This window comes from Tinamus guttatus, unplaced genomic scaffold (assembly GCF_059628265.1).
Source record: "Tinamus guttatus ecotype Peru unplaced genomic scaffold, ASM5962826v1 Tinamus_guttatus_pri_ptg000649l, whole genome shotgun sequence".
Lineage (NCBI taxonomy): Eukaryota > Metazoa > Chordata > Aves > Tinamiformes > Tinamidae > Tinamus > Tinamus guttatus.
In genome coordinates, this window is record NW_028289183.1 from 2764082 (window position 1) to 3003028 (window position 238947).

At 40.6% G+C, this 238947-nt stretch overlaps 1 protein-coding gene across 1 annotated transcript; it reads left to right on the top strand.

Annotated features, from left to right (window-relative positions):
- Positions 1-41995: 41995 nt before the first annotated feature.
- Positions 41996-191616, top strand: CA10 (carbonic anhydrase 10 (inactive)). The gene is made up of 9 exons (XM_088535912.1): positions 41996-42503; positions 72444-72518; positions 101716-101858; positions 158245-158430; positions 182607-182702; positions 183773-183845; positions 188456-188610; positions 190361-190535; positions 191173-191616. The coding sequence occupies exons 1-9, from the start codon at positions 42443-42445 to the stop codon at positions 191193-191195; spliced, it is 987 nt and encodes a 328-aa protein (XP_088392038.1). The 5' UTR covers positions 41996-42442; the 3' UTR covers positions 191196-191616.
- The last annotated feature ends 47331 nt before the right edge of the window (positions 191617-238947 follow it).

The following is a 238947-nucleotide window of genomic DNA, read 5'->3' on the forward strand; positions in this document are numbered from 1 at the left end:
CAGCTAAAGCTTTGAAGTGGATTTGTTCTTCCAGTAGCTCCTTCCTTTAAAGGAGACGGACCAAAAAGCACCCGAAGTTTCCAGTCTCATGCTCCCTGCCACTTCTTTACTGCTGGATTCTCCCCGTTGCTCACACCCACGTTACGGTGCCAGCTGGGCACAACGCGGCAGCCCCTCGCGCTCTGTGCCCCGCGTTGCTGCTGGCCCCTGCCCACGTCCTGCAGCTCCTGCCATGCTTAGGACACGGACAAGGCTCCAAGTTCCCCCTGCGAAGGTCCACGGTGAGCGGCACCCAGGTGCGCTCAGGTTTTAATCCCATTGCACTGAACAGTTCACTTGTCACCTGATTCCTAACACAGAGCCTACCGAAAGGTTTTTGGTCTGAGCCATTCACAGGCTACACAGGACTTGGACCTCCACGTCCCTGTCCTTTGCCCTCTTCCAGTTACAGCAAGCGGCTGCTGTGGGTGCAGGAGGAGGCGATATCGCTGTACAAGTCAGGGCTCTGCCACGCGACAGAGCTTCATGAAAAATGTCTTTATTCTAATTTTGTATCTGTTTGCACAGATAAGCTTGGCTACTCTGCACCTTCTGTACAGTACTGGCGCTGCTACACTGAAAAGTATGCAGTATCAGCTTGGCACAAAATCCACAAACTAGTTTCATTTTCTTCTTTCCTTTTCCTCACATATAATAACTAAATAAGATATTGTAGAGGGAAGAGGAATAAAAACACTTTGTCAAATGCAATAGGAAATTGGGGAAGCAGCTTTACATTTCAATTATATTAATATGTCATTAGGATGACTTGGCAAACCTCTCCCTTGCAACTTCAGGAAATCATTTAAACCACCCCCTTCCAAGGGCACCAACTCCACCAGCCCTACAGCCAGGCACCCCAGTGCGGCTACCTCTGCATTAAGCAGCTGAAACTCGAGTGAATGAATTCAGAGCAGCCAAGCTATAAATCTATTGCTCTGTTAAGGGATTTCCTATTAAAAATTAAGGGGCTTGTTTATCTCTATTGCAGTATGACTGAGTACTGGGATTCTTTAATCTAGATAATTAACATACCAATAGAAATCTACATTTTTTTGCCAGTTAGCTTCACTCATGAACCCTGTAAAACATTATAATGATTAAGCAGTTTTGGAATTTCAGTCCATTCAAACTGAATTTTATGGACTTACAGAACAATAAGGGGATTATAAAATATATATTTTTAAGAATTCCGAATATGCAAACACTATTAAAAACAACAGATGTGCAGCTATTTTATGCAACATATAAAACATTTTGCCTTTGACAAGATTAATGGGAGGGCTGAGACTTTTGTACAAGCAAGAGCAGAAAGTCTTGCTATAAACATGTTAGATCCACTGCAAACACAACGTAACACCTGAAACATCCTGTCTGTAGGAAGAGAACCAAGTCCACGGGACTGAGCCACAGGCACTGGCATTTTTGGTGAGCTGGGGAAAATGGCAGTTGTCTCCTATGGTGCTTCAAATATCTCTGGATTGTGCCCCAAACTTTTCAAATCCTTTGACCTTTTCCCGTGGCATCAAAAGCCACATGACTACATTTTTACCCATTTCACAGTTAATCTGAAGACACGAAGAAGCTCACCAAGTTTATCAGGAGAACGTGGCTCCCTGATCATAGTAAACAGACTGCACACAGCAGAGTGCAGTGGATAAAACACAGGGGCCTCTCCTGGTGCTGAGGACACAAGGCCAATTCATCCTCAGCTGAAGGAAGAGCAGAGGCCGGTGCAGCAAGGCCCCAGACAACCAGCCTCACCTCAATACTCACGTGCTAAAGCCAAAGGACCAGCCTAGAGGGAACTCCTGAAGAAGAACAGGGATGACAGTCCTGCTCTGCAAACACCTTCACAGCTTGGAGCACTTCCATTAAACCTCATCTTTAAACTTCATAGTCTGAAGTTCTCAAGGAGAAAGTAAAAGTTGCTTAATTTACCATGTGCAGCTCAGCTTTGACTCAGACTCTATTCTTGATAGCTACATTATGCAAACTACTTCAGAGAGCTCCATAATCCCCTTAATGCAGCCCACACTGGTTTAAAAATCAAAAACCACTATTGTTTCCATTATCCTTTTAATTGGATGTGGCATGACTAATATACAGTATAAAAGTCAACTATTTAATCACACAATCATCCTGTTTCACATTTTATTCATGCCAGGTATTTCTAAATTCAGACGTTATATTGTCAATTAACATACAACATATAGCTTACAGCTTTTCAGGCACACACTATCTCTGAATCAATAAAATACTGAAGCATTATTGAAATGCACAGTAGAACTGTACTGTATAAATAATTTCATGCCAGACACTGGATGCTCTAAATGGTTAGTGTCAGATTGTTGTGATTCACACGTTTGTGTGTGTGAGAGAACGTGGTGAGCACTAGCCCTAATAACAAGGCTCACTGCAGTAGGGCCAGCTGCAACACAGCTGGGAAACCAGGAAAATCCTCTATTTTGCTTCTCTGCAAAAGAATAAGGGAAGACAAGTCCATAGCAAAGGCATCTGCAGCACATAAACTGCTATGAGCCAAATCCTGCACTGACTGTTGTACACTCTTCTAGAAGAGAAAAAAAAAAAATCACAATTTTCTATAGCAATGTTTCCTTTCTTCAAGAAATTCTTAATGGCTGAGGCAATTCTCCACACAATATTACACTGTTTCGGTGAAGACACTGTCCAACAGTTTTTACACATGCAGTAAGTTCTTGAATAAATAAATTACTTGGTTAGAGAAAAGAACCACACATACATTGTAGTAGATGATCCAAAAAATCTAGGATTAAGATCTTTTTGTGGATGTGTTTTTGCCATTTTTGTTTTGATGAATTTTCTGTTCTTGGAGAGAAAAAAAGTCTCCAAACCCATTTCTGGCTTTAAGCTGCTAAAAAGCCATGTTTTGACATTTAATGACATGGATTTCTTCCTTTGGAGTTCAAAATTGTAGGGCATTTTTAAATCCCTGTTCTAAATGCAAAAGGGCAATATCTCAGGAAAATATTCTGACAAACACAGTGTATATTTTTTTTTGGATTCTGTTCAAAAATCATTCGAAGGTTTGAACCTTACATATCTGCTCTGAGAAATAGTTCCAGAAAGCTTGGACAGAAAGCTTAGACAGAAACGCTGTTATTGCTCCTTCTAGTTCCAGCCTATCTTCACACTTCCCCTTTAAAGATCAGCTTGGACATTTGCTCCATAGTGAAGTATTCATTGTTTGTAATTTATGCAAAGGTAGCTTAAGCAGAATGCCTCAAAGTTATAAAATATGGGAAAGTCCTGGAAAGAACACGAAGCCCACAGAGAACTCATTTAACTCCTTTCTTTGGGATCCCAACCTATGAAACATCCAACACACTCAAGTATTTAATAATAGAATGTTAAGTTTCAGGTAATTGAATACAGTTGGTAAGAGAAAGGTAGTATTTTTCATAATAGAGTAAAAATACATTACATGCAATTTAAATTGTAAAGCCATTACAGAAAGCAGTAGTTACTAATGTCTATATAATGCAGTTATAGGAAATCACTAGTAATTGAGCTATAAAATTCCAGAGTAGTCAGATGAAGTTACTTTTCTCCTAAATTAAACAGCTGCCACCTAAAAAAGAAACCACCTCAGATGTGTAGAATTGAAGGATAAATTCAAGCAAAACAGGAGAAGGAAAAATCAAAGCACACTGAGACTGCTGCAAGATCAGAAAAAAAAAAAAAAATCCAGAAGAGTTAGAAGATCCCCAGGGCCACCATTTCATTGGTAACGCATACACAAACCTCTGGCAGCACCAAATCAAAACAACCGAGAACACCCCAAAACGATAAACCCCCCTACAAAGGAGGGCAGCACTAAAACTGCTGCTGTGTATGGCTCCGTTCTGGAAGGCTGTGCACAGCCAGGACAGAACTGCCTTGTGCAGTCGCGGTTCGTGCCTCCCCGGTAAGACACTGTAGTTAAAATCTGGCAATAGGTCCTGCAGGAGTCACCAGGTTTGTTGCACTTTTTATGCTGCAGTTCAACTCGAAGCTACAGGCTTGCTGAAGAATTACTACATGAAATCTAGGGCCTGTGCTAAGCAGGAGGTCAGACACGATGACTGCAGTGGTCCCCTTGGTCATTGAAGCCTATGAGTAGAGGGAAATGGGGAAAGCTAATGAGCTGCTGAAGTTCAGCGTTTATCTAACACCAACACACACCGCAGTCTGTTCTCACAGCTCTGCAGAGCGAGCCCGACACTCGGCAGCCCACGTTCCCACGATGAACAGAAGTGCTCCCAGAGGTGACCCACACACGGGCACTGAACTGGAGCCCACAACGAACCCGAACACCGAGGTTCTCCTTCCAGGATACCCTGGACCCGGTACTCCAGCCCGAGGTGACCATGGAAGGGCCCAGGCCGGGCGCTCCGTATCTAGGGCCGCATCTCAGGGCCCCGGCAGAGTTTCCCATCGCACAGAGGCTCCAGGCGAGCAGCTTTCCAAGCCAATTCTGCCCTACTTGCAAGAGACTAAAGCAAGAAGAAGAAAAAGGAAGTTTTGTGGATGCTACTGCTAGGATTCACCTACTTGATATCCTCAGCCCTGTGCACTCCCTGCACAGGGGAAACTCTCTGTTCCCTCTCAACTGCTTTTACCATCTCTCTTCAAAAGGAGGTAAAATAATTAAACTTCTGAGCTTCAACATAGATCAGCTGCTAAAAAACACCAAGCAACATCACCCTCAGCATAAAGACAAAACAGGGTCCCCAAAGTACAAAAGGCCCTTGCTGCAATGAGGGCCACTTCTGCCTGTCAGGGGTTCCCAAGCTGAAGACAAGGGGCAAAGCTCTGGGAAACACTGTGATAAGAGTTCAGAGAAGGACTAAAAACCCTCCGAAGTCTGAAACAAATCAACGTCAGCACAACCAAGGTATAAAAGGAGAACAGAATTCTTTTTTCTTTTTCCTTTCTTTCAAGGAGGGCAAGTCGCCCTTCGGCAACCTTAAGTGCCTTTGGATACAGCTTGCGTGTGCTCATTTGGTTTATGGGCATGGGGTTTTTAAGGTTCCATTGTGTTTTCCAGCAATGCTAAATCTAAATAAGCATTCATAAAGACTTCTCCTTCCCCAGGATTATTCTTCCACATGCCTGCAAGACCTCCACCACAACCATCTCACCTTAATTAACACCTTCTGCACAACGCTACCACATGTTGTTTTCTTAAAAACTGCATGTATCATTGATTCTTCCCATAAGAAGAATAAAATCAGAGCAAGATCACCCATTTTAGATCACTGCTGCCTAAAACTGGTTGCTGGAAAGAAAGTTTTCCCCTTACGAGTTTTAGAAGTTTAGCGTGTTTTTAGCTTAATGGTAGACAGAAATCAAGCTTCTATTTCAGATGTTGTTTGTGTTTGGCAGATACTGCTTTTGTTTTGCTGAAAACAATTTAAAGTATATTTATTTTTTTCTGCTTACTCCATAGAAGCTTGTGCTGAAATGAATAATTGAACTGTTTTCAATAAGATTTAATGCAGGGAAAATAACGTAGAACACCACAAACAGTTACAGAAGAACAGACACAAACATACTTCGAGTTTGGTAAACAAGCACCGATATCGAGCCTGGCTCAGCATGAAAAATAAATGCAAGTTTTCAAAGCAGAAGAGAACTGTGCTTTGGCTTCAGGTTCTGCATAAGAGCAGCCTGCAGTCCCTGCGCCTCCTCTGAGCCTGGAGCAGGGTCTTGTTGCAGCTTGGAGCGGGTCAGGAATGCCAGACAGCAACTTCATAGAAGCTGGAACTGACTTCGTTTATTCCGCGTTACGTATCACAATATATAGCAATTAGCATAGCAACATCTCGGCAGAGCATCAGTAATTGGTTACAAGCATTAATGTGCTAACATATCATAGGTTGCTAAGCCGTATCCAAGCGTCTAACCGCAAGATTTAAAAACAGCATCTCAGTCCTAGGAACTTCCTCAAGTACAGGAGACACTTCCTTAAAAGTTGTTTACCGAAATTCAGTGATTCTGCATGTCAGCCTTTTCAGTCCAGGTTAAGGACGGTCAGAGGCACCCCCCTGTACAATGTCCCCCTACATCTCCCCCTTTTTCTTTAGATCAAATGTCCCCGAGAAGCAAGCCAACCTTGAGGTGTCAGATTCGGATTACGTGACAAGGCATTTAACAAACGTGATATTAAAGCGCGTAAACAGGTCCAAGCGATCATTAAACCAACTACAAGCAACAGTCCCCATAGTAACAACATTAGTAGCGATTTCACCAACGATTTCATCCCTCCCCCGATTCCAAACAAGTCAGTTAACCCATCGAGTCCGAAAAACCCAACATCTTTTGTTACTTTCTCCGTATGTTTGATCAAGTCGTGGAGTTGTCGATGTATAGCTGCTGAGTAATCTTGCAGGTCCATGCAGCACATTCTGTCAAAGTCCTGACACCCATGCCCGTGAGCAAGAAGCAGGAAATCAATAGCGGCACGGTTTTGCAGTACAGCGTGTTGTACCTGGGTTAAACCATCTGACAATTCACTAAGCACAGTACTGGTTGCGTTTGCCTGCTTAACTGCCCAGCATGCAAGACGTTCAATGTTCCTGTGAGCTCGGGCAGCTGACACTCCCGGCACAAAAAAGGAGGCAAAAATTATTTCCCAATCATTCCATAAACTAACATCATCATTGCAATCACTACCTACAGTAACCTTTGTACTCCTTCGTCGCCTAACTGCTATTTTCCGGCTCCCAGGAGGCCCGTGTGGCCATATCATACTAAGGCGACCGATTGTGCAAGGTCCTCCCATAGGCTGCAAAGTATGTTAACAAATGCTTTTTTACGTGTATGGCCTTCTCTCCAGGCTGTGCCGTTGCCCATATGACCTTAGAAAAGGTATCCACACAAACATGGACATATTTCAATCTTCCAAAGCTCGACACATGAGTGACGTCCATTTGCCACAGCTCTAAGGCCCTCAGTCCTCTCGGATTGACCCCGATACCCAATCCTGGACCATGGTGGCTACACTGTGGGCACGCCTGCACAATTCCCCGTGCATCTTCCAATGATACCCCAAACTGCCTTGCCAAACCCTTAGCGTTAGTATGCAACATTCCATGACCCACTCTTGCCGCTTCAAACCGATTGAATGGTCCCATCCGAGGGGCTACACTCACCAACCTATCTGCTCGGGCATTCCCTTCCCCTAGGCCTAGTTCCCATGTGTGACTACGGATATGTATCACGCAGTAAGACTCAGTCCTCATCATAATCGCCTTCCTTAATTGAAGGAACAACTTTCCCAATCGCTGATCCTCCATGGCCTTAATCAAGGCACCTTCTATTCGGTCTACCACTCCTGCTACGTATAAGGAGTCAGTGACCACATTCAAGGGTACCGACACCCACTTGGTGAAGGCCCAAACTACTGCTTTCAATTCCAAGGTTTGAAGGGAATCCTTCTCCTCCGCGGATAAAGTCTGAGACTCCCATCGATCTCCATCCTGCCAGGTAATTGCAGCCAAGCGCAATTTTTTACCTGCATCTGTGAAAGCCGTTACCGCATCTGGCAATGGTCGCTTGGATCGCTTAGGGCATTCGACCCAATCATAACTGTTTAACAAGTGACCGATTTTCCCCGACACTGGGCGCGATATTATGTCCCCTGAAAAATCCAACAACGCCAACTGCAGAGCTGTCGAGTGCCTAATTGCCCACTCTAAATCTCCCTTTTGTATCGGTAGACCTATCATGTTCGGTTCTTCCCCTGCAATCGCTACGACCCGATCCCTACCTTTCCGAATTAGAGATCCCAGAATCTCAAAGGGTGTCGCAATAGCTGTTTTTGGACGCACTGCAGGGAATACCCATTCTAGCACCGATACCTGTGTCTCTCCCCCTTTTTCTTTAATGAGCTGACTAATTACAGCAGCGTAACTAGTCGGCCCCTTTAACAGTAGTAAGGTTATACCGAGGTCCAACCTCCGGCGGTAGGCTAACCGCTGAGACAAGACCTGGGAGAGATTCCGAAGGCACTGTTGTTGCTGCTCTGTCAGGCTGATTGGCGTCGCTGGGTCAGTACCTTTTAGTAAAGGCACTAATGGTGCAATCTCATCATTGCTAATACCTAGGACAGACCGTACCCATTGCAAATCCCCCATAAAGGTTTGCACATCAGACAACGTGCGCAGGCTCACTTTCAATTCTACTTTCTGTGGCCTAATGGTAGCCTCTGATATAAGCCAACCCAAGTACTTCCAAGGCTGAGTACGTTGTACCTTTTCAGGTGCAATTTGCAACCCTCGCTCCCGAAGGGCCTTTGAAATTACTTCCTCCTCTTTTACCGTAATAGGTTCTGCTCGTGCAAAAAGGATATCATCCATATAATGATAGATCAATGTATGTGGCCACTGTGTACGCAATGGCTGCAGGGCCGCGGCCACAAACAATTGACACATTGTCAGACTGTTCTTCATTCCTTGGGGTAACACTACCCACTGATAACGCCTAGCAGGTGCTGCCCTATTTATGGATGGTAGCGTAAATGCAAAGCGGACGGAGTCCTGGGCCTGCAGCGGAATGGTATAGAAACAATCTTTTAAGTCAATTATCAACAAGTACCAAGTTTCCGGGATCATAGAAGGAGAAGGCAGGCCGGGCTGTAAAGCCCCCATCGCCTGCATCTGTTGATTAACTGCACGAAGATCATGAAGTAACCTCCACTTCCCTGACTTCTTAGGAATAACAAAGATTGGTGTATTCCATGGGCTAGTGGAGGGCACCAAATGACCCGCCTTTAACTGTTCCTCTACTAACTCTTCCGCTATTTGCAGCCTCTCCTTCGTTAGCGGCCACTGCTCCACCCAGACAGGGTCTTCTGTTATCCAGGTGATAGCAACAGGCTGCTCAACAGTAGCCGCTAAGGAAAACCCTGTCTTGACGCAGTTGAGAGAACCACTCCTAGCTGAGCCATGCACTCCCTGCCAATCAACATTTGAATAGGAGCAGGCAAAGGCAGGATAGACACGTGAGTGCTGGCCACTTGATCATCTATTGTAAGCTGTACAGGGTAAACACTTTCCTCTGTTTGTTGAACCCCGCCTACACCTCCAATGCACGCTGCGGCTATCCTTTTTGGCCAATGCCGTGGCCAACACTCGCTTGAGACAATGGTGCAATCTGCACCAGTGTCCATCAACCCTTGACAGCACACGCTTTGGCCCCGGAAACTCACTTGCACCTTCACTAATGGCCTATGTTTCATGTTTAGAGTTAAGAGGGCTTGTCCTCCTGTGGACCCAAAACCTTTTTGCTTCCGTGGCGGCAATGAAGCTGCTTGGGGATTAATAGCCCCTAACAAATTCTGCAAAGGAACTAATTGAGCCAATTTACTACCTTTAGCAATAGTTACCGGTGGGGTCAATGTGTATACCACCATTTCGATTACCCCTTCCGAATCCGAATCAATAATCCCAGGTATTACAAAAATACCAGACATTCCCGCCGAAGATCGACCCAATATCAACCCCCCAATTCTTTTCCCTGACCAAGGTAAGCCTTTAAACTGGGAAGGAATTCGCACGGGGGAGGCATCTTGTAGACAGATGCTTACTGCGGCTGCCAGGTCAATGCCCAGGCTTCCCCTTGTGGCAGGCAGCCAGAGCTCCCCCCCTGCACCATTGTTCTCCTCGCGCGGGCAGGGTTCGCGCTCACATTCCCGTTTCCCGAAAAGACAGTACCAGGGGCTGATCGGCACGCCTTTTGGGAATGAGTGTCTGTCTGACATCGGGGGCACCAAACACGCCCTTCATCACAATTCTTCCGAATATGTCCTCGACGACCACACCGGAAGCACTTAGGGCCATCATCACTCGGCCGTTTCCTCTGTCCCTTTCCCATAAGGGGTTGCAGTGCCGCCGCTAACACTCGGGTCGCTTGCGCCTGCTGAGCGGCTGAATCAAGCAATGCCTGCTCTACCCGAGTCCCTAAAAATGCTCCTGGGTTTCCCACACCCCGACGAACGATCTCTTCAAGCATCTCCTCAAGGGACACTCCCTGAGGCAATGTCACCAGCACATCCCTAGTTCGTTTATTAGCATTCTCAACTGCTAAGGACTGCGCCATAAGCCTCCTAGTTCTTTCATCTAGCGCATCCATTTCCTCTAAAGCTTTAAGCAAACGATCCACAAACTCACCAAAGGGCTCGTTCACACCCTGTTTAACATTTACAAAAGACGGCCCCTTCTTTTCCTCTGGTAAAGACATAAACGCTGATAAGGCGGTCTGTGTTACGAGCCTCAAAAGAATAGGAGGATACTGCATCTGCACCCCCACATCCGCGAAGTTTCCCTGTCCTATGACCGTTTCGGGCCGTAAATTAAACAATGGGTCATTCTGCCCCCGCGGCACAGCGCATTCACGTGCCGCGTGAGCTGCCCACTGTCTTTCCCATAACAGTAACTGACCCGGTGTCAAAATTAATTTTGCGATTTGTTGACAATCACTAGGAAGAAGCATATCGCTGTTAAAAATGTAGGATAGCATTTGTCTGGAGGGCTCGCCTTTGATCCCCCAACGCACGACCGTATCCCTTAATTGGCTCAAAATTTTCCAATCAAATGGATCCCATTTACCCGCTGCCCCCCCTTGACCATCCGGCTCAAAGGTTACCGGGCACGCTACCCTCATAGCCGGCTCCCATTGACCCTCCAGAATTGCATCCCTGATAACCCCAGACCAACGCGAAGAGGAAACCCGCGGACCCGAACGCCCCTCGGAAGCCCCAGACCACCCCCCATCTGTTGCTCGCCCATCTGCCTGAGCTTGAACCAGTGCTCTAGAGGCTTCTCGGAACAGTTTATCAGAGGGTCGGTCCCGGCTTCGCTCCGGCGGTCGCTCCTGTGGTCTATTCCCAGCTGCCCCTGCCGGGGGTGGTGGCGCCGATGGCTGGTCTGGCGATTCGGGAGTCGCGGTTGATCCGGCTGGCACAGGTTCCGGTGGTAAAGGTGGTGGCTCCGAGGGACGCTGAGATTGCGACGACCCGCCTCCGAGAACGCTGTCAATCAACTCCTTGGCGGTGCTCTTTGGGACTGCAGTAGCGCCTCGTCCAAGGGGGCCCTTCTGCACTGCCAATCCCTCGGGAGACGATTCCTCCCCTTGCAGCATCTGCGTCGCAGCTGCTACCATTTTCTTTTCAGCCTGCATACACTTGAGCTGATTCGCCACCTCGCGCCAAGTTTGACCCAGTTCTTTGGCAGTTTTGTTGCCCTCCAGAGTGGCTTCCCATAATGAGTCCCCTATCTCACGCCACTCTGTTATACTAAAAACAAGTTGTGGCTCCTTTAAATGTCCTTTCCCCCTTGCCCACTTAATCAACTCATACAGCTTCTTCGTGCTCACTGCTGCCTCCCTTTTTGCTAATAACTCCAGCAGCAGTTGTTCAGCAGCTTCTCGCTCCATGTACACGTGCACTGGGAATTCTGCTTCTAGCCGTTACCCCACGCCGTCTTCCCGTGTGCGCATTCACGGCCGGCTTACCCGCTCCGGTCCACCTTCTTGGTCGGATCACTCGGCTGCACCCATACGTCGTCCTCCGGAATCCCGCACCGTTGTGCCAAGTTCCTGTACCGGACCCTGTTCTGGTCCCTGTTCGGGCGCCACTTGTTGCAGCTTGGAGCGGGTCAGGAATGCCAGACAGCAACTTCATAGAAGCTGGAACTGACTTCGTTTATTCCGCGTTACGTATCACAATATATAGCAATTAGCATAGCAACATCTCGGCAGAGCATCAGTAATTGGTTACAAGCATTAATGTGCTAACATATCATAGGTTGCTAAGCCGTATCCAAGCGTCTAACCGCAAGATTTAAAAACAGCATCTCAGTCCTAGGAACTTCCTCAAGTACAGGAGACACTTCCTTAAAAGTTGTTTACCGAAATTCAGTGATTCTGCATGTCAGCCTTTTCAGTCCAGGTTAAGGACGGTCAGAGGCACCCCCCTGTACAATGTCCCCCTACAGGGTCTCTACACCCCAGTGCCGCTGCACCTCCCTCCAGCTACTCCCTAAAACACAGCAAATACTTTCACCTAAGACACCGCAATGGAAATCAACACAGCTGATTGTCCTGTGCAGCACCAGTAAATATATCGGTCTGCTTTGTATCACTCTGCCTTGATCACTTCTGTATCATTTGTATCACTCTTCTGGATGCTCTTGCACTCTGTGATGCCACAGGCGTTCACAACCCTGTTTTAATTGCTACAGAGGAGTCTCAGTTTTTTATGTCTACTTCTGAAAATTTAATTTCACCAGCAACTTTTGGCAACCTTTCCCATAGTGCAGAAGGAGCACATCAAAGCTGGTGTGTAATGAGGGCTTTTAGTGTCAGCCTCTATGGATAATCTTTTTGAATGCCATTAAAACACAAACAGAAAACACAAAGTTTCCTAAGTAGCCGCATGCCAAGGGAAGGCCTCCGCTTCCAGGGCACAAGAAGGAAAGGAGAAACGAAGTACCCACCTTTTTAGGCTCATATTTTCAGAAGTATCTTTCTGAAACTTGAAGCAGGTGTCTCCTTTGAAAAGGGCAGCTTTTGAAATTAATATTTGAGCTTTCAGAAAAATATGGGTTAATATTTCTATTGATTTTAAGTCAGACTGTGGGTGTTTCATGTATTCAGGATGAAGATAATGGTAGAAACGGATAATATTGTTAATAAAGCTTATTAGAGTCATGTTTGAAGGCCAGACATGAATAGACACTTTTGCTCTAGGCACACCAGGTAACCAAGTATTCTTGCCTTGAAAGGCTTCTGCTCAGAAAAGAAAAGGAGTTACAAACACTGAGCTTCAGTTTCAGGGGTTCTTTTTCTCCCCCTCGGGTGCAAGTAGGAGTTAGTAAAGAGCAGCTAATGCCTCCCCAGCTGTGCTCTGGCTGGAGAAGAAAAAGCAGCAGAAAACAGTGTCCTATCCTGAGCAGATATTACTCAGTTTAGCCCTAGGAATCTATAAATATACATAATCTATCTATTAAACATACATAATCTGAATGCCTGGCCAGTATAGACAGAGTAGCCTGAGCAGGTAACAAAGCAATGGCTTGGCTGGCTTCTTTACGGACACATAAAAGGCAAGATCCTCCTTGCTTTCCAGTCACAATTAGAAATAATTGAAAAATATACATATGAATTAGAAAGATTCTTCTTTCAGCAGATCCCTGAAGCACCTGTACAGCAAGTGCACAAACCTCTCTATATTCCAAAGGTAAATGCATTTGCAAGCAGGTGAGTTTTCAGCAACTTGCTAATGCAGTTAATTATGGAGTAGAAAAAATGAGGGTGACAACATCCAACTGTAACAGCAGGCTCACAAAATGTAGGTAAACAGTTTAATTACCCACACATTTTTGGCTCCACAGAGGAATCAATGAAAGACTTTTAAATTCTGTTTTTAATCCCCTTGTATTTGCCTCATGCAAAGACTCCCCTCCCCAAAGCAGCTCTATTACTATATTAGATGAACGCAAACATGGTCTGCCTGTTCCCGCCCAGCTCCACTGCTCTTTGAATCAACCTTGCAACATCTCTTAAGTCTTTTCTTTATTCTTTCAGATGAGGAAATGTTTGAGGCAAATACGAGCGACTTCTCTAGTACCTTGACAAGTCAAAGGGATGCAGGAGGGTTGGGGGGAAAAAATTCCCTGCCCTGGCAGGTCCTGCCACTCTGTATTCGTTTTCCCGTGGCTCCCATCAAGCAGCAGCAGGCTGCACGCTGCGAGCAAGCGCAGCCAAATGTTCCACGGAAACAGGGCTCATGGCAAAGTTCTACCGAGCTGCAGAAGCCAGTCTGACTACGCAAAAAGGTAATTGCAGCTATCTTTAAAACAAGCAGTTGACAAGCTCTAGGCAAGGTAAAGAACAGACACAGGAAAGCAATTAATTTATTATTATTCCCTGTAAAGAACAGGGTATAGGTAATGGCCCATTGTAAGTGTGAATAATACCAAAGCTGCAAGCAATCTGGTATAATTTTAACATTCGACAGCCTTTTTTAATCAATCTTATTGATGTTCCTCGCAGCCATAAAGTATGAAAGAATAGGTTTACTAAACTTAAGGAAAATATAAGGCCTCATTTTGTGCCTTTCAGTTTCTTCATTATGTTGCCATAATGTCACCAGGGTAATATATTTCACTCTTTTGCCTCTGTTTTTACATTCATTTTCTGATTCCACTATGATCGTATCTGCTGCTTTGAAGCAGTGAAGGATGAGTTATGAATACTGCTTTAACTCTACCACCACACCTGGAAAAGGAGTGTGACGTGTTGCAAGAGAAAAATATCTTCTTTAGGACTGGATAGTTAACACTAGCAAGAGAAATCTCATTAACCAAGCAATTTCCTGATATACATGTAATAATAAATTCCCAATATAATAATATATCCATGCCTTAAAGTAGCATGGACCATTAACAGCGAGAGGAGCAGCTGGGACTGGCAGAAATGGGTAAGATTTATGTGGATCTGCAAGGAGACTTTAGCCAAATCCGTGCCCGTTTAGCAAGAGGTTACACTCCAAAGTGTGCAGTACAGAATGAGATCCCAAGCACTGCACTATCTTTAGGACAAAGAGGTCACAGACCCTGTTATTCCTGCACAACAAGAACACCGAGGCCCACAGAACAGCGCTATTAACAGCCACACGCAGCTGTGCCTGTAGCAGAGTCACGAGCCTGCTGACTAGCTCTGGGCAGAGATGAAAAGACAACAGTTAAGTCAGCTCCTCTATAGAGGATGCCCAAGTGCTGCTGCCTGGAAGGAGAGGGCAGATCAGCCAGCTGGGATGGGCCACAGCAGCGCCAAGGAGTTTCCTTCCACGCAGAGCTACCCGGTGCACCAGCACCTCAGCCAAAGGGGTCTCGGGTGAGGGAGGCAGCGGGAGGAGAGGCCCTCCGGCCCCTGTGTCTTTCCACAGCAGTTTCTCACAGCCGAGTGTCTTTCAAAGCCACAGAGAGCAACAGGAGTGAACACAAGGGCTGCTTATCATTCTAGAGCTTCTGCCATGTTCTTATTCCCTGAGAGCAGAGAGGAATATTCAAGTATTCGAATGCCACCTTCTCCTCTCCAAAGGAACGAAAACACTGCACAAGATTTGTGCAGATTTAATTACAAAAATAAACAGAATTTGATTTCAGAACCAAAATATATTGAAGTTAAAAGTTTTCTGCATGAACACAATATCAAAATTGCTTTAGACTTTCCCTGCAATAGATGGAATAACAAGGAGAAAGAAGCAAAATGAACATATATATACAGGGAATTGTTGATATGATTGTTTGTGTTTTACTTGAAAAGTTGTCTTTTACCTGCAAAGTTTTCAAAGTCATTACTGAGCAACTGAAATGAAATTATTCAGAAGTTGTTTGTTACCACATGCTTGTCCTCAATATGCCTCATCTTAGTTTGTAATTCCTTGGGGAGAATGACACTTAAAAAAAAAAAACCCACACAATGACTTGGAATCTTGCCACTTCCTTATTAAAAGTGAGAATCTACACCCAACCAGTTGAGCACAGAGGAAAAAAAAAGTCCATGAACACAATTTCAAGTACAACAGCATGCAAATGTATTCAACGATTTGTCTTTCTTAAGGAGGAAAACAAGCCTAAGGAAAAAGGCTAAGGAAAAAGGCTAAGGAAAAAAAAAAAAAAAAGAAAGAAAAAAGTGTGTGAAGCATTCCAACCACATCCTGGTATGTTTGCAGCCATCACTTTAAAAAAAAAAAAAAAGGGGGGGGGGGAAGATGAGAATTAATTACCCATTTCATAATTATGTTGCAAAACAGCAATGCATGGCCATGACACCGCAGGTAGGCATCTCCTGCCAATGCTGCTCACAAGGGCTGGGACAGCAGCTGCCCCATCCAGCCGCTCGCTGCGGCGCCTGTTCTGCACCCGCACATGATCCGTGCGGGCCCATCATGAAAGGCAGGAACCAGCACCCAGGGGAAGGAAGGAAGAGGCTGAACTGTTCAGTCCAGCCACAAAAGGCTGAGAGAGTTGGGCCTAGAAGAGCCTGGAGAAGAGAAGGCTGAGAGGGGACCTGAGCCGTGTCTATAAATACCTCAAGGGAGGTGGTGAGGAAGATGGAGCCTCTTTTCCCTGGTGGCCACCGACAGAACTAGAGGAAACGGCCACAAACTGAAGCACCAAAAGTTCCACAGGACTTAAGGAAAAGTTTCTTATCAGTGAGGGTGCCAGAGCACTGGAACAGGCTGCCCAGAGAGGTTGTGGAGTCTCCTTCTCTGGAGATCTTCAAACCCGCTTGGACGCAGTCCTGTGCCACGTGCTCTAGGTGACCCTGCGTGTGCAGGGGGGCTGGACTAGATGAGCTCTAGAGGTCCCTTCCAACCTAAAGGATTCTGCGGTTCTATGAAAAGTCCAAATGTAGCTATAGCCCAAGACCAGTTACCTAACAGCTACAGATAAACTCCTAAATGCACACATAGATACTTCAGGTAGTCCTTATCTTCAGATTAACTTAAGGAAACACTGCAAGTGCATTATGGCAATTAGCTGTTTTATAAATTAGCCTTTTTTTGTCACAGAAACTTACAGGCATAGTTTAGTCCCTTTAGTGCGACATATGTTTATATATTAAAAAAAACAAGCACAAACAAATCCTCGCACAACAGAAACACAACTCTGAATTGGTAAGTGCTAGAACCACTGCCTGTCAAAGCTCAATTAGAAACCCCCTGCCGATTTCAATAAGCTTCAGATCCAGCCTTAATAGGGGAGGCTGTTCTATACACTGCTCAAGCTGATTACTGGCACTCAAGAATCCAATTGCTGCATAGCAGTAATTGCTGTTTACCTTTAGTAAGTAACCAGGTAAGTCCTCAGAAGCCGAAGCACTAGCGTTTAAGTGCTTGCTGCACCCAGGCGTGCGTAACAGAAGGAAATCAGGGACCAAAGTCAGATAACTCCTACCATTTTTCACTCTAGCTGATATTATGGTAGAAGTGTTCCTGAAACTTCAAAGGAACTGTTCTTATTCAATTGAAATGCATTACAGGTCCTAAGATTAAGCATTCAACATTCGTTTTCAAGAAGTCTTCCTTATTTAAGGCAGATGTTTGCAAGAAGGTTTTTCATTTGGATAAAGGTCATTAGCTACAGTTGGACAGGTCATTCTGCGCCACACAGCAAATTGTTTCTTTGACTCCAAAAGAGATTTAATATCCTGTGAATCAAAGCGGAACATGCTGTTTTGTCTGCTTACAAAGAGCTTTATCGCAAGCACACACCAGTGATTACTAGTAGAACAGGCCATAACTGCAGATAGACGGACAAACCTCTGGGTCCTAAGAGCTCAAGGCTGTGGCTCTGATAACAAGCAGCATCTGCTTAGTAGCCAAAGCATTCGGGCTTGTTTCTTGCAGAGCAGTTACAAAAGAAAAGTGGTAGGATTTTGGCTGCAGAGTAAGCATCCTGCTCTTTCTGGCTCATAACATCACTTCTGCTATGGCCCTGCAAGTCTTGCCCCACTGCTCAGTGACCAGAAGTGCACAAGTGCTGGGGATTTAGGCATATTTTAGTCAGCACTTCCCTTTCATTCTCCAAAGATTTCACCATTCTGTATCTCTACTCAAAAACACTGCTCAGTCTCAATGGGATCAGGATAGCTGGGTCTGCCTGGGCCATGGGCAGGGTAGCTAGACATGAGATCCTCCCTGCAGCTTGATAACCTCCACGTACCAGTTTGATTAGCTCTAAGAGTCATGGAGGCATTACAAGCTAGTTCCATAACACGTTTCATGTGCACCTGGGAATCTTCTAGTCTGAAATAAGTGTAAAATGTGCATTTAATCCTCCACAAGAAACATGGCACCCTCTGCTCCACGTTGAAAGACTGACTGCCCACCCAGGAGATGATGTGCTGCACATGACTGTACCTTAATTGCCTTCTCTGTTATCCCAACACTATCATCTTTTTCCACACTTATCGTTACAGTTCTTATTTTTATTAAATTGTTGCATGGAGGGCAAGACACCTTCCTCCCACTCCTATACAGTCAATTTGAAATGTATTAATGTGAACAGCACCAAATGCATGAGTAAAGGCTGTGGCAGTGACATTTGTAGCATCAAAGGAAGCACACAGGACATCAGAGCTTGACCCAACATCTTCCAACACCTGCGGCTGATTAAATGCTTAACTGCCCCATTTTAATTTGATTCAGCTGATGCAAAGAAACTTGAGAGCTTTGTTAACAAAGCCAGAAAAGAGAATTCCTTTGCAGCCACTGCATATGAAGTACAAGAATTTAAGCTTCCATGAGAGTTTACCACCAGACTGCCTCAGTCTTCCACAGCAGTGTCAGCTTGAGAAAACTCCCTAGCAAACACTGCAGCAGATGCAGCTGCTCCTCTCCATGCAGAAAGGCCGTGACCCTAGACACAGTCTTCAATATCTTATCAAGCCCATTATCAAAACGCATTAACCTTTAGGTCAGTTCTTAGTAGAAAGAACGGAAAGATAACTGGGAGCTTTCAAAGAACTGCCAGATAAATGCAGCAACCCTTGTTTATCAGCAGCTGTGAACTCCACACGTGTAGCCACGTCTCCCACTACACTCCACTTGAAAGCCCACAACTCTGAACACCAAATGCCTGTTGTGAAGCTGAAGACACAGAGGTCCCCATGAGCAGGAAGCTGACAGGCGCCTCCTGAGCATGCTAAGTGCAGCCGAGCTGAAACCCCTGCAGAGCACAAACAAAGAGATGTTTGTAACAGGAGGACACACAGGGGTTCAGGAGCTAATTGGCCATAAATCATTTAATCATAGAAAACACCAGGACAGGAGAATAAAGTCCTAGTTCAGAACAATTTTGCAAAAAGAGAATAATAGCCATATTATCTCATTAGCAGTGTTCTTTAATGAACTTGTATTCAATTTCAAGGTCTTGCATTCACAAAGTAGTCTCGAAAACTCAGCTACACTCAGTCTTCAGGCATTTTATCTCAGTCCTTGTGAGAAAGGACTGATCTAAGTTCCACTTGGATTATTCTGTACAGCATAACCAGCTGATATGGTATCAATAAGGGATCAGTATTGCTGTACTACATCTAATAGAACTGTTAAATATTTTCATTTCCGTTCAAAAGATAATGCAGATAGTAATTAGGATAACATCGCAGATAACACCCATAAACTTACCTGCTAGACAAGGATTCTGTATGTCTCTATACTATATGTATGTCCAAATGCAAGTCCACTAGTTGATCTGTTCTGTGTGGTGTTAAATGTACTCATATGTATTCAAATAAAACCAGAGAACAGCAAGTATCTCACCAGAACTACCTATTAGAATACACATCTCACATTCAGAAGATTTCCAGCGAGCTTTTGGTTATTAATATCACTAGGGCACCTTTGAGGAGAGCAGCGCTGCTAACCTCACCGTCCTGGCCGCGGGCCAGGGCTGGTAATTACTTTCTGCACAGAGGAATCATCTCTGCATTTACAGGCAGGACCTTGAGCTCCCAAACACAGTAAACTGGAGCGGGCTTCCCACCAGCTCCCTGGAGGGACTTCCATGTGTTAAGTGGCTTATTATATTCCAGCAGAAAGCAGGGGCACAGGACACTATAGCACATACTGCTGAGATCAGAAGCCTTTGAGCACAACTTAGAGGTGACAATTTACAGTAGATTTCTGGAAGGAACATCTGTCCTTGCAATTGGTGCAAAAGGACCCCCGGAGAAGAAAGGGGTCTGGCAGGGAGAGAAGTGACACATTATCCTTAATACCTCACTCACCACACTGGTCTCGTTGATTTGTGCTCTTGATAGTCTTAGCATGGATGAGATAGCCTAAAAAAAAAAGAGAATTTTATTTGAGTCAAAGATCCCACATATGATTTCTTCAAGACAAGGGAAAACAAACAAACAAAAAACACTACTCAGAAAGAAAAAAACCTCATTAGGTTCCTTACAGCAGCCCTTCCAACCCATCCATTTGTCAAGGCAGGATGACTCTACATCATGCATCCAGGCTTATCCTACAAGCCTGGTCATCTTTTCCTTAGAGGAAATTTCACCAGAGCTTAATAAACCTAAAGAAGTCCCACTGTTAAACCTCTCTAGGGTTCATGTGTATTCTTAAAAATGCTTAAATCAGAGAGAGAAACCAAGCTTAGCAACAACAACTCTGAGAAGACACAGTGCAGTAAGGGAAGCTACGCTACATCCTCCATGCAGACTCCTTGGTTACCTGGAACTACTCCTGCGAGTAAGGATAGGAGAAATGTACCTAATATGCGGCCATCTATAACATGATTCATTACATACACCTCCATAAAATAAGCTAAAACACATTCTCGCTATTACAGTAAGAGCTATTGATTTTTTCCTGCTTTGTTTCATTTTTGTCCAGCTTCATCAAGGTAAGCTATTATCCACCCCGAGCAGTGACGAGGAAGAACTGCCTGATATGATGCACTGGAGTCCCTGCACAGGGGGCACGGGAAGGGTAAAAATACACTTATCACTCCTGGCCAGAAAGGCAGCACCAGAGCAACGCACAACTTCAGTTAAACTCTTCTTAGTTTCAAGAGATTGGAAGACACAAGAGCTTTTTAAAATGCGTGCATACATATATATATATATATATATATAAATATACATGCATATGCACAAATATTAAAGCTTATCTCCTCTTCTAAGCAAATCTTCGCAGCTCTCTCAACCTTACCTCTCCCTCTCTCTTCACCTCAAAGTTTTTCTCCTTTCTTATTTTCCCCGGTTTTCTAATTTGGGTAGAACAAGCAGAGCACTTACGATTTTTTAAATTGTAAACGTATACAGAAGAGACCACATTTAATGGAACATTATGACCATTAAGACAGTTTTCTTATAAAATATCTCCAGCCCTGAACGGGGAATTTCTGAACCATCTGTAACAAAAAAGCATTAAGAACACAATACACTAGTGAACACAACTCCTCCCAGTAAAACACCCTGCTTAAAAGCTCTGTTCTTTAACCATTAATTCACTTACCATTTTGATTATCTATAAAGCAATCCAAAAGCAGAAGAGTAAGAATCCCTTCCAGGGCAACAACAGAAAAAAATTAAAAAGAAACATAATATATATACTACAGAGAAGTTTCAACAGAGAGGAGGCCACCCCAGAAACCATCTCTTTAAAGGATCCATAAAGCCAGACCTTCTCAGCAGTTGCCATTTGCTCCCCACTAATTCCCCGCACACCCAGGGCCACCTGAATGCACTCAGAGGGTTTGCACAGCTCCCCAGCGCGGCTCTCAGGGCAACCTCTGCCGGGTTTCCACCTGGGGAAAATTAACTCAGCAACTGCCAAGCTACTCATAAATGATTTTCCTAGACCTTGTTTTAGGAGCATTTCACAAATCCCTGAAAAAGCAGCTGTTCCCAGTATTTTGTTTCAATGATGTTGCCAAAGTAGAAAAAAAAACCAAAACGCTGCAATCAATACACTCTTCCATATACAAAGATAATTGTCTACCTGCTGCCTTACAGATTTTAAATATCCAAAGAAACTGACTTTTTCTTCCAGTTCCTCCAAAGGAAACCTGTTTCATAAAAGATATATCAAAGATGGGTCTTTTACATTTCCTTCTGAAAAGGCAGAAATCAGACTATTTCAATTCATTCTGGGAGCAGTTTTTACACGAGTGATGAGACAGTGACAAATCTTACAGTCAAGTCCCTGTCCTTATGCCTCATAAGTTAGTCAAAAATTCAGTTTTCCAAGAAAAAAACATCCGTTGATGGGTGGGTGGTGAGACAGACGATTACAGAGCTTACAACAGATCCACAAGGTACACAGAAAATGAAATCTGAATTTATAGCTATTGATTTGGGCCTCTTCTGCAGGACTTGTTATATATACACCAATAAAGCACCAAGTAGCCAGGAGCTGTTTCAGCCACACATCAAAACTGAAACCTTTCCACAGCAACATCTGCTAAGGAAAACCCCAAACTACCATCACCCAATGCCCTGTTGTTAGTCATGCAAAGAGCAGCTGCAGTGGGCAGCTCCCCTCCATCAGGAACAAGTTTCCTCAGCTTCCATGGAACCTAATTCAGCAATGAAAGGGCACTGATGTGCAGAAGCACAGGGCAAGCGAGCAATGAAATCCTTTTGCCTCTGCAAGGAGTTTGGCCGGGATGCTAGACAAGAATGCTGTTAAATGGAGCTCACGCTCTTCCGAAGTGGAAAGAAATGAGAGCAGTTTTCAGGAACAGCTTTCCCCTCATCCCCAGCTTCATACTGCAAAATGTTTGAATAAAACTAGTCAGATAGAGAGATGTATGTTTTAGAATGGGTTTGCAGCATTTTTTTTTTATTTGCTTTGTATCTTTTAGCACTGCAAATGGTGAACTTAGAGCTCTGACTACCTAAGAAAATCTGCCACCTCAGGATGTAGAGGGCATTCCCTTGGGAGTGATGAAACCACCCAAGCAGGTCAGGTGCCTGACTCCGGTGAGAGCAGATTCCCAGGCTATTTATGCAAATTGCATAAGGTGCCTGTCTTCAGCTTCTGGAGGTTTATAAATGCCTCAGTGAGTTTAGCCTTGGGTGCAGCGCAGGAAAACAAAAACAAAGCCAATTAAAACAGTGCTTCCAAGTGGTGTTTTAATTTTCTTTCTTTTCACATAAAAGTGGAAGATGTAACGCTTACTCTCAGATAAATGCACTGTAGAAGGGCAAAGCGCTGCAGCCTATGCTTTCATTGGACTGGATCTCCAACACTCTCCAACAATAATTAATGAACATCGCCTCGCTGCTCTACCTTAATCGAGAAAAGCATCAGCAATATTTTACACAGCAGGGAATAAGGGAACACAGGTGTTAAGTGGCTTGCCCAAGGTCACCCAGCAAGGCTGTGCCACAGCTAGGAATGAAATCAGTTCTCCTCTACTAGACACCCATGCGCAGCCTTTACAAAATAGTGCTGAGGCAACGCGGCTCCTCTTAAACTACAAACCCTGTAAGTGTTTACATGCAGTGTGGGAACATCTTTAAAGAGAAGACACTGCCTTTACATGTCGTGCTCACCTGGGCGGGATGAAGAGCAAGGGAGAAGGGAAGGACTTAGCCCTTCTACCACGCACCTCACCGTCCCGCCCCGGCACCCGGCCGAGTGTCTGCTCCGGCGCTGACGCTGTGCAGCAACGGGGGACCGAGCAGAGGAAAACGAGTGTGCTGAAGTCTGAGGTATCACACCACCCAGGAATCCTTAAAAGAAGGACTGTAATAATTTTCCTTTCTTAAAGGGCCTTAAACGGCCAAAGAGCACTTATGGGCCAATGGAAGCTATGAGGAAATAACAGCAGGTTCAGGAGCTTTCCTCTTCTTTCTGCTTCATGCAGATGTGAGAATTACCTACACACACACACAAATCCTCCCCCACAAAAAACAGCTGTCTGTGATATCTCCTCTATCCTAGACAGCTTCATGATCTCTATTGTTAATATAATGATATGCTGTTTCCACCCTTCAATTGCTTGTCACCTGAACTTGGCAGACATTAGGCGGACAACGACAGCAAGAAGGGAACCAGTAATTATCAGAACCAAACCCACTACCCTACTGGTAGGAGAGGTAGAAAACACTAATTATCAAAAATCTGTCTATGTATCTATGTATCTACATTTAGCTAAAGAAAAGGGCTACAAACTACAGACTAATGATGTTTCTGCTATTATGTTACATCAAAAGTCTCCATGGCCACCACTGTTAATCACTATTGTTGAGACAACAGCAAAGAAAATATGCACAGTCCTCATGATTTTCACATTCTTTGTTAGCTGCACTGTCTGTTACTCAGAAAGTAGTGTATTCCTACTAGGTGTGAGGGGCAAATTGAACGAAAGCATTTTGTTTTAGAAAGATAAAGCAAAATTTTTATCTCCTTCCCAGCTCCTGGATAGATGCTGGTGCCCACATTTATCCTTCTTTAGCAGTTGTGTGGTATCTTCCCACAGTTCCTTGCAAATAGCAAGACTAATTAAGCAGCACCTTGAAACTTAGAATCTCCTATGGGGTGAAATGTTTCTGAATATTGCAGAACGATTTGGTTTTCCATGTTGGGCCAGATAGTGATGGCAGCTAAGAATGGTGCTGGAGCCACCTTTTTTCCTGGCCACAGTCTGCCAGAGAACTGAATTTTCAGTTCATTTGAGCTGACGTAGCTTGACTACTGTCTACCAAAGGCAAAACTCACAAGAACAGTTCTCAAAAAGGTAGATTGAATATCCTTCTCCCTGTAATAGGGACTCTTTTTGAATAAGGATTATTCACAAGAGCGGGTGTCCAAGAAGACCACTAAATCAAAACACCTACTTAAAAATAAAAGAGAACTTATTACATCAAGAAAAACAGGAGGAAAGAAAACAGGACAGACATTTGAAGCTGAAGGGGCCCTCCTGCATCACCAGAATGCACTGCTAGACAGCCCTATAGCTATAGAAGACAATAAAAATTTAGCTTGCCTAATCAAAAAGCTCCACAGATGTTGTATTAGTCTATGTGACTTGGCAAAACACACAGGGAATAAGTCCAGCGGGTGCTGGAAAGGTAGTTCCTAACAGGATGTTCTTTGACAAGTTGTAAGGGGACTAGAGTAAGAAAAGCGAGGATGGGGAGGTCCATTTTATTGTTCTGTAGCTATGTTGAAAGTAGAAGTGTGTAAACTGAAGCTGTAGTTGAATTACTGGGACATGAATTAAATGTTTGACATGGGAGCTGAAAATCGTTAGTGACAAAGTCATCAAGGAAGATATAATGGTCTCTAATGTTTTTTTTCTTACACAAGTTTTTACTCACTACCAAGCTGGAAGACAGATTACACCTAAATTGAAGAACACAGAAGTTAGGAGATGTCCCCTCTTCCTTCAGTTTAGGGACAGCCAGCTAATGACAATATACTATAGATCACAAGCACTAAAGAGTGCATGTACAACTTACAGCTGATAAAATCCTTAATATGACCATACTAGCAGCCTTAATTAGGCCTGAAAAGTTTAAAGCGAACAGTCCAGACTGGATAGTGACAATTAACCAGCTGTGACTAGGAACAAAGAGAAAATAACCTCTGCTGAGGAAGAAAGTGCGACGGCATTTACATATTTTATGCACAGGCTGATTATCCATGAATCAGAAATTGGAAGTAACAAAGTTACTAGCTCCAAATAGCAGCACTGGACATTTGTATTTATGTCCAACATTCAATTCTAAAACTATATACACAGGTGTAGGTGGGAAGTCAAGTCATCCAGAACTTTAGGAACTAGATAAACATCAAAAAAAGAAAGGAAAAGAACCTTTTATTTACAGATTGAAAACTTCCCCTTCAAACTGTATCTACACAGACACAATTGCTTGTTTTGGTTATATTTGGAAACACTATATATTGATAAGTTGATATTTCCTGAGGAGGTTTTTAAATAAATGGTAAGTATTTCGACTTCTTGATTATTTCTCATTTGGATAGTTCAGAGAATCTACTCTTAATAAAAGTGTATCAGCCTTTGCCTGAAAGTGTAATCAGAGAGGAACCATTTACCCACGCTGTTTACCTATAGTGACTGACCAGTGTTTAATTTGAAGCAGATTATTTCCTCAATTTCATTTGCAAAATATAATTGGAAAGTTCAATAAAGACATTTTAGTTTTTTTCTTATTCTTGTGGAAATTTTCAGCCTTCATACCACTTTCAAATAGAGCATCCTATTCCTTTTATCAATTCTTAATTCAAGCAGGGCACCTGTTATTCTCTACAGGCTTACACTGCAACAATAGACATTAGTTAGAGATGCCAATGTGTGTTTTATTACAAAAGCCATAGTAGGCTTTATCCATAAGTTTCTAAATCTCATTAAAGGTTCTTTCATATTCCAGCTAGAATAAAGTACACTTTTAACTCTGTAAATCTATTTCTGCCAGGACAGGGAATCTATTGCATCTGTAGTTACAGTGTATGACAAAGCAGTGCCTGGGGCTGAGTCTGTTCAAATGCAGATAAGGGGTCTGCAATGAATCACTGTCCTCTGCAAGGGACTGGCTTGGTAATCAAAGGTCAGAGATCACAGCATCACTATTCCCATTTCTCCAGCAAAGACAGAAGCTATGGTTGGATTTTCTTTCCCATTTCCTTTCTTCCTCCTTGCTGAAGATGCCTCAGGTTTTGTTTTGTAGATGAGCATTGCCTTTTGAGATAGCACAACTGCATAATCTATTTCTAACTTGGTAGGACTACTATAGAATTGAATTGTATAGGTTCTCTGCAGGATATGATTCAATTTAACTTCCATTATTAAGAATATACATTCCTCAGTGGCACAAAACCTCTTTTTTAAAAATTAGGCTAATACCAAAAGATGTGCCTGGAAGGACATTTCTAATCGGGGATTATCCTCTAGGCCTGTCACTGATGGGAGGTTCATTCCTCCTAACTAATTCCACTGAATCTTCTATATGAAAATATAATCATGAAAGTCCTGCTGTATATCCTAAAATTTACATCTGGAAGTCAAGGTTATGTTTCCATCTAACACTTACCAAGTCCTGGGTCCCGATTCAGCGAAGAACTTAAGATCATGACTGAGCCATCCAGAAGGAGAATTTTGGTGGGCATGACCTGACTCAGCAGTCATTTCACAAGCTAAATTTTCAAAAGCATTTACCAAAAAGAGCTACCTCTTTTTGTTTAAGTTTGTATCTGGTCAAAAGTCTGGGGATACTCCAAATCCCCAGATGCGTTTTTATCAGAATATTTTATCTAGGGAAGTTTGCAGTTAATGGCAGCCATTCACATTCATGCATTTAGACTGACAGGAGACTAAGGCTATTAGAGTTCCAGCTATCCAGGAAATTCATCCCAAAAATATAGTATGTAACTGGCACAGCACTGTTTAAATTCATCAGATGTACCCAAGGGAGGCTATTCCCAGAATAAAACAATCCAAAACAGACTGGCAATCATTACCCAGAAATATTCCTCATTATTGTAACTTAGAGCTTTTTTTTTCCCCTCCATGAAGACCTGCAAAAAGCAGCAGGTCTAGAAGACAACCTGATAAATAGAAAACCTTCTCTTAGAAACCCTGTTAACTGACAGATGGGAGAGAAGGGGAGATATAGCTGTTCTGGGATTTCAAATGAAGCAGCTAGTCACTGCTTAATGGATTTTATCAAGAGTGGAGGATTAGATTTCATTAACCCATACAGGCATAGGAGGAATAAGTCACCTGAGCAGAGCAGTACATTTTATACTAGAGCAGGCTTACAAGATTGTCAAACTGTTGTATGGATCTTGTCCTGATATGAATTTCAGTGAAGAAAAGGAAATAATAAAGGCGAATCTTGAAAGACAGTTTCTCCCACTTGCTTTTCAATTTCCTTGTTGGAAACTCATATTACATCCCAGCTCCTCTGACCTCATCCTACCTTACAGAAATCTTATGATTTTAAAAGCATCTTTCTAGTCTGGCCATCTACTTATTATGTAAGTAGAGAACATACTCCACACAGTATCTGATGCCTCTGATACCTAAGAAGTGCTGCCACAGAAGGCAGTCTTGGATGGAATTGCAGAAAGGGAATTATGGAGCATTTTAACCTACTGTTAAAAGTCCAACCAACTGTTGGACTTCCGTAACTGTATGGAAAAGGCATACAGCGAGGTCCAATGAAATTCTCCCATGTACAACATATGAACTGTGCAATACCTGCATTTTCCATGGAGGGAAATATTCCTGCTCCTTTTCTACTTAAAATTTTAGAAGGCATTTGGAATTCAGAGGAAAATGCAATCTAATCCACACCGAACTCAATTCTCATTTATACAGTGTTCCATTTATACCAGTCTGTCAGCTTAAAGGACCTTTGGAGTAGGAGTAATTACAGTTATGCACACTTCATGGCCCCATTATTCTGACAAAGTGGCGTAAGGAAGCTCCGATGCAGAAGAAAATCAGGTCTACTTATTTTTAATGCAGTGACTTTAATATGGTTGTGTTTTATCTTCAGTTCTGCCTATATATTTCAGTCCTCTCCTGTGCCTTTGTGTGTTATTTCTATTGCTTGATACTATACTCAGTCTTCCTGTACTATTGCCTTGTCAATAAAATATGAGAACGTTAGGGGTGAAGAGCGAGCTGTTAATTCAAGTCACATACTAGGTGATAGGGGAATGAAGGCCTATGTGTTTTGAACTTGTGCCTTTTTCATCCTTTCAGATCTGTTTGTGGTTCTGCTCTGACTGCAGGCCTGTTCTCTCCATATTCACAATACAGTGGTGATGTTAATAACACAGCTTCCGTTGACATCTTGTATTTTTGAACTTGTTTGATGCTCTTTTCTGGCAGGATTCCCCACTTTCTCTCCCCCCAATTTTTGTAATTACTAAAGAAAAATATTCATTTTCATCTTTTACTACTCAACTTTTAATACTTGTCAGCATAAACTATTTTAGAAACAAAAACATGTAAGTGAAAGTGTCTTAGAGAAAGGATCAAGAGGAAATTAAGCCAAGAGGAGCAGGCGTTTTGACTAGTCTTGAGTCATAGCAGGCTACATCTCAATGCAGGCTTCAAAATTTTCAAGCAGCTGACTGCTTTGAGTCAGCCCCTCAGCATGACAAGCCTCAAAGATTTAAGCAATGACAAGCAGTACATTTGCTGGTCTGTGGCAAAAGACAATTTAAGGATAAGCATCTCCAGAAAAGAATAAATTTCCCATAGCTGGGAACCAGCACACCTCCACCAGGTAGCAGAAAGATGATTCACAAATTGCCGTGTGCCCTGTTATCACACTCTCCTGTGTACACAAACTTCTGTGTATATCACATTCCTTTCTGGAATTCATAAAACAAAGTCTATACGAACGAAGCCTTATGTCCGTTTTCAAAAGAAAAGTCCATGAGCAGGAGTTAATGCTGCCAGAAGACAGAACATAAACCAAGTATTTGCCAGGGACACACAGGTCAAAGGAATGGGACTTGCAATTGCAGCAGTGGCAGTTGTATTTCCTAAAGCAGTGTCAGATGATAGAACCACTTGGTTTTGTACATCAGAGCCCATCACTCAAAGAGACTTTGATGTAGGCAGAAGAAACAAAGAATACTTTAATACAGGACTGCTACACACAAACAGAGCAAAAAAGGCCATGACAGGAAAAGTCAGGATGGTTCTGCAAAACAAAGTTACTTCATTAAAATAAAATTTAAAAAATCCCTTCCCATCCTATTTGTCTTTGCATTCTAAGGGAAAATAAGAAATTGTGCTAGAAGCCTATTAATAGAAGCTGCTCTAAATATCTGTACGCAATGGGATTCAGATTATAGTATGAAGAACATGAATTCTACACGACAGTCACAGAAACATATTTTTGTGAGGCAAATGTAGCATTTACAGCCTCCTCTGACAATTCTGCTGAAGAACAAGGTAATTAATTATCCTGCTAGGAAATATTGTAAGGGTGCTTCTCTTCTGCAATTTCTCTACGTGGGCAGTTCCACACTCGGTGCTCCAATTGACCCTTTTCAGTATTTGGCCTTTTGACAGTGGCCTCCCAAACATTAATTAATATTTGGGATGAAAGTTAAAAGCGGAAGGGAAGTCAGCCTCAAAGAGGCTGTTTTAAAGGGGCTTCAGGATAAAATGGAGTGTTAAAGGTAAAGCTCATACTACACAGAGAGATAAAAATCTTTTTCCTGTCTCCCCGTTACCTTTCCCAAAGCTTGCTTGCTCCGTTCTGGGAACAAATTTCCTCTGCAATTGGTAGTTGTTCTTTTCTTAGATGTAGTTGCCCACAGAACCAAAGCTAAGAAGGTACAGTATTTTTAGAGGCAGATTTCTCATAATGTATATAGGTAATGTATAGCCATTTTATGAGTAAACAACCAGATCTGGACGACTGCAGCTTCACCGAATTATTTGTTTTCCAGGTGTTAGTAATTTCTTATTCTGACAAGATATAGGTCTCCCAGTGCATTAAAGTATGCGTATGCCCTATGCTTTGTATATACATCTTTTAATCTTTTATGTATATACATCTTCTAATACACATCTTTAAAAAAAGAAAAAATAACGATTCTATTGAGATTTAACTCTGCTCAACAAGCATATAATTTGTATGCATACTAACGCAATTTTGAGAATTATGTTTTAGACAGGTAACAAAAAAATATCCTCTTATGCATACCCATTTTTGTGCCCAAGGCTACAGTTACACATGCTAAAAATGATGGATCCAGCTGTGTACTTTGCACAGGGAGAAGGTTCTTGTTTCACAGTTGCTGGTATTTACAAAACTTGAAAGACACACGTTAAGACTCACAGACTGAAGTGCACTATAACGTGTATTATGCCACCTAGTCCATGACAGGAAGATGATACACCTGATTCAGGTTTGTATTTCTAAAAATCTGGGTTTCAATGATAAAAATATAGGCTTTAGTAGTCACAGTCAGCTAGTCCCATGACCCAATAAGAATTATGTGCCTAAAATATCCACGTGAATCAGGTCTGTGGTGTGTGATCAACACTATCTTCACATCTAAACCATTACTCAGTACAGGAATCTACCAGGAGCACCTTAACTGTGGAATGTCTTCATCTTCTACCACCTTGAACAACTTTTCTGAAGTTACAGGCCATACTAGAGCAGACATTTATCAGATCTAGGTAAGTGAGGACTTCGCTCCCAAGATTTGCTACACAGCTCAAGTCTCCACAACAAGTTTAGTAACCAAAAAAATATGTCACCAATTCTCTTTCAGGAGGCACTCTGCAAGGATGACTCTACAGCAGCCTGCTGAATCACCCCATGCATGAAACATTTAATATACAGGACAAAATGAAAACAGGAGTGCTGAATCAGAAGCAAAAGATTTGGATGCGTGACTCTCTCAAAAATGTTCCCATTATGGTTACTGAATTCTCTGCTTCCCTTTTTTAAAAATTTTAACAGGCTGAATATAAAAATGCTTCATTTACTATACTACTAATATGCCGGGCTAGTAGGAGAACAAGTTACTTTCTCTTCTTGCTGCCGTTCTCCCCCTCCTTAGTAATTTTTGTCACTACAGCTCAGATCAATTGTTACACAGTCTTCCCCATAATGCTGTGATTTTAAAGTAATGCCTTCCTATATCCATAAACTACCAACTACTGCACACGCTCCTGGATCTCGTGGGAAAATTCACCAGAGAGATCATGTAATAAGGCTTTGCACAGAGGAAAATCACTAACACAAATAGATGCATCTTAAACTTGTTGGTCAATTCCTTTTTGTTTTATGTGTCTGAGCCGTTCAGTTCAGACAGAACAGCAGTTTGCAGGCAGAATTTTCAAGGAGATGTTACTGCTCCATGTCTTAAAGATACCTCTCCTAACCTTCAAGTTTACTTCTGGATGGGTGTTTTTGTTGACAAAGGGACTTGTCTAGTGATCAAGATTCTAAAACAGATGATTTCTGCATAATATGCAAGTAATGCAAGATACATTATATATGGTATTTCATATAACAATACTGCCATATAAATACCATCTCTTTGCTGCATCACCTTATTGAACATCTTGAGAACAATATTCCTGTTAAGCTTCTTTTGGCACTAAATTAGTTTTATATCATTGGAACTAGTTACTTCCAAACAGAAGAGTAAATGAAACTTGACAGCTGAAAGCAGATAAAGGGGAGAGATGGGAGAGGAATTTACATCATTAATCTAATTGAGATAAAGTGCCAGAACAAAAGGTGCATCAGTATCCCAGGGAAGGTGGTTGTAATAAATGTGGGAGCAGCACACAGAACATCAGGATAAAGAATAATGGCTTTAAAGAAAGAAAAGAAAAGGTTGTGCTTAGACCTCCCTGCTCACAGTATTGCATAAGCATGTGCTTAAATTCTATTGAAATCAATGGGACACATCCCTAAAGTTAAAGATGTACTCAAACAGCACCCTGAATAAGATGGATTCTGAACTGACTTCCCTGACAGTGGCAAATGCTGCCTCAGGAAGAAAGAAACTCAAGCAATGGCAAGATCACAATGCCAAGGAATTCCTAACAGATGTACAGTAAGCAGAAGAAACAGAAGAGAAAATCTGGGAAATAAATACAAAGAATTATTGCAATGAGAACAGATTGATAAAATGTGTTGGAAATTGCAACAAACTGGGAAACAAATACTGAACTCCTGTGCTGCTTAGATCAGTATGACTAACATTTGTAAGTTCAGAATGTCTGTAATTCAAGTTGGCTAGCATAAGATAAAACCCTAAGGAAGACAAGGTTGTTGTTAGTAATCTCTAGTAGCTATCACATCACTGTGGCCTCTGAGATGTCTGAAAATCTATAACTTGATTGCTTTGGATTGCTTTGCTTTAGGATTATACTTCTCGTTAGGTTTTCTTGAAGAGGTAAAATATGCAAAGGTGAGAACATAAACATTGAAAAAACAGAGTTTAACAAGCTTTCACTATATGAATATAGTAATTTAATAAGCTCATTTATAAATAATTGTCTGCAATACTGCTGCACACTGCATAAAGAAATCTAATTAACCATAGTAAATCCAGCAGCACTTCCACTGTCAGTCAACAGAGCTGCAATATATGATGAAATTATAATGTGTGCTATTTGCTCTATACACAAATTAATTGACATTTTGGACAGATGCTACCATGATCCTTTTACATGTTGCACTTAAAGCAAAACATATACCAAATGGAATTTAATCTGATTGAATAATGTAATACTAGCCTCAGTCCATTTCCCCCCAATCAAAGAGGCAATAGGTTTTGTAATACTAATTATAAATGACTTACAATTCATAGAACAGATTTTTAACAATGAGCTAAGATACTCACCATCCTGTAATTTTCAAATTATCTTTTAATTTACTGGGATTACAGATTTTAATAGGTGATGAAGTTTCTTTCCAAAAATTTAATGAACTTTACTAAATTTTGGCAATGCATGGTTCCTGTATTTTGCCTCTGAACTTAAGATTATTACTTTGTTTCTATTCAGTGACAGGACACTTTAATATTATAAACACCTCTAAACCCAAAGAAAAGTCCAATGGTACTACCCAAACCACAGGAATAAACAAGTTTCACTGAGCAAATAGCACAAGGAGAGGGGATTGATGCCAGCTGTTTTTGGTAAAGATGGGTTTAGAAGAAATGTCTGAGATGAAGAAGCAGTGACAAAGCTCCGATCTAGTGTAGCTAGATAGATTTAAAAATAGTTTTATCATCCTTCCCATGGGCTAGGGACTCACCTGATCAGGCAGACACGTGAGCAGCAGGTTCTCCACGCTGCCTGGCGAGAGGCTGCGAGCGTGGCCGCCTGCAGCCTGGCGTTGACCATGGTTCCTTCTACCAGAAGTTGGCAATCCCAAGGCAGTTCAATTTCTCAGCTCCTCACAAGGGTCTGACTCTGCAATCAAGAATGACATGGCTAGAAATTGTTCCCAGTCAGGTGGAAGACAGAAACAAATACAAAAGTAATCACCGGATCAGGGCCTGATAGGTCCATATCTATTCTGCCTTACCTGCTGCTCTTAAGAGCATTATATGCGTTCCAAATTCATCCAAGTTTTCTACTGCATGCTGAGCTAAGCCAGAATGCTTTCAAACAAAAGTTTAATTTTAATCATATGCTCAACTGCTTTGCTGAATCATGGTCTATAGGAGGGCAAAAGTTAGTATCAAAGATTCAAGGACTAAGTTTAGCATGCCAGTTATTACCACTTGCACTGTTTTAACAAAGACAAAAGATTTCATACTATTGCTGGACATTATGCCTGTGTTTTTGGGTTTTTTTCCCAAATACATTCCAAGTATTTTTTCCTCTGCACAGAGTAGAAGGGAAATGCTAGGCTGTATTTGCAACTGAATCATATTAATGGAGGTTTTTGTTTTAGTGATGCTAGGGCCAGAAAGCAACTTGTGGGACACAATAGCTAGTTCATGAAGGAGCTAAAGTATTCATCAACAAGAGTGCTTGGAAAACACAGCATACTCTGATCCATCACTTAGCTGTAGGCTTATGTGACATTTACAAGCAGCATGTATATTTTGAGACAGTTGACAATGACATCTTTATGTTTTTGTTATCAAAGCTTCCATCTTACAATCCCCTTTGGTCCCGAGTATTGTTAAAAATGTGCCAGGGTTATGGCTGTTCATACCTTTCCTCTTCTAAGTGGTACAATGATCAGAGAAGAGCAAAGTTTTATAATCCCTTCAAGCTATTTGAAAATGACACTAAATGACGTTTATAAAGATTTCTAAAAGTCAGAAGAGATTTATTTTCTTTTTGAGGGCTTGTTCTCACCTTTTGAATTGTGTTAGATGCCAATTCCTCCACTCTCTTTCCAGAAAAACACAATACGTAAGTTTCACAGGTCCCATAATTCTACTTATAGCACTTGCACAACAACCAGCATGGACTTTTTTGTGTGTCACAACTATTCTTAGGACCTACACAGCACTCATCTTCAGAGTTTACTGCCAACATTAGCTATTACATTCTTGCATCCTCATGAGGATTGTCCCCCTTTTTCAGAGGAAATCTATGGAACACAAAATTTAAAAAACAAGGAATTAAACTCAAGTAGCTCTTCTTGGAACTTGGGAGATTTCAGAGAAAGAGGTAAGAAGGGGATATTTTCATGTGAGCTGTTGAGGGGGAAGCACAGGTGCAAACCAACACAAAAGCCTGGTTCATGCTGGGGCTGAGGAAGCGCCGCTCTGAGCGCAGCTCTTCCAGGCACCGACTACAAACGCTCGTTGTGCGCTCCGAGATGCCTCCTATACAGAACTTGAGTGCGTGGTCTGTTTTAAGCACACCAGTGATTCCATTTGCTGAATTACTTTTGTGATGAGAGTTAACCAGCTGGCGAAAGGCTGAATTGGGGCTTGATTCCAAAGGAAATCTGTTAAAAATCAAAGGGTGAAACTTCCATTCGCTTTAATGGGAACAAGCTCAGGCCCATAATGGATGCTTTATGGACATTCTCAACATGTGAAAAGTAGCAGGAAACAACATACAATGAGAAGATGAGTTTATTAAATTCTGTTTTCAGAACACTCATATTAACTGATTTCACCTAAAAAGACTGCAGAAGCGGATACTTGTAGAACAAGGGTCTGTTTACAGAAAACCTTAGTCATGAAACATAAAAAGATCTAGAGAGATAAGGATGATGCTAGCCACTAAATGTGTCTCCTCTTCCTTCTTAACTATGAAAAATTTCAGAAAAATATGGTAATGTATTCTCCCCCTTTCCCCTTCCCCCCAAAAAAACATTATGGTTCATATATTGATACAGAAAAACAGCGAATAGAAAAAGACAGCAATTTTAATAGAATGGTAGAAAATCTTAGTACAATGGGAAAAGTCCACAATGAGTGAGTATCTGTTACATCCTAGTGGAAGCACGAGTTCCCATCCTAATCCACTCCAAGGGTAGCACTGCCTGAAAATTAAAAAGGTGGCAGCCCTGGCTCACATGCACATAGATATTATCCATCTCTTAATGCAACTACCATTACTCTATCTGGCATAAGAAATGACGTTAAACAGGCATCAGGCGACAACTGCCTGTCAAAACCTGTAACAAGCCAGCAGTGAGATCCATATCAGAATCATTTTCAAGATGTGTTCTTTGTTTTTCGTTTGTGATGACTAAGAATCCTCAATTAAAGAAAAAAAAAAGTATACTGCTTTTGATCTGTTAATTAATTCAAACTTGCAAGAGAAAAAGATGGAGGCAGGAAAACAGAAAGTGAGAATTTCTTCCTTAGTCTGTAGTTTAGACAGGTAGCTCTAGAAATCGTCAGAAACACATAGTGACGCGCTGAGGTGCACGAGGGCAGCTTCCCATCTCCGTCCCAGACAAAGCTGCTTTGCATGTGGCAAGCAGAGTCTCGCAGGCCTTGTGCAGCAACACACAACTGGGAGCAGCAGCCCGAGCCATCCTACCTGGGGTGGCCAGGCCAGGTAGCAGCAAACCAATGTCCCTTGCCATCGTGTACCACCCCGGGACTACACCGCAGCCTGCTATTCCAGTAACACCGGAAATCCCGTTCGTTTATCTTTATAATTGTTGCTAAGAGGCGAGGTCAGCGATGCAGTCCCCAGCTATGGGAGAGCGGAATGCTGCAAGGATATGGTCACGGCACGTCCCCAGTTGCACACATGGACACAGGAGAAATCCCAGCCTGTCCAGCCTCCCCGGCTGCTCCAGAGCCCCAGCCGCACCCGGGACTCCCGAGGAGCCTCCCTGAGGGGCTGCAAGATAACAGTGTTTAAAACACTTTGTGACTAATTTCTCACTTCCAGAAAAACTAAATGGCTGCCGTTTATATCTGTCGTTTTGAATTAAAAGAACATTATTTCACAAATACTTGATGTCTTAACACTATTTGCCGGAGTTCAGACATGAAAAAGGGATTTGGAATGAAATCAGTCTGTATGATAATTAATAGACTGACTCACAGAAAAAAACCAACACCATTATTGACTCAAATTATTGACTTAGTAGTTAACTGGCAGTCATTTTCCTGTTCCTTTGCTGGGGATGTTTTTAACTTTAAATACATTGCATCATTATCTTTAACAGTAAATGTAAATTCCATCTCAATTGTAACAAAGGCTATCAATACAGGAACAGAATTACCTTAACATCCTTAGCACTGAGGAATTTGAAAAAGCTGCACTTTTATGATGACGATATGTTAAATTTTTTATCAGTTTCCTTAGTGAGGTCAGCACTATTTATAGACATTAAAGATATTCTCAGAAAACATAAGAAAATATGCAAGTAACAATACATGAAGCAGAATCACTAGAAATTAAATGGCAACATTATTTCTCAGTACTTGTAGTTACACTCTCAGCAACTTGCCCATCACTAGTGGCTTTCTAACAATACCTTGTTGAGTCCCTGAATCAAGAAAGTTGCTAAGTGCCATATTTGCCACTTAAAGGGGCCAGCTAAATGCTTAAAATTAGATGTGTGTCTCGGAGGAGAGAGCTGAGGCCCAGCCAGGCAGCGCCTGCAACGCGAAAGCGGCTCCTCTGAGCCCCATCCTCCCCGGCTGCCCTGGACCCCTCAAGCATCAGGCTGGACCCCAACACACTGCAGGGCTTGGGCAATTCTGACCTATTTTCTTCTTATTCTTGAGGTGGTGACAGTCATTAGTGTCTTTCTCACTGGTAGTAAGAGATTATTTAATCTGTTTTTACTAAGTTACTTGTGGAATTGAGGTCTGTTCTATAAATGCTAGAAAATGACATAGTAGGAGTTTGTTCAAAGCCACAGAGCTGATAAAATCAGCACCATAAATTCTTTTCTAATCCCATACTTATTCCCTGAGGTTAGAGTACTCCATACAGATAATAAATAGGTATCAAAGACTTAAGTAGACAGATTATCTAATGCTAAAACAGGTATGCATTTCTTAATCTTAGCCTTCAAACGCTTGCATAGAATGCACAGAATTTTCTTCCAGCAGCTTTTTGCAATGTGTTATGATACTTTACTGCCTTGTTGGCTATTTACTTGGAACTTGCACTGCAAGACATTCAAATATACAGTCTAAACACGGAAGTCCTTCTTGACTTCTACAAACAATTCAGTTAATAAAATTGTAATAAAAAAACTCCTAGTGCAAGTTCAACCTTGAATGAGCTTGACTATAAACCCTGGATGAAAAGAGGCAGTGTCATATTCATGTGACACCTGGCAACGAGTTCAACGCTGCCGCTGTGAGGTTTATTCCAAGCAACCACTTTCATTTCAGTGGTGATTAGGGGCCAGTTCTGGTAAAGTTCCCTAAACTGGCCTCTCAGAGCCTGGAGATTTGGATGAGCTTTAAATCCTCATTTGGATTTGGAAGCCCTTGAGCTTTCTTTGTCCTGAGCAAACTGCAGTGCTGGCCTTTCCTTTGATTTGATCCCAGTTCACACTTACATTCGAGCCTCTCCCCGCAGCACTTCGGAAGTTCATTCACAACTTGATCCATCATCTGCCAGGGGACAGCAGCAGCAGAGGCTGGTCCAGCCCTGCCAGCTTCACTGTGAGACACACGCCAGAAGCTCTGGGTAGTTTAAGTGACAGGTCTTTGCAGATCTGGCTTGTTTGGCCAGAAAAGGGCTGGGCAGCGCACGGACAAGCTACCGCTCCAGACCAGCGGGACCTTCAGCAGCGCAGCAGTGATGCAGGGCAGCCACCTCCTCACCAGCACAGCATGATTCAAGCTCATTCTGAGTAAAATGAGTCAAAATACCAGTCTGCTGGCTCCTCTGAGGAAGTGCAAGATTTTATTTCCTTTACTGATTTGGAATATGTTATTATCTAAGTACTTTTGAACTTTCTTAGCATAGCTAAAACACAAAGTCTTCCTCTGAAGCTCTGGCCTCAAAAAATTAAGTGTTCAGCATGTAATTAATGTAAGTTAGGTACCCTTAAGCTCTGATGGAAATCCCAGCCACAGCTTCTAGATAGCAAAATCTTCACAATTAAAAAAACATGAATATGCCTCAGAGACCTATCTAAAAACACTTTATACTCATTTTTAACTCTAGGCACATGAGTAGTCCATTGACTTCAGTACAGCTCAAAGGTTGGCAAGAATAGGTTTGAGTTTAGCCAACTGTGCAAATATGAATTGAAATCAAATAAATGCAGTAAATATCAAAACCCTTCATTTTAGTGAGTTACGGAAGGAGTTTTGAATGGAAGCTCATTCAATAAAAGATTGATGCCACAGCCAGTATTTTTGTCTATTTTGAACTTAAAATTACACCAAAGCACACAAGAGAGTTATGTTCTGCTTTATAGCACCTTTTGCTTCTATCCCAAATACGCTATAGTATATTAAACCTTTTCCCCTGGGATCAAATACATTGTGCTAAATTCTGCAGTAAGAGCCTGATCGAAAACTCACTGAGGTCCACAGAAATATTCTAATTGATTTCACTGGGCTCTGGAATAGGTCCATACTGACATCCATTCAGCTTGACTGAGCCAAGCCTTCCAACCCTTCTTGTGGAGCTGCGGCGGCCAGTGGGGCCCTGATGACTTCAAAACCAAACTTTAAGGTCACGGACAGTCAAATGGCATCACAACAAGTATATGACAGTAAAATGAAATCATTATTTATGTAGATTTAAAAAAAAATCTATTTTCTGAGCTCCCCAGAGTATTTTCCAGGTAAGAAAAACTCTCAGCTTTCCTTTGATCCCTGATAAATTTGTCAGACTGCCTCACAAACTACTTACTGCAGCATACGGGTTGCATGAGTAGAATAAACAGGCCACACCAAATCGATGCACAAATACTAACACATTTGGAGTTTTTGACTCTTTGCTAGCAGCCAACATCAACCACCTAACTCACCCTGGTACGGAACGTCTGTTTTCAGCTGGGTCATGCACATCTTATTTTCGCAAATAAAAAGATGCACTGTACGTCTACTGATTTAATCACTTACAGGCTGAAAAAGCAATCTTATTTAGTGCAATCTCCAGTGTATTCCTGGTGTTAAACTCATACTAAGGTTCCACCTTAGGAATTAAATATGAGCTTTCTGCATCAGATTTGACTTTCTTTTTTGTCACCAGTCTTATTCCTGGCTGGCTCAATAAAACATACGGACTTCCGACACAAATTTCAACATATATTTCAGTAGAGACGCTGGGAGAAAGGCTATTTTTTCCCATCTACTGCCCAATCCTGCCTGCTTCCTACCTGCTTGTGACATTTATCTCCCACACACAATACCATACTTTCAAGGAGACCAGTTTAGTAACAAGCATGTCAGTCTAAATATGAGCATAAAGACTTTCATGGCTTGTGTTGTGTTTTAGATGGGGATGTTATTTTAAGAAACGAGTTGGGAAAGCCCCAAAGAGATTTCACATGCAAGCCCATGGAAAATGTGCACCTATTTGAGTGAAGGGATTTAGTAAACATCAATGGGAACATTTACTGAGCATTCCTTTAATACTTAGACATGTCTAGACCACCCTTAGAAGATAGCACTCATTCCTTTCATAATCCAAATGTAGGAGGTAGTAATCTGTTTTTTTAAAAAGGTATAAATATGAAACCTGAATATGCCGTTTCCACGATTCTGAAAACACAGAACATTGAACAAACAAGGTCTCAGGTTCAATAGTAATTATTTCTTCTGCTGATTTGAGACTAAAGAAATGGTTTGGAAGGGCTCCCTGCAGTCCTTATTTTATTAACTTTTCATGAATCAGATGCAAAACATATTTCACCTTCATTAAGAATCTATACCAGTTTGGTGCTTCTGGACAGCTCATTCGGCGCCCAGAGACGTATCTACACAAGGGCATACCAGATTCTGCCTGCTCGCCCGTAGGTGCCTCAGTTCCCCAAATCTCATGCATCGTCATTTTGCCAGAAAGGGCTATTTCTCCAGTGCTCGCTTTGTTGCTCTCGCTGGGCAGACTGTGGCAATCAGGGTGTTAAAATCATGAGTCTCTTTATAAACTACCACAAGTGATGGAGTAAACATCAGCAGAGACTGCTGCAGGGCAAGGAGCACTTATCCTAACCAGAGAACCAGCAAGATGAACACCAGAAATCACACTGAGTGCCGATTGCCTGGAGTCTAGACTCTCCTTCCAAATCCTGATGATTTTGTCCCATCCAGTAGCTTTAAAACACTCAAGAAATCTCATCTACTGCAATTAAATACTGGTAGCATGACTTGACGGTCCTACACATTTCTCAGAGCCTACAACCAGCCTAGCCAGAGGTTTCCTGCAGATGCTCTCTCCTTTCCCCTTCCACGTCGCACATCTTCCTTGTGCCCGCATCGGGCAAAGGTGCGTTTTACCCGCAAGCCCCGGCCCGGAGCACCGCGCTCCCGGTCCTGCGTGTCCCGCCCGCACCCCGCGCTGCGCCCTGCGCGTCCCTGCGCACCGGGGCTGCCCCTGCCCCGCCGGCCGCTCCGCGCACGCAGCCGGGATGCGCCTCCCTGCAGCCCCCGGGCCGCCCTCCCTGCCCCGCCACGCGCCGCCGCAGCCTCCCCCGAGGCAGCACCACGGGACAGGCCCCGCAGCGGCTTCTGGAGGCGCCTCCAGCGCGCGGAGCCCGCGGGGGCAGCGCGGCCGGGATCCCCCCGCCCCGGCCCGGCCCGGCCCGCGCAGGCGCCGCCTCCGCCCGCCCCGCCGTGCCCGGCGCTGCCGCCCGCCCGCCCGCCCGCGGCACCCGCTGCTGCACCGGGGCCTCCGCGGGGGATGGCGGAATAGGCGCAGCCGCGGGAGGGGCGGGGGGGCCGCGCGGGGGCTATGAGACCTCCGTACACTTAGCGGGGCGGCGCGGCGCTTGGCAGCGACTGCTTTGCGGGACCGCGGGCGGCCAAGCCGGGGAGCTGGAGAAAATAAAAATATATTGCAAAAATACAACCCCCTGAGCCGGAGGCCTTTGGGGTAAGTAGGAGGCTGCCCCGCGGGGGGGGGGGAGGTCGGGCCGCAGAGCGCGGCGGGCGCGGGCTGCACCCGGACGTGCGGGCAGCGAAGGACTCGCCATCCCCGCCTGCCTCGCGCTGCCGCCGAGCCTGCAGAGCCTTTTTTTCGTTTTTCCCTAAAATAAGTTTTCAAGACGACCGCGCAGCGGCACCTTAGCAGACCCCCGCAAACTCGCGGCTTCTGCAACCCGCCTTTTTGCGGGGGGGACACCCGGGAGCCCGCCGGAGCGGCGCAAGGGGCCCTCCCGCGCGCGCAGGGGCCGCGCGCTGCGCGGGGCAAGGACGACCCCTGCAGTCGCGCGGCGGAACGCGGCGCCGCGCGGCGGGGATTGCGGAGCGCGCGGGGCTGCGGCGCGAGCGCGGCTGCTGCGGGCTGCGCGGCGGGCGCCGAGCGGCGGCTCTAACCTCTTTCCGCTCATTTTGTAGCAGCAGGAGAGGAGCCCCCTGCCGCCCCCCCGGCCTGCTGCGCGCCCCGCTGAGACGGGCAGAGTTCGGGGGTAACTTGCACCTGGCCGCCCTGGAATAGAGACTCTCCGGACCGGATCGGTTGGGGTTTGTTGTCTATGTCTTGTTGGGAAATCTGGTGGATTTTTTTCTCACTGGTGGAGGAAGAGCCCCGTTGGCTTCTTGATCTTTCTTGGAGGGCGAAGGAAGGGAAGGGATCTCGCTTGAGCCGTGCGGAGAGAGAGCTCGGACATGTGTTGTCAGCACATCTGGGGAATACAGTCTGCAACTCCGAAAGGAAATTTGCTGGGATCGTTCAAACTGCGATATTGATCTTTGTTATTTTTTTTCGCCAAGGGATGCACTTGGCATGAGAATCGGAGGATGGAAATTGTTTGGGAGGTGCTTTTCCTTCTGCAAGCGAATTTCATCGTCTGCATTTCAGGTACGCAGCTAGCGCAGAACGGGCAGGCGGCGGGAGAAGTACCGAAGCAGAGCCCCAGGCTGCCCGTAGCAGAGGAGTAAGGGGCACCGGTAAACCCGAATCAAAATAGCGTCTGAAAACCTTATGCATAACAGTATTGTGACTGCATTGTGACCAAATGTAAGAGCCATCAAATCCCCTTCCCACCCCACTTTATTCCAGTACCTGTTTGACAATTATGATACACTGGTTGCAATAAATAACCACAGGGTACTGATTAAGCAGATGCTTATAATTCCTAATGTACTCTGATTGTGACAATTAATCCCAACATTGCAGTAATCTCAGCATTTTGTGGCTGCTAAAGTTCTTAAACTTGGTTGATTTGTGGGTCTTAAAAGGGTTGCGGTTCGCTGGATGAGCTGTCAGGTTTTGGTGCCACATTTCAGGGGCTGCAAAGAGAGGAATGACAGAATCCTCTAAAGACCATGCCTCTGCTTTGAAAAGGAGATTTACTGGCACTCAGGTCTGAAAAAGAATTAAAAAAAGAAAGCCCCATCCAAAGAACTGCACGGTGGCTGGGATTCCGGCTTCAGGCTTTTCCTTTTAAGGCTGCAAAGCCCTTGTTCTCCCCTCCAGTATGCAGAAGTCAGGTAATTTCAGCTGTCACCAGAGCTTGTCCAATTAATGAATGGGCACGGCTGGGTGTCTAGTGTAAAGGATTGGAACAATTTATTCTGGGGGAAAACACTCCTTTCTGCTGCACAAGCCCTGGCTGCCTTGTTAATTTGTCATGTCAGTCATGCTGGAATAATTACGTTGCAGGAGCAGTAGTGGGGAGGTGGCCAGTTCTCTAGTTTGGGACACTTCAGGAAGCCCCACGGGGATCCAGGCTGCCTGCATCTCCTGCTGCTCCACTTCTCTGCAGGCTGCCCCTGCCCTCGCGGCGTTGCGTAAGCCTGGAAATGGGAACGTGAGCAGCGCCCGGCACGGCTCTGCGGCGGGCGCAGGATCCTGCGGGCTCCTCCGCGGGGCTGCGCGGCGGGCGAGTGAGCTCCTGAGCTCCCCTGGGGCCGTGCAGAGCTCGGCCTGGGCCAGCCCCTCGGCAGCACCTGCAGCCCCCCCCGCTTCCTGCAGCACTTCCTTGCTGGTCCATCCTTACCACCTTCGCGCTGGCACTGGGGGTGGCAGCATCTGCATCAATCTGCACCTGCCCCCAAACTTTTCATATTCCTGAGCTGATAGTGTGTGTGCCAGCCCCAGAGTATGTCAGCCCTTCTCTTATCCCCATCAACTGGCACCATCTGCCAGCAGGAACCAGGCTGATGCTGGCGGCACTTCAAGCTGACCTTCCACTTGTGCCCACTGGTACCACCAGAATAATTCATTCTCTTTACAACAGCAAAACTTGCTATCTCTTGTTATTTAAATCTCACACTTATCTGTTTAGCTCAGCATGATATGCCACCTGTCCAGGTCTCTTCAAATTAGGCACTTCTGTTAACTACCACAGTGAGAAGAGAAAAATGAAGGCCATAATTTTCTTGGCTATTCTGCCAGTTATACCTTGAGACAGAGAGAAGCTCTCCCATTCTGGGCAGGTCCTTATGCCATGCATCTAGCTGCCAGTGTTTCCTAATCTTTCCCCCTTCTTTCCTCTTCTTCAGAAATTGGAACTCAAGCATCTGAAAATGATAGAGGGATCAGTCCTGCAGGGGCACTCTTGGCTCTCCATCTCCCTCTAGCACTAGGAACAGCCTGATATCAATCTCTTTTCCTTTTTTATTTTTTTTAATGAAGTGAATAGCGGGATGCTTTTGCTGCATGGTTAAAGCCGTGGTTTCTAAAAACATGTTTTAACCACATAGAGGATGTGGTTTCTTTCTTTCTTCCTTCCTAGGGCTTTTTATTTTTTCAGGATTTGTTAGTCATCTTGGTAAAAGGGATTTACATCTGTAGATATCTGACAGGCATTAATGCTTTGTGTTTTTTCTCCGTCATCCTTTTTTTACACCATGTTTGTAGCACATTATCTAGCTTCTGGTTTGCACTTTGGCACTGATCATTCATTCAACATATTACTTTAAAAAAGACAGTAATTGAGGCACGTTACTGCAGTTACAGAAAAGTGAATTAAGAAATTATGGGGTTTTTTTCCTTTTTTTTTTTTCCTTCTCCTTTTTTGGTAAGTCAGTTGTTTCAGCAATGAAGATGCCAGACTCTGCTATTCTGTGCACAGATCTTTCCTGAACGTTAGCAGAGACTTGATTCAGTGTGTGCTTCAATCTGTGCTGGTCTTCCCACTAAGATCAGTGGGGACTGGATTAGGGCCTTCTAAGAGCTGCTGCTCAAAGGATGATGTCAGTCACTGAACTGACTGTTAACTAGATCCTTATGACTATCCCATCACTATTAGCAAACCTCTTTGCTAAAGATAGGTTCAATGTTATGTTACAATGTCCTTTGCTATGCATCTACATATGTTTAAATATAGATTGTACTGAACATAGATCTTCATTTGCTCATGCTGCCTTTTTTACTTAAATGGAATAATGAAGTTCTAACATAAAATTATCTTTTTTGTATAATTTTACATGCATAAATTTTTGGGACACATAATGTTAACTTTGGTAGCATCTTAAGAGTGCTTAGTATGGAAAATAATTTCATCTATGAAAAGAAGCATATATATTTAATAAGTTATTTTATACCTAACACTTTTCGCTGCTGAGTTACCCTTGTATATGTTAGATTGCTTGGTTTGGAAGAAAGGGTATCAAGATATCTCCCTTTTTAATTATTCGCCCGTGTCTTTGGAAAATAATTTCTATTTTTTCTGTGTGAACTTTGTAAACTGAATATTTCTGTCTTCTTGGCATACTGAATGAAAGGTTTTGCTACCTGAAATTGTTTGTCTGAAAGCAAAATCTAGTTTCCTTGTAAAAATACAGATGAGAAATAAGAACAGATTGAAGGACCAAGAAAACAATTTCTGCCCTTCAGAAAGAAATGGAAGCCCTCTTTTTTCCTATTAAGTCATGGAGTATATTGAGTTATAGTCTCTGAGGAAAAACAGTCATGATTTATATTATGATTTCAGATATTTTGTTTCTTTTAATGATACTACAGCACAGAAGGAACACAAGATAGTGGAAGTGAAGATGTTCTATAGATAGGTTGCTAAAATTAGGATCCCTCGGGTTACTGTTTTCTTTGGTCATGAATGTAATCATTGCAAAGGGGTTTATTGTGTTGTATAGAAAGAGTGTTAGATTACATGTGCTAGTATGATGCCCAAAAGTTCCTTTCTGGGTAAGAATACCACCAAAGATTAATTGGCATCAATGTTCTCAGGTGTAGATGGGATGTTGTTGATACCATAATGGCTGCAACGGCTGCCATGTTTGCTTGCATAGATATTTGTATAACTATGTTACTGTTTTTTGTGATTTTAAATATCAGCAATTTAAAGAAAAAATATTTTCAAAACTTTTTCAGATGCCTCATTTAAATAAGGAAATACTACTGTTCTATATATCCATGGATTAAGAAAGTTTCTACATACATTTTCTGTTAATCCATCAACAAAATGACTTATAGAAGCTGTGTGTTCAATCCTTGTGTCTTCCAATGAATTGATGTATTGCCTCTCCTTATTTTGGCGTATTGGAACTAACGTGGATGAGATTCATGGAAGTCCTGAAGAACTCTCAGGATCTGAGAGCATGCTCATCCTTTGCCATTGCCCTCAAGTTATGCACAGCCATATCCTGTTAATTATATAACTTCTTTAGCCTATTTGGCTGCACACAGAGCTCATAAATCATGCATTGGGAACAATAGAGAGTGAGTTGGTATCAAGAAACTCGTGTGTATCAAGGAATTTCCGTGGACATGTGATGTAGCAGCTCCTGGCACAGAGAGCTGGGGTGGTGTGTGGAACCTGGCTGTGCTTCATTTTCTGTCTTGCTGCTTCTACAGTCTCTGAGCTCTCATTACCTGGCATAACACAGAGATGTCCTGTAGGAACTCTAAATTATGCTGAAGCTTGATTTAGCTGTTGAAGGATGATCTATAAGGTCTGATGACTCATCTCAACCATTAGTACAATTTAAGGGAATACAAGCTAGCACAAGAAGTGTTGTAGAGAAGAACAATATGAAGGATCTAATGTCCATTAGAAACTATCACTGAATGGTTCATTGTATTTTTGGACAAAGATGTTGAAATCAATTAATCATTCTCAAATAATGTCACAGAAATGGCTTTCTCTGGCAATTTTGTTAAGTAGGGAATGTAATATTCTAGGGGAAATAATTATTCATAACACAGATGTATCTGAGAGGGAAGTAATCACTAGGAACATAGAAATGTATAACATGTAGCCCAATGCTCTTGGTGACTAAGAGCTTCTGGCAGTCAATCCGTTATATATTCTTTTTCTGTTGGCCGCATCCCTACAGCTTCATGTGTGTGGGCAAACCTTCACGCCTGTATGGAGTTTGTTGATGTTACTGAAAATCCACGTGGACTCAAATCCTCCTGCTCACAGTCAAACACAGGATGGAGGCCATATGTTGGAGCCAAAGACTCTCAGTTTCTTAGCACTTGAAAGCTTTCTCACTTGAGAGATGTTGCCGCCTTTTCAGAAAGTGTGAAGATGTTTCTGCTCTAAAATTTTATGGAAATAGTCTCATACTATCCTATAAATGTCTACTTTACTCTTTTTTGTGCGTCCTGTATTTTTCATCATTCTATTTTTAGTTAGTTTTATAGCTACAGCATGACCAGATAGGCACTAAAGTCCAAAAAAACTCATCCATTTTTAGCTTACATAAAGGCAGTAGAAGGTAATGTTTATGAATAGTTTTGCATATTATGCTGAATTATTTTCCATCCAATAAACCTAGGGGAAGAAACTCATAATCACTGCTATTGTTTTGCAAATCTCAATGATTAAGATTTTCAAAGAGACTTTGCCTTGTTGCACTGCCTCATTGTTAATATAATTGAACTAGACACCAAACCTCCAAGATGGAATTATTTTAAAAAGGACTAAAACTCCAACCAGTCATCCCAATTTACAGTATTCTGGAAGTCTCTGAGATGCAACTGATATTACAGACAAGATTTGCCCTTCAAATTCTCAAAAGAGTCTCAGTTTTAAACCTACAGCAGCTAGATTTTCAATTCAGCAAGGACTGAAATGACTAACCCTTTGAATTATGAATATATGCCTTGCATATAAATGAACAAGTAATGCTTGCTTACCATAAAAGACTGTTTTGCTTATCTGTTGCTATTGATCAAAGTATTGCTTTCTTACTTGGCTGAAGTTGTAATTTAGCTGAAGAGAGAGCTTTTATTTTCACCATTGCTGATTGTTTATGCTTAAACTTACACAGCAAAGACTGAACTGGATGATTCACTCATCTGTGGTTTAAATGGAAAGTACAAAGTGTTTTTATGAAAGGAAAGCAGTGAACAGACATTATATATATATACACTGAGTATTTTTCTGTTTGACAAGATAATAAACTGATTAAATTCCCTTTGGTTTTCCAAGAGAAGCCCTGTTTTGCATACTGTTTTGTAACCAGAGTTGTATTTCCCTTTGTTTTCTAATAATTGCCAATGGTTCTACAAGCATGGTGATGTGCAAGCTTAATACTGTCTTTTGAAACTGAGCATTTAGAAAAAAAACTCTATAAAACTGTTTTATCATATAGTCTTACCAGCCGCTCATGCAGCAGACAAAAGTAGGTGACAGTTAAGAATAAGCATTGGACATATTGTGATAACTGTTATTTTGCTCTATTTCTTATCCTAACTATACATCGTATTGGGAAGAATAGAAAATGGGGGCTAGATTTTTAAATGACTTGTTCAGAGTCAACATTATATCCTATATTTCCATTGTAGAGCCATCAGAAAGTAAAAAAGTGCTTGTCAATGCAGTTGAGAATTTCAGTTAGCATACAAAATTCCATTGGGATAGATAAATTGAAATGGCAATGATAAATAAATAGGAAATAAATTCTAAAAAAGGATAATATCCTGGCATTCAGGAGATTTTACAACTCTTACTACTTAAAGATGAATTCAGAGAACGAGACTATTTTATAGCTGGTCTACCCATTAATTAATAAAAAGCCATCAAGTGTCTTCCAGTGGAACTTCCTAAGGATATAACAGCAAGCTATTAATGTAAAAACAGAAGACTGAGAAACACTTTATAGCTGTGTTCTGCCTAGGCCGGTGGCCTCTCTACTGATGTAGCCCAGTAGTGACTGGGTGCCTCACAGACTGTAAACTTCTTATTTATCAGTAAGGGAAACCTCTCCACTCAGTGCTTAGTGGTTGACAACTGGGGTAGGAAGGCATAAGAAAACATGTATTTATGCCCCCTTTACAAGACCTTAGAAGTCTGAGAATATTATAAATGGCCTTACAGTGTTTACGGAACTGGGGCCTTATAAATTTTAAAAGCTTAAGACCTGACAGTGAGAAAGACTTTAGATGGTTTTGCATTATGATACTATAATCAAAAAGGAAAAACAATGATGCTTTTCTTTGGTAGATCTCAGAAAAATACAGTAATGTTGGTCACACTTGTGGATGGAAAAACTGAGGTAAACAGTAAAGCTGAGGTAAAGAAAGAGCTACAGGTCACCCACCAGTAATCTAAATATTTAACTACAGTCCATATTCATTCTCGTTGCTGCCTTGCAGCACTAGGGTTACACATGAACGCTTCTTATGATCATGGCAAGACACCGAAACACCTCATGAAAATGAGGGAGGCCTCAGCCGCTGCCAGAGGCCGGCCTGGAGGGGGATGAACCCAGGGGCTCTTCAACCTCATCTCCATCTCCAGCCTCCTGTGCCCATGTCTGGTTCACATCTACCCTCGTGCAGCTGCTTCCACTGGGTTATAGAGCTGAGGAAAGTGCTGTGAGGAGCCATGTTGGAGCTGCCTCTTGCCCACCCCTGCCATGGTGCCGTGCATCTCCTTACCTCATCTTGCCGACTGGACTTCCCAATTAGGTGGAGGGTAGCTGACCCGCATGGCTCTCCCTGGACCCGCTCTGCTGCTCCAGCAGTGGGAGCATTGCAGCCACGCGGAGGTGGCTGCCGTGTCAGCAAATGGCGCCGCCAGTGTGGCGAGGTGTCCCGGTGTCCTGCTCACTCGTGACTGCAGGGTGACAAGGCCATGGACAGGGGGCCTGCGAAGCATCCAGGGGAAGCTGAGACAGAAAATAAAATGATTTTAAACTTCTAAGAGCAGAAAGCCCAGCAGGGCAGCAAGATCATGGTCATCTCTGCTCCCTCCCCTCAGGAACGTGGCTGTTTACCTCAGCGTCAGCAGCTGAGCGGCCGTCGGGCAACTTCTCCTGGGGTGCATAATCCCAGAATACGGAGCATTCTGGTTCCCTCAGAAACTCAGAAACTGTATCCCTCTTCTCTCTTCCTGACTGTTACAAGGTATATGTTTTTTCTCTTCATAGTAACAGCAGTGAAGTTATTCTGGGTTATTATTGTGTTATATTGAAGAACTGTATCAAGTACCATTTAACTTAAATTGCTTTGTGTGACAGCCATGACTCAATGTGCTGGTAGAGTAAAATTCCAACCTAAGCAATGTTCTTCCATATACATATGCTATTTATTTAAATTCTGCTTAAATTATTAACATTAATTCAGTTGATTTCTCTATATAACTATGAGTAAGAGATGATTCCTCTGAGTGTGGCACCTAAGCACATGCCTAGTGTTCTATGTCCACCTGACTTCACCCTTTTAATATACATATATTTTTAGCATTCATGCTTTATAAGCAGGTCTTACTGTTTTAGTATGTTTTTGTCCCTGCTGGAAAAGAAAGTAATATGCAAGCCTCCTTGCATTTGCCAGCCTCCACAGCCTCCTACAGGTTGCCCAGATGATCCTGAGGGTACTGTGTGGCAGACAGAAATTGCAAGCAGGATATAAAGTTGTCTGCTGATGCATAATTTCTATCTTCACTCTCCTCCCAGCACACTCCCCAAGTTGCCAACAATTCATCTTTGCCAGCCTGTAATTGTGCCTTTGCCCTAGAGTCACAAGTATTTACCTCACAGTGGAATAGGATGCAAAACAGAGTAATAAATAACATGATTTATTTTTAATAGGTATCGTAAGTATGTTTTCTTACTAGTGAGCTAAAACCATAGCCATCCTCTTTAGATTTTATGATGATACATCAGGACACAGATTCAGCAAAATGCAAAACTCAGAAAGTTGTGCTTAAGTGTTTGCTGTCTCTGAGTCTTAGTACATAACCATATAAAACAATACACATATGTATGTATTAGACTGTATAGACGTATACAGATTAAGGGTGTGCTTTAGTGCTATGCTGAAGCAGGGACTAGCACTGATACAATACATGAATAATGCAAAATCTTTGAAAGTGGCCAGCTGAGAGGAGTGGAAATTTTTATAAGCCATGATTAAATTATGCAATTGCAGAGAAACTGGTTGCAATCTTCGTAACATCACGTAATTTCTCTGTGTAGTAAAGCAACAATACAGACTATTCCAGTACAACTAACACAGCAATGAGGGTAAAACCTTTTGGAAAGGTCTCCCTTTCAATAGCTGCTTAGCTAAAGACCAAGTAATTACTCAAGATGACCAAAAGGTGAAGGATGTCTTGTTCACATAATATCACATCATCATCTAATGAATAATTTCATGTCTTCTCTTTCCACCCCATGATAGTATGGGTGGACTCTGCACAGCTGAATTCATTTCTTTCCTCTGGTCACATAAAAATTGATTCCAGTCATTAAATAGTCCAGAACTTAGTATCTTTATAATGGAGTGTTCTTATATATAAAAAAAGGCTGAAGAAATTAAGAATTCTCATCATAATTAAAGGGGCATAAAACTGTGCACATAACATTTTACTACTGCATTAAAAAATAAAGAAGAAGAAACTCAAAGCGTTTTCAGTATAACTTTCACTTATATAATCTGTACAGAAATAATTTTCTGGCATTTGCTTGGAATGACACTCATCAATTCCTACACAGTTATTTAAAATCTCCTGTAGACACAAAAAGGTATTTATTTTACATACATGCATTTGGGATATTTTGCCAGGGCAAAAGGTAAGCTTTATTGACTGAAACAATACTTCAAAGCAGTTCTTAGTTCACAGAGATAGTTAAAACTTCGTAGTGGAATTACTCTGCCAAGAAATGTTGGCACGGAGTTTAGCTAAGTATTAAGCAGAGGTCTGTGCTTAAAAAGCATCGTGTGACCTCGGCTGCTGGGATTCAGGTATGTGAGAGAACTGTGCTTAGAAGCTTTACTAGTCATGTGGGTGGAGTGATTTTCAATCACTTTGGTCATTGCTGGATTAAAATTGAGGCTGCAGAGATTAATGGTCTGTTGTTACTAATCCACTAAACCCCTGTTCCTAGATCTTTTAAATTGACTGAACCTATAGATTGATAAGTTACAGAGAGAGATGGATTTGTAATGTTTTTAACTATCTTTCTTGATGTCCAGTGTTAGCACTCTCCCTTTATTTATAGCTCTTTGTGACAGTGGTTTATGTGCTGTTCTTGAATGGAAATGAACTCCATTTTCCTACTTTTTCTATTTATACTATTCTATAGCTACAGGAAAAGGATGTATCATTTAAAAATGTGAATGAAGAAGGGTTTGCTATGTTCTGACAAGAGCTGGCACTACCACAGGCTTAGATAAAAACAAGATTCCTTAATTTCTATTTCTTTGGTACAAAGATGTATTTTGAAGGAGCATAGATTGGTAGAATTTAAGGAATTCAATATATGAGAGCTTCACCTGAAGCTGAAATCTCATCATACAAAGTAGATGCATGAAATAATTTCAATATGAAATAAATACCTTTGCAAACAGACACATGACAGACTTACAGACATGGGCAGTGACATGCTGAGTGTTTAAGAGCTTTAGTTGGGGAGTTTCAGGTACTGGGTTTTTGTTTTGTTGGGTTTTTGTTTGTTTGTTTGTTTGTTGAGGTGAGGGGAGAGATTTAAATGTCTAAACTCTACCTGAGTCTTAATTACTTTTTAGGTCTAGATCTAAATTACTGGTCCAAACTAGGACTTTTAACCACTGAACAGTCCTTCTTCCCTAAGCTTGTTCACACTGCAGGCAAATGAGGCATGTGTTGAATGGTCTCTGCACCAAGTAGTTCCTCTGGCTCTGCTCTGTGTTTATGACTATCTGCTGAGCAGCTTTTTGGGATTAAGCTGAACTGCTGTAGTTCGTAGCTGGAGATGTGCTGGGCTGTCAGCCTCGGCTTTATCTCACTTCAGGGACCAGGGGCTCTACCGTCTACTGTCTAGTATCCAAAGTGGTTATTTGCAACCACACTGAGTGAGAAATACTGCTCTGCCAGAGTGATAGCAGTTCTCATCCACTCATCACATGAGTAAAATAAAAAGGGGCCACATCCTGTACTTAAGCAAATGAGCATAACTTGGAAGATCCAATTCCTAATAGTAGGGAGCTATTTTCAGCATGTGTACTGCATGATCAGGTCCTGGGATATGTCATTTTGGTGATCTTGGCTTTTATCAGAAGTAATATGCCCACTAGCTGTGTTAGCCCAAATGTTTATATCACTGTTCTAATCCTGATTTAAGTCTTACTTAAATGTTTTAACAGTTGCCAAATAAACATGTAGTCTGCTCATTTTTTAAAATTCGTTTTTACAGCTATCATACGAAGAGAACCCTATTATTGATGGTCCATTTTTTAAAAGCTTCTGCCATCTCTTGCACTTTTGCTATTGCTGTTTTTTTCTCAGTTGCTCTTAAAGGCAATATTAACAGATGGTATGCCTTGCTCATTAAATCTGCATCTACACCTCTCCAAGGACTGAAAAGATGTTGGGAAGCAGACCATGTTACTGCAGTGACTGCCTAGAAGCTTGAAACTTGCTGTGCTGTTCACGAGCAGTTCTCCCTGTCTGCGTGCTTCAAGTGCTGTAGCAGTGGAGTTACAAATACATTGGTAGATGACTTCTCATTTGGCAGTGCCTAGGTGCATGCCTGAGATGGGTGGGATGTCCATGTTCCTTCCATACTTGCCATACTTGATCTTCGGTCGTGATGTAGGAGACAGCCCTTCCTTTCTAACCAAATTTAGGTCTTAATGCTAGATGTTAAAACTGGACATCTGTAACACCTATTTTCCCACTTCCATTTATATCTGTCACTGAAGTTGCACTTGCTCCTCCTTGGGATCACTTCCTCTGCAAAGTTTTGCTCTTCTTTTTGTCCTATCTACAGTGCTGAGAAGTTCTCTTTAAGGAGTGAGCTATACAGATGTTACTTTTAGGCATTCCAAACGGAACGTGTTTTTGTCTGAAGAGGCAGTGCTTTGATGTGTGACTCAAGAGGACATCGTGCCAGCGTGGAATTCACATTCCATGTGTTTCAAATTGGTGGTCAGAGATGCCGAAATCCAACTAGCAGATAAGAAACCTCATTTCAGCTGCTTTATTACTCTGATTTGGAACTAATGGGATCTGACTAGCAATCCCAACACGTCGATATACCCAGAAATAGGGTGCTCCCATCTTCCTTCATTTAAGCTTTTCTTGTCTTTAGTAAGTGTTGGATCAGAAAGGTTAAGTTGTTGTTGATTTCATGGTTCGCGGAACGTTAGGATTTAGTTCACATTTCTTTTATAGAAGACCTATGTTAGGGATAAGGAAGCCGAAAGGTGGATGGTACATTAAGCAGAAATTTCCGCTTTTACCATTTCTGGAGGAAAAAGTATTTCAACTCTTCCATGTTTTAGCTGGTCCAGGTGGATACAATGAGTAAAGGGCTACGAAAGCCATATGGGCAGTCTTATGTTGAAATGAGCCTGGTTTGTATCGATTGAGATTTTTAATTGGTGAGTTCTTAGAGCGAACTTGGTAAACCTAGCTTAAATCTATCTCATCCATCTTGTGCACATAGACAAGAAGACTCCCTGCCTTACATGCATATTTTGCCTGTGAGATTTACTCCTGGAGACTTGCAAAATGAAGAGTCCATCTAAAGTAGCATCAACAAAATGAGAGATTCTCATCTTAGTAAAAGAAAGAAGGTAACACAATCATATGAGTGGGACAAAATGCTGGAGTATTTACAGTTAATAGAAGTGCTACCACCAATTACGAAAATGTCATTCAGCTAATTATCACTGTGCCAGTAATGCTGCGTGTGTCAGTAGCAAAGTAAAGTCTGTTGGACTCTTCAATGTACAATGCTGGGTGTATAGGGGGCTGAACACTGCTGCTCTTCTGAGTGCAATAAGTAAACTCCTGGATACTTGCTGGATACTTGGGGTAGAGGTGCCCCAGATGGTTTAAAACATTATAATGTAAAATGCAAGAGAGCCTATCTACTAACAAAATTTTCAATTCTCACTTTAAATACAATTTTCTTTCTTGTTGGCAGTGAAAGTGACAACAAATTCTGTTCTTCTATCTATAGAGTACTTATAAGCAAATGAAGCCAATAAGCAAAGCATGATACATTCTCTAAAGTTTTCAAAATTCTAACCTATTTTTAAAGAGTAGTTTAATTCAAGTTTAAAATGCTTACAGATACTGTAAACCAGCAATAACTGCCTAACTAGGCATGAGCCATCTTGATCTCCAAGACTCCTGTGCGAGTGCCTTTTTCATTCCCTTCTCTCCCTGCTGACATTACAGTGTCCCTGTCAAAAGCAGTATTTTACAGAGTGGAAGCTGGCTTTCTAAATATTGAGACCTGGGTATTGCTGCTTAGCAGCATTTTTGTCATGCAGGACAGGGAACACCTTTGGTACAGTGATCAGTCTTTCACCTTCTGTCGCCTTTATGTTATCTTGGAAGGTGGTATTGTCAGAATTGGATGAGATATTGGGACTTAAGTCATGCAGGTGAATGGAGCAGCAGATCAGCTCCTGACCTCACACAGGTACAAGGCTGCAGTAAATTTACCAGAGTCACAGATTTTAAAGTCGTACAGCTCAGAACCAAAGCTGCTTCACTGAGTAACTGACTGAAATGTTGAAGCTGTGCTTAATTCTGCTAGGAGTCTTGATTCTGTTCCCATTAAAATTGCTGAATGTTTTGGTGGTAACTTTCATTGAACCAAAATTGGACTGCAGGGACAGTAAGTGACTTATTACCTAAGATATTTCAAAGCTTAGGAGCATGAGGTCATATTCTTGCCTTCTTAAGCATAATTTTCTTCTCTGCTTCACCCACTGTCATCTCTGTCACCCATTCTTTGCTACTTAGTCAGCTGAGAAGAAGGACAGGAGTAGGCCAGTGTGGAGGAGAAAGAACATTTGCTTGTGAGGGGTGGAATAACAGAAGAACAGGAAGCCAGATGAAAAGAGGAGAATATCAACCAAAAAGAAGAATGCTAGCAAGTAAGATTGCACTGAAATGGATGTTTCAGAGTGTGCTTTGCTAGAAACAAATGAGAAATAGCATTTACGATAGTCTACATTCCTAATTCCTTTTGGTTCTGATCCTAAATATATAGGAATCTGGCTGGCAGCTTCCATCAGAACAAGACAGAGTCTTTGAACTGTTACAGAGGTTGAAATATAGATAGACTCTTCAGTCATCAGATCTTGATTTTATTTTAAAGCGTTTAACTTAGAGCAGAGAAATTGTCAGAAACCTTGAAAGACAAAATTGTTAATAACTTAAATGCTCTATACTTCTCCACTGTGGAGCTGTTGACCTTTAAGGAGTCTGACTGCTAACTGAGATTATTTCATTAGTATTTGCACATTGACTTCCTGCCAAAAAGTCAATCTGCTTTTCCTTTGCATGGTTTTGTTATTTCGAAAGTCTTCAGCTGCGGAAAAAAATCCACTATGTAACAAGGAGCAAGTATAGTTGGAAGCTTTCCAAAAAACCTTCCCAGGTTAAACTCTGGTGATGCTGAAACATAATAACTGTTTCATGTGGCCTCCTTTTCCGTACCTACCAGAGCAGTTCCTGAAGGGCAACAGTTAACTCACAGTTCCTAGTACTCCATGAAAATGTTCTGCTTGTTATTTACCCGTTGGAGTTTATACATCATTTGAACTTGGACTTTGGCTTTTTTTTTTTTGCCTTTTTTCCCTAATCAAACTCAAAACTGTTTTTAAAAAATGTTTCTGATGATCTTAGTGATCCTTCTAATGGTGTTGACTGTCAATGTACAGTATGGATCTCTTGTATCACATTTAAGTGCTTAGCACATCTGTTTTGTTGAACTCACTTATCCAAATTACCTGAAACCTCATGTAAATACAACAATGGGAAATAACGGAATGAAAGGCTTCATCAGAAAGGGCTGGTTGGAGAGGAGATCAGCAATCAATAGGCCACCAAGAAAACATGAATTCCCATCTACTGCAAGATAAATAAGGATGAAGACAGATGTACATGATCCCTGCTTCTTCTCCTCTCCCAGAAGGTGGTCAGAATGTCATCTGAAACAGCTGGATGGAGCTCGCACCATTCCACGGGCTGTTAAAGCTGCCAGAATGTCCTGTTTATTGAGCTTACAGGGCTGAGATCTTTTTTTTTTTTTTTTTTTTTTTTTTTTTTTTTTTATGAAGGACAAGAACTGATGAGCCTGTAAAAATATTCAGGGCCTGAAGGGTGGCAGCGTGTTTTGCACCTTAGACTTTCAGTCCTCTCCTTTGGTGTTTTAGCAAGGCCGACATTACTCAAGACTAAAGTCATTCTCGTGCTCAGTCCTGCAGAGGGAACAACCAGCTGCGTTCTGCAAACGTTGCAGCTCCTGGATCGCTTTCAAGGAGAGCTGGATTAGACGCACAGGAAGGGCAGCTGGCCGAGCTCCCGCAACAGGGCATGGGTGGTTGAAGGGCATCAGTTAGTGCCTGGCAGGGGGAGAACCTGCCCCTAGTTGGAGCAGACTTTGGAGTTGATCTGATTTGCTCTTCTTGTTTACATGCACATGTACTATGGTTGCAAATATTATGCATACATGTATACAGACATATACTACCACAGCACACACATGATTTGTATATAGAAATGCGATAAAAACGGTGTATGAGAAAGAGATTTTCTCAATAAGCTTTAAATAAGATAAGAAGTCTATGTCTTTACGAAATGAAGTGCTTTATGTTGGATTTTGGTATTTGTTATAACTGGGACTGGCTGGTTGGGTGAAGACAGCTGTACTGGGTGCTGGGGTGGGAGGACAAGAAGACAGTTGGTGCGGAGGAACCTGCGACCGAACATGGTGCTGTGGGATGGGGGAGGGCAAAAAAAGGAAAAAAAATGGGACTGAGAGCCAGTTAGAGAGGATAAGGAAGAGAAAGACACAACCTCGTAGTCATTTGGGTAGATAAAAAGTGATGCCATTTGGTAGACTTTTTTAAGTTGTATTAAAAATAAAGGTGGGAGAGAAACATGAGAAATTTATATGAACAGTCTAGTGTAATCTTAACATTTGGAAATAATAGAAGCACAGTTGCCTGTGCAAGGTTGTATGGGGAAGGACACTAATTCAGCACTTTCTCATTTAATTGCAGAGGTTGTGGCACATGCCGTGAGTAAAGGAGGGGACTGCAGGAATCACACAGGAATTGAAGGCTTCTCTAGGGAGTCAGATTTTATCCCTGCTCTGCTGGAATTTGAGTGGCTCTGTTGGAACTTGTGTTGCTAGGCAGCTCACTTTAATCGAACTTTTCAAGGGTGGTCACTAATTATACGTCTCTTATTTCCCCCAAGGCCTGACTTGCAGCGCTGAGCAAAGTGCTGAGCAGTTATAGCTGGAACACATCAATGGCAGCTGCTTTGCACACATCGAATGCCTAAGTCTAAGCTGGGAAGAAGTGGTGCACTAGGCCTCACCCGGACTAGTCACGGGCAGGAAGCAACTTTCTCTACCTCTGGCCTGTGATTCCATGTTTGTAGAAAGGGGACACCATCTTTCCACAAATACCCAAGAATCAAATATTTCTGATGGTTGAAGCATGTGTGCTAAATAAATCATGGTACTTTCACCTTAAAATTACAGAAATGCTGTGTCTGAAGTGGCCTGTTGGGGCAGTGCCAGGTCATGGGCCTCCGAAGGCTTTTCCTCTGCAGCCCAGCATGAAGGTCTAACAAGCAGCCCCTGTCTCCCTCCCTCCCCAGAGCTAAGTGGAGAGAGATCAGCATGCATGCTAAGGGCAGCACAAAGCAAAACCAACCCCTCTTGGTCAGCTTTATACATTCAGGTATCAGTCCCTTGAATTTCTATTAATTTAAGTCAGGTTCTTACGTAACTGCTAGGTGTGTATCTGAGATCGGATCCTGATCTGCGGAAGTCACTGAGCAATCTGAGCAGGAGAAAGAGAATTAAACCCCGGAGAAGGCAGCTTTTGCAATCTGTATAAAAGGAAGCAGTGCCCCGAGCTACCGCAGGTTTGTGTTCATAGCATTCCTCTTGTCTGCTCTGGCTTAGGCTGAAGTTTGGAAAATGTTTCCATCTGAAAGGGCAGATGAGTCTTTCTGATATGAAAGAACATACATTAAAATTCATCTCATTTTTTCATGTTATTGCAGGGCAATATTAGCGTGTCTGTGGGCTATAATGAAAGGAGATTGCTGTCTTCATCCAGCCCATCCAGCTTAATCTATGTATTGACGATAGCAGAATATCTCTTGTAATACATGACATAAGACAATGAAAGAATGTTTAAATTAGTGTTTTATAAAAAGACACAAACTGTGTAGGGAGTAGGTAAAACATGTCATGTTTTAATCCATTAGAAGTGACTGCGATACTTAACTCAAAGCCTAGAGAAATGTAATTTACTTAAACAGTACTTTGTATTTCTATAGTACCTTTTACTCACGTTTCTCAAATGTTTTACACTAATTATTATACAGAAATAAAGAGCTGCTGCTCAATGGGTAGAGCTCTCTTGGGCTTGGTCGAAGATGGTTGATTCTCTCACTGCTTTAAGTGTATTGCAAATCAGAGTAGTGGGGCTTTGCACTGCATTGCTGAAAGATATTTGCCCAGGCAAATTGCAAAGCAATGAAAAAGCTGCCTCAAGGCTTCTAGGTCCAAATCTTGCATCATTCTTAATGCAAATCTATGTAGGATAAATAATGCCATTTTTATATATTACCTTCTATGTTGTTTATATGTTAGTTAAATCCAGTGCAAATGTCTGAGCATTTTAAATGGCTTCTGACTGGTTAATATTCACTTAAGAGCAATATTGTGATCACAGTGGGTGCTAACCTAGCAAGTACCCTGCTTTTTTCTATCAGCTGACTTCAAATGCATTGATGGGCCCCCTGGGTTAGCAGACAAAACTTGGGCTTCTGTTGAGAAACAGTGCCAAGTAGAAGAGGCAAGAAAAGATGAAGAAGCTGTTTTAATGTAAAATGCATTAAATTATCACAGGGTGATAATTATACTAGTAATAGAGACCAGTGTATAACCCTCACGTCACTCTGTCACCTCAAACCTGATTTCACGACAGCCTTGTGCATATTACACTGCAATGAATTCAAGAAAGTGGCTCAACAGAAACGGTAGGAAAGTGGTGCTGTTGTTTAAGCAGGTCTTTGGAGTCCAGGCTGTAATAATTAGTCTATCTTTAGTCTATCATCTAGTCTATCTTTAGGATATCTTAATCTTTTTCTTTTTTTTTTTTCAAAGGGAGGAATGGCAAATTTGGAGTGGGAGGAAGAGAGAGATTTGTATGAGAGATCAGAGCCAGAATGATTTTTAGATTTTTGTGCTTCTTGCGATGGTTAAAATCTGAAAGGATCACCTTGACACTTAATGCAAGTAGAGCAGCACTGTCTGTGAATTAGCACTGTGTTTAATAGCAACAGAATATTTATAGTCTAACATTTTAATGTCTACTTAGTCTTTGATCTGTGACAAGTCTGTAATTGTGTATTGAAAATCCTTTACCAATATATCATGAAAGGTGATTAATGGTAACTTTTAGATTACTGACTTAATTTCCCAACTTAAATGCATATTCTTTGTGGTTTTTGTTTTTGATTTTTTTAATACTCAGTAATGCAGCTTGATGGTCCATAAAGCTTTGTACATTTTTTCTCCTCTTGTTTAGAATAGCAATGAGAGGAATGAAAAAACAGAAAATACTGAAGTCTTTAAGTGACAAAGCTATAATGTCCCAATTTTACTCAATCCCATTTTACTCATACCAAATTAACTAAAAGGTTTTGCAATTATACTCATTAAATATCCTCCAAATGACAGAAATTGTTCTTTTGCAATGAGTTATTTCTAGAGCAGCAGAGGGAAAGATGTAGATCTCCTTTTGGCTCAAAACCAATGTGATGCTATCCATACAAAGATGATTAGAGTAAATATTGACCTGTAGAAACTGCCAGGATAAATACTGAGAATTCTTGGAATGTCTTTGAAGAAACACATATTTCAAGAAAGTTTATAGTCAAACAAAATTGATTATTTCTATTTGTGTAGTTCTGGGGAGTAAACCAACCTTGCTGACTTCCTTAATATCAGAGGGGTTTTATTTGTTTGTTTACTGGACAGAATTCCCCTATACACTCAGGCTGCTTTCTGATGGGAGAAAAGAAGAAAAGAAATGGTGAGTTTTGGGCAGAAGTGCAGATGGCACCTAACCAGCCCAGCTGGGTAACGGGAGCACAAGCCCAGTGCCACATGCTTCGTTTCTGCCTTGGGTTGCAGTTGGGGAAATCACAGTTTAAGAAACCCTCATTCAAACAGAAGGATCATAATAGACGGGTCACAAACAAATGTGTTTGTTCAGGAACTATATTCAGGACATACTCAAGTCATCAAAATCCTTCCTGACAGTTTAAAAGGCTTAGAGCGGACCTGCTACACATAAGCTGCTAGGAGAGCTCCACTTATCACAGCCTCATGATCTGCTGACTACTGGGCCATCCTGTTAACTCTTGCTAATCTTCCTTTGCACACAGAATCCCACTGACTCACTGAACTGCTTGGACTGATGATGAACCAGCAGGAAGACCACAAAGGTGCCTGCATTTGAGAACAAATAAGTGAAGACAGGACACAGCCAAATATTGCAAAGTTGAATATTCATACAGAAAGGATTTTGCTCAGGGTTTGAAAGTCACTAGAACAGAGGTTAAAGCTGGTGCTCCCATGTTTTAAACTGTTCATCCTCCAGACACATAATGAATAGAGACTGGCTTCCTCCCATGCTCTGTGCCCTTCCTAGCATGTGACCTCCACAATTTATTGGTGTTCTTATAGTACAAAAGATAAGTAAGGGCAATCTTGTCAACATATTGCTGCACAAAGTTGTGTTGGGGAAAAAACAAACAGATGCCATATACACAGTACCATAAGGATATAAGGAAACACATGATTCCTTTTAGGTATGTGGCTGGATCAACTCCAAGCATGTATGGACTGACTTCTATATGCATTTCCACCCAAACAGACCCAGACTGTATCTCTGCTTTAGAAATATTAGGCAGGTGAGAAGGGAAACATATAATATATGTTCAAAAAATAACAGATTTCGTTTCCAGTCCTGAGCTGGAGTTTTCTCCTCCTGCTACAGGGAAATCTTGCAGACTGCTGAAACCCCCATGAATTCTGACTTGGAAGACACAGGGCCATACAGATAAAATGAAGGGAAGCTAGGAAATCCCTCATGAAATCTTTGCAGTGGTGGATTTCTCCATACAGTTCCCTTGAACTAAATACATTTTAAATTCTTAACCTTTGCTTTCTTTCTTCTCCTCCCTTTTTCTTTTTATCTGTGTCCAAAGTCTCATCTCTCACATACAGAGAGCTATGAACAACACGTACCTAAAGGAAGCTTTTCTTTCTCTATCTGGGATTTCTACACCAATTTTTAGAAAGTGATTGAAATTCCAAAGCAGCAAAATGAAGCAGGTACAACCACTGCAGCCAATGCAAAATAGCCTCCATTTTAAGTTCAGAACTAAAAAAGAAGAAAGCAGTGTATCACTGGTTTGGACTAACTGCTAAACACGGTGAATATAGGAGCACTTTTGCAAACGCCACAGGGACGCAGACAAGCCAAGAATTTTAGCGAAGTTCAGAAAGCCAAGCTGCTCCCTGTAGTGAAGGAAGGCAGACAGAGCTGCATCATTTCTAGCCAAGAATATTTCCGGTTGGGGATGTGGTTGTTACTGAAAACGCGGTCTTAAATAACAGCGTAGCAGCAGAGTGCCGGAATAACGCTGCTGCCTCAGGAAGCGCTCCGGAGAGGGGGAAGGGAGCCACTTCTCCCAGCCTCAGTGGATAAACACAACTCTGGCCAGATGGATGATAGAAGTAATCTCTGAGGGATATTCCTCAGAACTGCAGGGAAGCAAAAATGATGGGGGGAGGCAGGGAGAATCATTTATCGTTTTCCAAGCATTGGGATCATGACAAAGTAAAAGCAAACAAACAAAACGACTTCCCAACTCTCCCCCAGACAAGTGAGATAAGTACAGAATCCTTCCAAACCAGAAGAGCTGTTAGAGAGGTCTACAGGGTTGAACATAATCCAAAATAAACTAGCCAAAGCTCTAAGTTAAAGAATTTGTATGGCCATCATCACTGTAGTATCTAAGTAGGAAGTAATAAACTGGAATGTATATATAACATATCATGGCTGGTACCTGGGATTAATAAAACATGGTGTTTTCTTGTCTGCCTTGTCTGATCCTGGCCGCTGATCTAACTACACTGATTTCCTCCAACTTGCTTCTCTGCAGTTCAACTTTTACTGATTTCCTGTCTCTAATCGTAGAACTCTGAAAAGGCTGCTTTTCTGCACTTTAGATTTGGATAGTATTTCTCCTTGACAGTGATGGTTTGCTAGGATAAGCAGGAAATAGTGAAATTATGCACTATTATGTGCCTGGGGAGGTGACTCTCCATCATCTGGGTCCCGAGGTGTGAGCCGTGGTGCTCGGGGATCGAGGCTTCGATGAGAATACTCCCCTTGCTTCTCTCCTTTCCTTAGCTGCTCTGGTGTCTTCATTTTGATTTATGCGAAGTTAATGCTGCTGATACAGAACATTCATGTTTGTGTTGTGGTCAGATTAGTCCTGATGGGATTCTGAGCTGTACACTGAACACGGGCTTGCTGATGACCTAGTGGACAAGGATATTGTCACTTTACAACCTTGGAAAGCTATTTATGCTGCTGAGCCAGAGTCCCTGCTTGCTTCTGGGGGGACTCTAAGAATTCGTTCTTCTTGGGAGTTACTGTAACTTGCTGCAACCATCTCACAGGCAGATTCCCTTTTTTGGTCCCCCTTTTTTTTTTTTTTTTTGCTTCAGAAAGAATTCACTCTTTTCCTACAGTTTTTCTAAGAATGTGAGCAAAGAAAATCTGTACAAAAGCACTGTATTGTTAACAAGGGCCTTGAAATTTTTGATAAGGCAACTGGCCCATGGCGTTTCATTGTTCATGTGCACACCAGTGATCCTGACTATTTTTTGGCATTTTAAAGGGAATTTAATATGAATCTACTGATTTTTATGGTTGTTCTACATTTGCCCTGTATAATAAGATAAGAATAAACAGCATTCTGAGCAAGCTGACTCTGCTTTAGTTCGAAACAATACTTTATGCTGAAAAATACTTTAAAATCTTACTAACATCACTGAAGTTATTCATGATATAATCTACTACTCTCAAGCTGCTACTTATAACTAAGAGAAATCAGCTAAAAAGTTGTTTTTACCATTCTGGTAAGAAACATCCAACTGTTGCTGAAGAACCCCATGCTGCAGGGCAAGAGTAAAGAGTAACTGCAAAGAGGCCACATTATGAAGGGTTCAGTTTTCTGTCTTGATGCCACTGCCTGAAATGGATCCATATCTTGGCTTATCCTCTGACATAAGGTTTCTTCTTGATGCTGGCAAAGCTGTTATTACATGGTCAGAAAAGAACATTTTTTGACTTTGTGATCCCAAAAAGTGCTGGGACATAAGGTTTAAGTGCTGAGGATTTAGGTAGTCTAGTGAGCTGTGAGATGATCTGGATTAGTGCCCTGACTGCCAACCCCAGGATGACTAGAAATCTAGGTCTGTGAATCCAGTTCAGCAAAATCAAAACCATTTTGCCTCCCCTCTGCCTTGCTCTGCTCTCTCTTCAATGACTTTGTGCTGTTTGCTGAGGTTGTTCATCAGCTGACTGCCTGTCTCGGCACGCGCATCATTTTGTGTTAACTGGAGCTAGGGCGACCTATGTACAAAACCTGCAGACTGTGATTCCTAGTTTTGTTGAGTCTTCAGGAGTCTGAAGCTAGCCTTACTTCTCTCTGGTATATTCTTTTTGTTGAGATTGTACAAAGTATTTGTTATAGTACTACTTAGGATTATTAGTTCTCAGCATATCGCCTGGCCCTGCAGATGTTTCCATCTCACACTCTGGACGACAGGTCTCTGCGACTGCAGAGTTCAGTGAGATTTGAGGCTGCCGTGTGTTTTTGTAGGATCAGGCACCTAATATTGATGCCATGACATTAAATTTGAGATTAACTAGAAGACCTTTATCTCTTCCTCTTGAGTTTGCCAGGTATTTAGCAATGAATACTTAAATTCCGGGCAAACGTCCCTCATGGGGAAGCCTGCTGAAGAAATCATTTCTCTTCCTATGGTCTAAGATTTGGAAAAGAGAAAAAAAAACCTATGACAGCTAATAAGGCAATCTCCTACTGTTTGGACCATTACTGATTGGTAACTTTCTGTTTAAAGAGACCAGAGAGCAAACAGGGTCAGAAATCTGATGAGATGTCAATATCTCATGTGCCTTCTGAGGAAGGAACTTAGCTTCCTTTTAAAGGAAGCTCTATTAATTTAGCATTAATAATGTATTGAACTTTAAAGGCTCAAGGATATCGAGGCCATTTCTTTGAAGCTGCTGAGTGTCCCCAAACCACATCAAAATTAATGGCAGTGGAGGGCACATAGCACGATGTAAAGTCAGAGCCTTTTAGAAGTGACTATCACCCGGTGTCTTGCTCCTCCAGACTCCGATATTTTACGGAGCTCTCCAGACTTTCTATCTAGGCCTGATTAAGCAACTCACCAGGCAGGAACTGGCAACACTCCCATGTAAAGCAACACAGAGTAGGCTAAGATCTATGTTGTCACTCCCATCAAAGACTCCAAAAAACAGCGAGAAAAGCAAATTGTGTTAGGGTGGTTCAGGACCATGAATCATTAAGCACAGCATCAGGAACTATTCTGAGATGAAAACTTCCTTTTTAACTGAAGCAAGTTACATTAAGTGTAACACTGAGCGCTCCAGCCCTGTTAGCCAAGAGCTGCTTGGAGGGGAAGGACACTACTGTTTACATGATGTGGACCTACGATGGTGCATATGGATTAGACACATTAAGAGGACAGCAGCTTTACAGGGACATTTGATGTTCTATAAACGGTGTTAGAAACAGTAGGGAGGATTTCATGTTAAATTGGGTGCAGTGACATAAGATAATTCACCCTGCAGTGCAATCCATCATTTGCACTGGTGTTCTTTGGGGCTTACAGAAGAGTGAGTCAGAGCGGTTGTAACTTTTTCTGCTAAAAGCTTTAGATACAGCCTGTGGTTTTGTTCATTTATACAAGAACTTAAGTAAGAGCTTCATGACAGGGCATATATCTCTTATGTAAAAACGCTTATTGCAAGTTGGGGCCCACCACCCAGAAGGGGCATACGTACACAGCTGGCTTTCAGCAGCAGGATGGAGCACGCACTTACCCAGCATGTTCATCCCATGTTCTTCCTAAACGACACTGGGAGTGATTCCTTTTTGCACCATCCCTTTGACCAACTGCTTCTCATTCAGTTCTTCAGCGGGACAGTACCTGGAATTACCAGCAGTTTGTATAGGCAGGCAAGTGAAAGCGCAGTCATGTGCAAGATCAGCTGCAGAGGAGTCCTGCCTATCAGTTCTGTGCAGTGGCCTTTAGATTGCCTCTCCTTTAGCTTTGCCCTTTGCCCTTTTAAAATTCAGTTTATAATTGTTTGAAATTCTTCAGATTCACAAATGTTATCTGATCAGAAGGTAGGAGAATGGCATCTGCACAAGACCCTCCTTCCTGCAGATCTGAGCTGGGCCTTGTACACACTCTTCATTTCATACAGCCTGAGCTACCAGTAGACACCACAGAAGTCTTTGGCCTAGATTTTAAATTGCAATATTGTAAAACCCAGAGTAGACAGAAAATGCAGGGAAGAGCCAGGTCTTTGTGCCACAGCAGAGTTCCCATGACAGTGCCTTACTTTTACCCTCACGAGTGCTAAAACCAGGTCACGTCCGTCTTGCTTGTGGGGGACACGGTTTGGGATTCACAGCAGCAGCAAGAGCTTTTACACACGGGAATGGTGGTGGAGGACGGATTTATGGAATTGGAAAGTATTAACTTAATGAAAGAGCATTTGCATGTTTTCTGAGCAAAATGTTATCCAGAAGAAAAAAAAATCTGGCATAGCTGATGAAAGCATTTTATTTATTGATCCCTTTATAATCCTTTGTTTTCTTTTTCCTCTCTCATGGCATGGTGATGCATACAGTGTAGGCTGTAGTAATATTCATAAGCAGGCTAACCTTTCTCGTCTTGTAAGGATTCACTTATAAATGATGCTTTATGCAGCGCCTAAAGTGTGTGCTTTTTTAATATAAAAAGGCTGCATAAATACATCTCAAATAATAGCTCCAATTATGTAGAGGGTTGTTTTAAACAAACTGAATATTAATTATAAAAGGCTGCATCTTCAGCTAATTACATGTGCTTAGCAACCCTGTTGTCAGGTCCACTTTACACATGTGCAGTCCATTTGCTTTAAGAGGTATTTACTAGTATGAGCCCAAAGCTGATGCTTCGGGATGCGGACACTGGCTGCTCAGGAATGACTCTGTGTTTGCTCCTAAGCTTCACTATCCATCCTTGGGTTTAATAGTGTGCTGAAGATCCATATAAAATACAGTCATTAAAGCTATTATTTTAAAACAACTACAAACTGCACACATTACCTAAGATTCTTTAAATTGATTTTAGCAAAAAACACTAACATTGTTCTTCTAGTTTCTTGTGTTCTTTTTACATCATGCTACACTGTTCTCTGGAGGAATAATTTTCTACTAGATGACATGATCTTCCCAAACAGAAGACTAGAAAGTACAGAAAAATTCCAGGAATTGTAACACCTTCCATACGGCCCAGCCTTTTGGATTACTTGTGTGTCAGTGACCGAGGCAGATGCCCTAGGAGCTGGGAAAGGGCCCTGAAGTGACCTACGGAGCTCCGACTGCAACGTCAAGCTCTGTTACATCCCTAAGCAACAGTCCATGCTGGCTGGAAGAAAACTGCATCATGCCTAGAAAAGCCAATAGTCTGTGAAATAGAAAGGGTAAATATAAGCAAAGATCACAGAGTCATCCAATACTTAGTGAATAGATCTTTCATTTTTTGCCCTAAGCTTTAGAATAGCAGCTTTAAGGATTTATTTTTCTTGTACTATGACTTTTTGCTATAGGTTTCATATGAAAGCATTAATGCCATATGAATTAATGCCTTACACTACATTTACTAACTAAGAAATTACATTGTTTGTAGTTGTAGCTGTTTTTACTTAATCATATAAACATGCAAAAAGGGTAATGGCAATAAAAACCATGTTTGTATTTAATGCCAGGCCAATACTAACCAGGTCAGCAGGGCAGGACCCCAGCATGTAAGATGAGGAGAGAGAAGCCTCAGAATCATTCATGGAGCAAACAGAAGAGCTCAGATCAATAAAACTCATATAAAAAAGTTTTTTTCCTGGCCTCTGTAAAGCTTATTCTCCACAGTCCAGCTTCTCTTTTACCATAATCCTACCCATTTTAGCAGAGTTAACTGATAACTTTATGCAGCTTTGGCATCTTTTCCTGCTTGGGGCTACTTTGTTTTTCTGTTCTTGGGTGATGCTGTTTCTCCATACATGGAAGTTACTAGGAACAGAAACACAGCATCTTACAGAATTTATTCTTTAGTTTTTATGCCCCACACTGAGACACACGTACAATTATCTGACAAAAATGAAACCAATATGTGTCCTGTCTGTTCTGTATAAATATCCTGTCTCTCCTACAGCAGCTGCATGAAAGAGATCTGGCAAAATGCTGTTATATCACACAGCTACTAAACTCAGATCCCAGTGATAGCAAGGCAGAGGGGAGAACAGTGCAGCAAATGGAGGTCACTGCAATATCCTCCAGCACTTTGGACAAACATGGCATTTTGGACTGTCCCTGCTAATAGCAGAATAGAGTGTTGATGCTAACGCTGTTGTAGAGCTGCTTGTACTTGTAATCTGCCCTAGCAGTGAAGTCTGTTCAGGTGTGTTTGTGCATTTTGGTAACATTTTTTGGAAGCAAAAGGCATTTAAAGATGTCTCTGAGGTATCGAAGTGACTTTTCTTCTTCTTCACCCTCTCCAGGACGAGAGCATTGCTTTCTAAACCTTTTCCTTTCCTAAAGCTCTTCACTATTCTTATATGACAGGTCACAGCAAAACAAGGGGCGACCATAGCAGTAGAATTATAGGACTCTGAATCCACAAACCAGGCACATGTATCTCTTTGTGGCCTTCAAGTGGGAGAACCTCAAGAAGTAGCATTTTTCCTTTACTTGAAATAAGGATGCTGAGAGGATTATGCAATGTTCAGTGTCATGGGGTGGCACATAGGAAGAATCCTATTCCTTGGCAACAGCTCCCAGGCCATACGGTTGAACCTGCTCAGCCAGGCGCAAGGGCATCCTGTCAGATGGGCATTGATACAAAATTATAGCAGCCCTCTGCTGTAAGTGCATCAGGTGCAAGTGGCCTAGATAGGATTCCCAGCAAGCGCTGTCCATATGTCTGTTCACTCTGATTTTATATTGCCCCGTTCCGCTACTCATCCAGGTATGGGCTGGAATAAGTTTCAAAAACAAAGAACAGCTTCTCTGCTCCTGTAGCAAGATTTTTTGTCCTTTCGTATGATGGTTTAGGAGGTGGTTTTGGAACATCCACACTGACCTGGACTTACCCATCCCCTCGTCTTCTGCATGAAGAGAAATGAGACCTTTATCAACCTTCCTCCTCACTGTACCACATCCCTATAGAATCTGCCAGGGTAAATCTCCGGCATCAGCCTAGATTTCATATGCACAGCAGAGTGGAAATCCATGTTCAGTGGCTCTCTGCACTATTTTTGCAGGATGTTTTGCCTGAGCTGGTATAAAACCTTGACGTTTCAGGGCTTAAGGAAGAGCAGGGCACCGGTGATTGCGCGGTGAGAGCTCTCCTCTCACAGTGATGTCCTGCCTTTCCTCTTGATTTCCTCAGTAGCCTCAGTTTGCTGTAAATCAGCCGTTGCCCCAGCAGTGCTCTTGCCCTCTCTTGGCCATTTGAAATGCCTGTGCTACAGCATCTTGTTTTGCTTCTTCTGCGACTTTCTACGTGTTTCCTTCTCCTGTGTATTGCAGAGGTGAGGACCTGTTACCTGTGCAATGTGCAGAGTGATGCCAGGTCACGCTCTTCTCATAGCTGCGACAACTGCAAAGGCGTCCAATTATTTAGTACAAAGCTTCGATAATCTGATTTTCTTGCTCACCTCACACAGTCTTTCTTTCCATACTAATGCAGAAAATCTGAAAACATATGTCAGAATCCGTAGTTTTCCTGAGATTCCTTCTGGAATTAGCTTACGAAATGTTGGGCCATACACCACAAAAGAACAGCAGAGCTGATGTCTTTGATTTTTCATCTCTGAACAATACGCATTTTTTAATTTCTAGGCAACAAATATATCATTTAGCCTGGTCAGAATGTGTAAAATTGATAGCTTTTTATTGTATGAATGCTGACAGTAAACAGTTGCTTTTGAAAATCTCCATCCCTCCTGCAGTCTTTATAAGGTGCCTCTCTCCACGTGAGCTCACTCACCCTAAAGTTCATCTGCCTCTAGTTGGCAGAGGCTGTCTGAGCTGGATATGTATTACTAAAAGGTGGATTTTAAAACAATTTAATTTTCTGGGGAATTTAAGCAGCAGAATGAGTGCTGTGTTCAGTTGGCACTCACTTATTAATATTTTCTCCTATTTCTGAAGGATCCTAAAACATTTAAGGACTTCTTATAAAAGGGGGTGGGAAAAATAACCCGCCTAACCAGTGCTTAGGTCTAACAATCACAGTTCAGGCTAGAGATGAATAGCTGCAGTTTTGATTGTGGGTTGGGATTTGTCATTTTCCAAGTGTTTGTGTAGTTTACTGTAGCACAACGAAGCCGCACACAGCTGGAGTTCTCTAGGCAATAGTGCAGAGGTTAAAAAAAAGAAGATAATGTCACCTGCAAAGTGTACTGGGTGTGCAGTGGAATAGTCCTTTCAGTTCAGCATGTCATCGCTCAGGCAGTGGGATGAGCATCAGTTCTGCGAGGAGAATTTGGCCTCCGCGCAGCCGTTTTCAGTAACGTGTGTTTCAATTTCTGGTAAGCGTAAAGCGTTGGTCCTTCTGTCAGGATGTTTAATTAACTTCAGCTTTACTTTTGTTTCTGTAATTTACAGTCAGTTAAATCATAAGTATTGTTTTGTTACTGATAGAGCAGTATGTAATGGTCCTCGTTTTGCATCCCTTTTAGTTCCAATGTCACATCCTCTTTGTAATTTTTAATGTCAACGACAATTTTTATTAGATTGCTGGAGTTTTTCCCGGGGTAATTGTGTCTTTTGCACATAATATCTAACCAGAAATGAAACTGCAGTAGAAAGCTGCTAAATTCAGCAGTTTTTGTAGCTGTGTGTTTATGTTTATAAAAAAAATAAAAAGCGGCTATTAGACTAGTGCCAGAGATTTAAAGTACTTTATAAAAACACAATTTTTGAACTAAAGATACCCTGGATAGCTGAGATTTCTACAGCTCAGTGAGAGAGCTGCCTTAAGCATGGAAAAATCTCAAGCATGCTGAAGGCGCAGGTGGAAGGTGTGTACAGGCTGTGTTCTTGCAGCCCCTCCTCTGGAAGCCAATTGTAAGTTTATCCTGCTATGTATCCGTGAGCCCTCTGAATGTTGTATTTTCTATTACCAGATAGTTTACACCTGGACCTGGGTATTAGTAAACTGACTGTCCCTGGCCTTTCTGTGCTTGGATTTTCAGGAATTCAGAGAAGTCCTTTGAGAACAGTTTGGAGCCCTTTAAGACCAGCCTGGCCTGCTACGGTTACAGCCCTCGGTGGCCCCAAGCTCAGCCAGGGTGGCTGCAGGGCACAAGCAGTGGCTGCTACAGGGCAGGCAAAGAAGATAACACAAAAGTCCAATCTCCCTGCCCAAGCAAAACAGCATAAACCAACACCTTGTGAAGCTGCGGGCTATACTTCGGGGTTCTGGTTTGGGGCTCGGAGGACATGGGATGAGGGAAAGCAGATACGGGCACGGCTACTGCCTATGGTTCCTTCTGTCACTTCTTCCCATTTTGAGAGAGAAATTACTGGAGAAGGATTATCCTTTCCCATGGGAAAGGAAGGGGAGAACTTGCTTCTCAACGCACCAAGCTGGGCTCAGATACACACTACTGTACACGGGCACACTCTTGTTCTCTGCATTTTTATCTCATATTGAATTTATGACTGGCACAGAAACCATCAGTAATGCTAGTGATCTTTTACCTTCTTTTCTTAAATTTAATGTTAAGTTCTTTGGAAGATAATATGATTTTCTCTCTGAGAAATCAGAAACTTTACTTCGAGGAACAGACACTTAGCACAGTTCAATAAAATGAATAAATATAAATGGCTCTTGTAGAAATGATATGCTATTATTTTAGGGCTTCCAAAGTTCTTTCAATTACATATTCCCTATGCACTGTCTTAATTTTACTACTACTTTCATTATTTCTTTCCAGCTCAACAAAATTCACCAAAAATCCATGAGGGCTGGTGGGCTTATAAGGAAGTGGTCCAGGGAAGCTTTGTTCCAGGTAAGCACAAGTCTAAAATCTTAGTTTTTATTAAATATTTTTTCATTGGATTTAGTATAGCTTAATCCATTGCAAAGATTGAAAGTACATAAGTACTGAACAACACATTGTACAGAATGGTACAAGGGTTTTCTGCCAATATATCCTGCAAAGACCACGGTCATCTCCAGAAAAAGACAAACTGCTCTGATGACATTCTTGTTTTCTCTCAGTGAAAAATAACCTTAAGCTACTTCATAAACACATGTGTTCTGTGCATGGAAAAAAGAAAAAGAGAGCTGAAATACAGTATTGCTACTGGATGGATTTACTGGATGCCATTTCTACAAGTTTAAGAGCAGATTAAGAAATATGTGTTCTGACCTAGAACTGTCACCTGATCTTTGTGTGCTGCCATTCTGCAAATTCCCTCTTTCCTCCCTTGAAACTGAATGACTTTGTTAGGCCTTTCCTGTTTCACTTGACAAGCTGTTTCTGCTAGGAAGAAAAGTCAGGAATTTTTAGCATCCTCCATTGTCCACTCAGTAATACCCTGAGACATTCAGTGATGATTTTAAGCTCTGTAGATTTTCAGTGCAATTGAGATGAACATGTAGTCATTTATCTTGCTGCAGTAGTACTCCGAGTTCTACCACGAATGCATCGTGAAAACTGCTATTTGATCATTATTTCCTCAGTGCTCTAGAAAGTAGCACTTTCCTAAGCTATTCCTAAGAATTTGTGGATTTGATCTATCATCAGATTTTACCTCTCATGTGACAACGCTACAATCTGACAGCCATAGAAATTATATCAAAAATGCCCATTATCTGGATAGGTATACTAGTGCAAAAGATATGAGATATTTTAACCTAGAAGTTTCTAATACTGTTAAAAGCACATGTGAAAATGATCCCTGTGTGACAACATCTCCAGGCCTGATGTACGCTGATGTACAACAAAGCAGCTCTTCAGATTTCCTTGAGATTGGCCAGGGCTGTCTAAGACACCACAACTTGTTATTCTGCATGCTTAGTTCCTGGCATTGATAGAGAGGAAAAGAAACACTGAACATGATAATAACCTGTTTCTAAGAAAAAAAAAATCTTCTATTGCATGACTCAGCTGGATGCTCAGTAGATGGGAAGTGAAGAAATATTTACTTATTTCCCTTACATGGAGTTGCCTTCTAATTATTCCAGTTTAAAGTGAATGAGAAAAATAAATTTGATTGCCATTAAACCAGTTCATATAAAGAAATATACTTTTTCATGTGACCTGGTAATTCTCACGGTGTTCCACTCTTTCTACCTTGAGAAACTTGGCCTTGGGAGTATGTTGAACATCCTTAGTAAAACGAGAGGGCAATGGGCATGACTGAAACTTTCAAGAGGGAAGACCTTTCAGGCTCATGTTGAGAGAAACCTGCTTTTTGAGAGAACCCTGCATTGCCCCACCGTGCTGAACTAACCTCGCACACGCCATCAAGAATTGGTCCAGGAGGGCAATTACGAGCAGCTCACTAAAGCAAGGGTAAATTGAGGGCATTTTTCTTTCATACTGTCACATTTCTTTCAAATTCAACTTCACAGCCTTACACTGAGTCCCAGCAGAAAAGAAAATCCCATGAATTTTTACAGAACAAACAACACATTTTCAGTAACTCCTAGATTGGGGAGTCTTTGAAACATTTCAAGGACTTATTTTATATTTATGACCTCCGAGTAACGCATCACAAAAGAAATATTAGTGCACAATAAGCTTATCCACAGTGTTAGCTGTTGGATATCAGATTCACACAAGACACTAATTGACCCTGGAGAGGTGACAGTCACAAGGCACCCAAGGAGCTGCAGCTGAAGGCTCTGACTTGCACCGCAGCAAACAGCCATAGGCATCTGCTATGATGTTACCTTTCTCCAGCTGCTCGTCCTGTCCCTGGGCTGGGAGGTTTCACCTCCGAAGATATTAGAAAGCCACTATTTGTCCAAGTGTCTGTCACCGCAGTGTAAAAGTGACATCCTGTCAGTTGAAGGTAGTATGACTGACAGGAATACAGCTGTTTGGCTGCTCAGTGTAGGTAACCACAGGCAGAGAGATAACTAATTGTTGGTAATAATATAAAACACACCAGCGAGAGCTGCCAGAGCTTGACTGTCACAGCCCTGGCTGTGTAAATACTTTCTGTCAATGTCAAAGCAACTTCAGTGTCTTACTTTGAACCCCCAAGTCCTGTTTCACATATTGTTTTCCATGCTGGCATTCAGGAGAACAGCAGAATGTGCCCAGGCTAGAATACACTCTTTCCCTTCCCTACAGTAATGGTAATAAACCAACTGCAGGTCCAGACACAGATTCATGGCTCTCTCCTGGTTACAAACTACCACACAGAAGCTGCCCATCTCCCTGAGATTCTGCAATGAGAAACCTCCTCTTCAGAGTTATTTCACAACCTATTTTACTATAAGGAAAAGTCTGCTAGAAGATTAATGCTTCTCCTGCCTTTTCAGAGGATGATGTTGATGGGATTATGCCCTAGCACAGACCAGCTGGCAGAGCTACATTGACCCAGGAGGAATCCACTGCAGTGTTTGTGCAGCACTGTGATTCTCCAAGGAGGAAGTGCATGAATTTGATAATGATTTACAGGGCAAAAGCAGCTTGAAATAAGTGGCAGTAACGATCAGCAGTGTCAGAACCTTATTTATAAAACCCCTGCTACCCCCATATGCTTTTGTTATGGCCCAGGCAGGCAGTTCAAGTGTTCCCAGTTTGTCCTGTGTGGGCTTTAGGATTCTTTTTCATTGTCAATTTCTTCATATACACGTCCAAAAATGACCCCTCACTGGCAAGTCACTTTTAGAACCAGGAAATGCTTGTTCGCAGCCCGAAACTGAGAGACAAACCTTTAGAACCAAATAAATCCCGAACTTTCTGAAAAGCTCATATCCTATACTGTCCTCCAGTCACATGAGGGTCTATTTCATACCCTGAGACCAAAGCACACCAACCCTGCCTGCAGAATACAAAACATAAACCTATCGCCACTCTTGCACAGCTCCCTTTGCACTTAACAACAGCCTTTTTTCTCGTCTTATTTGGAGACTTCAGGAGGCTGCAGCATTGCTCACCGTCTGCTGCATTTTGCCTGTCAGTGAAAACATGGTGCTCTCTGAGCCACAATAGTGTTTTAAACAGTCTGCACACACTCTTCAAAATCATTCAGTCTGCTGCCAAGTCTGTGGAATTAACCAGCCATATATAACTATTTATTGGAAAAACAATGGCGGTTTTTCTTTCGGAAAACAATATATTGAACACTTCGTTTCTGCAGGGTGATATAATTTCTAGAAATCATTCACTTATTGATTGCAATTTACATGTAGTATGTATAATATTCCAGCTTGAAAGAAATAAATGCTTTGTTCTTTTTTTTTTTTTCATGATTTCTTCCTTCGGTGATTTTGCTAAACCTGGCTGTTTACAAATCATGTAATTAGTGAGGGAGCTGCTATTTTTTCATGGGACTTCAGTATATTAAAAATGAAAAAATACTGTCTCACTTTTAAGTCAGTTATTGTTACAGGTCCTAAGGAACAGGTGAGTTGACTGCTTTTAGCTTGGAAGAAAGACAGAAAAGGAAACCCCCAACATTTAGTCTTACTGAAACTGAGTTCTGGGCACTATGTCTGAATTAAACAAGTTCTCTAGATTAATGCTTCATAGGGTGGATTTTTCTGACAAAGCCTCCTGTTATGCAGATACTCACAATGTACTGGGTGATGGAATGTTCCTTCCAAGTCAGTGATATTACTGCTACAAGTGAGCTATGCCTCATTTTAACAAGTATATTTAACCATCTTAATCTACGTCTCTGAACTTCAGATCACACGGAGATTTACGGAAATGTAAATATTTGCAGTTGTTTCATGCGCTAACCTGTTTTTTTAATATAAACATGAATTTGTTTGCTTTCAAGAATAGATGGAGAAATAACATGAGATATTGTGTTTTGCTGAAAGGTTTCTCTTTCAATAGCAAGTCACGGCAATGCTGAAAATATGAAAACTCATATAAATGCAAAGCTGCGTATGTGAGAAATGGGATTTAATTCATTTAAGAAATTACTACAGGTGGCTGCTGAACAAAAGTGCCAAATTAATGACATTGTAGGACGTGCGGAGGGAGTGTGCTCGCTGCCTAATGGGCACATTCTTACTAAGCACAGGTGAGAACACACAAGGTGTCTCTTCACCTGGCTGCAGTCCAATGGTCTCTGTATGTCCAGTAACTTCTAATAATTAAGCAGGATTAAGGATTAAGTAATTAAGCAAGCTTTTTCTTAAAAGCTTTTTACCAGTCCTTCCCTAGATTTGCCAAACAAGCTGAATCCTGAACTCTCCTCATCATGCTAAATAAGCAGAAGTGCAAAACAAGCTTTAAAGGCATAAACCCATTTGACTGATAGGATAGCCCGTTTATTGCCATTTTTGATGCTGTTTTTGTGAGCAGGAACTAGTCCTCAAAAAGAGATGCCATCCTAGATGGCTGCATTAACTAGGAATATGCTGGGTTTTGTTTTAAGCTCCTGCAAATGCTTTGCAATCTGTGCAGGAAATTTTCTTCTAATTTGTTCCCCGTTTCTCCCTAGCTCCTAGAGAGCAGCTTTCTGAGATGGCTTCAGAAGCTTTCCTCTTCCTGAATTAACAACCATGCTCAGCCTCAGGCCAGGAAGAAAAACAGCAGCTACAGCTTTGCACATGGTGTTTTGTATGTGTTTAGGGATGCAAAGGGTGCTGGGCAAAGGGAGATTTTTAGAAAGTGGTGGGTGTAAAAACGGGAGATTGATGGGTAAATGTGTGTTAGTCACATTATCTTGTTCAAACAGTGCTTTAAAAGTTGTAATAGATGATGTTAGATGTAATCAGATTCCTCTCTATTTATGGCATGGGCACCTTTGAGGCTGCAGTGGCAGCGAGTTTCAGTTCATGCTTAATAGGCAGGGTCAAAGAGAACCTACTGTCCCCGTATACGCTGTGCTTGATGCCAACAGGTTAGATGTTTCTTAATCAGGAAGAAATAATCAGGAAGAGAGGAGGATGCAGGGGAGCTCAGGACATTGCACGGGCAGTTCTCCAGGGCAGCCTGACTATGGAGGACGTGCCCTGGCCGGAACGGGCTCCGTGGGGCCGCGGCTCTCCCTGCCTGCAGCGCAGGTCTTCTCTCCTTCACAGCATCTCACACAGCTGCAGGCCCAGCCACTTGACTCCCACAGCCCCCCCGACTTGAACAGGAAACCTAGGACTGGGGATTATCCTTTTACAGGAGCTTTCCTTAGGCGCATGGAAGGCAACAGATCATTATCTTCAACATTTTCTACTCCTCTGAACTTTCCTCTGCACAGACTCCTGCCTAAGAGCCTTTCTGTTGAGACTAAATACTACTGGATAGAACCACTGACAGTCTTACATACACCTTGGCTGCACCCATTTTGCAAACGCATCTCTGGATACTGGTTTTCCATATCTTCCTTCATACCTTTCACTCCTTCAATAAAACAAATAAATACAGAAGGAACATGGAAGAACTCTGAAAATCTCAGATTTTAAACCTTGTCCAAGTTGTGATTGGACCACATGGACCATATTAACAGGGTCTTGAATCTCTCTTCCCCTCAAAACGTAATCATCTTTTTTCCTCCTTGTAAGTTACAGTTGGAATCCAGAGAAGAAAAATTGCAAGTAACAGATGTATCTGGGACTACACTTTATTATAGGACCAAATGATTCATGTTGTCTCCCTGTCTATTTCTAGCCACAGCCAAGCCCTGCAAAGGTCAAGCCTCCCCTTAGTAACAAATAACTGCACTGGCAGCACGATGCATCTCGCTGTGTTACCAGCTGTCTGGTAGCTCTGCTGCTGAACGTGCAGCTCGTCCTGCTAGGACACAAGCAATATCCCCTTCCTGCTTCCCAAACGCGCTGATACAGGGCAGCAGCCTAGATCCTTGTCGGGTATCGTACCTTGCACTTAGCTGTTAGGTCAGACGCCAATTTGGGAAGAGCAGTACCCCAAGTATGATTTGATAGATGAAGCTGAAACGCCTCTTCCCCACTTTTCTGAAGTGGTTACACTTACTGGATACCCCACAGTGTCACTAGCATGGGTTGTAAGCAAGAACAGTCAAGTTGCACTGGCTCTTTGAGACTGCTGTAGCTTGTGGGGCTACCCACTCTGCACAGCTTTGAGACCCAGGAGGGTGTTTTCATCCGGGGACTGCAGTGACTTCACGGGGGTTTCTCCTCACCCTTACGTAGGTGCTGAACCCATGTACTAATACAGCATGCAGTATTCAGCTCTTACCTCCTGCTAATACAAGTTACTGTCATTGGGACAGAATTTGCCAAGCCATACAGAGGACATCATGGTCACTGCAGCTACACTCATCTACAACTAAAAAATAATTTTGAGAAATAAGATCAACCCTCCACTTCAATTATGGCCACTTGTTATTTGTTGTCAGTGAAAGATTTACTGTTACTTACAATGAAATAGCTACCTGCCTAAGGGAGGCATAGATCAAAAAGGAAGGAAATCAGGTTGTTGCCTGTTACCTGAAGGAAGAAAAGTCATATAGTATGCAAGTATTTTCCTCAGACTACCATAATTGAAATTAGAAATATGGACTGAGGATTGGTAGAATACTTTTTCAGTAGCGTGCAAGAGCTTTAGTTCTGGAAGCACACACTTGTGTGTGCAGGAGACTTCAGACTCTTCAATTATGGGACTGCTATTGACTTAATAGCCTGAAACCACTCACTTGTACTCAGGGAAAATATCCTCCTCTTGTAACGCTACTCTGAAAAGGTCAGTTGTGAATTCACCAACCAGAGCAAAACCCAAGCTCATCATGTGCCACGTTCGCCTGCCTGAGAGTAAGTGGAATCATTATTTGAAGGAATTTTACTGCTGTTACATTAAAATACAGCTACTGTATAACATCATCCCACCACAGACTTCTGGGCACATGCTGTTTATCCTCACAGAGATTTACTATCTCACACAAAAAAGCTCACCATAAAATACAGTCACTGACTTAATGCATTTCTGACTACCTGCTGACCCTGCTCTGAGCAGTAAATCGCATTAGAGGCAACCGCTCTGGCCAAACAAGGAAGCTTCCTGAACGCTATTGATTGCTTTTTCCACTAGTGAAAATATCACTTAAAAATGTCACTTTTTCCTTCCTGAATAGAATGAGGTTTTATGTTTGGGCACTTTTTCATTTTGCATATATAAACGTACAAAAATGCACTAGTGTTTCCGAACCAAGCAGTCACCAACTTTAGAGGCCGGACGTAAACCCTGGCAATACCAGCGACCCAACGGGAGGCCGGCCAGGTCGCTGACTGCTGCTGCGCGAAGGGCAGCGCTGCCAGTCGCACGCGCGTGGCCGGGCTGCTCCGGGGAGAGAAACGCTCAAGTGAGCGGCGCAGAACGCCCAGGACGCGGGGCCAGCGCCAGAGCAGGCCGTGCCACCAGCAGCTGCTGAGAGCCGCCTCCTCTCTTCCCGCACGGTTGTAGGACACCGGCTACGTCACAAGGAAGGAACACGAGCCCACAGGACAGGCCTTCTTCCTAGCTGGCAAGGGTCACATGCGGGTTAGGAATGCCTCTAAAATGCAGGAGCTGCTTTCAAATTATTCTAGCCTAAAAATCGAGTAAGTCTGCAGTAATACCCGGGGTATTACTCTCATCGAGAAAAGGTCCCAGTGAAGCCAGTGGGATGGATTTGCTAATTCAAGTGCTGTGCCCCTTCAATTAAGGCATCAGGAGCTGGATCTTAAAAAATAATCAGAATTGACAACATTGGGTTCTTCCTGTGATGGTTTTATATAAAGCATCTCTCTCCAACTTCTTTACTCTGAGCGAAATTATGTAGTTACACAGCTGTGTGGCATCGTCCCAAATCACTTACAGAGTATTTATGCTGCTATTAATAACACGCCTTTTCTGTGTATCACATTTTATTAGTGCATCTTTTATTTCTCATGGAGAAGAGAGCCTAAATGGAAGGAATAAACCCATTTCTGTCTCAAATACACTCACAGGGAATAGGAAGAAAATGTTTTTCTGTTCTGAGGAAGGAACTGCTCCTTTGAACCATCAGATGCAGTTAAAGCCATATCATGGGGCAGCTGCCCTTCTACAACTTGCAAATAGGAAGGAGTGCTAAATCCCAGCTTTATTCTCTATTTAGAACAGCAGGATTTTAATATTCTGTGACGTGGGGAATAAGGCATATAAAAGCAGAAAGCATTCTGGACACTGTAGTAAACCTTTCTGAACCTGTATTTTTAGATTTAACCACCCCATCAATGGCTACAGAGTATCTATTCAATACTACATATCAGACCATTTCTCAGGAGTTCTGATTTCATTTAATTTTTCCTGTGCAGATGTTGGGCATCTTCAAATAGCTCTTCTTCCTACTTTTAAATTAGGCTTTCTTAAAATAAAGAGGAAATAAATACCTGAAGTTTAATAGGATATAGCTGCAACACTCACATTGCGCACCCTCGCCAGGTTCTATTACCCAGATACTGACATCTTTAGAATTACCCAGTATTTTAATGTACATTTTAAATTGGTTAACAGGAGTATAAATTACAGTAATAGAGAAACTAGTCTCTCAAGATTTTATTGCTCATTGTAATTTAACTTTTATGGGCATATTGCTTTGAGGCAGGACTTGTGGCTTTGTAATTCTAGAGACTAGTGGTAAGAAGCTGGTGCCTCTCTCCAGAGCTTGCTGAACTCCAGGAAATCCTTCCACTGACTTGAACGAGATCTGGCACAGGGCCACAGTCACATCGTTCTTACTTGACTGCTTAGATACAGTTTCCCAGTTTAGAATGCTGGCCAGTACAAATTCATTTTCCGACAGACTTTTAAACAGTGTATCCAATATGTTTGACAGTAATTTTCATGCAACTCCTGTGCCTAACTTGAGCATTTGCCCATTAAAAATCCTGGGAAACTCACAGTTTAGGGAAATGCTTTTCTTTTGCAGCACTGCAGGAGTGAAACCAAATAGAAAGAGATTCCAGTGTCCTGGTCAGAGAAGCTCTACGTGTGATAGTGTTTTCACTCTCTAACTTGCCTCTTCGCTTCCTGATAGACATTTGCAGTGACCCCAAGAAGAGGATGTGCCTCAGTCCCGAGTGGCTAGTGGCAATCACGCAGTGCCTCTGCTTTCTAGTCTCTCTCTGGCCTGCTTCGCATGGGAGTGACTGCTAAATAAACAGAGAATTTCATATTGTGATAGACATCCTCCCAAATCTACATGCATCAGCTCGTTAGGGAGTCAAGTTTATCCCCAAGTTTATTTCATGGCCGGACTCTACATTATTACAAGCTTAAAATAAACGATCAAACTTTAGCCTAACATTTTTCCAGGCTCAGTCTGATTTTTCCTCCTGAGCTTTTCTTACTGCCCACTGCTTCAAGAGAAACCTTCAGCTCCCTGGTGGAGCTCACAAATTCACCTAGTCCACTGAATAAGCAGAAATAACCATGTTTAGACATTGCACAAGTAGGCCAATTTCTGTTTCATGTCTTTCCTCCCTCTAAAACAACCCCAAACCCCCAAACAGATGCAGCTACTGTGCAGTGCAAGCCAAAATAGCAAAGCCCAGCGGAGATCACAGTATGGCACTCCACTAACCTCTTAACATGTTAAATTAATTCCTCTGTTTATACTAGTATTGATAATGGCTTTGGGGCTTTTTTCCCCCTCAGAAGTACCTACTTCACTATGACTTTGCAGTTGCGATGCTGCCTGTGCTTGCACATGTGTATATTTTTATGTACAAATATTTTTCATATGTATGCACATTTACAGAATTCAAATAATTCTAACATTTGAGTGTTTGATATGTAAGACAGTCTTCTGTAGAACTCCTTATGTAAGGCTTACAGCTAGGGTAGCACAGCAGGAAATGATGCATCTATGATAGAAATTTAGTCTAGTAGCTGAAGTTATCAAGTTATAACACACAAGAAAGGTGAATTCAGTTATTTTGTTATGATGTGTAGAGATGGATCATTTTTTCCTGCATGGTAAGTAGCATTTTTGCATGAAGATGCACAAATAAATTATGATATTTTAAAAGTTTATTTGTACAAACTTGTACATTCACCTATGGAAATTCATGCCAACTCTAGAGGTGTGAGCTAGGAGAAACTTAGTACCTATTTCTAGCGAGAGCAGAGATCAAACAGACCTTTCAGTTACTTTCAACTTTTGCGTCTGGTGTAGAAGTCATGAGTGAAATCTTGTATTTGTAATCAAAGTTAGCTGGCTAAAAATAAATACTTTTACTTGTTTGAAATAAAAAAATTAACAGCAGAAAATCCCCTTGGTGACACTAAATAAGGGCTCATTGAAATTTTTTTAGGATAGTAAGTGTGAGTGTTGTGTGTTGCATGCAGGTTGTGGACTTGAGAGGCTTCTCAGAGGAAGATGACAGTGACACAGATGAAAGGAATGGTTTTTTTAAATTGATAATAAATGAAGAAGAAGAAAAGATCATTAGACTGAGGGAAGATGGCAGTACACTTTAATTTTTAAAGGTTATCCTCTCTGGGATTTTGTGGTAGACAAAATTCCCAGGGAATAATGTTAAAAGACAATAGTGCTATAATTCATATGATACAAATAGCCTAGTCCCCATGATCTTTTATCTCTCATTTATAACCCAACTGGCGTTGCACAGTGTTCCTGTGCAGGCAGAACTAATAGCAATAGGGATAAGCAGAAAAGCGGGAATAGTTTGCCTAGAGGAACAACATATCCACAGTGTGCAAAAGATAGCAAAGAAAAGGAGGAGAATTACCCATTTTCACTGATTTAGCATTGCTTGATAGCATGCACTTAACCCAAACATACAAGGCAGCCCTTTCCTGCTGCTGTATCTAAAGTTAGGAATGTGCTTGTAGGAGGGCCAGCAACCCACAAAAAAAGCATGTCATGATTGCTAGGTCCATGAGCAACAGTTTTACACAAAATTGGGTTTTGCTTTGACTGAAATAAATGGAAATTGTATTTAGTGCAAACAGTAAGGGCAGAAATTTTTAACTTTCATGAAATTGGCAGCTAAATCCAAGAGCATATGCCCAATTTAGTGTGTGGGCAAGGCATTTCTACAGTTCTCCAAAAATAAGTTGTTGTGTATATTTTCCAAAGGTGGGAGTGACCTTCTGGAGATACTTGAGCTTTTAGGAGTTATCTTCAACAGGAAATGAATCACCTACCGAGTTCACCATGTTCTGTAGGTATTTCTCTTTCTAAATTTAGCGCGTGTGGGACGAAGTCTCTTCTCGCAATTTTACTTTAGATCTACCCTATTTCAAAGGGTGTGAGGAGCCAGGGCTTTGGGTTTAGTAACTGCATTTATACTCAAACACAGTCAAAACAATTAAGTAAGATACAAAAATAAAACTGATTAGTAAAAATGACTACTCTTATTTATATGTGCACATTGTGTATAAATAGCTAAGACTGGTATGTACCTTCTAAACGAATCTCCCTTTTCCAGCTGATTATATAAATACTTAAAATAAAATTTCTTTTTGGAAAAACATCCTAAAAACAAATGTATGTTTTGAACTAATATTTTAACACAGGAGCTTCCTCTGCATCGTAAGTCTTAAGTATCGGGTGCTATTGCCACTCAGTGCACACAGTGACAGGAAGATACAGGACTGGAAGTACTTAAGGACTGTTAAGGACTTGAGGCACCACTGATGGATGCCTACATATATTTCATATCATTGCAATTAAATTCTCAGTAGTGCATTTGCACTGTCATGGCCTTTTCACAAAAGACATCACTGTTTTTAATGTCTGGCTTGTTGCCATTCTGCTGTTGACAGTAATGCATAGACACAGCAGAAATGCATCCCAACCCGCTAGGAATCACGTGCAAGAAAAGGGCAAATCCTTAGCCATCTTCACCATCATCTTTGACACGGGTCAAGGATTGCTGACAGGCAAGCTCTAAAAGAGATTGCAGAAAAGTCACCAGGCACTTAGTAAGGAACTCTGATCCTACTGTCAGTAACTCTGACTCTGTCTGCCATGTCCCTAACAAAATCGGTCCAACCAGCAAGCCCAAGGCAGCAAGATGCCCACAATGTCCACAAGCCACACTGAAAGACCTACAAGACCAAGACTGCTTGGAAAGAAACCTGCTTTTCACCAAGCTTTCAGAGTGAAGAGTTAGGTGGGTCCTGTTTTGGGATATACGCTATGATTTCATGGACAAGCTTCCCAGAGATTGTTTGATAGAACAGAGAAGGCTCCTGGCAGCACGCCAGCTGGAACCTCAACAGCACTTTATGATGTTTGGAACCCATAAGAAACAAGCAAAGCTTCCTCCACAGATGGCTATCTGCCTCCTCCTCATCCACTCCTCAGTCTGCAACTCTGCAATCAATATTTGAATGGGCAGTTCAAAATTCCCATTGAGTCCTGGATGGACATGCACTCTTCTAGCTCTACTCCTAAGAGTTTCCTCCATTTTTGCAAGGACTTAACGCATGGCTCTTGGCATGGAAGGTCCTCACACCTAAGCAACATGTATTGCCTTTTTCACAGCAAAACTAGGGCATCATCTCCCATGTCTACAGGGCACTCTGCTCTCCCAAGAATTTCTACCGAAGTAAAGCAAATAAACTTCATGGACTTGTCAATGACTCGCCCGCCTTCTGGCTCCAGCTTCTGCACATTTTTCTTTGGTCCTTGTTTTGGGTTTCTTGAATCCATCTTTCAAAACACAGGAAGAATTGATTGTTTGGGAAAGAGACCTCTTATCTGTCAAATGGAATTTCTTAAAAATACCGCTCCTCAGCTTTGAAATATGAAATAAATGAAAAATGAAGTAATATAGAACAGTGAAAAACACTACAGTTGTTTTGAAATGTTAAAATCTATCCTTGATTTTTCCGCTATTCAAAAATATTTTCCCCATTCTTTCACAGTTGTGCAGTGTTATTGTACAGTTCCTTTCACTGAAAAACTTCTACATTTGGCCAGAAACAGGACCATCACCAGAAGGCTTGTTCTAAGAACATTTCTAGTCTGACTCTGAAAGGGTTGTGCATCTTCTGCTTTGAAAATAATGTCAGACCTTCGATATTACATATCTTAGAATTGCTTATAATTGTTCGTTACTATGGAAGCTTGCGACTTTCCTCACTTTGCACATTACATTCCTTACTTTCTAATATGTGTTTGCACCAAATTTCACAGTGAACATAATTTCAATGTCTTGCCAATTCACAGCATCTATTTGCAAAGGATGAAAGAGAACACAGATCTGGCCATTTGACAACCAAGTCTTGGAGCAGCTCCTGTCTTGACAACGTTGAGGCTTTTTTTTCGGTTGGTGCTGCTTTTAAACCACTGCCACTTTCCTAATTAGCTTTTGCCATGTTGTCTTTGAACAGCTAAATAACTGAGATCCCTTTCAGGTGTCTTGTCTTTGAGATTAATTGTAAACATCTGCCACCTGGTGCAGACTAATTCTTGTAGTTACGACATTCAGCGATGTTCCTGAGAGGTGTTGGTTTGTTTTCTGAAAGCCTATTTACAATTTGGGTGCTACCTCTGCTCTGTTTCTGGATAATACTGTAGTGCTCTGTTTCCTCTTCTCATCAACAGTGTGTCCTGGTTTTGTATGTAATACTTTAAAAGGCGAAAAAGAGAAATCAGCAAAATAGTAGAAGAAAAAAAATCTTTCTTAAGGTTATATTTCACTCATAAGATGGCAACAATTCTAAATGTATGCTTTCATATAGAGTCATTTTCTGTTGTTACTGGAGGAAAAAAAAAAGAAAGAGCTCATGTTCCTCTAAAGGGAATGTCCCTCTATAAGGGAATAAAAGTTTTCCGCTATTGCACAGGCACGCGGGAAAAACAGCTCTTTCAAAAGCTGGTGCAAGTAGAATATGGGAGAAATAGCCATGATACATAAGCAACCCGAGCAGATGGTTAAAAAAATCAAAATGGATGGCTGAGAAATGTCCCTCTGACATTCACTATTAGAGACAACAGTGGCTCTTAATAAAGCAGAGTTAATTCTATAGCAAGGAGTGAAATATTATTTAATCAGCAGTTCTTCATACATAATTCAATTAACTGCCTTCACTCATCAGTATTAACGAGAGCTGGAGCCCAGATTAATGTGCTTGAGCTTCAGAACGGCACTCCCGGCCTACTTCAATGCTGCCAGAAGTTAATAAAACGCTGCCAATCAAATTACAGTATCTGAGCCCTGCGCATCAATGTGCTGATATTACAAATCATCCCCTGCTCACATCATTGTTTGCGAGTTCATTGGTTGTGCTGATCTCTGCACTAAGCAGTTTAATAAAAGTACAGTGGTAGAACAAGTTAAAACTCTTACCACTTTCTTGAGTACGTCTGTAGAAACAAAGTCTTTGACTACACTATAAATAGTGTATCCATGTACCTCATTTTTAAAATATTAACTTTAATTGGACACATAGGCTGCCACAAAGGGCTATCTGTTCAACAAAAAATACAGCTGCTATATTAATTTTTGCTTTTGTAATAAAGAACAATTCTGCGGTGCTTCTCTGGGCATAGCGAGAATCTCAGTTACAATGTACTTAACTCTCCGATTGCATCACTTGCTGCTGCTCATAGTCCTTGTACTTTCCTCCTTTCAGGAGGAGGGACGGGGCAATGAAGGTCCCCAGAATATTTTGCAGCTCCCTCCCTGCCACCGAGGAGTTTAGATTCTCAGTGGCTGAGAGGCTGTTGGCATTTGGGGACGTCACCTTGGGTATAACCTGCTGCCCACCTCAGCCAGGAAACTCGCAGAACTTCCAGAACTGCTTGCGCTCCACACAACACACATGAACAGGAGACAACCACCAGAATTCTGCCCCAACTGAGAAGCTGGATTTACTAAGTAAGGAGAAACGATCTGCTACAAGGTCATGAGATAGTGCTATTTGCAGATTTGGCAATTCATCCCAAAACACTGGATGGTCAAGGTCAATTTAAATGCATTTTAAATAGAAAATAGCATAGACTCAAACCCTCACTTTGCATACGTCAGCAAAACTCCATTAGTTTCATGTGAGTCTGACCAGTTTGGAGCCTTTTTCATAATACTAAGGTCTGCTCCTTTGCTATGCTTTTAATTCAAGTTTCAATAACCAAAACGGAATGTTGACAGAAGGAATTTCTGGATCCCCTGTCATATTTGGCATCTAGATCAGGGTTTCAGCAAACCCCTTGAGGTGGTAGATGTAGCATAAACAAAAAGGTGGGTCCATTTTCAAAAACAAAAATTATTATGAATGAAATCATTATTGAAATGATTTTCAGAAGTGGTTTTGTTTGCTGATATTAAAGCTAGCAGCAAATTCTACACTACTTAATTATAAATGATCTGGATATGTTCAGCTTAAAAACTGGAGAACAAGTAGCTTGGCAATTCATTATAGCAAAACAGAATAGGCAGCTTGGAACAAGGGGAAACTACTTGGCTAGAAAAGTCCTTTCAAGAGTAAAGATGGGGAAGAGACAATAATAGGGTTAATTGCAAACCACCCTGCAGGCCGTTTCATAATTACTGAGAAAAGAAAAAGAAAAGAAGAATAGAACCTCCTGCCAACATTAACTAGTGAACTAAATTCTGTGCTCAATGACACTGTTGGCCACAGCTCCCACGTCAGTTGTAAATTCACGGGTCTCAAGGCGAGAAGATGCTGCTAGATAATGGCTATGGATTTTCTGTACATCATGACTGTGCCATCCAGCCACCACCTGCACTCAACCTAATAATTTGTCCGAATAAAGCAGTGCTCCATAAACTTTACTGCTGAGCAAACAACATACTGTTAGCAGCATCATAGGTTGCTCTCCCTTTCAGCTCATCAAAAGATGACTCAATTATGATTTTAAAGTTTATGCTGCCTATGAAGTCAGGGACTACAGAATTAGCAGTCAGCTTGAATGCGTTTTGAAGAGAGTATCTAATGGGAAGAACTGACAGGTTTGCATGCAAGTGCTACAGGAGACACTGCAAGCCAACTTTTAGCGTTCGTTTTAGTTAGTGTTACATATAAAGTAAATAATGGGCAGGTGAAAAATGACAATTTCTTCCAACATTTCAGATGGAGTAATCATTTTGGAAAGGAGAAAACAGCCTGGAACAGGCCTGCACTGTTTACGCAGTTGCCCAAATTCAGAGATTCACAATGAAGAAAAACTTGGTTTGGTTCCCACTTTGCATCACAATTTCCTTTCCCTCTGAAAAAGTCAAGGCCAAAGGTAAAAATCAATAATTAGAAACATGTCTGTGAAGGTTTGAGCATTTTGCCTCAAGACCTGTGCCAGATGTAAGGAGCTTTTTCTTTATACTCAAATTTCAGAGAAACTGCCTTAATTTTATATCTAGTTTAATGACGAGCCTCAGATTGAAGTGTTGGTATCTTTATGGTTGAAGGAGTGAAATAAAGCAGATATAATTTCACATTTCAAACCTATCATGCCCAGTGCCACCTGTTCCTGTACAGCCAGAACAGTTATTGCCAAATTCAGGTTCTGTGAAATTTCTTCCCTAATGCAGAATTCAAGACCATTTCTTTCTATTTTAGAGACACTGCTGTATATGAGGCAAAAAGAACTAGGTAAAGGAAAGCCAGAAGAAAGAAGGTAAAAGTAAAATGAAGAATTTTAAGCCTCTTTTTGACAAGCCTGGGGATTTCAGTTAACTTAATTAAGCCTCATTTATCACAAAGCAGGCAGAGAGTTGGACAGATTAAGTTGTCAAGCGAATTCATGAATTTCCACACTTCCATCTCAAGACTTTTTTTCTAGTGATAGTGTTATTAAGTGTTAACTGCGCAGTGACCTGTCCGATCTGCTCAGCTCTGTTTAAAGAAACATATGTTCAAAGACCCTTTTAAGAAGGTTTAGATAGGACAGCCTGGAGTTCGGAAGGAGGATTAGAATACGAGAGCAGAGATAAAGATCCATCTGCAATTATCTGTCTGATCAATGTAATGCACCAAAGCTGCCTTGTAGATGGTGTACTACAAGTAAATTTTATCACCCTTCAGAATATAAAACCTAAATATAGACTATCCTGTGTATCTTAAAGCCATTTTTTTTTCATTTACAGACCAGAAAGTTGCAAGAGTCATCCCACCCTTGATACACTATCCAAGCAATTTTTTTGGATTTTGCAGGCCACAGATTTAACCCCAGACTGTTCTTACATGAACGTTCATGACACTTGGGGCAGACAGTCCAAGGAGAAGCATTTTCTCCTCCATGACAAAGGGCCTGACTTTAGCAGGAAGTTCTGACATGGAAATGTGCTTTGCACGTCGGCAACGCATGGAGGAGCCACCTCCGGAGCACACAGGATGGATGGTTCCCACAGGGAGGCTCCAGTCCATCAAAATTTATGTTGTTGTTTTTTTTTAATATACTGTTAACACCTGTTTTAGATGTGAGCTTAATGCAGCTTCGGCCTATGGAGAGTAACAGTTGCCTCTGCAGTAATATGTTTGTTTTGACTGCAGAAAATGATGTTCATCTGCTTAATGAGTTATAGAGTGATTTACAGCTTTGAAAGTTCCAGCAAAGCACTGCCTCAATGGAAAAAGAAATCTAGAAACTTTGAAGATAAACAGGCAGGTTAGTGATGGCTGCTATGGACCTCTACGTTAGGCAGCCCCTCTGCACTGCTTTATCGAGAAGACATTTCCTAAGAACATTTGATTTAAATTGCATCACAAACCACAAACCTTCAACCACTGATAGCATCAGAAAATGTCAGATGGGATGATAGAAGAAATTTCCTGGAGGTGACATTTTACAGAGATTCTCCATCCTGCAAAACAGTGTTTTTTTTTTTTTTTTTTTTTTTTTTTTTTTTTAAGAGAAACAGAAAGGACAAGCTCAGTTTTGTGAACAAAAACAGGTATCTTTCCTCAGCCCTCCACAAATATCCTGTCACTTAAAAGGTTGTGTCCACTCTGATTTTATGCACTACATAGCAAAAAGGGACCCTGCATGAAACATAGCAAGAAGTACAAATGAAAAGGGAAATTTCAGGGCCTGTGAAAGACAGTAAGCATGAATTTCGAATTAGATGTGGATAATTTATTTAGTATCTTTTGGCAAGTGATGTGCATTCAAAGTCTCCTTAGTTTAGGGAAGCACTTAGCTGCAAACACTAATTGTAATTGAATTAAAAAGTTTTGCCAGAAGGGATAGTAGTGAGACCTGTGGCTTTCCTGAAGCTGAGTACTGAGGCCTGCTTGGATGAAAAACCAATCCAAATTTGAAAAAATACATGAGAGAAGGGACAACTTCAGATAACGTAAAATGGGATACTCTTCCAAAAACTGTAAAGTCAGACTTTTTTTTAAAAAAAAGCTACTCCTCCTTTCTTGTTAGGAAATAGTCAACATTCAAACCATTTCTTTTTGATCCTGCTACAATTTTCGAACTTAAGAAATGTTGCCACCCAAACAGAACTGAGGTATCAAAAGAGTGATTATTTCTCAAAGTCACAATCATGGCAAATAACAGCAATTATGAGAACACCAGGCATCATTTTATTATTGAAATCTCACTTGCTTAAACAAAAAGGCAGCAAAAGCTGTTGCTTCACACCCTAAGAAGGGAGGGCAAATCACTGGATCAAGCCCCAGGGAATGACACATGGTGGCCGTTCAGTTAAGGAACTGCCAACTGCCCAGCTACGACACTGGCCTGTCCCTGAGCCACAGCAAAAGAGCCAAGATGATTTTGGGTAGTGTGACTTAGACCTCAAGACAGTGTTGCCAATGCTAGCCATAAAACCATAAACTTGCCAGGCATCTGAAATACACAAGGCTTATTACTAAAAAGTTAATTCACGTTGCAATTTTTCTTCAAAACATATAGTAAAAATCAGGTAAGAAAAGCTAGGATCTGCTAGTTCAAAGACTTGCACATTATAATCAAGCAGTTTTTTCTCCCTAAAGCAACTCTCTTCATGAACTGAGGTGATTTGATAAAATTATTTTTTATGTTCATCCAGAGGGATATTTTTTCATTAGCTGAATTTAACTTCCCACCTAGTGCAGCTGGACACAGACTGTAACAAACTTAATTCCTTCCAATGAAGAACTGCTATTCGTCCTTGTCAAAGGAAAGAGAACAAAAACTATTAAGTGTTTAGAGACAGAAGTCCTCCTCCTATCAAAAATATTCAGTTGCAATTCCTGTTGTAAAGACCCAAGGAAGTTTTCGCAACCATTTTTTCCCCAGAGGGGATTCTGGTAACTTGAAGTCTTCTGTCACATCTCCAGTGTTAATAAGTTTATGCTTGTATTTCTAGAACTAGTAGCCAGCCTGTGACACAGAGGTCAAATTAAAGTTGTTTTTGGTAATTATGAGGCTACAGTTTAGGCCCATAGACAATGTTTTGTTGAATTATCTAGTTGTTATTGATGATCATATTTGTAATAAATTTGAGGGCGACTTAGGAGCTTGGGTCCAGTAGAAGCTATTTCTTTAAACATTACTCATCTTTGCAGCCTTTTCCCTGTGCATGGCCATAAATTTTCAATTCCATTTGGATGTAATAATTTAATTCTTTTCTTCCTAATCCTCTCTTTCTCAAGGAATGTGTGATTTTATTCTTAGGCTGCTAAAAAGGCCATCAAATACTGTATCCACAGGCTGGAATAATTCAGAAAATAAGACGTATTCGGTTCCCTTTGAAGGTCACGAGTAATAAAGCCTCCAAGGCACTATCTTCCGGTGAATCTCTGCTGCCAAAAAGGCAACATACATTATCTCGTACACGTCTCCCCTGGAAGCAATTGATGCCTATTCCATCTGAGCTGTTACAGTCTCTGGCAGAGAGAAATAGGCTGTCGGGGCTGCTCTAGAGCTGCAGGCCCCTGCCCGCCCCGCGCCAAGCGCCGCAGCAGGTGACGGACTCGGTGCCTCCGAGAGCTCTTGGCTCTGCGCGGCCGCTGCTCCGCTGTGCTGAGTACCACTGGAGGCTGCCGTGAGGCTCTTCCAGGTGCAGCCGTTACCTTGCAGATGAAATGACGGCTCACATCACTTCTTCCACCAAAACGATGTTTGCTACTGTCATTTTTCACATGCTGGGAACAGTCATTGCAAGCCACGGAAAGGATGTGCCTCGTGGTTATTGCCTTGCTGACTTGTGCCACCCGTCAGCACTGGTGAGAGGAGCTGAGACTCTGCAGCGTTGGGTCACTGGCACGAGAAGTGTCCTCACCCCCCGCTCAAGCTAAGGGAAACTCCTGCAAAGATGACTGCAGTGCGGAGCGGCTCCTCGCTCACATCCTGCAGCCTCGAGCAGCCGGCTCCGCTCCCCACGCTGCTGCCCTGCAGCTTCCCCAGTTCCTGCTCTGGGCACTGCCCATCCCGCTGCCCCGGCAAATCCTTGCTCCTGGGAGCCTGGAGACACAGAATCCAAAGCACCAATTGCCATCCTGCCCATTTCAGATCCATGGCACAACACGCAAACCCTTCAAGAACACATGACCAGCACTCTGGTGGCTAATTTGGGATGAAATAATTACAGTACCACCTCAGCATGATTGAACCTAGCACTCTGATTCAGTAATTCATTGTAATTGAATTGTAATGTCTTTTCTAAGGTAAGAACAAATCCATAACCAGCGAGTCATTCAGGTCCTGATATACTTACCCAGTAGCAAACCTGTAGTAAGTTTGAGCCACGCGCATGGTAATTAATGTAATATGAGAAGAGTTCCTGATCACAGCAGTTCATAGGAGCTACTACAACCAGCAGCTGACCCGACAGGCTTGCTGCAGCAAGGTCTTGCAACCAAGTGGCATTTTTCTTGTATTTGCTACAAAAGCCAAGGGGACCATGGCCTCACCCACCTGCACGGCATACCTGGCAGACACACAGGTGTTGAAGAGGGAGGCTCTGCAGGAAACACAAGCTGCTCTCCAGCTATTTGATAAATTTTAGCCATTTGGTGAGGATGAGTAATTTCACTTCTGCTCCAGGATTTGGGGGCAGACTTGTAGCACTGCAGTTTCTTTCCTTTTTAAAGGAGCTAACAGTACTGATATTGTTTCTTACAGGATTATTTATGTTTACAGGATTATTACGCATTAAACTCCCCTCTGCTAGAATTTTCTGATTATAGAAGTGGGCCAGTTTTTCCAAGGATAACCAACCTTTCATATCATCCATTAGTCACCTGATTTCAGAGAATACGGAAAATGCATTTCAGCATTTCTGAAAAATACAGCAATTACAATCAGCCTTACACTCACACTAGCTACCACTTGCAATTCAGTGGCTTGAGGATGCAGGGACTTGCTGGGTAGAAAGCCACTGCATTTGCTGTGCAGCGTATCTGTGCCGTGGAGCACATGCACAACACACACAAACCTGGTAACATGGCAGCAGCTAAAGGAACAGCCTTGCTCCCTACTGCCTGTATCTCTCAGGCAGCAATTCCTGTGTCCAGGATCTTACTGAATGTTGGCGAGCTCAGTAAGACGCAGGTTCTGTTATTGGGGAGGAATGGAGAAGATGCCAGTGCACCTGACCTTGTTAGGAGATGGGTAGTTATTCAAGCTCCCATGCAAGTACAAGAATCACTTCTGCCTCTTGCACACAGGGTTGCAGAGAGATTACAGGAGCGTCTGAGCTGAACTACTGACTACAAGAGTCAACGCTTCTCAGATGTGCAGGTTTTCCTAAGTAACTCTTCAATTGCACGAGAGCAGCAGAAGCCACCCTGCAGAGTGTGCATGCAGCCTGCCATGTGCATAAAACATGGTGATGGAAACACCAACTGGATTTGCCTCTAGCAGAGGCGTCAGCTGCTAGAGTGGAACTGCAGCCAGGGCAAGCAACAGGGGATCAGTCAGCACAAGATGATCAGCAGAGAGCAAGTGGCACAACAGCCTGCTGGGGCAGCTATCGAGAGGGCAGCGTTTCCTTTCCATCCCAAGGTCTGTGCTCGGAAGGGAGGCCTGGCACCACCACATTGGCCTGACATCAGCATTACCCAGGCAATTTCTTTGGCCCGTGAATCAATGGATTGCCAGCCAGCCTAAGGAGCACTGACATTTCCAAGAGCTGCTTCAGTTATCACAGTTTTCGTCATCTGACTCCCCAGGCAGGTCAGAACCCTTCAAACAGGGTCAGAGAAATGTGATGACTCCATAAACACCAGCGCGCAGAACAGCGGTTCTGTCCTGAAGCGTCACTGCAGGTACGAAGTGCCCAGCCCTCTGCTTGCTCCTCGCCTGCCCTCGTTTCTGCTCTGCCTGCTGTCACTAGCAGCAGAGCCCTGGGGAAGGGAGAACGGCACCTTGCTCCCCGGCCCTGCAGAGCCGGGCACTGTGGTGCCCGCGAGCGCCTGCGCACGGGGCTGCTGAACCACCCGGCGCTGCTCCCGCAGCGGTGCCAGCCTTCCCGACACGGCCCACCCGAGGCCCCTGCCCGGGCCCCGCTAATGATCCAGGCATGAACAAACAGACAACTCTCGCCTTCCTACCTGACAGTTAGGTTTTATTTGGCTTTTTTATTAATCCAGTTGCTGTGTTGTGATGCACTGGGATATCCAAGCTCCAGAAAGAGCACTTTTGGTAGAATAAACATGCTGTGCTGTGTAGCATTTTATGTTCCTTCTTTCACTTATGTTTTTCAGCAAAAGGATCAATAATATCCCAGAGACATTAAAATAAAGCTGAATCCACAGAACAGAGCTCAAGTTATCTGCTAGATAAGCAGTCTTTCCTCTTTCCTTTAAACAATAAAAGTTTCAAATTACTAAACTTTCTCATTCTTTACATTTCTTCACTCTTTCTTCACATTCCTCCAGAATCTTCTATAAAATCCTCATCATGCTTGCCCTGCCTCAGTACAGCCACTTGTTTAATAGTAACAGCCAAAGTCTCGAGATACCAATTTTACAGATTGCACAACACAAAAACAGACAAAAGATGAAATGTGAAGAGAAAATGTTATTTTTAAATGCCATAGAGCTCAAAACCCAGCTTCTCACATTCCAGTGCAAAGCCCTACTTACTAGCAGCTACATTTTTTTGCATTTCATCTTTTCTCCTTTCCAGTCTCTATTTAAAACCAGGTCAAACTCTCCTCTCCTCCCTTTCCACCCCCAAACCTGCCCCAAGTGTCAGGGAAATGTTCCCAGCTGCTTTGCCAGGCTGCTAGTACTACTAGTACTGCTAGTACTTACTAGCACCCAGTAAAATGAATGCACCAAGTCCACTCAACCTCTCTTTTTTCTAATCCTGGCACCAAAAGGCTTCCATTAGGAGCTCCATTTCCCTTTTGGGACATAATTACGCTGATTCTTTCAGCAGAAAGACAGCTTGTGCCAGATTATATATCACTGGATTGGAGTGAAAAAAATATATTAAAATTTTCAAACTAGTAGTAATAATGGCTATAGAAAGATTTTCTAGTCTTGGACCTGGGTAGATCTCTGTCTATAGATGCTCCCCCCATTTATCTATACCACCCTAGTCCTGCCATAACAGCACAAAAAGAGATACATTAGGAAAAGCCTCCGTAAGTACCATATAAGCTGCTGACCTATATTTGGGGAAAACAATAATAGATCATATGGTTTAGTATATGTGTTAACTGACCACAATGTGGTAGAGTATTTAAATACTGTGGTTAAATGTGGTATTTAAATACTGTTATATAACTAGTCTTTACCCTATAATTAATATATAAAGGGATATTAGTCTGCTTTTTAATCAGTGTTATAAAATAAATGGCAGTGTTTCAGTGTTTCCCACACTGAAATGCCAAATGCACAGAGGAAAATAAACACAAGCTTTGCAAGGTTAAAGGCCACTAATTGTAATTGCCAAACATTTTTTTTTTTCCCAGGTAATATTCTTAAAGAAATTGTTTAAATTATAGCTGTTAACTTGTGCATAATTAAAGGATAAACTGAGGAGTACTGCAGGGTGTTGGTATTAAAGGCATAGCACAAAGTATATTTTAAAAGATGCATTTTCAGAATGCGAACTCCTCCTTTCCCCATTTCCCCTCTCAGTTTTGTTTTCTCTCATTGAGCCAGTGCAGCTGAACTGTTCCCTGTCTCAGAATCCTCCGTGTAAGGGACACTGATGCTCGAGCAGAGCTCTGTGACACAGGCAGTATGGGACAGGATGCACTTACAGTTCTGCACTGCTTTCCCTTTTGACATGTTGCAAGATTTGCTGGCAAAAAAAGTTTAATATTCTATCATCTTTTGAATGCTAATTCATATTACTGTCTTTTTCTTGAGAATACATTTTGGCTATCAACTTCTCACTTGCTGAAAGGAAATCAGAATATTTTAAGTTCTCACAATTGGAGCCATTGTGATCCTGTCTAATATCACCGTAGTCTGAAGACTTCTGTGACCAATTACTTACCCGAATGCCATTCTCTACCCTGCCATTTCACTGGCGTGCCTGATTTATCTCTCCAAGCCTTTATGACTTTACATTTGGCTTTTATGTAGAGGCAGAGCAGGTCATGTGGTTATCCAGAGGCATTAGTATGGTAATTTTCTTCAAGTTGAGTAGGTGGAAATAATTAATGGACTGCTTTATTGATGTACATAGATAGCTGCTTCTCTCTGTGGTTTCAATTCCCAGCTTCAATAAAGTAGCTTGAGATTTTATCTGAGAGACCAGTAATTACACAGGGCAAGAATAATTGCTGCACAAATACAATCTGATTGTGTTTTATGCTGCTGCCTGGACTGATGTTAGAGCTTAAATATATAAACAAGGATCTGCTGCATGAATAAGCTGCCTTTTATTTCAGCTCATGAACTTGACCAGAATAACTTCGACGCAGAAAATCCATGCTCTTGAAAGTTGAGCAAACTTCAGAAGAAGTTCACAGTCTTAGAAACAACTTCACTCTTTTCCAGCCCTCTCTCACTTGTTAGTATTTAGTCTTCTTTTATGCCTTCTTTACCTACAGTCACCCTTTCTGCCTTCCTCTGCATTTTTTCTGGAGCATCTTCCCCAAGATAAAACCACCACAACTAAAACAGAAGTCAGGACAAATGGCTAGTTTGCCTTTTTCTTTACCACACCCCAGTAATTTCTAGCCTTTTCTTTTTCTGACCTCTGTTGAACACAGTTCTCAGGAAAGGTGGAAAATCAGTTCTATCCAGTGAATTCAGGATCTCTTTCCATAGCTGATAATTACTGAAGTCCACAGTCACATAGGTACAATTTGAGCCTACACTTCACTGCACATTTTTCAATACCAAATTTCATTTGCTGTTTTATTGCCAGGAGATCTTTCTGCAACTCTGCAATTAGTTTTTAGCATGATTACCCTGACAACTTGTCACCTGTGTGCTTTAGCACTTTGTTTTGAACACTTTCCTGGACCATGATCAACGCAGATCCTTGTGTGAATGATTCTGCTGCTTGTCTTGCCTCCAGTGTGTGGCCAGGCCAGGTGTTTCTCACCCCTTACTCTGCCTTCTCACCTGACTCAGGAGACCTTTGTTGATCTGCCAGCATTTTTTGGAAATCTCTGGACACTTACCAGTCAGCTTGCTTTTAATTCACATCCTTGGTGATTTTTTTCCAAAGAAATCTAATATTTTTGAAGCATGACTTCTTTGAAAAATATGTGTTGACCCTTTCCCCTTGATTTCATATTTATTCAAGTGTCTAATTTTCAGCAAAATGTCTGTACTTGCACAGACCTGTGACTTCTTCCCTGGGGCACTCTTTAAGGATCGGATCACACTTCAGTTTCGCAGATTGACACAGATACTAAGTGACGATTTTGGCAATTCAAGTTACTGTAGTATTCATCCAAGAATTGTGACTTACTCTGATTAATTTTTGTTCTACCAATTCCTACTCAAAGTCTGTTTTCTGAGGCTTGAGTTTAAGACAGTTGCTCAGACTCATTCCCCATAAAGAAGCTCCTGTGAGAACCTCCCTCAACACCTTTGTAAGCATTAAGGAAAGAACTGATTTAGCTTCCCTGCTACAACATTGTCTCTTACGTGCTCCTTTCACTACCTGATCAATCAGCTGCCTCTATGGATACTACTCTCTCATACATTTGAAAAAAGCAGGACACTGGACAGGTAAAAACTTATCACCTTGTGCGAAACATTTGTGATAAACCAGCTCTTGAGCAATATGTTTACAGGGATATATAGGCAACAGCAGAGATGACATGATCAATCTACAGAAACTCTGGCAGAATGTCCAGGAGCTAGAGAAGCTGTTAAATGAGATTGTAAGCCAGGGCATGTGCTGCATGCAAATTATAAGAGTAGCTCCTATACACAGCACCATCTAAAACACTTGAAAGGTCCTCAAATATGCAAAATATTTCTGCTCACAGGTGACTAGATTTCTATGAAAATACAGTGCAGGTGGTTGCAGGGGAGAAAATACTATTTCCTTAATGATTTAACTCCTGATAGAACCTTGTCCTTCAAGGAGTCTGAAATAGCAGAATAACGAATACTTCCCTATTTCTCCTGGATTCAACTACTGTTTTCTTCAGAATAATCAGTTAGCTTCATATTTGTGTTTAAGACTTTTGATTTCTACTTGAAGCCTCCTTAGATTTTTCAATTATGTTTCTGAATACTTTTCTATTACTTTGAGCATCTAGGCAGCAACACTAATTACCTTAATTACAGATAATCACACATTAATATTGCATAATATCCCCATCCACTGATTAACTTAGGTGTGCAGTCTTGGGTGAGTCTTCCATAATTAACCTTCAGCTGGAGCATAAGCAGAGACTTTTTGAGCACAGGGGAAAGTTTGCCATTGCTCCACTTTCTTTTTGTCCCGTCACATACAATAGGGCCACCATCAAGCATGTGGAGATTCTCATGAGGGAATTACCCAAGCATTTATAAAGAAAAAGACTGCAGGAGACTCACGTTTCAGGGTGACAGGTCTGCCGTTGGCAGGGCAGCATCGCGGTGCTGAGCTCCACGCACTTGACTTCCTGGCCACGGGCTGCTGGGGAGGTGGCAGCAGGATGCAAAGGCGCCCTGGCAAAACCAGAAAAACATCATAAAACATCAATTCACAGTAGCTGTTTATCACTGCACCTCCTATGGGGCAATCCCAGGTACATCATAAACTCTTTGTAATACAAATCTAAAGGTGGTTGACTGCCATTTGTTTGGCTTCCCATTTTATTGCACTTACTACATTTTTTTCTTTTTTAAAGGAAGCTTGCTAAACAATTCCATATGTTTGTACTAATATCTAGAATATTTGGGCCCAAGAAAATTTTAGTAGAGCCACTTGGACCCCTTCAGGGCTCACATGCTTAAGGAGCATCTGGAGACACAGTCAGATACTCAGACCAGAAAAACATTTTAACTGGAGAAAAAAAAAAAAAAAAAAAACAGATTTTCAGTTGTTATATAAAAAGTAACATCTGTGCATGACAACTAGCAAACTACTGGAATAGGCAGATGCTCAACATTTGCAAAACATTTTCTGTCAGTGCTCTATAGGTACTTGTGCTGGAGTTTTGCTGTGCAAGCAACAGTCTAAAGAAACTTGAAAATGGTATTTTACTTTTGCAGGAAGCTTATACACCAAGCTGTGCATTAACCCAATCAACATTTTACAACTAAACATACTTAAATTTCAGGACAAGAACTGAGCTGTTCTACAAAGTGATAGGAAAGCACTCACCAAGATAAGGCATTTTCCTAAGCCCTACTCAGGGGACATTTCTTCTCCAAGTAACATTCCCGATGAGCTGAGTCTGCTACAAACGTTGAGGCTCAACTCAAAGCAACAACGCATGCAGCTCCCCCACAAGAAGGCAGACTGCGCTCAGTAGAAAGCACTCACACCCCAAAATCCAGCATACAACCAGCACTGGCCTCCCCAGGGCTTCTTATAAGCTGCTGATGGGTTCTCTTCACCTCTACCCTTTAGGCAAAACACCTGGGCTCCTGCCCCAGGAGCTCAGCCTCATGCTCCTTCCTCCACTCCGGGTTTGTAACCTTAACCACACACAGTTTGGAGAGCAGAAAAATGCTGTGAGACTCAAAGGTTTTGAAAAAATTAAAACATAATCTAAACACTCCAAGAAGGGCATCAACATCAGGACCTGTAAATTTCCACTTGCTACACAAACTGCACAGAATAATTATGATAAAGCCAAAGCTGCCTCATCATAAACTTCACGAGGAGCAAAGGATGCACACCAAAATTTGTCTGTCCTTCATATCCCTTGTGAGTTGCTCTTCGGTCATTTAGCCACAAATATTCTGATCATCCAACGAGAGGCTCAGATTGGTCTTGTCTATATTTTGAAATTGTGGATTAGATGCCACATGACCTTTCAACCTGCAGGTATCTGACGAGAAGCAGGACAGACTAACACACAAAACAATCTTCCATCTTCGCCAATTAGGTACAAAAACTTTAGAAGTGACTCAGCCTGTGAAAAAACAGGGGTTGCTCCATGTTCCAGGCCATTGCAGACATGGGGATCGAACTACCATTGCTCACCACCCAAGTATGTTTTTTTCCAACAATAATCTTTTAAAATCTAAACTTTGACTAAAGAGGTTTGGGAGGATGGAAAATAAATAAATAAAACATGTCGAGAGAGCAACCTGCCCTCTGGAATCACAAAATGTGAGTTTCATATATAATAATCTTTTATTTTTTAAAAGAATTTCACTAAATAGGAGGACTTTTAAAAAGTTGAGTAGAAATGGAATGTTTCCAATCCAAAGATACACTGTATGCATGAAAGTTAGCCTAAGGACAAATGAGTCACATGAGCATTGCCAAGTAAATACTCCATGATACTAATAACAAAGGAGCTATTTCTAATTGAATCTTGTATTATATGTAGGTTTCTTCAAGATAGAAAATAGTATGCTGATATGAGAATATATGAAATAATACATTTTGGTCTTTGTGTATAATGTTTTACATTGATTAACTTGATTAACATATCTGCGTTTTCAGTTTCACTGAGCACAGAGACCATATGACAAGTTTAATAAATCCTTGCAGATATTTCTCTTACTCTTTCCAGACTTTTCTTAATTTTTTTTTTTTTTTGGTATTTTGCAGTTCCCTCCTTTTGGGGTTTGGTGAACTCAGCTTGGAATCTTTGCTCTGTGGGGAAAAGACAGTCACCTGTTAATATTGAAACCAGCCATATGATTTTTGATCCCTTCCTAACTCCACTTCGCATAAACACAGGGGGAAGAAAGGTATGTGTTCTGACATGCTGTGATATAAAAGCAAAAAGTTAATAGACTTAAAACATTTTGTTATATTTTGTATTTCTGAAACATTAATACTTTTATCTCCGTCAGCTTTGAGACAGAACAACAATGTATCCTTGTCCAAATACCAGTTTCATCGGTGCTGGAAAGACAGCACTCACACATCCTGAGATGTCCTCTAACCCATCCTTCATTTTCATTCGGCTTGTTTGTTGCTGGAAATTCTTCAGTCTAGAAGAGTAGCATCTCCTTTGTAAAAACTGCACATTAATAACTACATTTGGTGTACATCCTATGTGTGACTTCAAAGCTGCTATTCTAAAAATGTAGTTTAAGATGGCCAAAACCTTCTTTTATTCACCCAAACTAAGAAAATTAATTGAAACTACTCAATTGAAGCTACTATATGTTAGTGCATAAATGAAAAAACTCAGGAAGTTAGCATTTCTAAAGAAGGAAAAGAGATTTACATCCCAAGCATCATTCACTTTTAATGATCTCATATGATATTATTAGTATTGGGAACATTTTACATACATGATCATTAAACTGATTTCCTGCATTGCAGAATTTAAGTGCTAATTCATTCTTTCCACTTATGTTTATTAAAAAAATTGTAATGAATGTACCTACTAAAAATACAGAATAGAGTCAAATTTTAGAATTCAGGAAAAAAAAAAGCATCTGTTTTCATTTCTGAGAAATCTCTTTCTTCCAAAACTGGCATTCAGAGATGGAAAGCATTTCTAATTCAAACTGATCCTCATGATTATGCATAATGATTTTTTTTCGCACTAAAGAGAGTATTTCCAGTATGGAAGTTTAGGAATAATCACAAGTAAATAAGGTATCAATTCTGTTTATCCAACTGGAGGGTCGATATTTATTAATAAAATATCTTGAATCTGGTAGAGTTTGTTAGTACTTTTGGAAATAGTCATTTAGACATTTTTTCATAATGGGTTGTGTGTTGTTTGCGTATTTGGGGCTACCTAAAAAGGTAGTTTGAATATTCTGTTGGTTAATCTGTATAGGCAGATCTCTTCTTCTATTCAGTCTTCTGTAAAACAGAACAATGCAGGTGAAAAAGCTTTGTGACTTAGAGAATAGCCGATATGAGAACAAGCGGAGACTCTAACAAAAGGTTATTCCAAAGTGATTTTCTTTTCCTGGTTATCTTGACAAATATGATTTCTACTGGAAACACCACAAGATGTTGGGAATTCGCTGCGTAGTTCCCGCTGGGGGTCTGGTGCTTCGTGTGCCCATATATTAGAGTTGACATAAGCTTTTTAACAGGAAGGAGAAAATTGAGATATTGTTACTTACTGAAGGACAGCGGTGCTTCCCACTCCGGTCCAAATTTCAAAGGAACAGGTACACTTGCCTTTTGAATAGAAATGCATGGAGGTGTTTGATTTTGATAACCAAGTTTTACTGATTCTGTTGTTTATGAAAAATCTGAAATATTTCTGATTATTTATAAATTATGCAATGACATACTATGAAGGTCAAGAACAAAATCACATGGAAATTGTCAGTGAGTTGAAGTTAGGAGTTTCAGAATTTTTAATATCTTTAACAGTTCTAAAGATTTAACTGTCTTTGTGCTGCGGAGCAGGAAGCAAATATCTAATCATTAACAACACTGGAAGTACTGAGGGTCTGGGAAATGTTACATTAGTAATGGGGTGGGTTTTTTGCACTCACAAATGGTACCCTGATGGTGTCAAACAGTGCTGATGATCTGTCAAGTTATGAGAAAGGGATTTGTTCTAGTTCTTTGATCTGTTTTAGAGACATTGCTAAAATAACAGTATCAAAATTCTCCTTCAAGCAAAAGACTGCAATTTGATGCTTTCAAAAAGTAATTCTTTACTAAGGCTTCAGCGAGGATTTAATTTTGCTGGTAGCATATTTGTGTTCACTTTTCAAAATGGAGGTGTGTTTCATACAGGCGGAAGCTCTTCTGTTTTCAGGGCAACGAACCAATTGAAACAGTAGCCAGGGAATTTCTTAGACAAGACTTAGCTGTGATTATGCTGTACACTAAAGGGTTTTCTGGAACTGAACCAAAGAAAACGATGAGCAAATAAAAAAGGGATTTGATATGGTTTCAAATCATTGTTGTAACAAGATGACTTACATGGATGGTGAACAAGTCAAAATTAGACACATCTTTTTAAAACAGTATTAGGAGGGGAGTCAAGCCTAAAGAAAGCAGAGAGATATCCTAAATAAGGCAAAAACTTTGAAAGATATTAGCAGCTGTCACTTGTGGTTGTAGAGCTTGCATCCGTGCTGACCCGTATGTGTTCTGAAGTGCCCAAGCAGCCTTGGGAACGCCAGGGCTGGCGTCGTTGCTCCAGCATGGGGCACGCGGAGCTGCTCCCACGTGTGGCCCAGGCACCCGCGCGTTCACCTCCCGCTTAGCGCGGCCACTGCCGCCCTTACACTGCTTCGTTCCTGACACCTGTCCCCTAAGTAGCTCTTCGGTGGGAGGTTAAGATGCCTTTGGGAATTCTGTAACCATGTAGCAAAACAGCATTGACATTTTACCCATTCTTTGTCATTTTTTCTTCCTAATAACATGCTAAATAGCAGCATTTGCTTCAGACATCAAGTGAATCTCTGCCATTTAATTAAACCTTGCCATGTTAGTGATGGCAGGTCTTACTAATCATTTTAGTCATGCTCAAGGACTTAAAGTATGTTTAAAGCACGTGACGTTCTGTTTAAAATGTCTTTTTAAGACAAGAAAGACTCTTCCACCTCGTGTGAATCACTGGGGCAATGAACAACTCAGTGTCTGCTGGCCAAGGGCTGGTGCAGCAACTCTCTAGTTCAGGAAGCCTAAATGAAAGGAACTCGCTACAATCCATAATTCTGCCTTCTCATAGGGGACATTAAAATGAAAGCAAGCATGTTTACATTAATACTTTTATAAATAATTGGCTCCTTCTATGCATCAAAAAATAATGGCAACATTTGGCACTTCCTAAGCTAAAATAGGGTGGGGAAAAAAGACAGAACCAGGAATTGAAATCAGTTAAGTGGTTTCTCTGCTAGGTAGTTGTGATTCCATGCTGTTCTATCCATTCAGAATATCACTAGCATTTTTCTCAAGAGTACAATATATGACAACTGCCAAGCTTTGCTTTGGTGATTGCTAAAAGGACAGATACTGGTGTGAACCATATTTCAGCACAGCACGAAAATAAAAAATGAATTGTTAGAAATGATCCGGGAGGAATGAATAGCAATAGCAAGACATCAATGTCATCTGTAAACTGATTTGCAGTGAATTTTCAGAGGACTTAATAATACAATGTTTTGATTTAGAGTGGATCCAGAAAGTCAGAAGTCTGGCACAAACATCAAAAACTTAAATGAATAAAAAACTGAATAATTGTGCCACATTTCTGGTACTCCTACAGTACTGTGTGCTATCCAATGTATTGGTAAGTGAATATAAAATGTAACTAGCAAGTTAACGTTGTTAATCACGCCTAGCCGCTGGCTATTCAAAATAGGAAATTTTGCCAAGGCAAGGCAATCTCTGAGGCACCGGGAAATGTTGTTCTTAGTTGACCATATACAGGGGAAATGTAAGCTGGATACATAGCGGGGACTCTGTCATTTCATCACTTCAGAGACCCTCATCTGAGATTGAATCGAGACAGAGTCCTTGGTGACTCAGCTGTGCACTTGGCTGCGTTCTCTGAACTCCTCAACATCCGTGATGGTGGAGCAGGACTGCAATCAGGAAGGAGGCCTGAGCGGGCACAGAGATGCATTTCTACAGTTCTTTTACACGATCAATTTTTTTATTGTGCCAATGTAACTACCGTATTTGATATTAAATCCTGGCCAATGTCATCAAACAAGCCAACTTGTCTGCCACGTGAAATTTCCTGGGAAATCACAGAAATGGCAGGAAGAAGTGATTGAGTGGCCAGCTCTCTGTGCAAGCTGCTGTAGCCTGTGGCAGAGCTCAGGGTACCTCCTATTTTGACAGCAACGTCTTTCAGGCCATACGTCACTCTATGGCTCAGCTGCAGCTGTGCCACAAGCAGAAGCAGCCCGTGGCATCCTCGCAGGGGTAGGTGTGTTGGAGATGCCCTCCAAGCTGAGTGATTAGGGTGGCTCCTGTAAACCAACTGAATAAATAGTGCTGATAGTCCCTCCCCAGATGGAGTTTAAGTAGTTGCCGCGGCCCATGTCATTGACAGGATATTTCTCCACACACCAGCAGAGGGCCAAATCTGCCCTCTTGTGCATGCTCATCAAAACCATCAGGAAAAAACGTATTTTAGAGATGAATTTAATTCATAGCATCTTCCAGGGCGATGCCAAGGGTTGCACAGCTGTGCTGAGGTGATGCTTAAAAGCCCCTTTGAAGAGGAGCCCTAGCTAAGAATTTAGCCTTAACTATTTCACCTAGTCCTGTTTCATCTAGGACTTTGAAGATATCTACCCAAAACAGTGTTCAAAGGTGTCATTTCCAAAAACTTGTTGGGGAATGCGGGGGGAAAGAAGGGGAAGGATTAAAATGTGTATTGTTTTTAATCACATAAATATCCTATTCCCTTTGATAGCATCACAACCCTTCCATATAAATGATTTTTTTCTGTTTAGTTTTGTAAAGTATATTATTTATTTGATGGACATTGATAGGTACTTCTGAATGACTTTAGGTGTGATGCAAATATACATTCACAGTCTTTTCTTCAAGTGTATTATTAAAAATGACAGGCTGCCACGGTTCCAGTAGCCTGAGGACAGACTGGGATATAAATCCCTATTTGACACATTTTAGGGCCATTTACCAGGTATTGCTCAATTAGAACTATGAAAATATTTTTAAATGGGATTCAAGGTATGATGTTGCCCAGGGACAGATTTGAATACTGGAGAGCAAAACTGTGCACCCAAAGCCTCACTACTGAGATGAATTTGGCATAGACACAAGGCACTGATATTGGAGGTAGTTTCAGATTCATTAGCCACCCAACATTAAACCCATACCTGCATAATGAAACTTCAGGCTTTCCTAAGGTTTTTACCTTTCCAGATCAATCTGGCACTTTATTTTGAAATTTTCCTCAAAGTAAGCCACCATCTACCCGTAACCAGATGGATGCTGTATCCAGGCTTTTTATAGTGCTTACACTGCTCCTGTGTGCAAACACAGCTATTTACACGAGGATATTGGATGGAAGCACAGGGATATACGCCAGCATCGAGGATCAAATTCTAAACAGAATGGTCCTCTAATATTGTGCAGAAATTTGTGGCATCTATTTCTCCATTCATCATCACCCAAATATCTGCAGTATCTGAGTTTCACTTGCCTTTATCTCAGGGCGTTGTGGCCTTGTTTCTTTCTTCTCCTGTTTTCACAAAATGCAGAGATATCTTCTTTGTCAGAGCTGGCTGAAATCGGCTGGCAGATACTGGAGTTACTAGAAGGAAAGCAGGAAACAGGTTAATGAGACTGTTACTATTTTAATGAATTATTTGTATTGTCTTTGTCACAGGCAGCTATGCAATGTGTCTCTATGCAGGTAGGAGCTATAGAAGCTAGGGACTTGCATACCAAACAAGGAATTTTACAGATAGATTTATATTAAAGAAAGAAACTGTATTCTCTGTAGATTGCGGCTGTGCTACATGTCAATGTTTGGCTGCAATTTTCTCCAACAGAAATACATCATATTCAGCATCTTTCATTCTTTTAGAAAAACTTTTAGAAGATCTAGCTGCATTTGAACATAAATTATCTGCCACCCTCTTCAATTGTGATAAATTCATGTTATGGACCTAAACATCCCAAAGGCCTCTGAGGACCTCTGCAAACTGCAACACAAGGACGTATGTAAGGGCTACTATAAATTCAAATGTAAAGTAATTATATTTTGCAAGGTCACAGCTAAAACTCTCTTGCCACTGTGTAAGTGAGTCTCAAGGCTACAGACGGACTAGCTGGTGGCTGCCGGCTCGGGGCAGAACGTGCAGGGGCAGCAGCTCAAACTAGGACAAGAGGCACCTGAGCCGGCACCGCGCGGCCGGGCTGCGGCTCAGGCAGCCGTCGTGGCACCTCTGCTGCCGTCTGCAGGGCTTGCAGGAGACTCCTGCCTGAACAACCCTGAGAAACTAAATGGACTGGTATTTTTCCAAATGTCCTCTTCCTTCAAGGCTGTTTGAAGCCGAAAGTCTGCTCAGTTCCCCTTGGAACATCACTGCAAATATCACCAAGATGTTTATATGTGTCCAGCTGCTTTATCACCTCCTGTTCCTGCTCTCCCAAAATAGCGCTAGGGAAGAGAAGAAATCATCTAACAGGAAAAAGTCTTAGGCCAATTTAATGATAACTGTTCTCCACTGGAAAGGAAGGCCTGAATTCCTCATGGAGAGGCCAACCCATTATTCTCTATGACTATTAAATTTTTGTATTTCTGCCAGCAATTGCATTCTGATTCTCTAGAAACAAACAGAAACACAACTAAGAATTTATTCTTCACCACAAACTCCAAAATATGCCTGATTATTCAGACTAATGAGAACCTGTACAAGGTACTTGCTAAGAATCCAGAAATCATCCCAAGTGAGGGAGCATTTCACTTGCATTTACATCACTCATTGGGTACAAGCCTGTTGCATCTCAACACTTCTGGTAACGCTGTTCACACGCACACATTCTCAATCCATTCTCTTCCTGCAGCTATTTCTGGCCTCTCTTTCTCATTTAAGGCACTATTTGGGCCAACATGTTTTGCTAGTATCCTCTCTTCCAACCTAGGCTCATTTTTCCTGTGAGCTTTTTCACTATAAATGACACATGCTAGACAGTTGTTGCCTAACAACTTGTCCCTTTTTTAGTGTGCCATTATATCCTGTACAAATGTACAACTGAAGGGATGTGCACCAAACTGCTGAGGAGCTTCTTAAAGAGAGGAAGAGCTGGGAAGAGCAAGACGTGTTGCACTGAATTGCACTTGCTGCAGCCGGGGCCACGCGGTCGGTGGGGCCGCACAGCAGCCCTCAGGCCAGCTCCCCAGGCAGGCTGGGGGCAGCGTTACAGCAGCTGTTGTACACACGGGGAGAATGAACCAGCTGGGCTGCGTGAAATACTGACTCTGTCATATAGTTGCAACGAACTTTACAAATATTCCCGTCCTGCTGCAGTCGTTTAATTGCATAAGAAGGTGGAAAGGAGAGTTCTGTGTATCAAAAGGTTACAGTGATAAAAAGATAAAACATGTGAGGCAGGATATGCTATGAATAAAGAAGGGTCTCTCGAGATGCAAGTGTCCTGCGCAGCACAAGTATCAATGACACAGGCACAGCGGTAAAGCAGGGTATAAGATAGCACACAAATCATTTTCCCGTGATTGCTCATAAGTGATGACAGAGGGAGTTTTGATAACAAGTCTGTTACATCCTTCCAGATAGGAGGGTTACTTGGTTCTCTAGAGAAAACATCAGAATTTTAGGTAGCAGTTCAGCAGAGGATTTAACTGGCTTCTCTGCTCAGAAATTATATGAAACAGATGGTTCCTTAGAGATTTGTATAATGAATTAGCAGGTAGAACAATGTTATCATGGCATTCCTGGTAAAGCAAAGAAATCTAGCACTTGTGGAAGGAGGAAAGTTGCACCAGCTCTGGATCCATAGATCACCACCAACTTCTCTTTCTAAAATTTTAAGAGGGGTTTGTCAAGGCTCTGTAGGAAGAATTTATGTCGTTACCCTGTGGCATTTGAAGCTATACAAATAGGATGAAAGCTTCTAGGTTGTAGTAATCTCTTTTCATAGTCACCATCATCTTTCTAACCCAAAGATTAACGTGCAGAGCACGAGGCAGAATCCCACCAGAGCAGACAGAAACTGGCTGCTAAGAAGACAAACTGGCAGAGCAGTCCCACAATGAGAAGGGTACAAAATTGATCCCAGTTTTGTGCACTCATTGTACTAATGACTTAAGAGCATGAGCCGTTGCCCAGCTGCATGGAAATGAGCTATTACATGCACACCATTAAATTATACAGTGCCAGCACATGGGCACATTCCTTTTTCATCTCTGTTATCAGATGGTTATCAAGATCTCCGTGCGTCGAGGCCACACGATAAGCACAGGCTGTTTGATCTACCAGAGGCAGCATCTGGGCTGGTTAGAGTTAGTTGCACATTTATGGCTTCTCCAGATCTGCCACAGTAGTAAAAGCCCACAGAGCTTTATAGAGATATTTCCTCCCCCCCACCTTTTTTTTTTTTTGCCCCCTTTATTTTGCAAATCAAAAGTTACATTTAATGAGCTTTTTAAGATATTTTGATCCCTGGCAATAAGCTTTTCTATGCGCTCATTGCAGCTAACAGGGCTATCAGCTTCCTGTCTTGATGCACTGTAGATGGGCAGTCACACTGTATTTAATGACTGCAATGGATACCTTTGGTGATAACCTGCTCTTCCATGAGATATGTAATTGTTCCTGGCCTATTCAGCTTTCACTGAATTAGTATTGAAAACAATTTCATGCTTGGTTAAGTGGTAAATTTAATTCATTTCCTAGCAAGATACGGTAACAAATATGTCTTTACCAATATTATTTACAAGAAACAAGAGTAAGTGCTGTATAACTAGGCAACAAGTATAAATTAAATAAGCACTTTCTGGTTAGCTATTCTACATTCACTGCTGATGGATTTTAATAGGGCGGGAAAACCCTGCTCAGTCTAAAGTAGGTCTCTTGTGATCAAAGGTGTCACTATAACATGAAGAGTGGGTCTTGTGGGTACACTTTGATCCTAATTCCTTTTGGTTACCTGGAATTGCTAAAGATCCTGCCATTTGGTGGTCTCAGGACACAGATGAGTGATTGCTCTGGCAAGGGAGACAAAACTTAAGGCCTTCAGCTGAGCTCAGTCACCTGTTACACCAAGACCTGTCCTGCCCAACTCACAAGTGCCCCAATTAATCAGATCTGGCATCTTCCTTCCCATGCGGATGTGTGCGCAGACAGGCAGTACCTTTACAAAGGCCGGCAAAAGTCACAGCAAAAGCGGTGAGGCCCTTGCGAAACTGAAGCCAGGGAAATTTGTCTAAACAGGGACGAAGCATAATATGCCAGTGCCATCTACCAGCACCCTCCTCCCCTGAGGAAACCCCTAAGACCAACTCAGCTGTCCCTAAGCCCCGCTGACCTGACCTGGCCTTGTCAGGAGTCCCGCTCGGAGCAGCGGCCTCCAGACGGCTCCATCAGCCCCGCGCTGCTGCGACCGGGCTCTCCCGAGGGGCTCTCGCTCCGGCTGCCTCCTGCTCCAGAAACCTGAACTAACATCCAGCTCTGGCAACACAGGCATCCGGAAACACCTTGAGGAAATGACTGTTGTTCTTGGTAAGGAATACCTACCTTTTAGATGGCTGCAGTTAAAGAAAATTCATTTTGTACCATATTTCTTGGATATAAAATGGTTCAGGCTGTATTTGGCACTTCAGAGTAAATGCATTGCAAGTGAAAGACAGCTGAGTAAAACCTCAGTCAATCTGAGGAGGGGAGAATAAATGGGCATTCAAAAGGAATATATATTTTTTCATAATAAAATGGAATTTGTGGAAACTTACTGAATCCATAATTACATCAGTTTAGTATTTGCAACAGTATTTGCTTTAATTGTCCTCATTTTCAGCTTACTCATTCAATTGATCCTCCTATAAGCGCAGTGAAATAGCACTGATATGCTTTTAATCATTTTTTTCCTTAAAAATCAAGTTGATTTAATTATTTTTGCAACATTGCACAACATAAACATGTATTACAGGGTTTATAGCTTTGACTCTTACCAGCTGAGCTAGCATAATTTAATTTAAAAACCAAGCCACTTTATGTAGGTGAAGAACCAGAACTAGACACTGAAATCCATGCTGCATCCCTAAATATCAGTAACACATTGTGATGATTAATTTTTTATGCTGAAATTATGTTCCTCTAAAGAAGCTCTACTACCTACAGTGTATTTCATCAATTTTCTACAAAGAATCTGTGCTGGTATTTTTACATCAAATATCCAGACGTCATCCTTCTCCTTTCTCTTTGTCTGACTTCTTGAACAAGGTGTAAATAAAAGGAAAACTGAAGTTTGCACAACCACACAGTGAAGGAGCAAATTCATAATTCTTTCTGAAAAAAGACCTCGCAAGCTGCTTGTCAACTGCTGGCCAAATCTGTTTGGGACTATCTAGGACATTGAAGACAGGGAAAGGGCTTTTTGCCCAGAGTTTTTTTTCTGCTGTTTCCAATTTATTCTATCTTCCAATTTTCTTACTACACTGTTTTTTACTTCCTTCTGGCCATACAGAAAAACGACCATACAGAAATCAGGGATTTTAGCAAGATGAGACTTTTGAAAGAGGAAGGAATGTCACTGCTTCCTCTGATCTTATGCTGGCCACCACTTTGTTATCAAGTTCATCAGCAGCACCATTGCTGGAACTGCCCCAAAATTTTAAAGAAATCTGAACTGCATTAAGCAATCTTTCTGTCTCTGCCTTTCTCAGGAGGAAAAAAAAAAAAAAAAAAAAACTTAAAAAAAAAAGTGTCCCTGTCCCTGTCCTTGTAAAAGGATATCAACACCAGGGACAGGGACACTTTTTTATCCTTTTTTTAAGCCATTATAAAACACCTGGGCTCAAACATCAGAAACACAAGTACATGCAACTGCCTTTTATCAGCCTTTCTGACTTTGTCTATCATGAGCCTTCATAATTTTTTGAGAACATATATCTTTGATAGCTGCATTTGAAATCACTAGTGCGGCTCTAACCAAACAAGGGGGAATTTTAAAGGATAAGCAGTGTGCCTGGGAAACCATTGCACTGCATTACTCTAGCTTATCTTTCTACTTTCATGGTCTGCAGTCCTCATATGGATTTATTTCATCTGCGCTCGCACGTAGCTTTGCTAGCGCCATGTACCCTTACATCATTGGGCCTGCTTACACTCACCATAAAGCCTCATGCTTAAAGGATAATGTTCATGATGGGGGAAGTATACCAGGCAATAAACGGCTTTTGCAGGTGATTAAACACACTGAAGCAAAGCTGAGGCCTTTGAAAACCCCCAAAGCTGTTTATTGTAAGCAAGGCAACGCATCAGAAAGAAAAGCTGTGCTCAACAAGCCACAGCATTAAATAAAAGCTTCGCCTTGCCTGGTCTGGCAAGGACTGGTAAGTTTTGTAGGGCTGCCTTCCTCTAACTGAATAGCTCTTTCCTGCTCATATTTAATAGTGCAGGTGGTTGTCATTGTGTCACATACAGTTTAGCAGCAGGTAGTTCCAGTGTAATTGCCCTGGACAAAAGCAGCAAAACCTTCTCCTTCAAACTGTTATAGAGGTTCTTGGTAACAGTCCCTGCATATCCCCCCCAACACACACACAAGTGGTCCCCTTGATTCCAACTCTGTTTTTTTTGCCCTTACTGCTATTCTCTTTGTCTATGTTTCCCATTTCTTTCCCCTCTCCTTCTTGATAGTATCTTCACCTCTGTCTTCCCCAGCACTTCAAAGTTTTCCTAGCAAAATTGTTTGAGTCTGAACTTAAGTCTCCTATAAGAGGTTAGAAACAGGACTACTATGAGCCATAAGATTTCTAATGTTAAGGAATCTCCATCATACAAGTAGTATTGCAACTGAGCAGCATTTAAAAGAATTACAGTTTACCCGAAACACATGGTTATCCAGAGTTATTTTCTTTAAATAGTATTTTCATTGAAAATATCATGAATTGCTCTTTTCCAAGTGAGGGCCAGTTGATAAACTCTTGCAGATTGCTGTGGGGCTCCCTGTGAAATGCAGTGAAGAGAACTGCACTTGCACCTTTTCACCCATAATGTGACATTGCACACTTAGGGATCGGCATGGCTATTCATTCAGGAACAGACATCTAAGTTATTACTATGGGGATCTACTGGCACAAAATGTGTGACAGAAAATAATGTGCAAGTTGAAAACCCTCCGACAACCAGACTATCATTTCCTACTTATATGAAGGGAAGCTTACAGTTTAAGGAAATATTATTTAATATTTTGCAGTGCTTCACAAGTATGGAGTATTTGTGCTGTTTATCTCTGAGAATTACAGCATAGTATCTCTCATTTATAAATTAATCCTTGGAGTAGTATCTTCTAACAAGGGCAAATATGAAAGGAATAAAAAAGGTTCAGTATCTAGTCTAGATTCAAGCCATATGCTGTAAAACAGATTTAATCAAAAAGTGATAGCAAGAAAAGAGGGAGAAAAACACTAGTTAGAAATTCTTAATGGCAGTTGGCAGAGTTTTTTTCTTTCATCTTGTCCTTTAATCATTTTTACAGCAGCATGTTTTATGGAAACTAATACTTACTCATTTATGCATATGAAAACAATCTAATAGCATTGCAGAAACCTCCTGTGTATATTACACTCTTGTCTCAGATAAGCAAACACGAATCCAGTGTAAGTCTGGATTTAGGCCAGTATTACTAAAACAAAAATCTATCCTTGAATATCTTTATCCAACATGCTCTAATCCTAAACCATCAAAATCAGGGTTAAATATGGAGATGTGGATTCTTTAGCCTCACTGAGAGCCAGGAGGAGCATTTTCAGGGTCACCTCTCAGAGCACCGGGAAGCACCAAGTTACCTGGGGACTGCAGCACCCAACCCCGTGGCTCTGATGGGCTCTTCGAGAAGGCAAATTCCAAGCAGAGAGCAGCACCTGCAGGGAAAGACCCAGGGAGAACACATTTAATCCACAGTTGCTGGAACACATTCAAAGGCAACTGCTCATCCCCAGCTTGGGCTGTGCCATTTCAGGCGAACACACACGGGTTGTGCCTGCGCAGGGCAGGAAAGATGAAGTGCCGAAAAAGAGAACAGTCACTGAATCCCATTTCGACCTGCATGCTGTGGAAGGAGGTGCCCTTGAAGATGTGTGAGGGTTTCACGTGAAGCAGGAATCAAAACCAATAAGAATCAACACATTGGCTCGTGCTAGAAATCTCACTTCCCTCTGGAAGGAACATGAATTGCCCAGGCCCAAATCAGGTTCAGAAGAAGCTTTCAGACTAATTTATATTTTTTTCCTCACAAAGATTAATCCTCAAACTCTAATCTCCATCTACTCTTTCCATCCTGGATGGGTTCCATACATCCTGACAGTATCTGTAATGAATATGAGGTAAACAAACATCCTCAGGTAGCTTTTTTACATTTACTGCACATTTTAAACATATTTTGAATAATAGAGGGAACTCATTTGGGGGAAATAATCACATTCCATGATTATTGTTTTGCATTACCCAAATCTGTTCTTGTAAATGGATTTGCTCTTTTTTCTTTTTGCCAAAGGTGCAAAATTTTTTCATGCTTGAAATTCTGAATAAACTTTGCGTGCCCACAGGCTTATTTCAAGAGGTGCTTCAGACTACAAAACCAAAAACTTACACAATCATAAACAGTGAATTTGCCATATAAATGAATGCACCAAAGCACAAATAGCAAATTATTAAATCTTACTTTATTATTATTGATGTAATTTTGCCCCAACAACCAACGAATTTCTGCTGATTTTAAATGAAAGTCTGTTTTGAATGCTATGCCAATTTTAGTTCAACTAGTAAATAATCTGGCATTCAAAGCAAAGATGCAACAGGATAAAGTAAAAGCCTTAATTAAATAATCAGCTATATTAGTAGGGGACAGGATTCAAAGGACAGCAAACAAATTAAGTATTATAAAAAATACTTAAGGCTATTTATACACTGTCTTAAAGCATTATTACCTCCTGTCATAAACACTAAAACAATTATCTTGTGAGGTAACAGCTCCAAAGGAGGTTATGGTAACAGAATGGGGAAAATAACGGGATCTGAGAAGTTCTCTAAACACAGCCTTTTACCAGGACCTAGAGAAGAGATTCAAATGATCACACCAGCATCTCTACTTAACGAAAGAAAGAGGAAATCCACCCAGATACTACTGAGGAAAATCAACAGATTCAAATTGCTTGTCACAATTAACCCAAAAATCATTTTTTGCAACATACCTTATTCTTTATGGAAAGTTATGTCCCTTTTCCTCATAGAAAGCATAAACAATGCCCTAAAAAATTCCTAATTCCTTAAGAACTATCTGCCAAAACAAAATCCAGTTTGATACAGACCTAGGCATAGCCACTTCTTTTTATTTAAAAGAACTAAAGTTTCATATATTCTGTATATGTACATATATTTGTCTAAAAGCAGTTTAGGAATGCTAAAATATTCACGGAGGGCACTTAAAACGCTCGATTCAGAGTTTTTCACATTCTGAATATAAATAATTGTGGATACTGCAACGTGACAAAAATCTCCACCTTCAGTTAAAAGTTAATGCTATTCTAAAAAATAGCAAGCATTTGACTAGTGGCTTGTCAAGAAACACAGACCTAAAAGAGCATCTTCTTGATGAGGAGCCAGAAACGCAGACACTTGGCTGGGGAGGGTTTCTTTGGTTGAAATACACTTTTTAAGGTTTTTCACCTCCAATGCCATTTCCGTCAAAACAACTGTTGTTGATCTTAATTGAAATCACAAATTCTGAAAGGCATGTATTTTCTCTATTATTTTCTGCACAAAGTGATGAATACCACAGTAAGAAAGTTTCAAGAGAAATAAAGCTATTCCATTAGAACACATCTTTGGGGATCATAAAGCCTGTCACATCAGAGAATTTTCAAAGAAAAACTCTGGATGAGTTCTGGGACCATATTTTTATTTGTATTTGGTACCTAATGAGAATTTGCAAGAGTTCTGAGAGTCTGTTTGCATGTTTCCATCATGAGAAGCTAAACATCAGAACAAACCTCGAGTCTTTCGAAAACACTGTCAAGGCCTATTTGCATCTCAAGGCCTGAATTACTTTTAAAACTCTGACCCCAAGATTTCTGTGAAGTAAAGGAGCACTTAAGGCAGTGTCGTCCTCCAGCAGATTAAATAAAGTTTAATAGTGTATCTTCATCCAAATATATTTCAACCTCAGCCACAGTTAATATGAAATATATTGCATTTTGCATTTGATGCATGAAAGGAAGATTGATTTATTTCAGGTAGTTTATAGGCTATTTTATTATTCACATCAAGATCTCATCTACTCCCTCTGCATTCATATTTTACAGCACTTTAACTGATTGATTTGATCCTACACTTTTGATGGCATTTTTGCCATGGAGGGTGCACACATATAACACAAATCATTTACTTGATTCACTTCAAAACTATTTATTTTACCCTGGGTTGTTTTGTGAACTTCTGGCCTTCTGGTTTTGATCACATTAACCAGTTTGCAGATCAAACGCAAGTCCCTGCTCCCCAGGGAGGGATGCCTAGGTCTCTAACTCAAAAACATAATCTTATTTACAGCACTAGGACAAAGTGCCCGTGTTCCCATCAGCTTAGCAAAGACTTCAGAGCTTGGGCCTGCAGTTGTCCAATCCAGAGGTAACTTTTAGGGTTGTTTCCCCCCATCTCCTCCTTTGGGCTGGTATGAAGAAGTTGGGACTGGCCTAAATGGCTCCATTGCCACTGGAATCAAAGGAGGGGCATCAGCTCTCACCCATGTCTTAATTTGTCCATTTTGTACAGCAGGAAGAGCAGATAAATTCTTATTCCCAAAAGCTTGAGGGCTCACCTATAGTATCAGCAGCAATGGCAGCAGGGAGGTAGAAGCACAGCTTGGATTTCTACTCCCACCAGCCTTCTGCACTACCTGCCACACTGAAAACATGCACCAATTATTTACAAACCCCTAAGATGCTACTCAGAAATGTGTATGGACACATAAACACAGCTTAAATATAAGTTCTTTCAAAAAGAGCACTTAAATCATTACTAAAAAAATACAGTAAATAAACCTAGGTATACTTGATGACATTTCTTTCCCTTCCCTTTCCCTCATCTGTCTTATTTGCTTTTTTCCATGATCCTGCAACCATTGAAGACACCAAGGAAGAGAGCTCAGGCTGAGTATTACATACATACATACTTACGCTACACAATATTCATACCTGAGTATTACAAGAGGATTTGGTCCTCCTGGCAGTTAAGTGCTGCAGCTTTTCACAGCACTGCTTGTTCCCTTGCTGGAAGTACAGCCCATTCAAAACTTTTTGCAAAATAAACTTACTCAAAAATAAACTGAAATTTCTTCCTATGTGCCATCTGCAACGCAGTCAGGGGTTGCATACGACTGCGCTAGGCCACAGCACAGCAGCCCCTAAAGCTGAACTTTCCCAGAAGGGAAGCAAGGCTCAGAAGTGCCATTTTCTAGCTTCCCGGTAAAGACCAGCCTGTGCTGCAAGCGGGGCACAGCCGCTGCCTCCGGGGGCTCTGCGTAATTGCTCTGCAAGGCTCAAGTACTGCAAAAACAAGTACTAGCTGAATTCTTTAACAGAAATTACTGTTATTTTCAAAGGTTTCCTGAGCTTATAAAGAATCATATGATTAACCTCAATTTGAAGATAAAACTTCTATCTCTGTACTATTAACACTTTCAAGCTTTAATTTACATGCTTAATTTCAGGTAGATGTGGTTAAGTATTGAGCAGGATTGCTACCCTCAACTTATTTTACGATTCTCTTTCAAGATCAGACCTTTTCTTTAATCTAAGTATCTCGGTGCTGGAGTAGATTCTGCAGTCAAAATCTTTAAATCACTGATAATGACTGTATGTTTTTTAAGTGACTTCTTTCTTTACAAATCTTTTATCTTATGCTAAATCTCTCGTTTCACTTTGCTTTACAAACATACTAAAACCATCCTAACGCTCAGTAGAAGATAAAATAAAATTCCCAAATAATAGGCTGTAAGTTCCCAGCGTTTCTGCGGTGCATGTGCTGATGGTGGCTGCCTTCTTTCTCTCTGACGGGGATGCTTTCGGCAGCTGGTGTTGGCAAACACAAAGGCTGCTCTGAAATGACTGTATTTGGGCTATGACCGGAGCGACGCGGCTGTTATATTTACAGTACAGTAGATGTCAAATAACAGTCAAAGTAATTTGGGCATCACGGGAAATAATAGGAGTGATTCTAGTGCTTTCTGTGAAAACCTTCAAATTCCCATTTCATTAAAAATTCCACTCTGCAGCTGGTAGCAGAGATTACTAGGTTTCACCATCTGTGCAGATTAATGTTTCCTAAAGGAGAATGAATGCAACAGATGAGATGGCTGGCTTTTCAGATAAAACAAAACCCCAAAGTAGGATCTCTTTTCCTGACTCTTGCATCTTACACCTGTTTCATTTTAATCACATGACCGAATTGTTTTGGACAAACAATTCCAGCTTTCCTTAAAGCTGATTAATTTTAAGGCTGCAGATCATCAAGATGCTTGTGGGCTCCTAACTCTGTGATGGGAAGAGCTGGATTTCTTTAGGAGGGGCTGATCACCTCCTCTCAGACGTTACTTGCTTGTCTCAAAGGGACACTTCTTTACCCCAGAGCACCCAGCACCAGCCATGCTCCAGGCTGGATTCCCCGGGCCCAGAGACACAGGGCAGCTCAGAGGCGCCAGCCCCGGTCCCTGCTCTTTTGCAGGCTTCTCGCTTTCCTTTCCACTGGCCATTACTAATCTTTCCAGGGGGGCAAGCATGGGATTCATCCCAATTGCATTTTTAATCAATCCTGTGTCACTACACATCTTCTAGTGTTATAATTTTCAAATTACATTAGCTTCGCTACACACCAAACACTGAAATAAAGCCTTAGCAGTGATCACTGTATTAGGATGAATCACTAAAATTAATAGAGTTTCTGGCTTTGCCAGGAAATGGGATCATTAATTTGATTATTTCTTGAGGGCAAAAAGGGGAAGTACGATAGGCAATTACAGCGACCTTGAAACATGGAGCGCGCGCACGGAGGCCAGTGTCGGGCCTGCCCGGCCTGGAGGAGGCTTCACCACTGGCACCCTCGGCCACAACAGGCCTTTTGCTCTGTTCTTTAACACCGCCGGCGTCTGGGACAGGTAGGTCGTGTCACTGCAGGGCCAGCAGCCTCCCATGTCGGGACAGCAGCGGGAGCCTCGCCAGGGGCACCTTGCCGGAGCCTTTGCCATGCAGCCTCCATGCCTGAAGAGCTGCAGCTCTGGCCTAAGGAAGTCCCCCACGCACGAGCAGCAGCAGCCGCAGAGGGTATTACCATCCATATGGATGAAACATTAAAAACACCCAACACCCCAGAAACCAATTACTAATACAAACATGAAAGTGGATAATTAAACTCACTGGCAACATTGGGCCGTGCTCTCCTTTGCTTTTTTTTTATTGAAACCCAGCTGTTCTGTGGCTGTTGCCAAGGGTAACCAGTAGTGACATTCAAGGTCATCGATGAAAAGCAAGCCTGTTTCCCATGAATATTTCGCACTTTCTCAGAAACTTGCATCCCAGAATTAATTACTTTAAAACAACATCTTCCAGGCGGCAGAGCACCCTGTTGTTTTTCCTTTGGTTTTATTCCCATTCCCTGCACTCCTCTGGTCTGGCGGTTAGTGCTCTGCCATGCTAACGGTAATGAGCAGTATCCCCGGCTGCTCGTCTCACCTGAAGAGCTGTATACAATTCAACAAGCGCTTCGGGGTGTTGTTTGACCACTGCCTCATAACATGTATTGCGGCCTCACTGACGTGTCCTTCATGGCAGCTCGTGCCTCGGGGAGCTGCTCGGAGACAGGGCCGCGTGGGCCGGCCGAGCCCCCGGGGCCTCTGCCGCAGAGGCAGCTCTGATCATCCAGGTGCTTGGCATGCGCTAAGATGTTCTTTTCCTAGTTCTGTATAGTTGGTGGTTCCATTTTATACAGCTTTTTGCCGAGGAAGTAGTTTATGGAGTTCATTAAAGCCCATTCAGCAAAAAAACTCAGAGTTTCATAGGAAGACAGGGAAAAATTCCGTTCTTTTAATGTGAATCCTGTGGTGATTCATCTTGCACATCTCCTGTATGTGACTTGTGGCTCAGAGTGGCTGAGAGTATGTTATACAGTTTAAATCTGGTTTTTATTCTGCCTTTTATTTAACATGTATTTGTTCATTATTCATTTTACACTTTTTATGTAAATCAGCTGCCCAATTATGACTAGAAAGAAACTAATAATGTCCCATATTGACTGTAATTTCTTCATTAATTTTTATTATTCTGTCAGTTTTCTATGCCAGTATTTTTCCTCTAAAAAGATGTTGCTCCAAGTGCCACTCATTAGGGCTGGAGGAACAAATGATGGCCTGGCTTAGGTGAGCAGAGCTGGGGTTCCACCTGCCTCTGTGGGGCTTAATTTGGAAAAGCGCATTTTACACGCAGTTTGACCCAGATTTTCCTATGCAGTATTTGGAAAATGCAAAGAACTAGCACAGCAGACGTCATAGGCTGTATTAAGCACCTACCCTGACCTGAGAGCAGAAATTTCAAAGCGTTTTGCAGCTGGCAGCTCCAAGGGGAAAGGCTGCCCGCCTGCCGCCTGCCTTCCCAGGCCTGGCTCTCTCGCCTTCCTCAGCACAGCCTTTGCAGAGCTGCTCACATGGCAGGTAAAAGCCCTGAAGGGGGTTAGTCTGGAGTAGAAGTGGGAATGAGAGCCTTCCCTCGGTGCTAGGGACTGAAAAGGGCCAACAGCGGGCACGGCCTGCTGATTCAGAGGACAGAGGGGAAATTTAGCTGAAGTCCAGGGCAGCCTGCAGAGGAGTGCCAGGAACACAGGGTGGAGAGCAGGCTGGAGCCCTGCTTGGGCTTGACTGCAGATCTCCTGCTCTTCTGTTTTATCTTCTCTCTTTTCCGTGTTTCATGGTCCAAGTAACTGCTGTGGGATTCAGAGCTAATGTGCATCCTGCACAAGGTAAATGGCAGAACCTGCTTCCTGCATCACTACATTGAGAAGTTTGGGAAGGAAATCTTGAGTTTGATGATCAGTGTAACAATTCCTGTGTGCTCTGGAAATTTCTGGAAAATATCTGCATACTCTACTCTCTCTTGCTTATGTATTTTCCCCCCTCCTGCTCGGCACCAGTGAGACTATCTGTTACAGCTACTCCTGTGAGTAGGTTTTGAAAGGGCGGACCTACCATTAATATAAACTCTATTAACTTTAGCATATTTTGATTTCAGAAGATTAATGGAAGCATGTAAGGCCAAATCGTGTTTATCTTCCTTAGACAGATAATTGCATTTACTTCAGTGAGTTATTCAAATGAGTAATGAAATAGCAGGACATGGCCCAGAAACACAGTTAGTTATGAATACAATTTAATCAAACCCTTTGTTCTGTATTACAGATTTCAGTAGAACTGATTTTTTTCTGCAATGTATCCACAGATAATTTGACACAAACTGAGTGTCTTTGCTGATTCCTGAAACAAGATGTTTCTACAAATCACGCCTTCTGAGCCACTCCACCCTTTTTAACAGGATTAAGAAATCAATAGCTGTGCTGACAATGCAGTGCAAATATTTCAAAAGATATTATGCCATAATTCTGGTTGATTTTGTATTCAGAAACTGAATATATGAATCTGATAATCATACTTCAGGTTCATAATCAGCTGGAACCATTTCACATGTCTTAAATTCAGAGAACTATTTAAAATGCAGGATGTTTACAGCTAATTTAAAAAAAAAAAAGATCCATAACCAGAGTCAAGCCTACCTGGAGTCCCTAACCCAGAGACACACAACTACAGTTTGACACTATTAGTTTATATTATACTAACACAATGTTAAAAAATTACCAGCGCAAACAGGTTTAGAAAGGAGTTTGGGCTAAGTACGTTGTGCTACTGACTTGACATCGAACATTCACTAAACCCAGCCTATTTGCTAACAGCTGCCTCCAATGCCAGAAATCCAGGTTTGGGGGTTTTCCTATAAGAAGCTGCTCCACCTCTCTGTTCCTTTTACCACTGCCTAGGTTGTTTTATGTTCAGCTTCTTTTTAACAGAAAATTCAACAATTAGCGCCCTCTGAGAGACTGTTACAGACAGGTCTTCTTGGGTCCATGAGCATTTGTAGAACAGCATATTCTGACCTTTTCATGCTTTTCCTTAATATTCTAGTCTAAAGCTGGTGACCGTGATCTATGGGGTCAGCTCCCAGGTATCCTCTTTGCATCTGAAAATAGCCATGTTCTTCTGGAGAACCCACAACAAGACCAGTGCAGAACTTTCTGTCCTACTGAACGAGGTGAAAGTTATGCCAGTAATAGATCTGTCATCCAAGCAGAGACATGTTCTGGACAGGAAAATGAGGAACCATAAAAGAAAGAGGAGAATTTCAAGGGACTGTTTCTAGTTGGCAGGTTATGAAGAAATATAAGTAACAGACATCATTTGGGGACATACGGAGAAACAGAAAAGTCAATAGGTTTTCAGATAATTACTGAGAAACTTGTTTTAAGTGGCCATTGCCAGTGACAAAGGAACAAGTGCTTAATGGAAGTGGCCTGATAGTGCATGGGGAATTACACCTGGTGCATTTGCAACTGTCTCTCATGGCAAACCTGACTTGCAGAGGCTTCTCTTATGCAACGTGCGGATGTATCGCGCTCCACCTGCTCTCGTACGCAGCCTTTGCAGAAAGTTATCATTATGTAATTCAAAATCACTCTGGCGCTTACAAGGGTAGCCGCTGTGCCAGGTGCAGTGAAATGCACATTAAATGTTCACTGTGGGGGCAGTTTCTGCGGTCTTCATCTTGGATCAAGGTTAAAGACACAACACAGATCCGCAAAACGCAAACTGCTCCCTAATCAGTAATTCGACTTACAAAACTCTGGCCTTGAAAGTAGGAAAATTTAGAAAACGTGTTATGTGAAAAATGGAGGGGAAATTTTGGAAAAGCAGCCGCACATGGAAAGCTTTGGGAAAATGGGACTGTTATTCACCCTTCACCAGCATTCAGGCTGCACTGGGCCTGCATCTTGGTCTGCTGTGTGAAGAAACACCAGGAAAAGCTGGAGAGTAATATGCAGATAAAACCCACTGAAACAAAGATGAACTAAACCATAATCTCAGCTTCTGCCGTGCTGCAAAGTCACATTAGCCTCATTAGCAGCACAGCTGAGATCAGCGCCTGAGCTGCTCTGTTCAAGAAGCAAATGGGAACCGAGCTGAGCACCAGAAGCCCTAAGGGTCAAATCATAAGCACATCAGTACACCCAAAAAGACATTGAAGTTATTTCAGATTTAGACTAGTGGAACTAAAAGTAAAATTTCCAATTCTGTGGGCCAGCTCTCCGTTTCCTTTTCTTTGTGCTGATCTATATGCCATTACCATTGCTTAAAAAAAGTCTCAAGCATCAATTCTGAGTAATAACATTTTCAGAGTGAGTTAAGATTGCAAACAGCTACAGAAAGGGTTTGAACAGTTGTTTAAAAAAAGGATAATGGAAGCAGCCTCCTTGGGAACTAGCCCTACATATTTCATAGCACCTTCCTCAATGCAGTGATGGCCAATCTATGTTCGCAGTCCCTAGGCACAACAGAAACACAAGCAGTGAGCAGCTGCTTTGTGGACACCACAGGCACAACATCAAAAATTAAAAAAGGCGTCAGGGATTACATAATGGAAATTATCAGAGATACAGCAATATCGAGACAGTTTTCTCAAATATGAGAAATCAGCCTTCAGTCCGGCTCCTCCCATTTGTTCTTTTTGTGTTACTTCAGCTCCCATAGCTTATGTCAATACAAAGCAAAAGGACCCCAGACATTTCAGCTTGATGTTCTGGGAGGGTTGTCCTCCAAGAACAAAAGCAATGACCTGCCGAGGTTGAAGGCAAACCAAGGGTCACATTGTCTCCTGTGGAGTAATGGCTAAAAGGAGAAATCCATGAGAAAAACAGCAACAACAACAGTTTTCACATAATTCTCCCAAGTTCATCTCACAAGTAGTGAGCCCAGGATCTGGCCTTTCGTTTCCTTTGAACCTGAAGCTTTAGGAATGACTGGGCGTTTTTTCTAGAACAACCTTTTGAGATGCTCACTTTGGATACATCTCTCAAAATCCTACAGTGGAGTAATCTGCCTTCTTATGAGGGTTTAATTAGAGCCAAGTATTTCTCAGTCCTGCCTGCTCCTTCTGTGTTGAAACAGACCATGAGAGAACAAAACTGAAAAAGCCGCCGGTGCCCCGTTCCCTCCCAAGAGGAAGCAGCAGCGTGTCCTGCTTGCGCCTGCTCCGCCGAGGGCTGAGAGACAAGAGGCCACGCAATAACCCCGCTTCTTGCACTGGGGCCTGGGTAGCGCCTGACGCCGGGGCTTTCCCGTGGGGAGACGGCGAGAGCGAGGACGCTGCATCCGCAGGACCACGCTGCCGGGCGGGATACGCGTGCCGGGCCGGCCGGCAGCCCCGGAGCCGGCAGGGAAGTTCTGCACCGCAGCACAACTGCCGCCTCGGGAGGCCTCAATAGGGAACGAGCTGCTGAGGCGGCACGTAGACCAGGAGCTTGGAAGTGCCACGAGAACATTTATCTGGATGTACCCTTGCATTTTTACTCTTCCAGACTTCTTCCATGAGTTAGAAATCAGTTAGAAGACCATGAGTCAGAAGACCATGAGAAATGAGTTAGAAGACCAAATCCTCTGTTCCAAACATCTAAAACTCTAAATGGGTTAAAATCGAACTTGCATTAATAAGCAAAATGTGTAGCTCATCTTTACCGAGATTTTCCTTTGGTTTTACTTCAACAAGAACTGGATCTTTAGGGGACTTTTTAAAACTTGGCTCTGTTACTTGCTTTTTAGTACGGCTAAGTAAAGAATACTTGAAACATCGGAATGCATTAAACTTTAACAAATAAAGTGCTGGAGAACTACAGGCTTAGTGTTAGGTTAAAAATGTTATGTCTGAAAAGAGCAGACCAGATTTCCATTTTTATTTACTAACACAAACACTAGCATTAATAATTAACCTAGGATTCTATTAGGGAATACTCTGTTATTCAAGGGAAAGACAAAAATGTGGGCAGTTTGCAAGGGGTCAGGGAGACGAATGCTACATAGTCCAGAGTTGCTTAGTCACCAGTGAAACAAGCTATGAAAACGCATTCCTGATAATGCAGAAATTCAGAAAATTGTATTAGTTTTGCAAAAGAATCTTGCCTGCCATTTGTTCACTTTTAATGCCCTATATACCTTGCCAGCAGGATGAATAATTACTGCCATTCTGCTTTTGTTTGTATTTCCTTATAGTTCAACATACTCTGCAACATCAAGATGAGATTCAAACACCAATAATAAATTAAACTGGCTGCCATAGCACCTTTATTGTTTCTGTAGATTGCATCTGTTGACACTAGACGGATGATACAAGATAAGGAGAAATGCGCACATTAAAAACCATGAGGGGGGATTTAAAACTTTCTGAGCACCTGAGTTTGATGCAAATGCTGATTCAGGTTTAAATCAAATTAAAATGCTGTTGTTCTCCTCTGAACCATCAGAATACATCCAAGCACTGCTGCTCAGCAGCTCTGTTTCTGCCATATTCACCCACAGCTCTGAGAAGGGGAACCAGAGTCCAATTTAGCCCTAGCTATATGTTATAACAAAAAAATCATGCTACCCATGGGCTGAGTTATGGAGGTGAGATAGTAGATCCTGTGCCTACCAGTATATCCTTACTCAGAGCAGTAATATATAAAAGGTTATCTGGCCTCAGGTAACAATCCCAAGGCACTTAAATGTCTTCTGTTTTCAGACAGGCAACTTGAGTATCTCCTCAGAGAGTTTTGCAGATTGTTAATTATAAAAAGGTAATAAAACTGTAAAACGAAAGACCAAGACTGTGATCTGGATTGCACTACTGGGCTGTAAGTGCCATATAACTAGAGTTATGGGAAGAAATTAATGGAAAATTGAAGCTGAATATCAGGAAAAACTTTCTGACAGTAAGAGCTACCAGACTATGAAAGCGTGTCCCAGGTGAAACGGTAGATACTTTTCTTGCTTGACGGTCTCCAAACACAGCTGGGCAAACTGTCCTCTAAAGAACCATCCTGAGGAAGCCTTGAACACTGATCCGTGTCCGGATGCCCCCAGAGCACTTGCAGGGAATACAAATGGCTGAAGCCTCGACGCGAAGTCCCCGTCCCTTTGCCTTCTTGGCTGTGATGGCACTTTGCTCTGTTACTATGTGATGCTAAAAACACTCAGGTAAAGTAAGTAATTCTCTCTCATTACCCCAGTCAGGGGTTGCTTCAGGAAGAGAAGCATTGATAAACATGCTGTATATGTTGGTGCCATTCATAACAAATGGGACAACCTTAAGTGTTGAACTTAACCTAACATATTTAAGTTGGGTCTGTAACATTTATCAGAGCAATAATTTTCATTAATGCTACTCCAAAACTACCTGCATGCACTTCTTTCAAGTCTGTTTCTTGTGGGTCTAGCCTTCATACCACAGGATGGGATGCCTTCCTTCCATTGCCGAATAAAAATATGGAGTTTATTTGTGAATATTATTGCTGCCCGGAAGCTCTGGTTGCCTTTTATGCTGTCTTTTTAATGATCATGTGTAGTTTCTCTTCAAAATGCTTTTTCTACTGTTTATTGGAGTTTTGAAGCATTCACCACTGTCATGAGATGGGACCAGTCCATACGGAGGAAAGGCGATTTGATTATTTAAATTGCATGGAAAAATATTCTTACTGTCAAAACAAAGAAACACGTAGGACTGTATCCTCATTTGCACTAGCACAAACCAGGAGTAACTGCACTCAAACTAGAGCAATGACACCACTGCAAACACAATTTAAATGTCATTAAACTGGGTCAACCAATTCCATATACTAGAAAATCACAGTTTTGAAGATTCACATTTTATTCTGAAAATTGCTTACCTTTTAACTACTTTGCTATCAGTAAAGCTAAAGCAATTATATCTTCACATAAAAATATATTTATAATTGTGGTTTTCATATCAAAACTAGTCTTAAACTTTTCTCATTAAGCTGTACAGTTTAAGTTGATGGAAGAGGTTTGGATTGGCTTGGATCACACAACATAAATCTACTGACCTAGTTCTAATTTCTCCAGATTTATACTAGTGAAACTGAGTTAATGATTTGATCCCACAAGTGGGATTCATTATGGGGGTCATCGTGGCTGGCATCTGAGCTGCATGCGTGTGTGGTAGGGGCGGGTGTTACTATGCAGCATTTCTTTTAAAATCCTGACATAGAAACAGCTCTGAAACATTACATAACTGGGAGCAAGGACTTACACTGAGCTGGGTTGATTTCTAAAATGATCCAGGTTTTGCCTATTAATAATTTGACATTATTGCTGAGCAACAGTGCAGTGCGTCATAAGACAGTTTATGTTTTCTCACAGTTATCTCAAGTAGAGGAAAGATAGCATTGAGGCTCATCTGATTATATTATACTTCTGTAGTTTAAAAGATTTTCCAATTTTATCTATTTATAAAATTACTTGAAGCTGAGGATTAAAGAGAAAGGTTTAAAGCAGAAAAGCTGATTTAAGACTGAGGATCTTTCTTAGCAGCATCCATTTAAAGTTAATCTTTGATCATCTGTGAAGCTGATTACCTAACATATAAAACCTATAAAAATTATCCTCTTTTAGTATGCAACAAAAATATTGTATTTTTTCAGGTTCACTTGATCACAGAATGATATTCAGAAAATCTGTTAACAAAGTGTTCATAAATGCTACAAAGAGATACAAGGGAAGGGGGCAGGGGGACACAGGAGAGCTTTGTCACTGTCACTCCCAGCAATGAAAAGCAGCGGTGGGACATGGAGAGGGCTTATGAGGCAAAGATAAACTTCTCCCAAGGTGGGCAAGGGTTTCATATTTAAGCATAGAGAACATACAAGAGCTCCATGGTAAACCTACATAATCTGCCTATTGATCTCTCACGCTTTTCTGCCCGGATATTAAAAACTCCCACGTACTCCAAATACTCCAGCTCGCATCAGTGCCAAACAAAACTGAGAAAGCACGTCAAGCTGGTCCTGTTTTCTCTTTGGGCCTCCTAATACTTGCTTCTTGCATTCACCTCCGTAACTACTTGATGCCAGTTCTTCAGCCTTTTAAGGCTGTGAAAGCCAATATCCACCAAAGGCAAAGATTATCCATGGCACCTCCTAACACAGAGCTGTAAACGAGTCCGGAGGAGTCTTGGGCACTCAGGCCGGGCAGCGGTGCGGGACGGCCGGGCCCCAGGCTGCACTTGGCACCTCACCCACAGAAAAGGCAGGAGAGGCCTCGCTCCGCTCTGTGCTCAGCGCTTTATAAATCAAACACGTCCTAGCAGTTAAGTCACTGCTGCTATTTGCTCATGCTTGATCTTTGCTTCTTTACACTTCTAGCAGGCTTGGTATCAGTGAGAATTAAATTAAATTTCACAGGTTTTTTAAGAATTATTTTCTCCGCAAAATGCTATCCAATGGATCTAGAAGCACATCAAGAACAACAGTGTACTTCTGTTGGAAAGAAACCTCTCTGCTTTCAAAATGACTTGGACTGTTTAAAGAGTTCACACTTCGATTAATCCACATAATACCGTTTACTTGCCCAGAGCAATAAAATCAAATATACAATAATTAAAACGCATTAACCTGATTAAAAATTAGCTCTGTCATCCTAATTTTAATACTTGGCAGTGCTATTTCGGACATTGGTTTAACCTGAGAAGGCCCTGCTATCAAATAGACATATTCAACAGTAAATAAAACAGAGAGACTTGGAGAAGTTGGAAGTAAAAAAGGAGATGTTAATTTTAGAAATGGTTATTTGATTTCCACTGAGTTTACATGACCCTATATTGCAGTTTCTTGGAGGGAAGGATGAGAGTCCTACAGACCTTCCTTGAAGGACTCCTTGCTACGTCAGTAGGAGAAAATCCCAAGAACCTTTCAGGTTTCTGGTCTGCTGCTCTCTATTCCCTGTGGGACCTTTTCCTCCTGAGCACTAGCAGGAACCGCTGGGGCAGAGCCGCGACCTTGCTCCACGCCGTGACGCCTGCCCTGCTCTTCCCAGAGGAGCAAGTCCTGCCCAGCTCAGCCTTGCTGTAACCATGCAAAATCAGAGGCATTACAAATATCTGAGTGCAATTCTATCTACCACCTAATAAGGTTGTTAAAATCTTTCTGGAGAAGAGACAGCAAGTAAGTTGAAGATATTTTGATACCTGTAGTTAGCTGCTAAGTGTATAACTCATGCTTCATGTTTCCAATAAATGTAAATTGTGCATTTTGAGTGATGTTGGAGTTCATTAGTTAGGAAACAATATGCAATTTCCCATAGATCCTATGAAATATAGATTGTGTAAGCAGATGTATAACCTTATAGGTAACTACTTTTTCTAGGCTTCGGTTTACAGTGAGTAAAAAAGAAAGTGCAGTGTACCATTATACTTTATAAAGTTGAAGTGTATTAAATATAAATCATTCTCATGCTTCATATGCTACTTTTTAAAGGAAAAATATGCATTAAAAAGATTTGTTCAATCTTAAGTCTGCCTTCTAGCATCAAAGATCAATGTGCAGTCTGATTAAGTTGTGCTCTATAGATTTCTCCAGTCAAGTTCATCAAAGAACCCATTTCTCTTCCTCTAATGATGCTTGAACCTAAAGTTCTTCTCTGAAGTACTTTAATTTTCACTTGGTCATTACAAGTAGACAGTGACTTAATGAACTGCAAATAGGAGAAGAAAGTAACATAAATCATTTTTGCATCCTTTTTTGTGTTATTAGCATATCTCTTCTTTCATCACTTTAATGCCTCCAGTGATTCCTCCAAATATGATGGTGAAAATGAAATTATACTGCATTTTATGCAATCCAGTGCACCAATAAAAATACAAAATCATTAGAATAATCAAGATAAATTAATGCCAGCAAAATGTAATATTATTTTATACTGTGCCACAGTAATAGTTAACAGCAAGATTCCTGCTAAGATAATATTCACTAAACATTTATCATAAATAATCAGGATAAAATTTGTAAACTATTCTACTCTGAAAGGGCTTGTTCTTGTCATGCCTCAGTGTTTTTTCCATCATCTGTAAACTCATTTCAAAAATATAAGCAAATGTTTTCTTGCCTTAAAATAGCTTCAGGCTGAAGGTAACATTCACAAGTAAGAAGTAAGTCCGATTCAGAAGTAACTCAGAGACAGTAATTGAAGCGATGTTTTCTGTCTGGTATTTCACTGTGTGTAACTTTGTATGATTTTTTAAATCATGCTATCAGTGTATTTTACTGGAGCAGAAGAATAAACTAAACATCTGAGAGGGCACAGGTGACCTGGGTGGCCACTTGCAGGAGGCGGCAGCGGCCGAGAAGAGGCCGCAGCAGCACTGAGCCACAGTGGCACCTCGGGGCCCCTGCCTGGCTCTCCTGCTCTCCTCTCCCCGTCACTCCAAGGTTGATCATTTTTCTGCCCTTTTTGCATTCTCTTCTATTATTACACTATTGTCCTTCGTTTGCCTTTCTTATTTTTGCTCTACAATACGCATTTCCATTCAGTAAAAAGAAAAAAGACCACAGAAGACGTTCCCAGCCCCAGTGCGTCAGGGTACTGCGGTGCTCAGCTCCCTGCACGTGCCACATTCTGGCAAGGCTCTGGTATCCCGATATAGATTTACAGATATAATGAATGTTTGTAGTCTCTGAGGCCTATTGAGATTTTAAAACTTTTCCAGCTTTTAAATGATTAAAATTAAAAGCTTGAATGAATTGCAGATGAGTGGTCCAAAATTGTCACACACATTTTTGGAATATGACAGTTTGAAATGTGTAAATATTTTCAACATAAGCACTCAGTGGATGAAATCTGAAATCACTGTCCAAGAAAGGGATTATATTTCATTTCCAAAAATAAGAGTTTCCGAGGCTGGCAGAGCAGCCTTGCTGAGTGCGTGAGCAGTGTGTTCTTCCAGCCCCGAAGGGGCCCTAAGGCACGAGGCGGGAAATGTCACCGCAGCCCCCCAGGGGGTTGGGACAGTCCTTATTAAACACATGACAACATGTAGGTTACTGAGCAGCTTTAAAATGAAGGGGTAAATCCTCAGTGCTTGGCTGATCATCCACCTCACTAATACGCCAACAACAGGAATTTAGATCTTAGTATGTGTTAACGTGTTTTATGCTTTTTTCTTCACCTATTCTGGAAAATTATCTTCAGCAGCAGCACCAATGGGAGTTACTCTATGGTATCAGGCCACGGCAGCAGTTTAGTGCTAGCAACACACCTTTAGATACCAACGGGTCTCTTTGAACAAACACAAAGCTACTAGAGATTCCGGGTTAGCTCCGTGAAGCTCTGTAGTAAATACAGGATAAAGCAGCTCTTCATTAGACTTCTCAGTTACAAAGAGCCAAATGCTGCTACTCTTGGAAACAACTGGGATTTGCTCTAATCACCAGCAGTGAAGGCAAAGATCTTTTTGTTTTTAATTACACACAGTCCCAAATCACTGGCATTACCTAACTGTATTTGAGTGCAATTTAGTCCTAAAATATAATTTCCATCATTAAAAAGACCATGACTTTGTCATGAAAGTGAGTCAATGTTAACCTTAAAAACAACATCCTGCTCCTTTATGTCAGTCTATACTTTTTTTTAGAGCGTTTCACCTCTGAACTGACATTCCCGGTGTTGGGGATTAGTCCAGATTTAACTGTATTTTACTGATTGTGCGTCAGCCTTAAGGACAGCCCCAATAGAGACCGTCCCATGTGCGGCCAGGCTGCCCTGGCGTCCCCTGCGTGACAACAACTCGTGGCCGTGGGCTGGGTGCAATCACCCTCCCCGCCACCCTGCTGAGCACCTCTAGCAGCGTCTGGCAGTAAGACAGCATATGTAGTATATATAATATCAAGATACAATCTAAAGGAAACACACTTATTTATGTGTAATGGAAGACGTAGCTTGTCCAACCATGTTTGCAGCACCTGCAGTCATATGCAAGAGTTAAAATTTAGCTGGGGTCCTGGATCCTAGTTAACGTACTTGGTAAAATGCCGTTTTACTTACGAACGGAGATGGCAGCAGTAAAAAGCTACAAGGTAGAATCCCCAAATTTCTATGCTACTGCAGTATGCTTTTTGTGTTGTATAAACCGAAATAAATTAAATGTTGCCACTTTTATTGCCTCACTGCACAACTGTCAGTACCGCAATGTACAACCCTGCCAGGGCATGTGCTGAAAGAACTGTTCGGAAAAAAAACAGCAAGGATGTACAGGGAAGGGAACAAATCTCTCCTCGTGCTCTGACGTCTCTCTTGCACCCTCACCAGACAAGCTGACAAAATTTCTGAGCAAATGCAAGCGTCTCGCTTATTTTCTCCTCCTCTTCCTTGAGAAAAAATCTCAACCTCTCCTCTCCAGGGAATAGAGTTTGCATTAATTGCGGCTTCAAACAGCATCTACTTAGATATAGAAATTCAGTCTGAGATGAGACAGTAATGAAAATCTTGCCCTCAAAAAAGGCAACAACTTTTCTCAGAAGGATTTCAGTGTAAAAAGAAAAGAAACAGACAAAATATGCTACAGGGCACACAGAGAATTGATTGCAAGGAAAATGTGTTTCGGAGATTTCCCGTAAGGCAGCGGCAGCTCCTTAACGCTGAACCCTCCCGGGTCCCCGCGGAGCGATCCCACGAACTGCTCCGCATCCCCAGGGCCGGGGACACAGGAGCAGCCGGGCAGCTCTGACCACCCATTGACATTGGTCCGAGCAATTTAGACTGAGTTGGGTCAGAAGTCCCCTGTGGAGCTGGGTACAATTTCTAACTGAAAATCAACAGCAGCTGAGTGCTCCTTGAACGTCCCTATCTTGGTTAATAGTGGCTGAATGAACAGAGGCGACTTGGATAGCACAGGACCTCATTTGTAGCTCCAGAGCCTCCTACCACACCAGTGTCTAGACGTGTCCCTCCACCTCCCGGCAGGAACCCTTGCAGAACCCCAACAGCCTCAAGGACTCTCTTGCAGCCCCTCTCCTTTTCTTGCAGCCCCTCTCCTTTTCCACAGACAAAGCTAAATTGCAAATTAAAGCTAAACTGTAGCTTAGATTTTAACAAACTGCTTTTTTCTTTTCCTTTATGCTTACTAATTTGGCAGGGAGCACTGCAGAAGACATTCTTTTATGCCTAAGTTTGGTAAATAATAAGAGTTGCCCACAGTTTTGTTGGCCTTAAACAAATCTTCAAATATATTGAACAACTTAGGACAACAACCAATCTGCGAGGAAAAGAGCCATCTGTTGAAAACTGAAGTATAAGATTAGCTCTTGTGAGCCAACCAGTTCCCTGCAGTACTTCAATACTTTGGTTATCATAGGAATAGCACTCAGAAGTCTAATAGAATTGAAAATTATTTTAAAAACCTTGAAAAATTATGAGTGGACCCACTTTTGGAGCCCCAAAATTACTGGTGGAGCCCACCCTATCAGTGAATTCTATGGGCATTCTGTCTGGACACACTACGTACAGCCCGAGTCCAGCAACGTTCACTCGTGTTGCCTGTTATTTCCCTTACTCAGGGAATATTTGCATTGGGGTTGGAGACCATCTCTGCAGTGCTGCTTGTTTGGAACTGAAATTTATTGTTCACTTAGCTCCTGAGAAATAATCTAATTTTTCAAGGCAACAGAAAATTGTGTGAATTATTCACCTTGGTTCATTATTCTGAAGTGTTTTATGGTGACACCACAGAAGTCATTATTTATAACGTATGGGATCATCTTTTACCAAATGTTTTCTCCTTTATCTTCTTGTAAATGTCTTTAAACTATGAAGTAAATCTCGAATCATCCAGTAGAAAGTGCCAAACAATGATAAATAGTTGCATTACATGCCCACGATTGCAACTGTAATGTTTCTCCCCAAACTGTGTATTAGCTTTTACTTTTGAGAAACAAGATTTTTGATAGGAATTTTTCCTAAAGTGCTTCACTTTATCATAACACTGAATGTCTGCCCTACAGTTCACATGCAGATGGAACAAAAACTAGGGGTTAGGGGGACTGTGGTCTGCAGGTTTTGCAAGACTGAACCAGAACTAAACCACTGGGTTAAGTGTGAAGGAAAAGCAACTAGATACTTGCCAGAAATGAGCTGGCTGGAGCATGTGTGTGTTTGTGAGGGAGAAAAAGAGGGAAAGACAAATCGTGGCAGGGATTTAACAGCGGTCAGACTTCAGCAGATTAATTCCACAGAGAGAAGGTGACTTTTGAAATACCAAACCAGAATTTTTCTTCTGGAATTATGGCTGCAGCACTACCAAGGATACTGTGACACTGAGCTGGAAAGCTCATTTTGTTCAAAGAGAAAAATGCTCACCCCGTATACTACAGAGGTGGTCAAACCATAAGAAAGTTGGTTGAAATTTGGTAAAATCTGATGCTTTCTTAATTTTCTTTGTAAATCCAATTCAGATGAGATTAGAAATAATTTTTCTACCATTCACACTTTGTGCATTTTCTAAGGGCATGAAAACAGTTTGCAGCACACCAAGCATTTTGCCTATTCAACCCAGCTCCAGGCTGGAATTGGGCTTGAGCACAGTCTACACTACAGCAAGTTTCTGGTTCAAATCCTGAAAAAGATGCACTGGCCAAAATTAAGCTCTTTTTCATTTTAGACTGTATTATCGCATGTTCTTTCTGGCTTTAAAACCCCTGAATGAAATCAGGAAGCATTTTGTATTTATTTTAAGCAAGACTGGGATGTCATCTTTGACCTTTCTGCCTTTGTATCATAACACAAAGTAATAACTATTACTTTTTCCTGCCTACTTGATCAGAATGTCTTTTTCAGTATCAATAAAGACAGAGAAGAGGGGCAATTAAAATATTTCCAGGAAGTTTTTCTGCTCTTTAAGGCAAATTGCAGGTCCAGGTCAGGTGCTGCAGTCCCAAGGGAGGCAGCAAGGGCACAACAGAGGGGTCTGGTTGCATCCCCCACCCTTCATGGATCTGCTCATGAGGCAATAAGAGGGTAGAGCTTTGGGGAAAAAACTGTCATTTTGTTCTTTATTTCTCTCTCACAGATTCATCATCATTATTTTGAGCTGCATGCAAGCTGGGGTATATATATTCCTTGTCTAGACGTAAAAAACTACTATTAAGAATGCTGTATTTTGAGACGTGTCAGTTTTGCTTTGAAGTTGGGGATTTATACATTTCCACTGCTGATACAGAGTCTACGCTTACACTGCTATGTCTCATGGAAGGAGAAATTACTGTTTTTCTACTTTCTTTTAAAGACCAGAGTAGAACAATACATTGACATTACATTTCCAATGCCTAACAAGTTGCTTAAAGCACCCACACTTGACACCAAACACGGTGTGACTGGCCCACGGCTTTCATGTGATTGTCACCAGCCTGTGCCCTGAGGAACTCCTGAGAAAATCCACTATTTTTGTTGCAGTAAATTACGAGGTGATGCCCTGTTGATTTAATTCTCCGAAGAGTGCCCAAACTGTACTTTCTGTAACTTTATGTACTACTTTTATGGACTTCATGTCTGATTCAGGACAGCCTGCTACCCCTTGGCAGCTGCTCCCAGAAGAGCCGCGGTGCCGCCCGCAGCAGCGGGGCCACCGGGACCTCCTGGCATCGCCTCCGTAGGGGGCGGCCGGTGGGCACTCCAGTGCACGGAGCACCTGTTTTAGCCATATATTCCAATTTACTAATACATATCATTATTTCTGTTTCCTCCAAGGCGCAAACAGAGCATGAAGGAAAACAAGACTTTTTTATGTTGTTTAGATTTTCTCCCTAAGGACTGAAAAAGCTTTACTTCAAACTATTTTTTAAGGTGGACTAAAAATACCTGCCTATTCCAGTTACCTTCCAGAAATCAATAGGCAGGAAAGCAAATTACTGCTCCTTTCCTTACATCTGTGCTATTATGATTTCAGCGGAATGAAATTACTCTACAGTTAATTAGATTTTTAAAAAATATAGGATGGCTTCTGCATAATTCCCTTGGTGTTTGTGTACCACCCAGCTTTTTAAATGCATTTCCGGGAGATGACGCATTGATTTGGAGGAGATTTAATAACCCACTAGTGAACAGTATAACCACCTGTAGCTGCCATGCTAATAGTGCTCGGACTTTTTAAGAGCTCTAAGCAGCAGGTCAATACTTTCAGCAAAAATGCATATCTGTTTTAATATGCTGGTCCTATAAAAATTGTGCGGTGTTTTCGAAGGTGACTCTACTTCAGTCCTTTCGTTAGCTCAGAGCGAGTGTTTGAAGGCAATCTGCTCATCTCCCCTTCCTGAGCTTTGCTTCACAGCACTGGTGCTTTCATGCACCTAGAGCCGCTGGGGACAGAACGACCCCTGGCTCCTCCTGCCAGCAATCCCCACCAGTGCTTGGGACACTGCACCTTCTACCCAAGGTCTCACAGTCAGGAAAAGCTGTTCCGGGCTAGAAACAACTTTAGAGGCATTCTCAGAAAGACAGCACACATACCTTGTAAGTATTTGAATTTCTCATTTTCAATCATCCTAAATCTACTGCTGACATTTTGTCTGGGGTGCTTATGTGGTGCTCTGCCTTGGATTTTAACCTTATCCTACGCATAGAATTTACACTAGAGCAAAATTTAAAAATAACCCTCACATGTTGATCCCGGCTGCTGGCGGGAGCGCTCTCCGGGCCCGCTCCTCCGCGGCTCGGCCCAACACTCTGCAGGGCAGATGTGCCCTCGCTCTCCATCTGCTGCTGTTCCAGCCCTTTCCCCGGAGCCTGTGACAAGCTCTGCCCCGGCCGGGCACGCTCCGCGTGGGCTGCAAACGCTCCCCTCACACCAGCACCGGGCCAGGCTGCTGCACAACTGGAAACAAACAGGCGGAAAACTGCGACCTCCCAGGGTGACTTCAGAGACCACCCTTGAAAGAGCCTTCCAAACACCTGCCAGCTCGTGCCATTTAGCGCATTCTGTAGCAAAATGTTTGTTCCTCAGAAACCCTTTTGTAGGTACCACAGAGGAGGCTTTAGCTGTTTAGCAGAGTGGCATCTGGAGCACTGGAAACTCCAGCAGCATCGGGGAAACCATCCTAATGTTCCCTTCCATCTGAAGCTGATGGGGTTCTCCTTTTAGCACATCCCCGGCTGAGCTTGCAAGAGCAGCACCAACTCCACAGGAATTAGCTCTGACAGAGCACAGCCAAACTGCACTTGTGGCCACGGCAGTCAGTATCTACCCTTCTCTATGTAATTTTGCTGCAGTTCCTTTGTATTTACCTTAGAGCAAAAGGGATCAGAAACCATGAATATTCGCATTTGTGAGACAGCACGATATTTAGAAGCCCTGGCTAATAACTGCTAATTGAATTTCATTCTTTAACGATAGCTTGTTTTCCCCCTGAAGAGCTACTCATTATCGTTAATTAACACTACTTAATCAAGATTTTATTTTTTTAAGACATTCAAATTTATGCTATATAATTTCAAAATGCAATTTTGTATTGTCATGCTACACTTAACAGAATCCATGATAACTGTTTAAAAGTGTCTTATTCTGAGTTAAGTTTGTGTAGAAGAGAGCCCACTGAATTTCTGAGTTCTTACCAACACTCATACTCAACAGGTAATAACAAATACTGCCTCTTACGGTGTATTTGAGGTTTTTTGATCAAATTCTCAAAATAGTTCCCTCTCAGCCAAGATGGCAACTGCATCTTCACACTTCTTGAAGCCCTAGTAGCTTCTGTTGTTCTGAAAATATGACTCTCATTTTATAACTTGCAGAACTAATTGGAAAACAGGTAGTGTCCAACAACTGAAAAACTCAATCGCATTAACTGGAGAATGTTAGGTCAGCAGCTGAATGCAACAGAGCAAATTTAAAGTTCCAGCATCTGAACTCTGTCACATAAAATAGCTTGCGCGATGCATCACAAGCCTGCTCTCTCTTGAAAACCTGTTAAAGACTTTCAGGCTGCCATTATTTATAATAAAATATCAAAATAAGAGTATTCAAATATTTGTCCCTCCCTGTCAGGCTTGTGACATTGCGAGGCAGATGGAGACACAGCAGGTAGCTAAGTGCTAACGTCACCTTCAGCGAGTGCACTCAAGGAACGGTCAGCAATGACACCGGGAGCGACTCACAAATACCATGGAGCGTGTGTCTAATGACACGATGGAGGCAGAAATTATCTTTTCTCCACAAATACTCTGCTTGCATATAATAATTCAGCTATCAACGCTTTTTATACCGTTTTTAATAGTGATTTTTTTTTCTATTTGCAACTCATGCAATTCAATGATAACCATCAATTTTCATCCATCCTCATCATGTAATGGAAAACAACAAAAGTAGTAAGAACTAAAGTGCAGCCTTTAGAAACACTTCTGGCCAGAGCAATGCAGTAGAGAGCCCCACACACTGCTGGGGCCGAGGCCTGGAGTGCACCACAGCTCTTGGCACCTCATTTTCTCTCCGTACCGGTTCCCAGCTGCTGCTCGCAACGGAGCGGGACTGAGCGGCCAGGCTGGCGCGCGGACCCCCCTTTTGAGCCTGCGCTTACGTTATGGCTCGTCTTATTTTCCTATACACACAAGTTTAATTAGCAGCTATCACTCAGCTTGGTCTTGATTTCATCATAATTAGCGATATGTTTAAGCCATGGTTTTGCTTATGTCTAGTAACCAAAGCAAAACTTGTCAAACTACTGCTCCATTAATTTAATTCTTCCCCTTGATTTAGGAAAATTAAATTACTCTAATGCAGTTAGTCTTACAGCAAATGCTTTCAGTTTTCCTGTGTTGCTTAGATACTTCCACAGTATTTTCTGGATTATTATAATTTGCTGCCTAGGGAATCAGTAAGCAAAAAATGGTATCTTTATAAATTATCAAATGTACCTGACTATTCTATACAACTGCTGCATCATAAAAGGCATTAGGGTGGCTTCAATTTTAAATAATCTTGCAAACTGCTGCTCCTTTATAATGTTATTTTACAAATAGGAGGAGAAAATGATTCAAATAACTATCAGGATTGACAGTCTTATCTGCTACTGCCAGGCCAGCACACACTAATTGGCCTCTTGGAGGATAAGCTGGCGAAGGGCAGGAAGGGCTTCCTTAAAATCCTTTTATTCCGTCCCATACCATTGCTATTAAACGCATTCTTACTTGCTGTTTATGTTGTATGTTTATTCAAGTTTTTAGCCATATTAACCTTGCTAAAATTACAGAATTGCAATTTTTTTAATTCTTGAAAAAATAGTGAAATACAGGGACAATATCACCAACCTCTGGGTTACAGAAGAAAAAGTATTGACTAAAACTGGAAAATAAAAGTATTTCATGTTGGTGCTTCTTGGGCTAATTTGCTCAACTGCCTATTCTAACAGCTTTCCAGTGCTGACCCTTTACCAATAAATGTAATCTCCTAATTAGAGCTGGAAACAGATGTTTCTCAAAAAAAGTATCAGCACTTTTTGCAATTGCAGAAATCTCAGTAACTTTTGCACTTCAAAGACAATTATGCTGCATATAAAACTACTTATTGTTTTGTTACACTCTTAGCTTAGGCCATGATTTTGTCAGACGCTGGTATCACTAGCTAAGCAAAGGCAACCCTGAGAACCAATGTGCAAGAAAGAGCCCCCAAGACATACCCAGCACCTACGGAATGCAGCACGGAGCAGTCAGATCGCTAGGGAATCCTTCCCCCCTTTAGCTAGCGGGGTGTCTTTCACACACAGAGTTTGCCAGCCTCACTTGCTACTTGCTCCTGAAGATAAAACAGCTTGTTGTACATTCCAGGTACTGAAATCATGTGTTTAGGAACAGAGACAGGATCCACAAGGTCCCTGAGACCACAGCACGTGCTGTGCTGGTTGACTGATGCCAGTCAGTTGCTACCAAAACTATGGCTCTTGGAGTGTTTTTTCAGGCACTTTACTGAGCTGCCTGGAACAAGGCAAGGCAGAGATGTGGCTGCAAAGTCCCTCAGGATGTGAAAAGACAGCCCAGGAGCACTATCTGTATTTGATATAGAGGTAGGTGTCTTGTGAATATTGCTAACATTTAAGTCCCTAGCAGTTCAAAATATATACTGAGTAAGAGGACGGACAGGGAAGTACCTTGTGGGACTGCGAACGCTCCCGTTCTGCCTTAGAGAGCAGCTTCGTGCTAGCTGCCAGTTCTGAAAGGTTTGTGGTCATCTGGGGGGAATCTTCAACCATCCACAGGACGACTCTCCAGGAGCTGAGCGAAGGCTCGTTTTACTCTGTGAGCTGAGGACAAGGAACTGCGTTTCTGACTGATCAGGCCTCTTAATATCTCCCTTGATAAACAGAATAAATGATATGTGCCTCTGCTGTCACCGCTTTAGCGAACAGATCTTCAGATCCCACTGATATTACTAGGCTTCTAAACCTGTGAGTCCTACCTTAACTGCAAATTGCACCAGTTTGTTTAACAGTAGATCAGTCTTATAGCATTGCTACAGCCTCTCTTACACCACAGTACACCTGCTTTGTATTTATTCTACAACCATTAACTATTGATTACATATAAATCCATATAAACTATAACACAGTTTCCAGATAAAGATCTGTATCAACTTAATTAAATTGATTGAAAAATTAGTATTTTGTATACGTATATGATTTTACACTATGAGTTAGGAATTCCAGTAGGATGGGAATTGATAGGAAACAAATCAAAAAAAAGAAAGTATTTTTAAAGGTTCTGAATCTGGGAGGTTCCCAAGGCAGAGGAGTGTTGAGAAACCAAGCTGAGAAAAATTGCTGTGCTGAGAGTTTTGATTAAAGGATGCCTGACTGGGCTATTTCCCTTCAATCCCTCACCCCATCTGGTTCTCCCTGCCTGATACTCATAGATTGCTCGTAACATGAAGCAACTTTAACCATATAGCTCTGTTCTTACATGCAGTTAAGTAAAATGATACTTCTTAAGCTAGTATGAGCCATAACTGCATTCTAGTTTAAGTTTCACATAAATTTCTTCCTATGTACATTATTTTCTCAAACTCTAAACGTAAAGATCCAGCCTGCAAACATAATTCCTGCCAAGATCCTGTCAGGCAGATAGCAGGATGAGGCCTGGCATCACCCGAGCTACTTCAAAAAGGTACATTGAGACGTGTGTTTTCATGTCCTTCAAAGGGCCCTTCACGCAGACCCATGCTGATAGAGCACGTTACCCACAAATTGGATGGCACAAGAAATGTCACTGCTTGTTGCTGCATGAGGCTTTTTGTTCCTGAGATGACATGATGTCATTTCAATGTAAGTTAAGAGGTGTTGCTGTCCAAGCCCACATAAGGTCATTTCATGAATGCAATGTGGATGGGACAGAGAACTGAGGAAGGAATCACCTCCTTTGGATGAAATATTACCTATTCTGCTCAGCAAGTCCAAGAACTATTTTCCTATATCCAGTGTCACGGTGCTGCTTCTGGAAAGCACACAGCACCTATCCCACAGCTCAAGACAGCCTTTAGCCTCCCTTTTCCCGTTGAAATTGCTGTCTTCCAGCTGTGCCCGGCCCTGTGCATCACAGAAAGCTTTTCAGCAAGCTGCCTTTGACACCCCACAACACAGTTCTGCCTCACAAACACAGGTCTGCTCACACTGCAATCTACTTTTCTTAAATCTTAGTCAACTCTAGTGCAACTTGGAAAAACAGGAAGAACCAGGCCTCTAATTTCCTACACATTTCTTCAATGGATTCATCTCCTACGCATGCATACGCCTGGGGGAGAAGCCACTCGACTTGTACAAGTAAATGTGCCCACAGCTTTTCAGCCGTGTTAGTTCAGGCAGTTTGAAAATTTACCCTAACCCTGATTTAATATCCCATAACCCTGATTTATACACGATCTGCTATGAATGATCATTGACTGAGTATTCAAAGCAGCAAAACAAGTGAACTATACATAAAGAATGACTACGTATCTTTGCAAGGCATCTTTCCCTGTGCATATCGTATACTCTGTCTTTTCAATGGTCACTTAAAAACTCGTGTCTATAAACTCTAGATCTGAATCTCCTCTCACAGCAGTGTAAATCAGAAGTAGCTACAGTGAAGCCAGTGGATTAATACTTCAGTAAATCCAAGGTGATAGGAGAATCACTCAGTCTCCATCGACATCGATAAAAAGAACACCAGACTCCATGTAAATTAATGGCAAAAAGCTTCCTCAAGCCTGTTCCAGTTGGCAAAAGTTCTTTGATAAATACATTTTAATGAGGCCCTTCTAAGTATTGTGATATTTCACCTGATGCCTATATGGTAATTCTTAGAAACTCGTTTGCTGCATTGAATATAAGATACTTTAATGAAGTCATAAATATCTATATGTAAGAATAGGAGGCTGCGAGTGCCACATATGGAGAAAACGGGCAGTTCTGGGTTCCCAAATGGCATCTTTATAGAACTGTTAAAAGACTTACAGGAGCTGAATAGCTGTGACGGCAGAAAAAGAAGCATAAAACTAATGGTAAATAAATATTAGTGAACACACACAAAGCACACAACAATTACTAATTTAACGTCAGAAGACAAGAAGGAAGCAGCTGCTAGCTCTATTTTCCGTAGTAAATAAGGTCATTTCAATGCAATAGTGATACCATTTGGATCACTTGCTCTATTTCAAATATAATATTGCAGGTATTATTAAATATTCCCTGAAGTTATTCTTTCTCATATATTTTTAGTAGTAAGGAAATGTACTCCTTTTAAATAGAATTTAGATTCTATGAAATGACAGATTTTGCTTCAAATAGGCTTTTGCTTTAAAACATGAAAGAGGAAATTTGCTAGTTATAAGCCAGTGTACTGAGCAGATTGCAAATACTTCATATTTAGGGGTTCTCAGCAACAGCAACATAATTTGACAGCAGTTTCAAAACAGACCTCTCGTGTGCCAGGGCCACCTTGAGCCCGTGGCAGTGCAGGCTGCAGCAAAGGAAAAGGCTTCCCCCTGCCCTCAGCTTGCACAGCGGGTCTCACTGCTTCTGCCCCCAGAGCTACCTCTTTGCTTCTCTGATTTGAGCTCCATCACACAGTGAGGACATTCTTGCCATTCATCTAATTTTGTTACACTGAAATACTATTGAAATGGCAGCAGAGTAAATCCAGTTCCATTATCTTATGAAAAGGCAGCCTGGCGGCTCCCGGGTGCAGGCTCAGCGGCTGCGGCGTTAGTGACAGCGAGCTCAGCAGAGGGAAGAAAGAAAGGTGGCCTTGAGGGATCACATGAATGTGTCAGTATGGAGCAAAGAAGTGTCTCCTTTTATCCCCCAAACACTGCGACAACAAAGTTAGAATAGAAGAAATTTTCTGTTCTGCTAAAGCAGCCCACAGCAATATGCAGATGTGGTAACCTACGGCTGAAAATGGAAATTTAAACAGCTCCTGAGATGCATACAAAAGTGGGTAGGCTTCTCCTGTGAATGTCTTAGAAAAGGGAATATAATAAGTACTGTGCTGCTGAGCATGGGAACTGCATCCAATTACTCCTTTGTTAAAATATTGTAAGAAACAAATGCTTTGATTTTCTCCCAATACATGCTGAATCATGTTACATCCAATAATAATAATCAATAGTAATTTTCAGAGACCATTAGCATTTCAGATGCACCCAGGTATGTAATAACTGGGACTTCTTTTTTAGTTCTTCTAGTGTATCACCGTCATGAGTATGGGGGCTCTGGGTGGCATGGATTGTGCTAGAACACACATCATCAGTGAAAAGCTTCCTGCTTAGCACGTCAGCTTCTCCCTGCTCCTTCCCAGCTTTTCCATTTGAAACCAAACTGTCGAACCTTGCTCAAAAAATTGTTTACTGCTCTTTTATCACCACTTGCTTTCATAAATGCTGTCAGTGCATATGATACCCTCTCTACTTCAGACCCTGCTCACAGCAGTATACTCATGAAGGTGATAAAACACATTTGATTTTCACTGAAGCAAGCTTGAGGGCCCTGCCTATAGGATATCGTACACAGGCTCGCGGTGTTAATTCCATTTGTGTGCAAGTTAAGCTGTGACTTCCAAACCAAATAATAGCTCTGCCTCAGTAAGGTGAAAGCTCAATTTTAGAGTATGAGAAGTTCCAGTAAATGGAAACACCTCATACTATCGGTGAGAAACTGGCTGCATCGTAAATAGCAGAATTAATAATTAATTGGAATGAATTAATCAGAATTAGCTCTTCTCTGGTGCACTCTTAACTTACACTGGAGCACATATGGATCACAGCTTCCAGTGGGCACACAATATAGCTTCCTAGGACATGTTTCTCAGTGTCTAACTTCTTGTTATTACATGATGCATCCATACCATAGGTTGTTAAATGTTCCCATAGGTGTCTTGCTCCCAAGACAGAAGCCAGGATTAATTTCGCTTACCTTTGAAAAATAAAGAACCTACCCTGATCAGAGAGGAGCACAACAGTTGTGAGTAGCCCCACAACTGTTTCACCAGCGAATTCCTCGCTCTGCCCATCTCCCATCCCCTGAGCTGGGCCTATGCCAGAGCTTCCCTGCCTGCCCCAAGACCCGTCCCTGCCCTACCCCGAAGCTGCAGCGTGTTGTCTTGCCAGCAAAGCAGTCGTGCCAGCCCTGCCAGGGGAGGCTCCAGCCCAGCTCCGGGCACGCAGCTCTCCCGCTGATCACAGCCATAGCTGTGAAACGTGGAACTGGAAATAAACCCCGAGCAACTGAGCAGAGCAGCTCTTCCTGGAGCATCATGATAATCCGCTGCAGCCATCGCCGTTTCCACGACCACTAACAACTGCATCAGCAGCACAGAGCCTGAAGATAGGCTGGGTACAGATCAGAAGGATATCAGGAAACATGAAGAAGCTCCTTAATTAATTTCTAATCCTTTTTCAGTCTTAATCTTCTTTTTCATAGTAAGATCTGGCATTACACATTTTTGGCACACATACTTTCTAGATGATGTAGATTAAGTCTTAGGTCTCTGATTTGCTAAAACAGCAGTCAGTAGGTCAGCCGTTGCTGCGGTCTCAGACTCAAATACTGCTGGATTACACTGTCTGGGTGCTGCATCCAGCTGAAATATTAATTAAAACTATGTGAAGGTGGTTCAGGCATTTAGGATTTTAATGTATGCCTTGTTCTATGTTTCACAGGGGTCTGTTCAATCTCTTTGCCCTATCTGGTGCTGTTTTATTTGTACATTTGTTCCAGATTAAGACTCTGCATACAGAAGGGTTTCTGTGAGGCTTCTCAATACCTTGCAGTCGGGGTAGGGAAGACATTTCAGGAAGAAGAAACGAGCAGAAACTATCCCTGTTATCTGTACTACAGACTCTATTTTGAATATATAATAGTTATCTAAATAAAATCAAAAGGTTTTTTAAGCCATAGTGTCTTCTAATTGATGATGTGAATATAGGTCAAAAAAAAAAAAAAAAGATAGGCCTCTTCTGTTAACGTAACAAATATAGGTGCAAGACAGTAAGCCCTGCATGCTGCATGGTGAAGTATTATAGATTTTACAAGGAAAGTATTAGTCTTTTCTACCAGACTTTTTAAAAACCCTCCTACATAGGTGCTCTATAGCAGAAGCTGAAGCCTCTATTGGATGTTTAAAGATGTACGTTGAAGGATTCTGTCCCCAGAAAATTCTGCAGCAAAAGAATTGCAGAATCCTACAGAAGGGGTACAACAGGCTTTTTAGAGCACCTATATAGAACCTTCTAGGTTTCTCTAAACAGGATTTTTCCAAAATGGGGTTTACTTTAAGGTATTAGACAAATTTAGAACTAGCTGGACAACCATTACCTGATCCTGCTTCTGCTGATTTCAGCAGGGGAATATTGGGCTGCAACTATGGCATAGATAGAGAAAGCCATGTTCACCCTTTTAAACTCAGAAATGAAGGCAGGTCAGTGCTGACAGTGTATTTTGAATTGTTCCTGTGTGATTTCCTTTTATAGTGCTACCAGATCCACATGCAGGTAAGGTGAAAATTTATTATCTGCCCTGCAGTCTTGATCAGCAGAGGGACGTGTTCGCTACGTGCTGCACCATGGAAATGAAAGGCCGACTCACTGAGCATTTTTAACTGGATAAAACACATTTCTGTGCTCCATGCCTTTGTCAGAATATAGTTATCTTCCAGGCAGCAAATCGTGGAAAGTATTCAGAAACTCTTCTGCCACCCTTGCAAAGGATAGAGACATGGAGCAGAGCAGTGTTACCCAGAAGAGCAGAAGACCCCAGGGACCTCAGCACACGCATTTAACTTGCCTCAGCGGTACACAGAGAGATAGAGACAGGAACTGCAGGAACCCAGGCTTCCTGTAATAACTGTGCTGACTACTCATATAAGCAGGACAGTATAAAGAAACCTAATCAAATCATTTAAAAAGTCACATTGGCATTACAGATTTACAGATGAAAGCACTGGGACTGATGTTTCTCCAATGGCCTAAGGATTTCCTAATAGATTAACTTCTCTACTGAAGAGTTACAATTTACCAAATTCTGTTTTCTTATCACTCATGAGAAGCAGGTCACACCTACTAAGGTGCCTAAACGTGAAAGGGTTGTCCTAGATCAGTGTTGCTCAGACGGTCATTGACCACTCCTGGCCCCTCGATGCCTGCAGATGCCTACAAGGGTCTGCCCTGCCTGGGGTTCAGCTGCTTGTGAAGGAAGCCCGTGGTCCTGTGTCTAGGGGGAATGAAGTTAGTGACACCTGTCACTTGTGTCCCTCCACTCGAGTGGGCGGCATCAGGGCCCACAATTTGAGAAACATTGATCTAAGGTAGAGGATTTTTATCTCAGAAGTCACTGTTTTGCTTTTGTTTTGCTTTTGTATGACAGGACATACAAGGAACGAGTGGCAGAGATTTAGGAGTATTAAATCTTTTTTTTTTTTTTAATATACAACAAGACAACAAGCAATAGTATTTAAAGCAGAAACCTGAAATCCCCGAAAGGTGATTTGGCCATAACATTTTTGTTCAGGTTTTCACTCAGTACTCATTATTGTGTTGTCAACTGTCACCTTGTAGATGTCACATTTTGTTCGGTAATCCCTTCGTGCTTCTGTTCGGCTTTATCCCTTACAAATTTACTCAGTCCCAGCATGGATTGGGACATGTACAAACACACAGTTTTGATACAGCAGTTACACTCACTCCTGCGGCAGAAGTTAGAATATCAAAACATGTCTCTGTTCCAAATTAAAACAGTTTATATTGTTTGTCCCTACTTGTATTTCATTATTGTCTAATATGTGTGCAATAAAATTGTATTGCTTCACTTTTTTAGGTAAGCTTTACCAACAGACATGCTAAAAGACACCTCCCATATAGCCAGAGAATAATCTGAACAGTCATTCAAGCCTCGCTCTCCTTTTTCAGTAGGTAAACTGAGCAGATGGTGTTTCTACACCACAGTATTCCTCACCATGTGCAAAGCTTCCATACATTCAGCAAAAAGCAAAATCCGTTCGAGCACTGGTTGAAAAGTACTTTTGAAACAACGACTTTTCCAATGCTCCCTCGTGACCCAGCGTGGTTACCCTGGGAGTTAGGAACTGCAGAAGCCCCTTTCCCCGCCTCGCTGCCCTGTGTCACCCCTAGCACCGGGGCGGCCCCCGCGCGCACTCGCAGGGCAGCTCGAGCCTTGGCTTGGGGCGCACGAGGACGGTCACGCCGAGGACGGGAATGGTCAATGCAGCCACCTACACGTCCAGTTCAGTTTGGGGACTTAAGACATGCCTCGAGGGACAAGCTAGTACTTATTCCTAAAGAGGGGAAAGCTGCCAGAGATGCTTTTCATTAACTGTGCCAGGCTATTTCCTAACTGAAGTGACCAGGGGTTCTGCAAAAACATATGCAGCATATTTGGCCCAGTGTCCTTACTGCAAATGAATGTCAAAACAAGGGATAATGGATTACAGTTCTAGCAAAAACTTACCTTATAAATTCAGCCATTTGCCAAGTCAGTTGATGCCCTACTTTCCAGATTGTCATGGCAAGCAATTCTGAACCGTCTCTGCTTATTAAAAATGGAGTACTAAAATCAATATAGCAATATCTTGTTGGAGAAAATTCAATTTATCAACAGGTTTGTCATTTTAAAGATGATTAAATGACTTATTAGGCATCATCTTGACTTTAGAAATAGTTGGTATGAAAATAAAAGGACATGATCCACAACAGACTTACAAATCTTCCAGTTACATCAGATAGTGCCTGTTTTTCCCTAAATGAAGACCTGTCACATCTTTATATCTTTGGTCTAAATCGGTCACTGATTATGTATTAAAGACTTGTACTGCTTGCATAGATTTTAGTAGCTCAGTATTCAGTACCCAGGATTCAGTATCTATGTGCATTTAAATCGCTAAAAATAGCAAGTTTGTTGAAATTTTCATTAATGTCTTGTAAGAAATACTTGCTCTGATCTCAAGAGTTCATTTTGAAAGCTCCAATTCAACTTAGGCCTAAGTGCTATTTAGTTGGTAAGAATATAAACACATTTAAAGTATTTTCTTGCAGTGCAGGCAGAATAACAAATCAGAGTTTGAGGAGGAACTCAAAACACATCTTCATCTCAGATAAAGGCAGCGAGACTGCCCTTACATTATAAATGAGGTGTTCAGCACCGTGCAACGCCTCAGCTTTAATGCATCACAACTAAGAATGTGTGTGTGAATACCCAGACATGGGAAAGACACCATTTTAGAGGGACTTGGGAGCTTTTTCAGCTACGAGTTTACATACTACTGTGAAAGGAAAAGCTATGAAAAATAAGTAGAGAAGTTGAGTAAACTGAATGGTGTTCATAACCGAACTCCTATTTTAAAAAAATTCTTTCTGAGACAATATTAAAGATGAACTTGTCAACATTGTTGTCTTAACAGATTAAACATTCTTGAACATTTTGGAACATATGTGATAAAACACTGCTTAAAACTGAACTTGTCTTCTATGTTTGGAAAGCAAAGTTTATATTTAGTCTGAATCACACCCCCAGTGGAAAACCATTTAGTCATATTCGGATTCCTAGTTAACCTTATCCCATAATGCCTTCCTCTCTCACAATTTTTCATTGTTTTGGAGCAAAAAGCAGAAAGAATGAAGGAGAGAATCATTCATGGATGGTCATCTTGAGTAGGAGTGATTGAAAAGTTTCCACCAAATCTTGATTTCAACAGAATAATGCAAAAAAAAAAAGTGTTTGTTTCCTACACAAATTTTTAAGTGTTTTAAGTCCAAACTTCCTAGCCAGTCATTTAAACAAGGAAGGTTTGCTTTTCTTTCTTTCCTACGTCTAGTTTAGTTCCACTATTTCTCATCAAAAAGAAGTTACACAACTGCTTTTGAAGCAGATAAAATGAAAAAAACCGAAAGCAGTCCCCTATTAAGCAGGAACAGAAATATTTGTCACAGCAAAGGCTCCGTTATTCACCTTCTCTAAAGAACAAGAAAAAGCAGGCCAGCTCTTCTCGCAGCTCAAAAACCCTGAAATAACGCTACGAGGCAGAAAAGCTCATGATTTTTGCCACAAAGGATTTGCCTTTACAGATAATGAGTTTTATTGAGGTCAAATTTCAAGCTATCTAAATACTAGTTTACCTCCAGAGATAAAGGACTCAGGAAATTATTTTGCATTAACTATGCATTTTTTTCCTTGACAGTGTCATGGGAAGTAGCTTGATACTGTGAGCTATACTGCTTTCAAAAACTGTTACAGTTTTACTCGGATAGGTAATAAAACTTTTGTCCCTTTCACAGCTAAAGAGCTGTGCTTTATGGATTCTTTTTTGCATCTGCACTAGCCTATGCTGCCTGTGCTTCCATAGCTAAGTATATGCTTTCCATGCTCCTGCAGCTCCTCGCCAGCTCCGACGCTGCCGTTTTCCTGCACTGGGCTCAGTGCACGGCACCTCCGTGGCGCCTCGTGACTGGAGCAGGCAGAGGCTTCCAGAGAGCAGCAGCAGCAGCGGTGGTGGCATCATTATTTTAGAGGGTTTATGAAAACTTTATAGGCACAGACATGTAGACCCTCCTGGCAGGGAAAGAATCACGAAAATAAAGAACGACAACAAATGGGGTTTTTTGGCTCTTGCAAAATTCTGTCATTAACCTTAATAACAGCATGTTGTCATTCCAGAGTCAGGTAGGTGACCTGTATGCATGTCTCAGGCAGCTATATGCTTTGCAGTCATTTGGGCAGTACCTAATGCTGGACGCACAATAGCAAGAAGGTTTTGTCAACTTAATAATCTCAGCCTGCGTGTGAAGTCATTTTTCTTTTCCTTCCTACCCGCAGAATAAGCTAGTAAAAAAAGAAATGGCTCATATACATACGTATAAAATATATATTAATATGGCACACTTTACTACAGCGTATTACTAGTAGCTGGAAAGATATTTCCCAGATTAATTTAGCACACCCTTTTTGATAAGGTTGCACACAAACTGTAAAGCAGAATCTACACCTAAAGCACCAACAGGTATTTGTTAATAAAACTGCGAGGGATCTCAGGACGTAGCCTGTGCCCTGTACTAAACACAGCCAAATATAACTTGGAATTTGACATAATCTCTTTACCCTTTTACCTGGCTGAAGGGAAGTCCGATTAATGCTCCTCTGTGTGCTAGGAAAGGACTTGCTGTTTGCCCTGATCCTGTACAATTCTTCTGCAGGTAAAGAAAACTTTCGAAGTTATTTTGCTACGTCATTTATTTCCGCATGTTCTTCCTTCATATATAAATTTGCCTGCAAATAATCAGGTTAAGTTTCAAGATACTACGCAGCAGACGATGGATGTTGAGATTCACTGTCCTTTCCTACAGCAAAATGTTTTTAATGATGCCTTTTTTAACCCCCAATGGAAAGTCTCAGCCTCTAGGCGTGTTGCTCCCTAGACACAGGAGGTGCATGAGGGATGAGCCTGCTGTCTTCATGCCAATCCTCTGCCCAGCCAAGAAAGCCAGTATTTCTGCCTATTTCAATAACACATTTTTAAAAAATTATGAACACACAACGCCCTAAATTAATGATAGGCACTGTAACTTTTACCACATCTGCTCTAGCCTTCATACTTACTAACGAGCAAGACTCATTGCATTAATGCAGTAATGGAAAAGTGCTTTATTATCCCTAAAAGGCAGCATGTGGCATATAGACTCTGTGGGGTATTACCAATATACCAGGAGCACTTCTATTCCTTCACATCCTGTGGCATGCAATTATCTCGGGCTACCCATGACCCTACAGGTCCTCTATTAAAGTTATATTTTTGGTGCAGAGTTGTGTATACATTATTGAAGTACATTATTTTGATCACACAAAATTGACATATTGTGCTCATTAGCCAGCAAGCTTGAATATTTAATTTATGAAGTTGTCTCCAAGTTTCTTACAGATGAGTTGCTTAAGGAAGAAAACAGACAAAACTGTAGAATAACGGATGGGAAAGGTTCTCACTTAAAATGGTGCTTGAAAAATGAAGAAATTATGTCTTACCATATGCTGAAACATGACACATTACAGTAGGCAGGTAAATGGATTAATTGTACTCATTAACATCATTTCCATTTTAAAACTTTTGAGCTAACAAGATGAAAGGATTATTTTAATCCTTACACTTATCTCTTACACTTTACATTTTTCACACAGGCCTGGTTTAATCAAATATTGATGATGAGGCCTGGTGTTCTTCAAAGCTTGGCAATTATATTGCAGCTCCCTCCCAGGAAGCTGCACTGTATCATAACGCTAGAGTTTTATTTAATTTTCCTTTTTTTGTTTTTAACCCAACCTTCGCTCCTGGTTCTTGCCGGAACAGGCGCTCAGCTTATCCGATGGCCACGGGCGCCCGCTGAGCAGCTCGAGAGGAGCAACTGGGCACAGGGGTCAGACCCGGCAGCCGCCTCTCCACAACCTGCAGCCACAGACTGCAGCGGTGGCGCTTATATAAAAAAAGGATCAGTTTTCACGTTCTTCCTGGCCGAGAAAGGTGCCAGAGGGTGGAGGTGAGGGGTGCGCGATGGGCCAACACTGCTCTCTGCTGACAGCAACGAAAAGGTGCATGGAACAGGCCTGAAATTTATCTTAAATGTCGAGCAGGGCATGGAGTGACTTGAGCCTGTATATTCCTATCTATTCAGGCAAACCTGAGCGCTGCAGGGGCAGAGGGATGCTGCCTGGTGCAAAGATAACTCTGAAAATGATGCATTTCTGCTGTTTCCTTATGAACTGCTGCACATGATAGGCTTAAAGATGTAAGCAAGAAAAAGTATGAAAAGTAACTGTTAGAATGAATAAAGACTCCCTAAATGAACTTAAATAAAATTGAATCATAAGTAAAAAAAAGCAGTAAAAAAAATAAAACCTGTGTGCATGCCTACGTGTACATGTGCACGCACATGCAGAAACACTGATGGACCAGGATGGAGCTCTCAAATATTGTTATAGTTTGGAAAATCTATAGAACAACTTTCTCATATTTAATTATATCAATGTCTTCCCCAAGGGAAGACATTAAAGCTCAGTTATACTCTTCTTTAACAACTGTTAAATACCTTAGAAGAATAATGCTGAAACATCCCTTTATTTTCCAGCTTAGGTCTCCTGTTAACAACAGCTAGGACATCAAGACAGACTAATAAAAGTACTTCTAAAACTAATAGGATGCCATAAGAGCAATATTAAGAAAATGCATGTTCTTGTCTAACCATTGCTTTGAACCAAGGGGGTGTAATTCTGCTGTTGAGAACTAGGCAGTTCTCTGCCTTACCAGGACACATTTACAATTCTAGGTTGGTGTCAGGCTTATTTCCCTTCCCCGAAGTCAGATTTCCAATTCAGCCTTGCCCTGAAGTCTCTGTACACTCCATCTGTAAACCCAGTCTCTGCTTGGCACAAGAGAGATATAAGTGACTTGCAATCAATCAGTTCAAATCAATGAGGATATTACTTTATATCACAGAATATGGCTGGGTTGAGAGACTATGAACAACATCATCAAAACAAGAAATGAAAGGAACATGCCTGGGGGGACTGGGAAAACCACAGCATCCAATTTTTGCCCAGGACAATCCTGTGCAAATGTAAGGAAGAAAACAAAGCAGCCCTGGCACTAATGGTTACCTACCTCAGTGAGAGAAAAGAGAAGTGCAGATTTATTTGCACATTTGTGAAACAGTTTGAGACTCCTGCGTGGCAAAGACTAGGAATAGTTTAATATTACTATTAATATTTTGGTGTTTCAATGGGGCACTAGCCCTTCCATGAACCTCCCAAGGCCACAGGTTGAGCAAAAGGCAAGTGACACCTTAAAGGTCACTGACGCTGCATGCTGCACCCGGCAGACAAGTGCTGCTCTCCCGATGCTGATACAGCCTGGCAGACACCAAAGTTAATGACGATGCAAGTGGCACTAAAAGCCAATGCAGGGCCAAGGCCGGCGCTGCCCGCATGGGGAACGTGGAAGCCACGTGGCAGCTGACAGAAACCTGGTTATTGCAGGAGGCAAAACTGGGGCATTGTGACACCGTTAAAACACTCTGCAGCCCTTGGTGATTTGCTTCCCCATGCAGTGCGAGGCCTTCTTTGGACTGTATCTATTTTCATCGTAAAGAAAGAAACATCTAATACTGCAGATAAGATCCAAGGACACCGCAGCAGGCAGCCATTCGCAATTGATTTTCTTGGTTCCTTACACTCAGTGCTGCTCCACTGGCAGGTACTGATACAAGCTAAAAAATGTTCTTGGAACTGATCCTCAGACCTCTCACCAGAATAAATCCAAATGCTAACGGGGCCACTATTTCACTATTTTGTAAAGGCCCCTAGGAAGCTGAGAGCCTGCCCTACACCAGCCAGCTGCTCAATAAGGCGGGGAGGGAGAGGCCGAGCAGCCACCTCGGCTCGCCTGCTCCTTCCGCGCCAGTCTGGCCTTGCTGCTCAACAGATATCTTTTTCTGCCACTTTCCCAGCTAAAATTTTGGAAAGCTAATGTAACACAGACCATCATGCAAAGACTTAAGCTGCAAAATATCTTCTGACAAAAGTTTCAGTTATGACTAGTTGTGGAAGACTAGGCAAAGAACACATACAATAAACCAATACACAACCCACATGCTTTCAAAATGTCACAGCTAAAGAACAACACTAAAAATATTGTTTCAGGATTTTTATTCTAATGGTCACAAGAATATGTTGAATTTCAAAATAAATATGGATCAAAGAGTATGTGTTCATTAGTTATACATTAGTTATGCTTGTGTTCCATCTTTTGAAGAGCAAAGCTTGGACGTTTCTGTGATCACAGGACCAGCAAGTTATACTCAAGAACAGCAAACGCAATGAGATCTTATTTAAAAATGTAGTATAGAATATATTAGTAGTATAGACTATATTAGCAGCATGTGCTTATGTGGCTGTCTTGCATCAAGATAAAGAGAGAGAATAATGCTGCTGGGGAATTGTGTGCACAAAGGTCTGTGAAGCAAGAATTAAAATGAATGAGATTAAATAGAAAATAACTACATCAGGAATATGTTAATAATTTAATTAAAACCTACCAAAGTTGAAATATTCCACCATTAAGGTTGAAGCCCCTCAACATGCTTTATCTGCCTGGGGATTCTGACATATATAAAATTGCCTATTTGGAAGCACTTCCGAATATATGAGAGAAAATGAGGTCAACTAAGAAAGTGGTACGATTGCTAACTTAGAAGATGTTGGACTTCACTGTTTTCTCAGACAGGCTCTTACTGATGTTTTAAACATTTTTTCCCTTATTGCAATCTTATTTCTAGTGCATAAGACACAGTGAGTATTGATCCTTTTGAGAACGCGGATGAGATTTAGTGTTCTTTTCTTCCCAGAGCTTGTTTGCTATGTTTTCATCTTTATGCAACTTCCAAGTCAAACAGGAACAGAGAACAAAAACCTTACTTGACAGGACAGCAAGCAGCAGCACAATGGCCATGACCGTGAAGGACTTCATGAGAAGACTAGTTTGACACATTAAGGAAATAGTTATATAGACTTCAATAGATCTACCCTACTGTTCTTCTACATGACCCTATAACATTATATCCAATTCAAAGAAATATATAAAAATAAACACAGTTTTCTGGACTGGCAGATATTGTTGACTACATTAAGCAGAGTCAACATCTTTCCCATATGGTACCACATCTTACGTTGCGTATCTTACAAAGAATGAACAAAATAGAGAAAATATCGCTAATTGACTTCTGTGACTGAACCCACCACATGCAACTTTGCCTTCCATAAACCCATCTCAGTCTGATGTCCAAAAATGTGTTTGAGAAGAAATGACCATTAAAAGCTGCATTACATCAGTAGTTTATGTTGACACTCTCAAGAAAAGAAATGGGCAGAGATGTGTCAGGACCAGTTTGGTCCAGCATCTAGACTGCTATTTGAGGTTACTCTTTACCTGTTCTTAGCAGAAAAATTAGCTCTTCACATAAACCTAAAAAGGCAATTAAAGTGGGTAGAACTTACATTTTTGCCATTGAAGATCTTGGATTTTGTCCTTCGTGGTCCGTGTGTCCTCGTAAAAGCTGTTCCGGGTCTCCCTTCAGTCCCTCCCTGCGGGTCAGAAGGGAGACACGATGATTCCTTCATTACCAGGGCTCTTTATCTGCCCTTACAAAGGGAATTTTGGTTTTAAAACAGTCAACACAAGCACTGCATTTTTATGAGTGCAAAAATTAGAAAGACAAATGTTACTACTGTTCATGAATTTGCCTCTTTTCATTTCCCACATTTGCTCTACAGAGAGTTATTTGAGTCACATTAGGGGTTATTTGAGTCACTTTTACCTTGAGAGAAAAAATAATGGTAACCTAATTTGAGGTTTGGACCAATTTGAGTAAGAAAATGGATTCTGAATATTTTGCACCGTTGCTAAATTTAACTGAGTGTTCAGTGAAGCGTGAGCTTCCAAATGTGAGTAAGAGGCTTTTAATCATTTTCCCTTATTTGTTTTTAAATTACAATTGTTAGATTAGCAATTTTATGTCATTCATATGCAGTGTACTGAAACTGAAATCAATAAACTGACCTTCTTCCACCCAATAAACTAAATTGGGTACGTATTCAATTACTACAGAAGCCAAGTCAAGCAGAAAACTAAGGAGCATTTATAAGATTACTGTGTTTTATCTCAAATGAATAGTAATATTTGTGTTTATTGCTTTTCATAAGTAATTTATTGCTGCTTATTTTAAATTGGAATAAACAAAAAAAGAACATCTGTATCAAAGTTAAAAACCCCCACAACAATCGCAAAACTATTTAATCTCATTTAGTTCTATTGCACAGTCTGTGCAGTGTAACTTTTTACAACATACTATGCAACAAAATAGGTCATTTAAACTCAGTAATTAGTATTACAGATAAAACGACACTGCAGCAATGTTAATTACTATACTACTGATGCAGTATAGGATATAATGCATAACAGTCATGTCTTTAATTTTAAACTGAAGTGCAACTAAGCATAATATTTGTACACTTCCTCTTCTTAAAGTAAATTAATGTTATTCAAGTGTGCCATTTGTAACCATGCAGAATGTTTTTACACCAACCACAATTCTATTTTTAACTCAAACTGGCATATTTCTCTTTATAATGACACAAATTTAGGACTCTCTTACTATATAGGAGCTTTTCCTATGACAGTGGGAAAATATGACAAAATTATAATCTATATGGAAAAAAATCCACCTTTGTTTTCTTTTTCATTATAGCAACTGCTATAAATCAGTTTTATCAGTTTTACCAGAAGCTCCAGTAGTAGAAGGGATTCCTATTTATGAATAATTATCTGTCTGCTTTTGCAGCACCTTCACTTCTGGATAACTTCATTATAAATATTACAAGAAGGAAAAAAGTTAAATCTGAGGTTTGTTAAAGCATAGTTAAATAATTTATGCTAGCTGAAATGTTCTCATTTTCAGTGCAGAAATTTTGTAATGAGGCCATTATTCAACACTTGCATAAAGAATATTCTAAAGGCTGACTTATTTAGAAGTATAGTAATTCCTTTCATTGTGTTAACCATGTGCCTCTGGCTAAGATATGTACATACAAATTTAGCAAATATCTGAATATAAAGTATAAAATTCAAAGCAGAATTTGAAGTATAACCTCAGGTTGTGTATTCCATCTCACAAGGAGATGCATCGCTGTGTTTAAATGAAGGTATATAAGGAGTAAAAGCTTGAGGTGCGTATAACCTGTTTCTAGGACTTAAAAATGATTTTGAAATAAACATTTTCTCCCCCATTCTGTTTAGGTCAGTGGGACAATGTATAACACAGGGAGACATGTTTCTCTACGACTAGACAAAGAGCATTTGGTTAACATCTCCGGAGGGCCGATGACTTACAGCCACCGCTTAGAAGAAATCCGGCTACACTTTGGAAGTGAAGACAGCCAGGGATCCGAGCACCTCCTCAACGGACAGGCCTTCTCTGGGGAGGTAGGTCCACATGTTTGGATTTCCAAATTAACCAATAGAAAATAATCACTTTCCATTTCTGCCTGAAGGTTTTGCAAACTAATTTGTACTCATAAAAATTGTTTTCCTTTATCTATTCTGAAGAGCCTGAAACTCTTTTCTGCATTGCTAAACATAAGTGTATGACACACCTGAGAATGAAACCACCACACTTACTGTATGGCACAGGCAGACACCGCGCCTTCACACTTGAGCTACTTACAAAGTGAGCAAGGACCATACGAGTGGTCTTTTACACACTCAGTAAACACAAATACAAGATTAACCTCAAAGTAATATTGAAGGTTATTATAGTTCTCTAGTTCTTATAAAGGTGCTATTTTTATTGCTCATTCCTAATGCCTCCCACTGTTCATACTGCCTCACGCTAAGGCGAGCTGAAACTTTAGAGATGGTTCCACAGAAGTCTAATGGCTGCTCAAGTAATAAATGCTAGAAGCAAAACCCCATAGGATCACTGCCTGTTGCGTATTTTTACATACAACATTTATAATCATGCTAGAAAAGACCAAAATTTAATTATCTTGATGTCTACTGTGGGACTGCCCGCTACTTTTGCTGGATAAAGACCACAGCCTCATAGATATTGGAATATTTTTTCTAGACTTCCTGGTAGGCAAAGCAGAATCTTTCCATTCTTTTTACACAGAACCATTTGTATGTAGAAGGGAGGCCTGAGTTTTCATCCTCCCCACCCTCCATTAGCTTGTGTCACATCTGTGAGTCGTCTAGTACACTCCACAAATCTTAACAAATGTAATAATGTTGCTGAAGAACCGTATATTACTGTGGGGGCTATTTTTAAGATACTCTAGGTATCTTGTTACTATTGTTTTAGAACACCAAAACAAATAGTTTTCTGTAACAAAGCACTTCTTTATTTTGCTGGGGATGAATAATCACATTACCATCTGTACCATCTATCAGAGACTCTGCTGATGACTCAGTTAATGCATGGCATTTTCTTTGGCTTTGTGCAATAACAGTTATCAAAGACTAGCAAATTAATTGCAGAGTTGTCAAATGATGTTACTATAATTGACGGTAATCATTTGCTTTGTTTTATAAGCTGCATAGATGTATAATATAGCCAGTGGCAGCTTTTTCATGAAATTATTCATGTCTTATGCAACTGACATCTGCTTGCACTGCTTAAATTCTGTACTAAGTGAACATACGACATGTTACTCCTTTAACGGAGGAAAGTTAAGCGTGCTTTAATAAATAAGGTCTTTGCTTTCTTAATCAGATTTACAAAAGAGCAACAGTCAATAGAGTTAAGTTCCAATTAGGTCAAGTAGTAGTTACTGGTGGGAACCTGTGTGTGTACAGTTCGGCTTCCTCATGCAGCCCCAACTGGTTCCAAAGCACAAGCACAGAGTCCAGCCCGCCACGCTGAGCGGCATGGGACAACTTCTCAGCCAAGGACAACAGCTGACGTGGCCCTGGGGTAAAGAGCCACCCCCAGACATGCTGTCCTTACAAATAAGTGACTTTCGATACGTTCTGAGCACTGCAAGATATAAAGTTTACAGCTCCTAGCAGCTATAATAAGAAAACCACAGACAACTTAACTGGCTTTATGATCGAGTACATGACTTTATAAGGCAACATAATGCTTTAAAGAGTGTTGCTGCTTGCTGCTGTTACTTCAGTACTGGGTAAAGATGTCAAGGGAGATGGGATAAAGAAAAATAAAATACCACCATATACTTATTTGTGCTCAGGGAAGTTTGGGATTATATTCAGATTTCACTAACATTAGCAGAGCTAAACCTGTGTTGGCAAAGCTGGGAAAGATTTACACTCATTCTCAAGGCTACAAAAATCATGACAGACATGGACTTGACTTGCAGAGCTGCTCCTCATTTTTTTTTTGTGTTTTACACTAACAGTAGGCTAAAACTTCATTGTCAAGGCATGGAAGTCCCTTTATCAACTTTGCCTTGTTTTCCTCAGGAAATTATACCAAGAAAAGTACTCTAGCTAATATAATCTGGATTTTTTTTAAGAAGTACATTCTAACAGAATTGCTTAGATTCGCCTTCACTCATCAAAATAAAAATGCAATCATAGTATAGGCCAGCACAGCTGTTAGCAACAGAAAAACCCCTTCCAGGACTACAGCGATGGCTAATGGTTTGCTGCAGCCCACAACACTGCATTAATAATGCTGCTCTTACTGGTGTTAGATAAACCAGCAAGGGGGTTAGTGAGTCCTCTGTTCTGCTGTGAAAACAATTCCTAAGCCTGAGGCTCCCCAGTAAGGGTGACCCATGCCAGTAGATCCCACTCATTCCCACTCCACTCCTCTGCCCTCCCATCCATTTCTGCCCTCTCTTTTACTGTGGTCTCCAATGTATTTTAGAGCCAACACAGTGCAGACAAGAGGATGCCGGGGAGGCAGGAAGAGAGGACAATCCTTTTCCTGCACAGCACAAGCAACTCATTACATCAGTTCAAACAGACCTAAATTAAATTTTCATGCAAGCAGGGCAGTTGTTAAAACAGCCCCAAAGTATCGTACATCAGCTACAGCATTCTTTACACACCTGGAAATCCAACCTGACACCTGCACTAAGCAAGAGCTATGTTCTCAGGATCCCCTTTCATGCCTTGGGAAGATGCTCCGTGAGTGGGTGGATATTCAGAGCAAGGCAGAGAGCACCATAGCATGAATAAACAAGTGGGGAAGAGCAAACCGTTTCAAAATGGCTATGGCTGAGTAATACTGAGACTTGTAATTTCCAGCCTTTAGCATTTAACTAGGTGTTAAAGGCTGTCAAGAGAGCGCTCTACAATAATCTAGTTAGTTTTTAGCTCCTAATTATCGCTTTAGTAGCCAGAATAACTGAGAACTAATGCTTGAAAAGTCTGAATGTAAGGGCTTTGCAAGTATGTATCAGATTATTTTGTCATCAATATGGTTGGCACTGTTAACATGGGAAAAAAAGGAAGGATTTAGAATGTTTAAATAAATAAATGAAGCCTTTGCTTGTCCCTCTGATACGTACTTGAGTATGTCCAATTCTCCACTCTTTGCATAAATATCGTATTGCATTATGATGATTAAATAAAATCTTGGATCAAGCAAAGCCCCCAACTAAGACACCAATCATTTGTGTCTGTTACTTAATGTCTTTAAGCAAAACGGTTTCTAAGACCTCGGAGTCTGTATCATTTAAGGAAAAGCGCTGTCTTCCTGCAAACAGAAGCAGCATAAAATACAGTGGCCCCATCTACCTGTTAAAATAAAGGCACCTGAGCCTCCAAAAGGCTCATGCTGAAAACGGGGCCCTTTATCTTTGCCATGTAGTAAAGCCATAAAAATCTGTACTTTAAAAAAAAAAATGAAAAAAATGAAAAACCTGATGCAGCAGAGCCTCCAACCTGCTTTTTGGCTGGGCATTGCAGTAGCCTCATATATACAGAGGTGGAAAACCATGGAGCTCAATTATTTGGAGTTTCCTTTTCACAGCCTCAAAGGCTGCCCTCTCACACAGGAGCTATAGTCCAGAAGGTAGAAAAAGATGCTGAAGTCTCTGCTCACTCAAGTGGCCCTTCAAAAACCCATTGACAGATGATAAAAACACACAATCATTTCCTCCTCTACATATGAAATATAATGAAAGCTGGAACGGTATCTACATAAATGAACACATATTGCAAGCTATGCACACAGCTTGAAACTCATATTTATTTTGGCTACCACTAAAACGTGCAAAGAAAATCGAGTAAAATAAAAGAAATTTGGGGAGATGAAGGCCTTGAAAATTCTGAAATAGCAGCCTTCTGCCCGCTGTGGAACCCTCTCTAGCTGCAGACATGCTCTGTGTGAGCAGGGACCTTGTAGCGATAGTAAAGGATTACTTATCAGAGATCAGTGCTGCAAATCCAGCTTCTGGTATTTTTAGAAGGCAGACGATCAGATATACAGCCTATGAGAAACATCAGGTTGACCAGAGTAATTTAATCCAGTCTGCTGAAGAATTAGAAAAACAAGACTATTCCGAATTTTCAAATTGGAAATGACAACTGTGTCACTGAGACCTCCTGTACACTTAGGATGGTTGTGTGGTCTGAATAGGCCCTGAATAGGTCTGTTTTCTGCACAGAGGCTCCTGCATTTGCCTGTATTTCGGATCCTCTCCCAGGTGGGTTTTGCTGTTTTGGTCCCTATGTAAGGATTGTCAGTGAGATTTTGGATTCTAGCCTAGCTCATCACCTAAAACACGGCAGCCCACAGTCCATTCTTTCAATAAGAATGAACTATTAAATCAGTGTGTCACTGAGCACAGAGGACAGCAATATCTCACTTTTTCATAACTGCATTTATACAAGTGATTCAAATATTTATCGCTGCCCTTACCTCACAAGGCTGGCAGTCCTGCCCGCGAGGGCTGTGCAGGAGGAGGTTGGAAATGCCACAGGCCATCTGTGTTACATTTTGGAGACTTTATTGGAAACGATACGGGTCATATTTAAGTATTTCAGCCAGAAGATAAGTTTACTGTACTCTAGTGCTTATTAATGTTGAAAAATAAGCCTCTAAGGAAAGTACCAGATGAGGGAACACATGTCTAATGGAAGGGTGGTTTAGTAAAATCTCTATAACCTTCAGATTAATGTTCAGCTTCAGAGGAGAAAGTCAATAGGATAATGAATTAAATTGCTACAGGAATAGAATACAAATCAGGAAGAGGTGGAGGTGTTGTCATCCCTACAGAATAAGGAGACTATTCGCATGAGTAAATTAAAATTAGTGGGAGAGGAACATGTACAAGAGGGGCAAGAATGCACCCCTATCCACACCGATTACTACAGTGGATTTCAAATGAAATATTATAATATACTGATATGCAGAAAAAGCAGAGTTACAGTCTAAAAAAAACCTGTTCATCAACACATGCCTATTCTGTTTTCCTGGACCAAAGTCAATTTTATATTTTCAGCTAAATGGGTTTTCATTGCTGATTAATATAACAGAAAATAGTACTGAGCAATATATTAGAGAGTGTTGAGGGATATTCGCCCCTGACTCTGCCCTGCTAATTCAAGTGCTCTCCGGCAACCCTTGGAGATTCCTTTCTGCCCTCTGTCGACTCCATAAGGAAGTCAGGCTCTTCAGTAAGAGATATTCTTTAATGGCTGCCTGCCTGGTGCGCGTCCCTTCCAGCGCTCCAGGGAGACCGCGCAGGGCTCTCTCCGGGCAGCAGGGTCCTCAGGATGGATGTACAAGCTTGGTCCATGGAAGAGCACGACTCCAATGACCTAGACAGTGAGGCTTCCTATCGGAAAACCATTTTATAAAGTAAAACTCACTAAAATCTTTAATGAAAGTTTTTGGAAAGTTCATATAGATTTTGCATGTTTATTTTTCCTGTTTCATTCTTTTCATGAGGTGTTCCTTGCCATAAAACTTTTCTTCTCTACAAAACTACTTTTCTGAATTTTATGGACTATCCATCCACAGCACAATTGGAAGAACTGACCAAATAAACCGGAAAACCCCATGACAAGGTCAATGTTAGAGCAATGTAGTAAGGCAAACTATCTGCTACATGGAAAAATGTTCATTTTTTGCACATGTTTACTTTTCAGTTACCAACTGCTCTCTTTCTGTAGGGAGGGAGAAGTGGAAGGGAGTGTCAAAGCACCGCGAACACAGTCTGTCACAGACCATAATCTAAATCCCCTTGGTGCCTCAATTTTAAAATGCAGCATCATAAAGCAATAAGGTGGAGTTTTTCTGCTTAGAGAAGCAGCTGTAGAATTTGCTCTTTTAAACCACTGGGACATTAAACCATTCAGCACTCCAAACCTCCAGTGTCATGTACGAAGTATTCATTTTGCCTCATTCCAAATTATTTTAATTTGCTTGAGGTGACTCTACTTGCTCTGGGATGATTCCTCTTTAATTAAAGAGCAATTTACCTCCACAGTCAAAAACTCATCATTTTGCAGTGGGTTTTATGTTTCCTGGTAACGATCTTTCCATTATATTTCTTGCAAATTTTAACTTTTTCCCCACATATATTTAATGTAACATGTCATGAAAGGAGGAATCTGAATAACTTATCACACAAAAATCTAAGCGCAAAGACTTGATCTTGCTACTTCCAAGGGCCAGAGTGAGCTTGAATTGCCCTTGCACCCTGCAGACTGGGGATGAACGTTGGAGGCCGCCTCCTTCAATCATTTTTTACAATACTTGGTACAAAACGGAAGGGCTTTGGGGGGTGAATGAGCCCCAAATCTGATCCAGCCTCACCCTGGCGTTGAGACCCCCTCAGAGCTCAGACTGGGTGACAGTCAGCCGGGACGGGGCAGCAGGTCTCTCCTCAGGGAGGAGCAGTCGCCTAGAAGCTTCTTCCCTCCCCACTTCTAACTGTTATTTCCTAACACATGGCAGCGGAGCTGAACCCTCACCATTAACTCACCAACCTTCACCTTCCTTCTACAGCTTCAGCTACTCATTGTTAGGTCTTTGTTCCTTACCTTATGTTTAATAGTTCCTTATAAGGCATTTTATTATCTTAGTAAAAAAGCCAACTAAATCATGTCAATTCTGACTGCCTTTTTATTACATTTTCAGGGAACCCTGTGAGGCTGCAGAGTTACAGTTTTCATTTAGCTTACTGGCTTGACCTTCCACCATCACTGTAGACCTTTCCTTAATTAAAAGCACATACTGGCATACACTGCATCCCTGAAAGTCAAACTACTTTAACTTTGAAGTATTTTATTTTAACCATCCAGTTTATGGATACTTTCAATAAAGAGAAGGAAATACCTTTAAATATTGTTTTCTCTGGGTAAAACAGTGATAGCAGGGATAAGATAATGGATTAGGATATTTTACAAACAATAAAGAAAAGCAAACATGAGTTTATAGCATGCAGGCATTAGAGTGATAACACTGCATGGAAATTATAATTGCCTGGGTTAAACCACATTTCTTGACAGTCCATTTACTTTCTATTTATCTCTTAATATCTCACCTTTATCTTGCTGCATTCTTATCTCTCTATAAACTGCTGGACATTAATGCAAATGTGTGCCAGGATTTGCTGGCTTAAAACTCAGCACAAATGAATGGAAAGTTACCACAACTCAGCAGAAGTGAATGGAAAGATAACGCTACTTTTGAGTATTGTTTTCCCTTACCTAATTGCCATGAAAATCTTTTCTAACTCATGATTTGCCATAGGCACATTAGCGAAGCATCTTATACCTGTTATTACTCTGAAAGTTCTATGAAAGGCAAATAGATTTTCTGGATTTTAGCAATAAAGAGCAAGCCTATTACTGTCCATCTCTTTCCACCATATTGATTTGTATTTACTCTTTCTTATCAAAATATTAGCATGCTGGTGCCACGTAGCCCCAGGAAACTCTGCTAATAACAGAATCAGTCAGTACCACAGTCTTAATCTGATTAATCTTCTGTATAGGGCTAGTCAGCAACAGCTGTAATATTCTCTGAAATGAATAATTCATATTAAAAGTGACTTTTTATTGTTTTTCAAGTCATATTCAAAGTGAACATTATATACTAGGCATATTTTGTTAGGCTAATTTTGCTCTTTTCACCCTCAGTAATTTCTTTCCCAGGTTTTAGGGTCCTCTGACAATCTATGCACAAAGTGATAAGGAATTGTTTAGTCCTATGCACTATTTCCAGCCGAGACAGGTACTCTGAAGTGTGTACCCAAAGCAAAGTATGTGGACAGGGCCCTTGGAGACCCATCATTTTTCATGCTTATGCAGTACTTAATCTTGTGGTATCGCTGGTTATGGGAGCTCAGACGCCCACATTTCATCACCTGCTACTTCTTTCAAGCTAAGTTGGAAATTACCTGGTGAGGTTATGTATGTCCAGTGGTTTTCACTGCACTAGAATCCATTACTTAAGAGTAGATGGGCCTGGCTTTCAACTTATGGTTCTGCTAAGATTCTCCAGAAGAAGCAAGAAACAAACCCTTATCCTTCCTGTTTAAAGAAAGCAAAAAGGCTCATTGCAGTATGTCTAAGTGACAACTGCCATTCTTTTCTGCAACAAAGAATTTCAATCTAGAACAGAATAAAAGGTTGTTTAGTACTAAGTGTACTCCAACTGCCAAGTTGTTTGAGAGAAGACAGGTTAGTGGTCAATCTCGATCTTTTCACATTAAAAAAACAGGGAAGAGTCAATGATATATTATAAAAATATTTTACCAGTAAACAAAATAAAAATACACAACAACCCATCACAGCTGAAACTTAAAACTCTCTATAGCCCCTGGTTCAAACATGGAAAAATCAATCAAAGGGACAGTCAGAGCTATAAACCCCAATTCGTAGCATTGTAAAACCATTTTGTGGCTTTGGGATTTGTGGGCTGTGTCTAGAGTATTATGACATTCATCTGTGGAGCCAGTTTTATATGAAACACATATTACTACAGCAAAACTGCTCTGGTTAAATGAGATATTGGTGCCTTTACAGTACATGTCTACCTGTAGAGCAGTGACGGCCTGACAGGTTTCCAGTGATGTGAAGCAGCAAATTACTGCAAAAGAAGGCAGGGACAGGAAGGCACTGGGGATCTGGGTTCCTGCTGCTGGGAAAGCAGGGGCATCACTGGGAGCCTCTCCTCATGTTTCTGAAGAAGTTTTCAGAAACCAACTTCCCTCCATGAGGCACTTCGGTTCTGAGACGTAAGCATTTCCAGCAAAACTCTGCCTCAGCAAAAAAATTCCAACTATTTCTGCTTATGATTCCTGCAAGGCCTTATTCTATGTGAAGCCCAAGGGTGTGTTCGGTTAAGAGGATTTTCACTATTTGATTTGTAGCTTAGAGCCTCTATATCTACTGTTCCTGAGTCACAAAGGCACACTACAGGAGCTGTGCTCCTCACTAACTGGTAGAGCTATTCCCTGGGGCAGTTAATTAGGGGAAAAAAAAAAGTCACCCTTCTTTTTCCAGATCCTAATGAATATATCTCTGTTTCATTCTCATAGGATTTACCTTTAGAAATTCAGGAGAAATGATGAAATGAAAAATGGTAGGGTAAAAAAAAATCAGCATCACAAGTTCCAAAAAACTTTATCCTATGGTCTATTTGAAAATATATATATAATTATTTGACATACTCTGTGCTGGAGATGAATACTTCAGAGAAAACTGGAAACCTTTTGATGGAAGCGTAAGTTTCCAGGCAACCAGTTTGGGTCTATCTTTATATATCTTTATATACTTTAATAGACTTAGTGAAAAAGTGAAATTGTGGCCATACCTGCAAGTTTAAGGAAAGCAAGGCCATGAATTTACACTGCTGTTGTTATTGCTAGGATCATTGCACACTGTTTCAGCTCCATTGTGATCTTATATGTGAACTTCACATTCATTTTGTCTTCACTGTCTCTGTGACATTGATTACCTGAGTATCAGCTTAAGGTATTAATCAATAATAATAGTATCTGGGAAGTTCTCAGTACTATGCTGAAAACGCAATGCACGATGTGCTGGCTCTTCTTCTCCTAGTGCCGCTTTGGGTGCATTTCCAGTACCTTGGGCACAACTAAGGATGAGGAATGCAGCTAAAAGAGTATTTAAAAAAAAAAAAAAAAAAAACTATCAACCAAAACAATTTCAGTTTTCTAAAATCAAATGACAACACCACCTAAAGAGAAAAAGGAGGGAAAAAGAAAATACCATACCATTGCTCACTTCTAGACCAAGTCCTGTTTTTAAAATGAAACACACTTCTTTGCTGTCATTAAAGAACAGATCAGTTTTGAGACGCCATCCGTCTTTCAAATGATCTTGTTAACTCATCAATATTTTGCTTGTGATCACAAACAATTTTGGGGTAGCTTGATGTAGATCAATACTGCTGGTTTACTGCTAGATGGTGTTTCTTATTTTGTTGTCTAAAAGTGGCAGCTTATAACTCAAAGCAAATGCTCATGATTAAATTTTAAAAACTACATTGTTTAAAATATAAAATAAAAATTCAGGAAAGTCAGTTGCCCAGAAACCAGCAGAATTACTGAGCTGTAATCTTTTATCAGCTGAAAATCTGTCCTTTAATGTTTGTGAAGAGGAAAATAAAAGTGCAATATAGAGCTGGAAGGGACCATCTGTCTCCTTTTAATTTGCTGTTTTGTTTAGAGCTGGGCCTGAACCAAAAATCTAATTCGGATATGTCCAGTGTTCGGAGGCGATCACATCTTGGTCTCCATAGATATTCAGAACTGCTGATAACTACTCACAACAGACACTAATCATAGCCCTTTTTTTTTGTCAAATGCTTTATGGTCATAAACACATTTCCCATTAACTATCAATTACTTTGCAATGCAATTATTTTGCCCATTTTACAAATGGGTAGACTGATACAGAGAGGCTCTATCAACTGCAGTCATGACAACAGACCAGAACACAAGATCTCTTAAGTCTGGGAATTTTGCCTACCTTCTCAAAGTTCATTCAATCAACACTGTGCTGTGAAGACTACCAATGTCCAGCTACATTACAGGACAATTATATGAATTTCTCATCACATGTGAACAATGTTTGGCCTTCCAGAAAACTTCTCACCTCCACCTGAACCTGTCCCAAGCACTTTTTAAGTTCCGAATTCATCACACAAATATAGCAAAAGAGATAAAAATGCTACCAAATAGTGAAATCTACAGTATAATAAATATGCCAAGCTAAGTAAATCTCAAAATACTTTCTTCTGAATAGCAGCAAGGTTGTAAGAGTTGACAATATTAAAGTCAACGAAGCAGTGAGGATAATTTACAAAGACGCATTCCAAAAGTTCACAGAATATCAATCTGGTAAATACCTTTAAAGTATCTCTAAATATATAGTAACTTTTGTTTGAAATAGTCTCAGATTTACTGAGCCATTTAATAATCTTGATTGTGTTCAAACTTTGAATGATTGATTCTAATCAGTAGATCTGTGACCAAAGAACTGTTCTGTCAAATTACTGCTAATGAAGCAAATAAAGCCATCTATCCTTAATATGAACACATTTCATTTGTATACATAATTTCTACCAATTTCTCTCTGTGGAAAGCAGAGACATAGCAGTTTCTGTAAACAAACCACATTAATGGCAACACCAAAATGACAATAGTTTTCTTCTCTTTAAATTTTCATTCATGTGAGAAATCTGATTTACAGCAATGGAGCTGTGTACATAAATAAAAAAGTCACGCATGGCTGTGCGAACACCTCCAACTGTAGACAGTGAAACTACTGCCACTGATTTGAAAGCAAACATCAGAGCCACAATAATTTAGGAGGAGTTTGGAGTAGGTGCCCTGTTGTGGTGCTCCAGATTTCAAGTTTTGGGGCCAAGTTTTCCAGAGTGGTTAATCCAGTGAGAGCTACAAGCTAGACCCAAGGAGATAAAATAAATTAATAAGCAATTGAGCATTGATCTGCTTTAAATGAGTGTTCCCACATTAAGAGCTGGCTAGGGAAAAATATTTTGATTTATGTTTTAAGAAGCTTTCTTAGGAGCTTTAAATCATGGAAAACTTTACTCCTATGCTGAAGCAATTTGAAGAACCTCTTGCTGTGAGTAGAGCACACTATGCAATTGCTAGAGGCTCTTTTGCTTTTAGTGCTGCCGGCAGTTTGACCCTCTCCGCATCTGCTCCTGCCAGCAGGTGAAGCGTGAGGGAACCAGTGTCCGAGGAGCTGCGAGACAGGGATGATGCCTGCCTGGCTGAGACCTGTCACTGCGATTGCTGCAGCTGCATCACTCTCATTCTGAGATTTGTTGGCTCTGAAGTTTTGCCTGTAGCAAGATTAGAGCTTTGTAGCATAGATGGAACTACGTGGACAAAGATACCTTTTAAAGGGAGTTCCTGGAAAGTACAAATGGGTATTGCAGATGTCATGGGCAATAGAGCAACTCAATATGTCATTCGTATAAAATTCAGTCTCATCTACTCTGCAACAGTGACCCATGACTGAACCTCGCCAAAAGGGACCGCAGTATTTTATATGGGTCTTTCTAAGCAGCAGGCATTACGGTACCAGATAGAGTCAAAGTAGATCTATCTTTATCCATTATGAAATTGTTTATTCACCAGATATTCACTCAGATGAGGATAGGGTACGTTGAGTGAATTAAATCGCACAGACCTGTGACCAAGCTACAGCCGATCTCCTGGGCATCATAATAACTTCTCACCGTTCCACCCATGTACAATGTCAGGAGCTACAGCTGCCAGCTGCTGCCAGGCTCCAATACTCGTCTACTAATGGATATTGAGTATTTCACTTGTAAAGTGCAGTAAGAGCATGAAAAATGCCCAAAAAATAACATTACTCATTGCTAAAACCCTAGAGGTTTTAGCCAAGATGATAAGGATATCAAATCATTAATCAGAAGCATCACTGTTGTACAAGCAGCTTGTGTCCACTCGCCCAGCTCTTGTGTCAACATTGTCCTTTTTTAAAATACAGCACATAGACCTCGTGATGCTACAGATAACGCACAACCTTGTTAAAAGATTCTGCAGTGTCTGTTGGGGTTCCATGGCTAGGAAAAGGGGAACAGAAAATTTGCTTGTCCACCCAGGCTCTTTCGTCCCTCTCAGCTAATATCTCTTTTTCCTTTATTCTGCCACAAAGAGAGATCAGAGAGAATCAAATAAAAGTCAAGAAAATTTAGTAGCTATTTTTGCAACCACAGCATCACTTCTGCTGAATTGCAACACCAACCTATACATTTCGGTTGCACATTAATGGTGCTCTGCTAATATAATAAAAATCTAGAGAACAGTGTTTTTAAAACACAGGTAAGCTAATGTTACACTTGGGAACTTTTTGCATTTCTAACCTTTAGTGACTCTAATTATGCCATACGAAAGCTAGAAAAAGCAAAGACACAGTTTGGCAGTACAAGTCAGAGGTGCAATGTTGTCATCCTGCCCGAGCACATGAAACTATTTTCCTGTGCTGTTAGAAATGCCTCTAGGAGCAGCCTGAGCCATCCCCAGGCTGATGGAGCCAGCGGGGCAGCAGCGCTGCCCTTCCCCACGGCGAGGGCACTCCTGAAGGAGCAGCTCTTTGTTTGCAGACACATTCAGCAGCCTCTGAGCATCACTGCAAAAGGGAACGAGGAGCTGCTTAAGGACCATTTGGTTTCTCTAGGAAGCGCCTAGTGAGGAACGGCACAGCTGGATGGCTGTTAGCATCAGGAAAATGACAGATTTTAACTGACAGAAAAGGGCAGGGGAGAGGCTGGGTGCACATAAAAGCAAGAGAATATACAGGTCTGAATATGAGCAAGGAAGAGATCACAGATTTAAGTGGCACAGACTACACTATAGGAGAGTTGGCCAAAGAGCGTGGCCCAAAAGAATCTTGTCCTTGATGAGTACATTCATCCTCCAGCACGTTTTTGATTTCGGCTTTTCATCTGCTGGCAACAGCCAGGGTTGGCAGGGGCTGCTAGGGCAAAACTTCAGCCTGTTGAATGAATGGAGACATTTTCAGTTTTGCACAGAAATATAGAGGCTTTATAAAATAGCTATTCTGGTTGAAAATGCAGTGGGAAAAGCAGACAAACTAAAATTTTGACGGGAGCACAAGAGCCAACAGCAACTTCGCGCAATGGGTAGGCGATACACAATGCCATGAAGTAGTACAAAGGCATTTTGACATCTCAGCCTGAGAGTTTTACACATTCTGTCTGGGAAAGTCCTAAAAAATCTCATGCTTGATGTTCAAGATTACAATTATTTTGAGCAAACCTATTCCCCCAGTGAGTTGCCCTCTTTTCTTCTAAGGTGAAATTCTTCTACTTCACTCTCATTTCTGCACAAAACGACTTATTAGAGAGATTGCTTTCTTTTTCTTTTTTGTCTCTTTTTTTTTTTTTTTTCTCTTTCTGGAAAGTGTCAGTCTCTAAACTAGATCAAAAGATCAAATAGCCTCCTCTTCTTCAGTATTGAATAACTTTAATTATTAAAACCTTTTCCCCAGGAAAAAACTCTTCACACTGTTTGCTGAGAAATCAGCAATTTTTAACAGAATTCAGGAACTTTTTAAAGAGATCAGGGCGCACAGAAGACAGAGTTTGGACTGTAAGCTGGACTCACAATTCAATGGCAGTTCTTCTATTTACATGTCTCTCCCTTTAAACTTGCAATGAGAATCTTTGTGAAGCCTAAAGTAATAGTAACACATATTTATAAAGTAAAACTTAACCATATATATTTATATTAAATAAAAAAGCCAAACATATAGTTTGCATGCATACCACACTTAATAAAATCAGAAATCAATCCTTTGCTAGGCACCATTTTAGTGATATGCAGTTCTCATTTCCATAATTTTATATGGGATCCTTTCCTCACAACAGCATAGCAAATTGATATTGTTAAAGTGTCAATGCAGGAATAATAGCTCCACTCATATTGCAGTTCATCCCATTCAAGTTCTCAGAGCTTTGCATCACCAACAAATAACTGGATGTTTTAGCAAGATAATAGGATAATTAAACTGTTGCTCCATAACTCAGAATCTAAAGATACTTAAAGCAAAATGCCAGTGCACCTACAGTCATTATAAACCAGCACTTCTTAACAACAAATTGTTTACTGCACTATAATGAAACCAAATAAATGCTTAATGGTGTGAGCTTGACAAAGCACGGAATATAGGGAGTCATCACCATCTTCAATTAGGTGGCTACAGAGGTTGAAGAGTCCTTAACATTATGCTGCAAAGAGCTGGACTTTTATCAGTTGCAATTTTCAGCTCCATTTCATCTGTGTACTAAGAAAAAGGTTCTCTTCTCATGTACCAGAATTGTACTACGCACTAATTTGTATAGCGAAGAGATTAAAGAAATTAAATGAAGGAAGAAGTTACAGACAGTGCTATAACTAACTCAAGAAACTAACCAAAGCTGATCAAATAATTAAACAACTATTTGCAAACAATAATGTCATGGCAGAGTAACAATGGCTCTCCTACTGCCTGTAGAGACAGGTTTATTTGTAGTGGATATAGAGAGGAAAAGTTCTGAGTGATGACATAAAGCAGCAACTTGCAGGAAAGACCTTTATCACAATAACACTGTTAGATCCTTGAACTTCAAGTGCTCGCAGTATAATTAAGGCTACCAGGAAAGCCACTGGGCTAATCTTCCCCCCCGTCTGTAAACAGGACTAATTTGCGGCTGTGGGACCCTACTGAACTGCTCTTCCCACGGGGCAATTTCCAGTGCCCTTTCCAAGGCACCCAGGAGAACATGCCCTTAGGATAAACAAACGCTGCTCCGCGCAATTTCATGCCCTTTTAATTTGTGCTGTACTGCGTTTGTTGAGGAGTGTGTGCCAATATCTATCTTTCTTTCACCAAATGTACAGACAGAGCTAAAAGGCTTACTTTAAGGAAGATAACCAGCTTAAAATATAACTCCTAAGTGCCAGTTATCTTTCCTAGGGAATATAATGCCACTCAATTCATTTAGCAACTAAATATTATATTAGAGTTGTCTGCCTTAAGCTATCTTATTTCATATTCTTAGATAATTCATGTTTTCTTATTTTGGATTGTGCTCATTTATTTCTCATCTTCCAACTTACCTTTATACTACAAATGTAAAACTGTCTCATGTTCAATTTACATAAGTGACAAAAGGCCGTTGTACTTCCCTTAGATTTAAAAGAAGCTACCAAGAAATTCTTAAAGAACAGCTTAATTCCTGCCTGCAGGACAGTTCTGTGCCATCTTTCTCCTCTCAGTCTTTCACTCTGCACCTTTAAACAGGAAACCCTGATACAAAATTTCTTCACGTTTTCTAAAAATTTGACTCTGTAATATCTCATCTGCCACAATATTAATATCCTAAAGGAATTTCAATAATTTAATAAAGCATTCACGCCAGAAATGCTTTTGGCTATTTTGAATCAAGCTGAGCTTCCTCAAATTTTTCTGTATTTGAGCTCTTGACTTATATTCAAAGATTTAATGTTAAGATCACTGACAATTACATTCACTTCAAATTTTTCTTCTCTTTTATCAGGCTTTTACTGTCTCCCTTTTATCACTGTTTAAGGTGATGAAAATCCAACTGTCCCACAATATCCTGCCAAGGCTATTTATGCTCTCAGTATCTTCTAAAAATCTCTTATGGGTGATGTGCTACAAATCGCCACGGATCAATAAGACAAATTGAACTTTATAATATTACATTAATTATCTACATGCTTTCTCTGACCTCATTAGTGTAAGATCTGAGCATCTCACAATGCTTCTACTGGAGGAATGCAGCTATTCCCATTTCAGAGATGGCAAGCTGGGCAGAAACAGTGGAAAGAATTTGCCTAATGCCAGAGAAGGAATTGAAGGAAGATTTCAAAAGTTAAAGGTTAGCAACCCAGTTTCTAAAGAATAAGCAGATTCTTGAGGGAAAAGCATGTGTCAATTAGTCATTCAGAAAGATCTTGATGCCTGTGGGTGCTTTTGCTGTCTGTGTCAGGCAGAGATCAGGCAGATTCAGGTGGGTAGCCAGGACATGCTGTCCCAACAGGCTGCATGAGGAGTTTCATGAACCCCAGATGAATACTCAGGTTAACACTGGTAAGTGTTTAAGGTGCATCTTCAGTGTCCTTCGGTGCTTTCCTCATGCATACGTGTATCTGTCATTTTATAAAATCCTATGCTTTATTTCTGCCACTGGAAAATGTTATTCTTAATTTAATAATATACCTCTAGCTTCAAGAGCAGCAGACAAAACTGCTAAGGGTATTGCTTTGTTTTTGCTTCTGTTTTCTTTGGTTGTTAGTCAACCCTGGGCATCCTAAGCTTGACCATCTTCTCAACTAACAGGTAGAGCGCTGAACAACTAGGTTTTCACCACTTCAAATTCCACTGGTTTTCTTACTCGTCCTTTTATCCACAGATTTGTAATATTTCTGTGTTTTCCTTGCCCACCATGCTCACCCTTTGAACAGGAATGTAGCTACAGATGGTATTTTGGCAAGGTAGAAGACAGGCAGCTGCAGTGCGTAGAGGGGTTTCAAGTGTTGCTGCATCTCTCACACAGTTTGGTGACCTTGCACAAGTGTCCTTCTGGCACATTGTCTCAGGATAACCCAGCAAAAATAGAAATACAGTAAATCATCGCTTTTTTTTTTTTTCTCCCCCCCCCCCCCTTTTTTTTTTTTTTCCTTTTTCCCCCCTTCTTTCTGGACTGCTTGCTAAAGAAACACAGAATTCTCCCAGAAATTCAGAACACCGTTATGTAACAATCTCCCAAATCGAGCGTTTATACTGAATTCATCATCATGGTGTCTGAGCATCTGTTGTACTTAAAATGAGAAAACAATTTACGTGTTGTGTTTAGTCAGAAAATCCTGCACAAATCCAGGAATGATGATAGGCTCATCTAAGAGCTTTTTTCCCACATTACCCCCATTCTCTCCTAAGATGCAACGTTTGTAGATGATGGTTTGGGTGAGTGCCAAATTATAGCTTGCACTGAAATTTTGCTTTAGCTGAGGCATAATCAACGTTAAACATTTGAGGCTGAGGAAAACTTCATTTTGATCCTCACATAAAGTGAATTACAGAACAGAGTCATTTATTTATGTTTACCCATCCTCTCGTTCATCTGCTAGCAGTGAATGACAAGAGTAGCTGACTGGCAAGCCAGCCCAAATGCCCGTGTTCAGAGTAAGTGCCAGCTGCTTCAGTACCACACACTCCCCTGAAGCCCCACAGGCAGCACAGACACAGCTCTGGCTCTGCCGCTCCACTGGGATTTTTCCTCCATCACATCCCCTGCTATCTGGAAGACAGTGCAAATGACTGACACTTGCTGCCGTTCTGGCGACATTAGGATGGCAGCAACCCCATCACCTTTTACATTTGTGCCTTTAGAGTAGTAGTTAATTTTCTGGCGTTGGCTCATAGGTGAAAAGCCTGTATCAGAGGTATCACAGCAGCAAACTCTGAGGCATTCACAGTGCATTTGACCTCTTAAGCTGGTAAAATTTTACTTTCTACTGCAGTCCACTGGATGATTAATGAAACATCAAGTTGAAATATTATCTGATTTTTTTTTTCTTCCTGCTTGCAAATGAGTTAAAGACTTACAAAAGGAATAAGAACATATTAAAATCTTGTATGGAAATACTTTTAAAGGTCCTACATTTCATTCAGAGTCTTTTTTATTATTATTATTATTCTCTAGATATAGTGTTTGCTTATAAGCAAGATATTGAACAGCAAAGTAGGATGAATATATTTTAGTAACCATATCAATTTAAGATGCCAAGTCAGCAACGAAAGTGGCTGTCCTACTTAATATATGATTGTCACTGCTCCCCTGAAGTGTTACAAAACATCCTGCTCCAGCATCTTAAAACAGATGCCTCAGAAAGCCTAAGCCCGTGACTCACCTTTCATTTGTATGTCTGTAACCAGAGATAATTATTTTAAACCTAAAGCAGCAGATGTTACTTCTTTTAATGTCATAATATGTGCTGAAAATAACATACAGTCTTAACTGCTTGGAGGGAACCCTGCATAAAGCTCACCAGCAACCGTTTGTTGAACCGAAGTGTCAGAAGGTAGTTCCTCTCTTACCAACTGGTCATAACGAAGTGTTAGGCACCATCTGCAGTTTAAGTGCTAATTCCTAGTTCATAATTATTTCTAGTAAAATAGATTCCACAGCCAGGTACAGTTAACTCTTGACTGCATTTCTACTTTACTGCATAATGCATTACTGCATTTCTCTAATTGCTCTTATACAGCAGGAGATGAGTAGGAGAAAGAGTTCCTTTCTTTTGTTCTTAACTTTATTTTTTAAACAAAGTAGAATTATATTATTTTTTATCTTTCTATGATATTCCTACATATTCCTACAAATGTGGATGATAAACCTTTCTATTAAACCACTATTTTATTGGCATTACTTTTTAATCAAGCACTGTGAAAAGCAGCGAAAAAAAAAAAAAAAGATATCTCAAAACATGTCAGAAACTTCCTGAAGAACTTGGTTTTTAATATAGTAAACATGTTAAAGAGATTCAGAGAGAAAATTATTTAAAACAAATGTTTCTGACATTTCTTTCTTTTTTTATAAAAGTAAACTAATGTTTTAAACTGACTTTAATCTTAAAAGCACAGCAGTCTGATAAAATGCTACGTAAATTGCTGGAAGTTTAAGCTGGTCATGTAAAATTTATTTTATCAGTTTACCAACTGTATAAGAGTACCTCAATGCTGTAGGCTTATACATAATGGACAGGTAGATATATGGGTTAATTAGTAAGTTTGTGGATAATACCATCTTGGCTGTTCTTAACATTGCTTGGTAGAGTATCTTCTGCATGAGAAAAAAAAAGATGTTCTAGTTCTGAAGGACAACTCCCATGAACTGTAATTTGTATCTTCCTACCAGCGCTAGCAGCATGCTTCCAAACCCAGGAAGAGCTCAGCTCTCCCGCTGCAAGCCCTGGGAAGCTCCCTGAAAGCAAAACAGGGATTGAGGATGAGACCAAAGAGCTTAAGTTCTTGCCCCACTTGAATTGCAAGGTGTTCTGCCCTGAGTAGGCCAGAAGTATCCACAAGAATGAGGTACTTAAAGATATTTAAACACATGTATTCTACTTGCAAATACTTGTGTATACACATTGTGACACAGACCACTTTAAGAATTCAGGGACAGACATTAATATCCATCTCGAAATCCTTAACAGCAAGGAGAAAAATTCTAATATCCTCCTTGTCTTTCTTAAGTACTTATTATTATTGAGCAACATACTATAAAATTCTTTGTCACTTGTCAAAGATGGGAAATTTTCCACTGTACATTTGTAGACAGCCAGTGGGTCTAGGTCTAATGAGCCAGGATAAAGCAGGACTGGTTCTGCAAAGCCTAGTTTAAGTTCTCACAGATGGTGGGGGACCTTTCCATGAAGTGGGAAATACATTAAATGTAACTGACAAGTCTAAAAGAAATTTTCATCAGGAGACATTGTAAAAACATCTTTCTGTCCACAAAGTGAGGACCTCAAATTTCGTACCTGTTGGGCTCACAAAAATAATGCCACAAATAACTCTCAGGTTACATGACATTACCATTCTTCACAAATGCTTTAAAACTGCAGCAGTATCTGTATTTTAATATAGGACTATGCAAACTTGTTATTAATGCGTTTTAACTCATTAGAATTATCTTGCTCACTGGACTTCTTCCAGACAGAAATTTAATTTCTTTGAGTGTTCTTATTAAATTTTGTGTAAACAAAAATGCATAATTATTTCCTTAATGAGCTTTCAGTCATTTTTTGCAAGGACTCTGAATCGAAACAAGCATTTCACTTGTCTTCCCAAGAAATTTCATTTTTTGCTCCCTGCTGTGCTGCAAATTTGCTTTGTATTCACTTTCAGTCAGATATCCCAACCGTTTATCAGGTGGCAAAACCTTACAAGAACATCATAGCTACAGATTAACTGTCCCCTGATGCCACTTCTTCCTCTTTAGGTGCCTGCTCATTTACAAATCCAAATAGTTATGTCCTTAGTTATAACACTTCCAGGTGAAAGGAGGAGTTTTTCACCATTCCCACCAACAGCAAGGGGACGTGCAGTGTAAAATACTGTGGTAGTTCACAATCCAACCGTTCCGAGTTCCAATCTGCCACTCCAGCATCTTGCAGTGATGCAGCATTTCTGGATCAGCAGCCTGTGTTAGACCTCTGCAGTGCACCAAGGGTTTTGTCTAATTAAAAACAGCTAAAAGAGTGCTGAAAAAGAGTCTCTGGCACCTTTGACACTGCGGTACACAAGCAAACTACTGTCTTCTGCCTGGGCAAACAGCCTACGTCCAACACCTAGACACACAACAACCTCCTGCCCCTGGCTGTGCCCGAAGGGCCATGCTTCACCTCTCTAAAGAATCAAGGGAAAGAACAAAAACCAGCACAGGAGAAGCAGCACCCATAGGGGTGCAGCGAGCTCAAAAGCTCCCCTCCCAACGCTGCCAACAGCGTGTCCAAGAAGTGCTGCATCTGCTCCTGGTCCAATACACATTCCTGAGTGATGAAGCAAGGGCCCATTCTGGATTTTCATCAGCTCAAATGACAGTAATTAATCTTAATTCTCTTTTTGCTGAAAAATAGAATTTCTATTGCTGGAGGAAAACAAAGGCTATCAGTTGCTTTGTGGCAAATTAATATTAAAGGGGGAATCTTCCCAAGAAAATCAATAGTTTAAAGCAAGATTCTATATTGGTTTTGAGCCCTGAAACACAAACCAGACCCAGAAGAGATTTTTAGCTTTGCAAGTTTGCTCTTGTTTTGCTCTGTTTTTAATATAATGTGATCATTTGAAAAAGTGAATTTTTCACCTAGAAGCAAGCTTCGTTACCTTAATGGAAGACTCCAGTAATATTGAAAATGGATTACAGGATTACAATTATTTCAGAAGCTCTGAAGAAAGGCAGGCAGAGAGTAGGGAGACTGTAACTGTAACACAGAGAAAGACGACAGTTTTCAGAACTTCATTAGGCACTGGGTGCTTTTAAAGCCACACGCCTTGAGGCGAGAGGATCTTCTCAGACTACAGTGAGAGCAGATTTCTCAGGCATCCTCTCCAGGACAGCTCACACCCCAGCGGAGGTGCGAGGGTGAGGACAAGAGGGAGGCAGGCAAGTCTACAGAGGCAGGGCACTCGAAAGTCACTTGAACAGGCTGGTGAAGAGCACCAAGGGTCTCAGGCTGGAAGCACCACTATCATGCCAATATACTATGGGTTGGAGAAATGGATCAGCAAAGGAAACAACTATTCTGATTTCTCATCAGTTCAAGGTTGTTAAGTCATTGCCACAAACACCTATTGATTGCCTGAAGCGTGGGTGTGAATTTTGTATAGACCCAATGTCTCTACAAGACATCAAGAGAGGTCTTTGCCAGGGGGAGGACACTGCTCAAGGCGGAGCCAACCACACTCTTGCTCACAGCCATGCTGTTTTGTGGTCATACATAATTCAGGAGTCTCATTTCTTTAAGTCCCATCAATAAAAAACAAAGAGTTTGACATCAACCCAAGGCTTACATAGGTTGTCCTCAACTCGCATTTAAAAAATAAAGGAGAATTCGGCTCTTGCTTTTAGCTTATGCATTTTGCCTAGTCCTGCACTTTTATTTTGTCTTGTTAGATCAGCTAAATTAACCTCATTCATTGCTATTCTGTGACTTTTGTATTCTGTATAAAAGGAATCCAGTCTAAAGCAGATTTTATTACTTATTTTCTTGCTAATTCACAAGCTAATTTAGCTGAAAGACTGAATGCATACATAAAATACATACATAAAAATGCATATAGAAGTACAAAAAAGTTATTGAGATTAAAAATTTCAGTCAGTGCAAAATCCCAAGAAAGAGGATGCCCTCAAAGTTCAGTAGGATCCCAAACCGTTGACTAACGAACCCACAGCCTCCCCGTGCTATACAGTAAAGGCTCTCATTAATTCTTACAAGACCTTTAGCAAACGCACTGCATTTGTCCTGCTCCCCGGCTGTCAGAGCTGAGGAGATGACTTCACTGTCTATTCTGACATTTTTACTTTTTCATTCCAGTTTGGTTTGTTTGCTTGCCTTAAAAAACACCTACTACTGTGAATTGTAAAAAGGTCAACCCAAAGAGGAGAAAATAACTGAAATAAACACATTATAGCAGCAATTTCAACCCTTGCAGGTTTTTTTTTGTATGTTTGTTTTCTGTGAACTGCTAGTTGTTAATAGCAAAGCTGCATCCCAAAGACCATCTATCTTATCCATGCAAATGTAAAATGCCATCACTGCGCAATTTAGGGGTCTAGAAAAGGACAGGGAATGGGGGAACTTTGGGTTTTACATTAGGAAAGCCTGTAAGATCCATTTCTGATTAATAAAGCAGCAAATATCAAGTTGTGATAGACTGAGGTAACAATAGTGCAGGTTATACATAATTAGGGGTGTTCTTACATCTCCCATCGCTCCCACCATATTGACACATACTGAAGAATATAGATCATATTAATACTGGTCTTGTTAGCACTGACTGTATGAATCCACTGATTTCAGTACACCCACTTTAGGTTCATGCTGGCACATGGAAGACACAGTGACTTTTTTTTTTTTTTTTTTACTGAAGCCCAAAAATACATCAAAAATATCATGTCAAGCCATTCTGCAGTTTTTCTGCTAATATGATAACCTAAAATCCAGATATTAAGATGTAAATGCTCCTTATGATCCTTTTCCACCTGCTGATCTAAACTTCCAGCTAAACAGATTTACCTACAAAGCTTAAAATTCGAATCGTCAGGGCTGGTATCCTCAAAGTACAGAAAGTGCCCGTGCAAAAAGTTTCTCTGAGGAGAAACAAGCTCCTCCTCTGAGGAGATGCATTTGTCTATTCCATCATGAACTACTCTTGACAAGCCCCATTTTCTCTAGTTTTGCAGTAGTGACAGAGATTTAGTCCTAAATGTAATTTAACCTTTTTTGTTGTATTACTACATGACACTCAGTACTTATCGTAATACATCACAGTGATCAGCTCACAATAAATCTCAGTAAATTCAGTCAGGAAAATGCAATTACTTGTATGCCATTATAACTTTTTTTCCTTTTTTTTTTTTTTTTTTTTTTTTTTTTTTGTTTCTTTACTTCTTCAACTGTTTGAGCTTAATACTTAGGCTGCCTGGTCTGTAAGGTTCAGAAAATGTGTTTCTTCAAATATCTCAAACCCTTGACTCTTCTGTGCTTGTTTTGAGGCTGGAAAGTAGAGATTACTTGATGCCCATGTCAAGGGCCATTGCAATAATAAGTCAACCCCTGCAGTGCAATTCATAACTTGTTGTGGGTAAATTCACTTAGTGGCAGTTTAGAAGACGACACACTGGTGCTGTGCCAGTTGGAGCCAGATGGTAATTCAAATTAATAAAATCATTCTACATACTGCAGAATCTCTGAAAAATTGCACTGTTACAAAACATCCTAAGCGTGGTTCGGATCCTAACACAAACCACTTGGGGTGTACAGTATTTATAAACAAGGTATGGTCTGATTTACCACTATTTACTTTTAATCCTTCCTTTCTCTGCCTTCTAGGTTCAGCTAATCCACTATAACCATGAGCTCTACACAAATGTCACAGAAGCTGCAAAGAGTCCTAATGGCTTGGTGATAGTTTCCATATTTATGAAAGTAAGTAATTCATATTCATCAATATCTAACATATAGATAATGGACTTATTTTCCAATGAACTGCAATTCTACACTGCTCATTAGAGCATTACAGCGCCCAGAGGCTTCAAGCTAGACTCTAGAGACAGCATCATCCTGGGGACTGACCCTCAATCCCTGCTCAAAAGCATTTCCAGTGTAATGGAAGAAAATTTCTGAAGCATTTTAACCTGAAGTAAATCCCTTTCATCACCAAAGCTTACATATTTAGTATCTTTTATTTCCCTTTAGTGCTCTTGAATCTTAAGGTAAAGTTCCATTCAAAATATTAACCTCAGCATTAAAATATGTATTTCATGGAGGATCTTGGAAGACCAGATATCAAAATTATCTTTTGAACAGATCTAATATTTCACAAAGATATGCAGGCCACCACTTTCATTCAGTATGTACTGCATTATGACCAAAAACCCAGCTGCAATTCATACAGAAGGGTGGAAGGAGAAGGTTTCTTGCCCTTCCCGGGCTGCCACCTGCCATGACCGCAGAACGGCCAAGCATGGAAGGGACCTCTGGGGGTGACCAGGTCCAGCCCCACACTCGAACAGCGTCACCTGGAGCACTTTGTCCAGGACCATGCCAGGACGGAGATGCCTCCAGCTCCAGTGCTCTGTTATCCTTCCAGTAAATAAGTTTTTTATTGCTGTGCAATAATATATGTTGATAATGTATATATCATTCCACACAAAAAATGCTGCCCAAGTCTACTGTTAGTCACTTTTTTCTCTTACCCCTCCCAAGTATGCCTGTCTTAATGTAGGCTGAAAATTATTATTATTTTTTTTTTTATATCTATCCATTTTATTCCTGCATGCGAATCAAAGAGAAGACAGATTTTATCTGCAAGCTAAACATTGTGCTAGAAGGAACTTCACCACTAAAAACATGTTTCTTAAACAGAAAAAAAACTAGAATACTATTTGTGAAAAACCTACCATATTAACTGCATACATGTGTGTGTAAACACATAAGACATATTCTCCAGAATGTTTCTCTGATTATTTTCACAATGAACATTTTCTCTTCTGTAGGTATCTGAATCATCAAATCCATTTCTAAATCGTATGCTTAACAGAGACACCATAACAAGAATAACGTATAAAAGTAAGTTTGCTTTCATTTGCTATGGCTAATAGCTGTATGCTTTTAGTATCAACTAATAGATTTAGTGAAAGAAGAAATACTTTATAACAGACAAAAATGACAAAGTTTACACTGCCAGTAACTCTGGACAATAGATTTGGGGATTTGAAAAATTTAGTAAGGGCATCAGTTCGCGTAATAAACTTTCCTGTTCAAAGCCTATTTTCACATTTGAACAAACAAAAATTAATGAAATTGCATTTAAAAAAATACATAGGCTGCACTCATATAAAATACTGAGGAGAAACTGCTCAGTGTCAGCAACTAAAGTTCTATGTGGAAGAGCCTGTATGTCATCCCAAGGTACCTGACGATGCTGCATCATTACCTGTTCTACTGCAATTATATATTTAATATTAATTAACCATTTCTGTTTGTGCATAAAAATATGATAAGCCTATTCAACTATTGTTGCATATAATAGAAATTATATAAAAAGGACATTAATATGGCACATATGTTTGTTGTACTCACATTTGGAATGCTTTTAACTGTCAATGGTCAAAAATTCCATTTAGCAAATTGAAGAAGTGGAAAACTGCAGCTTAAATGTCAGCTAAAATTAGGGTAATTTAGAGAAAGCCATGAAAAATGCACAGAACTGAATGGATCAAATTAAACCTCTTCTCCTGAAAAGTTATTCCCTTTGTCATCTATTCACTTGAATTCCAAGCAGCCATTAAGTTAATAAAATAATAACAATATAAAAATTTAACTTTTGAAGTACCCTGAAAAAAATTAAGGAAAATATCTTAAAACTCCACCCCTGTTTGTTATGCTGTAAATAGAGTTCAACATTTTTCAGAAATGTCATTAATTGCGCTAATGAATCAGCTCTGATTTCTTTCTAACACCTTTTTCCCTCCATGTGTTTCATGCATTTTATGTGTCTCAGCTCTCCTGGCACTGCTCGGTCCCTTGTGTCTCACTAGTTACCCCACAGAGCAAAGACTGGGCAACTTGTGGTTGCTCAGAGCAGACAGGTCACAGTTACGGAAACACTGCTGGAGGGAACGGGCAGCATCTTCCCCCGACTGTGTGAGCTAACACGTAACCATCGCCTGCCCCAGCGGGCACCCACATCCCCCTGTAACGTCACACAGCACAGCACTTCTCCTGCCCGGCCATCACAAATTTGCACAGTTTGCATTACAAGGAGCACAGGCAGAACATTCCCAATATTCAATATTTCCTTTGTGCAGGGCTTTGAGAAGCTTTAGCACGGCATGTTCCTTCACCCTAGGGTTGACTGAGGTTGACTGCATCCTACAGTCTTTCGCCAATAGCTCTGCTCTTGAGTTTTGCAACTCCATTCGCACTGAATTTGGTTATACTAATTGAAATTCAGTACTGAGATGAGCACCTAACACAGGTTTCAAAATCAATGATTATCGGAAGTGTTTTGATTTTAAACCAGTGTTGTCACTAACTAGGGTATCTGTTAAAATGAAACCCTCAGTAAATACAATGCACACAATATTCTGCGGCGCATTGGTTACTTACTGTAGTAACAAGTATTGACTGGAAATTTTTTAGTGCAAATTGGGAATGTGAAAATGTTATTGAAAGTAATTTTGTAGTTGTCTTGCATGATGGATTATAGCATCATTGCTGAAAACTAATTTTACTTACTGTGTCGCAAGGATTTCTATCCCCCCTTTAGCAGTTGGAGCTTTGTAGCTTGTGCGGCAGGGATGGGCTCCGGCAGCCAAGATCCCAGCACTCCCAGTAGGAGAACGGGGTAAAGGATAAACAAAGGATGGGCTTAGAGCAGGGACAGTTAGTAACACAACTAAAATACCAGGCAGACAGCATTGAAGGACAACACGAGGACTAAGAGCTACCTACATAGCGGCATGAAATTTCCAAGGACAAAATGCAATGGGAGGGGGGGGTATCTACTATTGAATATTACTGGTTAAATTGAGGTAAAGTAGGCCCCAAGAAATGTCTAAGAATACTTTCAATGCTTATTTTATTCTGTTATTGTAGCAGAAAGGATTCACTTGGGTAGAGAAAAGTGATCTTTTAAACAGAGCCCAGACAGAAGTTACATGAGTCTCTCTAAAGAAGACAGAAGAATTGTCTAAAGAAGAATTGTCCTTCAGAAGGACAATTGATGAAATAAACCAGTTTTCTTTCACAACAGATGTGCTCCATTAGTTTTCCATCTGACCTCAAAAGAGGTCCAAGTGTTTGCCTAACACTGGAAAGAAGTGGCATTTGAAATGTCCCAAATGCCATATAGAAAATTTGTGCTTGCCCTTCCTCATCAAAAAAGCTGCCAGGCACTCAGACAGGCCAAAGCTAGGTAAAATTCTGAATCCCCTCAAGCTTTAGCCTTTTTATAGATAATGTACAAACGAATAGGGTATTTTGATTTTAAGAGATTACTCTGGGGGGAAAAAAAAGCATCAGTTTTCCAGAAACAAAAGGCTTCCCCTTTCTCAGAGCACCCATTTTGTGCTCCAGCTCATGCTGCCCAAGCACCTGAGCTCTTCTAACTCCAGTCACAAGCAATAAAAGACAGACAAGAAAAAACTAAGTCAGGATTTAAAGGCTGAGGATCTCTACATTCCCTACATCTTCTGCCTAGGCCTTTCCCCTTTGCATTATGCTGCTATGAACTTCAAAATGTAATAGGGCTTCCTTCATTCAGTAAATATTCCTTATCAACACTCTCGTTTGAAGGAGAACACATGTAAAATCTGTTATAAAACAGACCCCACAAAGCCGTTGCAAATCTAAGGATAGAAGAATATGATTTCCACCATTTGTTAAGAAAATTGTCAGAGCCAAGGCCTTTATGTAAATGAATGTGAGAGCTAATGAAATGTAATTTGTATAGAAAAGAGTTCATAGGTTCAGAAATCACCGCAAGGCATGAGCTGATCAAGATAAACAGAGTGTGGGCTGCAGACAGGCACGATGCTGGGAATCCAGTAAAGTCTGGAGAGGTTTATTAAAGGGAGCTTAGTACTGACTAGAGATGTAGAGGCACGTACACACACACACACAAGTGGTTTTGACCATTCTGAACTATATATGTGCAATAAAAACCACCAATAAAGACAATGCATTGAAGTGTTGCAGTATATTACTGGTGCAAATGCACCTGTTTTGTTACAGATCTAGACCAGGAAGTCTTACTGAGATCTGGGGGAAGGAAAAGTGTACAGCTGCTTATGGGAAAAGCTGCTGACAACCCAACATGTATTCCATGCCCTTTCCTCAGGCCATTCCCATTGGAGATGTCTGACTCCCTACAGGAATATGACCCTAATACAGACATGAAGGGATCCTGCCTTCTTTTGGCCAAACTCTTATTTCATTATTCCATTCACTCTTCTCTTTCTTTTTTCTGATATACACTGAAATGATATTTTCCTCCAGTCACCTTACCATTAATTATAGCTCATGGATTTTGACAGCACAATTCAGTATCTCTTCATAAACACTCTCCAAATGCAAACAGGCATGTTCAGTCATCTCTAGCTGTTAAAATTTAAAAGCATTTTTACTCTGCAATGCTACAGCAATGGTTTTGCACTTTCATCTGGACATTTTTTGGTTTAGAAAGAGGCTCTGTCAACAAATCGCATTGAACATACTACATGTTAATGAAAGCATACAGAGAGATTTCACAACATGACTAGTCCTTGCCAGCTCACATGTCTCCAAGATGCATATCAGTAGTGTAGTTTGGTGTGTTTATCCCTGAATATTTCCTATTAAGGAACTCCAACTGTCTAAGATTCTGCAAGGAAATCCAAGTTGCAGCTTTAAGAGCACCGTCAAAAATCCTACAGAGCCGGCATTACCCATGAACAACAACGCACGTAGCATAGAAAAGTGTGATGACTTCTTCGAACTTAGAACTTTGATATTTTCTAAAAGATGTATCCATAACTTATTATATTTTGGTACATGTCCACAGGCTGGGTTTTGTTGCAGAGGGATCTCTCATTAATTCCCAGAAGCTTACAGTGAAAGCTGGAACCCTACTAAAATGCTTCCCAGCACGCTTTTTCACCCGGATTTCAGCATTCTGAGTGAGCTTGAACTGCATCCACCCCCACAGTGCACATGAAAGTGCAGGCTTCACTGAGCAGCTTTATTATCATGCATTGACCTTAACTTTCTCCTGAAGTAGAGGGCAATTAAGTTTTAACACTGTTAACCTTCCCAAGGCTTTGTTGAGCAAAAATTATTAATCATTCCAAAATATGGTAAGTCGGCATTCACCAAACTCTGCTGCATCTAAATCAGTATCTTCAAGCAGCTTTTAGCTCCTGCTCTTAATTGAGATGCAGCCTTTCACTGTGAATACTTGGGCAGAACTCCCACGGAAGCTGTTCATGGGCATCTAAGAGAAGTTAAGGCAAGCAAGATCACCAATTTCATGTTATTTGCTCATGTCCAAAATTTCTGAATGCCCCAGAAGTTATGCACACTACACTGCATAATTGTGTAAAGCTGGCAATGAGAATCTTCCAGAATAACAATGGTGTATAAAACTGTTTTGTGAAACTACTGCTTTCTCTAGATAGTTTTTCTCCTTTATTCTCCAGATGATGCATACTTACTACAGGGGCTTAATATTGAGGAACTTTATCCAGAGACCTCTAGTTTCATTACGTATGATGGGTCGATGACAATTCCACCCTGCTATGAAACAGCAAGTTGGATAATAATGAACAAACCTGTCTACATAACAAGGATGCAGGTAAAAATAAAAAGATTTACTAGGTCCAATATGTACAAAAGACAAATATTCTGAATGTGTATTTTTGTAGCTTTTACACATGAAATTAGATTAAATCTTTAACTGCAGGGACCTCTGCTTGCAACTTCTACAGCTTATGAAAGTCCTCCAAACATTCTGGCGAGTAAAAAATACTATTTAATCTAAGTATCTACATTACACGCATACACACATTGAAGTTGACCCCACTTTGAGTGAGGTTTTGGACCAGATGATCTCCAAGCACCTCTCCCAAACTCATTCTCCAATTCAGTGAATGAACATGTGGGCATTCTAGCAGTGCTGGACAAAAGGAATTGGTGTTCAGAAGTGTAACTGGGACTGTTTTTAGGTCAGAAATGGATAGGCAAACTGTGACCGATATGGCTGTTTAGGTACGTGCTGGTTGTACGTTCATGTTGACAGAAATCCAATCTGTAGGGCCTGTCAGAAAAGCCTAGCCAATGTTTTCAGGTATGGAATAAGAAACAGTGCAAATATTTTCAGAAAAATCAGAAGTCAGACGATTGATACGCTGAGGCTTCCTATTATAAAGAAACAGGATACACTATTCAAAAGAGAACAGGATTCATCCTATAGACAAAATAACGCTCTTAAGGAAATGCACCACTGGAAAAGCCATGAAGATTACATTTCTGTATGACTCACATACAGCCCAGCACTTAACTTGAGAAAGCCACACATTTAACATCAACTGCTCTCCTCCCTGGAACTTCCATCAGCAAGGTGCCTGCAGAACTGTGAGCAGATCTAACCCAATTCTCTTATGTACTAGAATCCCGAAGGAATGCTGGAAACAACCATCTGCCCGTCCCAAGCACACAGCAGAAGCAATCTGGACTGAAAAATGCAATGAGGAATTATAAAACAAGCCCCAATATTACTCTGGGATTTTAAAACCATATTAACATTGTAAATAAGATGCCTTCAGAAAGCCTGAGAGATATTTATCTTTTTGATATTCTGTACAATTCTGTCGAGATGCACAGAATGCCCTTTGCTTCTTTTCTAAATGGGTAGAATAATTTAGGAGAATGACACAGCTGAGAGAGAAGGGATCATGCCATACATGCCAAACTTTTCACGCAAGCAACTTGAACATTTCCTACAATAAACATTTTTTGTTACAGCAGAATGCGCAAAACAAGGATTATAGCATTTTTGTAGCCTATGCTAGTACCTATGGGGTATAATCTCATGATACTTACTCTTTGTCACGCTCTACTGGTTAGCTACATCCTCCACTGTTAGAGCTGCAAATTGATTTCATGGAATACTTACTAATTATATGTGTACTCGCACCGAAAAACTAATGCACAGCTCAAGTTTTCCCCGGAAGCTGTTAAAGATCTTTGGTATGCAAAACCCAGCTACCAGATTTCTCAATTTAAACATTATTTCAGTTAAAATCTAGAGGATAATACTAACTTACAGCCTCTTAAATGTTCAGGTTGCATGTGAATATTTGCTCCACACAAAAGTAGTTATTGATGTTTTACTTAGAAGCAGAGGAAGCCATTTTAGACGAAAGCATTTTAGACCACAAAATGAATGCCTTTAGTTAAAGGGTCTCTTTCAAACCACCTCCAACTCCAAATCATTCAAATTCCTTTTAATTTTCATTCACTAAGCAGTCTATTAAGTAGTTTTGTATGTTGTTTACTTACAGGAAACATCAGCATTAAAAATCCTTGTTTTGTATTTTGTATAGATGCATTCTTTACGACTGCTAAGCCAGAATCAGCCATCACAGATATTTCTGAGCATGAGTGACAATTTCAGACCAGTCCAGCCTCTCAACAATCGATGTATCCGAACTAATATCAACTTTAGTTTACAGGGAAAAGATTGCCCAAACAACAGAGCACAGAAACTACAGTATAGAGGTACGTTCTAGCTCCCGCATTATCATTTCCATGCTTACATGGAGCTCTTTTTGCTGAAAAACCCAAGTGTATGACAAAATATATAAATAACAGTGAAATTCCAGATTTGTGGGACTAATGGTATAAGTCAAGCGGTGCATATTTGAAATAGATGGGGAAATTTGTCCTGAAGAACCCAGAAAAAGAATAAAATAACAAAAATCAGCCTAGGATGTCTAATATTTTTAAAGAGCAGGCAGAACAGGCCTCAACTTTATAGACTCATTTTACAGATTTCTTACCTTGCAAAGCACTTTTTCCTCTATTTTATCTAACTTGGGAAAAAAAAAAGGGGGGGGTATAAGCTAATTTTGCTAATAACTGTTCACAAACAAGAGAACACATTTCGGTCTGGATGTGCAACACCCAAACTTGCACCCGAATTTTTTTGCCCAATTGGAAACTTCTGGATCACATAGGGGACATCAAACAAATGGACCGATCCAGGCACCTGCTGGTAAAGTCCTACATCACCACAGCTGAGGGCTTGCAACTGAGCACTAAAAATGTACTAAATGTAGTCTTAAATCTGGGTAGGTTCATACTTGGGAGATTATAAAAGCTTAATTATTTTCATTTTGTTTCTCTTTCCTTACAGTAAATGAGTGGCTCCTCAAGTAAGCAGGACCGAGCAGGCAGAACTCCTGACCTCAGTGGAATGCAACTACTGTGAATCAACATTATCCAAAATGCACCAACCTCATGCTCTCTTTGGGTTCACGACAGCATGCACCAACATGCTGTAAGAAATGAGCTGCCATGATGGAAACTCAACTAAAAATTCATTCATATGATCAGTGGTAACAAAAAATAAAATTAAAAAAAAGGTAAAAAGACAGTATTACAGTAAACGTGATTACAATTTTGATACAGTTTTCCTGAACTAATTTAGCTTCACAAAAAAAGACTTTTCAGCCTTTGTACATATGAAATTCTTCCCCTTCCCTCCACCCTCCTCAAATTAAACAAAAAAAAAAGAAAAAAAAAGAAAAAAAAAAAGAAAAAAGGTGGCTCGGTACAGCATCAAAGTGGAGTTGTGTTCTGTGTGCCAAGTAATCCTTGGAAAGCTCTCATTATTTCACTATCATTAATGGATACTGACAAGACAGAACAAGATGACTGTAAAGGATACTTATTTCTAGGTTATGATCCTCCTGTTCATTTAATTAAAAGAAAGGGACAGACTTTGAGAGATAAGTATTGTAAATATATCACTGCAGAATATAAAGGAAATTGAAATATTTCCCTCTTTGTCACATATCTATAGTAGGATTTGCCAAGATCAGAACTGATCTATTTTCTGTTTCTTGTTTTACAACAGGTCATGCGTTGTGTTGGTTACTACTAACAACTCAATAAATGTGTTTAATAAATTCATTTAGTAAACTTGCTTTTTTTTCTTTTCTTTTTTTTTTTTTTTAACTGGAATAACAAGCCTCTAATACTTGCGGCTGCATTATTTGTGTGTTTTTTTTTTTCGTTTTTTAACTTATTTGTTTGCAGCCAATTTAGGCAACTTAATGGCAACTGGGAACACAGTTAACAAAGCTAACTGCAGCAAAACTTGAACTCCACTGTATGGCTTATCCTTAATAAGAATTAGTTTTCAGAAGCAGAATGCAGTTGAAACATATCTCAGTTTAAAATTGCCATTTTCCCTGTTGAATCCATTATCAGAATAAGCAAATTCAACCTCAAAGATTGGTGGTGGAAAGGGATATATTTTCTTTACAGACAAAGCAGGAGCTGACCAAGTAAAAGCGAATGCCTTTTTTTCTTGTTTATAATAGTCATTCACTGTGTTTGGTTACTGTCAAGAACTCAATAAATGTGTTTAACAAGTTCATGTAGTGCCTGTTTGCCCTTCTTGCACATGAAAGAATTGTGATGTGTGCACTGCCCTGGGACGGGGCAGACCTCCCACTAACCAGTTCCTAACACTCACTTTACAACACAGCACCACAGAGAAGATTTGGAAGTTCACAGAAAGGACCAACCTTGAATTAGAGACTGCTCATACCAAACTGAAAAAGAGGCACTACAAGGACTGAAATTAAAATACTGCAAGGATTAGCAGTATTAGCCTGGAAGCTGAGTCTATGTTGCAGAAGGCAATTTGGAAAGGTGGGATAGCCCCAGCTGGAGATTCTGTGACTTCATCTACAACATAAATGGAGAAGACACCAGGCAAAAGCAAACACACACATGGTTTGGTGTTTAGAGGACTCAGAGTAGATACATGGGTGCAGGGGCAACCTGGAAGAAACTTGAAACTGTCAGCAATCCTGCTGCTCCATGGAAGGTGCAGAGAAATCACCGCTGCAAGAACAGAGATTGATCTGGGGGTATGTGACACAACCCACGTAGTGTTTGCAGCAGGTCCCCAACAAAAGACTCTGTTAGGACATGTGTGGTGCCCCATCTCCAACTCAAGTCAGTTTGGACATTTCAAGTGACTTTCACATAGTAGCTTCACAGTGTGCAGTGATCTGGAAAAGCCACAGAAATGCCACACTGAGTTACTGTTGCATTGAGGATTAATACTGTCAAATTCTGCTGCTGAAATAAAGCAAGATTACTACTTTAGATTTATTGAAATTCATTTAGCTAATGAAAAACAAATAACAAGTCACAGGTATATAATATTTTTTACATGTCACAAAGATCTTCAATTTAACTTTCAAACTTGTTGTGCTATTGGGAATGTTTCGACTCACATTTTTTCGTTTTATTTTTGGAAGCTTCCACTGAAAAAAAGTTACTGAAAGCACAGTCCACAATGTTTCAATCTATATTTTGGACAAATATCTGTCAGTTGTTGATTCAAGTCGGTCAGTGACAGAAGGTAGGAAAGATAAGCCAGTCTCCATTTTCAAACTTTTAAAAAGTAATAAAACCTATTTGCTATTTCACTGAAAGCTGGTTGAACGGATTTGAGAAGAGGGAGAGATATGACAGAAAAGGCTAGTCTGAGGACGAAGTCATGCTGTGCTTTGGATTAGGTAAAGCTGAAATAGAGAAGCCTTGCAAACAGAGAGATGCCGCAATCATTCTAAGATGCAGCAAATACATGTGTCAACATTTCCAGATCCATTTTGTGAACTAATGAACTCCATCTTGGTTTGGGGTTTTGTTTTAATAAACCAGACCAAGCTTAAAGTATCCAGCACACTGCTCACATTTCAGGAACGCTCAGGTCCATATATCTAGAATCCTTTTTTTTTTTCCAACTCAGGCAACTTTCTCAAATGTCAAGAGCTACAGGGCACCCTAAGCAAGCCACACCTTATCACAAGGCCTTGGAGCAAAAACATGAAATGACACTACTAAACAGCTGACACAGAGACCAATTTGCCATGTACCAACCCCCTGCAGCATGATCCCATGAACACTCGCATACACCGATCCCTCTGGCTCGAGATCTTTCTGCCCACACTTCTCACTAGAAATCTGGATGCACACTGAGCAAAAAGCTCTGTGCTTTGTAGTAAAAGCTGAATTGCACTGTCATGCCCTCAACACTGTTCTTCCCTGAACCATTTAGATTATGAGTGAGACGCTTCACAACACGCACGAGCCGCCTGGCAGGGTGTAGCAAAGTGGCAGCCGTGTTCAGTGAGCAATCAGTACCACAGGCAGGCCCGGCTGCCATTCCACAAGTGATAACAGACATTTAGAATTTACATTCTAGCAGGGAAGTCTCACATTTGGTGAGAATACGCTATCAAACCAGGTATCAAATTAGTGTGTTTATCTGATGATAAAAAGTGTGAGAAAATTCAAATTTATAGGACTGTGAAGGCTTCTGTTTCAAATAGCAACCAAATTTGACACAGTAATTTTTTACTTTAACTGAAAGGAAAAGATGATGTACAGGAAATAAGGACAACAGAATAGGAGGTGGGGGGTAAGGGCAGAAAGCAAGAGACCTTCAGCATTATTTGTACCTAGAGACATCCTGCATTTCTGTTCTTCAACCATTCCATTCCAGCCTTGAAAGCTGAAGGGGCAAACAGCTCAGGTACCTGCCTTGAAGCTCAGCCTTTCATTATAAAGCAAAATCCTACGAACCTTAAAACACACCCACACCCACACTCCCTTTTCATCATTTAAAACTTCTCAATTTTCTGTAAAGTAGATACGCTAAGTGAAGAGGGGAGGAAGGAAATGGTGCTAAAAACTGAGATCTCAGATCCAGCAACGTTCACCAGGGCCAGAAACACTTGCCTGTGCAAGGCACGACCGCCCTAATCCCATCCAAAGTCTCAAACAAAAAGGTAAGCTGGCCAGCTAAGGGGAGAAAAACTTAAAATGTACCCAAGTTCAGGTCTTCGTGAATTGCTCTACTTGCTCCGAGTGTCAGGACACCAAGATGTGAAAACATCTTGGCCTTAAGAAATTTCAATAGTTTGTCATAGACCTGAGATACAGGGACCAAATGGAAACACGCATCATTTAAAGGACTTTGCACCCAGGGGTGCTTCAATCCGTAGGGCTTTTCAGAACACTTGTTCTAAGAAGTGCTTGAGATAACACTGCAAAATCCTCCCTGCTTCCAACTGACTCTGCCTTTACTCCCCAACTTGAATTTTCTAGGGTTTCCTACTTTGCCACCTCAACACAAGCTGTCCTTTCTATCCTTTAACCAGCACTGAGGAGGGCAGTAATGCCTCACTCCTCAGAATCACAATACCACTGTAAAAACACAAAAGGTGGCAAGTGCCTCCATGTCTACTGCTGTCGGAATCAAGTGCTTTCTTGAACATCTCAGCTGCCATAAAAAGGAGCTCAAATGCGAAAACAGGCTGGAAAGCAAGACAGGAGTGCACCCAACAGGCCAAGGGCAGAGGGCAAGCAAAACTCTTCCACATTTAAAGGATTCCTCACAATCTCTAATCATGAGAAGAGAAAGGGGTGTCTTTGTTCCTTTAAATACTCAGGACCAATGACACTGAAATTATGTTACAAATAGAAAATAAAGATGAAACTTCTTAGCAGCTGCTTTCAGAAACTGAACTTTCTCCAGAAGGCAAACACTGAAGAAAAAAATGGTGGGCATGCTTTCTCACAAATATGGAAAATGCAGCAAAAAGGCAGATATTTGGCACGTTCTTCTGGATATCTCAAAGCTTCAGTACTGGACACTACCCAAAAACTCTCAGATATTTGGTTCCTATGGTCAAAAGAGTATAAAGTGTTCAGGGAGATCAGCCTTAACTGCTCCACAGCTCGATTTTCTTTTGTTTTAATCTATTTTATCTCTGCTATAATGGCTGACAAAGCAGAGAGAGTTTGCTGCAAGAAAGGCCGATTAAATAGCAAATGCCTTACTGCAGTTCTTAGTGCACTCTAAAATTATTCAAGGAGCCTGTTTGCATGGTAAAGAACAAGAGTCATTTATAATATGAAAACTAATGCAGGCAAACATCTTCCATTTCCTACAGCAGCAGGCTTCTATTCTAATAACTAAGGATGTGTCAAACACATAAACAGAGCAGAAAATGAAAAACAGGATAATAAATCTTACAAGGAGGGAGAAAGAACTCTTAGCATTTAAGCAGAGAAAAAAATCCAAGAAATATTTTTAAAAAGCACACTATGAATTTAGGGAGAAGCTTCCACCAATCCCACCACTAGACTCAAAAGTAAATCCGAGCACAACACATTATACCTGCAAGACAAAATTTAAGGCCATGAACTCCAATAAGTAATTCAAACAGGTACGTAATTGTAAACTACACATAGAGTAAATATGTGGCAATATATTGTGATGGGGAAACAGCATATTAATTATTCAAATATGGTTAAAAATCTCATGATCTCATGAAAATGTGTTAAGGCAACACAGAAGAGTCCTAAGCATAACGGCAAAAAGTGATTGTGGGAGAATGACAAGAAAGGAAAGATCTTCTCTCTGTCCTGAATTTCTCCCTTAATGATACACTAATGCAGCAGCAAGCCGATTTCCGCTTTCTGCCTCCTTTCAGGCATAATTCACAATTTGACAGCAATATGAATAATAGTGACATTTTCAGACATTCATGCCAAAGTTTTGCCATACTGAAGGTGCTATTCATTAAACATTTATGCCTGTGTTCTACGAGCTGCAAAAAACTTTCAGAACTGGAATTCCATTGACAAACATTTCACCTGAATGCCGCCCTCCTTCCCCTTGCACAGCTGGCCACCTGAAAAGCTTCCGTCAAAATCTAAATCACTAATTTCTGCCATGCCAAAACAGAAGGAAGAGGGATTCTTCTGCGTGACCTCTCCGTAAATAACATGAACCAATTAATTAGCTAACATATCTGACTTTGAGATCTGAAGCCATCTAGTCCAAGCTACAGATCAACAGGACTCCGGTTTTTAAAATCCTTGATGAATACAAGCCTTGCTGCATAATCCAGAATATAAATGATAAATCAGGTACAGAATAATTTTAACTTTTCCTATGGCAAAATAGACTCTTCCCCCACCTCCTTCTCTATTGCTTGTCTTACCAATAAAGGGGAACTTTCCCGTAGGGAATCACCCTCCCATGAGCATGGGAAATGCCGGAGGACACAGTTGGTACCTAGGTAATATTTCTGTAGAGACTCTTTAAATTATCTGAACTGAAATGCTAATGCAGCTCTGCTTTTTGGTGTGCTGACACAGACAGGGGGAAAAAATTTCAATTCAAAGCACCTCTGTCTGCCCCCTTCCTCCCTCCATGCCATTCTTGTTCCAATCAGTCCCCATCAGCAGCTCCAATCAGTCTTCATTTTTTGAGTCTATCTTTCAAATTCTTCTATTCCTATACCCTTTCCATACAAAACAAGATAATTATTCTGAGAACAGGGATTGTTTTTTATACTGGTTATTTAGAGCCTCATTTGCTCATCCTCTTTTTCCATACAGTAATTGGGCCTATCTTTCAAAAATAAAAACTCAAAACTAGATGAAAGAAGCTGGCTCATAAAGCAGCTAGCAGCGGCTGCATTGTTACTGCACATGCGAACTGTGGGTACCTTCAAGCAAAGAGAAAATCACAAGCTCATCATGCTCTGGGCAAGGACCACATAGTGTTACATGGCAAGCTACCAGTGGCTCTTGTGACTGGCATTCAGGGATGCTACATGGCACAGGAGGCTCCTCTGCACTGGCCACTGCCCAAGGCTGCAAGTTACAGCCCACAAACATCACAAAGCTAAAATACGGATGTGCTGGAGCTACAGGAAAAACCAGCAAAGCAGCAAGGATCCCACTCACTGCTCCTAGTGGGGCAATGTGACTAGGGACACACATTCCTCCTTCTGCTTCCCTATGGATCTATGCCTTGGTAGTTCCATGCCAGCTTTCATCCAGCCATCACGAGCAGCAACAAAGACCTATTTGTAACTTATTTCTAATTCTACTATAAACTTTCACAACTTAACAAGAAAGTCACTTTGTTGGGGCGAGTAGGTAAAGAATATTGCCTGTTAGAATAATACTAAGGTTACTTGCCAAAGCTAGAAACATCCAAAAAGACAGGCATAAAACAAAAACTTCTCCAAAATTTACAACCTTAAGATATATTTTCTTTTATTAGAATTTACTGCTATTTACTTTACAAAACAGAGCACAGGAATAATGTTCACTGCAAGGAGATACATAAATATTGTAAAACAACTAACAAGAGATGCAGAGCAGTTGCATCCAGTTGTCCTTACACGTATGTCACAGTGAATCAGGAGATACTGTGAAAGGGTAGTAAAGTCTGGTGAATGATTGTGACAGGTCTCCCTCCATTTCTAAAGTGGGCATCTTATCATGATGAAAAACATTCTGAAGAGACTGATTTCAAATTGTTTCTCTTAATGAAAGTTTTCACGTCAACAGTCATTTCAATGCTAATGTCAACATTTTTTGGAACAAGTACTACCTTGTAATATTCATTAGGGATGTCATAAACATCCCACAACATATGGTGTCTCAAATCCAATTACTTTTCTATTCAAACCATGACCTTGAATAGTTTTTTAAAAGAAAGAAAATAGAAATTAAGCCCCTTTTACTTCTTGTATGGCTTAGATGCATATTACTGAAATTCAGTGTTATGTTGAACTACCTCTTTGTTTTTATTTGTTTCCTATTTTTTTCTACTTTATATAAAGAACTTCATTTTAAAAAGTACTAATGAAAACATCCACCTTCCAACTCAATTTGCGCTTAAGTGCACTATAGCAAAGGGTATTTTTGAATACTTACGCAAGGCATTGGCTGTATTAGGAACAAAGTTCCTCTATTCAGAAGATTAATGTTAAAGATGTCGACATCACACCTAGCCTGGAGCTGAAATTAACTCTATGCAACATGATAACCTTGTAGCTCAGGGCTAAGGGAGGATCCACCTGAACCACTTTTCCTCACTCTGTGTCATTCCTAAAGGTCTATCTTTCCAGGTCAATCCATACAAAAAAGGCAAAAGAACATAAAAGAATCTATTTCTAGATCTACTACGGCCCTACAGCTGATTAATTAGGGGGGAAAAAAAAGGAAGCCTTTTTGCTATGTTTCACCATTTGAAAGCATGAACTCCATGCAGCCATTACTTGGTACTATCTGCTTACTGGATGTATCTTCTTGCCTAGGCAATTTTCCCTATATGATTCTAACAAAAGCTCTAGGACTATTTTGCCCCATGAAAACCTTAAGATCTGATCTATTCTACATCAAATATGTTGTGACTACCTCCAAAAATATAAACATAGATGATATATTATTGGAATTTTTCCACTTGCTACAAGCATAGGGATATCATTTAGCTAACTGCTACCGAAAATACACACACACACATATATATATATAAATAATACTGGTTAAAGACAGTTTACAGTTACTTACTTTCTGCAAGTTTTTCCCAAAGCAGATTTTCTGACTTAGAATAACACCCCTACCTTTAACGGCACAATTAGATCAGGGACAATTACTGCATATAGTTGCCATAGCTCTTCAGGGAGAGTGGCTTAAATGTGTACAAACATTCATTCTTGCATTTTAATGCATTAAAATATGTAATTATATTTAGCATATATCCATTTATTACACACAGCCACTGGAAATCAAGTTCATTGTGATTATATTTTCTAGTTGGTTTTTAGAAACACCAACAGACAAAATAAATCCTGGAATTACATTAATACAGAGATAAATACACTGACATAAACCCCTGCTCCCAGAACATGAGGACATCAATTCAAAACACTCATTCATAAAAATACTCATAATTTTCCTCTCAACTTTAAAGTAACCTAGAATATCCAGAAAGATCAATTATGATTAATATTTTAGAAAAGAAAGCCTGATGAAAGAGAAATCCCAACAAAAGCACAGCCTGGGTATACACTGTGCAAAAACTAACAACTGAAAGAGCTTACTTGCTTCAAGAGCCAACAGAATTTTTCAGGGGAATAGAGCTCAACAACAGAAGCCATCTTTTAAAATATTCAGTATGTGGAGTGTTATTTATAATACGAACCGAGTGAAATGCAAGGTTGACAGTACTGTAGTAGGAAATATGGTCATTCTAGAGAAGAAGTATTCAGGTTCCTGGGACTTTCCCACCAGCCTGCAGCTTTGGAGCCTAACGTCTCCCCCAGGGGCTGTGTTGGGTTCTGTGACAAAGTGGTACCAGTTCTAATGTCTCCACTCACACGTTTAAAAAAAAAAAAAAAAAAAAAAAAATGGAATACTTAGCAACAGTAGGGAAGGGCTGAGACAAGAACATACAAAGACTCACAGCACAGATACCACCAGAACAGTGTTCCCATCTCTCTCTACTTTTGTAGGATCCCTTCAGGCAGATAGAAATCTGTCCCTATCCAGTGCTATGAGGAACAGCCACTTCCACCTGAACAACAAGAAGGGAACTATATAACTACTGCTGGCAACGTTTAGACAACAACACTTCACATCCACATAACGATGTCAGTTTTCCAGATGCTTTCAAAACGATCTACCAGCCTTTTTGCAATGGGGAAGAAGACTCAAGTGGCTAGTACAAGGCAATTCAAAAGACTAATTCCAACCAAGCACTAATTTCCGTGCCCAGGCTACACCTTCAAATTGTTGTTTTCCATTTCCAGTCCATTTCACCACTTGTATATTTTCTCTCCAACTTCTCTCTCCCCCACAGAGAGCATAAAGATAAGTATATTGAAAAGCATGCTGAGCAAGATCAGATAGTGAAGAAAAAAAAATCAAAGCATACCAAAGTTTGTCTCATCAAAGCTAAGCAAAGGCTTTCATAAAATCCACACAAACCAAGATAAACAAAATATTATGAGAAAAGAAAGATGTTACTTTAAAAACAAAAACCTCAGGTCAAGGATAAAGGAAGAGGATAGTAAAAAAAAGAAATAGCTGCCAAACAAAAACAATCGAGTCTGTTCTTGCGACATGCTCTTCCAAATAAGTCATATAAGAGGGTAGTGTTTCTAGTAATGTGAAATAGTGTGCTTTCAGGACAGTGTTTATATAGGGGAAATTCAGATAGGGGAGGAGAGGGGATGACAATAAAAAAAGAAGTCTGATAGTGAATAGAACAAGGACACACACAAGGTAAGGGAAGATGCTCATGAAAATATTTAAAGTTTTAAATACTGTACTCCTTAAAACACCTCTTTGTGAACAGCTGCTTAGTAAATATTGAACGGCACATGCGCAATACAAGACTCAGCTATCCTACTGTACACAGTAATAATCTTCCTCCTCCTCCCTCCAAATCCCTCAGAAATTGTTTTTCTTGTCTCCTTTATTTATTGCATCCTTCACCTGGACAAAAGAGAGAAAGAGAAGGCTTTCTCTCCCAAACTCTAATACTTGCTTTTGTTTTTATTTACTGCCAGCAGCTGTGCAATGACTATTGCCATTCAAGGCTGCAATTCACATCCCAGCACTTTGCTCCCCCTCTTATATCAAGTGACGAAATACACCTTGTTTCCTAAAGTATTTCGGCACCCCAGCAACAGCTGCATTTCAACTCAATTGGGAAAAATCCTTTCTCTAGTCACTAAAGCATTTATTTGCTCCCTAAGAACAGAATATCATACAGAGTTGTAACGGAGCACTTGCCCTTGGATATGGTAACGAGAAAAGCTAAGACCCAGGCAGTGCACATCCATACACTCCACACCTAGGGCAAGAAAGACCAGAATCAATGCACCTCATCACTGCTGTCACTCTTGTTAACAACTAAAAATGGACCTTATCCATAAGGTCCTTATCCTAAGGACCTTATCACTAACACTGAAGTACCGACATGTCCCGTAGCACTGAAATCTTACCAGATTGTAGCAGGATGTTATGCTGGCCCAGCCCTTCCCTCACAGATTCGATACATTTACAAACACGGAAAAGAACACAGAAGCATCACACTCACCTTCTCTGCTCATATCAAATCATATGTCTCAGTTAAGTCACCTTCCATCAATTTCTTTCATTTGACACTTGAACCCAGAGCCCAAACTAGCCCACTCTTGATATTCATTTATAGAGCAGCATGGAAAAAAGGACTCAGAAAGGAGCTTGCTAATTCCATGGCAAGCCAGGCTAGGAACTTTCAGTATTCATGGTGATTAGGTAACAAATAAAAATGCCACAAATTTGCCCTCACTTGCTTTCCTCTGCATTCACAAGATATCTGCAGTGTCACCCCTCTGCGACAACCAAATCTCAGGCCTGGTCTTTTATACAGAAGACAAGCAACAAAGTCACCATGATATTCTCATTGGCACCAATAGAGCACTCTCTTACAAACCAGTGATCAGAGACCCTCCAGTATCCATTAAAAGGGTACAGCAGTGATTCTGATTTGACCACAGACTCATGAATCTCAATCCAAGATTCCTGAAAGAAGCTGTGTTACCTGGAAGGAGCTGAAGCTTGATCAATCAGTCTTGTACCCTGAGCCTCGAACTGTTCAGACACCAAATTGGATTTCCTTATTTCTCTGAAACTTTGTTGCATGAAGCAAATGAGCAGAGATTCAAGTCCTCAAGTCGGAAAACAAGAAAATACTACAGGTCAGGTGGAAACAAAGTCAGGTGGGAGTTTTATCATGCATGCCTCAAGATAATTACAAACTCTGCAGAATCTATGTGAAGACTTGATTTTAATCAAACAGAACACTCCCATATAAATCCACACCATATCCACACCACTGTGGAAAATTTCTGACCACTTAATTGCCAGCCACTGTAGGTTTGTACACATACACAGTGCAGAGTCTACCACAGATGGCTGTGTTTGTAATAAGCATCTGCTGATATTTATGGAGAGACTTCCAATCCATCATGCTTCTCTGAAGACAGCTTTTCTTTTTTTCTTCCCGTTTTCTTTTTAGAAAAAACAACAGAAACCTTCTACTGGTGAGTTCGCTTGCACTAAATGCTTTAAATTCACTAGGCACGATGCTGTTCGTGCACTTTCCCAGCCCAATATGATAACAATGTTTTCCAAACACCCTTGTGGGCTTTCCTTTTTAGCAAGTAGCCTAGCAAACTTAAGCTAAACAAGACATAGAAGGAATTAAAATAATTAGAAGTCTCCATAGTATGCCAGTATACTTTGGTCAAAGGAAGATGTTATGTTGCTTAAAAATAAAAATCACATCCTATAGTACCAAGAAAATATCCTAAACACTTCCATCTCCCACCAGGGGTGACATACATAGGAGCATGTCATTGAGTGCATTAACATAAAGCAGCAGTGGCTGATCCCATTATGGAAAGGAAAAGGATCCAGGCTGGGCAGTTTGCTAGGATAAACATCTGTCAAACTTTTTTTTTTTTTTGATTAAAAATCTCTGTAGTTTGAGCTAACCCCAATGTATCTTCAAAAAGTAAATAAAAAGGTTCCTTTACAGTTACAGCTGTTGCTATCTAAACCTCTCCCTTCCTGATGACTTTATGCATATCTGTGAGAAGGATTTTCATGTTCTCAGTGTAGGGGCAAAAGCTCATGTTTCAATTAAGGCTTTTAAATCTTATGTCTGCAGAAAAGTTCAAATCTCCATCACTGTCTTTTTCCCTATGTAGTCTGAAAGCATGATGAGTCTGACTTTCAATCTTTGCTTTCTGCACCTATCTCCTTTTCCCTCCTTTTGGTTCTGGATATATATTTCCTTTCTGAATAGTTCATGTCCTCATTTCTCCCTGCAGATTTGATGCCCATACCTTTCTCAGTGCTAAGGTTTGAGTTCCATGGGGTACAATTCTTATCTCCTAGCAAAAAAGAAAAAAAATGTAGGATGAAGAACAGCGCACTCAATTTTTTTCAAGATAAACTTTTACCAGCTTTTTGAACAAAGGAGAAGACTTACAATTTCTCTGAGAAGCAGAGAAATTGGCGGTAAGAGACACTGCAAAATACACTGAGTGACTCTCTGTACCCAGTAAAGATGTCAGATGACAGGAACAGTGGAGTCCTTCACTTAACTATAAAATAGATTCACAAGTATGGAAATGCTTATTTCCTACTTGGGGCAGACCTACAAATGCACTAAATTCCAGATGCAGCTACTGCAGAGAGAGATGTCAACTTGCTACTTGGGGTCTTTGTCACCTTTGCTGAAACTACCAGGTTAATTCCTTCAGCGCCGAGGTAGAGATCTATCAAGAAGGCCTATCAGTTATTTAACATTACTGAATTACTATCCATCTTATTACAGAAACAAACATAACCACAGATAAACATAAAAGGCATCGAAGAGCAAATCCAAACAAACAAAAAAAAAAATATATATATATATATATATAAGATTTACATAACCTCCTTCAAAAACCTAAACCCTCTGGGGGATGCATGGATAGCTGCTGGTTTTCTGGAGGAGCATCACCCTTTACCCTTTAAATAGCAGTGAGATGTGATGCCTTGATTCAGTAGCTGCACAATATCTGTCAGAGCACGACTGTCACAAGCACCAAAAATTAGGGACTTACACCAGCTAGTTTTCATATTTCAGAGAGGAAGGAAGAAAATCTCACATTTCAGCTATTACATTCCTGTGCAACCAAGCAGATCAGCTGAGTACAGGTGGCACGTTCAGAAATTAACCTGTAGGGAAAAACCCTATATTATAAAATGCAGAATTATTTCTGCTATTGGAAAGGTAATGGCAATGTCATGTCCCACCAAATAAATTCTCATGATGTTTACATTAGTGAAAATTAATTTCTAAGTATTAAGAACCTGAAGCAACACAGGTTATAAATAAGGGATGAGCACTGGGTATTCATTTACACACTCTGAATGCACTGTCTCTAGAGGCTACAGTATCTGAAGTATGTCACAACTTCAATGTATTTTTTATTAGTACAATAAGTCTATGTACCTGCATACTCAAGTTATGCTTGATATACCAATAACTACATAGGGTAATACTTAATAACACAATTAATACTGCAGACAACATTTCTTGGTCACTGAAGAATTCAATAAATGCATCTGCAAAGTGAATCAAAAGGTGTTATAGCAAAAGTGACACCTTAAAAGCATACTTTGAAGGCACTAAGTATTGCTACAAATTATTACTAGGGAAAATAAACCAGTCTCCAAGGACCTAGTTCTTCTCTTCAAAGGGAAGATGATGAAAGAGAGGAGTTTAGGGTGCCTATGCACCCTTTTAGAACCACACTGTAAAACGTAAAATAATTATATGTCCTAAAAGGTAAGCCAGCAACTGAACAATAAATATCACGACCAATAAACTGCCAGCTAAAACGTCTTATTTATCCCAGCTAACCTCTCTTTCAAGACAGCAGCGTGACAACCATACTTTTCACATGGAAACCATCTACATTGGGGGAACACAACCCCACCCCCCCGGTTTCATTTCCAAGGCCTCAGAAATATAAGTATCAACTGTCACGCCTTGTTCCCTTTCTAATCTCCAGTTTAAATTCTCTACTTATGTAGCATTACCTATACATACTCTTCTTAACTTTACAATAAGCAATAGTTGCAGGATTTTCTCTTCTTTCTTTACAGTACCTACTAGTCCAGCCGGAAGTCCATATAAGTATCATTCCTTCCAACATGACTGGAAACTCATGGAAAGAACAGAAAACTCCTGGAAACAAGAGACCTGGGTGACCTGATGAGCTATGAGCAGGGATAATGCGTAGTGAAGAGAACAGTGAAAAAGAGACATGCCCAAAAGACTTAACTCAGAGCTTTCTCCTGCAGCCGTTTCTGCTCATCTGGTGAACTATCACAACAGTATTTTTCATAGCACAGCTCAGGAATGAAATAGGATTATTCAAACATTCGTGGACTGATTGATTGGACTCTCAGACATGTGTTGCTTTTAAACAGTAGTACAGCTTGCAGTCCAATCCACTATTCAAAAGGGCACTATCAATTGCTACTTACATTCCAAAAAAAAAAAAATCCCAGCAGGATTGTCAGATATGAGAAAAGCTGGGGAATGCCTACAAAGCAAACAGTAAGTTCACAAATGCAGCCTTGTTCACTATTCCCTCTCTGTAGGTAGGTGACAGTGGTGGTGTTGGTAATTACACATGTATCAGCAGCAGTACAAAACATTTAATTATATTTCTGACACATTTATTTCTATACCCTCTGCTTCCCTCAAGTGCTAGCTATAATCACCCTGCTGGACTCTAACCTGGTATAAATCAGTTGCTCAACATGGTTTATCACTACACTTATATTAGCCAGAAAATCCACAGCAGAGCTGGAAATACCAAGCATCCCCCAGCAGGTATTTTATCTCTCTGAACTCAGGCATGCACCTGGGTGACACTGAAACATCAAATACCCTGCTGCAAATGCAGCACTTCACAGGGCTTCCTCAGTACTCACTGCCACAATAAATTTTGCCATTGCCCCACCTTGAGAACCACAACCCTGTTTTGCTTGGCACTCACAGCATTTGTCCTAGGAGGATCTCAGACATTAAAAACACTAGTGAAGAAAGTCTCAGCAGCCAGCAACATCCTTAGATAGATTCTGTGCTAAGGGAGCTGACATTGCTTTAGCAATTCCGAAAAATACGTGAATGTATCAACACATTTTATTAACTAAACAGAAAGCCTCTTGCAGTAACTATAGCAATTGACTGCATCTAGTTTTCTCCAGTTTGCTGAAGGCAGTAACGACTTAGTCCATATTAATCTGACATTCTGCTCTACCAAAAGCTAATAAAGAAAATCTGTTTGTTCTAACTTCTTCTATCTTCATTATACAAAGTTATTCATATAAATGTGATTATACCTGGATTCATAGCAGTATAGAAGAAAACTTACGTATCCCAACACCTATATGAAACAATTTTCTACAACAGCACGAAACATGTATTCATGGGGTGTGCAGTAGCCCATGGTCTACCTTAAATGTTCACAGAACACTAAGTAAAGCAACATAAACATCTGCTTAAGTTACCGTACCAGGGTAGATTGTGTCTTGCACCTGTATCTGTCTCAATGGGGTCATATTAAAATATGTACACAGTAACATATGACATGAATCAAACTAAATAAATGTTGGTATTTTCCACAACTTCTTTTCTGCTGTTAAATATGCATCAGGTTCACTTTCTAGTAAATAAATCTTGCAAACGGATAAGTTATATGGCTTGCTGGGGTTTTTAATAGCCATCTGGTTTCCAAACAATTGCATTAGTACAGAAAATTGATTGCCAAGCTATTGTCTGTAATCATCATTTAAGGAACATATGCTGGTAAGATAACAGACACCATTCTTTTATAAAGAATATACATTTCAGCTATACATTTCCATCCACATTTTTACTTTATCCTAAGTAGCAGAGGTTATATTAGCACATTAAAATAAAGACAAACCCTGCTTGAGTTTGATAGCACTGAGGCAATGTATTCGAATGAACTACTACACTGCTACAATCCAAACAGGTTCCCCAAAAAAGCACTTTGCCAATGTGATAAGTTATCTGCAGTGTTTCTAAATCAGTATGCTTAGTGTTGTTCATGAGGAAAAGTGGGTACTACAAAACAATAAACTTGCATGAATATACATACTTTATTAAAGCAGTTAATTCAGAAAATATACAAGGGAAGTAAAAAAAAAATATATGAATGCAAAGAGGAATCTAAATGTTTAGGAATAATTCAAAGTCTAGTTCTCTACTGAATGCAATAATAAGTTTCAGAGGCACTGTTCTACAAAAAACATGCAGATTAGATTTTAAGTCAATATATTTAAGCATTAATTCAGTGGCTTAAGACATTCAGATTTTCTTATTGCAACAAAAGATATTGCAGAGGGAGGAGCTGATCCTACTTCTCACTGTTAGGCACATTATTTGCTTCAAGGAGACCTTTGCCTCAATGGCTAGCCAAAGTCTGGGATTATCTTGTGGATGGCTCTGGATATTATAACAAGAAGCCAGCAATGGAATCGAGTATCCTCAATAAAGTTTCATGGAAATACAAAAACATACAAAGGGTCCAAAATGTTAACTTTTTAAAATTAATTTCTTCCTGTGGTATATAACAGGAAATTTTTGCTTTGAGACTCCAAGTCTCAAAATAATAATAATAACTAAAAAAATCTTCCTTTGCTAGAATGTTCATATTATTTATGCATTCAGCTCATCTAGGAGGACTGAAGAGAATAAATTATTCCATCACACATTGGCAGTAAATTTACGCTTACTCAACTGGCTTTGGATCTGATTGTTTCAGGTGTCAGACTAGGGAAACTTTGATGTTTAACTAAATTCTAAAATTTTGCCATCTGTTCACAAGCAATTTGCGAACAGAAGAGACAAAATTCTTTTTAATAACTGTCAGGAGTTGCTCACTCTGTTATTCATTGTGCAGGACTATAAGACAAAAGCAGCTCATGACCTGCCTTGACGAAAACTGACAAATAATCAGACTCAGACATATAATTTATAGTGGTATTCAAGTGGAAAAAATAAATTCCCAGCAGGAACAAAACTAGTCTTATAAACACATTCAAATAAAGAAACAAAGGTTTAATACCTTCTACAGAATGAACTGAGAATTTACCACTTCCCAAAAAAAGCAAATTCATCAGTCACATTACTGACTTGAGTGGAACTAAACGTGTCCTGTACAAAGGAATCCAGGAGCGTGAACAAAATCTGAACAATCTGAAGCACTGAGTAGAATCTACTTGCCAGGTGCTTCCAGACAGCTGAAAGCGGCTACCCAGATTGACTTCCTTTTTGGAGGCAAGATTTCCGTCCATTCACAAATTCAAGTGCATCCCGTTCAGCCTGGCACTGCCAGGTCTGGCCAAGAGAAGAGAGCACGTAAGGGCACAGCAGAGAGCTCTGTACGCAGCATACACAAAGAATGTAGTTTTCCTCATCATTAATTTTTGAAATGCAAAGATGAAAATAAAGATATTTCTCAAATGTAAAAAGATGTTTCAATTAAAAAAGCTTGTATGCTTTATTGTGAAGGAATTAGAAACAACCCAGAGAGGCTTTGAACTCTGCTGTTTCCAAAGTTTTTGCCAGCTGGCTAATACACTATACAATCTTCTAAGCTGTTTGAGCATTTATAATGCTTCGATATTCTTAAAATCAAACAACTCATAATTAAAATAGGAACTTAAGTTATATAATTCAGCTGTAGAACAAAGTGTTACCAATAGCATTGGTACATGCTATACATATACAACATAGAGATACAACAGAGAGATCCTTTAGGTTTTTAGTCACAGGAAGAAATTCTTACTTTCTTTTTAATCGAAGGTCTGGTCAGCAAACAACAAAATGTCCAGAGTTTAAAATACTAGGTTTTTTCATTCATAAGGCTTCCAAAATTCATATGATGTTTACTTATTAAAAAAATCTGAGCCAAAAAAAGACCAGATTTAATTACTACTTCAGAAATGGAAAAAGGAAGCTTGAAAAACAATGAATACTGGTAGTAGCTGCCCCCGAAGTTAAAGTCAGATGACTAATTTGAAATTATTTGGTGCAACACTGGTAAATTAAACTGCACATTTCATTCAGATGAGGACTCCTCCTCCCCTTAGCATTCTACTCGTTTTAAAACTGTGCCAGAAATGCGGAGACCACATTTCTGAAAGAAGCACTCCCTGGCAATTTCTCTCAAACCTCTCTGTCTTTATGCTGATTAACTGAAAAGAGATGCAGGTTAAAACAGCTGCAGAAACACAAGCATCCACTTGCAGGCACTGTTAGCTACTCTGAATGTGGTAATTCACATGCTTCTACTTAATCTAAACACCTAATTAGCAGATAATTATATTTACTGTGCAGACTGTATTAACATACAGCAGCGCACATATGTACTTAAAATCTCAAAAAAGCATATTCTTACAATCAGAGGAAAAAAAATCGCTTAAGAAGATGCAGTGTTCCTTCTGGCATCATTTTGAAGCCATTCTCCTAGTCTTACCTACATTTGGTGCCCCATGCATGACTTCCAATGTCTACAGATTTCAAAAGCATCAAAGTCCTCTAAAATAAAAATATAATAAAAAGTATCTTTTTTTCTTCAGAAATTGAGCTTTTTCAGTGATTGTGACATAACAGGATTCATATTTCGAATGTTTCCACAGGGATAAAAGTTAATTACTAATGATGTCCAACATTTAACTATATTTTTAATAAGCAGTCAATAAGAGAACATCAGCTATTAAGTAGTGGATTATTGGAGAAAAATCCTTTAAAAAGAGCATTCCCACCTCACTACATAATAAATCTCTGCAGATTTCTTTCAGCTGTCTTTGGCCCACACATAATGACTTTCCTTTCCCTTGTCATTTTACTTGATTTTCACACTCCCACAATTTGAGCACCGCAATAGCTGCAGAGAGCAAACACTATTCCCACTGCAGCTTCCGTTGGGATGAGAGCTCTTTTAATACAAGCGTAGTAACAATTACAGAAGAAAAGGGGGGGGGGGGAAACAGCTATTTCATGTGCTCTTTATTAGGTTAGAAGTTTATTTTACCTTGCTTACGTATTTACTGAGCAGGAATAAGCAGTGTGACTGTGGACATCATTCATCACCTGCAATTGACTTAAGTTTTCAAGTTTTACAGTAATTTATATTTGTAATTGCTAACATTTTAAAATTAAATTTTGCAAACTCTATATGAGCCCTAAGTAAGATGATGTTCAATGGACCTTGGAGAAAGCAGCTATCATAGTGTCATTAAAACTCAGGAAAATCAATTTGAATATGGGGCTTGTGCACGTAGTTCGGTTGTAGTAACCGGCTGGATATATCTGCCTGTGCTACAGGTATTCAGCAGGGGACTGTAACAGATCACAAGCCACTACTACAAAGAAGAAATAATTTTAAAAATATATCCTAAAATTAGACAGAAAACAAAACAAAGTTTTCTTTTTTCCTAGAGAAATCCAAACTTTGGGATGCAAAAGTTATGGCAGATGTGAACTGAAAGAAAATCAATCACTGATGTACGAGTGATGACTGGTATCGCTTTAGCAAGCATAACTTCTTGTGCTTAATCAATCGCTTAGGACTTCAGAAAACATTTAGGATTGTATGTAGTTCAGAGTTCCCTTTAAGCCCCTGAAGGCACTCATCACTTTCTAGGACTGGGATCTTGTAGGCAGCTCTTCCTTCATGAATCAGATCTTCTGTATTTGACAGCTATCAAACAGCCCATATAATAGGTCACTGAGTCTAAAGAAACTAAATAAAATGTGCTGGGGTCAACACCACTATCACAAGAAAGACTGCAGAACACAGATACAAGCAAATACTTTGGCACAAAATGATCTATTATTTGTAACAAGCACAAGAAGAACAAATACAAAGTAACCATGGAAAAATCTGGAAAGCCTAGAATTTTATGCCTTTGATTTTCTTCATGAAATACTGTCACCACCATGTTGACAGATTACATGGTAAATCATGTTGGAAATGGACTATAGAATCAACTTGTTTGCGCAGTTGTGGAGACTGGCTATCTTGGAAGTATATCACTTTATTTTGGGGCATGTAGCCAAAATGCAATCAGTGAATTTAAAGATATATTGTAGCTGTTTATACCGGCGAGGGAGGGAGGCGGGGGACGGACACAAACAGGTCATATTCTGAGTATAAATAGTTTGCAAAAGATATATGGTGATCAAGTTTGGTCTTCTTTTACACCTAGAGAAACAATTTTGATTTGGGGAAAAATATAGAAAAAGATATAAGCAGCAAACTTCTGTTCAGGTGACAGGAGTTTGGTGGGAACTTGGAGTTTTGGGTCAAAAATCTCATTTATCTTTCCACTGTTGTTTTGCCTATGTTAGTTTTCTTCCACTTGGTATCTTTCCCTGAACAAAGGTATCAACAAATATCATCTGGAACCCATATTAGTGTCTATTATTATCACTTTAAGTGGTAAAACAAAAAGCAAAATTTGGCTTACATTTAAGTAATACAATAAATATTTGATTTATCATTGATGATGATGATCTCACAGTAAACAAAAATGCTTGTTACTCAAGTGTCATTAAATGCAAAGCTTGTGGTACTGATAACTGTTAAAGGGGAAAAAAAGATACAACAACAAAAGATGTTAGGACACATATAAGACCAAGACATACTGCAAACTCTATTTCAGGACTGAAAACAGAAATCATTGTGCATAACAAAATCCATTTAACATACTATTCACAAGCATCAGGAGGAGAAAAAGCCACCACTATTCTTAAATGCATCTATAGCATTGGTCCACCTTCCCAAAACTATCCGCTGCATTTTTTGTTTGTTTTCCTTTAAAATCTTTTTACCTCCTCAGGCAGCTATTTACATACAGCTTACTATTTGCTGGAAAAACTTAAAATAAAAACAAGCATGGCCTGTAAATGGAGAACATTCTCAGTGAGATGGAACAAGAATATGGTCTGGATGCACAGTCTGTCTTCAAAGTAAAGGATAAGGTCAGAATCATTTACCAGGACAGCCTACTCAATCATCCTCTTTAAGTACTTAACATTTGGTTAACTTACAAAAAAAAAAAAAAAAAAAAAAAAAAAAAAAACCCAGGCAGAGAAAAACATAACAGTGTATGGGCTTAGAAGAGGCTGACTGTGAATACTGTTGCTTGGTATTCTGCATGTGAGGAGCCTGATTTCAGTTCTCTGCGCTGCAGAAAGGAACCAAAGAATTATAAATTCTATCTGTAAGAGCAGAGCCAAGATGGAAGAAAATATTTAAGACAGATTAGCAATTATTTTGGCAGCTCCTTAGAATATTTATAACTTTTAAGCCCACCTATACATTTCTGGTGAACAGGCACCCTGAATTAGGCAATGTCAAGTCCCGAGAACCAACTGAGACTCATAAAACATCATTTTGTTATTTTAGATATAAATATTCAGGAATTACATAGCAACAACCTCTTTCAAGGGACTGTTAATCAACTGTACTGCAGCATACAGTTTAATAATAATGATCTATTATGGACACCGAATTCTTCTCACACTTGCAGATTCTCAAAGTTCCATGGCTTCCAGGTGACACATCAAGAATCCAGACATTACACACCTCCTCACATTTACATACAGACTACAGGGCTAGCGAACCTCACCAAAGCATCAAACATCCCCGATTTTATTACTCCAACGCTTTATCGCTCGAAGTAAAACACATGTCCAAATGTCCAACCACATCTCAGAAAGCAAAGTTAAGTAGGAATTAGGTTGGTTTTGCAAATTGTTATTTGTGTCAGTTGCTGTTGCTCACCAAGCAGAGAAGATTGATTCTGCATGATGCCACTTACTATTCATCTTGATTGGCTGTACAGTTCCTCATGTGATAACAGATCAGCCTGTGAGGACAGGGATGGTTATGGAGCAGAAATATGACTTTCCAGAAACTGGACAGCAACTTTGATTCACTTCAGTTTATTTCTCTTAGTTCTGACTTTTCAACGCAGCCAGAATATATAAACCAATATGTACATAAGGCAAAAGTCTACCTAAAGTTGCGTCTGATCTTATTTTTCTTTTTGTAAAGTCACAAACGCCAGCAGTCATACACGCTTAGGGACCAAGCTTTCGAGGTACTACAAACCTGCCCAGGTACAAAGGGAGTCAAAGGCTCAACCCAGCATAACCGGGCTGAGAAGAGACAGACTGAATGGCCAGGTGTCTGCCTAAGACAGTTTCCTTTTTACAGGAGAGCTACAAGCCGTGATAAACGGGCTTTGTAATGAAAATGCCAGCACAGCCTTGGCTACAGCAACCCTCAGATGTGCTACTTTAATGCAGGAAATTACAATGTGCAAGAAAACGATACACTTGGGAACCCGTAAAGATGATTAGTGAAGCTTGGCATGAAAAGTAAGGCAGAGACCCTTTCCAAAGAACCTAGTCATTGGCAGATTAATTGTCACATTGTGTTAGTATTCAGCTAGCATTAATTACAGCCTTCCCCACCAGACCGTATTGCAAGCATACCACATTCCACCACAATGACATCCTGACCACGATGCATCAATGCTGCCGTGATGTCTGTCACATACTACCTCTAACATCTATACAATTCAGACCTCTTCACAGAATATATAAATTGCCTAATGTTGCCATTAGCAAGTCAAAGTGCTTGTCCAGTGCACAAGATAAGCTTGTATTGTAGGACTGAGGCTACGAAATGAGGAACACCAGAATTAATTGCCAGTGATCCCACTGGAAAAGCTGTCAGCTGGTTAATAAGCAAGCAATGAATCCAGCTGCTGGTTACACCGAGAAATATAAATAAGTAGTAGATTATACCCAAAAAGCATAAGATGACAGCAAAACTACCACCCACTACTGAACTGTATTGTTTTGGTTACACAACGTGACATGGAATATACTTGATGTTTTAGCCACCTAAATTTACATAGATATTTATCCTGTACGCACCAAACTCAGGGCATCAGGGTACCTCTTGTTTCTTTCCTTTCAGAACTACAACCAGTGACACTGAACAAAATCCTTCTCAAACCAAAATGGATCTACTTAGAAACTGTAGAACAAACCGGAAAAAACAGGATTTTTTAAACAGCAGATACCCCACCTTCCTTCACTTTCCTTCAAGCTAACTTAGATATGTTCTCCTTCTAATCTATAGGAGGAGAACAGTATCAGCTACCTAACTGTGCATGAGGAACTTGTCTTATTTGGGGACATTTTTCAGAGCAGAGTTAACCTAGGTAATTGGCATCTAGATTTGCCTGCTCTAGGACTGAGCAAGCTTATATTAAAATGACTCGCACTTTACTATATCACTTATGTTGAGATATAACGTGCTTAAACAAAAAACTAAGGACAAATGCAAAATGATGAAATCTAAAATGAAAAGACAGAATACACTGCAGGAAGCAATAAAAAATATCCAAGCCATCCGTAACAAGATTGTAAAGGCCTGAATAATGAACAAGCAGAGACACTACCATAGAGTTTTCAACATTTACCCAATAAAAAGACAGTCTTTTTGGAGATTGACCAAGAAATTATGCCATTCTTACAAAAAGCGAAAGCCAGCAAAGAAGCCATGTATCAGCTATTCAGACTACCTGCTTTGGACAGTTTAATAGCACCTTCATGAAGGGGGAGGGTATTGAGCTATAAGTTTTTAATTAAAAAAAAATATCACTTCAAGAGTCTGTTAAATGAAAATTGTTACATACATTTAAAATTGGAAGATTATAAACTAAAGAAATTTGTTATTTAACAAAACACTCATTTACTTCATGCAGACAAACCGAAATAAAAGATTTGCTTGAAAATAACAAGAAAATAACCCCAATATGCTCAAGACAAGTAAGTTTATTAAAGACATACCTGAGTCATGTACAGGATTGATCTAAGCTGAGTTTTAAGTAATTTTTTTTTTTAATCAAGACTGATGCCTTTTGGGGTATAAATATAGATGGAGACCTTCACGGACAGGTGTAGTAACAATCGTCCCCTTTCAATACCCATTCAATAAATTCTCAATAAGTAGATTTTGCCTGAGTAAGAACCAGAGGACTCATTTCCTGGTAAACTGATCTACGCCAGACACAAAACCTTACGTATTCTAAAGTAGTATTAAACTGAAATAGTAATTTAATGACTTGTTAATTATTGTCCTGAAAGCCTACTTCAGTTTTGAAGCTCAGGAACCACAAACAAACAAATGAAAAGGAATTCATTGGAGAACTACTGAAGCAAATAAATCATAGATTGAGCAATAAAGAAGCAATAAACAATGTAGCTTAGAGTCTGCTAGTCTACCTGTATGTACTTCTGAAAGATAGATGTGCCATACTGCATTGTTTCAAAACGCAATAAAATAATCTCCTTAGCGTTTTATCACTGACGTAAACACCCAGGTCTCCACTGACTTCAATCATTTAGCGTCAGGGGTTTAGAAACTAAACTGTTGTGACTGGCTCATTTTAGATTTCTAGATACACTATTCAACAGCAACCTTAAAAGCAGTTAAAATAAATAAATAAATAAATCCTATTACTCTATTCAGTGGGAGCACACTTTGACAAGGAAATTCAAGAGCTCTATCTGTTTTTGCAGCTGTAGGCTGCTGGGGAAGCCCCTAGATCTTTTGTACCAAGCATCTCAACTCAGCTGCAATGGGATTTATTTTGGAACAAGTCTATGTAGAAGTGACTCACTAATTAAAACAGAATTCTTGGTAGGCATTCTGCATATGGAACAGCATGCAGAGTAGATTTGTCCAGAACACACACTAATATACGCATGATGCTAAAGTACAGATGCACACATCTGCAATTCTGTTGTGTCCAATGCCTTCAGCCTTTTATCAAAAGTAAAATGTCAACTTCTTTTCCCTAATTAAAAAAGTCTTCTTTACATTAAACTTTTCTGGGGATTTTGTGTTTTGCTTTTTACTCTCAACATACACTGCTACACCTGTAAAGTGTCATTGCATGTGGCTACATGAAACAAAATCATATTCCTTTTGCTTTTCCAATGACAATTCCTTCCCACAACACCAAAAACGCCGGGGCCTTGGCAAAATGAATGTTGTAGTGCGTATCTTAGCACAATTCTGCAATTAAAAAGGGCATAAATCATAACACTGAGCTCACTCTGTGCGTTTTCCCATCAGTAGGAGGAAGACGGTAAAACACAGGCTTTTGTAAGATAATAAAAATTCCCTTTACAGATCTTATGAGCACTAAGTCATTCAGTGCTCGATGCAAAACATTCACACAGCCTTACTTCTCCTAATTACTGCCTACCTCTTATTATTCCTAAAGTATCATAGTTTATTTCTCTCCACCAATAATAATTTCAATCAAAAGGAAAGCTACACTTTAAATTATGTTAAAACCTTATCTATTTAAGAGCAAGTCTCATTAAACCTTATTAAAGCTTATTATCAGTAAGCCCATAACATCACATCTTCATTGTTCAAGCACGTCATACCAACATAATCTACTTCTGTAACTCTACAAATAAGACAGGTTCCTTGTCTTTTAAATTCTCATTTAACATCAAACATTTTGTGTACTTAACAGAACTGTGTATTTTGCGCACAAAGCCAGCGCCAAACTTGGGATAAATTTTGCAAGACGAGACATATTAAAGGACACCCACAACCATATCCTCTTAGCTCCACTTGGAATTTTTTTTAAATAAGTATTCTCTTGTGCTTATATTTTTGATACTTCTCTCTCTAACTTCAAATATCTCTAGATGTAGTAAGTGCCACTGGTCTAATTTCAAGTTATCAGCTCATTCGTTCCTGTTAAAAAGACATTTTTTCCAAGCATTTATCAAGAGTTCTCACTCAATGGCATTATCATCGTCTTCCAACTGCGCTAATGAACTCCACAAAAATAGACCTTTGTCATGAATAGATCTGCTGTCACCTCAGTTAAGTCTCTTTGAGGAATTAATCCCTTTAAAGCTGAAAAATAAACATAAGTACCACTTTGCAATTCGTGGATCAAGTCCTGTTCACAGTGAAATCAACAGTAAAGATCTTGTTGGTCCCAAATGAGCTCAATATAATTAAGGGTGCAAACCACATTATAGCCTAAATTTCTGCTTTGCATTGCAATACACTTCTCATACAATAGGCATATAGCCTTCCCTCTGTTTGATGCATAATCCTCTAGGTGACTGCATTTCACCTGTATAATACATCCTGAGATCTCCCTAACTTATTCACTCATCACCAGTTCTCCTTAAAAGTTGAGTGGGAAATGTAAGATATCTCTTGCCTGCTTCATGCTTCTAAGTAAGTCCCTGGGATGGCAATTTGTTATTTAGGTATTTCATCAGCATGCACAACAGGAAATGAGTTACTGGCTACTCATGACATACGATGCATCTTCAGGTAAAGCAATCATGTGGAATATTCCCATCCAATTAAAAACCACGCACTTGAGTGATTTATATCAAATAACAGGTAAGGACAGACATCATCTTTTGATGGAATATCTGTATATTAGATGTAATGGCACACCGCAGCATCAAAAAACATCATCAGGTTGATACTATACCGTACAGGCAGGCTTATGGCTCTGCGAAATTGATTCAACAGCCCAAGAGAGAATGTAATGAGAAAGACCCAATTAGGTGTTGTTTGGGGCCTGACATTCAAGACATTTCTGGGGAAGGAATGTTGAGGGCTGCGACCACAGGCTGTATCAAACATGGATCTCCCACACTCCCCACACAAGGAAAGTAGGGTCAGCACACTGAAAAGCACCCTCAGTATCACAGAATGGGAACACCATTTCCCAGCACATCTGAGCGGGTGGATAACATAACATTGGGATAACCTGCAGTAATGCTGCATCTCACATTCACCAAAGAAAAACAATTCTTTGTGGGGGGTGGGTCTGCCCTGTTGCTTCTAAGCCCACCTTACATTGAAAATCTCCCTCAACTCCTCAAGTTACAGCTGAGCAACAAGTTGTTCAGCAGAAAAAAAAAAGAAAAAATGGGGGGAAGCTTAGATTCCATTCCCCCACCCACTCAAGTAGCCCTTGCTTAAGGAAGACGAGGAGGTCACTCAAGCTATCGCTATGTCACCCGCCAGCAGCAGAGCTCCTAGGGCGAGCTCTTGCCCCCAGCGGCAGCTCCCAGCGAGCCAAACAGGGATGTGCCATGAGGCTCCTGGCAGTCGAGTCTTCTTTCTTTTCCATTTTTTTTTCCTCCTTTTTCTTAAATCTTTGCCCAGAGCAAAGACTGTATTTCCGCACAAGTAAGTTTTTTATGATGTGGAAAAATCCTGCCTTAAAGCAGCAAAAACAAGAGCACTCACAGGGGAAGGATGGTCCCTGACAAGAAGCATGTTACTATTAATTACATGCTGTACTGGTGGTCGCAAGATTATGGTGCTAACAGCAGTACACTGCAGGGCAAAGAGGCCTGCAGAAGTTTAAAAAACAAAAAAAAAAAACTTGGGAGACAGCAAAGGAAATTCAGAGTGCTGAAAGGTCAAATTCTACAAGTCTTAACAAGATGGCAATAATCCTTCTCATAGCAATTTCCCTTGTTTTCTTATATTGTGTTAAACCTTTTTCTTTTGACTTCCGTAAATACAGCAGCCCACCTAGCCTGGAAGCCTGACAGACACCAGGCAGGGCTCATTAGTCAATAGGGCCCAGCACTTTAACAGGATTTAATGCAGCCCTCAATAATGCAGATCCTAGAAAGACAGAGGGATGAAATTCAACAGCAAAGCATAAGTTAACAATAAATAAAACCCTTCCAGAGAACATTTTTCCTTACAAACCTGCTTTCAGGCAGCAGAGGCTAGTGCAAAACCACCTGTAAAGCAAGCACATCAGCAAGCGCTCAACGCAAAGAGAGGCTCTTCACTAGTAATTCTTTTGCATAAAACCAAGTGAAATTGCAAAGAGATTCATGGTTTGCTTTAGAACAACAAAAACACACGCAAAACTCTTACATTTACACTTAACCTCGCCTCGTTCCCGGGCTCCTCGCGGCTGCAGGGAAGGAGGGAGGAAGGGAGACGCCCCACACCGGCCCGGGCCGGTTCGGCCCGCGCGCCGCCCGGTCGCCAGGCAACGGCGCGCGCGCTGCGCCCTCCCCGCGCTCCTTAACGGCCTCACCTGGGCCGGCGCGGGTTGCTAGGCAACTGCGGCCTGGGGGCTTCCCCGGCCCCTCTAGGTATAAAAAAAGGAGCCCAAAATAATAATAATAAAAAAAACTATATATATATATATAAATTATATATGAGTATTTTATGTCCTTGTAACAACAACTTAGCTTGCTGGCCAACCTTAATGAAGTCAGCAAAGGGGCAGCAGTCTCAAGGATATTAAGTTCCTATAGATTTAATTAAATAATGAACTACTCTATTTCAGTTACAGGCCTGCAAATCCTTTGAAGTCTCACTTACTTGATCTGAACAGAAGACAAGGTATAGCTGTACTTCATTTCCGACATATATTTTCTGTCTGAATACAGTTTTTGTTAGTGAACTGGTCCGTGGAAGTGCAACTAGTAAATATTTTTGCATATGAAATCTAGAAAGTCACCTGTAAGTGGCATCTAAAACTGCCTTGACCACACAAGATTATTGAGGCCATCCTGGAGGCAGCCTAGGCCTAACATTTTCCCCTAAATCTCTCTCCTTCTCCAAGTTACTGTGCACAGCTGAGGTGACAGTTTATCAGGATTTGAGCAGGGAGTATTTGCTGGATTGCTTCTGCAGTGGGAGGAAAAGCAAATGAACTCCATTTTCACAAGATCAAAGGTTTATATGTTGAAGGGAAATGTGGGCACCTTACTAGCATGAAGAAGCAATAAAACATGAATTATTATGGCAACACATTCTGCTCTAGAACATTATATGACAGTTTGGGACTTAGCAAGTTGCAACTCATGAATAGTAAACTGTGATTGATTTGTTTTCCCCGCATAGCTTCAAATCATCATTACGACTTGAGCTCAGCAAAGGCTGCTTTTTAATGGGGTAGAGAACTAAACAGTGATTTCTCATCAAACTTGCATGGAATAGGAAATCTGTTACACTGCAGACATGCTACTAAGTCTGCAATTAAAGACAGTTCTTGAATTCTTTTTGAATTATTATGTTTTTTAACTAGTTTTGATATTAAACCTCACTCTCACTGCGGTCATCAAGGCCAGTATCCCCTCCCCTCTTTTTGTGCACCATCTATGATTGCAGCCATAGGTTTTATTTGCTATTGTGAAAAGCAGAGCAGTAAAGGATGGAATCTTATCCAACAGCAGTTAACACTCCCCATGCATCGTACAAGACAGGGAGAAGACCCAAGTCCAGGAAGCAGACCCTAGAATCTGAGGTGCTGTTGTGTCCTTTGCCTTTCAGCAGACTACTACCACCTTAACAAGATGTAGATTAGAGAAGTGGCAATGTGCTGGTCTTCTGCATCAAGTGCAAAAACTGTATTATCCATGGTGGTGCATACACTGTGTGAAGCCTGCTGAATACCCTCACAAAATGAAATTCTAACTGCTGAGCGTTTTTGATTCAGGATGCATATTTCTCATTGGTGGCTCTACTTCAGTCTTTCCTTTTAGGAAACTGTTAAGCTTTTCTTTCTGGAACAGTTCAACTTTACCAAAACAGTACAAGTTTCTAAAATACAACCTAAGAAGCACAAACCAAAAAATTCATAGATTTTTTCCTGCCATAAAGCTTATCATTCATATAGAAGGAACAGCACATAAGGACAGCTCAACATAGGTCACAGTGAAAAAAAGCTAACGGTTTGGGAGTTAGCAGTGTGAGCACAGGAATGCAAAAATCCCCAGTTCTTATCTTTTTTTTTTTTAAATAAAATCTTTCTGTAGCCTTAGAAAATGAGGATAAGTCACACAGATTTGCTCAGCATCTGCTGATAGCTCTAAGTACTCAGTATTCAAAAGGAATAATAAAAAAAACAGATTCTGTATACAAAGAGTAAACAAAGAGAAATCCATTTAAGTGTCATTAATCTGGTGGTTGTTCTAACCTATTCTGCCAGGACTTAATAATAAAAAACAAATAAATTTGATGATAAAAAAGCAAAGTACATGTTTATCTAACCTTCCTCCCCTCTTTGTGATTTGAAATGATATTGGAAAATACTGGGTTATCACCACTGTCCCCAGGTTATGATAGCGAGTTTTAATGGATTCGTATAAGAGATTCACAGAATCTAGCTGCAGTAAACAGCTCTTCTTCCTATTCTATCAAAGGCTATTCCGACATCAAGCAACACAGATACCTCCCCTGGTGAATCCAATTTTGTATCTGCAATCACTGCTCCCAGATGGAGGATATTATCAGTCAGGAATCTGTTTTTAATAACAACTTGTTTGATGTGTATGGCCTATTGCAAAGAGCAGATCCCTCTGGCACAGAGTACTTCTCACTAATATTTTGCAATTATCATAAAAGAGGGCTATATAACCTCATCTCGAAAAGATTCCTTACAAGTTTAATTTAAAAGAACAGAAAATAAAACCAGATGCTAGATTAGGACCAAAAGAACTGGTTGCTTTCTAAATCTCTTAAGCAACAGTCAGATTTAAAAGAAGAAATAATATATTGATAGGCAAAATGCAGGTATACAACCCAGGCCACCTAAATTTTTGCTCTCCAATTTTCTGAAGTTTCAAATGGAAACCAAAGACTGAAACTCACATGCATTAAGACCTGAATATAAACGAATGGAATTAACTGTCAACTCTCTTTAACCACATCTTCACTCAGCCAAGAACCGTGGTTTTTGGAACATGTTTAGTATGCTCTCAGGCTTTATTAAACAAGCGTAATAACTTTCACAGCAGCATCAGCAAGAGGGAGAATGAGCATGACCTATGTTAGTCTATATTCTCTGACTTGGTCAACATGTGGTCTTCTAGACACGGTTTTTTTAAAAATATTATTTGATACTAAAAGCATTCAGATTAAATCTCTTGCTGTGATAGGTCTGAGCATATACAGAAGAAATTAATATAGAAAAGTCACAGCAGAAGGCTATGTCCAAGGTTTAAACATATAAAACTGGGAATACTGAATTCTGAAGGTCTGAATTTATAACTCTCACCTTTCCTGAGCTTTGTTTAACCTAAACTGGACTAGTGTTTTATGTCCTACAATTCATGGCACATCTGTGAGCATCAGGAGAAGGAGAGCTACCCTGCTCATAATCAGTTACACCTATTGTAAAAAGTCTGATTATTTTTCACATGCTCTAAAACCATGAAGAAGATCAATATTAAAATATTGTTTGACTGGTTTGTTCTCCAAATTGAAGATTCATGTGTCATTCAGTCTGCTGTTTCACTAGATGAAGCAGAGGAATGCATCTTCACAGAGCAATCTGCATTTTGATCCTTTATATTTTTTTTATGTACATATACACACGCACACATATATACACACACACATCTACACAGATAGATATATACACACAAATAAAAATCAAAGTCAGTTCCCAATTTCATGTTTGAAACCAAACAGCCTGGGATCAGCACGCTTTGAATTTTAATAAATCCGTTCAGGGCAATTGCAGGTTATGAATACAGAACATAAGTCCTGTGTATGCATTTCCATGGAGGTGAGGAGGGCAACAAGAAAGAGGAATTGATAGTTATCAATATCCAGAATCTCAGCTAAAACCTTTTAAGTAGGATTTTAAAATGTCAGAGGGTTGTGAATTCGAATCACTGCCATTGAAAAACACTCAGTCCACACAGCTTTGTAGAACAGTCTGGAGTAGGTTAGAGAGTTGAACATACAGGAGAAAAAAAAACCAAACTCCCACCTCCCACCCCCAAACCATCCATCTATACTGCTGTACATCTCCTCCATGGAGAGGTTCCTCACTGTTGCTGCTGGTGAGCCCTCCCTGCACACATCCAAGCTCCACCCCGATGCGTTACAACAGCAAGAGGTGCAGGCTACAACATTGATAATTCTGCCTAATTAATAGAGAGATTGCTTAGAACTCATCTATGCTTGCGCATTTTTTTCATATTCTTGCATGCCAGCATTATAGTAAAAATTAAGTATTTGTGAGAGTAAAATCGATATATATTTCACCAGTGTCTATAAAATAGAGGAGCAAAAAGAACTGGGTTTTGGAATACACAGCTTCACTGTGATTTACCCTCCCTAATTCAAAGGGACGCCATCTTCTCCACTTTGCCAAGACGTGCAGTTTGTGGAGAAAACGCTTAATCTAACGAGGAACTCATGCAGCTTTCTGTAACAGAGCCCCACTGATCAATCCCTCATAGTCCCCCTTCCTCTGAGAAAGATCGATTGGGAAAGCAAGGGGAGAGTGAAAAAAACAACTTAATTAAGGACTTGCAGTTTCCCAATGGCCATGGCATTAGGCAATCTTAATGCTCAAGTTGTGACATCACCCATCTTTGTATGGCCTTATCAATGCATGTGAATCCTGGAAACTTTTTTTTGCTTTTCTGTTCCAGGTTTTTAATGAAAGACTATTAGGTAAAATCCAGCCAACTCACTTTCAGATATTATAAAAGCTTATGAAATGGTCCATTTTTTATTATGTGATGATACCTTTTATAAAAGCTTAGCAAAACAACAGCAACTACTGAAACAGTCCCTTAAGAGATGGTCAAATTTACATCCATAAAAAGCATCTATAATTATTCCAGCACTAATCAGAACCAATCAACTGAGTAAACAAATCACAAATACAGCAGGTTCAACTATTAAGGAGCTTTTCTTTACAGTTAGTCCTGTGTTGGCAGAATTCTACTCATTAAGGCTCTTCCAAACTGTGACAGATAAATCCCTCTCATGAGTGAAGTCATGCAGATGATTCTCAGCTGGATAGTTTTCATTTTTCATATTGATAGTTGTTGTGCTCAGGGGACATTAACAGCACAGCATGCAACAATGAAAAGACTGGGACCCCCAGTCATAATAGCTGCTATTTGCTTTTAAAAAAATAGTCACAGCTGGTGTTATTATGGGGGTGTGGTTTTTTTTTTTTTTTTTTTTAATAATATGCTTTTGGGTAGTCATTAACGGTATATTAAAAAGGTAAAAAATGGGATGCAGGGATGCCACACCATTCAGAAGGAAGGTGGCATACTCTGCTCCTATATCCCTCAGAATTCAGTGTTGCAGAACTTGCTCACACAAATTCCCACCAGTCAATAATACATGAAATAAACAGCCAACCAGAAGAGGGATTTTGTGGTGCAGAGAGAGTTTTACTTCTTCCCCAAAGAAATGACAAAGCATTTTTCCTCCCTTTCTATCACAGGAAAGAGGCTTCTCTTCATCTCCATTCCTCTATCCATGTGTGGAAAAAAAATGTATCCCTATATAACTACTTGATGAAGAGAGGAGATGAGCTACAAAGCCTACAAAGGCAGAGCAAGCAGAAGCACCAACGTTCGTGCATTTGCACATCCTATTTCCTAGACGCTGGCATGAGGCCCCTGCTGGGAGAATTCACAAGTACTTTCATTGCACAAGGCTGATGCTTTAAGTAAAATAAATTATGGCCAGGACCAGGGAAGGGACTTGCAGTGCCCTTTTAAGTGTGCAAATTCACTCTCCCCGCACTGTTGGATGATTACATTTTGTTCAGCTCAGGCAACATGAGCTGAGCCATGAATTTAGCTTTTATTTCATCATATATTAAATGACTATGCTGCAAACTCGGGGCTATTAACACTGTTTGCACTAGCATTCTCTTGAAGTAGAATTTCAATTGACATTTATGTATTTATTTAGGGAAAGGTCCCCCCACTACCCCTTGTTTTAAAGACTTATTACATCCACATTCAATGCACCTTTCTACCTTTACTTTTTTTTGAACAGATGGTCCCAATAAGAAGCTGCATGAATTCCACAGATAAATGAATCTTTATTGCAATTAAGAAAAATATTTTTCTAATTACTTCTGTGTACCAAATCCAGCAGTTGCACTCTAACATGTTTAATGCTGCAGGTCTCTGTGCTTGCAAGTTCCTAGATTTATTTTTGCCATCCAGATCCAAATATTGTCTTTGGATTAAAGGACAAAAATGGGATCAAAAACTAGAGAGTCATTTTTACAGCTCAGTGGATTTGCTGTGCACCACTGGTCAAATCTCTTAACCACTTTGGGCCTCACTAACTTGTATAATGGGGATAATAACATTTCATAAGCCTTAATAGGATAGGGTAAAGCATAATTAAGGCACTTTGAGATCCCCATAGTAAGGGAGTCCCCAAAGCTTTAGGCTTTTGGAGCTCTAAAGCAACACAGAGCACTAGGAAAGACTTCATCGTGGTGACTTGCCTGCTTACTGCAATGAAGCAGTAAATTTTCAATACAAAGCACAAGGAATTAGTCAGAGGTTGGTAGTTAAGAAAAATGCAATTACTGCAGCTAATTGCCCAACTTAAAATGTGCCATTAGGGGTCCCCTGTTTGCAGAGGGACTGATTTTCAAAAAGGTGAGTCATGGTGAGAGGACATATGCACTGAATGTTAGAAGTCAGAAGGAGAGATTGGGCTATTTTTGGGTCATATATACTACACTTATTGGAATCCTTCTAAATTAGTCCAGTGAATGATCCCTTCTGCCTGTCTCATTTTAGCATGGGATGCATTATGAATGCAAAAGACAAACTTTTGAGTGTGAGTCTATTACAGATGTCCAAGAAATAAAAGCATAGACAACTTCCTGTGCTATTTTTTTAAATAATAATAAAGGGACAAAGGAAAGGAAGCTACAAAATCTATAGTTTCTCCCAATGTCTCTGATCTTGATCTGGAAGCAGCTGAGTAGCAATATTGTGACCCTTGCAGAATGATTCAGCCTAGTTAAACTGTGACTTGAACTGTTGTTTTGTCAGTAGCTACAGTGAGGGAAACATGCAGGAAGTTTGATGCATCTCCTATAAAAACACTCTCAAAAAAAAAAAAAAAAAAAAAAAAAAAAAAAAAAAAAGCAATGTCAGGCAGAGAATGCCAGGCTGATAAACCCAGCCACCATTAAATCTCCAAAGTTAGCTGGCCATTTCTTTTCCTACGATGTCACTTTCTAGTTGGTGCTGTCTAAGAGAATAAATAATATAGACACAAACACCTAAAACGTTCTTAGTGAGGGAAAAATTCTGTAGTCTAACACTGTTGCCTTTCTACATATAGCATCTCTCAGAGAGATATTTGAGCTATGTGATTCAAAGCTGAGCTCTCCAAAACTCAAGAGTATTCAGATCCCACAAAGTCCAACTTATATCTCCATGAAACACCAATGAGGATTATGAGTAGGACTAATAAAGCCAGCATTTTCCAGCCTGCTAGGAGAAAAATTCTTGGAATTCTCCTGGCATACATTACCTCTAGGAAAAACTTCAGTGTGCCTCATGGAGCTGATGCCAGCACTGCTCTCCCATCACTGCACCCTGGCTGCAGAGAACCCTGCCTCTGGGTGATAGTAGACTATTAGGCAGCTTATTAAGAGAGGAAGAGGCTATTTTCCACAAACCTATCAAAACCATCTCAAAAAGAGTTCTTCTCAGCTGACAGCACAGAAAGAAAGGCTGCCTACACTTTTTTTGACAGTTTTTAAGGAGGAAGTCACAGTTTAGAATCCCAAAATAACTTCAACCCACATGTACAATAAAAAAAGTCCTACGGCAACATAGAAGAGTTAACAAGAGATGAACATAACTTGCTTAACACATTTTCAGGAGCGCATTGCTACACCAAATTCAATATAACTAATTCTAAGCATTCATAAATGATGAGTAAAGCTGCAAAGATTAGATTATTTTTTATTTAAAGCAGAAATTCCCATGATTCCAAGAGTTTGGGCTTTACAAAAAGCAACCAGCGCTGCTAGACTCCAACCATTGCAATCACCCTAACTGCTGAGAAACGTGGAGCGACGCAGTCCCAGGCTCCCTCCCCTCTGCTCCGTTTACTTCATTTCAGTGACTGCCTGCTGCCTTTCTTTAATGTTGAGTTATTGCACCAAGTCCCGAGCTGGCTACCTGCTATCAACGTAGCAATAGTGTTTCTTAGGTACTGACAGATATAACCCAACACTCATTTCTTCAACGAAAAAAAGTGTTATCCCTGTCTTGCAGAAGACAAGGCAATGTCCCACTGCTTTAAATGACACGTTCAAGGTCATGGGGACAGAGGGCAAGAGTTTGAATCCATTTCTTCCATATCCCCATCCAGTGTCTTTATCAGAATGTCATCTCCAACCTGCTGACATCACTTTGCTAATTATAACTTGTACCAAACAAAACTATTTACTTTGTTGCATGCCTTCTAGAATTATCCTTTTGAAATACTGATAAAAGGTTATTAAAAAAATCAAGCCAACAATAATGCAGCATTCGGATGCATTGCTTTCAACCAGAAACAGCTATATCCATTTTACTAACCCACCAGATACAAAATATTACGTTGTGTCACTGGTTATCATTTTAACGCCCTTTCACTAGCAGGCACCATCAGTTTAGCAGTTGATGTATAGCTGTTGAAGCAGCAGATATCAAATCATCTTCTACGTTGACTCTTGAAATAAAATAATAATTCCTTTAATGTCATTGGGATAGTTTCTCCAGATTGTGCAGAAGCAATCTAAATACAGTCTTCAGTCTTGGCACGATTTGATATAACTACATTTTGTTTGTTTGTTTTTTAAAAAAAGCTGATTTCAGCCAGAAAAAAAAAAGTAGATTTTATGACTGTCAGCTAAAAGTTATACTCATTTTCTTCAAATTGTGGTATATGCTGGTACTAGAAGGAATTACTACAAAAGGTTCCTATCTTAAATGAAGCACTGCCTCAAATAAGGTCACTGATGATAGGAGGAAATATTATGAAGATGTGTTACCCAGGCTGATAAGGCACATAGAAGAGAAACGGGGTGGACCTGCATAACTACATGGCAACAAGGTAATTATCAACTAGCATTATTCAGATTTTAAAAGAGCATCTGCCTTGGCTTCACAATTTTTCATATTTTGAGAGCTGCACTGAAGGTTACACTGCAAAGAATTTCTTTTCATTACATCAAGATGATCATTCATTTCTCTTCCCTTCTTTTTTGTACGCTTTACACCATTCATCTCTAAAGCATCACTTACACTCTGTGTATGTTATTTAAGGCTGCTAAGACAATGCAGTGCACTTAGCTTCATCCTCCCAATACAACTGAAAGTACCAAAAGGAAGGAGCCATCCCTTAGAAACATTAAGCTTTCAGTCATGGTTGTTTAGATTGCCCTAAAGGGTTACATTCTCCCTCCAGAAACTGAGAATTAACAACACTATGGAAAAACCTAAGCAAATACACTAAAAAAAAAAAAAAAAAAAAAAAAAAAAAAAAAAAGAATTGAAACATGAAACATTCTTACATTTCTTAAACTGATCCACAGATGCACACTACTGGCTCTAGCGCTTACAGTACGTGGATTTGGGAAGCTATGCCCAGTCTAGCATTACATGAACCCTGCCAGGGTTCATGTCCACATTGTATAGTGGACAATGAAAGAAGATAACTAAAAGAATATAGAAGAACAGGTGCAATTTCTGAGGCAAACTCAAATTCAGATTTTTATGAAGCTTTTTAAGGACACTCAAGAGAACTACAGTTGCTATTGCAAACATATATCCTTACAGTGAAGCAATGAGCTCCAAGTGACCTCTCAGACAATGTTTAATGCCTGTATTTTAATTGGGCAAGTTGCAAAACAGGTAAAGTCCTTAACTGCACCTAAACAATGATTCTGGCTGAAGACCAAGGAAACATTTAGAATGTTTTTAGGGCAGCAAAAAAGAGATGTGACTGCTGATTTAAAGTCCCTTTTATAGCTACGTTTATTGCCGTTCCTCTTATTGTAATGTCTATGCTTGCTCTACTGCATAAGCCTCAGGCTTCTCTTCCCACCAACCTCAAACAGTGATTGTTACAGAAATAAATGCAGCACTTTTCTGGACCAAAGAAGTACACAGAAAAATGCTAAGCTTGTCTGTACCTAAATACAAAATATGCTCACAGACCTTTTCAAAGTCAACCCAGAGCTAATAAGTAACCATTTTGGTTATCTAAAACAGTACATTTATTTTCAATCTTCTGCAGATTATTTTCCAAGCATTGATGTAATAGGGGGGAAAAAAAAAAAAAGTCTCGCAGCCTAGCAGAGGTCAGACATCCCTCTGATGTCAGCAGGACTCTGCCCTTTCTGTGCATCTGGTCAAATCCTTATTAACAGGAAATAGAATGGATTGCAAGTCCACTGGATAAGAAAGAAAAAAAAATCAGGAATAAATGATGTAGCATGTCTAAGGAGCCAGCTTCCTTTCAAGCCGGTGACAGATGAAGCAGCCTTGCTTTAGAATCATAAAGGGTCAGGGATAAAATGAGCCCTTAGCAGCTGGAGAAGAGGCCTAGCACAGATGATGTTTTTAACCGCCGCTGCAAGCTTCCAATGGAATAAAGCAGGCAGTGAGAAAAATGAGCGTGTAACGAGACACGGTGCCTTGATGGCTCAAGGCAGACTTGACACTGCCAGGACAACAATATCAGCCCGATATTATGCCAGTTGTATTAGGGAGCATGAGTCGGGTTATATTCAACATCAAAAAGGAAACAAAATAGAGATATGCTCTGGGTAGCAGCTCTGATGAAAGCTATAAAGCAAGTGTGCCCCGAGTTCAAATTTAACCCAAGTTTTCACTTGGCCTCGCTTGGTTACAATTTCAATGCCACAGAATGAAGGGGATTTAATGCTATACTTTATTTCTGTAATTATATTTAATCAGAAGAATGGATCCAAAAGGCAAGAACCTGCCATGTTCCAGCACAACCCAGCTCCTAGGCCTTGGAGGCACGGCACTGTAACGGGTGACTTGTCTCAGTACCAGTCTCACTGAAGTTAGTGGGACTCCTCACGTGCTTAGGAAGTTGCAGAGGTGCTTAAACATTTATGGTAATAAATTAAGAATTTGCTCCAAATTTCTTGAATAAATAGGGCTCTGTCAGAGTGATTTCAAGGCTCAGCATGCTGTTCGCCATCGGTACATTTTTGTAAGAAAGATTCGAATATGCCTAAACAACAAGGTTATCTGTAACTGCAGATAATCCTTATTAGATGTCAAACTGGATATTTATGCAACAATGACGCCTAAATATGCTATTTTCTACCAATATATAAACATACTCTATTATTATACATCATTTTCACACATATAAAAAGCTTTTAGGAGTCAGACCTCTGATTGTTCAGCAGCTTAAGCACTAGTCACTACTGAATAACTAGGAAGAATACAGATGATATCAACCCAGTCATCTATTTTAAAAAATCTGAATTAAATCTTATTGGGAAGCCTCTAAAGTTCTTTGACTGTTTAGAAATCAGGACTAAAACACCATTCAACAAAAGAGCCTGGGCTTGCAGTTAAGGAGTCTTTACTACCATTAGCCAGCTTTAGTGAGCTGGTTGAAACCTGCTAGTACTTTTAGTTCATATTCCAAGAGATAAACATGAATAACCGCATATTTTCCTGCCTGACAGAGATAAATAGCTGGATACACATTAAAGACTCAATCCAATCCATCCTACAGGTCCTAGCTGCTCATTAAACTTCAGAAAATAACAGAATAGGATGGAGATGCCAGCACTATTACTGTTCATACTTAGCCTCGGCAGAGTTCAGCACTTCACTGAAAAATCAATATTTAGAACTGATACTTACTTGGTTTATTATCCATAAATAATTTGTTAGATTCAACTTTCCCCGGGCTGCAAAGTTGCTTCTTTGCTATTCCACCCCCATCCAGCTCTTGAGTTCTGTTTTTTCTTCTCTCATCATCCCAGACCTGCTCTGCCCCTCTAGGCCACTCTGTGTCTTTCTGGTCACTCTCAGTATGTGCATGGACCAGAATGTCCAAAGGACAGGTCGAGGAAAGGAAAGGAGACAGCAGTGCTGCATTGTTCTTCTCCAAAGTCTTTGCAACTATTTCTGCTACAGGTGACAGCACAAGAAAACTCCTCAGTATCAGATGCTACCTTCATCCGTATTTTTGGGACACAAATATGTTCTGCTGAAAGTGGAACAGAATTACGCGAGCAGGTGCTTATGAAACACTGAATCTCTTCTGCAGCAGGAGAACAAACCTGAGGGCAGGCACAACACCACCCTGATGAGCACAAGCACAGGCAGCCAAGGGCCTCGGTACCTGTACGGGGTCTGGCAGCAGCAAGCAGGACTTCAACCGAGATCAAGCAGCAACTGCCAGCTCCAAAACGGTACCTCTGCTTCACAGGATATTGTCCTCAATAATGTATCCTTCACTTGAATTCATTTCTGCAGCCACATGAAGTGCTGTCTGGCTGCTGCAGATTAAAAAGAAGCAGACTCGAGATGGAGAGAAATGTGTTTTAATGCAGTGATAACACTGTATGGGCTCTCTACTCAAATCCCTACAGAAGGGTCTAACACGAACTGTTGTTTCTATAATAGTTCCATCAAAATCAGCACACAACACCTCAGCCAACTTTGATAACACGTTCCTATCCATTCACACTGCAAGAAAACGAGCAGAAAGGAGAGGAACTATTTTGCAGGATGTGAAAATGGAGCCTACAGCAATGACGTACTGTAGAACTTATTTTCTCTGTAGAAATATTTCACGTCATGGCTCTGACCCGTGAAAATAGTTTAACAGGGAACATTCTAAACCAATTTTTACAGTGATTTTTTTCCCCCCCTCAGGATTGAGGCGTGAAAGCAATCAGACAATTTGTGCAGCCTCTGGTGAAATAACTCAAATAAAAAGACCGCTATTAAACAGCTTTAAAGCAACTACAGTATGCTGTAATCATTACACATACATTAGTATAATACCACTGCCTTCTTGCCTCGGTCATTAAAGCGATGATGATAAAGTGGCAGAATTTTCTCTGCTGAATGCTTCTATCAGTGAAGAGTCTATATTTACAGAGTACCACACCTTGATGCTTTTTATAGGAGAAATACCACACACACAGTATTTCACATACACGCTGCACACTGCCTTTGTCCACCTGCTATGCCATTTTTATTTTACAGGCACCTTTGCGGTGTCAGTTCTCATCACACATCCTGCAGAGAGGAGCTGCAGCCTGAAGTTCACTCCGTGGCTGCCATCTCGTGGCTGCAGCAATCTCTCCTCCTTGGCATTCGCTGCTCCAGAACAAATCCATCCTGGAAGCAACATGCTCTTTGCAACTCCTTTAAGGGATAGTTTCCCTTTCTCTTCGCTGAAGAGCAGGGTTGTAGAGTCCTACACTCTACATAGCAAGATAGTTCAAGCTATCTTGCCTATTCGGACAATCAAACCCCTGGAGTTGTGCACCTAAATGCTGGTCCAGGGGTTACAGGAGCTGCTTCCAAGCACGGATCCCGCAGCACTAGCCCATGTGCAGCGAGGGCAGGATGTGCTCTCCCAGGGAAATGGCACAAGCCAAGGGCTGTTTCCAATTTTGCTGTTTTTCTACCTTTCACTCTCACAGGAGTCAAAAGGGATTTTAATTCTGTTCCACCCCAAATCTTCACCTACCCTGGATCCACCAGAACAAACAACAAGCCCAGTGGATTCTCTTTCCTATCACCACCTACACTTCAATCAGCCACTGCAGCCCAGCTGGCTAGTTGAAAGCTTTACTTGCTGCCTTTAATGTCCATGCCAGAGGATCCCCTGAACAGCCTGAACCATTTAGACAGCAATTACCAAGCAGTAGTTAAGCATGTTTTATATAAAAACTACGAATAACTTAATGCCACCCCAGCAGACAGCAAGCTTGAATACAGCTGAGGTCATAGAGCAAGTTAATTCTAGAAAATAGTGTAGCAGCCCTTACACTGAGGTCTATTCCTTAAACTTACTTCATTTTCACTTCAAAAATGTATATATACACCTACTACAAGCAGTTTGGATGGCATTTAGCTTTTTTTTTTCTTTTAAAAAAATATTGTTTTAAGCTAAATATACCTGCTTCAGAATATACTGGTTAAGCTTCACACACTGCCACATAGCATAACCACAAAATAAAATATTTTGATTAAAATTACTACCCACAGAATGTCTTGCCCTGAGTTTAGAGTATTTCATAGAGCGAGATTCCACAGACCTGAAACCAAATGAGACTTTTCTGCTGCGGTTATAAAATTTATCATGCAAAACATCATTTTATCCATGCCACTATCATTTTATCCATGCCACCAACTGAGTATTTTGATCCTTGTTCTCAAACTCATTGTGTAGTTTAGCACATCTCCAGCATGAAATATGAATACATTGTAATTCTGACAACCACAAAAGCCAGAGGCAGAAGCTTGGAAAGGATCCCAGTAAGGGAGAAAAATAGCCAGAACACTGCAATGCCTGTTAAAGAGACAAAAATAATTTGGTCTTAAATTTTACCACCAAGTTTCAACAGAAAAGAGTCATTAAGGCAGAAAAATAAAAACAATCCGATACTTCCACCCTTAGAATTCCCTCTCTAGTTCTGAGTCCATTTTCAGTATCAAACCCACCAAAAATTGCTCTTCCCTTTTATGGTGTTTTGTTCTCTTCTGAAAGCACCTACCTTATCTGCAAGAGCAGGATAAAGATACATATTTAAAACCAGATAAGCAAAAAAAAACCCCAAAAAAACAAACAAACCCTGATCACCTAATCATTCACTCTATCAGAAGGACCAAATGCAGGTAACAGACTTCTACAGTTTAGGGTTATCAAGGAGACTGAAGTTCTTCTCAAAGCATCAGGGCCTCAAGCCCGTGGGGGGCAGCACTAAATGGGCTGCCCTTCCTTTACCTGCAAAACCACCAGGGAGCAGAATCCACTCCATTAAATCCATCATAAACAGCAAGGCCTACACTCCCCAAAGGGAATTTCCTCTCCACAAAGGGGAAATGCAAAACTTCAGCCTGACAGTTTTCCTCATCTTTTCCTAAAGCTCCTGCAACTCAGAAGTTTGCACTGCAAGCTGCTCTAGTCACTTTCTATTGGCTTCAACTCACAGCCAAACCCACCTGATTAGCATCTCTTTCATGCAGCACAAAAACTTCATAACTTACAAATCTAAATGAATGAGTTTGCAGATGAAAGGCAGCATTAAGTGTGAATTGGGTTCATGAAAATTAACTTCTGTTATTTTCTATCTCCAGAAACATGAGTCCTCTCTGCCCACTCCACTCCAGCTCAGCAGGAAACAGTGAGCAGCTGCTGCCTCCACCGCTGTAGTTCCTTGAGCAGGGACCCCAAGACACCCTTTTCTGCCCCTCCGAAGTGTCCATGAACTGCCCTTGCACCAGGACCTGGCAATCGCTTCCCTGGGGCACAGCTGGGGCCCAGCCAAGACAGGGCTCCCCGCTGCTGTCTCTTCCAAATGGGATTAACGCACCAGCTGCAGAGCAAACACAGCAGGTTTCTTCCATCACAGCCCCATTTTGAAAGGTCCCCTCAGTTCAAGAAAATCAAAGGACCGAGTACAAAATCATTAAAACGGAGCTTTGGAGGTGGTGGAAAATTGCAGTCAGAGCAAACACCACCTTTTGGCCTCATATTTACTTTACTCGTATGGACCAGAGATCTTGCAATTACATCTCAGCCTTTCAGCAGTACAGCTGCAAATGCCCAGAGAGGCAGTAATGCATCAGAGGCTCTGGGGAATCCACACACCTAGGACCAAAGAGGAGCATATGGAGGCTTTGCCCTGCCTCAAACGAGGAAGGCATTAACAATTGAAGCAATAAGCAGTGTTTAAACAAGATAACACTAAAGTCTCCCTTTGGGGAACCTTACAAAGTATAAGCTGCCTGTCTCAAGGACATTCCAAATGCATTATTGTAAGTTCTATCAAAGAAAGAAAAACACTAAAATAGGATTAGTGATGTTCAGTGCTTTGGCAACTGCAATCACTTGATGTGTTCCAAAACGCGTACGAGCAGCATGAACAGCAGAAGAACTCAGCATACACCAATACAACTTTTTTTTCCTCTTAATTTCAACAGAACGAGAATACAAATTAATCTTTTCATCTAGATCTCATCTTCCATGTATGAGCTCAAAAACAGATTAGAAAGGAGATTAATGGCATACATTTCATATATGGTCACCTTAGAAGTTTAATTTCCCTCTTACAGAGCAGCAGCAAGTCGGGGTGTCATTTCAGCAGTTGCTGGAGTCAGGAAGATGCTTCACAAACATCTTCTGTGGCCGATCACCCAGGTCAAAGATGATGCCTCAAAAATGCCTTACTAAAAACAAATATAATAATACTATTTGGAAAAAACATCAAAATATGCTGGGATCCTGTTAATTTTTGTATCCCAAAATAAATAAAACCTGAAAAAGGTGGTGCTACCCCTTAACAATGAGGACAGCTACAGGGTGAAACTGATGCTCAATAGGATTAAAATGCACCTCAGTACGGAACAGTAGAGTCAATCAATACTATTCACATACTAATGACCAGTTTACAGGGACTTATTAACCTCATTGATATCTAACAAAATTAGTGTATGTTGGTTTAATGACTAGCTACTTCTTAATACCTGATTGCAAGCAAAGTTCCTTATATCATGCAGTCTTCGGGAGTCATCCATGGCTGCTGTTATGGAACATTTGACTATTAAGAGTATTTAGAATAAACAGGGTACTCAGGGCGTCTTCATAAAAATAATAAAAAATCAATTATATAAAATAAAATAAAAACATGATTTAAGAGCAACTATTAATATGAAGCTTTTCAACTTGACTAATATTTTTCAAAGACCAGAAAGCATTGGAAATTTTTCTCCTCTGACAAAACAAAGTTTTCATCATATTCACGATCCCCAAAATCTCTAGTTGCTGATATTTTGGACCATTTTATATTTAAAAAATCACTGATTAGCAAACTGAAATACAGAATTACTGGTTCCACGCCATACTGAATTCTTTTCAAAGGCTGCTACAGAAACCAACAGGCCAAGTGAAAGAGTCATGCTTAATCAGGTAATATAATGGAAATGGGTCCATAAGAAACATCAAGGAAAGAACGCCTGTCACTTCCAAATTAAACATCTTGGTCCTGTTTTCTACATTCCCCCTCAATAGGCTCCCTCATGTCACTCGGGCATGTGTGTCACCGCTGGGGACCGCAACGCCGGGGCAACGTGCGATTTCCTTCATTTTCTCTCGCCGTCTGTCCGCAGCATCAGGCAGGCAGCGTCACCAATGCAAGGGTGCAGACACCAGCATGGGAAGCTCTAAACTTCAGAGCTGTATTAAGCTGAAATTAAGCTCTGCATTTTCCTAAATGTATTTCTGCCTATCTTCAAAAGGCTTTGACTTCATTCAAAGTCTTTTGTCATTCAAAACTAGAAGAGACTAGTAAAAAGATCTTCAGTGGAAGTTTTGCTTCAGTAAAACCAGAAAGAACTGACCCAAACACTGCCATTAATGAAAGATGCTATTTCCAAGGAGAGGACTTAGAGAGAAAAAAGTACTTTAAAGACATGACAACCATCTGCCCAGTGTTCGGAAACACTTGGAGTGATGAAATTAATGACATTATTTAGCTGTTTTACTAACCCAAATTTACACTACCCTGACTGCGCTACTGTTTTCCCTGGCGCGCTGCCCTTTTCAGAGGCTCTATCATTAGCTTATTACACTTGAGCAACTGCAATGCCCTAACTTTTTTTTACTCCTGTCATTTTTATTTTAAGGATTATAAAACAGTAATTACAGAAAATCTTTTGAAGCCTATAAAATATTTATTTAAGAGGTTTCTTTCAAGCAGTTGCTACCTATCTTCCACAGAAGTAGAAATGATGAATTGCAAGAAACCTTAATACTTCTGGAAAAGGCATTTTTGAGAACAGTAATGAATTCCAGTATCACCTTCCTTATTCCCATAGTTTTTCATTACTCTTTTTCTTCTCTTAAGAATATAGCAAAGATCATGAGCCAGTCTGCATAAGTATAAAGAATATATGTTATGAGGTATGCGCACTTGATTTCAGACTAAACCAACTATAACAAACGACTGGAAAAAAAGATATAGATTTGTCTTTAAAATAATGTTCTGACATGTAAGAAGGGAAGATCACAAAAGATTTTCCCACAAATACAAATATCTATTTAAAGCCAACAGCAAAAAGCAGTGAGAAAATCAGATGCTACCTAGACCACATTTTCCTATAAAGTTTAGTCTGCAGCATAGGGAATACAGAGAGCAACACAGTGTTCTGTGCTGCAGCTGCCTTGACATGAAGGGCCCAAAAGGCCAACCTACAGTTACTATTTCCAGTCCTCACAGAAGTTTGCACCACAGGCAAGGCTTGTAACTAGAAGATTGTTTGACAAAACTTTTGTGCCGTGGCCAGATGCCTCAGCACTCCTCTCAGCTCAAACAAAACCAGGACTCCAGATACTGAATTCATGAAACTGAACCCCTAGTGCACAGAGGTTCTCTCCATTATTCAAAAAGCAACATGAAATTCTTCACGAAGTTGGATACAAACATTGCCTGTTCTCATATGGTCCCTATGTCCTAATGTGAAGCACAAGTTCAATCTGAAACTCCCTCACAATAGATTTTTTTTTTTTATGCTAGGTAGGACAATCAAGTTCATTGGGGTAAGGTAAATTTCTCTCCATTTCAGTTTTATCATCTGTGTAAGAGGAGTAACTAGATGTGCAATGAGGTGTAAATATATATGGAGACACAACTAGAAAGTCTTCCAAATACACAACCCTGCTGCCACATGCCACTTCTGTAGAAGTCTCTTCAAAGAAATGGTTATAGTTTCATTCATACTTCTAAAATTGTTCAAGATCCACAGCTGAAATCTTTTTAAATAGTACTATTACTCTATTAATAACAAAATTATAGATTAAATAGTTTGGAAATTTGAATGAATAAAATGAACTTAATTTTATCAAGTCAATTCTCTTATTCAATGCAGATGAGCAAGTTCTGTGCGTTTAGAACCAACAGTTCTAAACAGTTTTAGAACTGTTTTTCAGAACAGTTTTATCTTTAAGTAGTAAAAAGCTTAATTGTGACAGACTGAAGGAGCTTTACTTTGCTGGTATTCTTTTGAATGGTTATCCTGCGTGACTGAACAGAGCTTTGCTCAATTCTCAAAGCAATTTACTAAAATTGAGAACAAAATGTTTGGTAGAGCAAGTTGGTCAGTCCTAGATGATTACTTCTTATTCCAAAACAATTACAATAAAGGCAAAATGGGTTATGTTGCTGTGAAAATATGACTCTTTCCAAATAGCAGCAGATAAACAGAGATACACAATCACAGCCACAGAAGTCATCACAGAAAAAAGAGCAAGTCCATGTTGCACCAAGTAATGCCCTA

Excerpts from the sequence above, each read along its gene's own strand:
- CA10 (XM_088535912.1), top strand. The coding sequence starts at position 42,443 with ATGGAAATTGTTTGGGAGGTGCTTTTCCTTCTGCAAGCGAATTTCATC. Across the intron at positions 42,504-72,443 it reads TTTCATCGTCTGCATTTCAG|CTCAACAAAATTCACCAAAA; the intron begins GTACGCAGCTAG and ends ATTTCTTTCCAG. Across the intron at positions 188,611-190,360 it reads TCTACATAACAAGGATGCAG|ATGCATTCTTTACGACTGCT; the intron begins GTAAAAATAAAA and ends TATTTTGTATAG.